Consider the following 245,937-nt stretch of genomic DNA (forward strand, 5'->3'; position numbering starts at 1 on the left):
TTCAATAATGCTAGAAACTTTTACAAAACTATAGAAAAATTACTTTCTATAATGGAAGTTACAGGTAAGGTGAGCCTCCCTTAATAGAGCTGTTTGACTTTACAATAAACTTTGATAGAATATGCCTTTTAGTAGCAAGCTGGTAAGAAATTACTGAAAATCAAAATTATACATATGGATGTTATTCATATTTGTAGTTTTATTCAGAACTTAAGTGTAAAGATATTGTTTAGTTTGTTTTGTGCTGCAATAAAGGAATATCGGAGGCTGGATAATTTATAAAGAAGAGAGGCTTCTTTGACTCACAGCTCTGCAGGCTGTATTAGATGCTTTTTTTTTTTTTTTTTGAGATGGAGTCTCACTCTGTCACTGAGGCTGGAGTGCAGTGGTACTGTGTCAGCTCACTGTAACCTCCGTCTTCTAGGTTCAAGCAATTCTCCTGGCCCAGCCTCCCAAGTAGCTGGGATTACAGGTACCCACCACCACGCCCAACTAGTTTTTATATTTTTAGTAGAGACGGGGTTTCACCATGTTGGCCAGGCTGGTCTCAAACTCCTGACCTCAGGTGATCCACCCACCTCCGCCTCGCAAAGTGCTGGGATTATAGGCATGAGCCACAGTGCCGGGCCGACTAGATGTATTTTCTTCTGGTGAGGCCTCAGGAAGCTTACAATGATGGAGAAAGTCGAAGAGGGTGGAGGGTGTCACATGGCAAGAGAAGGAGCAAGAGAAAAAGAAAGGAAGTACCAGCTCTTTTTAACAATCAGATCTCACGGTAACAAACAGGGGGGAGAACTCATTACCATGAGGACAGCACCAAGCCATTCATGAGGGATCCACCCTCATGACCCAAACACCTCCAACTAGGCCCCACCTCCAACACTGGTGATCACATTTCAACCTGAGATCTGGAGATATTGAGGATATTTTATAGGTAAGGATATTAAGACCAAGAAAGATTGCGAATTACTCACAATTAAATAGCCAGTGACAGAACAAACAGGGAACTAAGAACAGAAACCAGTTTTCATGGCTGAAAACCACCCTCCCAAGAACTGCCATTCCTTACTTCATAAACCATGATGTAACCCTAGTAGTGGGCACATGCTCGTATCCAGTGGTAAAAGCTTACAGAAGTGATGGTACAGGCAGTGATGAAGGGCTCTTCAAGTTAGGCAGAAGAGGCTAGAAATGATGTAATAGCTGTAAGAGTTGTGACAGGATCCCAGGTTTGGTGATTGGCTTGGAGAGCTCTTATAGGACTCAGCATATGGTCATACTCACAGCCAAGTTCTATTACAGGGAAATGATGCAAAGCTAAGGGAAAAGGTGCACAGGGGCAAAGTCTTGGGGAAACCAGGCACAAGCTGCCAAGGTCCTCTCCCAGAATAGTCATAAGGGATATGCTTAATTCTCCAGCAACAAACTGATAACACGTGATATGTTGGGAAGCTCATTAGAGACTCAGGGCCCAGGACTTTTACTGGGAGCAGGTCACGTAGGCAGAGCCTCTGACTGGTATGTATCAAAATTTCAGACTCCAAGAAGGAAAGCAGGAGTGCAGCATGAACCACATTTTTTAGGATGAGGAGGGGAAACATTCTAAGTTCTGGATATACGGGCTCTGAGATGACAGAGGGAATCAAATTAGGAAGATTACATTTTTAAAAAACTGATTCTACTAAAATAGAAAAATAAATAAATAAATAAATAAATAAATAAATAAATAAATAAAAAAATCAGGTTGAGGTAAGTCTAATAAGGTTGAAAAAAAACAGAAAAAAATAAAACTGATTCTATCCAGGCTCAGGTAGCAGGTGCTGATAGTCTCATTTACTCTAGAGGCTGAGGTTGGAGGATCATTTGAGTCCAGGAGTTCAAGGCCAGTCTGGGCAATGTAGCAAGACCCTATTTCTAAACAAGAAAAAACTCTGACTCTAATATAAAGTTCATATCCATGGTACATCTGTAGTGTAATCACTAGAGAATTAAAGTAAATCATATAATTAGAGAACTAGAATAGAGATGGAATTTTGACTTTGTATTAGTTGTGAAGGACACACTGTTAAGAGATAATGTTAACATGAAAATATTAATGTTATTAAAAGGTGGCATGCGTCTGTAGTCCATGCTGCTCAGGAGGCTGACGCAGGAGAATCACTTGAACCCAGGACATGGAGGTTGCAGTGAGCCGAGATCGCGCCATTGCGCTCCAGCCTGGGCAACAGAGCCAGATTCCATCTCAAAAAAAAAAAAAAAAAAATATGGTATATGTATTAGGTAAATTTTTTAAAGTACCTGAATTCACAACTGCTCATTGAAATTAGGTAATTCTTCACCTGAGCTCTCTAACCTAGTCTTGACTTTCTGACTTTTAAAAAACATAAGTAGCTAATTTTTTCTTATTTGTGTGTAAGCATAATGTGACTATAATAATATTTATAATAAAAAATCTCTAGAGGTTTGTTTTCTACATGGGACGAGGGTCCTGATGGGTATAGATGTAGAAAGGAACATATGAAATGGTGTCTGCTGAAGTGCTGAGGTGCCTTCTAGTCTTTGAACCAACCCAATGAACTCATGTGCGTACCTAGACTTCTAAACATTCTAACATAAAACCTCTTCCTCACTGATGATCTACATATATGAGTAAATGTCAGCTACCTAGGGGTATCCATACCCTATCTCTAGCCATAGTGGCTTCTAAGAGTCCATATTTATAGTTATATTTCCTCTGTATAGCTACTAAATTATTCAAGTCCTATTTATTGGAGGTGTATGATTGCTTTTGATTGGCAATATTACCATTTCACTTAGCCAAGGCAATTTTAAAAAATTCCTCATGTGTTTCATTTTCTAATGAAGCTGTTCTCTTACTTGTGTGGGTAGAAAATATAGTAACAGGTTTGGGATGACTTTGAATTGCATATGTGTGTGGGCCAAGTGGTGATGCAGTAGTATTGTAGTTATATGAAGAAAACTGCTTCATAAATATGCATTCTGGAGATGACATTCTTATGTTATACAAATTGGATGTGTCAGGATTTTAAATGTCACCCTTGCATTTAATGCAAGAAGTTCCTGACTACAACTTTCTTGAATTTTTCTTAGACGTGACCATAGAAACTTACTTTCTTCCTTGCTGCCAAAGAGTGAGACATCCTTTATTTCCCTCTTCTGTGCCCTTCTGGCTCCCCCTTATTCCTTTTATGCCCAGCTCTCAGCATCTCTCTAAATACCAGGGCTCTCACAGCAGCAAGAAGTGGGGAGAGGGCCTGGGTATCCTTCTTTCCACCTGGCTTCACAAAACAGAAGAGCTGACAGATACAGTGGCTCATGCCTGTAATCCCAGCACTTTGAGAGGCCAAGGTGGGAGGATTGCTTGAGGCCAGGAGTTTGAGATGAGTCTAGGCAACACAGCAAGACCCTGTCTTTACAACAAATTAAAAAATTACCCGAGTGTGGTGGTGTGCACCTGTATTCCCAGCTACTTGGGATACTGAGGCAGGAGGATTGCTTGAGCCCAGGATTTCAAGGCTGCACTCAGCCATTATCACACCATTGCATTGCAGCCTAGGCAATAGAGTGAGACCCTGTCTCTAAAAAACAAAACCAAAACCAAAACAACAACAAAAACAGAAACAAACTTAGAAGTTCAAATATGAAAATTAACTTCTCTCTCTTCCATGTGACTGTTTTGTTTGTTGTTAGTTGTTTAAATTCACATCCCACTTTATTCTCAAACAAAGGCACTCTAGGTAGGCATCCCAATTATTCCAGTAGCATAAATAGTTGATGATGTCAGGATGCAAAGAAGATATGGGAAGCAAAATCAAAGCCAAGGAAAAATAAGTAGGATAAATGTATATTTTAATGTCTTTTACAGTTGACAAAGGTGGGTTGGGAATTTGGCTCTTAGATTCCTAGCAGTGAAAGTGAAGAGGAAAACGTGAATGTAAAGATACAAAATATCCGTAAGATAAAACCCCAAGTTTTTCTAATACTAAAACCTAAGACAAGTTTCTTCCATGGATCTTCTTAACCAGTAATGTAAAACTCAATAACGTAGACAGCATCCTTTTCAGATGTAGAGTGGGAGACTCCCAAGCCTACTGGTGAGACTGTCATCTGACTCTGACATCATCAATATATGGTTATTTACGTAGTGCACAAACCTAAGTGAAGACAAGCAGTTCTGAAAGGGCCAGTGATCCCAAGTACACAAGTCTACTGAGAGTGAAATGCAGGAAATTGTGAGGAACAGGCAGTGCCTATATCCTTTAGGCAATTACTTTCATGGATATAATTTTCCCAACTGGGCTTTTGATAAGAATTATCCAACCCAGAGTCTTGGCTTATAGTCTCTGACCGAAACTTGGAGTGCAGTGTTGCCAACATATTTGGGAATGGAGGAAGGGTGGAGTTATTTTGCCCTGATGAAATTTAAGGACACATTCCTAAATGGATAGCCGCTGTGGTTTCGCTCAGAGGTGAAATGAAGGAGGATAAAAATGTTTCTCCAAAAATAACTCTGGATCCACTTTAAACCAATGTGGGATACGATTCTAACTCACGTCACTTAACCTTTAGAGCAGTTATTTGTAAACATTTCAAATTTGGGCTAGGACTCATGAAACCATCCCATTGCCTAGAAATGAAATGCCATGAAAGCCTATTGTGCTGTCCCTACTGGAGAAGGCTTAAACTGTGTCATGCTGAGTGCAATTAATCACCCATGAGCAACAAATCCTTAGGAACCTCGCATTTGGTACAGAATAGCTGAAAAAAATAAACTCTAGAGATGATGCTTAAATCTTGGTCACATTCCTTCCCATTTCAAAACAGAGACAAGAGAACCTATAGAATATTTTGGGTTCCTTTCTCTAAAGAATAATTTTCTAATCGGCAGGCCGATGTATTTGAAAATAGAATTTAATTCAACATTAACTAATGGTTCAAAGTGAGGATATTATTTAGAGCCAATATTTGTTTCTGATACTTCTTGGAATGCTTTCAAATGTGTTCACAACTACTTTTGGCATAGTACATGGCTTCAGAATGCCAGTTTTTCACTTTAACCTTCAAAGTATGCTAGTGTAATAGAGAAGCCCATTTCAAAATTTCAAAGCAATACACATAATTAGCATTCTCCATGTGTAGTGGACTTATATTCAGAAAGAAAAAAATGTCTCTAAATACTTGGCATTTGATAAGAAAAAAATTACAGACATTTAATACAATGAAAACTATTTTATTTCAAAGATTACAAAGTTAGATGGAAAATGCTGATAAGAGCTTGCTTTCCATAATGACTTTAGTCTGCTCCTTAACCTCTGACATCTCTTGCCACATCTCTGTTGCCAGGCAACAGCAGAGAAATAAAACCTGTGTGAGTAAAGGAAGTTCCCAACATAAGAATGGGGACGGGGGAGGGATAGCATTAGGAGATATACCTAATGTAAATGACCAGTTAATGGGTGCAGCACACCAACATGGCACATGTATACATATGTAACAAACCTGCATGTTGTACACATGTACCCTAGAACTTAAAGTATAATAAAAAAATAAGTCAAATAAAAGTGAAAGAAAAAGAATGGGCTGTATTCTAGAAGCTGGTGAGCCAGTTATTTAGAAATTTAAACACGTTTTTTATATTAAAAATATTATAAATGGTAGTATAGTACCCAAGACAGCGATTGCAAGCCTAGTTAATGCATAATTCCCTTTAAGTAATGAAAAGCAACACCTTTCCTCTTCAGTATAACTTGACTCTCTTGTCCAAAATGCCATATTCCAGGAAGTAAGAAAATGCCACTGAACAGCCAAAATAGATGTTATGAAGTCCTTGTATTACAACATGTCCTTCTTACTCAGAGGGACAGTTAGATGAAGCCACAGACCATGTATTCTCATTCTAAATATAATTTTAAAGCTTACCGATTTGATTTGAAGGGTGACGAAGGATGGTAAAAGGAGGCCTGCAGAAAAAATCAAGATGTGATCGCTGACAGCCTGAAGGCAGGATAGGATAGAGAAGGCAGACAAAGCACAGTTGTCTATCACCTTTTCCAATAAGGTAGGCAGTGCTGCTTACCTGTAGACCTCCTGAGAGCATCACTGTGTTATATCTCCTTATAAGAATTACAATAACCATCCCACAGCCGACAAAATCGTGCTTTTTAAAATAACTCACAATTGTACATTTTAGAAAACTTGATACATAAATCGCTAACATTTAAAAGAAAACAGCATTGACTACACATTTGAAAGGAGTATGCATTCAGCTCCAAGCAAAGTTCATCCAGCTACAGTAACAAAAATCTGAGCGTTCTGCAAAGCTGAAGTTTACTATTAAAATACAAACGAATTACACCTATACTTTATGCGATGTTGCCATGGAAAAATATATTATGAATTCCAATTAGGAATGCCAGAAAAACCACTCCCCACCTAAAGGCGTGGAGAAGTAGCTGTAAAAAGCTGTCTGCCCTTAGCAAAGGTGCATAGAAAAAGAGATATTTTCCATGTAAGAGAGATTCATGCCTCTAGGTCACTCAGCAGCATGTTACCAACAGTGCAGTAAAAGGCATTTGGCCTTAAGGAGGCCATGAATTTGCACCTTTCTCATCCTTCCTCTCATCCCTCTCTCATATCTGAGGTGATCACTCATGTGGCTGCTCATTCACAATGGGGGTATCTCTAATTAGGGGGACTACTTTATATATTACACCTCAGCAACATTTTAATCTAATTGTTCATGAGCCCTGCTGACTCTTAATTACTGTTTTAGTCATGTACACAGCAGCGACAGTAATTCCAAATTAAAACGTAAGTGGTTGGTATTAAGCATTGGATTAACTTGGTATAATAAATACCAATACTTGCTAAATATACTGGAGCCAGCTGACCACCTCTTTAAGATGCAGCCATCTAACTAAAAATGTTCTGTTTGCCAAAAGGGAGTTTAATGTTATTGTTTTGTTTTACTATTTCTTCCTTTAGATTACCTCTGTATCTGAAGGACTAATTTTGAGTGCTCCTGTTTAGATGACTGAAAATTGTTCTAAAATGCGAGGCAGTCCTGTTGAAGGAAACAGTGTCCAATCAAACGTACAGATTGTAATCAAGAGGAATTTTGTAAGATTATATTGATGGAAATGTTTCTTGGGAGATTGCATAACCAGCATTAAATCAATCTTCAAATAGTTTCTTAAGTTTTAATAATGGAAACTTTTGGGTTTTCTTCCCTAATTAGTCAACTTGAGCTTTTTATAGAATTTCTTGAGTTCAGAACACATTAGGGCCATGGGAGGGCTCTTCCAGTATCTGGTGAGAAGTGATTAGCACACAACAAAACATATCCTGTAACAACTTCTAAATTCAGAAGGTTAGGGGTCTGAAACTATGGACCTTAGGAGCAAAATATTTAACCTGCTTCCTCCATTCCAGAGCCAGTGAATGTTTTGAATATCTATTGCTAGGAAGGTGCCTTGGGGAAAGTTACTGGAACTTCCTTAGTTTCTCCTCATGTTGACAAATAATCAGTATCACCCACAGATGTGTTGCATTTAATTAGGGCTTGCATGTGCCCTGTGGGGCCCCTAGAAATGTGGATATACCTCTGGGAAATGGAGAGCCTTATTTCACATTTACTGTTTCAAAAGGATTCTTTGATGTGTCAACAAAGCCTTTGCTTCCTCTCATACTTTTTTTTTTTTTCACCATCCAGAGAAATTGGTAGAAACCACAGTGGAGAGAGAAGGGAAGTTTTTGGGGATTGGATGGAGATGGTATTCTCTTGAGGACTAATGGTCTTCACTTTCCACTTACGCGCCACCTAAACAACACTGAAAACCTATGTACTCCACGCACATTTTTAAGTTCACATATAAAATTTTTATCTTAAATTTAAATGATTATACAGTATGTAATTTCAGATATTATGCATCAGTTATACTTTTTATGACCAACCAAACACCACTTTTATGTTGTCTTTTAAATATTATAGCAATTTTCTACCCATCATCATATATTTCACAAGTACAAGAACAAACTATTGTTTTACAGATATTTTGCATCATTTCTTTTCCTACATAGACTTCTGTTCCCATTCTACTTCCTTCTCAAAATATTACCCTAATGTAATATTTTTATGCTTGAAAATATTTTATTGGTTGCCGTCTGCAACAAAGTGAGTATATAAATTGAAATTTAAACTTAATTTTTAATTCTATTTGACTATAATATTCTCAGTTTTAAAAAATATTTTCTGGATTAAGTGATTATTACAATGATTAGTAGTACACACTTAGATATAAATGACACAAACATATTACAAACTATGATAAATAAGTATTACACATAAAAAGTAAAGTGTTATTGGAAAATAATCTCTTCGTAATGCAGGCAGAGCATTTTTCCCCACTAGCTCATGTATCTGTTGACAAATATTACATATTGCTAAAATGGAACAGGGTTTAGCAACCCTTCCTTCCTTCTTTCCTTCCTTCCTTCCTTCCTTCCTTCCTTCCTTCCTTCCTTCCTTCCTTCCTTCCTTCCTTCCTTCCTTCCTTCCCTGTCTCTTCTCCTTCTTTCTTTCTCTTTTTTTCTTTCTCTTTCTCACTTTCTGAGATAAGCACAAATAAACTCGTTGAAGTACAAACCTACAAACTGGATGGATATAAATGGAAGGAGAACCATATGACAGCATATAGCCTCCAATTTGAATTAATTTATTAGTTACTTCATTTTCTCCTTCTTCAATTTGATTGAAAGGAAAAACTGAAAATGTATTTACCTTAGTGGCTAAGGATTTGTTAATCAGTCATTGAAGTTATTCTAATTATTGAAAAAAATTGTTTTCTCAAAGTCAGCACCAATCTCTTAGACAGTTTCTTCCTTCTGCCCACTAGAGGTGTTGTGTCCTGCGACAGTGCACTGTCTGCCTTGGGGATGGGGTCAGTTTGCCTTTGTATTGCCAAGTAGGAGGAAGAGGCTTGTGAGAAAAGAAAGACTGCAGATAGCAGCCACTTTCTCCAGCAGAGCTGTGTGAGGATCTAGAAGCTGAGGCTCTAAAAACTGAGTCTTCACCAGGTGAGGAGGCTTACTCCTGTAATCCCAGCACTTTTGGGGGCCAAGGCCAGCAGATCACTTGATGTCAGGAGTTCGAGGCCAGTCTGGCCAACATGGCGAAACCCTGTGTCTACTAAAAATACAAAATTAACCGTAAGTGGTAGTGTGTGCCTGTAATCCTGCTACTTGGGAGGCTGAGGCAGGAGAATCGCTTGAACCTGGGAGGCGAAGGTTGCAGTGAGCCGAGATGGCGCCACTGCACTTTCAAGCCTGGGCGTGAGAGCGAGACCCCATCTCCACATAAATAAATAAATAAATAAATTAAAAAAATAAAAAAGAGGAAAGAAAAAAACCTGAGTCTCTCTCTCTCTCTTTTTTTTTTTTTGGAGACAGAGTCTTGCTCTGTCTCCCAGATTGGAGTGCAATGGCATGATCTCGGCTGACTGCAATCTCTGTCTCCCAGGTTCATTCGATTCTCCTGCCTCAGCCTCACGAGTGTCTGGGATTACAGGCACACATCACCGCGCCCAGCTAAGTTTTTTTTTTTTTTTTTTTTTTAGTAGAGACGGGGTTTTGCCATGTTGGCCAGGCTGGTCTTGAACTCCACCCGCCTTGGCCTCCCAAAGTGCTGGGATTACAGGTGTGAGCCACTGTGGCCAGCCTGAAAACCCTGAGTCTCTTACAACTAGACCAATTGCCAGCATATGCCTTTGAGAGAAGCTGTGTGCTCCCAGGGGCATGCATGCTCCAGTCTGAATATCATTATTGTAAATAATAAATATTTTGCTATTTGGCCATTTGTTTTGAGGGAAAAGTTCTCATTATGAATTTAGTTGCCCTACAGATGCTACCATTATATTTAAAAAGCCTAATTAGGTGGAGTTCTGGTATCTGTGTGCCACCTTGCCTTGTCCAGTATCTCCCCCAGCCCATTGAATACACAAGCCTTCATCGAGCTTGTGGGTAGCTGCAGGGAATTGGGGTCCTGTTTGTGGCAGGGAGTCCAGTAGGAGTGGAGGGAGTTGAGGAAGGAAGTGAGAAGTTTGATTTCCTTGGGCACTGAGATGAAAAGCTGATTTGATACAGTTGACCTATCTCAACTTCCTGACCCATTTTGTAGGTGTTTATTGATAAATGAGCTCATCTTCCTTCTGATTTCTGAGAAGGAGAAGCCCTCAGTTCAAGGGCATTACCTCCACGTGTGCCTTGATCCCCTCTCCTCTAGAACTCTGCCCTGTGACCCACCATCGGCTCCATAATCGCAACCTTTCCTTCTCTGTGATTCCTTTCCCCATAGTTATGATTATGCTCAAGTCTGTCTTATCCTTCAGAAACAAAAGCAAACATAAAAACCCCTTTTCCTTGATTAATTTCTTGCTAGCATCCTGTCTCTCTCCTTCCCTTTCCTATTTCCTCGTCTCTAACATGGCAGAGATAATAGTAGCGGCATCATAGAGTTATTGAGGGAATTAAATGAAATAACACCTGCAACACATACAAAGCCCTATCTTTACCTGTAAGACATCAGTAAAAAATAGCAATTATTGTTATTATTATTAGTAGTAGTATCTATATTTATATTTAAATGTCTCCATTTCTTTAAAACTCTCATTCACTCCTGGATACACAGAATTATTAATATTTATCCCCAAAACTCAATTGAAATTGTCCTGGTGAGGCCACTTGTGACTGCATTCTAAATCTAGTGGATTCTTCTGAGCCCTTCTTTTTGTAGATGACCTAGTTAGATCTGTTGTCTCTCTTTTCAATGGTTTCTTCTTGGTCTTCCTCAAGGCAGCACTTGTTCAACCATTACCTGTTGTGTTTCCCAGGGCTTCATCTTTGACCCAAGTTGTTATTTTTCTCCATACTGCTTTGGGATGAGTCTTAACTTCTCCCTGGTCTTGACCTCTCCTGAGCTGCAAGCAAATATTTTACGGATTGTTAGAAATATGAATTAGATGCCTCATGGGCAACTCAGCCTTAAGCTGTACACAACAGAATGTATCATTTATCTTGTACTCTTTCAGTCTTTCCAACAACATATTTCTCTCCAGTCTCTTCTCCTTTATCAAAAAATGTCACCACTACCCAGCTGGGTGCCATTACTAGCAGTTAGCTAAGCTAGAAAGCAGGATTCAGGGCAGACCCCTCCTTTCCTAGTCGGACAGTTGGTGCAGTCAACACTAGTGCATTGAGTGGAGACTATGTGTCAAGTAATGGGACGTCAGGTCCTGTCAGTTTTTTCTCCTGCATATTCCTCAATCCATCTTGCCTTTTCCCACCTCTATTATTGCCCTAAGAATAATTTATTCCTATAATAATGATAATAACTTCATTGTTACTATTAATATTATTATTTCTTGCTTAAAGAATAGCAAAACTCTCCTACTTGGTCTTCCTGCCACTAACCAGTCTTACATTTCTCCAGCCTTTTCTCCGGAATGCCCTTAAAGTGGTAGCTCCAAAATACAAATAGAACTGTGTTGCTCCCCTGACTACAATCCATTGCCCACAGGGTAAAACTCAAGGACTTACCTCAATATGCATAATTCTCAATCACTTGGGCCTTACCTGCTTCTCTTCAAAATGGTCCTGTCCTCTCGTCTTATGGATTCCCCATATTAGTGCCTATTTCAAGGATCCTGTGGCTTTTCTACTCCATTTGACCCTTCTGTCTGGAATCTCTTCCCCTCATCCTCTGCCCATCCATCTGGTAAGACTCAGCTCAGCCTAGGTTAGGTGCTGTCACACTACCTGAGCTTATTTCCAGCAAAGCATTCCCTGCATTAAAAGAAAGGATTGGTTCACATAGCAGTTGTCCCACTAGACAAGAAACATTTCCATTTCTCCCACCACCAAAGCAGAGACCCACACTTTTATTTCATCTCTGTATTCCTGCTACTTAATACTATAGAGTACTAAGTCATGCAGTAAGTGCTCAATAAACATCCGAAGAAGGCTGGATGGGAATACAGAGAAAGTATCAAGTATCAGAGGGTTCTGATGGGATCTGTAGCAGTGTGGGAGGATGAGACATCCTCAGGGGCTTCGTGGAGAGACAGGGTCTGAGCTAGTGGCTGTCACATACAGGCTGTTCAGGTTCACTGTCATCACTGTCAATACTTCCATATCATCACCACCACCATGGTTAACATTGATTGGGTTCTGACAATGGACCAGGCATTATTACACTCTTTAGATAGCTGATTTTATTTAACCTTCATTTCTAGCTCTATGAGGTTGGTACCCTGTCCCATCCCCTTTCTAAATATCAAAAAACTTAGAGAAAAGTAACTTTAACTTGCTCTAGGTCGCACAGCTCATAATTAGAGGGAGAAATGGAACCAAGTCATGTGAATAACGCTTCTCTTTTCTAAGCTACTTATGATCCCTACTTTCCTTGTTTAACTCCTGATCATCCTTCAAGTTACCACTCAATGTGCATACAGAGCAACAAAGCAAGTTATATTTTTTAATCTTTTTTTAACTTTTAAACTTTTTATTTTGAAATAGTTTTAGACGTACAGAGGAGTTATAAACTCAGTACAGAGAGTTCCTATATATACTACATTCAGCTATCCCTAATGTTAGCATCTTATAAATACACAGTACAATGACCAAAACTAACAAACTGACATTGGTACCACACTGTTAACAAACGGCAGATTTTGTTTAGATCTCACAATTTTTCCACTGATGTTCTTTTTCTGTTCCAGGACCCAATCTGGGATCCCACTTTGCACACTAGTTGACTCATTAGGATCTCCCTGGTCTCCAACCCATGGCGGTTCTTCAGTTTTCACCTGTCTTTCATGACTTTGACACTTTTGAAGAGTAACTCATCATTTTGTAGAATGTCCCTCCATTTGGGTTTGTCTCATGTTTCCCCATGGTTAGATTGAGGGTATGCATCTTGGGAAAGAATCTATACCCTCTGTCATATCGGGGGCACATGCTGTCTATGTGTCTTGTTGCTGATGATGTTAACTTTGATCACTTGGTTAAGGTGGCTTCTGCTGGCTTTCCCCACTGTACTGTTAACATGTTTCCCTTTGCGATAAGAAGTATTTGGGGGGAGATACTTTGAAACTATGCAGTTTAAATTTACAACCGCTAACGTTAGCATTCATCAGTGGATCTTCTCTGTAGCGATTGTTACTGTGGTTTTCTAATGGCGATTTTTCTATTTTCTTTATTCACACTACAACTATTAGCTGGAATTAGTCTATAAGGAAGAGTTGTTTCTTTTCCTCCTTTTATTTCTTTTCATTTATTTTTAGGAGTATGGACTCATGGGTATTTACTGGATTCCTTGTGTTATAATCCAATACTACCTTCATTTTATATTTTTGTTCATATTGTTCAGCCTTGGCCATTAGGAGCTCTTTCAGGCTGGCTCCTGTGTCCTTTCTACAGCCCCCTGTCCCCTTTTTAAAGCGTTTCCTTACTTTCTGGCACCAAAAGGATGCTCCAGATTGAGAAATGAAGCAAATTTTAAAAATTAATTACAACTCTGTATCATATGAGAAAATTAAAATTTCTCATTGGACATGTCATGCAGTTGATCACTAGCCTTTTAGAAGCTTGGCGCTTCTCATAAAAGATTTGCCTTATGTGACCATAAGGAAACCACAGTATAAAGCCTTGGAAATTACCCCAATGTAAAGCCTTGGAAATTACCACGTAGAGTATGGAATGTTACATTCCAGTCACATAACAATACTTGCCATTTAATTTCCTTTCAACAAATGTGCAAATGTTCCCCTTCCTGATCAATGTACCTGAACAAATGTCGATTTTCAGAATGGTGCGGCGAATGGTGCAGCAGGCATCCTGCGGTGTTCTCTAGGAATTTTAGGATCTGCATGCTTAATTCCCCTATCTAGAAGAACTTGTACTTTACCTGAGGCTTTGACTTAGTTCATAACCAGTCGTCTCTTCCTGCAGAGTGAGTTAAGTTTGAAAAAGTTAAAATTAAAAAGTTGCTCTTATCAAGCTGTTTGTATTGCCAAAATAGTTTAGACTTTCTATATGTATCTCTGAGGGAGCTTGTTCTTAAAAATAAACTGTATGATAGGGATGAGAGTTCTTCACTCTTAAAGTTACTGAATCTAGATTAGTGTCAATTATGGCTGTTCTTCACCCATCACTCATCAGGCTGTTGCTATGCCATTAATCAAGGGAACCCATCTAATTTTAGGTTTAGCTCTAATCAGCTCTTGTGCTATTTCCATTTTTATATCATCCTTTTATACAAACACCTTAGATTACTTTCAGCATTTTTGTAAGTCATAGTTGCAGAAAAACCTAATCCAGCAAATGAATTTTGAGAGGACTTGTAGGAAAAGGAAATCATATTGGGAATGGTGGTATTGTGTAAGGTCAATAGAGGCATATTTTCACATCTGGATGGTATCATAGTAACTGAGCCAAAGATCAAAATACAATGAAAAGAAAAATCATATAAAGGAAGGCTAAATAACATGCTCATTCTACAGAGTGCATAAAGGCAAAAATGTTAAATATAGTAACCAAGGTCATAGTATAGGTATAGTATAACAACTTTTTTTCTGGTCTTACTAGCAAAACTGTCAATTATGTGGTAGATGAAAAAGATTTTATTTGGATTATGTACTAAGAATCTGAGATAGTAATTAAAACATCCATAATTTTGTTTAGCCTTCATAGGATTTTTTCTAAGGAGGTAACCAAGTAAATGTTGTGTGATTGATATGAACTGCAAGAGGGTTTCAAATTACATCAAATAATCATGAGTTTATAAAAAACATCCATAAGTTTATTTGTGGAAATGATTATTCGGAACTCAGAAGATACTTTCGTTTAGAAACACTGTTTCACTTCTTGGTGTCCCAGGTGATTGGATAGGAGCCTCATTAATCCATGACATGCTTAAAGTATGGACAAACTGTAGTGTTTCCATTACAACAAATTGCCAGTTTTTGTATTGCTGCTATGACGCTCTGCCTTTAGCATCCTATCTCTAGTGGCTATTGAGTTAGCTGGGTGTTTACAGCTCCAGTATAAGATTTCTCCGTCCTTGCAAGGCCGGTGGAGAAGTAAGGACTTCCTACAGTTAAGATAGACACTCCCTTTGTCTTTCTCTCTGCAAAAAGTCTGTGTTCCAAATTAGGAAATCTGAGAAATTTCCCTTCTCCATTTATTTGTAAATAGGGCTTTTAATAAGTCAAGACTTAATGATATAAGAACATTTCATTGTGGAAACCTTGATCACCTGTGTTCTTGGTCTGCAACTTTGGAGTAACTGTTCAACTGTATAAAAGTAAAACTGTAGCCAAGTATTTTGAAGATCAAAATGTCCTCTACAGAAAAAAATTGTTTATTCATCTTCACGAGGAGCACATGCCAAATTATTCTTTTTTTGAGAGCTTATACAGAAATGGTCCTGGACACTTCACTTTAGCAACAATCACTTAATTAATTCCAGACACTATGTCATGTTGGCAAGGAAAATACTCATAATATTCAAAAAACTCATACTTGATGTAGTCTAATTGAATTACAACACTGCTGTTAAAGACTAAGTACACTTGTAGAATATGAATGTTTGTCCTGTTATGCCCTTTTCTAGAGAATGAATCTTAGGGAAATTAATGTATTTTTACTTAAGTATTAATGATAGTAGCTAACTGGTATGTGCCGACTATGTGTTAGGCACAATTGGAGGAGTTTAATATATCTGATGCTGAAAGAACCCCATGAAGTGGGTCATGTGGTCATTTCCATTTTGCAGTGAAGACACTGAGGCCTTGAAGGTTAAGAAACTTACTTCACAGCCAGCAACTTCCAGAACCAGGTTTAAACTCAACTCTGACTAACCAGGCTCATCTCTTAACACCCAGACCAAACAGCTTCTACATACCTAAATAAATATATCATCATTCTGCATACTATAGGCGTACACTCTCCACAAAAGTATAATGGTGTCTGGATACCAATGTCCTAATCTGTCACCCATTTCCAAGTGTTTCTATTAGGCTCATTTCTGCTTCCCATTTAAAAGGTCTCATAATTGTTCCTTTAGGAATTGGGATACATTGGCAAATCCCTGATCTTAGTGGTTTGGGTCCAGACTCCAATGAGTCCTCATATCTGTCACAGTGTTCTGTTTCTGCATTGGTGAAAAGAAGCTCAACCATTAAATGATGATTTTTTTTTTTTAAACAAACGTATCAGAGTGCATTCATTCAAAGGCATGTTGTCTTCTTGCAAGTAAAAACCCATGCAGATAAGTGCAGTTCTATCATTTACCTGGTTGTGAGCTCAGAGAAGTCACTTACCTTATCTTCTGTAAGATGGGTATAAGAGATTGGCAGGTTTCCTGAAATGTAAGTGACAGAATGTATGTCAAATGCTTGCAAAGTGCCTGGCACATACTAAGCGCTCACTGAATTAGTTGCTATTGTGAGTGAAGATGGTTCTGTTCAAAATCTTGTTGGAACTACTTTTTGAAGTCCCTTCCAAACTAGTACATTAAGCTATTCTAAAGAATTTAGTTGAGTTTGTTTATAGTTAAAACTCAGGGTTTTGTTTTGTTTGTTTATTTTGATGCTCAGTGGATCTGACCCCATTGACCCCCTTATTTATTAGCTCAGTGCTAAATCATTTTGGCTTCTTCCAAAAACCAGTCCATCTCCAACATCATGAGTATTTGCAATTTTTAAAGTGATTCCAAATGAGGCCTGTATTCTTGAGAGAACTTCTCAAGTAAATGCTATAAAAATGTTTTGAGTGCCTGGGCACAGTGGCTCACGCCTGTAATCCCAGAACTTTGGGAGGCCGACACGGGTGGATCATTTGAGGCCAGGAGTTCAAGACCAGCCCGGCCAACCTGGTGAAACCCCATCTCTACTAAAAATACAAACATTAGCCAGGTGGTAGTGGTGCACGCCTGTAATTCTAGCTACTCGGAAGGCTGAGGCGGGAAAACTGCTTGAGCCTGGGAGGCGGAGGGTTGGGGTGGGCCAAGATTGTACCACTGCACTCCAGTCTCAGCAAAAGAGTGAGATCCCTGTCTCAAAAAACAAAAACAAAACAGACAAGGGTTTGGAGCCATTTTTAAACTTTTTTGAATTGTGTGTGCTACAAGACTAGAAAAAAACATGTTAGGAAAAGCCCACATGTTGATATCTATTTTCATATGCTTTTTAAAATATCTGAGGCCTGTTACCTCAGAGCAGATGCCATTTCCTGCACTTAGCACTTTCCATCAGGCAACGTTATCAAGTCTGCAGACCCAGCAGACCCGCGAGTCAGAACTCCTGGCTGCTTCGTCCCAGCATTTCTGGGAAATGGATCTATAAGCTCAGCACACCTCCCAACAATCGAGAGCCATCTCCTTTACTTTGTCAAATGGGCTGGTTCTCCAAGGGCCTTCCTGCTCAGCTTTTGCAGCTATATGTCCACAGAGGTGAGAGGAAGGAGGGAGACCCCAGGGGCCTCCCAGCTGTGCTGGCAGAGAGAGAGTGGCCATGTGGTATTATTGTGAGCCCCCGTCATCACTGTGACACACCATTAAATGGCATTGAGAGCTTACTGAGTGCTTTTTTCATGAATTATTTCATTTAATCCTCTCAATGACCCTTGAAGCAGGTTTAGTCACTCAGTTTATAAATGAGAGAGCAGATAAAAGGAGATGAGGCAATGCAACCCAAGCCAAGGTCAGAGAGCTGGGAGGGAGGAGGGGGCAGAGGGCAGGTCTGTGGACTCCATGTTTCCTGCTCTGTTCCCCATACTGGTCCATGGGCTGACAGAGAAACTCATTGTCTCTCGGGCTTTCCCTCAGTTCATCACAGATCACTGTACAAATGTCGCTTATTTTTCCGTCCTCTAACTTTCCTAATGAGATTAATCACTGGCATCCAGGGAGCAAATGTGAATCAGTATCAAAGTTTAAAGCCTGATCCTCTGAGCTGAAGAATAGTTGAGTCATTCTCCCGCCTCTTGTGGCAGCATTTCAACACCAAATGTTCCTACTCCAGCAGCACCGCTAGGGAAAATTAAGGTTTTGGTTCCTGGAAGATAAAGTGTCATCAGCAGCTCTGGCTTGTCCCCTACCCAGAGTAGCTGCTCCATTTATGTTTGCAAAAGATATTGATAAATATTTGAGTGTCCATCGCAAGCTTCACTTAAATGTCCAAGATCCGAAAAGCCTTGCTGATTTTTTTGTCTGTTTGTTTGCTTTTTCCTTTGTATCCAGCAGAAGTAGTGAGCCCCTGGCTACCAACTGTGCAGGCTGAAACCTAACCATTATGTACTGTCCTGATTCCAATAATGACAGTCCATCAACACTTATTTATTGTAAATATTCACTGAGTGTCTCTTACATGCCAGGTGGTGTGCAGGTTGGGGACACAGTATTGAGTGGAAGCAACCCAGGTTCCCTATTGGGACCTGCACCTAGTGAAGGGAGACAGTGGTTCGTGGAATCGTCATACATGCAAACGCATAGGTGTGATGTTTGAAGCAGAGGGACTGATGCTACCAGAACCCTTGCTGAGGATGTGTGACCTAGTCAAGGAAGCTGAAAAAGAGGAATGGAAAGATGGCTGGGCTGAGGGGAGTGGAGGAAGGGAACACTTACAGCACTGAGGCTGCATTTGAGAGTGCTGTCCTCAGCTGAGAACACTGGGATTGGAAAGTTCTAGGCAGGGGTGACAGCATCACCTTTGTATCTCTGAGTGCTCACTCACATCCTGGGAAGCTGGTTTAGAAACCTGAGAAGAGACTATTTTAGGATAAGATGTTGGGCTGGGGTTGGGGAGATGTGGACAGAGCCCAGAGATTATTTAAGGCAAAGTACAAAGGACTTGGTGATAGATCTGACAAGGGGTTTAGGGAGAGTAAGGTCCAGGAGATGCCTGGGGTTCTAATTGGCATGGGAATTTGTGGTTTCATTCACTAAGGTCTCTACTACCTTGTGCTAGGATGTTTTTCAGCTCCTTTTAGGGCTAACGTGCCATGCTACTTATCCTGAAAAATACAAATATGAGTAAAAGAGACCCACTGCCCTCACAGAGCTTACAATCTAGCCAGTCAGTACAGGGGGAGTGGTTAAGATATACCTCCCCCGACTCACTAACTCCTGATGTTTTCTCGAAGTATGGAGGTTGCATACATTTGGCAATGGTCACCACACACGAATGCCCCCTCCAGAGGGTGACTAGGGGTTGGGAGGCCCTGGAACTTGGGTGCCCTGGTGGAGGCAGAGGCTGGGGATGAGGAGATCGATGGAGAAATAACCTGGCGATGTTTGAAAGGGCACTGTGAATCACTGAAGAAACCTTAAAGCAGACCAAATGGAAAAACACAGCACAGGCTTCAAGCCTGAAATGACAGAATCTAAAACTCATCTTTAGTGGGCACGCCAAGCGCAATCAAAAGAAGTGAGCCATGTCATGGGAGCAAGTGGGATGACAGTGATTTGTGAGGACAAAGGGTGGATTGCAACGTCTTCTCCTCCAACAGCCCCTTAAAAGTATTCACTGCTTGATGGTGGCTAAATCTTTATAAATATCACCATGGCAACCATTGATATGAAAAATAATGTTAGCCTGGACACTTCTGCTTCAGATGATCTGACATTTTCCACTGCAGTGGTCATTGCCATTGTTTGTGCACATGAGCAAAGAGGGGCCTGCTTGAATCCTGTCACATTTTCTTTTGTCCTCAGAATATAAATGCTCATTAAATTGCCCCTAGTGTTAACAATGGCCCAGTGGCATTTGGGGAGGGGTGGCTTTACCATTCTTCCCTCTCATCTCTGGGTGTGTGGTGGAAGAGAACCCCTACTGGTGTCACCAGGGTTGGCTCAGGTGTGAGGAATGGGGTTTTTCTTAGGGTGATTGGGAGGCGCTGCCTAAATCAGTTCCATGGTTGGAGGGAAGCAAATCAGTTCCATGGTTGGAGGGAAGCAATGTATGTTGCATATAACTATGTGACATTTTTATCTTATATCCACCATTCCCTTAGATTTAGTTTCTTCCTTCCATATCTCCTTCCTGTGTCTAATCCCAATATTGGGTAAGCTAACTCTTCAATTTTATACTTGTATCCCTCTAATAATCCTTCCAAAAGAGTTCCATATTTTATAATCTCTGTGCTTTTTAAAATTCTTTCGTTCAACACACATAGATTGAATGCCTTCTCAATGCCAGGCACTGTTCTAGATGACCGGACCCCTGTTTTTGTGGGACTTATGTCTGGAATGGCAGAAGACAGACAATAAACATAATAAATAAGGAAATGATATGCCATGTTAGGTCATGGGAAAAAAGGAGAGTGGGATAAGGCAACAGGTGCTGGGGTAGCCCCATCACAGTTTTGTTTCTACTGTGTATATTTAAGGTGTGCAGGGCAGGCCTCTCTGAGAGGTGATGGGAGCAAAGACTTGAAGTAGGCGAGAGCATTAGTATTTCCTAGAGAAGAGATGATTCCAAAGCTGATGGTGAGAGTGCACCTGGCTTGTGTGAGGAACGGCAAGGACAGAGTGCCTGGAGTGAGATGGGGAGTGTGGCTGGCAGATATGTTCAGAAGGGTGGGGCTGGATGGGGTGAGGGCAGATAACACGGCCCCCAGAGGCTTTGAACAAGAGTGACGTGATCTGGCTTGTTTTGCCAGGCTGACAGTATCTTCTGGTTGAAGAATGACTATAGGGGTCTCAGGGCGGCAGCAGAGACAAATGTGCTGAGATGTTGCAGTAACCCAGACAGGAGATGGTGATGGATTGTACCAGGGTGCCAGAGGCAGGTGCAGTGAGAAATGGCTGATTCTGGGTATGTCCTGAAGGTAGAGTCAGCAGGATCCACTGATGAATGAGAGCATTCTCCTTTGGCCTTTTTCTCAAACTCTTAACTTGTAGGATGCTCTTCTTGGTCAAATGGATACATGTTTATACAAGGATCCCATTTTGGGCACAGGTTTTTGAAATTAATATCCCTTTTCTGTAGAGGAAATTCCAAGGGAATCTATGTAATTATGTAGGGGCAGTTTAGCATCATGGTGAAGAGCATGGACTCCACAATAAAATTGCCTGGTTCTACTACTCACCAAATATGAGGCCTGAGACAAGCTACTCAACCTCTCATTTGTGTCAGTTTTTTAAATCACCTGTAAAATATGGATAATTATAGTTCCTGCCTCATAGAATTGTGAGGAACAAAGAGATAATGTGCACAGAAATCCCTTAAAACACTGTGTGGCACACAGCAGAGGTAAATAAAAGTTAATAATAATAATTATAATTTTATTAGCAGTTGCCTTACGTTCTTTTAGTAGCTTCTTAGACTATAAACAACCTGCATATTCTTTCTAAATTAGTGACTTTTTGGAAGACTTTTTCTGTTCTCTAATGTGTCCATAGTCATAGAAATAGTCTTTCCTTAACTCTGTTTCTCTTCTTTGTAGCCAATGCAATGTGTTCTCATTGGAGTATATTATTGTGCTATAAAGTTACTGCTCTGAAAGTCAAAACAGTTGAATATTGGCAATTTCATATGATTTAACTGAATATAGGTGTGTATGTATTTATTTGACTGTCTAGTTAGAGGCTTTAGAGGACTAGCTCAGAAGTCAGACTACCTGAGCTTGCATCCTGGCTCTGATAGCCAAATCTGTGTAACCTCGGGCACCTTGTTGAAACAGCTTCTGCCTCATTGACCTCTTTTGAAAATAAGGGTAATAATAGATTCCAACTTGGAGGGTTCTGGTGATGGTGAAAGCTATTCATCTGGAACAATAGCTTGTAAAACAGTTCCTCATATAAGGTAAATGCTCAGTAAATTTTAGCTCTTAGTGAAAACAGAGATCCCTGGGCCGGGTATCGTGATGTAGCAGTATCCCAATGCCTGAACACACCTGGGGAAAATCACTAGATCCAATTCATAAAACGTCAGGTTATATTCACTTAGACACAATTTCCTACAGGCTCCTCCAGTTTTTCAAATATTTTTATCTGTTTCATCAAAAAGTACCTGTTGGAACCTTCTATTATTCATCATCTGAGATAACAAGTGCTCGTGTGTAACTTCTACACATTACACGGAAAGTAAAACCACAAATGATATTTTTTTCTTTTGGGTGTTTAAAGAGTTGCTGAAATTCTAGTCGCGATATTTAACGTGTGATGAGTTCTTTATGCCTGCTGTGAAATATGCCAGCATTTTATTGACACATTACTATGAATTGGGTAGCCAGCTACAGTAATAGGTTTCCCCTAGAGCGTGGGAATCAACAAATCTGATGGCAGGCACTGCCAAGCAAACCCAGCCTGTTCAAAGTTGACTCACTTCGTAGAGAATGGGCACATGCACGTGTCATCCAGTGGTTTCTATAAGGACTTCAGGTGATTTTTTAAAGATATCAATAAGTGCTTGTTATTAATGTTTATTTTTATAGTCTCTCTCTTTTGAGGAATTCTTAACATTCAATTTAAGTATGTGCTTTAGTCTTCTTTTACCTGTTTCTCAACTCCATTTACTCCTAAAAGTCACTTGGGGAATGCTGAAAGATACTGCTGCCTGGGTCCCACTCTCCACAGGTTCTTATCTAATTGGCTTGGGATACAGTTTAAGCACCAATATTTAAAACTTTTTAAATTTAAACGTTCAATTATGAAACCTTTCAAATGTACACAAAATAGAGAGAATTGTATAAGTTCACGTGTACCTATCACCCAGCTGTGGTAATTCACTTCAGTGCCTTAACAAATTTGTTTTGTTGAGATAGGGTCTTGCTGTGTTGCCCAGGCTGGAGTGCAGTGGTATTATCACAACTCACTGCAGCCTCACCCTCCCAGGCTCAAGTATCCTCCCACCTTAGCCTCTTGAGTACCTGGGACCACAGGCATGCTCCACTACACCAGGCTAATTTTAAAATTTTTTGTTGGGGTCTCAATATATTGCCCAGGCTGGTCTCAAACTCCTGGGCTCAAGTGATCCACCCGCCTCGGCCTCCCAACGTGCTGGGATTACAGGAGTGAGCCACCACGTCCAGGCTTCAGTGGCTGTTTTTTAAAAAATCCCCCCACGTGATTCTGCTAATGTGCAGCTGTGGTTGAGAACCACCCATCTGTGCTAGTAAAAGAGAAAATGGAGGGAATATTTCAATGAATATTGATATCACATCAAGAGAAGTGGAAATTTGCTGAAGGTTATACAACGATTTTCAGATATCACTTGGTGCTGTGTTCATCAAGCTATAATGGCATTCAGGAGGATGGTATGTGCTCACTGCATGCCTGTGTGATTTTGTTAAACACTGGGATAATTTGGGAATTGGCATTGAGACACCCAGGAAGAATTCCAAAATAGGCTTCATGGTTTCCCATTCAGAATATTTATACCTTGACTCCAAAAACAATACCATGCCCAGCTACTTATGTTAATTCACCAAAGCTTGGCTCAGAGATAAAGAAAGGTTTCATTAGAGAGGTTGAGGACTTGTGTAAATCTAAGCAGATTAGAGTTGATGGATCCGAGAAGACGTGGGAGGGGAAGAGGTGGTGGAAACTGTCGTGAGATTTATGGAGAAAAAGCTCAGAACCAATGACAAATTAATCTCAACCTATAATTGAGAAGTTGTTGGGGATTCAAAGACCATGTACATACGTACATGAATGTTCCTTCATGAAGTCAGTGCTTGAGTTGCTACCTCAAACAGGGTAGGCAAGCCCTGGTTCCTGAGTGGCAAACATTTGGAACACAATTTCATCTCCCAGTTGGACAGGACCTTATAGCTGATTTTGCCCAAGTGCCCTCCTGACAGCAGCAGCCTTCTGGGGCATTACTGACAGATGTCATCTGGCATCTCCTTAAACATTGTAACTGGAAACTCACTGCTCATAAAACAGCGGGGCACATATTAGAATGATGGTCCTCTTTTATTGAGCTGAAATCTCATCCTTTGATGAAAGAAAATATTTCTAAACATATGTAGATGTAAAACTAGATTTAAGTTTATAGGGTTCATCATGTATACAACCAAAATAACCATATAAATTGATAGGAGAAATACAAGGCCTGTAAAATAAAATTAACAAAACACACTAATTTAAAACAATAAATGATATTGTTTTTTCTGAAACAAAATTCTTCATGTTGTGCTTTGGAAGGATGGAGCCTCTGGTCAATTTCCTTATTTAATTTGGTTCACTAAGTTTTACTAAGCAGCCCAAGGAATGCTTGAGTATGGTATACCAAATGTACTGAAATTCTCTATTTGCAGGGTTTAAGATAGTCAGATCTCAAACTTAACTAAAACTGCCAGCAATTAGTCCTCAATTTCCCATTTTAATGAGACATCCCTTGGCAACTTTGTAAAAACTTGGAAATTAAGGTCAGAGTTGCAGTGTTACTGCAATCTTTAATAAATAGGCATCTAATCCAATTATTGCTGGAATTGGGAACAGGACAATCCTTCATTGTTATTTATTACTATACTTACTGCTAATGAACTGCTGCTACAGACTGATGCATGCAATCACAGGATTCAAGCAATAACTCTTGCAAACTGTGAAATGTGTAGTGTAGATTGTCTTCAGTTCAGCTCTTGTATATGTCTGAGTGAGGCTGTTCTTCCACCCCCTTTCTGTTCCAACTTCTATGAAACATGTCTGAACACACGTTGTCACCTGTGGGATTGTTGGTATGGACTGGTTGTCTAGATCAATGGTTCTCAAGATTTAGTGTGATTTATAATCACCTGGGGAACTTGTTAAAAATGCCTGCTCTCTGGACCCCACCCCAGAGCTCGACTCACTTAGTTAAGGCTGGACCCCCAAATTTGCATTATTTACAAGCACTTTGAATTATTCTGATATCAATGGTGTGCATCTGATAGTTTCATTCTTAAGATATTTATTGACACAAAAATGTAAAACTTAGAAAACTGTGCACAAATAAGCCAGTTTGAGAAACTCTGGTATCCTCAGATTTGTATCATTTACAAATGAGTAAGCCTTGTGTATCAGACAAATCCCTAATAAACATCTTGCATAGGAGAGTGTTAGTAGCCAAGGCTTTCTTTCAAATGGCTTTGACCTATTAAACAAATTTATTTTAAGGGACAGGATATTCTAGATGATGTTCTCAATGATTCCCAGAGCATTCTGGAAGCTGTGGACTACAGTGGAATGACATTTTCAGGTTGTACCCTCACTGTTGAAATCTGCAACCAGTGAGACAGTTGGAAAGGGGGGAAAAACATGCTGGAAAACAGGAATTACATTAAGAAACAAAGCTAATGTTTTTCCTTAAAGTAGCTATTGCTGTATGTTTATTAGTTTATAAAGTTAACCATCACACATTTGCCTGAAGAGGAGATAGCATTAACAAGTCAATAAGCCCGACTGCTGAATGTGTCTTACTATCTACTATTTCTTCCTCAATTAATTTTTGTTGATAGCTTCTGGGGTGAAACATAATAGCTGATTAGGGTTACTTACAGCTTTACAGGGGATGGAGAGGCTTGCTGGCATTTATTTTGTCTTTTGGGGGGAAAGTAATTAAAATGTTAAGTGTCTTGGCATATAATTCAATTGTGGTCACGTGGTTGAGAGTTGAATTTAATATTACAGATTAACAACTTCCATTCTTTGTATTTTAGCATTCATATTTTACCATTCCATATTTATAATACATAAAATCCTTAAATAGAAAACATTCTCAATGGATTTTTTATTTTTACTTGAGAAGAACAGAATCATTCAGCATTTACATTTAATAAAGAACTGATCACTAGAATAACCCTTACAATTTTATTAAAATTATTCCATTTAAAAGTGCTGAGACTTATTTCTAAAATTTACTAGAAATGGAGAAAGTACAAATATCAATAAGGATATGTTTTAATACAATAAAACTTACATACTACGTACTGGTCCACCTTTAAGGCTATTCTTTATATAAGAATACAAAGAGAAAAAAGGCAAATATGGAATTCTGATGAATAGGAATGATTTTAAACGGTGTTAGCATGCCTAAACTTGCTCCCTCTCATGTATACTTTTTTGTACATTTTGTGCTACATTTATACTTATCAATACTTTATTTCATTTTGCATCTGTGCCTTGCATGTAGACAGACCCCTGAAATGGTGTATACAAACTCAATATGAAGAGAGCATCTGGAAGCCTTAATGAGCTGTAAACTTAAAGCTATTCTCAGAACCTAGAAACTCTTCAATGAATTTTTATTTCAGAAGAATAAGCTTGTTGCTTTTGAATTATGCATTCATCCCTGTATTTCTCTTATTTATGGTCCCCAGTAATGCTGTGGCTGAAGACTTTACATCCTGATTTCAAGAACTTGATATGCAATTCAGGTGCCTGACATTATTCTGAGCATAAAATAAGCCTCAACTAGTTATTGCCAGTGTTGTTAACATTTCACTAAGGCAGCAGATCAAGTTGAATAAATGAGGCCAAATGAGTGTGCATGTTTATTAGGGTGTCATTTGTAGGGTTTGCTCAAGCATCAATATTCCTTCAATTTTCATGTTTGAGAGCAAAGTTCAGATGAGTTTAACCAGACTGATTCTCTATTATTTCTTTCTGGAGTCTCGTCCATAACGCTGACAACATGGCTGTCAATACAACTGCAAATTATTTGTCTTGGCTAGCAGGTTGGAGTTATCATTGCTACCCGTAACTGGTAGCAGAATACCAGTTACTCATTCGCTCAAGGAGTCAGTACTCTATTGACATTTGAGGTGGAATAGAGGTTCAGGGGGATCCAATCTCTTCAGCTTGGGATGAATTTACACACATATCTTACCTGAAGTAAGTTGCACCCTTTTCTCTGCACTGTGGCTAGAATTCTTGATAGCTGGTGGCCTTCAGTGATATAACTTATATACAGTAGAGTAATTTCAGGAAGTCCATAAATAAGATTAGCATAGAGGAAGCCCAAGTTAAGGTAGCGGAGACCAGAATGGGCATCCTAAGAACCTAGGCTAGAGTCACAGAATCTTTCTGACTTTCCATGGATTATTTCAGTATTTGCATAACACTCCCTTTAGCACTGTGTGGACATAGTAAATTAAGAATCTGAAGAACTGAGTTCTCATGCCAAATTGGCACTAATTCTAGGACTGTGTAAAAGGCATTTACTGGACCCAAGAACTACTTTTCTACAACTTACTGAAACAGCACCGTGAGGGGGGTTACACTGACAAGAATAAAGAATTCTCTGGGGCTATAGGGGCTTTATTTTTGGTAGTGAGAGGGAAAAGGAGAGAAGTTAGTATTCTAAGAAAGCAAGCAAATTCAATTGTATCTTCATCTTGCTTTCTACTTTATGTTCCTTCTCCTTTCTGTGTGGAAGAGCTCATTATTTCCTGATGAGAGTTAAATAGTAGGGTTTTCATTATTGCTTTTACTAAGTAGTAAGCGGTGATGCATCTTTTAGTTTTATAGAACCCTAATATTATTGAACCATACAGAATTTTAGAATCAGTCCCTAATTTTATACATGAGGAAGCTGAATCCCTGAAGAAAAGTGACAGCTTAGTTCATTATTCAATGTCCATTCATTCATTTAGCAAAAATGTTAAGTGCTTGGCTTGCAGTGTGCCCAGTGAGGCACTGTGCGGAGACAGAGAGGACTAAGACAGGATCCTGCATGGGATTCACAAGAAAGAATGAAGAGATTGCTATTAGGAAGATGCAAGCAAGTTGCTGAGGGAGCTATGCAGCTATGCACCACTCATGAATTGGATGTTTCTTTTTCTCCCTGTCTGTGCTAGGGGGAAAAAAAATAATAGAGAGTCTTGGTCAAATCCAGAGGATTCCAAAGTAATTGCTTCTGAGATTTCCTATCAAACTATACAGCAGTATGATTTTTACTCCAAATTTTCAGTTCATGGAATATTACTATAATTAGATGGGGTTTTGTTTGCTCATTTGTTGTTGTTGTTTTTTGAGACGGAGTCTCCCTCTGTTGCCCAGGCGAGAGTGCAGTGGTGAGATCTCGGCTCACTGCAACCTCTACCTCTCAGGTTCAAGCAATTCTCTGCCTCAGCCTCCTGAGTAGCTGGGATTACAGGCGCCCACCACCACGCCCAGCTAATTTTTGTATTTTTAGTAGAGACGGGGTTTCACCATCTTGGCCAGGCTGGTCTTGAACTCCTGACCTCGTGATCCACCTACCTCGGCCTCCCAAAGTGCTGGGATTACAGGCATGAGCCACCGCGCCTGGGCCTAGATAGGTATTTCTAATTAAAAAAATTACTTAGTTGTCTAACATTGTTCTCTCAAGAAAATTGCCATTCAGGCACTATTGCTGATTTTCATCACCACAAAGATTAAGATTCATGAGTCATAAGAAAAAGTTTGCTTTCAATTTAAAAAAATAGCAAAAATACTGCAATAAAATGAATGAAAATATGGAGCCATCTGTGTCTTGAATGATAATGCCAAATGAGTGTTTATTGTAAACAATACAATTTATTCAAGTCCACTTTCAATAGAGAGTGCTTTAGTGTACATGCAAAACAGGAAAACGAATTCTTTCTTCATTCACATACCTTATATGCTACACACACACACACACACACACACATGGAGTCATACAGGTGCATATGTGATATGTGCATATATATCTCTAATACTCATATGCAACACCTCCTGACAGGAAATGCAGTTAATTCCCAAGCATCCACTATTGGAAATGTCACCTTTATCTGTCACCTGAAAGGCAGTTCAGGCCCTCATTACCTCTGGTAACTGTTTTAATGCCATAGTTTCCTCCTATCACCAACCTGGTATTTGCCCATCTGTTCTAGTCTTTGCAGAGCCATAAGATTAGTTTTCCTAAAACATTACTTAAGTCACACTTTCTTGCTCAAAATTTCCCAAAGCTGTACACGTATAGAATATAGTCCCATAAACTCCATAGCAACATAGTAACTATAATTTTCCAACCTTCTCCCTCTTCAACATGAAAAAACCCTTCCACTCCAGCCAAGGAAATCAAATGCCATCCCCCTTTCCTACTAAAGTTTTCCTCTAGAAACCTGCACCAAGTCTCCCCACCTCTCCAGGCCTCACTGACAGATCAGGCCCACTAATCCCTCCCAGAGGCACGTGTTCTGTATCCTGTCTTTGGCACCCAGTAGCAAATGCAATATTTTTGTTAATCCATTTTTTTTCCTCTTTTAATGAGTCCCTGAGCTCCTGGAGGGGCAACCGGATGATTTGGAGAGGGCTCTATTTAAAAAAAAATAATGTACAACATGAAAAGGATCTGATGTACAACACGAGGACTAGAGCTAAGAAGTGTCTTGTATTCACGATTTTGCTAAATGAGTATATTATAGCTACACTTGCCGCAAGTAGAGGGGTGTTGGGAGAAATGCATAACTATGTGAGATGACAGATGTGCTAATTTGATCTACTATAATAACCATTTTACTATATATGTATCTTATGTTGTATGACTTAAATATACATAAAATTTATTTTAAAAATTAAAAAATATTTAATATTTTAATTTTAATTTTTGTGGGTACATAGTATATATATTTAAAAATGTATATATATTTATGGGGGTACATTAGATGTTTTGCTACTGGCATGCAATGTGTAATAATCACATCATGGAAAACAGGAAATCCATCCTTCATTTATCCTTTGTGTTACAATTCAATTATACTTTATTTTAAAATGTACAAATTATTTTGACTATAGTCACCCTGTTGTGCTATCAAATACTATGTCTTATTCATTCTATTCTTTTTGTGCCCATAAAAACATTTCTTAAATGTCTTAGTTACTCGGTCAGATCTTAAGATATTGTGAGACGACCAGGAGTTACTTATTTCACTTACAAATCAGTGAGCCCCCTCCGCTCCATTTCAGTGGAAAGCTTTATAGATACTGGAGAGGATGGAGTAGCTGAGTTACTGAAAGATGGGCGACTTCTCTTATCAACCATTAATTCAGATCTTCTCTATTAACATGACTTCAAGGCACCACCAACTTGATTTTTATTTTCTTTCCAAAAAGAAAAAAAAACAAAACAAAACTGCAGTCCCTAGCCAATAAATAACTCACCTGAAGGTCAGGAACACCCCCTCCCTCCTTTCTCACAGGGGATGTCTGGGAGGGGAGAGGGGGCTGGAGAGGCCAGGCCATCATCTAAGTGGAAATCAAGGGCTAAAGCTATTGGCATTGGCAGCTGTCTCCAGGCGTCGTCCGCGGAGCCTGACCCTGCGCCAGGAAGGAGGAGGTTGTGCCCATGTAACTGTCCTGAAGTACTGCGGTGGCCCCCTCCCCCGCGGCTGGGAGGGCAGGCAGGACGAGGTTGGCTTTCCTTGCACGGTCTCTGGGCGTGGGCCCCCGTCGCAGCTCCGCGGAGCCTCGGTGTCTCCTGCAACAGGGGGGCGGGGGGAGCCGCGGCGAGCAGCCCTGGGCTGCGGCTTCCTCCCCACGCCCGAGTCTCCTGCGCACCGCCGCCGAGGACGCGCGCCCGAGCTTGGTCCTCACGCCGCGGCGCGCCTGGGCTACCCGCTGATCCCAGGTAACTTTTCCGCCTCCCGGAGTGGGGACTGCGAGGGGGTCTCGGCTTTACAAGGTGCGGAGGAAGAGCCCGAGGCCTGGGGCTAGGCGCACGGGCTGTGGGGCTGACGCGTGGCTCCGGCGCCGCGCGGTCTCCCGAATCCCGAGCTCTGCGCCCGGGGTCCCCAACCGCCCTCCCGCTCGCCGGGACCCTCGGCGGGCCAAGCCTGTGCGCCGCGCCCCCCGCCCGCTCCACCCGCCGCGCTGCAGCAGTGGCTGGGCCGGCGCGCAGAGCCTGAGTCCCGGCCTCCGGCCTGGGGGCCTCCCTGGGATCCCTGGCCGATGGGGCAACTCGGTCCCCGCGTCCCTTCTCCGGCAATTTTCGCAAATCCCCCGCCCGGGGCGCCATGTTTTAAGTTGCCCCTCGGACTGGGGGCGAGCGCGGGCCGGCCCCTCCCCCGGGGAGGTGCGAGGGACAGGGGGCGACACTGCGGCGCCGCCCGGGCGGGTGGCGGCTGGCGGGCCGCGGGGGGGGGGGGGGCGTGCGCTCAGTGCGCGGCGGCTGCGGGCTCGTCCCGGTGCAGGCGCGGGCGGGCGCGACGCGGGGCCGGTAAGGTGCGCTCCGCACAAAGCATCCCCGCTGGGCAGCGGGGTCGGCCGCTTTTATATAACTTGCCTCGTTCTCCGAACTGGGGCAGCGGCCCCCAGCCGGAGGGGGAGGAGGAGGGAGCGTCCAAGCGGGGTTGCCCTGGGCCTGGTCACCTGCAGGGGCCCCTCGCCTCTGGCATCCGGGGGCGGACCGGGGGCGCCTGGGTCGGCCTGTCGTGGCCCGGGGGCTCGGGCCGGCGCGACTCACCTGGCGCCCTCGGGGCTGCGATTTGCCTCGGGAGGTGTCTGCGAAGGCGGCTCTGCAGCGGTGGGGGTGGGGAGGCTGGGGCTTCGCACTGCTGGAGCTGGGGTGTCAGCCAGTTCCTGGCGGGTGTTTCCTGGTTGCTGCCGCAGGGGCTTGCTTTTTCGGGTTTCGCCTCTAATCTCGCCCGACTTCTTCCCCTTCCCCCCCCCCCGCCACGCCCGCGAAGTTCATGGCTTCTGCAATGCGGTGGGTGTGGTTACCTAGTAAATTGTAACTGTGGTCCCTTGCAATGAGAGTATTCTTCTCAATTTTCTTTTTATATTACGGATCTGAAGTTTCCTAGGGTTTTTCCTTTAGTTGCAGCCCAGGGTTAAAGTTGGTAGAGATGATTGCGGAACAGAACAAATAGAATGATGAAGAAAACATGTGGTATTAATTACTTGTGGAGGTTGGGCTGGGAGGTCCTGCGAGGGCCCGGCAGTCCTGCTAATGCAGTGCTTCCATTGCGTGTTTAAGTTGTTTCAGCTTTTTTACATTAGTCTTGCGGAATTGCTTTTGCAGATATCCTGCCTGTCCTTTTGGGGGGCGGGGGTTGCAATGGGAATTTTAAGCTCTCTGAGGTGGCCAGGTGTGCTGGAGTTTCTTTTGGTAGCATTAACTTCTATAGTACAGGAAGCGTCGCACGAAGTGCTTAAAAACATTATTTTTGAAATTCACCCTGATTTTTAAAGTCTCAAGGAAACAAAAATGATAAAATTCCACTTGATGTCTGTAAGCCATGGACGTAGTCCCAATTACAGCAAATTAAGCAGAAAAGCCCTATTAAGAAAAGAGAGCAGCACATCAAGCTCCAGTGAACTCTGGGGACTGAGAGGTGATTTCTGTCTTGGCTCAGAGGGAGTGTTTAAAAAATGCATGTTAATTTTGGTATCAAACTTTAAAAACTTTAGTTGGAGTAACAAAATTAATGTGAGAGGGAATAAACACTAAACTGGAGAAGCGTGACTTCAATTTGTTAATTTGCAAGGCATTGATAGCTGAATGCTTAATACCGTCTCATTTGCATTATGGTTTTCTGGTAGTTTAGAAAAGCAAACTATCAGATGCACAACTTACTGCATCAAGTTTATTTAGTTAATACACTTTAGCCAAAATAAGTTTTTCAAAACAGATCACGTTTTGTGAATAATTCATCCATAACAAGAAGAGTAGCCACTTTAGTTTGTAAATCCCTTTTAGGTGAAGGATTCAGGAGCCGTAGGTCAAATGTCAGCGTCTCAGTGAAATATTTACATTTAATGTTTAAGACATTTCTTCTGCTTGAATACGATTTAGGTTAAAAGCAATTTTTCATCAATTCTTGTACAGTGCTTGGACTTTGGCCAACTTTGTGTTGAAATAAAAGATCAGGATATTTTTAAACTTGATCGGATGCAATTTTATTTATAATTGTTTTTTAAGAACTGGTTGGTCAAATGCATTAAGGGGCCACCTAGGTAGAAGAGATGCAACTATCCATGTACTGAGAGATGTGTTGCTGTTATCTTGTGAATCTTTTCTGGACTTATATGGTATATTAGATTAAGTGTGGCAGGAACTTGCTGTAAAAAGTGTTTTCTGTAAAATACTGTAAAAGTATTTTCTTCCATGTTACATGATGTGCGTTCATCTTTTAAGTTAGTACTTTCCCTAAAATTCACAAACTAGAATTCATGTCCTCTCCAGTAAAGTAGAACTCTTAAGAGTAGACTGAGGAATAAATGTTGTCTTTCTGTGAGAATTTGACTATGTATAAAGAAGAGAGGGACTTTTTTTTTTTTTTTTTTTGAGATGGAGTCCCACTGTGTCGCCCAGGCTGGAGTGCAATGGCACAGTCTCGGCTCACTGCAACCTCTGACTCCCGGGTTCAAGCAATTCTCTTGCCTCGGCCTCCCGAGTAGCTGGAATTACAGGCGATCACTACCACGCCTGGCTAGTTTTTGTTTTTTTTTTTTGTTTGTTTTTTATTAATAGAGACAGTGTTTCACTACGTTGGCCAGGCTGGTCTGGAACTCCTGACCTCAGGTGATCCGCCTGCCTCGGCCTCCCAAAGTGCTGGGATTACAGGCGTGAGCCACCGAGCCCGGCCAAGAGAGGTTGCTTGAGTAATCTACCCTGACATCTTTAATTCCCATAGTCTCCTCTCAGTACCCCATCAGTTTTCCGTGGAATAGAGACTCACAATTGAAACCCATGAATCAGATTTATCTTTAGCACCACTTCATTTAGAGAGATCCTTAATCGTGCGATCACTGCATCTGTTTCTTTCAGAAGGCTAGCTAGCTGCTGATTTGTTGGGAATTCATCAGGCGCTCAGCCCGGGGAGGGTTCTGCAGTTACTTGGTTTGCCTTGGCTGTGAGGAATTGTGTGCTCAGAAGCAAGGACTGGAGCAGTGAAGTCATTGTCCTGCCTGGTGTTGTGACATCACTATGGCTCACAGGAAACAAGGGTGGGGCAGGCAAAACCAGACCATCTGAAGCATCTCGCTGGCTTTACAACTTTGCCTGATCAATGACTGAGACTCTCCTTTCTCAAGTTGAACTGCATTGCGAGGTATTGTTTGGAGAATTAGAAGATATAAATGAATGTAAGACTACATGGGAAAATGTGTCTCCAAGAGGAAGGAAGGAGAGGTGTGTGTGTGTGTGTGTGTGTTTTGTGAGTGTGAAATAGTAGAAAACATTGAATATTCCTTTTGTAGAGAAAAATACTGTAATTTTTTAGAAGGGCCATTTACAAAATTAAAGAACAAGAAAAATGAGTATATTTGTATTTATATATTGAGTCAACATATTTCTTACTGTTCTTTGTACTAAAAGAGCATTCTTTTTAAATTCTCGATTTAGGTTATTAGTAATTTTAAAAAAGTATGTGATCTCTCTGAAGATGCAATTTACTTATTGGGTAGGCAATGTTCTCATTTATTTTTAAGTGATGTGATTGCAGTTGGCAATTGGAAAAAATGGAAAAAGGTATTTCATAAGTGTAGAAGATATCTGCAGTGATTTGGAGTAATTGATTTCCATTTCCATTTTTGTTTTATATACTAATTATTTTATAATTTAGCATTTTAATCCTAATTTAGAATTCTAGTAGAGAGGTGATCAGAGACATGTTTCACCCAAATTAGTGTTGAATAAATGATAAGACTGAAATTCAGAAACAATAAAGTACATTTCATGTTTTCCTTTCTGAATTTATAGTAATATCAGCATAAAAAATGAAGAACCACAGAATGGCTGCAGATGTTCCTTGTCTTTTCCATACCTCCTTGCTAAGATGACTGACAATTTTCATGTGAGTGTATTATGTATGTAGGAGCTCTGGGCAGTTCTTTCTTAACTATGTAGCAATTCCAGAGCAGAGTTTCAAAGCATAAAGAAGAAACAAATTGGGAAGAATGGCACAAGTAGAGAAGTTGAAATTAGATGCCAGAACTGCAGATTACTTGGTTGAAATGTCTTTGGTCGTGCATTTTTAGTCCTTGCAATGACTGGTTAAATTGCATACTTTGGAATTGTAAGCTTCTATTAGCACCAAACCCCTAATTCTTTTGTAATTTGCAGTACAGAGAAAAAGCTGACAACTTAATTTTTAGATTGCTGACATTTTGATACGTTGTTCTTATAACCCTGCCTTACAAACTAAAACAGAGAGAGAGAGAGAGAGAGAGAGAGAGCGCGAGAGAGAGAACGCTGAAAGGTCTATATTAGACCTAGAAAACAAATGCAGTATTTAACCTGCCTTGAGTATATATTTTTCTTTCCAGTTATATTGGGTGGGTGCTTGATGAGGATAGGGAGTTATTTCTTTTGAAGTTTCTTTCCCAAACCGAGTAGAGGACTAGACACTTAAAGCCTTCAGTAAATACTTGTAGAATTGTCTAAAAAGTGGGGCCATTTGTAACTTATGCTTTACTACCAAAAAAAAAAAAAAATCTTGGAGAAGGTTTAAAAAGCATTGTTGCTTTATTTAAAAACGAGAATTACCGGACTCATGTATGTAGTCATTATTTTTAATGGCATGCTCCTCTTCATAACAAGATTGTTACCTCTGTCTGTAGCTCAAATTGGGTAGGTCCTAGAGGTTTTGCCATATCAGGGAAGAGAATCCTGCAGGTACCAAGAGAAAAGAAGAATGGTTTCTTTGAGGGAAGAACTGCAGGGAGTCGGCTTCCTTTCCTGCCAGCTCTAATTGGTGTCATGGAGGACATCAGTGTGGAGGGTGTCCTCTGAAGAGGGGAGGGATCAAATGGGACGGTGACAAAAGCTGAAAAGGATTAGTGCTGGAAGATGATATTGATCTCCTAGCATTGAACTAAAGAGAGGAAAACTATTTTCTGTTTTAGCTCTCTCTTCTTCGGTCATTTTTGTACATGCCTGTGTTTACATCCTCAAATAGCGAGTTTCTTTGTATTTGATTCAAGCCCCAAATTTCATCATTTCTAAAAGAAAGTTATTTTTTCACATTTAACATCTCTGAAATTGGGATATGTCTTACATGGCTCTCAGCCATGTGGCAGAGAAAAAGCTGGCAACTTAATTCATTGATTGTGAATATGCATCAAAAATTGGACATTGGATGTTAGTCTATTGGAGAAAATCCTGGAGACAGTAATGGAGCACTCTTAAGTGATGCATTTCTAGTGCTTGTGGTGACTCAAGATGATACTGTGTGGAAAAGCATAGATTGCAGTAACTCTTAGTTGATGTGCAATTTGGAAGAGTTGAATTCTGAATATGTAAGAATTTTTAGGAACACCTTGGCCAATCTATTTTGTTTATATTTTCTTTATGCGTTGAATAACTAAATCAATTTGAGTTCTTTAGATAAGAAGAAAATGAAAATTCCAGTTTCTGAAAATGTATGAGTCATAGCTTAATTGGCAGAGTGCTATGTAACATAATGTTATCTCTTATAATCAGTGTCGTGAAGGTTTATCGTTTGGCTGTGCAATTTTTTTGAAATGTACTTTATAATATGTAGTGCTTATTTTACGCTATCCATTCTCTGTATCAGTGATTGTTTTTCTGTGTATTATTCATTGTTTCCTATGAAAGGATATGTGCATCCTTTTATAGGAAAAAATCTACTGAAAATTCTTCATTTCCCATTTTGACTTTCCTTTTTGGCCTTGGGAAGATGACTGGATTTTGATAGAGAATCTCAATTAGTCATTGAGCAGACATTCCAGACAGGACATTCCAGAAGTCAAGAGACCTACCTTTAGCTGGAATATAGCCTGTACACTGGGGAGTAACGGGAGATGTGCCTAAGGAGGGAGTGGGAGGTCTGATTGTGGAAGGCTTTTGGATATGAGAGTAAGGGATATTTTGGACTTTGCTAGGTAGTGGGGAGTCATTGAAAGTGGTTGAGTAGGGAAGAAGAATATTTTTTTCTCGTGATAAGTGTAGGATGAGTTGGAAGAATAGGAATCAGGAGACAGATGGTCTTTAGTTAATGGAGTTATCCAAAATTTTGCAGAAATTGAATATGATGTTTTTTTCTCTCAATGATTGATATTTTGGCAATTCATTCCATATTTTTGTGGGAGTATTTAACTGAGGATTAAATACTACTTTTGGATTGTTTAAGGTGGAAAATGAGATATACTAAATATGGAAAGATTTTTCTTCTTATTTATCCTTTCAATGAGTATATCTCAGTTATTTGAAATATTAAAAATTATACATTCTCACTTTAAAATATATTCTAACAATACTGAAAAACCAAAGAAAGAAATTTCATTATCTGCCTTTCTGAATGTATTACGTATCAGAGTGGAATAGGACAGACCTGGGTTAGGCTCTTGGCCTTGCTATTTAATAACTATGCGGCATGGTTCTTTTAACTTCCTAGAGCCTGTTTGTTCATTTATAAAATGGGCATAATGCTTATGTCTCATGGATATAATGATTAAATGATGTAATACATGCAAACACTGAACAAGGTGTCTGGTATATCACAAGTACTGTGTAAGTAACAGTAGCATCATTTTGCACATATACAGACTTACACATAGGTTACATAATATTTTACATGAATAGACTTCTATCTTAAATACTTCTATGTAACTATTTTTTGTTTGTTTATTTGTTTGAGAACAGAGTTTCAATCTGTTGCCCAGGCTGGAGTGCAGTAGTGCAATATCAGCTCACTGCAACCTCCACCTCCTGGGTTCTAGTGAGCCTCCCAGATTCAAACGATTCTCCTGCTTCAGTCTGTCAAGCAGCAGTTGGGATTATAGGCGCCCACCACCCCACCTGGCTATTTCTTTTTTTAATTGTTAGTAGAAATGGGGTTTCACCGGGTTGGCCAGGCTGGTCTCGGAACTCCTGACCTCAAGTGATCTATCCGCTTCAGCCTCCCAAAGTCCTGGGATTACAGGCGTGAGCCACTGTGCCCCGCCACACTTTTTTTTTTTTTTTTAAATGTAACAGTGTGTCTGGCGGCAGCTTTTTCATGCATGCAAATCTATACCCACATCATTATTTTTAATGGTAAATAAATACTTTCTTTTGGTCTTGTGCAATACTGGTAAAGGATCATTACCTTAATAATGGTGATGATGTGAAGCTTTGTCATCCAGCCCCCCTACCTCCTGCCACTTGGTGCCTACGCTTCATGACTCCCTTCTTATATACATATAAAGAGGCTTGCGGTAAAACAGAATATTAAAAAAAATTAAAATCTCTGATGATTGTGTATATCTCCATGTTGTGTGTGAATATTTAGTTCTAACAAACTAAAGCAAACTTTCACCATATATTTCCTGATTTTTTAAAATTCAGAATTTAATGTCATCTCTTCATGGAGGGCCGAGCTCACCCAGCTAAGCCTAAGCTGAGTTGCTAGGTGCTCACCATTCTCCCATGTGCCTCTTGGCATGCCTTGAGGGACACCAGATACAGCAGCCTGGACCTGAACTAGGCTCTCCAGAGTCAAAACACCCAGGGTCTGGCATCGTTTAGTAGGTATAGGGGGTCATTGGGCTTCCAGAGATGGAAAATATTAAGCTTCCTTTGGTCTCTCTCGCAGTTCCCAACCCTTCCTTCATCCTCAGCAATAGAGTGGTAACAAATGTCATATTCTATTTACTTCTCGAGGGATGTGGGCTGCTCTGTTATGTTATTCACAATCCCATTATTTTGATGAATCTTCGATTTACCTGGAATCCAGTCTTCATTCACCCATTTGAGGAGAATAGCTTTATGATCCTGAAGGCGGTGCTAGCTGGAACGGTGCACCCAGGCTTCTGTGAGATGATGCCATCAGGGCGTCTGGAGGTCTCAGGCTGGCCCTGACAGTTGCATCCTTCTACATAATTTGTATCTAGAGTTACTAACGTCCCAGAGATGCAGGGAGTTTTTGGTAGTTTCATTACAGAGAATTACTCTTGATGAATTTTGGTATGTTTTATACCATTTTGTGTGGTTCGGTGACAGCTTTTATTAACTTTAGAAGGAATATGCTTACTGGCTAAGTATAAGACTTAGAAAGTAGAGGTTGATTAATTTGTCTGCTCAAGACATCTGGAGAGCTTTTCCTTTGAATTCTTGAAATGAGAGCAGTAATTCACTGGGGGAAGTTATATTGTAGAACAGGGTCCCCAACCATTTTGGCACCAAGGACCTCCATTTTGCTCGCCTCCTGCTGTGTGACCCTGCCCTTGGTGCAGAGGCTGGGGTTTCATGGAAGACAATTTTTCCATGGACGGATATTGTGAGGGATGGTGTCAGGAAGAAACTGTTCCACTTCAGCTCATCAGGCATTCGATTCTCATAAGGAATGCACAACCTAGATCGCTCGCATGTGCAGTTCACAATGGGGTTCGCACTCTGATGAGAATCAAATGCCACTTCTGATCTGACAGGAGGCAAAGATCAGGTGGTAGTGCTCAGTCGCCCACCACTCACCTCCAGTTGTGCGGCTCTGTCCTTGGCCCAGCAGTGGGGGATCCTTGTTGCAGAATAAAGAAAATACGAGGAGTTACGGAAGATACAGATGGAAACATCTGCTAACTTTGAGCTAGGTAACTGTCGGTGGGGTACTCTATTTCTCTAGGCAAGATTCCCCAGAGTGAACAGATGAGGATGCTGCCTACCTCAGGGTTGAAATGAGATCTGTGTTTGAAGACATCTAGAACCAGTCTAATGAGAATGTACACATAGTACATGTTTTCTCATTTCAGTAGTATATGCTGTTGTCCTCTTTGCTTGTTTTTAGGGACATGTGTTAGGAATTGTAAGATCCTCAAGATGAGTATAGAATTTTGTGACATTCCATTACAAAACCCATAATCCAAAAGATGGCCCTCAGTGAGAATGCAGGATTTTTTGAGTGTGAAACTCTAGATAACAGTAGAGGTTTGCAAAGAATGAGACACAGTGGTTTTCAAATTTTCACATACAACAGAACTACCTGATGAGTTTGTTAAAAAGGAATTTTTGGGGACCAATCCATGGATTATCATCTAATAGATCTGGAATTGGATCCAGACCTCCTTATGTCCTGACAAGTACTTTGGTGAAATCTGATCCATGTGGTCCCTGGACCACATTTTGAGACACACTGTTTTAAGGACTTTTGTCTTAATGACTCTCCAGCTTCTTCACTATTGTCAAATAAGCATTTAACCTGGAAGGAAGTTACAATATAAATAAACAGTACTAATGTTGGAGAGAATGTTTAGCGTAGAGCAAAGAAACCTGGCCTTGGACTCAGAATGCTTGGGCTTCTTTATGGCTGGTCCATCACTTGTAACTTCTGTGGCCCTAGGAAATGACATAAAATTTGAAAGGTTAAGGAAGTAGGATAAAAGGTTAGTTTTCTTATCTGTTAAATAGGGATAATGATGATTATGTAGCAGAATGGTCACAATGGTTGAGTAAGAATCTAATTAAAGTACATAGCTCTTAATATCTCTTCAGTTGGGGTTAATTTTCTTGCTTTGTGATTGGTAATAGAGTAAAATGGCCTTGAAGAAGAGATGTTTCTATGAGTAAATGTGATCCTGCTGGTCAAAATCATACTGAGCTATGTGGGTCCTACAGATACTTTTTTTTTTTTTTTGAGACGGAGTCTCGCTCTGTCGCCCAGGCTGGAGTGCAGTGGCCAGATCTCAGCTCACTGCAAGCTCCGCCTCCTGGGTTCACGCCGTTCTCCTGCCTCAGCCTCCTGAGTAGCTGGGACTACAGGCGCCCGCCACCCCGCCCAGCTCGTTTTTTGTATTTTTTAGTAGAGACGGGGTTTCACTGTGTTAGCCAGGATGGTCTCGATCTCCTGACCTCATGATCTGCCCATCTCGGCCTCCCAAAGTGCTGGGATTACAGCAGATACTTTTAAGATATTATGAAGTTCTTCACTTATATATGTGAAACTTAAGATGATTAAAAGCTTTCTTTACAAATGTTGCTGTGTTTAGTGACGTTCATATCAGTGGTAAATGGTCAGACTACATTATTATTTATTAGCATTTTTTTCCTAAGCTCATATTCGAGAAGGACACACACACTCACATAATGCACATACGGGGACAACAAAACCAAAGTCACTGTATATCACATTTAAATTGCATCAGTTTCTTAGACTCCGAAGATAAATTCAAGAAGAAACTTCAGTCTTTGGAGCTGTAGTTGCCATTCAGCCTTAGGGTCTTAAGCTTTTCTGACAGCATGGCCATGTCTTGGTGCAAAGAAGCAGCAAGCCCGATAAATTATGTGACCATTTTCAGACATTGGCTTTTTTCCCCCTCCTTGAACCTTCTCCAGTTGTCATCAAAATTGCGATTTTGGAGTTACATCTAAGGGTTTTCACATTAAGACAAGACATGTGAAAAGATCTTTGACAAAGGGTAGAATATACGTATATGAATAAATTAAATTTCATTTCTTTTTTTGCCCACTCAGTGTCCAGTAAAATGTTCCTCTCACACATTTACTGGTCTTACTGACTTACCATCATACCTCTTATTTCTCCATACTCTTATTTAAGACTTGGATTCCAACTTGATATCACTGCCTGAGGCTTCTCCTGGCTAGAATTGTAAAGCATCTTATTCCGTCATGTTAGAGTGTGTAAGGGCCTTTGTGCTGCTCAGATCAAGGCCAATCCCCCAGGCGCCTTATCTCAGTAAATGCTTTATTGACCCCCAAGATGAATCCAGGTCTTTTCTACTCAGAGCGGCTTCTGAATGATCTCTTCTCCAAATATCCTAGTTCAAGCATCTCCTAGAATAAAGAACCAAGCAAAATTAAACCAACCCATCTTTTGACCCAGTTTCCTCCTTAAGCTTATTGCCAATGTTTCTTCCCAACTGCTTGGTTGTCAGACACGTGTCTTTGAAATTAAGATTTGTCCAGGCAGGATACTCATTTGGCACCAATGATAGTTTGAAGTACTGAGATACACGCTGAAAGTGAAAAGACTAGACTGATGGCATGTGCCAAAATGTGACTCTTTGAGCCTTTGTAAAATTTTGTTCCTTTCTCTGTTCTTTTATCTGTTTGTTTATTTCACAAATACTTATGGAATGCTTGTTATGAACCTGGCACCATACTCAGTGCTGGGGTTACAGTGATGAACAAATCAGATTGTACTCTCCTGGAAACTGTATTTTAAACAAGGGGATGAGTAGTAAATAAGATTTCAAATACCAGTGAACACTGAGCAAAATCAAAGCCCAGAGACTTTGCGTGTGGAGCGCTCCTGTAGATACTATCATTTAGGGGATGTTTAACATTTTACCAAGTCTTTCTTTTTGTTTGCACCCCTTCTCTGCAAGTGTGGTGTCAATTCTAGATTGTAAGTGGAACCAGGCAGGGACCATGTCTCATCTTTGTGTCTTTGAGCCTGGTACAGTGCCTTACACACAGCAGGCCTTGTTAACTGTTAGACAGATAGTTCTTACTCTTACCGCTCTTTTTTCTCATACCTTGCCTTTCCTTATAAGAGTGTTTTGACTTAAAATATACATTCTCTTCTTTCTTGTGTAAGCTCAGGTTTTTTTTTTTTGTTTTTTTTTTTTTGTTTTGTTTTTTTGAGACATGGTCTTGTTCTGTTGTACAGGCTGGAGTGTAGTGGTGGCACAATCTTGGCTCATTGCAACCTCTACCTCCCAGGTTCAAGTGATTCTCGTGCCTCAGCCTCCCAAGTAGCTGGGATTACAGGCATGCGCCACCACACATGGCTACTTTTTGTATTTTTAGTCTAGATGGAGTTTTACCGTGTTGGCCAAGCTGGTCTTGAACTCCTGGCCTCAAGTGATCTGCCCACCTCATCCTCCCCAAATGCTGGGATCCCAGGCATGAACCACTGTGCCCGACCTATAGTCTTTTTTCTTAAAGAAGATTTCCCAATTGCAAGAGCTTTGGCACTTAAAAAAACCTGGATGTATCTCTTATCCTAACCCATATTAAACTGCCCCTTTTCTGAATTTTGACTGCAATTCTGGCTAACCAAAATCCAGAATTTGGCTGTAACAACTCCTCTTCTTTTGAAGTATCTCGTGGCCACACATGAGAAACACATCCAAAGGCTTGAATTTGTGACTTGACTAAAACACATCACTGAACCTCTCAGAAACATACGCTCATCTACAAACGTGCAGAACAGCCGTTTCTTGTTTTTTCAGAACTATTACGAAGATCAAATGGTGTAATTGATGTGAAAGCACTTTTCGAACTGTAAGATGCATAAAAAAATAATGGAGAGTGTTGTCAGGGAGTAGAGCTGGAAAGCATTCAGGGGAAGGAACGTCTGATTTCCTTAATGCTTTGCTCTGCAGCCTGTGCCTCCGTCCATCTGCCTACAATGGAGTATATCCTGAGTACTTACATGTTTACAGCACTACCCAGGCACCCAGCAAAGTGATTGTCACTGCCCACTCTCACGGGGCTTCCTGTCACCCTGAGCACAGATGTAATTAATTGCTGCCTCCCAAGTGCTGTGATGGGGGAATTGGGGCATGAAAGGCGCACAAAGGAAGTTCACCTACCAGCTGTGGGGGTGTGGCTCTGGAAGGAGAGGGAGTGGTGTCCAACCTGAGACCTGAAGATGACCGGGAGTCATGCGGTGGAGAAGTGGGGAGAGCTGGATAGAGTCTGGACTTGGCTGGACAGGAGAGTGTCAGAGGTGACTGACTGGTATGTACAGAGGCCAGGAGGAAAGAGGGAGACATTTGTGTGGCTGACGAGTAAGATGGGCTCCAAGGGCAGTGGGGGAGATGAGCCTTAGGGGCAGCTGGGGTCAGAGTTCAGGGCCCTGTGAACCATGTCATCCTGAGGGTGAGGCACAGCCATTGAGGGATGTTACCTTGTTGGAAGACATGGTCAGATGTGCCTTTAATATGGCTTTTGTAGTAATCTAGGGAGTTTACTTTTTTGAAGGACAATATATCATGATGGTAAAAATGAGTGTTTTTTGAAGGAATGCATGAATGACTCAGTGAACTCCTTAACAGTTTCTGGCACCACAGCAGTCTAGCTTTATGCTTGTAGGACACATGTTTAAACTTAGAAACTTCACTTTTTTTTCCATAAAAGTCACAGTCAATATCACAGTATATCAATCTATACAGCAACCCCAAATATAAGTACTTTGTACATAAGTACCCAATAAATTTACTAATGTTAATATCCAGGGAAGAATTGAGGATAATCTGAGCTAAGGAAGTGTTAGAAGAAATGGAGAAAAATGAATACTTTGAAAAATGTTTAGGAGGTAGAATTTTGAGACTTAGTGACATGTTGGGTATGGTGGGATGTGAGGGAGAGGAGAATGGCCCCACTTGCTGTTCCTTGAGAGAGAGAGAGAGATATATATCTTGCTGTTCCCTGAGACACACACACACACACACACACACACACACACACACAAATATATGTATATATGAGTTGATGGCAGGGTTAGTGATGGCAGGTGCAGGTCAGGAGTTTGTCTTGAAGTTCCTGTGGGATGTTTCAGAACCCATGTCTAGTAGCCTTCATGCATCAGCCGGCAAGCCAGAGAGGTCCAGCTCAAAGATCAAGACTCAGAATCCTCCAGGTAGGAAGGTAATTAAAGCCATAGGAGCTGAGATCACTAGAGAGAGGGCAGAGTAAAGAGAATGTGCAAGGGAAAAAAAGTAGAAGAGGAAAAGGTCTAGAAGCTGGAGAAATGTGATTTAGAAAGAAGTAGTGTTCACTGGGGTTCTTGAACATTTAAATGGCATGAGAGCTGCAACGCTCCCTTTGCACTTAGCCACACTGATGTTGGTGAGTTCGCCATGAGGAGCTTAGAGGAGCAGTACCAGTTTTCCAAGCTTGTGCACCAATTCTTTCCCCTTTGCTTCCCTTTCATCTTCAACCTCCTGCATTCTGAGGGTAGAAGCCAGGCTGCAGTGGGCTAGGGCTGAGAGGAGGGCAGTGCACACAGCAGGGGTATCTGGTGCACAGGAAGACACCAAAGCACAGATGTCTTTGCCACTGTAGCTGAGGTAAGATATATATATATATATATATATATGTATATATATATATATGTATTTGATGTAATTTTTATCCACTGTGTTTTATTTTTTAAAGAAGTATATTGAGAGGCAAAGGTGACATTGTTGGAAATGTTTACCTCCTGTGTAGCTAAGGGGCTGTATTTAAAATTGTGACAGGCAGCTCAGCTTAAAGCACTAAACATAGATCTGCAGTATTTTCTTTTATGCAGCCCTTTTCTGTAGATCATAAAAGGCTCTAATGTAGTTTCGGAGCAGTGCCAGGGCAGTGATGACAGCTGTTTCATTCCATTAATATGCTCTCTTTCTTTCCATGATCATGGACATGATTCCACCAATGGTAGAATATTCCTGGTCACAGCTGAGCAGAAATATTGCGGCTGTCTTGACCATTACTAGAAGGTAAGCAGTAAGCTTCAGTTCAACCCAAGGATGGTTAATTAAGAAACTAGAGGATGGGCCGGGTGTGGTGGCTCATGCCTGTAATCTCAGCACTTTGGGAAGCCAAGGCGGGTGGATCACTTGAGGCCATCAAGTTCGAGACCAGCCTGGCCAACATGGTGAAAACTTGTCTCTACTAAAAGTACAAAAATTAGCCAGACATGATGGTGGGTACCTGTAATCCCCGCTACTTGGGAGGCTGAGGTGTGAGAATCACCTGAACCTGGGAGGCAGAGGCTGCAGTGGGCCGAGATCACACCACTCTACTGCAGCCTGGGTGACAGAGTAAGACTGTCTCAAAACCAAAAACAAAGAAAAAAAGCTAGCGGATGCAGGAATGGGGTTGAAAATTATTTTACAAAAATATTGTGAAATATTTCTGATACACACAAGGGTTGATTGAAAAGATGATGACCTATATGCACAGCCTGCACAAAATGTGACCCCAGCTGGGCTCAGGTGCTGAAGGTCTGTAATCCCAACACTTTGGGAGGCCAAGGCAGGAGGATCACTTGAGCTCAGGAGTTTGAGACTAGCTTGAGCAAAATAATGAGACCCCATCTGTACAAAATTTTTTAAAAAAAATTAGCCAGACATGGTGGTGTGTGCCTGTAGTTCCAGCTACTACTTGGAAGGCTGAGGTGGAAGGATTGCTTGAGCCTGGGAAGTCAAGGCTGCAGGGAGCTATGATTGCACCACTGCACTCTAAGCTTGGGTGACAGACCAAGAACCTGTCTCAAATATAAAATAAAATAGAACAGCCCCAAATTGCTAAATCTCCTGCATTCTCTGAATGTGCACCTCTCTCCCTCTTAGAAGTGGCCACTCTTCTGGATTTGTGTTTCTCCTAACCATGCGTGTCTGTCTTTCTTCCCACATCACTATTTCTAGCATTACTAAATTATTTGTGGTATTGTTTTTAATGTTGATATTTTTAAAATAATATACTGTGCATATCCTTCTGTAGCTTGTTGTTTGTCGTTGTCTAACAGTGAGATTGAGATCCATGCATGTTGATATCTGTAGAATTCTGTGGTGTGTTTCTTGTTGAAGACTGGACGCTTTTGCAAGGTTTGTGGCTTCCTCACTGAACCTTGAACTGGGTCGTGCTTCTCCCTTCTCCCCCATAGGCGTTGGACTTGCCGAGCCCTCACCTGGAACATTCTTCCTCTGCATATTCATATCTGGCTCCATGCCTTTCTTCATCCTTTGCTGCTTAGTGTAGTCTTGCACGTACCTCCTCCCAGCCCCAACAACATCCTACACAACCTGCTCCTCTTCCCGGCTTACTTTTCTTCATATCCCTACACATTTTATGTTTTCATGTTTCTCCCTCAACCAGAATATCAGCTTCTTGGCAACAGGATTTTTATCCATTTTGTTCACTGTCGTAGACCCGACTTTTAGGACACTGCTCGGCACTTCATAAGTGCTCAGTAGATCCTCAGATGAAAGAGTCGTTCAGAATATAATGTGAAAAAATCCCACGAATTTATGAGGGAAAATTCTGGCTCAGTCTTTAACATTTTATTTAGCAGGTATGGTTTTGTTAAGAGTGGTTTAACTTTGAATTGTAAATATAACGTCAAAATGTGAGACTCCCTGGTGAGAAGAGCTCTCCTCTGCTGCCTGCAGGAGCTCCTTGGGATACGAGAGAATCAGTGTTTGCTGGACCAAGACCTTACCCCACTGAGCAGTGAGAGTCATGCTGCTCAGGGTGATGGTTGTGTTTTGGTCATTTTCAATTAACCTGGGCTTGGGATTCTTTATGCTTTTTGGGATAATTTCTCCCCCTCAAGAATTAACACTTCCATGTTGTTAACACTTTCCCTGATATACCATCTGGCCTGCCCCTTTGTTCCCTTCCAGTTTTAGCACAGTCTAAGGTAAACTGTTTTTTTTTTTTTTTTTTTTTTTAACCAATGAATATTCTACTGTCTTGTAATTTGGAAAATAATTCGTACTCCTCTCGTTTTCACTGTCTCTATTCAGTGCTGGGAAAATCAAAGTGTGGTTGGTTTTTAATTCTGAGCTCTTCAGTTAAGTACCAGGTAGATAAGTGAGAGTTTGATTAGGTGTGCATTCTAATTAAAGAAACACGAATGATAATTTTTCATTTGGACTACTGTAGGAAGTTATTCTGAAGTATAAAGATAGATATTGGTGGTTTCCTATTGGCAACATCATTTATAACTTGGTTTTGAAGAATTTCTCATTCATACGAAAGTTTCTGTTGCTGGCTTATTTCTATTTCTTTGATTGAAAATTGAATTTTTCTCCAATCAGAGAATGTGTATGCATTTTAGGAGGGCAGAGATCTGGGGAGAATCTGTCTACATTTTAGGAGGGCAGCGATTTTTCTGTAGCTCCAGGTACTCAGTAAGTGTTGGTGAAATTGAATGGTCTCTCTTCATTGTTAAATTTATATTCAGTTATAGTCCTTTCTTCCTGATGCCAGTGGAAAGTTGTTCTTGGAGGAGGCACTCGGATCAGTGCAATGATTTGAATGTGTCTCGTTGATAAAGGGAAGTTGATTGAGTGGTAAAGAAGATGTCAACTTAGATATTTTCTAATAAGTGAAGGTGTGGGGATACCTGGACCCTCCATAATCATTTATTGTGAACTACATCAATGATGATCCACATGAATTAAGTTTGACCAGGAAATACAGGTGCTTCGCCTCTTTGGCTCCATCTGTATTTGATTTCACTGATTTTAGGATGTCTGATAATAATTTTTACTCAATTGGATGTTATTACTCTTTTTTTTTTTTTTTTTTTTTTTTTTTTTTTGAGACGGAGTCTCGCTCTGTTGCCCAGGCTGGAGTGCAGTGGCCGGTCTCAGCTCACTGCAAGCTCCGCCTCCTGGGTTTACGCCATTCTCCTGCCTTAGCCTCCCAAGTAGCTGGGACTACAGGCGCCCGCCACCTCGCCTGACTAGTTTTTCGTGTTTTTTTAGTAGAGACGGGGTTTCACCATGTTAGCCAGGATGATTTTGATCTCCTGACCTCGTGATCCGCCCGTCTCGGCCTCCCAAAGTGCTGGGATTACAGGCTTGAGCCACCGCGCCCGGCCTGATGTTATTACTCTTTAGCATGGACAGTCAGGATTATGTCTCAGGACTGGATCAGCAAATTAGATGTTTTGAAGCTCTTTTTAAAGAGTCTCTAATGACATAGATAATTTTTTTTATGATTTTCTGTAAAATGGAATTGCCTGATAGAGCCGTCTCATTTCTTGGTGGCCTTTTATCTGATACTGCAAAGAGACTGAGGTGGCATATTTCTCAGTGGAAATACCAGCATCATTACCATCCTCATAAGCACTAAATTTGCATTGGTTCTTTCTCCAATAGAAGACATCTTCTCAGATGGAAGTACAAGGGTCCCTGCAATTATTTTTATGCATCTACCTGATAAAACAAGTTGTTTGAATGGTGGAGAAGAATATCTCGATATCAATTTAGATATTCACTAACAATGGAAAGAGAATGCATAACTCCAGATTATAAGAAGATATTTGTTAATTCTTATTTCATATATTACATAATAACTATGCATATGTATAATAATTATAATATGTCTATAATGTATGTGTTATAATCATTGTGGAAGTTTTCGGTCAGATTTGTGATATGCAGTGTTATCATTATAAATTTATATAATCTCTACATGTAATCCCAGCTCAGTAACCTCCTAATACTGCAGCCACAGGCAAGTTCTTTAGTATCACTTAATGTCAGTGTCATCCCCTATAAAGTATGCAGAGTAATACTAGCCTCATTGGATTTATGTGATGCTTATGTGCGTATCAGTGCATATATAAAATGGGAATTGTAGGAAAGCTGGCCTCATTGTGTTACTGTGTGTTATTAATATTACTCTTCTTTGTAGAGTTTGTTTCAAAATCCCAGTGCTGGCCCCTGCGAGTGCTTTCCTAGGGCCATGGCGTGCCTCTTGGATAACTCCTGGTTGCTTTGGCTGTCTGGGCCCCACACTGAGCAGCTCAGAGCAGGCGGCTGCTGGTCCATCAGGGGACTGCTCTACTTGGGTCCAGCTTGGAGCAAATGTAAGAAAGGTCATCATGGATCGGGGTAGAGGGGACCTTTGTCACTTAGCTTCTGTCACTTTTGCCTGTTGCTTTAGATTGAATAAAATGAAATATGGTGTGTCTGTGTTAAAACTGGGTTTTCTACCATGAATGAATGATTAGAAAGGAGGAACTGAAATAAGTTCTTCATTGGTTTGAGCTCACAGTGGCAACTTCTATTGTGTGCAGCTTTCATTTCAGACCAGCCACTCCCCCACTTGCTTTGGAGAACTGCTCCTCACTCCTTTGTGGGGATGACTTGTCCACATAGGGAGCCACCTGCTCCCTGGCTAAATGATAGGCGGGTGACCCAGACCTGGCCAGTGCACTGCTGCATTCCCTTCTGCATGTGATCCACACTAGCTCCACACATCCTCTCCTGGGGTTATTCCCCATGGATGGAGGAAAGGTGGCCCTAACTTTTTGAGTGGTTAAGACAGAAGAATTTGGCCTTCTTGCTTGGCTCAGAGAGCATGATGCCAAGAAGAGAGATTAAATTACGTTTTAGCGAAGTGGAATCCTTGAGATCTCTGGCACAGCCTTATTTCCTGCAGGTGACCAATGGAAATGGCCAAAAGTATTTTCTGTTTATATTATAGTGGGAAAGCAGCTGTTAGCTGTACAGTATAGTAGTTAAGAGTCCAGACCAGGTGCAGTGGCTCATGCCTGTAAACCCAGCACTTTGGGAGGCCGAGACGGGTGGATTGTTTGAGGTCAGGAGTTCGAGACCAGCCTGGCCAACATGGTGAAACCCTGGCTCTACTGAAAATACAAACAATTAGCCAGGCGTGGTGGTAGGTGCCTGTAATCCCAGCTACGCGGGAGGCTGAGGCAGAAGAGTTGGTTAAACCTGGGAGGTGGAGGTTGCAGGGAGCCGAGATTGTGCCACTGCACTCCAGCCTGGACAACAGAGTGAAACTCCTTCTCAGAAACAAAACAAAACAAAAAATGAAAAGAGTCCGGCTGGTTACGCTGTATGACCAGAGGAGAGTTAAATAACATCTCTGTGCTTCTATTTATTCAGTTGGGAGTAATAATAGTACCCACTTCATAGGTTTGTTGTGAGAATTAAATGAATTAATATTTGTAGGGCACCTCCCGACATGCATCTATGTACCCACATATATATGTATATGTAAACACATACATACAAATATTCATAGAAATCATATAGTTATTTAAATATCTATTTGTAGGCATTATATATAGAGATATATTAATTTTGGATTTTTTTTTAAAAAAGGTTTTTAGGCCAGGTGCAGTGGCTCACACATGTAATCCCACCACTGTGGGAGGCCATGGCAGGTGGATCACGAGGTCAGGAGATCAAGACCATCCTGGCTAACATGGTGAAACCCTGTCTGTACTAAAAATACAAAAAAATTAGCCAGGTGTGGTGGCGGGCACCTGTAGTCCCAGCTCCTTGGGAGGCTGAGGCAGGAGAATGGCATGAACCTGGGAGGCGGAGCTTGCAGTGAGCCGAGATTGTGCCACTGCACTCCAGCCTGGGCGACAGAGCAAGACTGTCTCAATAATAATAATAATAATAATAATAATAATAATAATAATAATAAGTTTTTAAAACAAGTAGGAAGGACATGATCTTGGACAGTTCTCAAAAACAAGTGTATACCAATAGATGTTAATTTTTTTTTAAACAGAGTTTTACTCTTATTGTCCAGGCTGGAGTACAGTGGTGCAATCTTGGTTCACCACAACCTCCATCTCTAGGGTTCAAGCGATTCTCCTGCCTCAGCCTCCCAAGTAGCTGGGATTACAGGCATGTGCCACCATGCCTGGCTAATTTTGTATTTTTAGTAGAGACGGGGCTTCTCCATGTTGGTCAGGCTGGTCTCGAACTCCTGACCTCAGGTAATCCACCTGCTTTGGCTTCTCAAAGGGCTGGGATTACAGGCGTGAGCCACCGTGCCAGACCATTAGATAGTAAAATTTTTTAAGTTGGGTATATTTTAAAACTTCAAATGAAGAAAAATTACATTTTATTTTTCAACGAGATTGTACATAAATTTTTTATATCAGATTTATAGTATTAATGTTTCTGATTTGGAGTGTTGGTTTATTGTTTCAATTGACAGAAGTCCAGTTTAAGCTAGTTTGAAGAAGAAAAGAAATAAAGGAAGACTTGGGGAAACAAAAGAATTGGAAGGGGCCCACTCTTGAAAAGCTTCTCTTCAGAAACCATTATGGATGATTTGAGTAGCCATGTCTAGCATCATTTGATGTTCCATAATGCTGTCCTACCAATCTGTGAAATCTGGAAATCACTGTTTTCAGGGGCTTTGTGGCCCTTGTGTGATGCTTACTGCATATATGTCTGTTCTAATGGAAGCTTTGAATGGGAATTCCTCATTTTGTATATCCCTGTTGGCTAAACTTGTGATGCCTTTGATACTAAGTCCTTGAATTACTTTCATTGCTAAAATATTTTTAATATAATCTCTACGTGTAATCCCAGCTAAGTCACTTTTAACTAGTATTGCAGCCGTGTTGCAAAAATAAAAAATTTTAGCAATGAAAGTAATACTATTTTCCGTTTTTTCACTTATTCGTCAAATATTTCTTGAGTACCTATTATATGCCAGGCACTTTTCTACCTAGCAGTAAGCTGCATTGTAGTACAATTAAAAACTTGTCTGTTATTTTGTATCTGTTGCTTTATCATTTTTCATTGTTTAAGATTTGCCCTCAACCAGAATGGCTTCTAAGAGCTACTTTATTCATTTTTTTCAACTCCTTAAATGTAGACATTGGTCAAAAACATTCAGTGTGTGCTCTGAAGGCTTTCAACTCTCATGAAATTTTGTGGCATGAAGACTAATGCCTGCACTTGTATACTTTTAAGCTGAGTAGACAAAGATGAAATTTCTGCAGGCTCTAAGAGATACTCTATTGAGATGCTTTATATGACAAATAACATTTTTCATTTAGATCACAATTTATTCTACAGATACACATTGACTTTATTATTATGAGTATTGTGGAACTTTAAAAATAGATTTGGAGGCCAGGCTTAGTGGCTCACGCCTGTAATCCCAGCACTTTGGGAGGCCGAGACAGGCAGATCACTTGAGGTCAGGAGCTTGAGACCAGCCTGGCCAACATGGTGAAACCCAGTCTCTACTAAAAATACAAAAAAAAAAAAAAAATTTAGCCAAGCATGGTGGCGGGCGCCTGTAATCCCAGCTACTCAGGAGGCTGAGGCATAAGAATCACTTCATCCAGGAAGGTGGAGGTTGCAGTGAGCTGAGATGGCACCACTCCACTGCAGTCTAGCCTGGGCAACAGAGTGACAGAGTGAGACTCCAGCTCCAAAAAAAAAAAAAAGAAAAAGAAAAAAATTTGGCATTGGAAGAAAATACATGTCTCTGTTTAAAGATAACCCTTTTGCTTGTTGTAAACATCATTTTGAAGTGTGTTGATAGTTTTTAATTGTATCATTGCTACAAGTTAAAATTTTAGCTGTGTTATAAGGTTTTTATTATGGCAAATGTCGAGATTATCAATATTTTATGACTAAGTTAATTTCAAATAATATTTCAGGTGACCACTGAGTTAGTCATTTTACGTTTATTCACTTATTCATCAAATATTTCTCAAATACCTATTGTATGCCAGGCACTTTTCTAGCTAGCAGTGAGCAAAAATTCCAGAAAATCCCTGCCCATGTAGAACTTATATTCTAGTGGGATCTTTTGTTATCTCTAAGCCTGTAACATCTGTGTTAGGTAGATATTGTCTCCTTGGTTTATAGAGGAGGGAACTAAAGCTTGAGGAGTTAAATGATTTGTCCGACAACATATGGAGAGTAAATGCAGGTTGGAATTTGAACCTGAGACTGTCTTATTCCAAAGCCATTTTGTCATTACAAATTCTGTACTCATTCTAAATTGCAAGCGTTTCTTATGATATCCTCACTCTTTAGCCAGCCATGCTTATCATAGTCCTGTTTCTTTAATAAATGATTGAGTGTCAGTGACACACGTGACCCTGACTAATTCCTGGCATTTAGTACTAAGCTAGATAATGTTGGGGGTTAACTAGACGAGTTGAATGTTAGGCTACTATAGACCTGAACTGTAATCTTCAAGTGCCCATTACTAGGCATGCGCCATTCAGCCAGGAAAAACTGAAGTGAATCCTAGATAGGATCCTTTTTTGTGTGTGCTCAGGTGAGTGCCTTAATGATGTATATTCAGAGTTAGCTAACAATCTAGATAAAATGCTTACAAAGCAAATCGTTGCCATGTAGTTTCTATAGCAGACTAGTTAGAGAAAATGCTTCTGTTTGAATAATAAAATGGGCCTGTGGCGTACAGATGGTTCTCTGTGTACAGTTAAAATCCTGAAACATTTAGGAACCATTTTATGCATTGTTTTTACCAGGGACAAGGATTTAAGTTAATATTGATAATTATTCATAATATTTTATCTTCGGCCTCAGGAGTAGTGTGTGGGTTATGGAGCACATCTCTTTCTGCATTTGCTTTTTATGCCACCTATTACTAAGTTTATGTTTTGGCAAATATTTACTCAGAAGACAAATTATGCGTTCTTAAAGGTTTCTTGTATTAAAACTGAAAGGCCCTTTGGAAGTTATCTTATTCAGTGCTTCCATTTACAAGTAATAAAATGGAAGTTCAGGGTGACCAGAGGCCTGCCCAAGGCCACAGGCCTTGCGGGTGGGAGTTGAGGCCTCCCCGGCACTGCCTCTGTTCTGCTGATTTAATGATCCCCTCACGACAGCAGGAGTTTATGACATGTTTTAATTTTTTTGTGGTGGCCCCTTTTTATGTTGTGTTTTCATTGTCTGCCTTTTGTAAGTCCTGAATAGAAGCCCTAGCCTCATCCTGTTTCTTTTTGGTTTTTTTTTTTTTACTTTGGGATGTAGGGGAGGCAAGCATGGGGATACAACTTGGAAGGAAAAAGACCAAAATTAATTAGTGCAGCAGTTTCTGTTTGTGTTCTCCCAAATAATAGATTGTTACTAAGAGTGTTACTCTATGTAACATAGGGAAAAGCTGGTTCAACGTTTTGCTACTTGTTGTATTATTAGATCGTCATATGGAAAATATATTATTATACTTTGGCATTTTCTAGCCAGAACATTTTAAATCGCAGAGGAGGTGCTTAACTACCCTAGCTCTGGCCCCTTCTCTAAAATGAGGCAGGCAGCTTGATTGTCTCTTCTAGATTAATACTCTATGACTCAGAAACGTGTCCAACTTATACAGCTCAGAAATAAATCTGATGACCTAGTTTATTTGGCCTTGATTACTTTCTCCTTGATTTGAAGCATATTTCTTTTGGGGGCATCTCTCATTTGACATCTTTGAAACTCGAAATTGTTGTCGATTACTGTATATTGCTTTTATGATGAAGTCCCTGGAAATGTAGCAGAGAACCCTGGATAAGCTCCTTGGGTTGCCTCAGAAAGCAAAACAGTTCCATTCCTGAGAATCAGTTGCTGCTTTAATGCCTGCAGACATTTTAGGTTTGAGTTGTCCTAGCCAACATGTGTATAGCGCTCTGCAGAGAAGGATATTTGCCATTCTAGTGATTTCCTTGAAAACTGAACGGTGTAAATCCGTGGGATAACTACTGGAGGAAAAGTTATCAGTAACTACTCAGCTAAATCTGCAAATGTAGGAAAAAGAAGCATATCCTTTCTAAGGAGAAACAAAGACTGTCCTGCGCGCTGGGTGGATCAGTGATTGTGTGGCGGTTGAAAGCAAGGTTTGTCCCCGTCCCCTCTGGCAGAGGCTCTGTAGTCATTCGGCGAGGAAATGCCGGAACAGGCATCCCTCCACATGTAGCTCTGCAGTGCCCCTTAGGGACTCCTGGGTTGGGGGACACAGCTGACGGATTTGCATCTTCTTTTGAAAAAGGAGTTCAGCAGTTTGAAAGGAACCAACTTCCACTTCTAAACACATCTTTGGCACCTGACTGGTTATGGTGGAGTGATTCTCGGGTCTTGGTGAAAACGGAGTGACTATTCTCTCTGAGAATTTTGGACAAGGAGAAAAATAGGAATCTGGATAGATTGGGGAGTAACTGACGTCCAGGATGTGTAGAGGGACAGCACTGAAGAGCAAGGAGTAGAGTCGCGGTGGGTTTCCCATACTCTCCTGTAAGATTAGCGGTTTGACAGCCTTCCTGAGCACACGCAGGGGCGTCTCCTCTGTACGCACGGACAGGGACACATGCGGTATCCGGCAGCCAGGACGGTTTTTGCTAGAAGTGTGATGCACGCCTTCACAAAGAACAGCTATTGAAGATTTGCTGTTGTTTCACTCGTTGCTTTCTTCTCCTGAAAGCTTAGGCTGAGTCATTTTCTCTGCAATTTTTCTCTCTTATCAGTCCTATAATTTCATCATCATAATTCACCCTGGGATGTCACTTGACACACAATCTGAGCTGACGTCTTTGCTGAGCCGATTGCCTGTTAATTTGCCAAACACACAGATTCAGACACTTTTTAGTGAGCTCCTGCTTACTCCTGTTACATTTGAGAGATTTGCATCCAAAGAGAAAGCCCAAATCTTTTAATTTGCATACTTCTTTTTATCTGCAAATACTTGTCCATGTAAAAGGATGTTCACTGCAGTCCCATTTTTGAGCAGCACGAGTCTGCGAGCCCTATGTGCCTGTCAGGAGGGGACTGACCTCATCAATCTCTACATCCCACGGTGGACACCCAGTCCTGTGCTGAATACAAGGAGGTCATTTTAGCCATCTAGTAAACTGTTAAGAAATAGTATAAAATACATTATTTGTTCATTTGTTTATGCAACAAAGACTTTCTGATTGCCTGTGGTTAAGTCCCAGGCATTCTTCTAGGACTGAAGGTGGAAGAGAAGCAAGCAGATACAAACTCTTGTTGTCTTGGAGCCTCTATTGTAGAGGCGAGAAACAGAAAATAATCAAGACATGAATATAGCACAGGGGAGATCGGACAGGAGCTATGGGGCAGAACGAAGCGGGGCAAGGACCAGGAAGGGCGAGGGGATTTTAGGGAGTAGTTAGGGCAGGGTTTGAAGAGAGGTGCATTTGAACACTGTCCTGAAGGGCGTATGAGAGAGTGCACGGGGTAGGGGGTGGGTGGTGGTCTGAGGAAGAACATTCCAGTGTGAGGCTCTAGGGTGAGAGTGGCAGGGAAGCCAGTGTATTTGGAGCAGAGAGAGGGAGGGCAGGAGGCAGCGCGGATCCAGAAGAAATGGGGCCACGGTTGGCAGGGCCCTGTGGACCCTTGAAAGGCCGTGATCTTGAGGGGACCTGAGGGGCCCTGATGTGTGCATCCCCTGACCTGACCTTAAATTAAGAGAGGAGCTCTATAGGATGAGTAAGGAATAACTAGACCCTGTGGGAATGGAGAGAGGAGACGGAGCAGGGAGACCCCTTAGGAGCCCATTACGTCATCTAGCTAAGGGATGCTGGTGACAATATCTGGAGCCAGGACACCAGTGAAGCTCTTCAGATACTGAGTGCAGGTATGGAAGAGTTCCAAGAACCAACCCCTGCGGTCCTCCAGTGTCCACAGACCAGAGTGGTGGTCAGTGGGGTAGGAAGAAAGCCAGGAGCTGGTGCTGGAGTCCTAAGGGAGAAAAGCATCTGGTGGCGGCGGGGAGAGGGGGATGACCCGGCCCATGCTGCTGATGGGAAAACATCAAGTGGAACTCTGTGGATGCTTCTTGGCCAGGTGCAGTGGCTCACGCCTGTAGTCCCAGCACTTTGGGAGGTCGAGGGGGGAAGATTGCTTGAGGTCAGGAGTTCAAGACCAGCCTGGCCCACGTGGTGAAACCCTGTCTCTACTATAAATAGAAAAATGTTAGCTGGGTGTGCTGGTGCGTGCCTGTAGTCCCGGCTACTCGGAAAGCTGAGGTGGAGGATCGCTTGAACCTGGAAGGCAGAGGTTGCCGTAAGCCGAGATCATGCCACTGCATTCCAGCCTTGGTAACAGATTGAGGCTCCATCTCAAAAAGAAAAAAAATAAAAATAAACTTCCTTTTTATTTCTTTTTTTAAGGGTAGGGGTTGTCTAAATATTTATGCTGGAATATGATTAGAACATTTCTGGGGAGATACCCAGAAAACTTGACATTGTTTCTTCTGTGGAGGTGTCTTGGGGCAGGCTCCAGAAAGGTAAGTGGGAAACCTTTTCAATCTATCAATCAATCTAACAGTCCTTTAATAGGACCCTTCTGATCCCTCACCCTGTCACTCTCTCAGAGTTGTAGTTGCTGCATTCTCTGATTTGTTCATTCATCCACTGACACATATTGAGTGCCTCCTATGTGCCAGAGACTGCTTGAAACGTTTGGTGATAGAGCCATGAACAGACCCAACAAGATGATGTTGTTCTGTCCTCAGAGCAGCACCCAGCCCTCCTCCCCCACAGCTAATCCCTGCTGGGTTTAAGAAGAACATTCACATGCATCTGTGAGACTCGACTAAGATATTGTTGACATGCACTCTGGCTTAAGACTTCATAGACAATCTTTGAAGCTTAACTATGATTTATAATACAGTTTCTGTGGAGAATGGAATTTTTGGCACTCAACAACCATTTTACAAGTAATGTGTTGGAATATAATTAACTGGTAAATTGAGGCCTTTCCATACTCTGGTTTTAACTGTTCTGATCAGCAGATTTTGTGTGCAGTTATCAACGTTAGCTATCTCTGCTAATAGAAATAGATGGTGGGCTAAATGTGTATATTTTAACTGCTGGGTTAAAAAAACCAAGTCTGTCTGGTTCATTATTTTGCTTAGGCTAATCCTGCAATGAATTTACATTCCCTGAATTCATACCAGCTGATATCCACGACAGTCATATAGCTGTGGCTGTGGAAAAAGGAACTGCTGGAAGTTCACAGTGTTTAACATTTTGGCCTTCAGGGGGACATGGTCGTGTTAGAAACATTGTCCGTTAAAGATGGTTTTAAAGCCCCTTTTTGTACTGGAAGGAACAGACTTCAGCTTACTGGGAAATTCACTTGGAGAACAACTGATAATGTCAGGAACCAGTGTGGGTGGGTATACTACTCTCTCCTTAACCGTTTGGTTTCTGGGTTGAGAAATTATCTCACTGGGAAATAGCACATAAGGAGAACAAGAATCCCTATAATCGAGATAAATAACAAGCATCCTCTTGCTTTTGTCTAAGCTGGGCATTTAAAAATCCTGCCGAGTAGACGAGCCCTTGGAAAGTTCCTAGTAATGGCCACGTGTCAGCCACCCAGGAGGAGCATATCCGTGGTAGAAATTAGGTGCGAGTTTTGGGAGTATTGACCGCTGGACTTGGGGCCCTGGGTGTGGTGCTTCGGTCAAGGGCGTCTGCGGCACCTGGGCTTTGGTTGGTAAAAATATCTTCCTACCCTAAGGACTCCACATCAGTGATCAGCTCTTAGCATGTCTAACTTTCTATGGGCACTTGCATTTGGTTCATGAGATAGCTTTTGTAGTCAGGGAAACGATGATTTCCTGAGGTTGAGGAGGATCTGCGTGCACAGGCTTCCCTCTCCCATTGCAGCAGGTCCTTCTCTATTGAGAAAAGCCTGTTTCTATGCGTTTGCTTCCTGTGAACACCTAGACTGGAACGAGGAGGGTGGTGGGTCGTGCGCTGTGTTTTGAAAATGTTTTCATTTTCTAAAAATCAGACTTCATTTTGTTTTAAAGGGTTACTCCCACTTAAAGCTTGCTGCTTCCTCTTCTTTTTTGACTTACAACCATGTTTCACTTTCATGCTATCTTTTCTGGCATTGTTGACCTTAAGGATTTTGAAACAGGAGGGGGAGGTTTTTGCCTGTTCTTTCTTCCTTCCTTCTTGTTGTGCTATTTCAGTTCATCCTGGTGATGGTGCCTGGGAAGGAGAATTATGTAAAAGACCAAGAGAGTTGTTGTAACTGATTCAATACTGATGTTGTCTGCAATTCTGAATCAGGAAGTTTCTAGTATTGCTTTCTACTTCCCTGTTTTTCTATGCTTAGACTCAATTCCTTTCCCATATAGACTGATACAGAGTTCATTTCAAAACATACCTTACTTGTGGAACAGAATTGTTCATAGCAAATGGTTGAAGAATTCATAGTTGCTATCCAAGCTGAATACCAAACAATGTTATTCCAGCAATACCATCTTGAAGAAGACTTTTTAGGGAATGCTACAAAGCAAAAAGCTCTCAGTAGCACCCTGCAGTGTAGATGGTGGCAGCTGGAGAGTCTAATTATAGACTGGGAAGCCCCTTAGGAATTACAGAAAGCGTTAGGAAAGGCTTGCAGTAAGTGACAGCTGTTTGGTGTGGGCACCGAGGAGCCAAAGTGCATATAGAATAAAAATAAAATGTCCTCTCCAGCATATGTTGGTTTTAGACACTTGTGAAAATCACCCTACTTACTGTTGGTAATAATAGATAGATGGCCAGTCACTAAACAGTGTTGGCTCAAAAAGCTCTGCAAGGGAGAACACACATTTATTTCATAGGTCAGAATTGTGTTTTAAAAATATTTGACTCTTCATTGTATGTTGATTTAAAGATAGCTTGAGAAATAAACATCATATACCTGTAATTTGGAATAAGAGAATATTATGGGTGCAGCTGTACCCTGTCAGCACTAATGGATTCTAGGGCCAAGGAAATCCCACCTTCTTGTCAGAAACATATGGAGTGAGAAACAGTCCATCTATTTTTTTTAAACCTCCAGCATCTAAGTAATACCAAGGAAACGATAATGATTCCTCTAAGTGAATACGTTTCTGAGACTTAGCATTTTTCATAAGAGGTTCATTTGAAAATATATTGTTTCTCTATAACTTTCACTAATGTTTTTACATTTCTTGATAGAAATAAAGCAGATACATACAGTAATAGTATCCAATGCACATAAAGTGGTGTTTGTGGACTTGTCTTGTAAAAAGGAGAAAACTACTTTGGAAATAATTATTTGCTGATGGATTATAATATTTATGTATAAATAGAGGAAGACAGTGTATTCCAAGAGCAATCCAGTCATATAACCTGTATTTTTTACCTCTTATGCAATGTGATGTCTTATTTTGGTTATGGTTTTAAATTACATATAAAATATTGAAGCACATTTTATGCCATTTGTGATTGGCATCACATATACAAACATATATGAACTTAACGTTTTGCGTTGCTTTATCCTGTGAAGGGAGGATGAACTTTGCACTATAATCAGTGGTGAGGACTATATTATATTAACAGCTGCTCTAGTGTTCTGTTTCAGTTAAGTTAGGACAGGAAGGAGGAAGAAGTGTTTCATACTGAAATAATCACTGCATGAGGGTTGATGTCAGCTCTGTTGCTGTTTAGAGTTATAATTTAATACACAAGACATACTGGGGAAAATACTTATTTTCTTCCACTTTTGTAACCTTATAATTATGCTTTGGCCTCTGTAGTAACATGACCAAAGTCATTATTAGTTTTTTAATTGACGTGGACTTCAAGTTTTAGAATGCAACTTTAGCTTTGCTATGTCGTATTTTATCATCAGATTTCTGGTAGTACATACATTAAAATTATCTTGATTTTCTGTCCTGGATAAGCGATAATGACTATAAGAGACAATATTCTATATATCCTGGGTTTCGTAATCTGAAATATAAATAAGTAGGGGCTAATGTCTGAGTACTTAAGATGTGCCAGATACTGTATAAATTATGTGAATTTTCTTACTAAAACCTCATAAGCTGGTGAGAAAGGAATGTTAACTATCCCCATTTTGCTGATATGATTAATATCACACTTACTAAGCCAAGGCTCAGAAGAGTTAAGTGACTTACCCAAAGTTACACAGCTAATTCATTGTGGAGTCAGTTGAGCCCAAGCAGTGTGACTGTAGGAGATAGACTCTTACCCTCTAGGTTTTACCGTGTCTCTAGAATAGGCGAAGACCAGTGAACAAGTGTACACAGTTTCCTGGCATAGGCACAGAGGAGATACCCCATGAGTGTGGTAAATGAGAGAAAAGTCTTTCCATTTTCTGCACTGTCACCTTCCCTTCAACCTTGCTATCCTACCCTTTTGTTTTTTTTGGGTACTTCAAATTTGGCCCAAACGTAACTGGCTTTCTCTCTTGTCTGCATACCAGCTCTGTGGTCCTCTCCAACTCAGTTGATTAGGGCAGGTTAGGTTATGCTGCTGTAGCAACACTCAAATCTCTGAGGCTTCAAAGAGCAAATTCACTTCTTGTATGAGCTGTGTGTGCACGGTTTTTTGGCAAGAAGTCTTTTCGCATAGTAATAACGGAGGGACCCAGGCTGATGAGGAAGTGTGATCCTGGTATGTGCCTGGAAAGAGGAGAATCAGAAAAACTTGGGAGAGAGGATGACAAAGTACGGCAGCTGCATTCCCTAACCACAAGGATCAAACATACCATCCACCAGATGCCCCAGCACCCTCATGCATGCTGTTTTCCTCATCCTGCTGTATTCTGTGGATTCTAATGTCTGCAGAAACTCCTTACTGATGCTTCTTTAGTGGTGGATCCAGCATTTACATATAGGCAGGACTTAGCTAGGTAGGCTGTTGGGGAGTAGGGAACAAGAGGACTTATCCTAAGTCTATGTTTGCAGAGGCAGCCACTTTAAATTTTGACGATGGTGATGATGATGATGATGATGATGATGATGATGATGATTTTAGGGTGCCTTATGGTAGGAACTGGAACTAATGGAGCTAATGGGGAGGGCTAAAGCTCCCCATTCTCCCTGCCTTCCAAAGCTCTTCTTCATTTCTAGGATATTATAATTATATATAAGCCCTCATCTTCTTTCCCCTGAGTCATCAAAATGCATTCCTCAGTGGTCCTCCTTTATTTGCTTTTGACCTCAGGTCTGTTCCCTAATCCATTCTCCATTCTCTAGCCAGTGCGGTGTGTCTGAAACACCAATCTCACTTAATTGTGCTCACCCTTAAAAGCTTGAACTTGTTCTCCATTGCTCCTAATATGCATTGATGAGTTCCCTTTGTGGTCAGATCCCTCATGACCTCTTGAGCCTCCTGTCTTACCATCACTAGCACCTACCCAAACAAAGACACTCTTTCTTCGCTTTGCTGTATTCTTTGGATATCAGATTTCACTTTCTTTTGAAAGGAAACCCTGATCTCCCTAGCCAAGGTTGAGTGCCTGTTCTCTATGTCTTATAGCCTCCAGGACTTTTCAGTGGCATTTCTCAGCTGTCTTAGAACTGTTTACTTGGGTGTGTTTTCTCTCAACTATAAGGTGTTTGAGGATGGGAATTTACATCCATGTCTTTTTTGTTCATCATTATGTTCCCAGCATTAGCATACTGTGCTGTGTTCAGTACAGGAACAAGCAGGTGGGTGTCTAGTCCAATCTAATTGTCGTCTAATTCTTCTTCCAAATCCATACCTATTTTCTTGCATTGCTGAATTTGACCAGAAAGAAAATTCTAATGCTACCTGATCTCCTTGTCTTATTGAAAGTATTTTGAAGTAGCTATTGTCAAATATTACTTTACTCTGGAAGCCTTTTGAAACTGTGAATCTGTACCAGCTTAATTTTTGTGCATTTTTAATCTCCGTCCAGGTGGTTCTCTGATTTTTGTTTTCATCCCTGTCTCTGGCACACATCTCTGTTCTGTATGCATCTGGAAGGTTGCAGTATTGATGAACTAAGAACCGGGGGTCACCTCTTTGAAAATTACTCTTTTTTTTTTTTTTTTTTTTTTTTTTTTTTTTTTTTGAGACGGAGTCTCGCTCTGCCACCCAGGCTGGGGTGCAGTGGCCGGATCTCAGCTCACTGCAAGCTCCGCCTCCCGGGTTCACGCCATTCTCCTGCCTCAGCCTCCCGAGTAGCTGGGACTACAGGCGCCGCCATCTCGCCCGGCTACTTTTTTGTATTTTTTAGTAGAGACGGGGTTTCACCGTGTTAGCCAGGATGGTCTCGATCTCCTGACCTCGTGATCCGCCCGTCTCGGCCTCCCAAAGTGCTGGGATTACAGGCTTGAGCCACCGCGCCCGGCCTGAAAATTACTCTTAAATTAACATTTTATATGGTAAATGTAAAAAATAAGAGACCCTAAAAAGCTTCAGTTTGGTATTATGAAATATGGATTCAATATTTCACCAAAAATCGTCTTGATTTTGTTAGACTCATTATGGAAAAAACCAATCTGGGCCAAAGAAAGGAGAACCCAAGTTTTGATCCTTTGCCCGTAAGGGAAAGTTGGGTCTACATACAAAAAAAAAAAAAAAAAAAAAAAAAAAAAAAAACCACAAAACCCCACAGCTGTTAAAGAAAGGGTGAGACTTAGGCCCTTTAACCATTTATACTTGCTGCTTCAAGTCAGTTTTTCAAGGGAGATATTGGAGAGAAGTCAAATTAATTCACTTAAATTTCATATACTTTGTTTTGTCCTCCACTCCTGGTGCTGGAAGTCTTCAGACAGATCAGACTCACCAGAAGTTCACTGCAGGCAGGAAGAAGTGGGAGGCCTGTGGATGATAATCTGTTGTCTGCCCCTGGTTAATTGGGAATGAAGGTCTTTGGTCAAACAAATGACTTTGTTCTTTGCACTTTCACTGCATAACAGGTATTCTGGGGTTTCTGGAATGCCCACTGGTTGAGGAGCTCAGTTATTTCCCACTTGAATAAAGGGACAGTACACAGGTACTGTCTAATTATTTCAAAGTTTCCCCTTTCGTTTTTTTAACTGATTGCCTACAACAAATTTTTATTCCTCTTTTATTCCTCTCCTAAATAAGTAGGCAGATAGAGCTGGCTTTTAAGATAAAAAATATTGATGTAGATTTAATAATTTTACCAGATAAAATTTGAGAGTGATGGGGTATACTTTAAAATAAAACAACTAGATTATTCATTGAATATATACGGAAGAAATATGCGAACTATGTGCTAGGCATTAGGATAGAAAGCTAAAATCTGTTGCTCTCTGCTGAGGAAGAGCCCATGGTCAGGCTGGGCAGGGGCTACACAGTGCCGCAGATGTTCCAAGAATGCGGCACAGGATAATGTAGACCACTGGCATAGCATTGATAGTCCAGAAATAAAGCCACGCATTTATGTTCCCCATACATACCCCATTGGCCTTCACTACTGAACTACTGGTTTGCTCTGATTTTTCAGATTGTGCATTCAGGATGCTAAGTGATTTTGAAAACATTACCCAGCCCTGCCTGTCAGTCTCCTACATGTTTGTTTTTTCACCTCAGCTGAGATCATAGGGCTATTAGGTAAATGTTATGTGGTTCCACCTACCATACTCCAGCCAAGATTGGGGATCTACAGCTGCCTAGGGATGCGGCTAGGTTTTATGTAAGGGATGATGCTATACTTGGGTCCTTAGGGAAGAAAGTTGGGACTTTCTGGCCCATTCATCATGCAGACTTCCCATTACTAAGTGTAGTCATGGGCCTGTTAGCAGACCAGAACTCCTTCAGATGCAGATGTTCCCTGGGTCTTTGATACTAGTTTAGTAACAAAATTACAGTACCTACAAAGTCATATCCCATTAACATCTTTCTTCAGATGAAAAACTCTTTCTCAGAGGTACAAGCCCTCAAGTGTTAAACTGATTCTGCAATACCAGCTTTCCCTGATTTCCATATTAAATTACTGCATCTGTAATATGGGGTCAGTGCGTGTTCTAGGAGTATAGGTTCTTCCCAACTAGGAGTATAAGTTCTTCCCAGTCTGGCTGTAATTTGGTGGTTAATTGTAAATCACTCGTTTGCTTGTGTTTAGCTATTTTAATGATCGTCGTGTGTAACTTGTTCAGTGATAAAGATCAAAAGTAGTAAAATTGCAAACGAGATAACAGAGTCTCCTATTTTTCTATCTTTGGGACCTAGCACATAGCATATGCATGCTACTGTATGATAGATTAAATGAGTGAATGATTATAAAGAAAATTATACACCCAAACAAAGCAGAATGATAGCAAAAACAACATAAACCCTATTGACAGGAATTTACTTAAGGTGCTTTGGCAAAAGTAAGCAGAGCAATTTGACTCTGATTTCACCGTTTCTTTGTGTGAAGCCTGTGCCTTTGGTTTGAGCAGATGCAGTTTGGGGCTAGCCGACTTACCTTTGATCTCCTTCGATTCCTTTTAGATTAGTGTGATTCTAAAGTACCAAACCATGAAATAGGAAGATTAATGTTTTTACTCTCATTTAAATTTCAAACCTTTTATTCTTCCTACCACGTTTGACTCTATTCTCCCAGGACCTTGCTACCCATAGGCAGCTGCTGACACCTCTGATGAGCTAGTTGGTGTTCACCAGGAATGGACATCTTAGTGTGGTTCTTGAAGATGCAGTTCTCCAACTCAAGAAAATGAATACCCACCTCCGAGGTTGAGAGGGTGTTGTTTGGGCCAGGTGAGGTCCCGAGCCCTCCTCTGCCATGGGGGCTGGCCACCTGGTGTTCTTTGCTTTATTTTCTCTTCTTGGAAATCCTGAAAGGAACTCTTTTCTGTTAAAAACATCTTCTTAAGCAAGAGCAAAACCAGTTTGAATGTTTATGAACAGTTTCTCAGCATTATGCCAGTGTCTGGTGATAGAAACTATTGGCTTTGTTATCTTCAAGGGTGTTTTCCCGACTGGCCTCTGCTGCGCTGGTCTTGTAACACTTTCATGAGAGACTGCTCAGCACTCCCAGGCAGATGGCATTGATTAGAAATCCCTAAAGATTGCCTTTGTTCTCACAGTTAAGCAAAGTTTGCTGCCTTTTCAAATGTTTATGTATAATCTGTGCTTAACTGGTCTGGGTGTTGCTACCAGACTTAAATAATGGACACATCAAATAGCTGGTACTCTTATTAGATTATTTTATTATTATTATTATTAATATTATTATTATTTTGAGACAGAGTCTCGCTCTCTTGCCCAGGTTGGAGTGCAGTGGCGCAGTCTTGGCTCACTGCAACCTCTGCCTCCCAGGTTCAAGCGATTCTCCTGCCTCAGCCTCCTGAGTAGCTGGGATTACAGGCGCGTGCCACCATGCCCAGCTAATTTTTTGTATTTTTAGTAGAGACAAGGTTTCACCATGTTGGCCAGGCTGGTCTCGAACTCCTGACCTCGTAATCTACCTGCCTCGGCCTCCAAAAGTACTGGGATTACAGGCGTGAGCCACTGTGCCGGGCCTCTTATTAGATTCTTATACATAAGAAGCAGATACATGGTAATAAGGAATGAGCAAATGTGTTTGGAAAATAGGAAAGGAATACTTTACAAAAGTTTTGGCATTAAACAGAGATAGTTCAGTGGAAACTATGTCTCCTTTTTGGTTGGACAGTGTTAATATAGAAATTACGCTAATAGTAAATCATTCCCTTTTGTCCCCATCACCAGGGGAAAAACACAGCTTGGAAAGTAAAGATTTTTTGTTGTTGTTTTATCATGTCTTTTAGAAGCTAAATGAAGAAGATGAAGTATTTATAGTATCAGATAAGAAATAGCTCTGGTAATTATTATTTTATACTTGTGGTTCCTTTATGCCAAGAAAATTTATTTTCATTGTCTTTCTGGCTAACCAAGGGCATCACTGTCCCCCATAACCTTTGTCTGAATTCCCTTTCCCTTATCCCCCTCCTGAGAAAGTCCTGGGGTAAGATAATTACCTCCCAAGCTCAGATTTTCAGTGGAGTTCGTGTAAGCATGTTACTGGAAATGACAAGTGCACAAAAGTGATAGATGCTACTGTTATTCTTCTGACAGAGTGGCAAGGAGAGAGTTCAACCTGTTCCTTAATTTGGTTTATTCATTGTGATTTTATTAGCACTCGTGATCTTAAGGCCTAGAAAACTCTAAAGGAGAAGGTAATATTTCATAAGTTGTAAGGAACTTGGTCCAAATCGTCATTCAGTTTTAACAAGCTGTTCATTTTCTTTTTTTAATACTGGAATAAATTCTAGCCAGGAGATAGTAACAAAAAGAATAGCTCTACTGGTTTAAAAATAATGATGGCCCATTTATTGAATGCCTCCAATGTGTGTTGTACTATATTAATGCTATGTACTCCAGAGTGATAAGATTAGGCATTTTATCTACATTTTTCAACTGAAACAAATAGATTTTTAGAGAGTGTACATAACTTAAATTCACACAGTTGGTAAGGGACACAGCTAACTCTGAACGTAATCTGTTAGATGTCATCACTTTGTAGGAGATTGGTAACTGATACCAACTGGCAACAGTGATTAATGGCATTTATTAATGTCTCAATATCTTAAATAATATGCTTTTGGCTTTTACTGTTAATCCTCTTTGAAAAAGACAAGGCTCATATCAAGTTGCTTACTGCTAATTATAAGCTAGGTAGTTTATATTATGCTACCTGGATATAACATCCGTGTTTTAAATATCGATTGGTTGCTCTGTGTGTCTGTGTGTGTGAGTGTGTGGAGTGTGTGTGTGGGGTGTGTGTGTGAGAGTGTGTGTGTGTGTTTTAATGTGTTCTCTTTAGTTTTAAGACAAGCAGTAGTCTGCCTATAGCAGAGCCTCATTCATGAGGAAGATAAAATAAGGAACATCAGGGTCAGGATTTAGAGTGGATGGGTCGGTCTCAAAGTGCTTTTCTGAATAATAAAGACATGTTTGCCTGTTTCATTTTACATGCACAATTAATAGGTAGTAGGGCTAGAATTCTAGCCCATGTCTGTCTGACATCAGTGACTATGCACTTTTCACTAGGTTAGACTGACCTTCTAAAAAAATGATTCTAATAATTTTAGTAAATTTGTTTATTATAGTGTTATTTTGTCCAGAAATTACCTGTAATACAAAGCACAACTTAAAACTATCTTTTTAAGCATATAGCAGTTGGGTGCCCTCATTCAGCAAACATAATCTAATGAGGACCTGCCAAGTGCCTGACACTTACGATTTAAGGGCTTGGAATCCCAAAGCTGAGTTCCTACATTCAGCAGATACTTCTTGAGCACCCACTACATGCCACACACTATTCTAGATGCCGGGGATACAATAGAGGGGATATGATAAATAAAAATCCCCCACCTCTTGGGGCTTAGAGCCTCTGATGGGAGGAGACAGTAAAAACCAAAGTCAGCAACTGAAGTAGGTAGTATATTGGACTAGTGATGGGTATTAGGGAGAAAAGGGGCAGGAAAGGGGGACAGAGCCAGGAGGGGTAGACAGGGAAGGCCTCGCTGAGAAGGAGAATCTGAGCAAAGACATGAACACAGTGTCGGTGAGTAAGCCAAGGAAGACATATGTTCCAGGCAGGAATAGCAAATGTAGAGGCCTTGGGTGGGAGGAGTGGTGGGGAGGACGCTGAGAAGGGAACAGAAGTAGATGATGAGGGTGTTGGAGTAGCGCTCTTTCAGGCCAGCGTATCCAGACAGTGGAGCTTACTCTAAGGGAAATGCAGAGTCATTGGAGGATTTCAAGCCGAGACGTAACGTGTTTTTATTTATATTGTAAAAGGATCAACCTGGCTGTTGTGTGAAAAACACAGTACAGAGAGTGCAGAGGTAGGGAGACCAGTTGGGAGGTACACTGGAGTAACTGGGCAAGCAGTTACTGGATAGTGAGGTGGTAGGCGAAGAGAAGGTGTGATGGCTAGTGGTGGAAGTAATGTGGCGGGGTAGGCTGGGGCAGAGGTGAGGGTGTGGCAGGGAAGGGTGGAGGTGAAGTTATGGCTGGTAGTGTTGGAAGTGAAGGTGTGGAGACAAGGGGTGGAGATGAAGGTATGGTGGGGAGGGTAAGAGCTGAAGGTGTGGAGGGTAGGGGTGGAGGTGAAGGGATGGAGGCTGGGGGTGGAGGTGAAGGTATGGTGGGGAGGGTAAGAGTTGAAGGTGTGGAGAGTAGGGGTGGAGGTGAAGGTGTGGAGGGTAGGGGTGGAGGTAAAGGTGTGGAGAGTAGGGGTGGAGGTGAAGGTGTGGAGAGTAGGGGTGGAGGTGAAGGTGTGGAGGGTAGGGGTGGAGGTGAAGGTATGGTAGGGAGGGTAAGAGCTGAAGGTGTGGAGGGTAGGGGTGGAGGTGAAGGTGTGGAGGGAAGGGGAGGAGATGAAGGTGTGGAGGGTAGGGCTGGAGGTGAAGGTATGGTGGGGAGGGTAAGAGCTGAAGATGTGGAGGGAAGGCGTGGAGGTGAAGGTGTGGAAGGTAGGGCTGGAGGTGAAGGTATGGTGGGGAGGGTAAGAGCTGAAGGTGTGGAGGGTAGGGGTGGAGGTGAAGGTGTGGAGGGTAGGGGTGGAGATGAAGGTGTGGAGGGTAGGGGTGGAGGTGAAGGTGTGGAGGGTAGGTCTGGAGGTGAAGGTATGGTGGGGAGATTAAGAGCTGAAGGTGTGGAGGGTAGGGATGGAGGTGAAGGTGTGGAGGGAAAGGGTGGAGATGAAAGTGTGGAGGGTAGGGGTGGAGGTGAAGGTGTGGAGGGTAGGTCTGGAGGTGAAGGTATGGTGGGGAGGGTAAGAGCTGAAGGTGTGGAGGGTAGGGATGGAGGTGAAGGTATGGTGGGGAGGGTAAGAGCTGAAGGTGTGGAGGGTAGGGATGGAGGTGAAGGTGTGGAGGGTAGGGGTGAAGGTGAAGGTGTGGAAGGAAGGGGTGGAGGTGAAGGTATGGTGGGGAGGGTAAGAGGTGAAGGTGTGGAGGGTAAGAGGTGCAGCTGTGGAGGGCAGAGGAGGAGATGTAGGTGTGGGAGGCAGGGGTTTAGGTGTAAGTGTGGTGAGGAGAGGCAGAGGCGAAGGTGCGGAGGTGATGAGATGATCACATTCTGGAGATATTCTGCAGGTAGAGCCACAGGATTTGCTGAAGGATCACGTGGTGCATGAGAAAAAGTTACTTTTTGATGTTTTTGTTGATTTGTATTTTCTTTGGCTTCAGACTCTGGGAGGATGGATTGATTGACTATTCTGGAAGACTCAGGTATATCCTGATTTGGGGAGAATTTCAGGTGTTCACTTTTGGACATTATAGGTTTGATGTAGACTTTTAGTCAACAGAAAAGAAAATCCCGCACTTGTCCTTAAGACTCTTAGGTCTGGTGGCAGAATGACAGATGCATGGTCATAGGGATACATATGCTTGCAGTGGATGGAGGAGACCATTTTATGGGGCAGAGGGAACTTGGGCAAGACTTCTGAGTGAAGGTGGTGTTGGAGCGAGCTTTGAAATATAGGGTGAAAGAGTGCTTGGGGAAATGGGGGGGCTTACTAAACACAGAAGCAGCATAGCACGTTCAAGGGCATTGGAGACTTAGAAGCTCACGCAGCACCTGGAGCACTGTAGCTCATTGGGTCATTCATGACTGTTGAAGCTCGTGTGATGAGGCTTGGGAATCAGGAATAGCTGAGGACATCTGTGGTTGCCTCTACTGTTGTATGGAGGAGAAGTCAGTGATGGGGGACGACTGAAAATACTTCATTTCTTAGAAAGAAATAGCTTGTCGATTCCACAGCTGCTGGGACCCAGCTGGAGAGGAATGCCAGTAGAAAACAATAGAGCAGATGCTCATCTGCGGCCCTGTTTGGTTACTCTTTTATACTCTTTTTCCAACCAGTGTTTCTCAAGCTGTAAAAACGCTGGGTTCCTAGTCCCTAGTTGTGCTAAAGTATATCATAGACTGAATTTGGTGAATGGCCCTTGAAATCTCTTTGGACTCACTGCCGGTCCCGCTCCTGTGTGACTCTGAAAAGCTCAACAGGGCTGCCTGGGGGAAAAGAATACAGTGAAGATACTATGAGAAGATAATTGAACAGATTTTCTTGGCATTCAGGATTGAGTAAATAAGAGATTAGATCGTGAGGGCTTTCTAAAATAAAATTTCTTAGGTTCTAGAAGTTACCTGGGGAAAAGAAATTAAAAGAAAATCTGTTAGATGACCAAGTCCCCAACTCAGGGTTGAGTGTTCAGCAAGTTTTTGAGGAGTTGAATTGAAAGCCCTGGGTCAGGTCTGCATAGGTGTCCAGATTGGAGTTGTCACTAAGGCTGAAACTGAAGGTAGCTGGGAATTATCATTAGCAGAGTTCTATTATTCCCCCTTTCCTGTGCAGGCTTCTCTCTCTCTCTCTCTCTCCTATTCTCCTCAATGGCAAGCTTATTTCAATTAAAGGGAGGCACTTCTTTGGAAAGAAGAGGAAATAAGATGTTTTCAGCAATAATCGTTACTAATATATGTGGAGAATATCCTTACCACATATGATTACCTAATATTCTTCTCAGGAGAGACTGAGCATGACTGAGATGGAAAAATATCTCCATTGTGAAATACAGCTTGATATGAGTACTGCATCTTACTAAATTTAAGATCTTAAAATTCAAGAATGTAGTCAGCATATACCTTCCAAATAAACCAGAAAAACAAAATGATGTATCCATCTATGAAACGCAAAAAAGCGTTGATTGCTGCACCACGTTGTCATAGTAATCAAAATATGCACAAATTGATAGTCTTGATTAGCGCCAATGGTCTTTTGTTTTCTACTTGTCATTTCTGTCTTCAAATGCAGTTACTCAGTAGCTTTGGGGTGGAGACGGGCCAGTGGTTGGCAAACTTTAGTTTGTGGAAGAATCACCTGTGTGCTTATTAAAAGTGCAGATAATAATGAGAGCTTACCACTCTCATTCCAGGCTGCATTTTAGAATCCTACTGTAGCTTTTAAAAATTACCTGTGCCTGGAGCCTTCCATCAGAGACACTGTCTGAATTGGTGGGAGTGGTACCCAGGCGTATGTGCTCTGGAGATTCTGTACACCTGAACTTAAGAATGTGTTTTTTCTCGGGCGCTCCAGATGCTTTTGCTCCAAGTGGTCTGAGTTTCATCCTCTGCAAACCTTAAATCTTAACTGGTTTTGCTCCATTTGCTGAATAGTGGCATCCAGTTACGTTAAAGTAGGATGAATACTTAGGTGTATTTCAGATGTATTAAATTATATTAGAATTATTTTTTCTATAAAAAACTAAGTTAAAACAGTAGAATGGCCACTTAACAAAAAGAGTATTTAAAAAAGTAATAAATATAACTTTGACTACCATTCATCTCTAAGAAGAGATACTTTCTTGGTTTGTTTTCTCCTAATCACAAAAATAGTACTTTTGTAGAAAATCTAAAAAAGTGAGTCAACCATCCAGAGATGATCACTCTTCGACATTTTGACTTATCACTTAAGTCTGTCTTTTCCTGGTGGGTCTGAATGTTGAAAACCGTGGGCTTAATCTGCAGCCTCTCCAGGGTCAGTAGCTAGTGCTACCCTCTCCAGCTGTCTGGCCTCTGATGGTAGCTCACCTTTTCCCTCCTAAAGAACTACCTTCCTCTCTCAGGGAATAGTTTGATCTGTCTTCCTCTGTATCCTCCTTTTTCCTACTTTAGGTCAGAAACTCAAGTAGGGGCCCAGGAAGCTCTTATCTAGCCCCAAACTTGTGACACTTTCCAGAACAGACACAGCTCCCTGGGAAAATGTGTTGGGACCAGTGTTGTCCACGCTTCTCAGTCTGTTTTGCTTCGAGCAGCATCCCTCCTTTTCAGCTTCTCCTCTTCTGGACCCAGTTCTTTGCCAAGGTCTGCTTTAGAGGAGCAAACACCCCTTTCCATGCATGTTTGAGGAACCCTCTGAACAGAAGAGTTTAAAATAAGGAATTAGTGTAGCTTCTTACCACATAGAAAGCTTCCACTTAGACAGATTTACTTTGTGTTCGTTTTAAATAGATGAGCTAAAGGATTTAAAACTAATTTCATTGTGAAAACTACAGTAATTAAAAAAATTACCAGTATACGAAGTGAAGCAGGGTTTGCTGTGATTAAACCTTAAAAAAATACTGAGACACAAAGAACCTATAAAAAAATTTAGAAGAGGAACTGCATTTCAGCCTTTCAGTTTTTTCAAATTTATTTCTGAGTTAATCTCCTTTGAACTGGAAATATGTGGATTCAAAAATTGAAAGAGCTATTTATTGGCTTAGTTGCCCATTGGAGACAAAGAATTTAAAATGGAACATCACACCTGTAGCTGTTCTGTCATTTTTGACCATTGTGTGGGACATTCAGCTCCCATAGTCAGTGTATCAGAAGGCAGCCCCAACCACAGGGCGGTCCTTTTATCTACTGAGCCACCTCAGAGGCAGGAGGCAGGAGGGAAGATGGCGGCTGAGCCAGCTGTCTCTTACGGCTTCCATTAACAGAGTATCTGACGCACAAATGGGAGCCCTTTCAGTGCTACAGGTCCACAGTGAACAGCCCTGGAGTAAGGAATCCTCTTATCACCTTCAGAGAACTTGATGAGGCACTGCTTTCAGGTGACTCATTTGTGTGCCAGGGAGACCTTTGAAAGAACATTCTTTATAGTCTCCATCCATTGCTGGTGAAGAGATAAAAGTGGATGCATTACAGTAAAAACAGAATTATTAAACACTTGGCCTCACATTTGTATTGAAGGATGAAAAAAAAAAAGCCAACAGTCTGTCAGACTCTCCAAGAATGCCAAAGGAGTCCTCCATTTCCTCCCTCTGTAAGAATTGTGATAAATTCTGTTGTGAACGCTTAATTAATTGTGGCGCAACAAAGTCAATGATATAGAACTGTAGGGAAAACCAAATTCCATTAATTTGGCTTTGGGCTACAGAAATGGCCTAGAAAACGTTGAGATCGAAGGGAGTGGGTAACTGATCAAATTTAGCATATTCTATATGAGGGAGAGTTGAAAGCTATTAATTGGTGTGCATTTCTGTTCAGTGCAGTATACCATAAAACAGCCAAGGGGTTTCAGGGGTCAGATTGAATTAGATCCCATTTCCCAAGACATCATTTGTAGACTTGTGACTTAGGATACATTTAGGTTAAATGAAACTGATACATTCAGTCATTCATTCATTTAAATATTTAATGACCCCCAGGCTGTTAATGGTTACTTTGTATGATTTTGTAAGTATTAAATAGAAACAATAATAGAATACCTGGAATTTTTCCATGTATTTTATTTTCTGTAGTGATAGAAGTGGCTTTTTTTCCCTATTTCTTTATTGATTTGATCAAACATTATTCATGCTGTGTGAGTCTTTAGTACTCAACGCCTGGGACTCCTTTCAAAGGTAAGATACAAATATTTACAGGCTGCTTGCCTTCCTGGGTCCCCAGAACGTCCTACTCCCCCTCCTTTGTTTTCTTTCTCGTTCTCACCACACGTGCTTACAGTGACTAGTTTTGGGGACCTGCATGAAGCTTACCATTAGGAGCTAACCACAGAGATAAAAGCCTTGAGACGTGTGTGCAGTTACAGAAAATGTCCAGGGCAACTCCTTGTTCTGCTGTTCATATGAATTTGCAGGGCTCCTAGAAATAAGTACTGTACTATACTGTTACATTCATGAGACGCAGAAACACAGACTGTTCATTCATTCATTATTTGTTTAGGGTCTATTTGTATGCAAAATTCTCCTGGACAGACAGGGAATTAGAAGCACAGATTATTTGTGCCCAGGTCATTTTGAGACGGTCGTTTTGAGACAGCCATTGTTGTTCTCTCTGTGCTTTGCCCTGCGGTATTGGCACCTACAAAGAAAAACCTGAACCGTGGATTCTTCGTCAAATATCCCCAGATAGTAGAGGGTATATTGCCCCCTCACTAAGGTATAAAGTTGGAATTTTTTGCATAACCTTTTCCCTATTTTTAAAATTAGTGGCTCTGTGAAAGAGAGACCCATTTCAGAAGGAGTTGGAGAGCTCTTCTTTGGTGGTGGATGACTGTACAAAGAGTCTGACTCGGTTTTAATTTATTCACTCTCTGTGGTTCACACCTCCTTTCTCACAGATGCAGAGTCAGATGTTGGGTAATAGAAAAATATGCTCCTGAATTAAGGTGCCAAAGATATCTTTTTGCTAATAACTTCTTCTCTGAATAGAATTGGCGAAGAATATAGAGAAAATATGCTACCTTCTTTTCTCTCCTCTTGATTTTAGCAAAGGAATGATTGGAAATTTTCAACAGGGTTGGGCATTTATGTCTTGTCTGATTTCTTATCACTCTGAGGTTTCCCACTAATAACAGCTTCAAAATTGTAACTGATTACAATGTGGGCTCAGTCTGTTTTAAAGCTTGAAGCCACCATAGTGGAAAGTTACGAGTTGTTGGGTATCAAAAAGCAGACTCAGTGCCATTCATGTTTTCTCTAGAAACAACAGTGAGCGTTTATTTTTTCTTTCCCGGGAATAAATGTCAACCTGTGACAGAATGACAGAATCTTAAAGATTCACACTAGATTTACGTTTTTTAACAAAGGAAGACACTGGTGTTGTAATGCCATATATATACACACAGTAAGTATTTAGCAGGAAAAATAGTCTTTAAAACAAAATATATATATATATTTTTTGAGATGGAGTCTCTCTCTGTCACCCAGGCTGGAGTGCACTGGCACGATCTCGGCTCACTGCAAGCTCCACCTCCCGGGTTCACGTCATTCTCCTACCTCAGCCTCCCAAGTAGCTGGGACTACAGGCGCCCACCACCATGCCTAGCTAATGTTTTGTATTTTTTTAGTAGAGACAGGGTTTCACCGTCTTAGCCAGGATGGTCTTGATCTGACCTCGTGATCCACCCACCTTTGGCCTCCCAAAGTGCTGGGATTACAGGCGTGAGCCACCACACCCGGCCAAAACAGAGTATTACTTTTTAAAAATTTGAATTGATTAATATTTGACTTACAGTAAGTAAAAAGATAAGATGGCATATTGGCAACATGCAATTGCAGATGATCCCATAAAGCAATACCTTTGATTAATTGCCCATTTCTGAAAGAGGAATAGGAGGTGAGGCGTAGGTTTTACAGCATACCAATGTACATGACTTGTGTGGGAAAAACAGCTCTGTTATTGGAGGCAGAACTCAGATTTAATTCTTGATGCTGTGCACCTTATCCTGTGACTTAGACGAGTTATTCACTAACCTGGCTCAACCCCTGTCCTGTTGAGGTGAGCTGAGCACGCAGAGAGCAGGAGGGAGGTGTTTAACACCCACCTGTGTCTTCCGAGTGACCAGCTTCCTTTATGTTCTCAGGCGTCATCCCCGTTTAACTAAAAAGTAATCACACCATCACACACGGCTTACAGAGAATTATTTCTGTCGAACTCATGAAGATCCTGTGCATTTTAGACACACAACTTTCCTTTTAGGGAACCATTAGGGAGGATATGATCAGATTTGTTTAAAGTTTAGTTAAGAAGCAAATATGCGGTATTTAAATTATGCCTGACACATTGAGGGCTCAATGGTGGTTCCTCCCTTACGAAGGGTGGTTTATGGTTAACAGAAAATGGAGGAAATAGTTGCTATATTTAGTTTATTCACTCACTCCAGGATTCAGTTTACCGTAAGTGCTGAATACTTTTGTTCTTATGTATATCATTGATGCTCTGAAATGTCCATTTTGATTTGATCTTTTTGCTTAAAACCTCAAAGATGCTGTTGTGGGGGTGCCTTTGCTAAGGGAAATGATGTCATCAATTCTGAAGTCCATTTCTTTTTTTCTTTTTCTTTTTTTTTTTTTTTTTTGTTTTGAGATGGAGTCTCTCTCTTGTCACCCAGGCAGGAGTACAGTGGCGCGTTCTTGGCTCACTGCAACCTCCACCTCCCGGGTTCAAGCGATTCTCATTACTCAGCCTCCCAAGTAGCTGGGATTAGAGGTGTCTGCGACCACACCCGGGTGATATTTGTATTTTTAGTAGAGATGGGGTTTCACCATGTTGGCCAGGCTAGTCTTGAACTCCTTACCTCAGGTGATCCATCCACCTGGGCCTCCCAAAGTGCCGGGATTACAGGCGTGAGCCACCGCGCCTGGCCATCTGAACTCCATTTTAATGATAGGGAACACTGGTGAACTATTTTAAGCACAGCTATCAGGAAGCTCAATTGAAATATTTGTGTTAACTCCTGCAAAAAAATTTTTTAGCAGTTTCGTATCTTGGGAACAACTCTTTAAAGTATTTCTGCCATGTTTAGAACAATGTGTGAAAATGCTTGTCAAGTGAAAACGTGTATGTCGGGGGAAACACTGCTCTGTGCTTAGTGAGGTGGTGCTTTCTAAGTCCAGCCCAGGGCAAGGCAGGATTCACGTGCAGACTAATAGCACTGACAGAATTCTTGTGTAGACCACATAGAAACTTTAAAAGCAAGTTTCTGACAATGATGGCATCCATGATAGTCATGTAAAAATGTCATAGAGACTAAAATTCTCTGCCAGATTATGTCGAAACAAACGTGTAAGTGCAGGTTTCATTTATCCATTAGTTGGGTTCTCAGATGAAGTCTAGAAGCATATTCTGTACTCAAGAGGCCAAACTTCTTCATGTTAATCTGTTTTAAATTTGCTTTTTCGGAAGACTGGAGCTGTCACTTAAACCACAGGAATATATCCATTATAAATGAAGGCTGGCATTCCTTTTCACCTGAACTGGATGATTTTTAGAAGTATTGCTGATGATATCAGGTTCACGAATGATTTCCCACGTTAAAGGTTATGGAGCATCCAGCCTAGAAGAATAATTGTCAAAACTTGACACTTGTTTGTTGGTAGTCTCCCTGCCTTAGGGCCTGTTGGAAACAATATTTTTGCCACTAGGGATCCCTGTGTTTTAAGAGACCTAACATTTGTGGGAGCTTTTTCCTAACCAGCTTGGTGCATTTCTCATCTCTCACCAAAGCTGCGGTCAGAGCTTCTGATGGGTGCTGGACAGGCACCACCTGCCTTCCTTCCCTCACCTGCTGCCTTGCTCTGGCATTTTCCCTCACCTGGACTGTTGCCATCGCCTGGTCATTGGGTCCCCTGCTCCTACCTTGCACCTGGTCTCAGAAGCCAGAATGACCTTTTAAAAGCATCTGTAAGACCCTGTCATTCCTCACCTCAGAATGTTCCTTTGCATTTAAAATAAAATCCAGCTCTGTAAACCCATGGGATCTGACCCCTCCTCACATCTGCCTTATCTTGTACCCCTCTGCCTCACACCCCCTGCATTCCAGCTACCCTAACCCTAGCCTTCTTTTCATTCCTTGCCCAAGCCTGGGCAATCATCTTCTGTGTCACAGGCTTTATCGCCACTGTGTGTATCTGCATAGGGCAGATTCTTCTTGATATTTCAGCACTGGTTAAATGTTTCCTTCTTGGAGAAACCTTCCCCAACCATCCAGTCTAGAGCAGCCAGCCGTTTCCTTTAATTGGGTTATTTAATAATGTCTGTCTCTAACTGACACTTTTTATTTCTTGTTTTCCTCCAATTAGAATGTTGTCTCCACTAGAGCAGAGACCTTGTTCATCTTTATTTGATGTATCCCTAGGCCTCAGAACAGCTAGCTGTTCAGGAAATGTTTGTTAAAGGAATGTATTAATGAATGAAGCAATGATATAGCCAGTATTTCTAAGTTAATTCATAAGTTTCCAACATAAAGCAAAAAAGCCTCGTCAGTACGTACAGCCATGTCACTGCTGAATGTACACTTTCCTTTAAAATAGCAAAACAAACTCTCAGATCCTCAGAGTCTGAACCTCTTTTCTGAACCTCTGAAGTTCAGGAATCCTAGTCTGGGAACTTCCTTGCGTTTGACAAAGTGTTCACAGTGCAGAGATCCTAGAACAGAATTTGAATTGGTTCTTCTGCCACTCCCTCAATAGACTTAATTTGCAAGTAGTTTTACCCCCAGGGGAACCCTGTCTCTCCTATTAGTACTGTCACTGAACTCTATTAGAGTTCTCTGCTAACATAGGTCCCCTTCCTCGAGTAGGGGCATCAGCTGCCTCCTTTGCTTATTAAAAGGTATTTGGGTACATGTGGGATCAACCAAAGATTCTTGGTATTTCAGAAGCATAGGCAATTTTATATGCTGGTATTTGGTACCAGTTGGATTTGGAAATATGAACATATAGTGGTAAGGTGGATGCTTCCATAGTCACCATATCTAGATATATATTCTAAACTATATTTGTTGATTTTTCTGCTCACGCATAGAAGAGCTAAACATTTTTGAACTTAAAAGCTAAAAGCTTACTGCAGATAAACCAGATTTTCCCAATCTACTAAGTAAGCGTTTTTTTCAACTTTTTCAGGTTATCTGGGTAAAGTGTTGCTTCAGTGAACTAAATAAAACTTTAATAGATTCAAATAGTTAATGAAGCCTTCAGCCTGAGCCACACAGCGGTGGGAGAGGTCGGCCGCTTGCTGGAGTGCTGCTGGCTGCCTGCCCTCAGGGCTTTATGCCCTTGGGCCTTGTCAGTAGGATCAGGTAGTATCTGTCTTCACTTAGCAACATTTCTTGAGATTTCTTGCTGTGAATATAACAGTGTCTTTGGTTCTCAGGAATCCTAGAATTTTGGAATTTTACAACAGAAAGGGAAGCCACATTCTGTTGAGGGCACAGAGCAAACGGCAGAGTTGGGCCCAGAACCCATTTTTCCTGCCCTGTCACAGTACCTCCTGCACTCTTACTTATTCCTCATTGCCCTTCTATCTTTCCGAAGTAGCCTGTGATGTTTGTGTCTTAAGTTTAAAACTAGTTGTTTAACTTGAGACTGAAAGTTAGTAATTTTTTTTTTAATCAGACAAGGGTTCTTTCCTGTAAAAATCCTTTCTGTCCCCACAGACTTGGTTAAAGCCCCCTGTCTGGGCTGTGTTCTCACACCCTGGGCATGGTGCTGGGCTTGCTTCTTGAGGTAACCTGTCTGAATGTGCATTCCTTGAAGCAGGGGACTGGGGCCCGTGGCCTTATTATAGTCTCATTTGGTTTTTGTTTTAAGTTTCCAGTTCTGATTTGTAACTGTGCAACGCTGTTACGGAATCTTTGTCTCCATATTGGTGAATGTTGGTAATCCTTTGTAGATTTACAGTGGCTGTTGTGCAAGTTAACTTTTGAGTTATTACGTCTTCACAAAAATTCTGACTTTCTGCCTCTTACATAATCTTAAAAAGTCAGTCAGCTCCATAGGAGTTGGTGTATTGGCCTTCAAGATTTGAACTTAGCATGGCCAAAAAGCTTGTTTTTTACAAACTGTCAGAATTGTCCCCCCATCTCAACCCTTTATTATCAACTTTTTGAAGGTATTTATAATGACTAGTCCTGAATTTAACCGTTTTGTACTTTGAGGAGTAACTTGTCCCCGCTGCCCCTCAGGGCCAGTGTGGTCTCTGAGTTTGGCCTAGCTTTGAGCTGAAACAATGGAGAAGCCCAGCTGATGCTTTCTGAGATTCCCATGGCTGCCAGATGAACCCTGAGTAACGAGATGACGTCTCCTTAGCGAGGGTCAGGCGGCCTTGCGGGACCTGCCTGTATCTGGCTCACTCTCGGTCCCTTCTCCTCACCTCTCATCACTCTCACACACCCCTTCCTTCCTGCCACAGCAGACCATGTAACCTCACACAAGTAAGTGCATGCGATCCTCCATGCTGTTCTGCTTTTGCTTGATCGGAATCCTCTGCCTAGAACTTCTTCCATTCTTTCTTTTACTCTTTCTCTCTCTCTTTTTTTTTTTTTTTTTTTTGGAGGGGGGATGGAGTTTTCACTCTTGTCACCCAGGCTGGAGTGCAATGGCATAATCTTGGCTCACTGCAACCTCTGCCTCCCAGGTTCAAGAGATTCTCCTGCCTCAGCCTCCCGAGTAGGTGGGATTACAGGTGCCCACCACATACATGGCTAATTTTGTATTTTTAGTAGAGATGGGGTTTCACCATGTTGGCCAGGCTGGTCTCGAACTCCTGACCTCAGAGGATCCACCCAACTTGGCCTCCTAAAGTGTTGGGATTATAGGCATGAGCCACTGCACCCAGCCTCTTCTACTGTTTCTTTAAACACAACTCAGGAGGTGAAATTGCCAAGAGTGAGGTGGATTGGAGTTAGGCATAGAGAGGGAAGTGCTGTCTCAATCCCAGCATGAGCCTCTGGACAGATGGAGGCCACCTGCTGCAATGGGGAGGACAGGAGTCAAGCAGATTGGGGGGTTGGCAGCAGGCAGGGGGTGGTGCAGAGATCAAAGGTTTGGATGGAAAAATGTTCAGTATTAGGTGCTTCTGAGATAGCCAGGTAAAAAAGTGAGAAGAAGAGTTGTATTTATGGATCTGAAGCTCAGCGAGAGGTCACAAAATTTGGAATTGTCATCATATTTGAAATGAAGTGGATGAGCGCTCCAAGAAAGAGGATTTGAAGAGTGAGATGGATTCATAAAGAATTGCGACGTTTAGAAATAGAATATGAGAAATGGGATATGCAGAGACAAGTGGAAATAAGGAAGAGTAGCCAGAAAAGATAGAAGGAAACCAAGAGGGTGTCAAACCTGGAGAACTGAAAGATGAGAAGGGATGCCACCTAGGATTAACTGGCTTGTGGGGAGGTCATGGTCACCTTAGCAAGGTTACTAGAATTATGAGGCATACATTGAAGGGTGAGTGAGTGGGAGGATGTGGTGACAGCAGGAGAAGAAAATTCCTTCCAGAAGCTTGGCACCGCAGAAAAGTAGAGAGGTAGGGCCCTACTAGAGGGAGTAAGAGAGTGGAATGTGAGACCATTTGGTCGTTTGGTTTCTTTTGGTGATTTTCTTTTTGGATGGATGATACTAGGGCATTTTTTTTTTCATGCAATTAGAAAAAATTCAGTAGAAGGGCCAAAGAATATCACTGTCTTCTAGCTTGCTAGCAACTGATGGTTTTTAGCATACTGGTGGATAGTACTCAGTCACAAATACTTACGCTAAGTAGGACCCACTTCTCCTATAAATTTACACTTGGAATATAAAAGAAAAAAAGGTTGGTGTTAAAAAGTTTGTTCATTTGAGTCCTATATCCTCGTTAGACAGGTAAATGGTATGAAGAGGTTTTCTTTTATGAAGTGCTTTGTTACTCTGTAGGAATCCTGTCTTACACATAAATGACAGAAATTTATATTAAGCATTTTCCTTCACTAAATCTTTAGTTTGTGTCTTTTAATAAAATGCCACTGAATTTTCATGTCAGCAAGAGAGGTAGGTAAATTTGAATACAGAAACTAATTTAGCAGTCATTTAGTTAGGAGATAGAGATTTTAGAGCTGCCACTTGTAAAAGTGGAAAAGATGAGGATTAACTGACTTTTTTTTCTTACTTCTGCAGAATAAAAAATTAGAACTGAAAAGGATCAAAGCCCAAAATGCATGACAATGGCCGTCTTTTTATAGGTGAATTAGATTGGAGATTGTGAAGATGATTTCATTCACACCTGCACAGGCATCCTTTGAAGCTCATTACCTTTTCTTTTGGTGTTCATTTAATAAATATATTCCTGAGAGAGGCATATTGAAGTATGATTTACGTTTCTTTAAAAAAAATTAAGGACTCCTCTTGCCATCTGCCTAGCATACTTATGAATGTCATTACCCCAACTTTTAGGCTTTGGAGTTTCTAGGAATCCAAACCTTTAAAGCCTGAGCAAAACACAATTGTAAGGTAAATTTAGTATCAAGAAAAGACAGTTTCAGTAAAAACTAAGCATAAATACATTTTGTATCACTTTCTATTTGGGATTTCAAGTGATGATATTTGCTTCCAGTAACCCAAATAATTGGCAGATAGTTTGGTGCAAAGTGAACCTATCGGAAGAGACGGGAACTTTGGAAAACAATAGTCTTTAGTTAGTTGGAAAGGGAAAGCTGTGATTTTAAATGGCAAGCACCATCCTAGAAAGCAAGGAATAAGTATAAGAAAAAGAAGAACCAAAGCAGTGTAAATATCTTGAAAATCTAGTTTAAAAGAAATGTTTTGGCATTTGGGTTTAAGTGTGAAGGAGCACACTGTAAACTTATTAAAATAACGAGTTAAAGTTAGACGTATTTTATTGTCTTGTCTTGTCTTGTATTTATTTTTTTGAGACAGAGTCTCTCTGTGTCACCCAGGCTGGAGCACAGTGGTGCGATCTCGGCTCACTGCAACTTCTGCCTCCTAGGTTCAAGAAATTCTTGTGCCTCAGTCTCCCAAGTAGCTGGGATTACAGGCAAGCACTACCACGCCTGGTTAATTTTTGTATTTTTAGTAGAGACAGGGTTTCACCATGTTGTTCAGGCTGGTCCTGAACTCCTTACCTCAAGTGATCCGCCCGCCTGGGCCTCCCAAAGTGCTGAGATTACAGGTGTGAGCCACTGTGCCCAGCCAGACGTATTGTATTTAGATGTTTATAGTAGTTTCCCATTACAAATCAGATTATTGCTTGCTTACACTGGTATATGGGTAGGGAAGAGGAAACAAGTTTTGAAATAGAATTTGCTGATCTAGGCCATCCATACTGGTTTATTTGTAGGAATAATAAGAGCTTATATCCTTTGAGAAATGTGGAATTAGATATTGATTCTAGTGAGATTCCAGCATTAAAAAGCTGTTCATTTCAAAGTTTTATTACTTTATCTGTCAGTAGCCTTGACAGTTTTATTTTATTAAAATTGGCCAAAACGGCAATGATTTGCATTTATTATATTATGCCTTTAGTGCTGGAAAATTAATATACCTAGGAAATACATGACAAGGGCATAGTAGATTATTTTGAGGTATGAGCTGCTGTGATTTGTGTGATATACAGCAGGTAAGGTATTATATGGTATAGTCATAGATGATAATGGTACATTATTTTGTTCTTTAGATAGTTGGTAGGTGGTTGTTGGGCTCTATCCATTTTACATTTTTATTTAGCTTGTGTACTGCTGGCTCTCTGCTTTGGAGATGGTCCTGGATTTAAGACAAAAGCAGATGCAAAATGGTTTCCCGACTAGGATGATAACACTAAAATCGTGGGATATTCATTTGCTCAGGAAATAGAATGAGCAATTTCCGGAGCAAATGAACGCAAGCTAAAGTTGTTGATTTCTGCCTAACGTCACAGTCCAGAGTAGGTGGGTCGTGGTCCATGAGGTCATCCAGAGACCCATGCTGGAGCGGGTGGCTCTGTCATTCCCCTGAATGTGACATGTCCAGGATTGGGTTTAAGACCTGCATATCCAGCCAGTGGGAAAGGGAAATCTAGGGCAAGTGGCTTTGTCTTTCTGAAGATGACCTAAACATTGAGTGCATTTTTTTTTTTTCTATTGTCTCCTTGGTCCAGTCTTAATCCACAGCCACAGCTCATTGTAGTCTCAAGCTGGGTGAAGGGCACCTGCTAAATCCGAAAGCTTAGTTACCAAAAGAAGATGGAGAACATGAATTCCAGAGAGCATATTTCCAGCACAGACTAGGAGCTCCTTGAGATGGGGGGTAGTGGTTACAACAGGTGCATCTCTTTTCTAAACCACAAGCAGTGCTTGGCTTATATTTGGTACTCAGTAAGTGTTTGGTGCGTTGAATTGACTATTAAAGCTAATCCTTTCCCTTCCAAAAGATGGAATTTGATCAGAGGCTCTAAATTCTGCAGCGCCCCACAACCTTTCCTCCTCCTCCACTGTTTTCTCTCTATATATAGGCCATTTTCCAGGATAAGCTTACAAAAGAGAATATAATATTTACTTTTAAGATTTGCTTGAAAATCTAAAATGTATTATAACAGGAAAAAAGAAAGTCTGTTCATTTTATTTGCATCACTACCTTTCTCTGTATTTGGACTTGATATTTACATATGCTTTGGGCAACTAAGCACATGCCAAATTGGTATGTCTTTTTTATTCAACAGAACGAATATCTGGTGATTGTGAAAGTAACCCTAAATAGAAAACACAGATATAGCATCTAGTTTATAACCTAGATTGGTATTTGTGATGTTCCCTTTTTCTTCAAATTATTAAATATATTTATATATATAGTGAAGATAGGAACTAAGAAGTTACTAGTTATATTTTTGCGCAATTCTATATTATACCAATTATATCATTTGCTTAAAGCACTACAGTAGTCCTTTGCTTATATTTTTACTATAAAATTAGAATTAGGAAGGGAAATTATATGACAATAATGAGATATTTGTACTTGAGATACTTACTCCATGTACCTAAGATAAGAAGTTGCTTAAAATGACATGGTATCTATTTGGCATAATAGCAGCTCTCTTGCTGCTTAGAGCAAAAATCTGCTTTAAAAACATAGTGGCATATCTTATTAGTAAGAGAAAAATGTCATAGCAAGAAATAAGTTATTTAGGTATTATCATGTTCAGTGTCCTGATTTGTCGGCACGTGTGGAAACCGAGGCACGAAATCCTGAAACATCTTGACTTGCAATCTTTGGGAAGATGTTCATATTTTAGAAGGTCTTTTTAAAGTATGTATCAGATTATTATATATTAAGATCTGTTGTTTGTGTACCTTATGAGATATGAGATAAACTTACCACACTCAAGGGAAATAGGGGGAAGCCAGGAAGAAGATGAGAATTAACTTGGGAGGGAAGGAGAGGTGATCCTGCCTGTGCCCCTCCAGCTATGGCCAGTGGAACAGATCCCGAGTCCCTGAAGAAGCTGCTGTTGTACCTCGGTTGCTAACTCCAAGAGGGATCACTGGGTTAGGAGGAAGCACATGGGAAAGGCATTTGTTCCTTGAAGTGTCTGGAGATTTGGGGGGTTGTGAGGGCCCCTGTGTAGAGATAGGAAGGGGGAGGGAAATGAGAAAGAATGTGTGCTTCCATTATTAAATCATCCTTCCAGGCGATTGAAATATAGATGCAGGTTAACAGCAAACATTTTTAATTGAATGTAAGATACTTCATTATTATGACATTTCTTTAATGTCATTTCACAATCTATTGTGGCAAAATTCTAGTAGGAATGAAGCCTGTGATCATTACAAATCAACTTTTCTTCCTAGATAAATGTTAGTTTTGAGCCCCTGGTGGGCACCCATCTCAGTGGGGAAGTTGACAAGTCATCTGTCGGGTGTGTGGAATAGGATAGGGTTGGTAGCATCTCCCTTTCTCCTTGTGGTTCTCTTGAGCTGTTCACAGTGAGCATCCTAGTTTTCTTGCAGAGGGAAGGTAGCTGCACGGAGTGACCTGATCTTCCCTTTTTTTCTGCTTGCAGAACAATCAACCATGACGACTGAATCTGGATCAGACTCGGAATCCAAGCCGGACCAGGAGGCCGAGCCCCAGGAGGCGGAGGGGGCGCAAGGGCGCGCGGGGGCGCCCGTGCCGGAGCCGCCCAGCGAGGAGCAGCAGCAGGTCCTGGAGCAGTTCGCCTCTGCTGCAGCGCACAGCACCCCGGTGCGGAGGGAGGTGAGCCCAGGCCAGAAAACTAATGACTCCGTGTTTGCTGAGCTGCTCCAGGATCATCTTTAACCTTCGTCTCTTAGCCCTAGAGACAGCTATGAGGGGTCATCTGTTGTTCCCATTCTAGCCCCAGGCAGATGAAAATGTATGCTATTTTAAGGCTTTCAGTGAATGACATTCCACAACCTTGCCTGGTAACGCCTTTTAATTAAAACACTGAAACTCACTGAAGTCCAGGCTGGAGATTATTGGTCCTATCTGGATTTAGAGGAAAGATGAGACACCAAACTGACAGCTTTAATTATGCTTGTGGTTGTTTTTCCTTTCAAGCCTAAGGGCTAGAGTGAGTTTGCATTTCCCCAGGCATCGCCCTGACCCTAATGTTGCAGATCTGCTTTTATCATCATCATCATCATCATCATCATCATCATCATCATCATCATTATACTTTAAGCTCTGGGATACATGTGCAAAATGTGCAGGTGTGTTACATAGGTATACACGTGCCATGGGTGGTTTGCTGCGCCCATCAACCCGTCACCTACATTAAATATTTCTCCTAATGCTATCCCTCCCGTAGCCCCCCAGCCCCCGACGGGCCCCAGGGTGTGATGTTCCCCTCCCTATGTCGGTGTGTTCTCACTGTTCGACTCCCACTTATGAGTGAGAACATGCGGTGTTTGGTTTTCTGTTCCTTTGTTAGTTTGCTGAGAATGATGGTTTCCATCCATGTCCCTGCAAAAGACATGAACTCATCCTTTTTTGTAGCTGCGTAGTATTCCATGGTTTTTTAGCAGATCTTCAGGTAGGTCTTTCCCTCCCTATACACATCTATATTTTCAACTCTTTTCCCTGTACATGTTTGAATAATGCATTTCTTTTAAAAGCTTTAAAGTATGGTTTACCTGCAGGCCTTGAATAAGTCCATATTTAAATGTCTTTTGTCTTAAAACTTCAAACCTGGAATCAAAATGTTTTGGAGTGCCAGTTTGTATGTAGTAAAGCAATCTGGTGTCCCCACAAGTGATTGGCCTCTTGTATGTCAGGAGTGTTTCACACTAGAAATTCTAAGATGTTGAGAGAAGAGATATAATCAGCATATTAGTGAAAATCTTTGGAAGTCACAACATGAAACTATATATTTGCAACCTGATTATTTTATTTCTTTACCTAGAGTATTTGCAGGTTTGCCTCTTTTTTTTTTTTTCTTTTTTTTTTTTTTTTTTTTTTTTTCCATTTTATACTTACTAAAAATTTGAGGCCGGGCACAGTGGCTCATGCCTGTAATCCCAGGACTTTTGGGAGGCCAAGGAGGGCGGATCACCTGAGGTCGGGAGTTTGGGACAGCCTGACCAACATGGTGAAACCCTATCTCTACTAAAAATACAAAAATTAGCTGAGTGGTGGTGCACGTCTGTAATCCCAGCTATTCGGGAGGCTGAGGCACGATAATCACTTGAACCCGGGAGATAGAGGTTTCAGTGAACTGACATTACACCACTGCACGCTGGACTGGGTGACAGAGCGAGACTCTGTCTCAAAAAAAATATTCTTTTTGAGGTAAAATATACATATAACACTTACCATCTTTTTTTAAGTGTACAGTTTAATGATAAGTACATTTATATTTTTATATAAAATATACATTTTATATTATATATATTTATATTTTTAAAAAATTCCTTTCATCACTCCTCCTCCCTACTCTTCTCCCTATGCTTCCTAGCCTCAGATAATCACCATTCTACTCCCCGTCTTCATGAGATCCCATTTTAGCCCCTACATATGAGTGAGAAGATGCAGTATTTGTCTTTTGGTGCTTGGCTTATTTTACTTAATGTAACAGCCTCTAGTTCCATCCGTGTGGGTGCAGATGACAAGATTTCATTCCTTTTTTCTGGCTGAATAATATTCCATTGTGTATATATACCACTTTCTAAAAAATTCATTCTCCTGTTGATGGGCATTTAGGTTGATTTCATATTTTAGCTGCTGTGAATAGTGCTGCAGTAAACACTGGAGTGCAGATGGCTTTTCTATATATCGATTTCCTTTCTTTCAGATGTATGTCCAGTAATGGAATTGCTGGATCATATGATAGTTCTATTTTTAGTTTTTGAGGAACCTTCATACTGTTTTTCGCAGTGGCTGTACTAATTTACATTTATGAGGATTCTCCTTTCCCCACATCCTTGCCAGCATCCATTACTGCCTGTCTCTTTGACGTATGCTGTTTTAACTGGGGTGAGATGATAACTCAGTTGTGGTCTTGATTTGCATTTCTCTGATAATTAGTGACACTGAGCATTTTTTTTCATATACCTGTTGGCCATTTGTATGTCGTCTTTTGAGAAATACCTGTTCAGATCTTTTGTCCATTTTTAAATCTCATTTTCTCTAGCTATTGAGTTGTTCGAGTTCCTTAGATACTGTGGCTAATAATACCTTGTCAGGTAGACACTTTGCAAATTTTTTCTCCTATCCTGTAGGCTCTTTGTTAAGTTTTTCCTTTGCTGTGCAGAAGTTTTTTTGGCTGGATGTAATCCCATTTGTCTATTTTGGTTTTGATTGCCTATGCTTTTGAGATCTTATACACAAAAAAACTTTGCTGAGACCAATCTCCTGGAGCATTTCCCCAGTGTTTTCTTCTAGTGGTTTCATAGTTACAGGTCTTACATTTTTAAGTCTTTAATCCATTTTGATTTGATTTCTGTGGATGGTGAGAAATACAGGTCTAATTTCATTGGTCTCATATAGTTAATCCAGTTTTCCCTACACCCTTTACTGAAAAGACTGTTCCCCATTGAATGTTCTTGGCACCTTTGTCAAAGATGAGTTGGCTGTATATGTGGATTTATATCTGGATCCTCTACTCTGTTCCATTGATTTATGTGTCTATTTTTATGCCAGTACCATGCTGTTTTGGTTATTATAGCTTTGTAGTAAATTTTGAAGTCAGGTAGTGTGATGCCTCCAGCTTTGTTCTTTTTAGTCAGGATGACTTTGGCTATTCGGTGTCTTTTGTAGTTCCATGTAAATTTGAGGACATTTTTTTCTAATTCTGTGAAGAGTGTCATAGGTATTTTGTTAGGGATTCCATTGAATTTGTAAATTGCTTTGGGTAGTATTGCCATTTTAACAGTATTAAGTCTTCTAGTTCATGAGCATGGAATATCCTTCCATTTTTTGTATTCTCTTCAATTTTTTTCATCAGAGTTTTATAGTTTTCCTTACATCAATCTTTCACTTCTTTGGTTAGATTGCTTCCTAGGTATTTTATATTTTGTAGCTGTTGTAAATAGGATTGCTTCTTGATTTCTTTTTCAGATAGTTCACCATTGGCAAGTTTAAACACTGCTGATTTTTGTATGTTGATAAATTCTGCAATTTCACTAAATTCATCTATCAGTTCTCACAGTTTTTTGGTGGAGTCTAGGTTTTTCTAGGTATAAGATTATGTCATCTGTGAACAAGGCTAAGCTGACTTCTTCCTTTTCAATTCGGATACCCTTTGTTTCTTTCTTTTGCCCAATTGCGCCAGCCAGGACTTCCAGTATTATGTTGTATAATACTGAAAGTGGGCATCCTTTACTTGTTCTGGTCCTTAGAGGAAAGGCCTTCAGTTTTTCACAATTCAGTACAATGCTAATGTGGGTTTTTCATATATGGCGTGTATTATTTCGGGGTATGTTCCTTCTATACTGATTTTGATGAGGATTTTTAATCATAAAGGCATGTTGAATTTTATCAGATGCTTTTTGGAGTCTATTGAAATAATCATGGTTTTTATTCTTGATTCAGTTAATGTGATGTATCGTGTTGATTGATTTGTGTATGTTGAACCATCTGCATCCCTAGGATGAATCACATTTAATCATGGTGAACGATCTTTTCAGTCCCCTTTTTAATGTGTGGTTGAATTCGGTTTGCTGGTATTTCACTGAGGATTTTTGCATCAATGTTCATCAGTGATATTGGCGTGTAGTTTTGTTTTTGTTGTCTCTTTGTCTGCTTTTGGTATCAGAGTAATATTGGCCTTGTAGCATGAGTTTGGAAGTATTCCCTCCTCTTCAATTTTTTTTTTTTTTTGAAGAGTTTGAGAAGGATCAGTATTAGTTTTCTTTACATGTTTGATAGAATTCAAGTGAAGCCTTCAGGTCCTGGACTTTTTTTGATAGAAGACTTTTTATTATAGCTTTGATCTCATTACTCATGACTATTTTGTTGAGGTTTTCTGTTTCTTCATATTTCATTCTTGGTGGGTTGTATGTGTCTAGAAATTTATCCATTTCTTCTGGGTTTTCCAATCTGTTGCCATATAGTTGTTCATAATGGTCGCTATGAGTCTTCATATTTCTTAGGTCCGAGTTGCTATGTCTCCTTTTTCATGTCTGATTCTATTTATTTGGATCTTCTCTCTTTTTCTTAGTCTAGCTAAAGGTTTGTCGATTTTGTTTATCTGTTCAAAAAACCACCTCATTGTTTTGTTGATCTTCTGTATTTTTTTGATCTCAATTTCATTTATTTCTACTCTGATCATCATCGTTTCTTTTTCTTTTAATTTTGGGTTTGGTTCATTCCTGCTTTTCTAGTTCCTTGAGGTGCATATTTGAAGGCTTTTTACCTTTTTGATATAGACATTTATTGCTCTCCACTTCCCTCTTAGTACTGCTTTTGTTACATCACACAGATTTTTTGTCTTGTATTTCCATTTTTACTTGTGTTTCAAGAATTTTTTAATTTATTTCTTAGTTTCTTCACTGACTTATTGGTCATTCAGGGCATGCTATTTAATTTCCATGTGTTTGTGTATTTTCTGAGGTTCCTCTTACTGATTTCTAGTTTTACTCCATTGTGGTCAGGAAAGATACTTGATATTTTTTTTTCTCTTTTTTTTAAGTTTGTTTGGACTTGTTTTATAGCCTAAGACATGGTCTGTTCTGAACATATTCTGATGAAAAGAATGTATTCTGCAGCAGTTGAGTGAAATGTTGTGTAAATGTTGGTTAGGCCTGTTAGATCTAGTGCATGGTTTAACTCCACTGTTTCTTTGTTGATTTTCTGTCTGGATGTTCTGTCCACTACTGAGAGTGGAGTATTGAAGTCCCCTACCATTATTGTACTGCAGTCTGTTTCTCCCTTTAGATTTGGGAATGTTTTATATACCTGGGAACTCTGGTGTTAGGTGCGTAGACATTTACAATTGTATCCTCTTGCTGAATTGTCCCCTTTATCGTTATGTTAGTGACCTGCTTTTTCTCATTTTAGTCTTAGATTTGTAGTCTCTCTAGTATAAGTATAGCTACATCTGCTCTTTTTTTGGCTTCTAGTTGTATAGAATGTTTTTCCACCTTTTTACTTTCAGCCTATGTGGGTGAAGTGAATTTCTTGAAGGTGACATAGTTGGTTCTTGTTTTTATATCCATTTACTTACTTTAGGCCTTTTAATTGGAGAATTGAGGCCATTTACATTACTGTTATTGATAAGGGCTTATTACAGCTGTTTTGCTGCCTGTTTCTCGTTAAGACTCCTCTTGTTCTTTTTTTACTTGATTGTCCTTTGTGGTTAAGTGATTTTCTCTGGTAGTGTGTTTTAATATGTTGCTTTTTATTTTTAGTGGATCTATTATAGGTTTTTGTGTTGTGGTTACCATAAGGCTTACCAAAAACATCTTATAGACATAGCAAGTTATTTTAAACAGATGACAGCTTATCTTAGATAACAAATTTAAAAACAGAAACAAAGACCAAAAAAAAAACACACATACACACGTGCATGCGCACATGCGCACACACACACACACACACCACTTCTACACTTTAACTCCATCCCCATTACATTTTGACTTAGTTGTCCTAATTTGCATATTTTAATATTGCCTATCTCTTCTCAGGTTGCTGTAGATATTACTGTTTTTGATCGGTTGTCTTTTGGGCTTCATACTAGAGTTATGATTGTGGTAATAGTAGTAATAGTACATTGTACACTGTAGGTACAGTAAGTACAGTAAGAGAGTATTCTGGGTTTATCTATGTACTTGATTTTAATTTTGCCACTGAGTTTGATACATTGAAAGTTTTTTTTATTTTTATTTTTTGCACATTAGTGGTTTTTTATTTCAGATTGAAGAACTCTCTTTAGCATTTCTTTTAAGATGGGTCTGGTGGTGGTGAATTCTCTCTACTTTTGTTCTTTTGGGAAAGATTTGATCTCTCCTTTGTATTTGAATGATAATTTTGCTGGATTCTATATTCTTAGATGGCAGTTTTTTTCCTTGAGCAGTTTAAAGATGTCATTCAACTCTTTCCTGGCCTGTGTGGGTTTTCTGTTGAGAACTCTGTTACCAGGCACTTTGGAGCTCCTTTACATGTTGTTTGTTTCTGTTTCTCTTGCTGCTTTTAGGATTCTGTCTTTGTTCTTGAGCTTTGAGAGTCTATTGCTTTGTGGTATTCTTATTTAGATTGAATCTGTGTGATGCTCTCAGACTTTCCTGTACTTGAATATTTGTATCTTTTGCAAGTTTTGGAAAGTTTTCTGTGATTATTTCTTTGAATATGTTTTCTACCCTTCGCTCTTGCTCAGCTGCCTCTTGAATACCAATCATTCTTAGGTTTGGTCTTTTGAGGTAATTTTCTGTATCTTGTATGCAGCCTTTGTTCCTTTTTGTTCTTTTTTCTTTCTTCTCTGTGTCTTTTCAAATAGCTGGTCTTTGAGCTCACTGAATCTCTCCTCTGCTTTGTTCAGTCTGCTAAGAGCTTCTAATGAGTTCTTCAGTTTATCAAATCTATTTCTCAGTTCTGAGGTTTCTGTTTGATTTCTTAAAAGTATTTCAATCTCTTCATCAAATATATCTGATAAAGTTGTGAAGTGCTTTTCGTTTTTACCTTGAGCTCATGAGTTTCCTTAAAATTGGTATTTTGAATTCTTAGCTCACAAATCGCCATCTTGTAGGGTTGCATTTTCCCTTGTCTTTTGGGGGAGGTCATAGTTTCCTGTTTGCTGTTGTTTCTTGTGGGTGGGTGTCTGTGTCTTTGTATGGAAGGATTAAGTTTTAATTCCAGTTTTCTCTGTCTGCCTTGTTTTGTTTTTTATTGGATGCGTTTGCTTAGAAATTTTTTACTGCTAGGCCTCTGCCATCTCTTTGGCCCTAGGTGGCCTTTAAACCCAGGTTCACCTTGGCTCTAGTAAGCGATGGGAGTGCTGCTTGTCCTAAATGAGGGAGGTCCCAAAGGGATTATCCTGGCAGTGTGAGATGGCTGACTAGGAGTTTGTGCCCAAGAGATCTGTGGAATGTGCCTTCTCCAGCGTGGTGCTGCTGAACAGCCGCTGTGATTCGGTGTCTTCTTTGGCCAGGTTACAGAGCAGAGTGTCCAGGACTAGGGCTGGTGGTCCCATCTCCCAGCTTTTTCTCTGCGTGTGCTCGGGGATATTTCTCTCTTGAGGCAGTCACATCACTTCCTTCCCATGGGTTAAGGCAAGGACAGGTCTCCTGCAAGGAATCCCAGGAAGGTGGGAAAGATGGTTGACCACCTCAGTCTCACTTTTCCAGTATCACTTTTCCATGAGTTGGGGGAAGATTTTCTGCTCTTTTATTGCCGGGCAGAATCAGGGGGAGGGGCATCATGACTATGGAAGTCTAATTCTTCTTCTATCTGCATGGAGTTTTTCCACTTCTCCGTGGCCTCAGGATCTGTCTTGTCCTCATGTTTGAGTTCTGGGTTGTTGCTGGTGAAAATCTTGTGCCGTATATTTGTTTTAGGTTTTCTGTGGAGGAATGGGAGGAGGGAAACCAGCTCGCTTCTGTGCCACCATTTTAAAATGAATGTCGCAAGTTCTGCTTTAAACAATATTAATAATAACAATTATTTTCACTTTATAAATAGCTGCTCTGTCTGATCTCAGATGCTTTGTGATGGAGAGCAGGGAGATCCCGTCCCAGCTTGGTAGACAAACCTAAGGAACTGTTGTAGCCATCATGGTTTCCTTTTACCTTTTCTTTTTGTGGAGGAATGATGATGACAATGTTTGACTTTCTTTTTGTTTATTTTGTTTTTTTAATCTTCAAACATTTAAAATTACTAAAGTATATGTTTGCTTTTTCTTCATTCTTTCCTCTTTACTCTGAAATGAAATAGCCTGAAAATAGGAGATAATTTTAGAAAAGTATGAATATCTATACCTAGACGTGATTAAATATACTTTCTTTATCTTCTATAGTCAGATACAAAACAAGAGAAACAACACTAACAGGGAGAGATGACTGGCTGCAAAAGGCAGAGACCTTGGAGTCTTGTCTCTTCTAGTCATTGTTTTACCATCTTCAGAGAACTCATGCAAGTCCCCAACCCTCAGCTTCATCTGCAAAATGAAGAATTCAAAAAAGATAATTTCTGAGGTTCTTCCACAAAATTCTTTTATTCAGACTAGGAAGCTAACTGTTGGAGGTAAAATGAAGCTGATTTTAGTACATAGTGATGATTAGAACATGGGTTTGGCTGGATTTTGAATTCCATTCAAATCCATTGAATTTATGCCTCAAGAAAATTTCTTGGACTCCCCATGTCTCTCTTTCCTTATATGCAAATGAGGGTAATAATACCCATACCATAGAGCTACTGTGAGGATTAAAAGAGATTGAGGATTTGCTAAAATCCTATATTTAAAATTAGAACACATCATATGACTATGATTGACATTTCATTTGAGGTACTTAGTCTGCTATTTTTAAGTTCTTAAAGTTTTTTAAAAAATATGTAAGGGCCTCAGTCATGGGTTCATGTTTCCGGTGTTCCCAGAAACAATGCCTATCCTTTGAATGTTGATTCCTTAAGATGCCTCTGGAATTGACATTTAAAGTAACCCAGAAGCTTATTCTCATACAGATATTTTTATTTTAGTAAAGGAAAAGTGAAATTTTGTCTTCCCTGTTACATAGAAAATGTTGATTTCAGGTAAAATTTAAATAAAAATGTATTAATAGCTTCTAATGACCTTTGCCTATGAAGAGACAAAAATAAAACTTAAATGTGCAAAATTTGTGTAAGTTATAAAGCACTTAACGAATGTGTTATTGTTGTTGCTAATACAATACCAAAGTAATCAAACTCTGTAAATTACCTCAAGGCCAAAATTAATGACAATTTTATGATTTTCTTGCTCTTACTATTTTAATGCTTTGCTATAGAAAGGCAGTGGTTAAAAAAGTAGGGCTGGGTTGCCAGAGCAGATTTTCTTTAGTTTACTTTTTTTTTTTTTTTAGCTAAAACTTGCCTTCTCTACTCTTTTGGCCTTTAGAGTTGGTTATTCAGTTTTTTGTTGCTTTCTTTTCATAAGCTCAGCAGTTTGGTCTCTTTCAATTCTTAAGGAGTTCTCAAGACTTTGCCTTGAACTTGTGGGCAAGATAGAAGTGGAGGAGAGGAGTATATTAGCAATCTTTTGGATGGAAAACAAGATAGAAAATGAAGATAAAGCAGAAATCTGTACCTAAAACCCAAAATAAATATACCCAAATACCTTTGTAATTATATTAGTATTATAAAAATGTAAAGTTTAATAGAAAAGTTAAGATGATAAACCATCAATACTGTCTTTACTTTTTGAGCCCACGAATTTGTAGCACCAGGCTGATAGTACGTTCATGGGAGGGGAAATTCCACGCTTATTTCAAAGCCCTAAACAGAATTTAGGTACATATCTTCCTTTCGACTGTCAACATATATTTGCAGACTGGTGACAGTGGTGGCATGGCCTAAGGATTGAATTTGCAGTACTACCATTGGTGGCCATTTAATAGGTAGAAGATGGATATACAGAGAGAAGAGTTGGAGATCTGTGTGCACATTTCCAAAGAGATTGGTTTATGGGAGAATGTTACTGTTACTTAAGATGTCCTCTGCAGTTTTATATCTAGCCTGGACTAGTCTGTTATGGTTTGAACGCAGATTAAAGCTATTGGACAGATGTGATACGTTCTTACACTGGCTCATTACAGTGAAGGGAAGCAGACATAGGGGATTACTTTGTGATGAATTTCAGTTCTGCTGACTTCATTGAATTGATTGAGAGCTAAATTAAACATTTTAACAGTTGTAAAAGTACTGAAAAGATTAATACTTGAAGCTCTCCAAAGCTTAGAGTTTATCAGATATCTAATATATGGAGGGATGAGGCAGTTATATAACAAGCTGTGGAGTATACAAGGATCTGGTGAATTAAAAAAATAGAACATATAAGATGAAATCTAAACAGTACATTTTAGAGGCCTGTACTATCCAATCCTTTTTAAAAAGTCAAGAGTCAGGTATTCATTGTTTGCTTATTGAAATCTTGATAGCGCTTGCTAACTCAGTGGTTCTAAAGTAAATCCTGGAGTTAAAATGAAATAAGGCCTTATTAATACATTTAAATGACAAACAGTATTTAGGCAAATATTATAAATATCTGTGTATTTATATCTATTCCTAATATCCTAATTCAGTATCTCTCCTCCATGAAATAGAAAGCAGTTTTGTGCTATTGCATGAGCAATGCAATATTTATTTCCCATCTTGCAATGAAAACTGTTGATTGTTTGCTCTTCACAGGTCACTGACAAGGAACAGGAGTTTGCTGCCAGGGCTGCGAAACAGCTCGAATATCAGCAATTAGAAGACGATAAACTTTCTCAGAAATCATATAGCAGTAAACTCTCTCGGTCTCCATTAAAGATTGCCAAAAAAGCCTAAAAGCATGCAGTGCAAAGTGATACTTCTAGATGGATCAGAATATACCTGTGATGTAGAGGTAAGTGTGTGTTTTTGTCCTAGATATTGAGAGCTGGGGAATGTTGGTATAAAATATACAAGATGCCTCTTTATTTCTCTAGGTCTCTGGGAAATTACTTAAACCCAGTCTCTAAATATAAAATTATTTCCTAGTCTCTAACAGGGGATCAGATTAAAAATATGTATAATGTCCCAAAATGTTACAATCAAAAGGAAAATGTGATCGTATATTTTTTGAAAGATAAAATCTCCAACAATATGGTAGAAAAAAAAACATTTGAAAGCTTTAAAAACAGACTTTAATATCCTGGCTGTGAGCTATTATTTACATGAATTTTATCCTTTTTTTGCGTAATTTATGGCCACGTCATTTGTTACTTGGTGGAAAGCTTACAGATTCTGTACATAGGGGTGGCGGGATAATTCGAAAATGTCCATGCCCTTCTCTTGCTTGGAGAATGAGTAATTTTTAAAATGCACATTGTGGTGGGCATTGCAGTTTCAGTGTAAAAGGGTATACTCTTTGTTCTTCTTTGTAAAGAAAACAGATTCCTCTCAGAGAAACGGCAGTTGAATGCCTTTTGTCAGAGATGTTTGTCAAGACCAGATTAGCAGATGAGCCCACAACCTGTCTGGAGCTGCAGAGATGGCCGATTGTTGAGTTCTCTGAGTATAAGGGAGAATTCATACAGGGCATGAATTCAGGCTCTAGGAGCAGGTCTGTGTATGCACCAAGATGGAGTGGCTTGCACTTTTAGCAAGGTGATTCCATTTCAGATGTGATGTCTTCATTCAAAGAGCTCATTCTTCCTGCCTCCAGCTCCTGCCCTTGTCATAAAGAGGGGAGGGTATCACACACATCTCCAAGCCAGCCCCTCTACCCCCTCATTCCGCCGTGCTTTCACAGTCCACCCTTTCCTCAGGCTTGTGCTGAGACTCTGTCCCAGGCAGCACAGTCAGTGCACACGTGTGTGTCCTCACATACTTCTCTTCCTCGTCCCTCATGACAGCTAATACCAAGCCCATCTTATTTCCCATGTTCCCATTTACTCTGCTTCCTCTGTCTCCCAACCCCCATATAATTCCTGTTATGTTTTGTATAATGCACTCATGCACCCAGTGTTTTTCTTGGAACAGAAGATTCAAATCCATTTCACGTTGAATTCATTTAGGATGGGAATGAGAGGTAGGTTGCTAAATTGTTACAGATTGCAGGAACATAGAAAAAATCTATATGGTTTTTGAAAATAAAGTCTTACATCAAAAATTATGTAGTCTGTTGTATACCAATTTATAGAAAATTTAGTCATCCTGTATCCTTATAAACATTGATGGGCCGCTGCAGGAATCCCCAAGGGCCGTGCACAAAACTATTTCTTGCCTTTTTCTGGCTTTGATTTTGTTTAATTTTTTAGACCAACGTGTCCAATTCCTCATCTAGATGTGTGCCCTGGAAACAGGCACCTCCAGTAATATACCTCTAACTGAGTTTTACTATGAAACTTACAGGACTTTTATAACCTTGAGAGATACTGTATTTTTTCAGTGTAGATGCGTTTTCTGGAAAAATTGATCCAAGTCAAGAGAAACTTTTCCTCTTAACTTTGAGGACAGTTTTTCTATTGATTGCGTTTATATAATGGAATAAATAGGGTAAACTGGCAGTCTTCGAGTCCTGGCTATCAGAGTCTTCCAAGAGTCTAGAAGAAAGTTGATAGTGTTTCACATAGAGAGGATAATGCCTTACGGTTGACCAAGGCACAAGTAGTATCGAACATTTTGTCAAACTTAATTTATGTCTGTGCTTCAGATTCATTATAGATAATCACTGCAGTTACAAATTTTTAATTTTATATTTACCTTTCTTTTGATGTCACTGTGAACATTTTGAGTGGCACAGCAAACTTGGCCAGTTATTTTCCTCTATAATAAATTATTTTTATACATTTGACAGATTCTTAAGAGTAACTTTTTTTCTGGAATATAAAACCTTTTGCTGGCAGAATTTTTTCAGTTTCACCACAGACATTGATATCAGAAAATACGTGTTCACGACTGACATCTTTGTGAAGAAGATGGAGAAATTTGGACACGGTAAAGTTCATGGATTAATTTGTAACCGATTGGTTGAATAAGAAAAATGAATTGTAAATCAAGCAGAGTGATTCTCAAGGAGGCAATGAGGTGCTAGTTAAAAAAAAAAAAAAAAAAAAAAAAAAAAAAACAAACAAACAAACAAACAAAAAAAAACATGTTACAGTGGCTCTTGTGTTGTGATATAAACAATGGAAAGTAAAGTTTGGCTGGTGAGCTACACACGGGGCATACTAGGTAAACAGAGAAGGGAAAGCATTGCCCAGGGAAGGTGTGCTTCAGTGTTGGCTCTCCTTGAAACTGAGTCTGTATCAAAGACTTGATGAAGGCACAGAAACACAGCTGAACATTATTTTTTAAGCAATATAGAGCTTTAAAGCCTACATTGCTTATTTAAAGAGATTGATGCCTCAAGTGTCAGAATCCAGTTTTATTATAAAATGGACAGTGTGGGACACTGAAGCAAAGCAGGAAAGCTAACATTTAGCAGGAGTGGAGGTAAAACTTGACTCTGATAAAAGGGATCAAGTACAAAATGGAAATGTGTTTGCGAGAGGGGCAGTCAGACTTGGTAACAGTTTGGTTAAAACTCCTCTTTAGCTTTGAGTTCATTACAAACTCATCGTGAACCAACAGTGTGTTACAGTTGTCAAAAGCATTTTGTAATCACAGGCTGTTCCGTGGAAGCGTAGTGTTCGGTTTGCAGAAGGCAGCGAGCCATCCTGTTCCCTGCGTTGCACAGATCCTGCCTGCAGGGCTATGTTTCAATCACATGCGATAAATGCTCTGAAGCCACCAGACTGGGGAGGGCTGTTGGTAACCCGTGTGGTTTCAAGGAACTTCCTTAAAGTTTCTGAACAGAAAGATGAGGGTGAAAATACTTGCCTTGAAAGGCATCATTGAGAAGATTAAAGCAAATAATTTATTTGAACACTTTCTGGGATGTGGCATATTCGTAATGGTCTCTGTTTAATAATGATAATACGAACAATGGACTTTGACCTGAGCTTATTCAGCGAGAATTATAGGATGGTGAATGATCTGGAAGCTTTCATATGAGGAATGGTTAGAGAAATAGGATGTGTTAAATATGGAAAAAAAAAAAAGATTGGTGTGGAGGACAGGAAAGCTATTCTCAGTTACTTGGAAAGGTGGAGACTGAAGGGTTATTATAACTTTTATGTATAAAAAGCAAAACTAAGGTAGAAGTTACAGAAAGATTGTAAGTTAACAGGAAAATAATGTCTTTAAGGATCGCTGTCAACCTTGTGATGACATATGCACTACCATGGGAGGGTTCCTGTGGAAACTGTAGGTGCGATTATGGAAGCCACTGGTTCCTCACATGCTGCCTCAGACCATACCACATCCAGTGCCCCTTCCTGCTACCACTGATGGACAGAAGAGACATACAGACACAAAGAAACCAGACTGAAAGAGGCAGAATTATTTCCCTAATCCCTCTCTCCAATATGTGTAGTTATAGATGAATTAAGAATGAAGGCGATGATAACAGATGAAACTTTTTTTTGCATTTAATAAGGCATCAAAAAGAGCATTTTATTTTCATAAAATTGTGATGTTTTTCTCCATGGCATATTGAATGCCTTCATCACATCAACTTAAAATCATTAAGGCTCAGCTCTGCCATGATGGTAACATGAGAATTTATAGTCACCTGTAAAAGACTCCCTGGCAACACACACACGCGTGTGCACACACACACACACACACACACACACACACACAGACGGCTACAGTGGGAGAGACTTATCAACCCAGAAAGCAAGATAGAAGGAGTAGTTATCTGAGAGCAATGAGTGAACACTTACTGCCTGTTTGATCTGCACCATTTCCCCACCCATGTTTCGATGCTAGCCTTTTCAGATCATACTTTCTCTAACTTCCTTCTAGCAGTCGGCTTAGATCATTGTAGCATTCAGTGCTTTTCCATGTGAGAGACATTTTTTTTTTTTTTTTTTTTTTTTGAGACGGAGTCTCGCTCTGTCACCCAGGCTGGAGTGCAGTGGCGCAGTCTCGGCTTAGTGCAAGCTCCGCCTCCCCGGTTCATGTCATTCTCTTGCCTCAGTCTCCCAAGTAACTGGGACTACAGGCAGCTGCCACCACGCCTGGCTAATTTTTTGTATTTTTAGTAGAGACAGGGTTTCACTGTGTTAGCCAGGATGGTCTCGATCTCCTGACCTCGTGATCCACCTGCCTTGGCCTGCCAAAGTGCTGGGATTACAGGCGTGAGCCACCGCACCTGGCTGAGAGACTTTTTCCTCACTAACTTTTTTTTCAAACTCAGTCTTGATTATTTAAAATATAAGAAAAGATCTTATTATAGCGAGCCTGATACATATGTTTGAGAAATATTTACACTCTGCCAGATTTTCACGTATGCCAACAAAATCACTGTGTGATTCTGTTCCTCTTGTACTGTTAGAGAATGCAATCAGTGTCCTTCAGCAAGTTGGTTACTGTTGTTGATGTTTATTTCTCAAACATAAATTTTAAAAGAGAAAATAAATACAAATACCTCAGTCCCATGCAATGGAGGTAACAGTCCTCCCACTCATCCCATTTATTTTCATTTTGTTGCTTCCGTGTTTGGCAGACTGATTGGAGTCTGACTGATTAGTGTACAACGTATTCCTAGTGACTATCCAGTTAGGACTTTGCTTTCTCTATTTGGGCACCATTCTAATCTAGTCTGATTTTGTTTTGGGAAAATAAGTCAAGCTTGATCTCACATTTCAGTCCATGTTTCATCAGATACGTTTGCTGCTGCATCTGTTAAAAGTTTCAGCCATTGTGTAGTGCAGTTTGGTTTGTTTCCCACGAGAAGCCCTGTTGGTAGAGTTGTCCAGGGCATTGCTGTAAGAGCAGTAGGTGTTACTCAACGGGTCCTGCCATGTTTCTCTCCCCATGTGAAAGTCAGCCCCTAAATATTGCCAATTTAATAATGAGGGCAATTTACAGCTTATAGGACCCAGGTACATCCATGCTGGGCTAGTATTCCAGGGAAACATGCCAATGAATGGGCCACACGGGAGAGAGATTTTGCCTCCAGCTTGGGGCAAATCAGTGAGAGCAATTTAAATGCAGCCATAACACATAAAAAGCTGGCCCCTAGGTTACTTAGAGCTTGTCTAGAGGCCTATGGTGGAATGGGCTCGGTGACTGAGGACAATTTAGATCCCTCCAGGATAGGCCTGGAGTCTGGAATAAGTACAGAAATGGTCAAGTGGACTCCAATAAACTTTGTTTGAGACCATCCAGAGATGCTTGTAAGGGACCAGAGAGGATAAGGAAATTTATGGAACCATGTTTCTAAGATGCTTTTGTTACCTTCTAACTATTGCTCAGTAAGGGTCTATTAAAAACTTGCCTAATATTCTGTCTTGCCTGTGGTTCAATTAATTGTGCAAATCTTGCCCTGTTTTATGCACTCTACTTATTGGGATTCAACGTCTTAGCTTTCCAACTCTTATAGGTTACATCATTAAATCTTTTCCAGCCCCTTTAGAAGTGCTTGACCAGACAGCAAATAGAATTGCCATAATCTAGAAAGTTAGAGTACCTTTTGCTTTTCTTGCATTACAAGAAATAATAATTGTTAACCATAAAAATAAGGACTGTTTTAAACCAATACAAGTATTGTTCATTCACCAAACACGTAAATCACAGAGCTTTTGATTCCATGTAGCTCTGTAAGTTTCCAGTTTCACCTATAACATGCCACCCTCCTCCATGGATCTCTGCTCAACTGAAGAACTTACATCAAACCATCCATCACCTGCTGTAACCAAATGGCCCCATCTAGCAGCAACAGTAATTTCCTGCTTGAAGAATGATGCCTGTAGGACTCTGGAGGATGAAAGGGCTTTAATTAACCTTGTTTGCTAGTGCGATGGCTCTTTGGTGCAACCATAGGAACAGTTACACACAGGGACTCTTAACATGCAGTGTCTCATTTACATAGTTACCATTAAATCTTCTTACGGTGTTGACATTTGTCTCAATAAGCTTTGATTAAAACAGACTCTGTTTACTAAAACTGTTAACTCCATTTTCCTGGTTATCGTTTTTAAAAGGTAATAAACTTTAATAGTCCATCATGAGTGTAGACAAGGCCTAATAAATATTCGAAACAATATAAATATTAAAAACATGAGCGCATATATCAAGAAATATAAACAATAAGAGTCCTGCTATTTCACTGTACTGTAGGCTATGCTTTGGAAGCTGAGTGACTTTGGGAACTTGAGTGCCTGTGTACGTTCGATGGTCGATGCTCTACATGAGATAAAAATCCACTGAAGCGTTCTTTTTGCTTACTCCCAGTTTCTCCCAGTTGTCACGTTGTGTGAAGGCCTAATAGGATTCATTTCCCAAATGTTAGTATTCTGATGTCATGATGCTGAAGCCCTAGGTTTACCTTTTCATGCAAACCTAACTCCTTTAAGTCTTCAGGCTTCCAGTGTGTTTTATGGCCACTTTGTGTTGCTGATGTCATGAAATGAACTTTCCCTCCCTGTGCCCAGGCAGAGGGACTCACAGGTAAACGCTCTGCTCCATCGTCTTGCCTGTTTCAGAGGACGGTGTCTTATCTCTGGATTTTGTACAACACCGTGGTTAATTTTTCACACAGGAGATATACATGACTTACTGGTTTAATGCAGAAAGCAGTCTTCCAAGTATGAAAATATTGCAAGTTTTCTAGTTTTCACCATCCTGTGGCTAAGATTTCAGGGGATATTTCATAGTTTTATATCTAGTTGACTTGCATGAAGTTCACCTCTGTCAGAATTTTCCCTAGCATGATTCCCGAGAGTTTTCTCATGTGCTGTGGAAGAAGTCCTTTAAATTTCCTTACTCTGTGTGTGGCTTGAGTGCCACAGAGCCCTGTGAAATGGTGACTTGGCCGCTCAAAATTGCCACTGACACCTTTACCTGGGTTCAGATGGCAGTGCTGCCCTTTCAACTGCTTCTTCATAAATAAAGCAGCTTTCCCTCATTCCCCATAGCACGCTGGAGTTCAGGCTTTAAGGAAAGACAGTGTAACAGCACACCGGCTACATCAGCTGGCATTCCTAGGAGTTGTAGAGCTCCTCATCAATGTCTTCCTGCCTGACGCCCACTCTGCTCCTGCATGGCAGGTACCAGCTCACACCTACTGTAGGATGGTACCCTTTCTGCTCCTCAGAGTCCAGGCCCCCAGTCAGCTCTAACCTCAGGGAGAAAAGGAAGCTTCCCACTTTAGTCCAAGGCAGTCCTTATTTACTTCCTCAGGAAAAGAGTCTTTCCAGCATGGTAGACTTCAGCCAACTCCTTGGGTGGCTACAGTGGCCTCCAATCTGCACAGGTTTATCTGGTACCCCATGACCCCAATACAGGACTGCCTGCTACCAATGCACTTTACTAGACTTCTTTCTAGAAGTGCACCTATACTTAACATTTCCAAAAATCCCTTAAGGTGTAGTCTTTATCAGGTACACCTTTGTCTTCTCTGAGCCTACTTCCTCACCAGTTAAATGAGGTGTAGGAGACAAGGTTATTTTCATTGTTCCTTCCAGACATAAGTCTGTTTGGCTGTATGGCAGAGACAATCTCACTTTTAAACTTAAGTCTTTGCCTCATTTGGTCTTCATTAAAATCTTTGCATTTTCTAGAATGCATTGATCAATTTGTACATTATGATTTGTATATAATACTGACATATGTTTTTAACACGAGTGAATCATTTGGGTTTTAATTATTTATCTTAATGCATGTTGGTTTTTCTTGTTTACAATTTTAATCCATAAAACATGTTACCACATTGTGTACGAAAGGTACCAAAGAGCTGTACTCATTTTGCAGGGACTTTAATAAAAAGATTTGCTTGGGCACTTGTTACATTCCAGACACTGAAGACCAAATGAGCCAAAGACTTGAGCTTCTGTGTGAGATTGTCTTCACCATGAAGTCAAACAATTTTATATCTGGAGGGGATATTGGAAATAACCTTTTCTCCTGCGTTGTTTCACTGGTGAGGAAATAGGCACAGGGAAGCTAACAGTGTGTCTGAGGACACACAGAGGAAGGCTAGAACCAAGATCTCCTGCTCTCTGTTCCAGAGGTCTCTGCGCTACAGAATTAAAACCTGCAAAGTCAGTTAGACACGGTGGCTCACGCCTGTAATCCCAGCACTTTGGGAGACCGAGGCGGGAGGATCACATGGTCAGGAGTTCAAGACCAGCCTGCCCAACATGGTGAAACCCTGTCTCTATTAAAAATACAAAAATTAGCTGGGCATGGTAGCATGTTCATGTAATCCCAGCTACTTGGGAGGCTGAAGCAGGAGAATTGCTTGAACCGGGACCCGGGAGGCAGAGGTTGCAGTGAGCTAAGATTGTGGCACTGCACTGCAGCCTGGGTTACAGAGCGAGACTCCATCTCGGAAAAAAAATAAAAATATGCATTCTACAGCAGCAGAAGGAAGGATCCAAAGGATAGTGTTTGTCTCCAGTATGGACTTGTGATTTAGTAGTGTCACAGGATCTTTCGGGCGTTCCTTTTCCAGCCGGAAGCCTCTGGGGCGGGTGGCGCCTGTGCCTGATTTTTGCTCAGGCCCCCTGGGCTTGTTCCACCCATTCAACCTGGCAGGCTGCACTTGGCTAGTGCTACCAGCCCAGATCCCACGCCTGTCAAGGGCAAGCCAGGTGTGGAGTGATGAGGGGTGCAGGAGCGAGCAAGTGCGGGGCCCAGCCACTACGCACAGCCAGACACGCTGGCTGCTGTGGCAGGGCAGACAGCTCCAGGCACTGGCACAGGCACCGGCTCTGGGCGGGCCTGCGGCTGGATCGGACGCACCGCAAACAACTTCTGCTGTGGATACCCACATCTGGACAAGGGGAATGCAGCGACACCCAGAAGCTTGGAGGTGCCAGAAACCACAGACCCCCAGAGAGGATGTCACAGCCCTGGCTCAGGGAGGCTCTAGGTCTGGGCTCTTGGAAGGGCTGCAACCCTTCTCTCCTTTTTGTCTCCCCCAACATGGCAGGGGTTGGGGATGGTGTGTCTCAGCCCTGTGTGCTAATAGTCAGTTATGCTTTTCAGCAGTTCCTGAGTTCTTGTTCCATATGCAGGAATAATGAGGTATGCGGACAGCTGGATGGGGAGCAGGGCAAAGAGGTGCTTTATTGAGCGACAGTACAGCTCTCAGGAGACCTGAAGTGGGTAGCTCTTTTTCCTTTTCTTTTTCTTTTTGAGATGGAGTCTCTCTGTCGCCCAGGCTGGAGTGTAGTGACATGATCTCAGCTCACTACAATCTCCACCTCCCAGGTTCAAGCAATTCTCCTGCCTCAGCTTCGCAAGTAGCTGGGATTATAGGTGCATGCCACCATGCCTGGCTAATTTTTTTTTTTTTTGTATTTTTAGTAGAGATGGGGTTTTGCCGTGTTGGCCAGGCTGATCTCGAACCCCTGACCTCAGATGATCCACTCGCCTCTGTGGGTAGCTCTTTTTCGCAGGCAGATTATCCCAATGGGTGTAGCTGTCAGCGGAGAGGAGTCCTGGAGTGGGTAGCCCCTCTCCATAGGCAGGTCATCCTGTCGAGTGTGCAGCCCTCAGAGGAGAGGAGACTGCCATGGGCAGCTCCTGACTGAGTCCAGTTTTTATGGGCTTCAGAAGGGAGGAAGTGCGTGCTGATTGGCCCACCGGCAGCCATGGACAGGCCTGGAAAAAGCACCATAAGTTACCACTCAGGGGGCCATGGACTCCACCCGGAATTGACAGCCTGGCCCCCATGTTTCAGACCATCCCTGGCTTGAGGATGGGACTTCACTGGGTACCCACCCTTTTCTGCTAGGAGCCTGCTGGCCTCCTGCCACCATCTACATGTCATCCAGGGTGCCCAGGCTGTTTGTGCTGAGGGGCATCTGCAGGCCTGTGCCAAGCTGTCCTCAGTGTCCCCCTTGGCCTCCTTCCCATGCTTGTCGGCGCCCAAAGTCTGGAGAGGGCCAAGGCGGCAGGGCACTTGAGTGTCAGCACCACCTCTAGTGCATGTACACCTTCCTGGGTCATGACAGCCCAGGCACAGCCACAACTTTGCTCTGAAATTGGAGTGGGTGCCCGGAGTGAGGAGAGGCCAGTCAGTGGGATCGGGCACTTCTGAGCCTGCAGGGGCAGGGAGGATTCCTGTGTCCCTGAGAGTGCAGGGATGCCTGAATCCACAGCTGCAGCTGGGCGGGAAGGTGAGGCTCCCACCTGCTCCTGGCTCCTGCCGGCTCCATGGAGTGTGAAGCCTTGGCCGTACCACCCCTGCTATAGCTGGCATCATGGCAGCGGCCACTCCAGTCAGGCCACTGCTGCCATCAGTAGGAAGAAAAAGAAAATAGAAGGAGAACTACTTTACAAATAGTTTATGAAGCTGAAAAAATTAAGTTCCTGATTACCTCCTGCATTTGTAATTCTGTATGCTTTTGACTTCAAAATTGATCAGTTTTTCTATTTTTTTTTTTTTTTTACTTATATGTGTTGTTTTTGGGTAGATATATGGAAGAGAGGCCACCAAAGTCTTTACCTACTATTGACTTTCTCCTGTTTTCTTCACTTGCTCTCTTCTTGTGGCTGGAAGGCTTTGAAATCTTGAAGTGCATCTGCAGTGGACACTGTAGTGGGTATCCCCTTTTAATAAACAGGGCACCTTGGTTCTAGGCCTGCAGTGGATTAATTAGGAGAAAAGGGGCTCAGATCCTATTGAAGAGAAATAGGTTTAGTCAGTGGGCAGAATATCATCCCCTTAAGTTTTCTTAAACCTAATTTCTAAAAATGACTGCTAAAGCTCTGGTTTATACTCTCATGATTATACTGTCCCATGAAAAAAGCTACTATGTGAAGAATAAAGCTTAGAAGCAATGCATTTTGAGTGACAAGAGGAAAATAGCTGGAGAGAGATAGCATAGGAACTTCAGAGTGGTGTATGGAGCAAGTTTCAAGGCTCGCCACAGCTCTTTGCCTTCTCATGGAATGATTATAAGCAAGTTCTGTAGTTATCACATCATCTAGCTCAGAGGGGAAAAGTGAGTCAAACCTGGGGACCCTAACCTTCCCTTCTGGAGAGAAACAAGTTGCATCATCTAGTGATTCTTTTTCAATTTTCCTGATCAATTGCCAGTTTGTTTCCTAATTACAGCATTTGCCCCATGAAAGGCAGGTTATAATTTTCAGGATTATAGCTTATCTCCCCTCGGTTAGCATTTCAATTCATGCCTTTCTTTTTGTGGAAGTACTGTTGATCCTTCAGGAAGTTTAGGAAGCAGGCTGCTGTCATCAGCCACAAGATTAGAAATCTTTTCATAGGTGGATAATATCCTAGGAAAGTTTCTACGTGGCGGATAGTCACTTGAGTTTTTGATAATCTTTTTTTTGGTTAACTTCCATTTCAAAGGAGGATGTCTTTTAACTTTGTCTCCATATTCTGAGGCTTATCAACAGCACCTATGACCTCTTTTTGACTACAGAGTTGAGGTCTGATGAAAACACGAGTTCGTAAGAGTTGGAGAACACAAAGTTTAGTTCAGCCCTCTAAAATGTGTATGTGATGTGTGTGGCGTGTTGCGTGCATGATTTCCAACGAAATGTGGAAGTAGGTTCAGGGAAGAATGAAGTATAGTATGCTGTTGAAGGCCCTGTCATAGGGACTTGATGAAATATTTACTAAGAACCAGCATTCATACAACTGCTGACACATGCATGCTGGCTGATGCAGTCTGAACAGGAGGCATACACTGGCGATAATTAGTTTCAGGATTTGGCTAGCAGTCCAGTGTCCAGTTGGCATGTGGAGAGAGGTATCACTTCTTTAGCTTCTATCGCAAAAGGAATATGGTGCTATTAGTTGGACAAACGTTTTTTAAGTTAAAAGGAGATATTAAAATGCACGTGAAATACCTTTTGTGGTTTTACTATTTTTATGATGTTGTTAATTTTTTGCAGCAGAGGAGTAAGGGAAAATCTGGCATTGTTGTTTTTCAGTCCAATGTTGTTTGCTGTTTGGAAATGGCAATTAAATTTCATTGGGAAATGGAGAAAAATGATAATGAAATACAGAGAGGAAAATGCTCCACCAAAAGGTTGCGTAGTGAAATTTAATAGTTTTTTTTTTCCTACTTTTTTTTTGTTGGTGGTGGTGATACGTATGGATCACTGGCCCCCAGACTTTTAAAAATGTGTGCTTGAAACTCAGAATGCAGATACCCTAACAATTGAATATCTGAATGTCTATGGGAATTTCATGAATCAAATGAGACTGGAGGATTGTTAATATAGTAGAAAAGTTCTCCCATTCCACTCCATAAAGAATTGATTTTTGAACTTAAGAATATTAAATTTTGGGAGGCAGCAGGTAAACGATTCATCCCCAGAAGTCCTCAGTTTTCTTATCTGTGAAGTGGAGCTCACAAGGTTGTCGTGAGTGCTAGAGAGAGTGCATGTTATGTCTGCAGGTAGGTGCCAGGGACCTTCTTTGGGTCTGCAGTGGCTGGCAAATTTGAAACGTTCTCTAAAGTTATGGAATTTCCACCCCATAAAACATACATTCCCTTCTAGGCCTTTGTCTTTAGGAATATAAATATAAAATACCATACAGATTGGCGGGCTTTTGACATGAAAATAGGGTCAGAACCTTCACACTATTTAGAGATTTACTTTTATCACCTAATAATATATAAGACACCAAAAAAATTTCTTAAATCTGAGAATGTAAATTTCTATGTAAATGTTACTCTCAATTTCTCCTTTTTGTTTGTTTATTTGTTGTTTAACCTGGAAAGAATAGTATCTGTGTTTTCCCATCAGCTACTCATTAATTTAGCAGTTCCGGAAGTGCTGAACAATTTTATTAAATAAGAATAGGAAGCAACAATTGTGCTTAAGATTTTTTTTTTTTAAAAACCCACCTACCTAGAAACTGGTAAGATTGAGAAGCTGAGCTGGAAAATGTAGGAAGTTTGCTTTTTCTCACACTGCCCTGTTTGAACCTGCTGAGATTAGACAGAAGATGCAGTAAGGTTCTGTTGCTGTTGTGTCAGAAATCAGTAGGTGTTTAACAAGCCTGAATATGTTCTGAAAGTAATTACACACACACCGCTTGTGGCTTTCAGTGCTTGTCTCTAATCCTGAATGGACTCACATTTTATAGTGAGCAAGTAGGTATAGTGTTCCTTGGCTTCAGTAATGAACTCGCTCAAATATTGAGAGAAAGTCTATTAAAGAAAGGATCTGAGGAAGTCAACCCTCTTTTTCTTCATCTCTAGTCCCTCTGGAAGTTGGCAGAGGTCATTCTTTCTAGTTCTGCCGTGTCTTCTGATTTCTTACTCAGTAACTCTGAGTGCTGTATTTGAAGAGACTTCATATTGAATTTGGTGCCTTTAAAATTACAAGTTATTCTGTATTTGCCCTTCCATAGCAAGCATAGGATAGGATTCTTTTTTGCCCCCTATCGTGTTTGGAGTTCTATGTTAGTCTGGGTTTTTAAAAAATAACTAGGGACTCAATAGTAGCGGCTAGGAGAAAGGAAAGAGATGGAAAGTGACCCAGCTCACTCATTTTCATGTTGGGACAGATCCTCTACTGTCATAGACAACTTTCTCTTTTGCCCTGAAGAAATTGGGAGTAGCTGTTTGAGGCATGTTTCCTGGGTTCTTCTTTCTTTTTTAGGGGCCAGGTTTTGAAACAGGGCTGATGTGTAGAAAGCCTGACCACAGATCTTTGACTGGCTGTAAATACCTTCTTAGGAGTAAAGATTCCTCAATGGTGGTTCAGATTGTGCAAAATGGTAAGCAGGTCTCCAGTCACCTTGTGGCAGGTCGATATTATTAGAAAATGTTAGTTGACTATCCCTGTAGAGGTATTTAAGGCAACATAAAATCAAGTAGCATGCACATATTTTAATAATTTAATTGTTTAAATTTCCAGAATAATTCCAGAATAATTCTAACTATATGCCAGATATTTATGTAACATTGCTTAGCACTTTCATTGTTGGGGCAGATGAAGAGATGTGAGGGCAAGTGTTGAGTATGTTTGAAACACCATGGGCAGCCAAGACAGGAAATGAGCTGGAGTGGAAGCCCTGGGACCCATCCGGAAGGATCGATTTAGTGTGCTCACAAGGTTGGATATTGTTCTATTGGTGTATTGGTTTTCTCTTGTGGCAAAACAACATCGCATAAACATAGTGGCCAAAAACAACACCCGATACACATAGTGGCTTAAAACCGCACATGTGTATCCTCTCACGTTTTGCATAGGCCAGGAGTCCAGCGTGTGTCAGCTGGTCCTGTGTTCAGGGTGCCAGAAAGCAGAAATCAGGTTGTTCACTGACTGCATCCTCATGGAGACATTGGATTAGGAACAAATCAGCTTCATACTCCTTAGGGTTGTTGGCATAATTCATTTCCCTGTGGTTGTACAACTGAAGTCCTCGCTCTCTTGCTGCCTGTTGTCCAGGAACTGCTCTCAGCTAGAGTCCACTCGAATCCTTGCCATGAGGCTCCTGTAGCACAGCCACATAGAACCTCCCTCACCATGATTTGTCTTCTCAGGAATCTCTGACCTCACCATTGGCAACCAGCCAGAGAAAACGCTCTACTTTGAAAGGGCTCACATGATTAGATCAAACCCAAATGGATAATGTCCCGGTCTTAAGGTCAACTCTACCCTCCAACATCACCTAATCACAGGAGTAGGATCTGCTTTATTCACAGTTTCAGGGATGGTGCACGCATATGCACCAGGGAGGCAGGAAAGCTTGAGCCATCTTAGAATTCTGCTTGTCACAATAGGGGATGGGTGCTTCTGAGGAACTTTATGTAGGGGAGTTATTTGGCTCATTCATGTTTTTAAAACGTTCTTCTATTGGCTAAATAGCAATTGGAGGCTAAGGGAATAGAACAGGGACACTAGTCAGCTCTGTCGTAAAGAACCAGGCAGTAGATGCTGAGAACCAGAACCAAGGCGAGGCAGTTGGCAATGGGGTAGACAGAAGAGAGTAGATTTGAAAGAACTATCCTGAGAAGGGGCAGGCCTGATCAATTGGATATAGGAGGGGGATACACGTAGTGGTAAGATCCAGTAACTGATAATGATTTCGAGATTTGTGGACTAAGTGATTGCATAGAGAGTTGTACTACCAATGGATGTAGAATACAAGAGAAAAAGTTTATGGGGGAAGACAGTGAATTTAACTTAGACCTATTGAATTTAAAGTGCCTGCCATATGAAAATAGCAATCTACGATTGCAACTGGATATATTGTTTGGCATTTGCAAGAGAGGTCAAGTTGGTAGACGTTGTGGGAGCCATTATCTTTTTTTTTTTTTTCTTTTTTTTTTTGAGACAGAGTCTCGCTCTGTCGCCGAGGCTGGAGTGCAATGGCGTGATCTCCACTCACTGCAAGCTCCGCCTCCTGGGTTCACGCCATTCTCCTGCCTCAGCCCCTGTAGCTGGGATTACAGGGGAGCCATTATCTTTTATACAGGGGAGCCATTATCTTTTATACAAATTCAAACCTGGTGGTGAATGAGGTTGTTCAGGTAGTGAGTAAATGAGTAAAAAGAAAAGAGCCTTAATAACTGGGCTCTGGGAGATACTAACCTTTGAAGTAGGGAGTGGGGAGAGCTTTCTCAAATCCCGCAACCTCGGGTTCTTCCCCACACAGAACCTGTTTTCCATTTTTACCGTGTTCCAGCTTATGAACTGGGAGTACCAGATCCCTTGGGGGACATTGCAGTAGTGTCCATCAGACAGTTCAAAAAGAGAGAGTGCATAGAAAAGCATCCTGATACAATTGTCTAAGTGCCACGCAAGGACTAGAAAACAGGAAGTGGAAGGGTGCGTAAGGTACCATCGTGAGGAAATCATTGAGTGTTGTCATGCTCTTTGATTGATTCCTGTGCCTTCTTTCAGTTCATTGCCAGTTCCCCTTTTATTTCTTTAATTCGGTTTTTGCTGTCTTTCATACATTAGAATTTCAGCTATACAAAGTGGTAAGAACCATAACATTACGTTGCTTATGAGGAATGACTGATGCCTGATTCTTCTTTGGACACCTTAAATATTAGAAGTAACTTTACATCAGCATACCGCATAATTGTGATTTTTAGGGTACCATTATTAAAAAGTGTGAAGAGTGGTGTGATTCAGAAAGTTCTCTTAAATGTTTATCTGAAATTAGAAAAAAAAAAAAAAATAAACCCTTTAAGTGTAGCCTCCAGCATTTTTCCAGTTTGGGACTGTAATAATACCCTGCTCTTACCTTCTGGCCCTGGCAGGAGGCATCTGTTGCTGAACTGTTGGTCTCACTCCCTCTCTGCACAGCAGAGAGGCAAAGGATTCTTTTTTTCTCCTCCATTTTGTGGCTTGTATCGACCAGCCAGTGCACCTTAAGCTTTTTGTTTATTTGTTCTCTCAGGGGTCACAGACTTCCAGTTGTGGGAGTTTTTGTTGGAACAAATAGCATTTCCATCAATAAAGTTAGCTTCCTAGAACTTGCTGTCATGATTTCCCTTGTCAGATGACTATTGTGGATATTTTCTTTCCAGATAAATGGAATTTAGAATCTTCCTGTTGCTTCTCTTGCAAGACTGACCAATTTTGTTAGCACTGCCTAGTGACTGTTTCCTATAATCTAGGTCGAGGATGAGTCTACCGTAGGCAAACCAAAATGACCAGGTTAGATATTAATTCACGAAATGCTTTGATTGGTGCAAGTTTCTTCTTGTCAATAAACAAGATACCTTTGTTGTGTAAGAGTGTGTCTGTTCAGCGTGACAGACAGCTGTGTTTAACTTGTATGTACATTTGGAATCCTTTTCTAATAAGCACATGAGAAAATTCTAAGTCCAATTCGCACTTAGGAATGCACCTCATTTTCCCTGCTGGTGCTTATAGACATGAGTGATGGTGTGCAGATGCACAGGCAGTGTAAGGAATTGGTTCTTGTTATGGTGTTTGGAAAACTGGAAGGAATACAGAGACTTGTTATTTTTTATGGAATGCCATGGTGACAGCAAATAAAGTCACTAAAAAGGCACCACATTCTTTAGGGAAATGCCATTAGACTGAGCTTGTAAAACACATGAATGGTTGTAAATGATTACCCCAAGCAAAATGCTTGGTTAATGTCTCCAGTTATTCCTTTAGAAAAAACACTGCCCAGACATCACGACTTACAGAGCTTTCTTTAATAGTATGATGATTGCGAATTCCTCGTGATAGGGGAAAAACAATAAAACACCACCACTAAAATTGGAAATGTAGTATTTCAAAACTGAATTTTACTTTAACTTCGGATTTCCGTTATTTAAACCCCATGTTCTAGCAAGGACTTAGGCTGTTTTACGTAAATGTACCCAACATAATGAAGAGAAAATAAATACGTAGAAAGCAGACCAAGAGAAAATGAGAGTAAGAAGCCAGGCTTGAGGTTAGTCCACAAAAGGCATGTTCTGAGATCTCTAACAGGCACAGAGGAGAAAGCCTCGAGCCAGTGTCCATGCCACAAAAACTACTTGGTAGGTGAAAAGGAGCGAGTTTATTCCAGAGCCAGTTTAAGAGAAACTCTGCTGCAGCTCTCTGAAAGCTTATTCAAGGAGTGGACTGTGAACAGCCGTCAGAAACATCTCAGTGATCGTTCTTCCTCTCAAGCAAACCTTTAATAAGCATTAAGTAATGATTCATCAGTTTGAGATTATGCTCCTCGTTATGTATGTGAGATGCAACTTGTTATGTTTAGTACACATACCACATCCACACACACATATGTGCAAATATGTACATATACATATCTATGTGTTTATATGTCACATTTTTTAGACACAGGAATTTTGGTATGGATAAAACTAGAGAATGTGGAATGGACATGGGGCCAAAATGGGCTTTCTAGTTCCTTCCCTAACAAGTTTAGATGGTGGGACTGTCACAGAAGATGGGTTGGGCCTGCAGTGTGCTGTTTCCCAGCCATCTCCCTGAGGACCATTACTGAGAGAACCCAAGTGAGAGGCCACTCATATGTAGCAGCCATGAACCTGCTGAGCCAGTCAGCAGAGAAAAGCAGCCAGTGATTATCCTCAGCAAACTAATGAGGAACAGAAAACCAAATGCTGCACAATCTCATTTATAAGTGGGAACTAAACATTGGGTATATACGTGCACACAAAAATAGGGACATAGACACTGGGAACTCCAAAATGAGGGAGAGAGGGTCAGGGAAAGGACTGAAAATGACCTATTGGGTACTATGCTCACTACCTGGGCAACAAGATCAACTGTACCCCAAACCTCAGCATCATGCAGTATCCCAATATAACATCTGCACATGTACCCCAACTCTAAAATAAAAGTTTAAAAATAAGAAATTTAGAATCATCTTCTAGAGATAATTTTGTATAGTCTGCAGTCTTTCCTTCCTTATGAGTCTATGATAATAGGTAGTTTATTTTAGAAAAAAAGTATACATTTTGATTGCATTCATTTGGTGTGTGTGTCATGTATAATCAAATGCATATGTATGTCTGTTACACACTGATACTATTAGCAGAAGAGAAATCAGAATATCCCCAGGAATACATAATTTCTGAATTTATTTCCGTAAGAGGATTGCAGCTTAAAATTTACATTCTCATTCAATAGATACAGATTAAGAACTTCCTTTATATAACCAGAAATTTTAATTTTAATTAATGAGAGATTTAAAAATACATTTATTTTATCTTTTTATCTTCAAAAAGATCTAAAACAACTACCAAGGTTATAGTTAAGTTATGGATGTGCCCAACACTAAGTTAGAAAACTTAAACAAGAAGCAAAAGTCAAAAATTAATAATTCATAATAAATCTGATAAGGCCTTCAAAAAAAAAAAAGAGAGAGACCAGTAGACATTAGGCTGTCAATACACAAATTAATTGGCTTCCTACTAGAAGGCAATGAATGGGATCAAGATAGTTACAATATCTAGGCAATATTTCAGAGCTATATATTTGTTTGCTTATTTTCGAAATGGGGTCTTACTTTGTTGCCCAGGCTGTACTCCAATTCCTGGGACCAGGCAATCCTCTTTCCTCAGCCACTTGAGTCGTTGGGACTAAAGACATGCTCTACCACGCCTGGACTCAGAGCTGTATTTTAAAATATCAGCGCTAGAGATGATGGGCATCTTCTCATGAGAGGTGAGGATTTGACTAGAACATATTGACAAAGAGAGTATCACCCTCCTTCTGCAAGGACATGGTTCACAGAAGTGCCTGAGGTTAAAATATACCTCAAAAATTTGGATCTAGGCCATTTTAGAGACAAAGGGATACTCAGGATCCCAGAACTGTACTTTATAGAGCATGACTTCAATAATTTTAACCCATAAAAACTTTAAAGCACTCATAGGACATCTAAGCTTGAGCAATGTAATTTTTTCTGTAGTCTTCAAGATAACCTCAAAGCAAAATATGTGCCCACATGTGTCCATTAGTTCATTTCATTTATAGGATTATTAACTGTTAGTCCATTTTAGTCCATTAAATATGCTGACTGCTACAAAAATGTCACTGTCAGTTTTAGAACAGTTTTTAGGTACAAGACCAATTACAGATTTAATAGTTGATACTCCAAACTGTTATTCACATGTTTGTTTCTATAGTTAGATAGGGGGAGAGAATATTTTTCCTAGTTATCCAGGAGTTTAAAGTTTTGAGGAGAGAATCTGAGACACATCCCCCTACCATGCCCGGAACTGCCATCTACATTCATCAGATGACCACACCCACTAATCAGGTGGTGTCCAGATCCAGGTGTGTTGATAACTGGGCAATTCGTGTGGCCTAATACAGTGTAGCCAAGACCTCTCCTTAGAAACCATGATCCATCATGTATTTTTCTATTTTGTGAAGGATAAAATGTGTATCAAATCAAAGTAATAGAGTCAAACCACAGTTTCAGACCACTTACTCCTTGGGGGAAACTTGAGAAGTTTATCAGGAAGTTAACCTTTATATGACATTTGAGGTGGAACATTAAAAAACTAACAGGTTTTTCATTTGTGGGAATAAAGTATTCTCTTTTTACAAAAATGGGGGTAAAAATTCAACACTGTAGTTCTAGCCAGAGAAGATTATACCCGCATGGCAGAGAAATATAAACAAATTGGTCATGAACACATTTCAAAGATTAGAGCAGTTGTTGAAGAGTTTTAAAGCAGGAAATGAACCCCAGATGCATTTATTTAGCTTGATTTTCTTTGATATTTTCAAAAAAATGTTTCTGCTCAATGCCTGACACTGTAAGAATACAGTGGTGAGTGGAAATGGCTTATGGGCAGGCTACGGCAACCACGACTCAAATTCTAATACAAAAATAAAAGTGCCCCCTGACAGTGGCAACTCAGGAGCTATAAAAACATCTTCCCTGAGATTTAACCTAGTCCTGCAGTTCAGGGGTGGAATCCTGAGGAAGGGGTGCTTGAGTGGTAGAGAGAAGGATGAGTGGGTAGAAGGCTTCAGGGCGTGGAGGTGTGTGTGCAGTCTCCTGTTTGTAGGAGAGAGCCTGGGAGGGGAAGAGGTGAGATAGCAGGGAAGCCACAGAGGCAGGCAAGCCTGGGAGGCCCCTGCAGGGACTTCCCACAGTTAGGCTTTTGCTGTCTGTGTCCCAGAAGCATCTCTCGCTACTGAATCTGATAGCTAAACCATGATCTTGTCATATAGCTTTCTTCTCCCTGAGATCCGTGGTTTGTTTGTTTGTTTGTTTTTCCTTTTTCAATGGTAAAAACAGAAGTTAAAATAAATGATACAGTCTCAGGGATAACCTCCCTAAATTTTCACTTCACCGCCCACTGTGCCATCTGAGACGACTTGTTCCACCAGATGAAAGCAAGGAGAGTTGGTTTATAGGATCAGCAAGACTTCCAAAAAAGCCTCTCAGTGCTCAGCCTTACTCAAGTTCAGCCCCGAGGGCAGATAAGCTCCAGGAAAGACAATTGCCTTATCACAGGCAGAGAAAAAGCAGTGCAGTCTAAAAGCCTATGTAATCTTTTACTTTTGCTTGAAGCCATTTTGAGAGTTCAGTTTGCCTTCTGGTTTCAGTTTTTATGCAATTGTTATTTACTACCATTTGCAAATGCTACTCATATGTTTTACAGATTGTAACCACAAAACTTAAAGAAATAGTCATCTGAGATTGGGGAAGGAGCAGTGACTACCATTCCTTGGAGGCTGCTGAGCCATGGGATCGCTGCAGTGAGCGTGCCTCCCTGCTGCTCCAGCTTCTCACTCTGCTGAGCCCAGAAGACAGGGCCTGCCTGGTCTGGTTCTCCAATTAGACCAGGCCTCCCATCTTCTTAGCAGGGTTCAGCAGCTTCCTCCCTACCCCTGTTACAGGAGTGGGAACGACTGGGCAAAGAGGATTAGCACTGGCTTTCCGGGATTGTGGGTTCACGCAGTATTAAGCCAGGATGCCCTGACAGAGGAGTGTTAGAAAACAATACTGACCTTTGACGTGTAGACCCAACTATACCCCTCAGTGGCTCAAACAGGGTATTACATGTATCAGAAACGAAAAACAAAAAGTATACAGAATCAAAATATTTAATGATTGAAAAGGTTTTTTCTTCCCCTATCTACTGGACTTGAAATACTCATCTAAAATATGATATGTTCAAGTGCAGACAAGACTGAACTAAGCATCATTTACAGTGTGAGCATGTCCTGTTTTTTTAACCACTTATTTACATTTCATTACAGGTCTTACATAGATTACAATATCATTTTAATTTAAACATTTATATTTAACTGGTAAAATGATACATTGTTACATTTTTAAATACACTGGTAGTTTATATAATAACCTTGACATTCTTTCTCTTTCTATTTATTCTCAGCTTTGCCCTACTGATATAGGCTTAGATAGTTGATGGACAGAAAAGGACACAGATTCACTTAGTACACACTTTTTTAAAGCAATGACAATATTATTCTTATGTTGTTTTGATTATCAATGCCTTATAGAATTGAAAAGTGACAGTGCTACAAATTCATAGTCATTAAATTCGTATTATTGAAAGTGGTGTTTTTATTGTCAATATTTGAATTGCATATAGCTCTTCATTTGACCAAATGGATTATAAATCACAATTCAAGTTTTGTTTGTTTGGGTTTTTTTTTTTTTTTTTTTTTTGAGAATTCTTACAAAAGACATTAAGTACTTCCTCTCACAGGAAAATTCTCAAAGTTTCACGTCATTCAGAATTAGCTAATATAATTATGTGATTCAAGTTTAAGTATGTGTCAGTTTCAAACGTTCCTCCTTCTTAGACTTCTTTTTCTGCATTCATTTTGCATGCATTGGCTTAGTGACCTGAATCCTTAGCAGATTAACAGCAGGAAATGTTGTCTGACACTTTGCTGCCAACATCTCATATGTGTGATGTGAAACTCTTTGCAAAAAATCAAGCCCGACGTTTTTGCTAGCCAAGAAGCGTGCTTTATCATCTACCACAGTGCACATCTCTGAGTGCAAAAGCCTGGTTTCAAATAGAGACTGAAATTACAACAACAAATGAAGGCAGGAACCAATTGTAGCTGATTAAAAAATAAAAGTGCCTTTAAAGAAAGGTAGATGGGCTTAATATGTAGGAAGGTACTTTTGTCATGTATGTGTTTGAAGTGTTTGTGCACTGAATCTAAGTCAAAACATAGGTCAACTCTACTGCATGTGAACAGCTCAATCTAGTTTGGGCATTGCTGTATGCCATATATATGATACTATTTCACTATCCTATGTTTTGGCTTACAATGTATAATACCAAAATGTGCCAGTATACACAATATGTATTTAAAACTGTTCTGTGAGTGTGTGTTTATGAAGAAAAATTGAATGTAGACTGAGTTTACTAATATCAATACTATTTTTGAATAATTTCCCAGTTTCACCTATATAAAGAGAAGGGATTTGTTTTTCATAAGAGTAATGGTATGAATTGTTTTCTATGATTTCATTGTAGAATAAATAGGATTTTAATAGTACATCAGTCTCTATTCCAAATTCAGCATTGGAAACCTTAAATTTATCAGGCTCCTTATCAAAAAGGTCTAATAATAATCACCCACGTTTATTGCTCACACTTCCCATAAGGTAGGCAATGTACGTTCCAGTGTTTTATCTTAATGCAACAATCCTATGCATAAGTACCCTTATTATTTCCATTTTATAATGAAAACAATGAAGCTCAGAGAGGTTTAAATAACTTGTCTAACATCACAGAGCTGATTAGTTGTAGAACTAGAGTCCAGCCTCGGGACTGTCTAATAATACTGTACTTGAATAATGGGAAGACAAACTTTCAGTGGGTAGGAATATCTATCTTAAAGGTGTTTAAATAATGCCAGATGAATTCTCATCTGTAGATAATTTAGACCTGGAAATTAAACACATATGTTCACTGTTTTATTTATAAACTTACCAAGACCAGGAAATAGTTTCATATTCCTATGTTTAACAGAAGGCTCCAGATCATTATTGCTAACTTGATTAAATGAGAATGTGACAGAACAATTGTTGATTGACTGACGAATGTTTGAAAGAAGTTACCCTCATGGTTTTCTGAAGAGCTGATTGCTCATGAATTTAAAGAAAGAACTGACAATATATGTGCCATCTAGAGAGAAGAAATGTGATCTCTGCCTCTCACATCAGCCGTCTGTGAATATGCTGCCTGGATCACATTTGGGGTTAGTACATAGGCTGAAAGATCCCATTAAGTCCTGCCTCTTGAGAATGGATGTGGATAATGGACTTTCCATGCTTATTAAACATGGCATTGCACGTACACTTGAGACAAAAAGCCCAAAAAGACAGGAGATGCACAGAGGATAGCTGGTGCTTTATCTTTCTTCTTAGGGCTTCCCAGCTCCAGCCCTTTCTCAGGCTTTATGGGCTCTGTTGTCCCAGACCAGACACCACCATCTTTTGTTCCTGGGTTTGACTATGGCCCTTTGGCATTTTCCAAGTATGGATTTAAAACAAAAACAAAAACAAAAACAAAAACCACTCTCCACTTAAATTTCAAGGCAATGTTATAGAGTATTTTTCTATCAAGAATGCATTAGGAAAAAAGGAAGCCCAGGAAAGGTGACTTACGCAGAGTCCAGGTGTCTGATTTGGGCTGTGGCCCAGAGAGTTTGGTGAGCCCTTCAGAGGCTCCATCTTTGAGGTAAATGGTAGTGCAATCATTTAGAAATAAAGACAAGTCCGAGTGACCTTTAAATGTAAGGAAAATGAAAAGGCATTCAGGGAGGAAAAAACGCAATTAGGGCAGGAAGCATGGGGGGAAAAAGATGACGTTTTGTTAGATTCGTCCAAAATAATGTGAGAAAAAATTATTTCTTCAAATTCCTGTCAGTAGCACTTCTTAGACACATAGATCGAATGCCTGCTGTGTTCAGGACACCGTACCCGGGCAGTAAAAAGGGCAAGCAGTTTTCCGTCCTCAGGGAGCAGAAATAGAACTTCACAAAATACTACACTCATGAAGGAATATAACTTCCAAAAGAAAATCAGGGGTCTGTGTGAGGAAGAGGTGATGGAGAGAATGAAGTACTTGGGTTGTAGACAGCCCCTCAAATAAGGATACAGAAGCATCAGTTTTGCTGGAAATTTTCAATATCATAGCCCTCCATAATTTCTTGTAGTAACACAAGTGGATTTGAGCCTAAGCCAGCATAGGCAGGAGGCTTTTTTATTTTCATTTTTCAATGTTATTGTCTAAAGAAACGCATGTGTGCATCCTGAAGAGCATTGCCGACACACACACCTTCTGATGCAGGAGCCCCATTCCTTCCTGAGCAGCAGGGACTGCTGCTTAGCTCCAGTTCTCAAGCAAAACAACTTGTTCTTCTCCTTCTCTTCGTGATTATATAGCTTCAGATAGATAACTGTACCCTGTCTTCTAAGGCTAAAAGACAGTTTTTGACTTGACAGATTTCTCTAATTTCAGCTGTGCCAGAAGAGGACTTCACTCAGGCTGATTCATAGCTTTGTAAGAGTGAAGGAAAAAACCTATTATGTTGTAGTCCGGTGCTGAAACTTGACGCAATTTGTGTCTTCCTGCTTTTTGCACTCATTGTCTTGGGCGCAGATTAAGAGATGATTTATAAGGATTCAGGAATGGAAGCAATGCCCATTTTGGAGAAAGCTGTGCCAAGGAGAGTTGTCCTCCCTGGGTTCAGTGGCAGGTGTTTGTACCTGTCAGTCACCCCAGTTACCTGCTAGGGAAGATGTGAATGCTCCTGGCTCTAAAGAGGAGATCAAGACATTTATTAATGTACTAAGGGTCATTCTTTAGTAATGTAACAGGATCTTGAGTAAAAGTATATTTTAACTATACAAAGGGAAAGTGTCTCCCTGTTTCTTAAAAAAAACACAAATTTCTAAACATTTCTATTTTTCTTATGTTGTATTCATAGTTTTAAATGAAAGTTAGTGTTTTTGTGTTTCTTTCCACAGTTTAGTGGTTTATTATTTCTGATTTATGTCATTTTATTTTAGCATTTGACTGGTTTATCATTTCCTGAGAACTTTTATTTTTCAGGAAAATGTGTTGGAATGAATGTCTTCAGATTTTTAAGCCTGGGTCAACATAGAAAGACCCCATCTCTGCAAAAGAATTTTTATAAGATTTGCCGGAAATGATGTTACATGCCTGTATGCTTACTGGGGTGGGAGGATTACTTGAGCCCAGGAGGTCAAGGCTGCAATAAGCTATGATTGCACCCCCGTACTCTAGGGTGACAGAGTGAGACCCTGCCACTAAAAAAAAAAAAAAAAATGGATTTTAGGCACATGTGTCTGTGTAAACCAATTTTACTATAATGCAACTATGAATTTAATTTAGCCTAGACTAAATCTGAAAAAGCTACATACTTCCCCCCAAAAATGTAAAATGTCTTTAGAGTCCTCATATTTAAAAATTTATAAGTTGCAAACACATTTTAATATAAAGTGACTGTTCAGCCATATCAGCATACCAACATGCATTACCTGGGAATCTTTAAAAAAGATTGGAGCCCAAGGTGGATGGATCACTTGAGGTCAGGGAGTTTGAGTGACCACGTCTCAACTAAAAGTGCCAAAACCATGTCTCTACTAAAAATACAAAAATTAGCTAGACCTGGTGGCGGGCAGCTGTAATCCCAGCTACTCGGGAGGCGGAAGCAGGCGAATCACTTGAACCCAGAAGGCAGAGGTTGCAGTGAGCTGAGATCATGTCACCGCACTCCAGCCTGGGCAACAGAGTGAGACTCCATCAAAGCAAAACAAAAAGCGGGTGCCTTGGTCCAACTTCAGAAATTCCAATGTAATTGACCTGAGGTAGGGGCCTGGACACTGACATGTTTTAAGTGCCCCCAGGATCCACTGTTGAAAACCACTAGTTGAAAACATTGCTTCTGTGTCATTGCTTATGGCTTGCTAGTAAGAAAAATACTTTTGTAAAGTTTCATCAAGTTATTGTTTTAATCTCTTAATGGAATTTGACAAAAAAAAGAGACCCCGTAAAATATGACATGCAGGAGGCCCAATGCCATTGCAAATGTCTTTACGGTCAGGGATATGACGTGAGTGCCCAGAGACACAGCTGGGATGTAAGGCAGGATTTAGAGAGTGCAGCCATAAAGCGCTACAAAGTCCAAAGGAGAGAGAAATCACATTTGTCTGGGAAGACAGGAAATGCTTCAGAAAGTTGGTACTGGAGAAACCTCTTGAAGGACGAGAGGACCTAACAGGCAAAGCAGAACATGTGGGACATTGAGAGCGTCATTATGGGTAATGCCTGAGATGGATTGAAACACATCAGAACTGTTTAACTCAATGAGTTCATCATGATAGTATGAAGCCAAAAGATCTAATTGGTGACGTTAGGTGATGCTAGGGAGCCAACTCATTATCTTGAAAATGGATCAAGGGAGAGAAACAAGCATTTATCTTCATTTTCTTACTTAAACTGTGTCACTGGGTAAACAAATAGTTTTGACAAAAAGAAATACCTCTTTATAAACATGCTCCAGTTAATAAATGGAGAAGAAATGATTCAGATTAGAATATCACCATTTTGCAGTCTGGAATGAATGATATAGGACAATGATCATCAGTGGCTGCTAATATCACACATTTAAAAAAACATCAAGCAGTCATGTAATGCCTCCTTATGAAGTATCATTTATGAAAAAGAAACCAGAACCTGACGAAGCTTCTAGATGTAACTCCCAGTTTAGGGGCCATTCAGGAGACTGGGAGAGCTGGTAAATTACACCATAAAGATGCAAACAGCAGAATCTACGCTGAAAGAACTCCACAAGCAAATGACCGAGTTTCTTAGGCAAGTTAATTTCAAGGGGAAAACCAAGATAAGTGGGGAATTATCAGGTTAAGTTTTGAATTTTCTAAAATGTTGATTCAATTAAAATTTTAAGTTTGTATTTACTCATGATGAAAGTACCATCATTTGGAGCTTAACCTTTTTTTTTTTTTTTTTTTAGCTAAGTTTCTTAAGTAATTATGTTATTAACAATTTAAACTAAGAATGTACTTTTTGTCAGTCTTTCTCTTTTTAATTAGTAGATGTATTTTTCTGGAGCAGTTTTAGGTTTATAGAAAAACTTGAGCAGAAAGCACAGAGTTCCTATATACCCCCTCACACTCTTCCCCTCACCCCCCAGTTTCCCTATTTTTATTTTTTGCTATTTCTTACAGGAAGGATCCCCTATTTTTAACATTTTGCATTAGTGTGGCACATTTGTTAACAACTGATAAGCCAATATTGACACAGTATTGTTGACTGAAGTCCATAGTTTACATTACAGTTTATTCTTTGTGCTGTTCATCCTGTGGGTTTTGACAAATATACAATGTCATGCTTTCACCATTTCACGATCATACAGATAATGGACCGTTTCATTGTCCCCCACATCCCCTGTTAGCCACCTATTCCTCGCTCCCCACCCCCAAACCCTTGGCAACCATTGGTCTTTTTGCCTTAAGTTTTGCCTTTTTCCCTTAGTTTTGCCTTTTCCAGGATGATATGTACAGTAGTCCCCCCCACCCATTATCTGCAGTCTCACTTCCCCATACCGTTCTCCACAGTTTCACTTACCCACAGTCACTGTCTGAAAGCAGGTGAGTTCAGTACAGTAAGATATTTTGAGGGAGAGATAGGGACCATACTCGCATAACTTTTATTACAGTTTATTTTGTAATTATTCTATCTTACTATCAGTTATTGTTAATCTTTTACTGTGCCTATTTTATAAATTAAACTTTATCAAAAGCATATATGTATAGGAAGAAACAGAATACGTAGCATTCACTACTACCTGCGGTTTTAGGCATCCACTCGGGGCCTTGGAACATAAAATCCCATAGATAACGGGAGACTACTGTAGCTGGAATCATACAGTATGCATTCATTTCAGATGAACTTCTTTCACCTAGCAGTATACATTTAAGGTTCTTTAATATCTTGATAGCTCATTGTTTTATCAGTGAACGTTATTCCATTATCTGAATGCACCACAGTTTGTGTCTTCATTCACATAAAGAAGGACTTCTTGGTTGCTTCCAAGGTTTGGCAATTATGAATAAAGCTGTTATAAACATTTGTGTGCAAGTTTTTGAGTGGACATGAGTTTTCAACTCATTTGGGTAGATACCAAGGAGCATGATTGTTGAATATTGCAAGAATAGGTTTAGTTTTGTAAGAAACTGCCAAACTGTCTTCCAGAGCAGCTCTACCATTTCGCAGTCTTGTCAACAATGAGTAAGAGTTCCTGTTGCTCCACATCCTCACCAGCACTTGGTATTTTTATTGTTCTGGATTTTAGCCGTTCTGACATACGTGTGGCGCTATCTCACTGCCGTCTTAATTTGCAGTTCTCTAAGGACATTTGATGTGGAACATCTTTTCGTATGCTTATTTGCTCTCTGTATATCTTTGGTAAGGTGTCAGTTCAGATATTTTGCCCATTTTTAAATTGGGTTGTTTTCGTATTGTGTTTGAAGAGTTCTTTTTATGTCTTGGGTACCAGTTCTTTATCAGATATGTGTTTTGCAAATATTTTCAGCCAGTCTCTGGCTTACCTTTTCATTCTCTTTAAGTTCTCTTTTGACAAACATCTCCTAACACCCAACGATTTCAAGAATCAATTTGGAAAAGTTTTTAATTAAAGAAAAAATGTAAAAAGTTATGAAACTTGTTGCTTGGAGATATGCCATTTTTAGGATATTTCCTTTAAAGCTTTCCTGATTGTCGGACTGCGGTATGTCCGTTTACGTTATCAGAAACAGAAATGCAGTTTGTCAGGGGAAGTTTTAAGAAGAGGGCAAGCTACCATTGGTTTGTTACTCTAGGAAAGTAAAATCACGTTTTGGGGATGACATCATACTGAATACTATACACAAACTGAATGCTTTTGAGTCAGAGATGATTTAACCACTCACAAAGAACTGTAAGACTAAAATCTCAGTCTTTTCTGATTAGTTAAATTATCCATTAGTTTAGAATACCTCTATTTTTTTTTTAATTACTCAGTTCTTGACTCATAGTGTAGCATGTAACCACACCCAATGATAGTAAGATACCTAGATTTGATTACTTAATGAACAACATGTCTTTGAAACCATAATAAACATAATTTTTCCAAAATTTCCAGTCTGATTGATTGTTGAGATTTAGTCATATGATAAACATTATTACCTGCAGGTACATGCAGATATCAACAAGTAGAATTAGTTGACTTGGAAAGTTGAATAATATGCTAGAAAAAAAATCATCTGGGTTAGAAGAATCAAGAAACTTTTAGAGTTGGGAGAGAAGGGATCCAGTCCAGGGCTGGAAAATAAGTTTCATGTCATGTCCCACCTCCATCCATTGGCAGCATCTTTCTCATCATGATGTGTAGAAGGATGCTGATGCCCGCTCTGGGTGCTATGGGAGAGAGTGCCTCAATCCATTAGTGGTTTGCAAAAGGAAGCCCAGTAAGAGCCTCAAGCCCATAAACATCTTGCCCAGTAGAATCTTACATCCCCACTCAAGGATGAGAAAATGGAGGCCCAAATAACTTAAAAGCCTTTTCCAGAGTCACCCAGTTGGTTGGTGGCCATGCTTATGTTTAGCAGGTCAGAATTTCATTGCTTCCATCCCATGATATAACCATCTACAGTTGATATCAGACAACTGGTCTCAGCTCTAAGGGCTAGGAAAAAAAAATCTCCAGTGTGGACTAGTATGTCATTGTCTTTAAAACTAGGGTTTAAAATATGTTTAAAATACTCAGTAAGAAAAGGTCTGGTCTATTTAGGAGAAAGGTGGGACTCATTAATAGAAATCAAATTGCGAGGAACCAGAAAAGTGAGAGCCAGTTAGCATTAACAGTCTGTGCTTGAGCTAACCCGTGTCTCTTGTTAGGCAAAGGAAAGAACACAGCAGCCAGAAAGTGGCGAATTATAACTATGACCAGGGCAGCCTGCAGCATATTCAGAAATGATTCCTCCGTTGAGAACTGGCTGCGGTCTCTTGGGTCAGAGAATATAGGAGACATAGGGTCCTGTGAAGCCTTGTAGAGAAAAGTTTTTGTGTTTGCATTTGTTTTGGTTTTTGTTTACTCATTGAGAAATTATTTGGCCAGACACTGATATATATTTTTCTATGTTGTGTGTATGTAGGTAAAAAAAAAAAAAAAAAAAAAAAAAAAAGGGGTCAAGCTAAAGCAATTAGGTAGTAAGTAGGCATTTGATATCTAAAGAGTGGGACATGTTAATTATAAAGCTGCTTATTGGCGCCACCAGGAGTTGGATATGTACTCCTATATAAAACATGCATAATAATCTGCTCTACTTTAGTTATTCTACCATTTGTCAGCCACCAGGCTATAATAATGGCTGACATCTATAGAATGCTTAATAAATATGCCACCACTAGACCACGTTTGAATACATTATTTGATTTTAATGTTGTCCATCCCAAAGAAGCAAGTAGTGTAATACCCATTTTACATAGCTGCAAGGGACATCCTGAAGATTCAAGCCCAGGTTTACCTGATTCTAAAATCACTTCCCAGGTCATCACATAAGTCTGTCTCTCTCATCCAACTGCTTTGAACCTCTGTTCTTATCTGTGAACAGCAGATCATACCAATAGAAGCATCAGAAGAACCCATTTTTGTGAAAACTTTATAATTTGTGAAGGATTATTCAGAAATAATATGCTTTTATTTATAAATAAATGATTTAAACCAGCAAACAGGGGCTTCATTGTAATATTTATTCATAGCCGATGTGCAATGTTATGTAGTTTTGCTAACAAGTAATTTATTTTCATAATATTTTATGGAACTGTTTTTTCCAAATACATCATTGATTATTTAGCTAGCTATGATTTAGGCCTACTTTTCTGTCATAAATTTGCCTTTTCTCCTAAATAGTCATGCTTGAGGGGACTGAGTAATTGCTTTCAGGATAATTACAGCTGCACAGTAACACAACACACGAGTCACAGGTCTTTTGAATGCTTATTATTTTGGCATAGACATAGTTGATCAGTTTTCATATTTCTCATTGGTATTACATTAAATCTTAAAGACATATGCTTAATGTATTAGATGTAAAATGTTAGTAGTGCACTAATAAAAAACTAGTTTAGTTTATTTGTTGCCAGTTAATTCATCACAGACTTCATGACTATGTTTAAAGGCCTTTGAACGATAAGATGAAAAAATGATATGTCACAATAAATTAAGCCGATGAATTTTTTTCCAAATGACTACCTTTTTCTCCAGATGCCTGCTTGGTGGTCAGAAATATAACTCATATATCTCTATTTTGTATTTATATATGATAGCTCAAGTATTCTTTAAACTTAATATTTTGTTATGTTTAATAAGGATTTGCTCTAAAAAAGTTGAGAAAAACTCTGTACAAACTGAAATTGGTGACAAAAGGAAAACAAAACAAAAATAATGAAATTTGTTTAATGGATTTTAGAAAGTGGTCCTTAGAATTTCTAAGTAAAGATTTGGGATAGAAAGTTTTAAGTGAGAGTCTGCCTAAGACAAGGAGCAGGGTTAATTCTTCTCAGGCTCTGAAGTTTATCTCATAGAGCTGCAATCCCCCACCTTTTTGGCACCAGGGACCAGTTTCATGGAAGACCATTTTTTTCCATGGACTGGGGTGGAGGATGGTTTTGGGATGAAACTGATCCACCTCAGATCATCAGGCATTAGATTCTCTAAGGTGCACGCAACCTAGATCCCTTGCATGCACAGTTCACAATAGGGTTCGCACTCCTATGAGAATCAAATTTTGCCTACTGATCTGACAGGAGGCAGAGCTCGGGTGGTAATGCTTGCTCGCCTGCCACCCACCTCTTGCTGTGCAGCCCTGTTCCTAACATACCGTGGACCAGTACCCATCCACGGCCCAGGGGTTGAGGACTCCAAATCTAGATAATTGAGTTAGGGCACTCTGCAATATGGCTTTTGTTGGTTTGTTTTATACTCTTTCACTCTCAGGATTTTTATATTTCACATATTTAGGCTTCCAAGCATCACATTATTTTCCCCAGTTGCTTCTATTTAGAAATCAGCCACTGGTCACCTGTAAGTACTAAGTAGCACTGTTGATACTTTGCTTTTGTTTGTTTAATCGTAGGGGTGGGCTTTTGTAGATTGAAGCCTCCCCTCTGCCCCACAACCCCCATTTTTTAGCCTTTTTTGCACTTAACAGGAAATGGCAAAGTGACCACACTTGTTGGTCACTCCCTAAAGTTACACCAAGCAATGTTTTAAATATTACCTGGTTTTATCTCTGATGTTTGGGAGAACTTTCTTTGTGTTCTATTGACTTGCTTTGCTTTTCTGTTTCCTGTAGAAACGCTCCAGAGGACAAGTGCTGTTTGATAAAGTGTGTGAACACTTGAACTTGCTAGAGAAAGACTACTTTGGGCTTACGTATCGAGATGCTGAAAACCAGAAGGTCAGTGATCAAAAGCAATGCAAAATAAGATGGCTTGAACTGCTCATTACTGCCAGAAAGTGAACTGAGACTGAATGGGTGGATCACTTTCTCCACCTCCCTTCATACTCCCACACTTTCTACTTTGAGTCTGTAAATGTTGTTAATCATCTATTCCTTGATGAAGGAAATCACTGACAGCTTCCTTTAATCTGGAATATTCTGGTAACAGTAAATGAACCCTTGTTTTTCATGCTTGAGTTATTTGTGGTTCCTGGAAGGCATTTTATGTGGTACCTTTTGCGGGGGGTGGCGGGTAATATATTTCAGTAGATTATTTGAACCAATGAAAATAAATGGATATTTATGTAAAAATCATGCTCATACGCCAAAATTCTGTGAAGATATTATGATTGTAACTATTGCTGCTGCCCTATTTTTCATTCATCTTTTTATGGTTTCATATTGTTTCTTAAATCAGAATATGAGGGGGATTGTGTGCTTACCTGACACTTATCTAATGTGTTTAGTACACGTTTTATGTTTAATGCAGTATCTCTGTAGACTTTGTTCAGGGCTGTATCTCCTTAATCCGCATAACTACCTGAGAAATACAGAAAAGGAAATCGTTTCCGTTGCATTCACACCGGAAGCTGACTCAGAAATTTTGCTCATAGTTGTTACTAGTTTTGGTGTTGTGCCATAAATCATCCTTAATACCTCCCGCATTCTCCAGACAATGGCTAACTTCATTATTAAACATCTGATTTTACCAATGAGGAAAATCAGAACCCACAAGCAGCTGTTGATTTGTTGGGGAAGCTTCCTAGGGGAATACCTGAGGATCTTTCATTGCAGAAGTCTCTAATGTGGAGCTGAATGGCTGGGACATCAGTGTATCCAATTACATAGAGTTTTAATTTATCCTAGTAACTTGTTTGAACATAGAATCTTCTGCCTTTTTCCCTCTGTTTCTGTGCTGGCTTGAATCCCTGAAGGCAATGGTTATAAAAGAAAAAGACTTTTGTCGGGCCCAAACTGCATACATGTGCATTTTCTCATTAGACCGGTGCCTGGGCCTTTGGAGGGCTTGGCAGAGGGGCACCAGATGTGGGGCAAGGACCACAGTGAGGGAAGCCTTCCCACGACCACTGACTTCTCACTGCGTTTCGGGAGAGTCTGTACCTAATCAACATTAAGTCATTTTTATTCTCCTCTGATGCAAATTCAAAATGTTCTTTCCTTTTCAGAATTGGTTGGACCCTGCTAAGGAAATAAAAAAACAGGTTCGAAGTAAGTTCTTTTGGATTATTTTTTGTGGAAATGTGAAGGTTTTCAGAGAGCAAGTTGTCTGAATTTGTAGCCCATACCTAAGTGGCTAGCGTGAATACCAACTTTTCTTGTGTCAAATTTGATCTGGCAATTCCGATAGTATTCATTTTGTAGTTGTCACAACTTGGGGGTCAAAGGGACCGCGATGCTTGGCCTGTTTCTCTGCCTGTGAATAGATGTCAAGTGTATGATTTAATCAACTGATGTTAGAATTGGCAATTAACCATTTAAAAGTTCCAAACTGCATTATTAATGTTCCAACAGTCACAAAAGTATGAAAGGCCAGATAAAAGTCATAATCATTTCATAGCTTTGAAAAGGAATAACAAGTCAAACTGAAGGTTACTGTCTGGTAACAGCCTCTTTTCCTAGTCCCCTGAAGGCAATTTGAAAAATACGTATTTTAATGGACCAAACAATTGCATGAGCAAGTGACAAATTTAAAATACAAGTAGCTAGTAAGTATTAAACAAGTTGCTAAATTTTACTAATGATTAAATGCAAATTAAAATGACACATCATTTTTCACCTATTCAGATGACCAAAGAATTAGGGTTTAATAATAAATTATAGCACTTATTTACTCAAGAATAAGTTGGTTCAATCATTTCAGAGGGCAGTTTGTCAATATTTATTAAAATTTAAGCTGTACTTACTCTTTGACCCTTAATTTCACTTGTGGAAATTTATTCAGCATATGTATTAACGAGGAAAATGTGCATGTGTATAGCAAATGAAGGTTCACTATCTTACTATTTACGGTAGGAGAAAACTAAAAGCACCTTAATTATCCACGTATAAAGAAATTATTAAGTCAATCATGGAATAGCCATATAAATACGTATTAGTTCTCCTTAGTGAAAATCAGTTTGCAGAATATTTTCTATAGCACAATCACATTTGTTTTTAAAAAATTATATCTGTATAGATGTATGGAAAACTTTTGGAAAGCAGGAAGATTTTATTGGTAATTACTCCAGAAGTATTATCATCCAATGTAGGGGTTGAGGAGGAGGAGTTTTTAAAATTTTTTACCCTTTGCTATAGCTCTTACTTTTGCTGCAAACATGGATACTAACTTAAAATAACTACATTTTTATTCATATTTTTGTCAGCGAAGTCTGAATTCTTTCAAACAACTAATTCTAGTTAAAGAATACATTTAAGAGCAGTTTATTAATAAGAACATCATTCCCATTTCAATAAGTAAAAGTTTTCAACAGTTTACTGTTAAAAGAGCAAGCAAATACTTCTTAGTGCCTTTGAAAGTCCTGAGCTATCGAAATAATACCGCAAGTACTAATAAAACATAGTTAGTAGTGAGCAGTTTGAAAATGGTTCAATACTAGATACTATCCCAGAAAGACAAAATATAACCATACTTCCAGATATAAGAAAGTCGACTGACTATGTATACAATTAAGACATATTTACCGTATGTTTGAGGGAAATTTGATATATCCACTAAGCAGAAACTTGATAACAAATTAGGTTAATAGAAACAGTTAATTGAGATGGAAACCAGAGATAGCTGTAGTTGTGATAAATAGATGAAAACACTACTTATTTTTTGTTCTGAGGAATCCTAAGAAAAAAATTAAGATAAATATTTTTCTAAGGAGTATTAAAGAGTTATTAAAGTAGACATGCTGAATATATATCATAACATTTTGTGTGCATGAAGTTCTCTTATTCATCTAATTAATGGAATACTGAGCTGATTAATAATTGCAAAGCACTTTGAAAATATATAAAATGTTCAAGGATAAGTCATAATATCATGACAGGAGAAAGGCTGTATAAACTAATTTTCTTTTTTATTATTAATAGGATTCATTTTTTCTTTAACTTCCCATTTATACTGTCTTCTACCATCCTTTCAAAGAGAAGAAAGCTAAAGGGACAATACAATCAAAATAAGAGTTTTAACGGATTTTTTTTACCATGCATATTAGGCAGTGTATATGACTTTGCCGTAAAGAAAACTGACAGTCTTGCAGATAAAAGAGACAAGGAAAATTGGAATTTCTTTAAAAATGGAATTCCATATTTTTACCTGTATTCTTTGTTGTTTCCCATCCACTAAAATGCCCTCTTGCCACAAAATTTTACATTCAACGAAGGCAGAGAAGTATTACCTTAGTTAATGTAATTACTGTACCATCATCTCTACTTCTAAAATATAAATGATAAAAGGATGTTTCCATGCTTTTTATGCTGTGGGCTTACAGTATTCCTTTAGAATGAGATCTCTAAGAAAATGGAAACGAAGCTAACAAATATCTTAAGTCCAAATTTATGATAAATAGAAAATTCTAAACTTCATGCCTATAATCCCAGTTCTTTGGGAGGCCAAGACGGGAGGATCACTTGAGGCCAGAAGTTCAAGACAAGCCTGGCCAACATGTGAGACCCTGTCTGTATTTTTTTAAAAAATTGTTTTAATTAGCTGAGCGCAGAGACACATGCCTGTAATTAGTTAGTCCTGGCTACTGGGGAGGCTGAGGGGGTTGGATTACTTGAGCCCAGGAGTTCAAGGCTGCAGTGGGCTGTGATTATGCCCCTGCACTCCAGTCTGGGTGTCAGAGTGAGACCCTGCTTCTAAGAAACAGAAAATTTTGAAACTGAAGAGTTCTTATGAAAAAAAATTCTTATTCCAGTCATCTTTTATGCATGCTGGATCTTAAAATGTGTAAATAGACTATATTTTGTGATATTTAAGTATGTTTATGATACAGTAATTTTATAACATAGAGCATATATCATACTTTTATGATAAAAATACAGTATGTTAGAAATTTTAAGATTTGTCTGACATAAAAGACTAACATTAGAAATTTTTCTTAAGAATGAACTAGCATCAGTGTTACAATTTTCTATTTATCATAAATTTGTAACTTAAAATTCCACATCAGCATTATAGAAATATTCATTTTAATGTGTTCAAGCTGTTTCATTTCCTCTTTCTAACTAGGGCCCTCATTTGAGCAGATATAGAGTTGCAAACTTGTTTATTGCATAAGCACTTCCTTCTCAGTGTATTTGTTTCTGTGACATTCTTTTTTTTTTTTTTTTTTTTTTTTTCCCGAGACGGAGTCTCGCTCTGTCGCCCGGGCTGGAGTGCAGTGGCCGGTTCTCAGCTCACTGCAAGCTCCGCCTTCCGGGTTTACGCCATTCTCCTGCCTCAGCCTCCGAGTAGCTGGGACTACAGGCGCCCGCCACCTCGCCCGGCTAGTTTTTCTTGTATTTTTTTTAGTAGAGACGGGGTTTCACCGTGTTAGCCAGGATGGTCTCGATCTCCTGACCTCGTGATCCGCCCATCTCGGCCTCCCAAAGTGCTGGGATTACAAGCTTGAGCCACCGCGCCCGGCCAATTCTGTGACATTCTTTATGGGGATATGTATTTGAGCTTTAATCTGCCTCTCTCATTAATTTCCAGTTTTATGCCCCATTTAACTGGACTTTTTCTTTTTCTTGATTGAGGTGTAGATTGTATTATAGTTTCTGTACACTTTCCCATTGTTTCAAAATACTGTCCTGAAAGATGTATTTTTTGTGTGTTATAACCTTAGGAAAGTGGATTCCTTAGTAGTAGCAGTGATTTTCAAAATGTGTTTCCAAAGACCATTTTTATTATTAGAACCATAAGGGAGCTTACTGAAGTCATAAATTCCTAGGCCATATTCCAAATCTCTGGAATAAAAGTTCCTGGGATGGAGCCTGGGAGTTGCCATTTTTAACGGGTACCTCAGGTATTTCTTTGGCTCACTATAGGTTGAAACTTGCTTTCCTAGAATGAGGATTTTGGCACTAAATGTCTTTTCTATATATTTTATTACTTATTAGTGTCTAACTTGGATATTTATTCTAAGATTATGTAATTACATTGCTAAACTAATCATTGGATTCAGGGCCTGCATTGAAGTGAATAAAAATTACAAAAGGGCAATAAATGCATTTCCCATAACTAATCCATTAGTTTTAATTCTACTTGTTTGGGGGAAAGCCAGCTCTCATTATGAACCTTACCACTGGCAAGCATTGAAGGGATCTATTTTAATAGGAAGTGAGTAGGAATCAATAAGAAAATACAAGCAAATCAGACTATTTTTGGAAAAACAAAAGGACTTTTTTGAGAACAGTGGGAAAAACAATCACTAAAATGTTTTCGACTGACAGATGTATTTGAATGGTTTAAAAATGATAATTAGGTTCCCAATAATGCCTGGTCATATGCTAAATTCTTTATAGGGCACCTGTATAGGGCATCAGGTAGAGTTCCTGCCATGTAGAATCCTAAATGTGATGTCAATGATAGTGTCAAGAATTAACTCTAAGTAATACATGGATCTATGCCATTTATGACAGAATGTAAGAAACTGATGAAGCTAAATATTGCTTCAGATGAAAGAGAACAGTGCAGAGAAAGGATCTAGGAAATACAGTACTGTACCTTCTTTTGAATGTTTGGGAAGGGCTCATGGAGCAATGAAGTTCCCAGAAGTCATTTAATGGAGAGACAGGGAGATTTGGAAGTCTTAGGAGAGTACTGGAAGCATAAGGGGTGGAATGTGAAGTCACAGAATCCTAGAGTAAGGGCAAGTCGGTGGCCACTGGGTGAGGCATGGATGAAAGACCTCCAGGGTGGAAGCCTGGGGGATTGGGAGGAGTTTTTCAGTAAGCCATTCAAAATACAAGCAGGACCTAGGCTATGGCACTTTTAGTGTACTTCTTGCGTAGAGGAAACAAATATAAACAACACCACAGAGAAGGGATACCCAGACTTTGGTAAGTTACTGCATTTACAGGCCAGAAGAACAGAGTGACTACAAGTTAAAGTAATGATCACATAGTAAATGTAGAAAAAATGAAAAGGGTATTTTCCATGTTTATATTGATAAACCATATACAATTAGAGATAGTATTAATGAGATGTGGAGCTTAGTTAAGGCTTCATGATGTTTCAAGGATATGTGTTGACAATACAGAGAGTAGATGCTTGTGAGCTGACTTCTGGTTGACCCTGCTTTCAGTGCTGGAGAGGCCTTGAGTAGAGGCCACAGGATAAAGATCACAAAGCATAAAGAGGATCCGGCTAAGTGTCAGGCTATGGAGGTGCAGGTGCACAATTTGGCAATGTGCAGAAAATACATTCAAGTACCTATTTCATCAAAAATTTCCCTGAGCAAGAAAATAATTTTCAACAGCCCACAGAGCAGCCCACTTACTAGAACACTGTTCACTGCAACAAACCTTTCCCATAAAACAAACGTATGTTGAATAGTCCCTTGACGTTTATTATAATTGGATTTGACCTGTAATAACAAAGCAGAAAAGACAAAGAAAATGGGAATTATGTTTGTAATGTTGGTCTGTGAGCTATCCAGACATTCGCAGCAATAAATCCAGCCACTCCCAGACTTACTGATTGAAGATTATTCGTATCATTCATGTTTTTTCCTTCTTCCAAGTGCTTACCTTTGATTCTGAAAAAGGTAGGAAGTTTGATCAGTTTCCTTACTAGTTAAAAGTACCAATAGAGGATTTGATTGGGGAGAAGTTTAGAAATTAGACGAGGTTTCAGACTCATCTGTAGATTTCATATCACCGAGCTTTCCCAGTTTCCCATTAACGGTCAAAAGTTGCCTGGGTATTAATGCTTGGAGTTAAGGCAGTTCTGGCCATCAATTAGAGTCATAAGATTTTCTCGAGGTTTTACTCTAATTTTTTTCCATCGTTGCAGGTGGTGCTTGGCACTTTTCATTTAATGTGAAATTTTACCCACCAGACCCTGCACAGCTATCTGAAGATATCACCAGGTATTTGAAAGGCTATGCAAAAGACAAGCATCCTGGGAGAGTTGTGCTTCTCTTCAATGCTCCGGAAAGGAGTGTGCTTATATCTGGTAGCCTTACAATCGTCCACGCTCAAATGGCAAACAAAGGCAAATGAACAAGAGCAGACATCTGATGAGAAGATTTGCCAGATCCTATCTTTTCACAGTTGAATCTTTTGTGCCAGGATGATATTCCCTGTGCTTGACCCTGGTGGGAAAACATGCAGAATTGAGATACTGTCATCCACCCACCATAGTCAAATTGGATGGGATTCAGCCTTATATGATATAGCAGCTCTTAGTTTTTCTGCTTTAATACGTAGAGTAAAAATGTCCTTGGATGCTTGTGCTTTTTATATAACCAACACATACACACACACATAAATTTAAGTGTTTACTTTCTATGTCCTGTGTATACAAGGAAAATGATTAATTTGTTTTCTAGAAAGAAGATATTAAGAAAGAAATCAAAACATAAAAATACTTCAGTTTGGTAACAGCTTTGAGTGTGAAAGGGGATCTCATTATAAAGCTGTACTGGATGTCTTAGTCTGGGCTGCTATAACCAGATACTATAAAGTGGGTGGTTGATAAACAATAGAAACTTATTTCTTACCTGTTCTGGAGACTGGAAGTTTGAGATCAGGGTGCCCGCAGGTCAGGTCCTGGTGAGGATCCGCTTCTGGGTTGCAGGATGCTGACTTCTTACTGCGTCCCCATGTGTTGAAAGGGTGAGGGGGGTCTCTCTCCAGTCTTTTTTATAAAGGCACTAATCCCAGTCATGACAGCTCCACCCTAATCACTTCCCAGAGACCCCCACCTTATGATCCCATCACCTTGAGGGTAGATTCGAACATATGGATTTGGAGGGGAGGGGACACAGACACTCAGTTCATTGTTCCTCGTGTGCTCTGACCTTCTAGGCTTCTCTGCATTCACCTTAGAACGCCTACTCTCTTGCTCAGCTCAGTAGTAAGTTTATGGCCAGTCAAAGCAATTTTGTGCAGTGTGTGCAGAATTTTCTGTGTAAGCTTTGCATTCTTTTTGGAGGGCTTTACAGAAAAGGGAAATTACTCAAAACAACTTCAATCACTTGCTACAGTTAAAAATAATTTCACCAGACATATTAAGAGAAGGGTAAAAATTAGTTCCAGAGGATTTCTTATATTTGCAATAAATCAGAAAAAATTTATAATTTCTTACTTAAAGATACTTTTTAGTTGCTGTTGAAGAACTGTTTTATTTTGGCTAATTTGTGGTTATAGAGCCCATATATACCTGGATTTGAAAACGTAGTGCATGGTGGGCCGGGTGTGGTGACTCACGCCTGTAATCCCAGCACCATCCTGGCTAAGACGGTGAAACCCCATCTCCACTAAAAATACAAAAAACATTAGCCGGGCATGGTGACGGGTGCCTGAATTCTCAGCTACTCAGGAGGCTGAGGCAGGAGAATGGCGTGAACCCGGGAGGCGGAGCTTGCAAGTGAGCCGAGATCGCGCCACTGCACTCCAGCCTGGGCGACAGGGCAAGACTCCATCTCCAAAAAAAAAAAAAAGAGAGAGAAAATAGTGCATGGTTTCTTTCTATTGACTCATGTAATACTTGTAGAGCCTGTTAAATGTTTAAGGATTTTTCTGTCATAATTACATGGATTTATGTCACCAGCCTAAAATCATATTTAGAGGGGACCTTAAGACTATCATAGTCCTCTGCTTCCATAGATGAACAGTTCATTTCTTATACACAAGGTACCAGGTGTGCTTTGTTCTGTCCATATGTGAGGCTGTGCTTGGGATTATTAAAACTCATCAACGTTAACACTTACCTTGAGGTCTTTGGCAGTTAATAATTTATCTGTAAGTCTTAAAAGCAAAATAACAGAGAAGACAAATCAACATATTTTTATGTAGGTCATATTTTTATGATATGGCCAAATTATATAGAAAATGTTAATTTCTCCAGTTTAAAACTGTTTGTTTATGGTGACAAGATTCTCGAATTTTAAGGTAGGAAATCTTTATATCTTAGATAGATTTTAAGAAGCTATCTAAATTTTAAAAATGAGAACTGAAAACAGGAGGAATTATGTTATTATAAAGAGACTACCTCATTAAGAATGCAGGAAATTGAGAGTGAAGTTTATAATGACATAGCTGTTGAGTTACCTGCCATCTGTTTTGCTCATATAGTAAGACCGGTCACCTTAATATCAAAATACTTCCATAAGGCTAATTGGGGCCTAATAATCACACAGTCATATCACTTAACAATAGGGATACATGCTGAGAAAGGCATCTTTAGATGATTTTGTTGTATGAACATCCTAGAGTGGACTTGCACAAAGCTAACTGGTAGAGCCTACTATTCATCTGGGCTGTATGATAAAGCCCATTGCTCCTAGTCTAGAAACCTGTACAGCATGTGACTGTACTGAATACTGTGGGAAATCATAACACAATGGTAAGTATTTGTAACTACTAAACATAGAAAACATACAAGAAAAATACAATATGAAAGATTTTTTTTAATGGTACACCTGTATAGGCCACTTACCATGAATGGAGGATGCAGGACTGGAAGTTGCTCTGAGTGAGTGATGAGTGAATGGGAAGTCCCAGGACATTACTGTACACTACTGTGAGCTTTATAAGCACTGTATACTTAGGCCACGTTCATTTTATTTTTAAAAATTTCTTTCTTCAATCATAAATTAAGCTTGGCTTACTGTATTTTTTTTTACTTTTTAAACTTTTTAATTGACTTTTGTAGTAATACTTAGCTTCAAACACACATTGTACAGCTACACAAAAATATTTTCTTTATGTCCTTATTCTGTGAGTTTTTTTCTATTTTTAAAATTTATAATTTGTTTTTACTTTTAAAACTCTTTTGTTAAAAACTTAAGACATAAACACATATATTGTTAGCCTAGGCCTACACAGGGTCAAGATCATCAGTATCACTGTCTCCACCTATTCCTATCCCACTGGAAGGTCTTCAGGGACAATAACACACATGAAGCTGTCATCTCCTAGGATAACAGTGCCTTCTTCTGATACGTCCCGAAGCACCTGCCAGAGGCTGTTTTACAGTTAACTTTGTATTTTTACAGGTAGAAAGAGTACACTGTAAAATAATGATAAAAAGTATAGGTTAGTGAATACATAAACTAGTAATGTAGTCACTTGTTATCCTTAGCAAGTATTAAGTTCTGCACGTGATTGTATGTGCTAGTCTTTTATATGAGTACGTTTGTTTACACCAGCACCACCACAAATGCGTGAGTAATGTGTTACGCTATGACATTAAGATAGCTATGACATCACTAAGCAATAGGAATTTTTTTAGCTCCATTGTAGTCTCATAGGACCCCCATCATATATGTGATCCATCATTGACTGCAGCATCATTTTGTGGCACATAACTGTATTTAAGAGCATTTTTACATTATAATTCCCCCACCCAAGGATTTCAGAAAATGTGTTGGGGACTGTCCATTTGACTTTAAAAGTTATTTTAAAAGATGTTAGAAGAATATGTCTTTAAGTTTCTTTTAGACTGTGCTTTATTAATAAAACCCTATTATGAATGTTGACTTGCTTCTAAATGCCTTTAAATACTATCTTTTGTAACCAAGTATTTTTCCCTTCTATCTAGAAGAAATACGTATGAAATAAATATCAAAATATATAGATGCTAGAAAATTTATCCTAGAGAGGTTGTTCTACAGGGAGAAATTATTTACCCACAATTTTTACCAAGTGACCTCCTTTTCCTGTATCCTCATGCTGGCCTTCGTTGTCTTGTGCTTTTGGTTCCTGGAAGGTACTACCTCTGCTTGCAGTTGCGAGACGACATCGTGTCCGGAAGGCTGCCCTGCTCCTTCGTTACTCTGGCCTTGCTGGGCTCCTACACTGTCCAGTCAGAGCTCGGAGACTATGACCCGGATGAATGTGGGAGCGATTACATTAGTGAGTTCCGCTTTGCACCAAACCACACTAAAGAACTGGAAGACAAAGTGATCGAGCTGCACAAGAGCCACAGGTTAGAGGCAGAAGCCCTGAGCGCGTTCATTTAAGTTGTGCCTTGATGGGAGAGTGTTCCGCATACAACCCACCTCTTCCCAGTACTGGTTTCGTCCATTAACGGCGAGAGTTGAGCATAGTGTGGGTCCATGCACGGTGAAATTCTGAGATGGGTAAGCTCTCACTCAGAGCATCCAGGTGTTCATTTGTAGTGCTTTCTTGCAAAGCCCTTTTTCTTCTTATTCTTTTCTCATGTGTCTGCTGGTGCCTCCATAGGACTTCTTCTTATGAGTAGCATAGAGCTAAGTGGGAAGTATTGCAGCCTACCAGGGAAGGGAAAAGCATCATTGTAACGTATTTTTCTTCTCATCAGAGGAATGACGCCGGCAGAAGCAGAGATGCATTTCTTGGAAAATGCCAAAAAATTGTCCATGTATGGGGTAGATTTACATCATGCTAAGGTATGCATTTTTTTAAACCCCAAACGTTCTATATATTGTTATTTAACTCAATGTTGTTATCACTGTAAACTGGTGACTTTTACTTCAGTTAATGTAAATGAAACCTTTGAGAATTCAAATCTCTGTCTTTTAAGCCTTACTCCACGGTACAACAAATGTAGCTTTCTGATACTTACTGAGGGGTTTGCTCTTTGTGTCTCAAACTTGTATTACTCCTGGGCACAGCCTTCTGAAAGCCCGTAATAGGCAAAGCCTCTGATGGCCTTTTGATGCAGTTAGAAACCTACCTTCACCATGGAATACTATGCAGCCATAAAAAAGGATGAGTTTGCGTCCTTTGTAGGGACATGGATGCAGCTGGAAACCATCATTCTTAGCAAACTATCACAAGAACAGAAAACCAAACACCGCATGTTCTCACTCATAGGTGGGAACTGAACAATGAGATCACTTGGACTCGGGAAGGGGAACATCACACACTGGGGCCTATCATGGGGAGGGGGGAGGAGGGAGGGATTGCAGTGGGGAGTTATACATGATATAAATGAATTGATGGGTGCTGACTAGTTGATGGGTGCAGCACACCAACATGGCACAAGTATACATATGTAACAAACCTGCATGTTATGCACATGTACCCTAGAACTTAAAGTATAATAAAAAAAATAAATAAATAAAAAATAAAAAAATAATAATAAAATAAAATAAAATAAAATAAAAAAAGAAAAGAAACCTACCTTGACCCTTAACAAGCTCTTAGTTCACCCTGCCTCTCCATCACAGTCTTATTTCCCACTCTGTGCTGTCACAGGACCTTTGCTCCCATCAGACTCTGTTTCTACGCTTTCGCTGACTATGTCCATCTCTGGACTGTCCTCCTCTTTCCTGTCTGTTTGTCCAAACTTAGCCAATTGTCCGAGACTCAAGCGTCACACTTGTTAAGTGCCAGACGCTGTCTGTGGCACCTGGTATGTGGATACATACCAGGCAGTCAGTAAATTCATACTGAATTTAAGAAGTCTACCTCCCAAGTTTAGGTACTCTGACAAATAACCAGAACTCTGAAATAAGATTGTTGTTTTAAAGTTCACCTAGGCTAAGGTTTGCTTCGTTGACTGGTGATCGATGAAATGTTAAAGGTGTGTCTTGGGAATGGAGTCTTGGGAAGAAAGAATTTGGGTTGAGACTGTAGGAGGGTTACAATTGTGAGGATACACAAAGCAGCTTTGACTCCGTGTTATGCTTTTTCTGGAATCTCTGTACTTTTCAGTAGTGGTAGAATGAACATAAGACTACTAGTCTTTTTAAACAGCCCAGAATAAAAGTCCTGTGGAAATACAAGAAAGTTTTTTTTTTTTTTTTTTTTTTTTTTTTTTTTTGTATTTTTTAGTAGAGACGGGGTTTCACCGTGTTAGCCAGGAGGGTCTCGATCTCCTGACCTCGTGATCCGCCCGTCTCGGCCTCCCAAAGTGCTGGGATTACAGGCTTGAGCCACCGCGCCCGGCCTACAAGAAAGTTTTTATGAAAACTTTTATTAGCAAAACACATAAAATTTGTTAGGATCCTAGGTTTGAATTCAGATGCATTAGCAGGGTTAAAAGGTCATTGTTAAAGGTCAGAGGTTGTTTCTTCTGATTGGGTCCAACAGGATGACATTGTTCCTGTTTAGGGATGTGTGTTTGACTTTGATGGACAGGGTTAGTCACCAATTTCATGGTCTGAGACTCACACAGAACGTGCAGTTACAGGTTTCCAGGCCAACAAGTGTCTTACACAGTCGGGTTTAGGGCCTGGAAATGAAGAGAATTTCAGCTGGCTCTGTTCAAGCAAACACCTCAGCACCCCTGCAGACCCACTGCAGGGAGCTCTGTGGTCTGTAGGTTCTGTCCATACTGGAAGTTGGGCTGCACTTTGGTTAGCGTTTGGAGAGCAAACTAATCCACAGGGATTTGGGGAGGAGAATGGGGGCCCTGGAATCTATGCAGGTTTGATTGGTTTTGCTGTGGATCACTCTGCATGTCACGTAGAATGAGCTCTCCAAGGCCTGAGCGCTAGCAAAATCTCTGTGACTTGGCGGAGGCTCACACCAGGGATGTGCTGTTATGTTGAATGCCAAGCTCTTTGACATTTGCGTATAATTACAACAGCAGGTGTAGCTCTGTTTACTTGGCAGTTCATTATTGCACTTTTTCACTTATTTTGCACTCAGATAACAAAGATGTTTTCTATTGTATATTAGGTACAAGGTAGAGTGAGAATTTCAAAATGAAAATAAGAACAATTTCTCTTAGTGTTTCCCCCTAAGAGGCTAAAAGATAAAGAAACAAGAAGTAAATGAAGGGAGCCTGAGAATTTGAGTGAATCTGAAGCTATTTTTGAGTGACATCACACGCTTTGATTCTCTTACTGCCCAGAAATAAATAAATGAATAAATAAAAGATTAGGGTGTACATTTCAGGAAGTGCACCTCGGGATGTATCAGTGTTTCTATCAGTAAATATAAAATCACTTAACATTGCTATAGCTACAGAATTAAAATAGATGGCTGCCTTTTCATTTAATAATGTGATTTGAAATTATGCCAGTTAAAAAGAAAGAGAATTAAGGAAGTACAAATGTAGCATTATAGGAATTTTTCTGAATATTAAGTATAACAGATAATTCAGTTATAGATTCAATTTTCCCATGCCACCACACTCCGTCATTTGTAGAAGGAAATTTACTGAAACAAATTGGAGCTAATTTCCGGTTATGAGCGAGATGCCTCGCTTCTGTTAATGGTATGAAGGACCCTGAGCTTTACAATCCATTTAAAACTTCTGAGCTGGAATCCTGTATGAAGAATAAATATGCATATTACACAAAGGTCCTATGTTTTGGAAAACCTATTCTAAATGTTTTGTTTTTTCTTTGTACATCTGTCTCTGCTTGTTTGTCATTTAATGTGCATCTTGATGGGCTTTGTCAGAGTCATTTATTTTATGTAAGATTCTGAAATGTAGATATAAGTCCATATAGGATATCCCACAGAGCAGGAGGTGCTGAAGGATGGCAAAGTTTGAACACTGATGTTGAATTAAAGAAATCGTATGCCCCTTTATTTTCATGATGACTGAGACTATTCGGGTCCACCCCAGTGCTCCTTGCTAAAGGGAGTGCACATGTGTTTATTGATAGTGAAATGCACATGTCCTCAACAAATACTGTTGTCATGACTTTTAAAACCAAAGATTTCTCAGGCCCAGCAAGGTAGCTCACACCTGTAATCCTAGCACTCTGAGATGGGTGGATTGCTTGAGGTGAGGAGTTTGAGACCCGATTCCATAAATATAGCACAACCCTATCTCTACAAAAACAGAAAAATGAGTCGAGTGTGGTGGCACCTGCCTGTGGTTCCAGCTACTCAGGAGGCTGAGGGACGAGGATTGCTTGAGCCCCTAGAGGTGGAGGGTGCAGTAAGCCAAGATGGCACCACTACGCTCCATCCTGGGCAACAGAGGGAGACTCTCTCAAAAAAAAGGAAAAAAAAAGGATTTCTCAAACTAACCTCAATACTGTGGCCTGTGGCAGAAAATTTGAGATGGAAAGTATCATTTTTCTGGCCATGCAATTAATGAAATCAAGACTTGCATCCAATTAAAAACTGCACTCGTTTCTGTCATTTTCATTTTTCATTCACTTTTCTTTCAACAAACATGTAACGGCTTTGTGCATGCAAGGTAGGCAGTGCGCTGGCCATGAGATTACAAAGATAAACAGAGCTCCTGCTCTCAACCAGCTTTTCTCTCCAGGGTAAGGAAGACAAGTGATAGTTTATTTCAGTACCATTTGCTAAGGGTGTACTAGAGATAACAGATCGATTTTGGGACACAGAGAGGTGTTTTTTGGAGGAGACAGGAAGAGGAGGCATCAGAGCCTTCTTCATCTTCCTCAAGAAGGGAGCTACTGTTTTCTTAAAATTCAAAGAAGTAACAGGTGATTAGGTTTTTATTAAAAGTTTTATTGTTACCTAATAATGGAAAAGGTTTCGAATGTCCTTTCCCTTGGTAGGTTGAAAGTACACTTCCTAAAGTCCTGTTCTATAGTTACCAAAAAGAGAGTGAGTCAAAGAGAAGTGATTCTGGCAGTCCTTCCTCGTTCCTGCACTCTGCCAATGGAGTTAGGTGGTCACCTCTGAGTGGTGGTGCAGACAGATTGACTGGTTCTAAAGGATCAGTAATACCAGCTGCGTGTCAGCATCAGGTTATAGCTCTTTAAATCACTCTTTCAAATTAAAGTCCTAGATAAATGGTGGGCAGTTTCCGGTCTTTGAGTTCTCCTCAAATTTTATTATATTGTAATATCCTGCCATGAAATATTTCCACTCCTGCAGAGTAATTCAATATGTCACGGAGTGATACGTTTCCAAAGGAAAATATTTCATTTTAAGCCAATTATGCTTTGTTGGCAAGCTTACATTTCCCAGAGATGAACCAGTATATGTATTTCTGATTCTGGAAATTTCCATCTTCTGCCTTGCATTGGCAGCAGATCTGGGCATAGCTTCCGATGGGTGGTCAGCTCATGACCATTTCTGTCCCCTGATTCCAACAATCAGTGGGACCAGGGATGGACTCTGACCTCACATATAATCCTGCCTGCATCCTATCTTTTTCCGTCATTCATGGCCACCACAGATGTTCATTTTACCCTGACTTAAATGGAATACAACATGGGGAAAGACTGTATGTGGTACATCTCCTAAGCTTGACACAGCATCTCTGATGACTGCTGGACATCACACATCCCTAGGAAATTACCTAAACATGAAATGTGCAAGTAGCAAAAGGAATTTGCAGTTCTAGTATGATCTCACATTTGTTTCTTAAAAAATCTATACACATATTTTTAAAATATTTATATTTTTATAAGTGTGATATATATTTTATAAGTGTGATTACCACTGGGCAGTGTGTTTGTGTGGAGGGAATGGTGGTTGTTGGGGAAAATACATTCTTATATTTTTTCATTCATTCATACTTAAAAAAAAAACAAACCTATTTCATATTTAAATTTTACTCTGACAATAATGGTACATAAAAAATATTTGGGCTCTTTTTAAAGGAACAGCAACCAAAACCCTCATAGGAAAAGTCAGGGTCCATCTTGTTGACATATTTGTTGGTTAAGAGTGCCGCCTCTGGAACCAGGCTGTGTTCAACTGGGACTCTGTACCTATTTTCTCATCTGTAAAATGGGAATAATAATAGCAACCATCTCAATCACAGTGAAGATTAAAAGAGTGAATATATGTAAAGCAGAGCAGTGCCTGGCAATTGACAAGTGAGAACTATGGCTACTATTACGACTGTTATTAAGATACCTTCATGGGCTGGGCCCTCTTGGTGTGCAGTATTTACTTTATAAGTTTGAGACACCTGGAAGAGCAGATTTTACTCTAACAAACCTCTCCATAGTGATAAACATCTTCACCAAAAGGCTAGTGTTTAATAGTAATGTTTTAAAAATGGCCGCATCATTTTGCATATGTAAACCAGCCATTTATATTTCTGTTGTGGATGCTTAAATATTATACCTAGCAGAAAATGGAAATAAGTTAGATACTGATCTGTTGTTTCTTGCTGTTTTTTCCAGGACTCAGAAGGGGTAGAAATTATGTTAGGAGTTTGTGCAAGTGGTCTGTTGATATATCGTGACCGGCTGCGAATAAACAGATTTGCCTGGCCCAAGGTTCTCAAGATTTCATACAAACGGAACAACTTTTACATTAAGATCCGGCCAGGAGAGGTAAGTATACCCACATCTGCATGTGCATTAGGAGGAAAATCCCTGATAGCAAGCAAACATTTAAATTATCTGCTTATGAGTTCTGAGCATTGTGGGACACAGTGAATTACATCTAAGTGCCTGAGAAAATTTATTGTAGATTTGCCCAATAAACAGTAATAAATAAAATATTCTCTTTTTTATATTGTTCCAATATTTCCTACTGTGTACATTAATTGAAGGGTTTTTAAAAACATACTTTAATATAAAATCCAGTTTCATGAATAATTTTGTGTATATTTCAAACAGTAATGGATAAATCTCTTCCTCCACATCCTGTTGTTGTTTCTCCATGCTCTTTCTGTTTGTCCTGCAAATCAGGGTTGTACTTTAAAGTGAAAAGCTTAGAGGTCATGTACTTCAAGGTACAAGGAATATTAGAACAAAGGACAGTGAGTGTGAATTATGTCAATGTTCTATAGCTCAATGTATGCTTGTTTTTTTTATAAGTCAGAGAAGCTAATGAGAGAATCAAAATTGTTAACTAGTCCTTACTCCTTGGACAACAGTCTCCATGATCAACTTATGTTTATATCTTGCTTAGTGGTTTGTACATAATAGTAACACATATCTACTCTTATTTACTTAAGAGATAGTTAATAAAGACCTCGAATTTCTAATTGGTGTGGTTAGTGTAATGGAGGCAGTCAAAGCTCAAAGATTCTAGCATACTTATATCTCTGAATGTTTTCTGATATAATATAGAGTTATCTCTTATCTTCAAAATCTATTTATCCACTGGAGTTTCTTGATGGAAAATGCAATTTTAAAAATCAGAATATCGGCTGGGCATGGTGGCTCATGCCTGTAATCCCAGCCCTTTGGGAGGCCAAGGGTGGGAGAATCACCTGGGCCCAAGGGTTGAAGACTGCAGTGAGTGTGATTGTACCACTGTACCCCAGCCTGGGTGACGGAGCGAAGACCCTGTCTCAAAAACAACAAAAAATTGAAGTATAAAGCATGTAATGATGTTTAATATGAGTATAACATCATACCCATCTATGATGACTGAAATAATCTGTAAGCTTTTCATGTAAATACCTAAAATTACAGTGTTTCAAAAATATTTCCTAAAGATTATGTGTTAAACTTATAGCCAATAGATAGTCATTTGACTTCATTGAACATTTGTTAAGTGAGCACCTATTTATTGTCAGGTATTAGAAATAGAAAGACAAATATGACCTTGTTCCTTGTTAAGGAATTTTCTATTTAGCAGAAAAACGGGTTCATATACTTTGATTGGAACAGCATGATGCAAATGAGATGATATTCTGTAGACATGGAGTGAGCGTAGTATTTTAAGAGGCCAGAGGGGAGAGCTGGAGAAATGAATCAGCAGACACTAGTGAGTCATGGGAGGTTTTAAATCAGGATGTGACACAACTAGGTGAATATTTTGGAATGATAGATTTCTTAATGAAATTCAACTACTTAGAAATATGATGTGATAAGACCTAAACTAGGGCAGAGGCTCTGGGAATAGACTGGAGGGAACAAATTTGAGAGAGAGGCTTGAGAGGCAGAAGCAGCAGATCTTAGAGACAGGATGGAGGAAGGGATTAAAAGAGGGAAGAGTACAGGATAATCAAAGGTTTTCAGTTTGTATGATTGAAGCCAATGGAGATGACATTAGGCAGGAGGGAAAAGGGGCAAATTTTCAGAAAAACAATTGAAATCCCTTTGGAACAGATTTTCAGGGAGTAATTCTTGCATAAGAAGGAGTTGAACAGAGTTATCAACTATATATTTTATTCAAGGCCTTAGACATGGAATAAATTACTCAAAGAGCAAGGCAAGTTAGAGAAAGAAAAGGCCCTAAAACTAGAACTCTGGGTAATACCACTATTTGAGAAAGGGTCAAGAAGATGAAGAAATGACAGCCAGAGAGATAAAAGAAGAAACATAGGCTGATGGAGGACCAGGAGATGAGTTTCAGAGGAAAGTGGTTAGCTAGTAGTACCATATGTTACAGAAAGGGCACGTAGGGTGTGGACCAACAAAAGTGTGTTGAACTTGACAGTCAGGCCCCATGATGACATTTCAGAGTTCAGAAAGGTGTGGGGAGCACCTGCCCAGGGCGTGTTGAGGTCAGGAGTGAGTAGCAGAGGCAGCAGGTAGTGGCTTCTGCTTCCTAAAGTTTAGCAGTGAGGCGCGAGATGGGGTTGTGGTGCTGGCAGAAACAGGCTCAGAAAAAGCTGTTTTTTCTCTCCTCTTCTCTCTGTTTTTACGATCTTATTTACAGCCTGAGAAGAGTGAGAAGAAATTATTGGGAACACACAGGCTCTGAAGAAATTGAAAGAAATTGATATAAAACACAGAGAAATAGATATGAATAAACTATGAATACCTATTCAGGTAGTCTAGGAGCCTGCATCCTCCTTGTCTACAGAGGTTGGCAGAGACTCTTCCCAGCTTCTTGCAGCAGAGTGCAAGCTGACTCTTCCATATAACCCCTGGCATTGGCATAATATGTGCATATTAGTTGCAGGATAAATAAATGGATGATGGTTTAGTCACAGCTACACTGTATCTGTCCTTGACTGGGTCCCTTGGACAGCAGTGATTTTTACAAACACCACTGCGCATGAACATCCAGAGTGAATAAGAAGTTGGGAAAGGCAATTGCGGTTGAAGCAATTGTGATGTATTTCCCACTTCCCCTAATTATCCTCAGCAAACACGAAATAGAGGTCAAACATGATTGTATCTCACATGCCATGCATATGACCCCTCACCTCGGTTCTTTGCCACATAAATTATTTTTGCTATTGATTATAGCAGTAGTACTGGTTGTTTGCTCTTTGGGGAAGCCTTTACTGTTTAAGATGATTGCCCTCTGGTGGTCTGATGTATACTTTCTTCACAATGTGAAAACCTGTGCATCTGCAGTAATAAAGTATATTATGCAGGAAATGAGATGAGTATTTCACCTCGAAAAATCAAATGGCTGATAAAGCATCATCTGAAATGTACATGCTAAAAGATATGAAAATATGTTCCCCCAATCTCTGATCTTACGTATGATATAGAGAGACATTAGCATTTAACACGATAATCCATAGTGGAACACGCAAATAAAATCAACAGTCTCTGACACCAAGTTATCAACTACCTAAGAAATATACATATTTCCTGACCAGATATTAGGAGAAAAATGTCATTTCTAAGAATGCTGTGGACTATATTTGTAAACATTTGGTTCATTTCTGTACTTTGCAGTTGAAGTCATTGTGTCATTGAGAAACCATGAAAATAAAATTTTAAAGTGGTATCAGGACAAATTGATTTCTGGAATAAATAAAAAAAAACCTTTTTGTGTTTAGTTTTCAGTAGTATCATAAGATACGCACTTATTCAGAAGACATTTTACTGTATGCATAATGTGGCTATTTATACCTGCAGCATTTTAAAGACACATTTTCGAAATTAACAAATGAATGTGTATAGCATGAATTATGCATGTAGCAATTGATATAGTAGGTAAATTTTTTAAATTCTGGTGGCATTATGATTTTATAAATTATTTACAGGGCTTCTGTTATTTATAATTTTAAACTTTACTCTTCAATGTATTTTTTTTTTTATTTAGTTTGAACAATTTGAAAGCACCATTGGGTTTAAGCTGCCAAACCATCGAGCTGCCAAGCGTTTATGGAAAGTATGTGTTGAGCATCATACATTTTTCAGGTAGGAAGAGATTGTTTTGTTTTTTCCCTAAGGAATAATTATCATCACTGATACTGGAAAAGATTGTCAATAAGAAAAATATGGAATTTTATTCTTTCTATTCCTTCAAGTTCATTGTCACCGTATTTCTTGATAACAAATCCTAAGAGAACTAGGAAAAGACTAAATCTGAAGGATTTTCCCTAATTTTTCATGTACTTACATGTCCCAACCCCCGCTTCTTTAGTATATTTAGTGTCTTTAAATTATTTTTAAAGTGTCCACTTCAAATATCCAATCTATTCCTTACTATTTCAGTGATTTCTTAACCCCTGAATCCCTTTACCTACCTATGCATGGTATGAGACCCATCAAATTAGGCACCCAACAACAAATTGTCACTCTTCTTCTTAACTAATATCGAACTATTTAGTTGCTGTTTGGGCTTATAGAACCATAGACTGTCCACTTTGCGTGGAGTGTTAAAAGTTCATCTGGTTGGCCGGGCGTGGTGGCTCAAGCCTGTAATCCCAGCACTTTGGGAGGCCGAGACGGGCGGATCACGAGGTCAGGAGATCGAGACCATCCTGGCTAACACGGTGAAACCCCATCTCTACCAAAAATACAAAAACTAGCCGGGCGAGGTGGCGGGCGCCTGTAGTCCCAGCTACTCAGGAGGCTGAGGCAGGAGAATGGCGTAAACCCAGGAGGCGGAGCTTGCAGTGAGCTGAGATCTGGCCACTGCACTCCAGTCTGGGTGACAGAGCGAGACTCCGCCTCAAAAAAAAAAAAAAAAAAAAAAAAGTTCATCTGGTTTAGTACAACCCTTATGTGCATATCTCCTCTCTATAACATCCCTAGTTGATATATACTATGTACATTTTTTAATGAAATCAGATTTATTTAACTGCAATTTGTGTGTTAAACGTTTAGCATGCAACACACATGACCTCTCAGAGTAAAAAGTTTAAAAAGCACTCTCAATATTGGACTTAATAGTCTTTCTGCTGTTTTTCTTTATTCGCTTTAGACTGTTGTTACCAGAAGCACCTCCCAAGAAATTCTTAACCTTGGGTTCCAAGTTTCGTTATAGTGGCAGGACACAAGCGCAAACGAGAAGAGCCAGTGCATTGATAGATCGCCCAGCACCTTACTTTGAACGTTCCTCCAGCAAACGTTATACCATGTCTCGCAGCTTGGATGGAGGTAGGCATCACTCTCCGGCCCTTAGTTACCTAGTACCTACCCCAAAAAGAGTATGAAACTGTCATGAGCTTTCAGTAAGCATAGATATTCCTGGATGTTGTACGTTGAAAAGCATTTGTTGCTCATTGACTGAATGGCACATTTTTAAGTCTCCCCCAGAGAAATGAAAGTCCCTTTGTCAGTCTAACATCTGCAGGTTTATGTAAAGTTACATGAAAGAATGGCATCAGGGAATGAAGAAAATAGCTTTCATAAACTGACACCCCGAATTTGGAGAAAGATGCTCTCATTCTAAATATAGTAGTCACATACTCGTGATTTGATTCTCTTACCAACAAGTCTTGAAGGATTGGTAGGTTTAAGACTATTTGTTTTATAAATCTGTAAGTTAAATTTATTTCTGTTTCTAAAAAATCTTCATGAATGAAGTGCGGCATTTATCAGTTAGTTGATAATAGCTGGTAGAAAGGATGACATGCAAATAACAGAGCAAAGGGCTGTAAGTTAAATTCTCCTAGTTGTGCTAATTACTACCCCAGATGGACTGGGAGAACAGCGCTATGTAGGGGTTCTGTACTGCCAAGTCAAATTAGTCAAATGGAGAGATGATCACTCAAACAACCTTTTTAGGGGATAGCACAACAGTGAATTTTTAGTAGGGTTTTGTTTTATCGAACAGTTTCACTGATTGCTCTCTGGAGTAATATGGAGGTACGCTTTCTGCTGCAAGGCATGCCTTCTGTAACAATGCTCTGGAACTGAATCATGTCTGGGTCTCTGTCTTCTGATTTGGAGCACCTGGAGGTTTGTTTTTAATAGAAGAGCTTATCCTGTGCAAATAAAAAGAATTAGGAGTTTCTGGTATGGAGGTATAGTTTAAATAATAAGGAAAAACATAAATAAAAATAAACAAAAGTTACAAGTGCCTGGGACCATCTCCTTCCCTACCTTTTTTGCCACTGTTCCCCTGAGAGTTTCAGCTCTGCCTTCCCCATTTCACCAGCTGGGTGATTGATGGGGAGAGGTGCTCCCCGAATCTCCCAACTAAAAACAACGTCTTTTTCTAATGGAATACTTTGTGAACAGTTTACAGAAGAAATCAAAATGGCATTATTGATGTTGTATTATGTATGTTACTAATGAGGTGGAAACTGTACTCATGTGGCATCGGTAAATCCAGATTGAAGTCCAGGCTCTGCTGCCCTCTGTCTCTGCGGTGGTTGACAAATGATTTCAGTTCTCCAGGTCTGTTGTAGTCATCTGTATAATAGGAATAAGGCCGCCTTTGATGGGGCCGTTGTGAAAAGCAAGATATATGTGAAAGCACTCTTGTTACATAGGCAATTATTTCAATCATCATATTGATAATTACTCTTTTTCACATTTTTTAAAAAATTTCAGTAGCTTTTGGTATACAAGCAATCGGTTTTTGGCTACATGGATGAATTGTATAGTAGTGAAGTCTGAGATTTTAGTGCACCTGTCACCTGAGTAGTGCACATTGTACCGAATATGTAGGGTTTTTATCCCTCACCCTCCGCCCACCACTGTCTGCCTTCTGAGTCTCCAGTTTCCGTTGTATTACTCTACATGGCTTTGCATACCCATAGCTTAGCTGCCACTTATACATGAGAACGTATGGTATTTGATTTTTCATTCCTCAGTTACTTCAGGTAGAATAATGACCTTCAGCTCCATCCAAGTCACTGCAAAATACATGATTTCATTCATGTTTATGACTAAGTAGTAGTCTATGGTGTATATATACCACATTTTATATCGATAATTATTTCTACAGGCTTTTGTGAGCTAGCCTAGGAAGTTAATTACCATTGTGTGTTTTCTAAAGAGTTTCCAGAATACCAAACTTAGAGCCAGCCCTTTTGAATAAAATAGTTATCAGGACTGTTTCTAGCTGAATTAAGATATTGAAATATCCATGTTAACATTGAAGCTTTTCTTTTTGGTTTATCCTATTGACTCTTCTTTCTCCTTTAGGTTGTCTCTATTACCTATTTCTATATGTTATTAGTATTTGAGGAACTTTTTAGAATCATGCTTTTTTTTTTCCCCTGAATATCATCCACTTTGTTCAGTGATGTGCACCCCAGGGAACACATTTGTTGTGAATGTTGTTTTCCTTATGACCTTTAGTGTGATAATGACTGCTGAGAAGACAGAAGACAATTGTGAAATCAATGTACTAATGTCATGCTGTCTCTTTGTCCCTGCCCAAAAGTGATGTTAGTATGTGTTGTCTCTCACTCTTTGCAGTCCTGCCAGCTCTAGTACGTTTTCTGCTGCTGTTGAGCTGGGTGGCACAGCTGCATGTTGCAACATAAACTGCTTTTTTGCAAGGTTGCATCTTACAGAGGGTGGCCTGACTGGTCCATTAGGAAGCTTTGTCTCATATGAGCTTTTTCAGTAGTATAAAGAGATATAAAATGTCTTAGTGAAGATATTTTAGTGACATAGTTTAGCTATCAAAAGGATTTCAGAGAGGATTTCATTTCAGAATCCTTTTATTTACTTTTTAAAATTCCTAACATCATAATGTAGATTATATTTTGTCTGTGATTAGTTACTGTGTGTTTGAAAAGCAACATTTGTAAGTTTTAATAAATTTTATATCTGAAACCTAAAATAATGAGTACCAAATTTTAAGATTTAACTCAATTAAGCATCTTTTCACTAAGACGTTTTAGCTGGGATGAAAGGCTATGTCTTATTCTCTGGCGTTTGCATGTTTCGTATTTGCATGAATTTCATTTAGCAACATTCATTGTGTTTTCTCAAAATATTAGAGATGAGTAAATGTATATGCATATTATGGTAGCCTGTTTAAAATGCAGTAGAAATGAAAACATTTCTGTGCTTTAGACGAATAGAATTGCCATCTGTATTTTATCATCTCCATCAAGATGGTTAATTTTTGTTATTACCAATGGAGGCTTTATATTGTAAGAGTGACAAACTTTTCAACATTAATAATAATAAGAAGAAAACCAGTTCAGTGCTTCTTGATGAAGGGCACTTCCAACGAGCCAAGTGTATTAGAGCAATTGTGTACTGCAAAGACTGCCGTTAGGTGTGGAATTGGCCACTACGAGACGGGTGCCAGTGCCAGCCAGTGACTCCGGGTGATAACAGGCCCAGCGGCAGCCTCGCCTTGTGGCCCTCCACTCACGTCCACACTTATGCACATCCTCACCAGAGAGCCTGAGGAGAGAGGAAATTCCAAGACATGAGCATTTCAAGAATTTTAAAGCGCTGGTATAGGAAATACAGGAAGCTCGTGCTTACAGGAAGGTCCCTGCAGCACTGATTTGTTTTTTCAAGACAAACCTGGTATTTTGTGATGGTATTCTTCTTTTTCAGTAAAGATATAATTGGTGGTGTTCATCTGTCTTCTGACCTAACTATTTTGGATTTTATTTCTTCAATTGTATTTGCTTTTAGCATCAGTGAATGAAAACCATGAAATATACATGAAGGATTCTGTGTCTGCTGCAGAGGTTGGTACTGGCCAGTACGCCACAACAAAAGGCATCTCTCAGACCAACTTGATCACCACTGTGACTCCGGAGAAGAAGGCCGAGGAGGAGCGGGACGAGGAAGAGGACAAACGGAGGAAGGGGGAAGAAGTCACGCCTGTCTCGGCCATCCGGCACGAGGGAAAGGTATAGCTCCCAGACTGCCTGCTAGAGCTTGCTCCAGTTTTTAAGAATGACTAAATGATGCTGAGGCTGTAAACCAGGAATGTGCTGAGATTTAGGGTAAATCATATGTCAGCACTGGTCACATTCATATGACAATTTTTAGATTATGATTCCTGTTTCAACATTTTTCCTCTGAAAGATTCATTCATAGCTCTTTGAAAATTTGTCTTTTAATGACTTGTGTGCTATGTAAGACTTTCAATAGCTGTCCTGTATGTGTATCTTAAAAATACTTTTGGTGGCGGATTACACGTTTCTGTTTGGGCTCGTGTTTCAGAACTGTCACCAAAGTTGTTTTCTTTGTTTCTGGCCCCATTCTTCTACCCAAGTACAGCGTATTTTTCTAGATATGCAATTATCATATTACCATTCTTCTGACTATAAGTACATGGAGTGACCACAGCCTGTATGTTTTTACTTACGATCTGATCAGCAGAGTAGTGACTGGCCATGTTTTGAAAAGGGATGTTAAGGCAGAAGGTTGCAGTAGAAGATAAAAAGTGAGTCTGGCAGCACTTTCTTCTTTCAGTGTTTAATTCATTAAACTTTGTAACATCGTTTCACCCCAAATTAAGTATCTGTTTTAACATAATTTTTAAACACTGTTTTATTTTCTGGTGATCAGCACTACAAAGCAGCTTTTCAGAAAAATACTTTAAAAGTCAAAAAACACTTCAGGAGGTTTATACCTAATAATAATGGAAAAACAGAGTGCCTCCTGGCCTGTACAGAGCATAGAGTAAGAGGAAGTAGCAGAATGAAAATGCTCGTAATAACCCATGGGTTATCCTAAAGTTTGAGTAAATTTGATTCATGAGTGCTGTTTTGTACGTGAGCTCTGCAAATAGAGATGGAGAGTCACTACCCCGGATTCTATGGAAAGTGTTCCTTTTGGCAAGAATTTAGCAGTGACATCTTAACATAGACAAGTAATTTTTTGTAGTTATATTAAAATATTACAAATGACCCAATCCATCATCTTTTATTTTTTAGATAAGATCATTTATTTGGCAAACACAAAATTAAGCACAGAGTAGGAAATAATGGCAGGGATATTTCAATAACTTTTGCTGTTAAAATGTGCTTTGTTCTCAATTTTGTTTTTACACTCTTCCTGTCTGTTCAGTCAAGGAAGGCTTTAAAGGGGACAGAAAAGAAGATAATCCACCCAAAAAACCAGTACGTGGTTCTTCTTCTTATTCTAACATTTTGTAAAATCGCCATGCCAACATAAGATTCCCTGTGGATGTATAAGTATGAAGAAGTGACACATCAATGTAAATGATTTTTAGTTTTGCTCCCAAGATAAGGCCAGACATTTTTGCTTTATTTGATTTTAAAAGACCACGAGTTTGTTTATGTAAAACATAGCACTAAGCTGTCCTCACTTGGTGCCATTTGTGATGTGGGAAAATAAAAAGACAAAGGACACTGCCAGCCTCATAGCCTGAGTCTCTGAGAAGCCAGCACTGTGGGTAGAACATCTTCAGGAAGCCTGTAGCTGAAATCTGGTGCTCGTATAGGTGTGGGCTGGCTTGGTTTCCCCAATGCAAAGCTGTCTTTTAGAAATGACTTTAATAATCAGCATGGAAGATAAAATAAACCTTAATTTTATCTTACTCCATCTTCAAAAAGTAACCGAGAGGGTACTTATTTTTCAACCAAAATGAAAGTGTATTACTGAAAATAGTTCTTGAAAGGCTGGTGCACTAGGTTGCCTGGGAAGGAGGCACGTTTCCCAGGCTGGGATCCCCCGATCATGGGGCCGCCTCACCTCCATGCTGGAGGACAGTTGTCTTCATGCAGAAGTTAGAGTGTAGCACCTACATTATTTTAGTTGAATGAGATTTGTGCAGGTTCCTGTTTCAAGTGCTGTCTTTAATGTCAAATGCGAGTATGTGGGAAAAGACATACTTGTCTCATAGTAGAAAGAGACCCTTCCAATGCCGAAGGACTATGATTTTATTTTATTTGTGCATTTTCTTTCCCTCATGCCTCCGATGTAACTTTATTTGTGCATTTTCTTTCTGTCGCTATATTTACCACTTCTCCCCAAGTCAGGATTGGATAACCACACAAGGCAGGCTGGGTAATTTCCATGCTGTCAGGCCACTGGACAAAACACACACATACACACATGCAGTGACACAGACATCAGCAGGAGTCTCATTACCTTCAGGCTTGGACTTCCCGGCCTGCAGCAGCTCCTGTACCTGCCCAGGGGCTTGGGGCAGGTACAGGAAGGTACCTCCCTGCTTGGGGCTTGTGTGCTTTCCTTCCTCCCCTTCTTGTCCAGCAACCCCTCCACCACCTGCAGAGGAAACACACTGGTCGTGGAGACTTCCAGGATCCAGAGAGAGGGGAAGCAGGGCACGTACCCCATTAAAGTTTGCGCTCACCAGGGGAGCACTTGTGGAAAACCCTGCTGTTATCATTATATTAAGGCCTCAAACCAAAGATCTAAACATGCCCTTTATCTGCTAAGAAAAAATCAGAAGCCTGGGAAATTATATCTTTCTATTATTATGCATCATAAATAATAGAAAGTAAATACTGGCAAAGCATGTTACAAGAAAACACATTGTTGTTTCTAGTTAGCTTGTTGAAATCACTTGAGTTGAAGTTCCACTAATGTCCTAAGTAAAGGAGCTAAAATAGAATTTTCAAGGGAACTTCAGTTCCTTTTGAGGAGTGAGATATTCAGAAGTGCTAAGTGTCGAATCCCTGATTGTAACTACTTATCAGATAGGAGTGGGGCCAGAAACTTCTTGATTTAGAACATAAACTCTCTGTTTCGGATGTAATTGAATAACCAAGGAAAGGACTAATGTTAGAGATTTCTTTTTTAATCAAAATCTGGATTGGATTTCATCTTTATTTTTAATCTAGTTGAACTATAGTAACAGCTCTGCTACCTGGAAATCAGGAGAAGGTTATTGAAAGTCTTGATTTTAAGTTATCAGATTTACTTGTGTTTGTTCCCCAAAACCTGAAACTTTCTAGAGTTGTGGTCTAAAATGAAAGTTTTTGATCATGTGAGATGTGTAGACTTTGGGATTGCCCACAAATACCTTCTGTTCTGAGTTTTTAAAGAATTCTACCCGTATATGATGGTCTAATGGGAGAAATGTAGCCATTCATGGCAACATTGGCATGCAGCTTGAATACTTTTAACATTCATGAGCAACCCTAGTGCTAAAATTTTTGTTTTACAATTTTATATTGATACCCATAAGAAAATTAACTAATTGCAGTTTTCTTTTTGTCCTTTTGCACCTCTGTTTGCTGCTTTCTGTCTCTCTCTGTCTCTTTCACATCAGTCACCTGGGCTTGGCACTGACTCATGTCCCTTGTCACCCCCATCTGCCCATTGTGCCCCCACATCTCCCACAGAGCTCCGTAGGAGGTGTAAGGAGAATGACTGCAAACTGCCAGGTTACGAACCGTCCAGAGCTGAGCACATGCTCGGAGAGCCCGCCTTGGACTCTGATGGCCCAGGGAGGCCTTACCTAGGGGATCAAGATGTGGCTTTTAGCTACAGACAGCAAACTGGCAAGGGGACCACCCTGTTTTCCTTCTCCTTGCAGCTCCCCGAGTCATTCCCCTCCCTCCTAGATGATGATGGGTACCTCTCTTTCCCCAACCTTTCTGAAACCAACCTCCTGCCCCAGAGCTTGCAGCATTACCTCCCGATCCGCTCACCGTCCCTCGTGCCCTGTTTCCTCTTCATCTTTTTCTTTCTGCTGTCTGCCTCCTTCTCAGTGCCATACGCTCTCACTCTCTCCTTCCCTCTGGCTCTGTGCCTCTGCTACCTGGAGCCCAAGGCGGCCTCCTTGAGCGCCTCCCTAGACAATGACCCGAGTGACAGTTCAGAGGAAGAGGTGTGTACCTCGGCATAGAACACGCTTCCCCTTCGTGTTCCGTGCTTGAGTCCGAAACAGTGTTAGCCGGCTGCTGCCATAGTGGTCCTACTTTCAGAGCCTCATTTATTGTCTGTGCCAATATGTTGAGGTTTCTGTGTGTTGGGGAGTCCAACCTGGGCCCCAGGGTTAGGCACAACACCATGTGGATGTAGCAGTCTGAGCCCAACCCGGAATCGTTCTGCTACCCACTGAGTTCTACGTGGGATGAAAGACTCAGCCAGAAGTCAATTTTATGTAATCCATTAGCCATGTAAAAGATCAGGGTGAAGCTAAAAGTTCTGATCAGTTATTGTTTAATAAGGTAAATCACATATAAGACCGATGATGAGTTGTTTCAACTTAAATGATAGTCAAGGAGAGGTGGAAGAGTGCATCTCCAGAGGGGATGTGTCATTGTCACATTGGGTAGCTTTCTAAAATTGCAAAGGTATCTCCTCCCTGAAGATCCTGAAATGTCCCCACCACCCTCTCATCATTACCGGACAGCCATTGTTACTCACAGAGAGGTCTGTCAGTCAGATCCCGCATTGTGTTGTGTCAGAGCAGTTGAAAGCACCCACATGACATCAGCCGTTGGAAGGGCAGAAACAGGCCCAGAAGCAACGGCATGCAGTGCAGCAGTGTTCAAACACAATCAGAAAAGGACTAAATTGAAGTTTTCAAACAATGCAAAGACAGGCTGAAATTTCACCAGTGCTAGCAATGCCAATGAAGATAATATGACAGCGATTCTTTCAACTGCAGTATGAGCCTCAAAATCCCCCCTTTTTCACAGTGTGGTAAGGCTGGGCCTCTGTGGCTGCCAGCCGGACATGGACATAGTGGGGGAAAGACCCTGAACTATCAGCCTCTATCCTTGAAGGCATGCTGCTGCAGGGCAAACTCATGTCCCCCACTCGAGCAGTCGGCAGCTGGCATGGTAGCCAGTAGTTTTTCCTGTTAATTGCTCTCCTTTCCCACCACCCCACAGCCCTGTGAACAGCCCAGCAGTTTCTCTTTCTCCAGGCTTCAAACAGAGTGCGGGGAAGAATAATAGAAGCTGCCACCAGAAGCCCTGGTTGCTCTGATGCACGCCCCTGCCCACACCTCTCCCCAGGCTCCCTGCAGCCCTCCTGTTCCCACAGAACAAGAGCTGTTGTGATAGGAGAAAAGGAAAATACTCTTAGCATTTTTTTCAAAAGTCACAAAGTCAAGGCAATGCTAAAAAAGGAAAGAAAGTCTGATTCTGTGCTCAGCTAGAAAGTCATAATTTGAGCTGCACCTGTGAGTATGTAGTATTATATGTTGAGGGTGTGCGAGTATCTCTAGTTAGTGGGATTATGACCATTTCTTTGCAGCGGAAGAAAAAAATGTGAATGGTCTCACAGGTGTTTTAAGTAAAAGTCTACACTTTTAATAGACTTTGCATAAGAAAACATTTTCAAGGTTCTTGAGTTATATATAACGATTTGCTCCAAGTGATATATAAATAACTTTTTACACATGGAAAATATTTTGAGAACTACTTGAAATCCTAGGCTTTAATATCACTATTTCTCATATTGGTAATACTATCAAATAGTGTTGGACTAGAACATATTACAGTTAAGAACACAATATTGTCTACAAAGACAATTTTATTATTTATTAGCTGATTTCTAACGTGGAGATATATTTTTCCTCTAACAGTGGAGTTAGTCATCAAGCTAACATAAGGCAAAAAAGATTGCTGTTTTATGCTTTTCTAAATTCAAAATAAATGTTTGAACTTTTGTATAGCAAACCACACAGATCTTGTGCCTAATCCAGGGTATACATCTTGTTGTAATCAGTGCATGAGAATTAATGTTAAACTTGGGCATGTCTGCATTACATTGGCAAAACAAATCACAGCAGTTACTCGTTACAAGCTAGTGAACATGTGATTGGAGCTTCCCGGTCATAACTGTCCTTGTTATCGCAAACCTCCGAAACCATGAATTAGCACTGACCACTGGAGTCTTCATCACCCTTCTCCACAGCCCTAGTCAGCCCATATGATAGCTCTCCTGCCATCAGACTCTGTAACTAGCCATCTGTTCAGTGTTGTCTCTTGAAGTGTTAAGAGCTGTGCATTCTAGTTCAGGCTGAGCTAGAGAACTCACATTGAGGTCATCCTGGATTGTTTTATTTAAATTGCCATTTGCTTACATGGCCTGATTTCATCTCTAGGCCTCAAGCACTGTGGCAGCTACACTGGGTGACTTCTTAACATACAATTCAGCCTTGTCACTTTCATTTTGCCAAGTCACTAGCAATTAATTCTTTTTAAATATTGTATCATCATTGCTTACATTTTTAACATGTTATAGTGGCTTATTTCCAGCCTTTCTCAAGAGTGAAATCCAGTATAAAAAGGCTTCATCATTTCACATTATAAAGCTGTTGACCAGTCATGATTTTTCTTTTGTACTTTCAGAATGGTCAAATAAGAAGGGGCAGAATATCAAAATATCCTATCAAGAAACATGAGATGAACCTACCTCCCCAAACCATAAAATGCTGTTACATGTGTATTTCTGAGTAATTTTTTGATAATACAAAGAAAAATAGAGATGAGTTCAAATCAAGAGGAAGAAAAATGGACTAACTGATTTATAACATTTTAAATTACATAAACATAGTATAATATGATAGTTTATGATATGCTGTGCATTTGCAGTTTTATGTAGGCATCGTACATTATAGAAATAGCAGTTGATATAAAAACTGCTTTATTCAGCCTTATTCATTTATTTACTATTGATCAGGCACTATACTACGGACTGACTAGATGCTAAGTAGGAATTCAAGAAATTTTATATATGGACTATGCTATTTGTATATGGCTAAGAAAAATAGGAATAACTATGTAATATAATTATTATAGGCATTTTTTTTTAGCTCTGAGTGTGTCAGGCATTATATACAGTGTTTAGTATCCATTATCCAATACAGTTAGGGCTGTTATTTTCCCCATTTTATGGAAAGGAAACTGGGACTAAAATATAAAAAGTACCCAATGTGCCACAGGTTTGAACAGAAAGGATTTGAGCTCATGTTCATCTGACATTAAACCTTTCCCTCTTAACGACCACTGCCCCCTGATGCTAAAATGCTTGCAAGTTACTGAAGTAAATTTTAAAACCGTAAGGGAAATAAGCTAGACTGGCGGAGAAACACTTTCAAGAGTTTTATAAGTGTTTGACACAACTAATTAGAACACTAAATGCAAGTCATTCCAGCTGGGCGTGCAGTGGCTTACCCCTGTAATCCCAACACTTTGGGAGGCCGAGGCAGGCGGATCACTTGAGGTCAGGAGTTTGAGACCAGCCTGGCCAACATGGCGAAACACTGCCTCTACTACAAGTACAAAAATTAGCCAGGCATAGTGGCATGCACCTATAGTCACAGCTACTAGGGAGGCTGAGGCACGAGAATTGCTTGAACCCAGGAGGCAGAGGTTGCAGTGAGCCAGGATTGCACTACTGCACTCCAGCTTGGGTGACAGAGTGAGACCCTGTCTAAAAAAATAAAACACTAAGTGCAAGTCATTCTTATTTATTCTTGAAAGCCTAAGATCTTTGAGTTATTCTGTACACCTAAACAAATAACTGGTCTCTCTTACTAATTCAAACTGGCCTTTCCCAGGGCTGTCACTCAGTACAGCCATACTAATCCCATAGCAACAATCACCCTTATAAGAAACTTAACAGCCACCTCCTGCCCCCAACTGTTAACCAAGCTGGTCAGGTCACGAAAATGTGTCAACATGCTTTCCTTACCAACCTCTGGAAAATTATTTTCCACTTAGACTTGGTAGCAAAGGTGCCAGAATGGTGTCCCAAGGTACGTGTGCTGAGCATGTGTTCAGCCTCCCTTTCTTTTAGGAGTATGCAACATGAGACATGCAGCTAGTGCCAAGAAATCAGCCTAGCCAGAGTTTAGTTTTGTCAGTGGAAACAACACTGTCCCAGTTGTCTCTTCTTGACATTTCTTGTTCTTTGTAGTGGGAGGTTATTTTAAGAACCAGATTCAGCCTCATAGACTCCCCTCCCATTTTGATTTTTGTTTTCAAAATATTAATCACAAATATTTGATGAAGGAAACTTTATTAATGATTAGTTGGTATCTGTGGAGGGAAAGTCAGTTAATACTAGGACATTTAGATGTCCATGGCTCTACTCTACTCAAGAGAAAACAGCTTGTAAGTCATAAACCCCTGTGAAACAGATTAAAAACCAGTCCTGAAATTACTGTTCTCATTCTCCTCAAAACCTAGGCTCTGGCAAATGCTGTGCTTTGTTTTATTTGTTTCCAAGTAGATGTTTCTCTCTTTCTCTCTCTCTGTTGTTTCAACAATTCTTCTTATGATTTGCTTCATTTGAATGGTATTTTTGGAGCAAGATGTTTAAATACATACTTCAATATACTTCTTTATATTGGAGGGTGGGGCAAAATAACATACAGTCTTAAAAAATATCGAGTTAGCAACGCTACTTGAAAATTGAGTTATTTTTTTCCCATAAAAAATATATACCTGTGAGTCACTGGCATTGTGCCTTTTATAATTGACAGGTAATGCGGACAGCCTGATGGCCTTAGATGGATATAAATTGTCATAATGGTATAAATGAGGGGCTGAAAGTCCAGTGACTGTTACAGTAGCTTTTTCTGTAAATTGACATTTTCATTTACCTTTCAGATACGAAATATTACTAGAATAAAATATATATGAACATCAATTTTATTTGCATTAAACATTTTAAGGAGATCTTACTTGAGGTTTTTAGTTAAAAGTTGGAGGAGGGGTGTGGGGATGACAAATTGGTTTCCCTGAGACATAGAACCGGACAGGTCAGTGTGGCTCCCCAGCTCCTGCAGCTGAGTGCGCCTCAGGTCTTCCTATGAGTTGACTCTGTTGATGACACCTAGCTCTGGCCCTTCTGTTGCTTTGCTTGAACTTGTGTTCTTGTGGGAAGGTAGTGTGACACAGAGAAATCACAGAGAAAGAAAATGATCTGTCCGACCTGTGCCAGACCATGTTTGACCAGATGGTTTACTTTCTGTCCCTGCCTTCCTCCTGGAACCTGATCACTTCTGTGGTCAACAGACCGACAGTGAGCGCACGGACACTGCAGCCGACGGGGAGACCACCGCCACTGAGGTTGGTATCGTGGCTGAGAGTGGCTGGTAGTGGCGTACCGAAATCGCCTTGTGGTGTGGCTCTGCATTTAAGAACTCCACATATGAGCTGTTGTAATGGAAATCAGTTCTAACTTTAACAGTAGGAGTTAAATATGCATTTTGTCATCTAGACCAGTGGTTCTTAAACTCTGGCCTACATCACAATTACCTGGAGGATTCCAGCCTCATGTTTCTCATTCAGAAGGGCTGGGGGTGGACTTGAGAATTTATATTTCTAACAAGTTCCCAGGCGATATTGATTCTGCATATCTTAGGATGTATTTTGAGAACTACTTGCCTAGACTGATAATACATTTTTTTTTTTTAAGAAAAAGTTCTATCTCAAATGAGAGGCTATAGATGTATGATAGAATGAATGGGAAGAAGGTCACAATTAACTAGTATTTTGGCTTGATGCAGATATATTTTTAATTCCCCAATGGTGAAATAATTCTTGATAAAATAAGACTTACCTTACTCATTTTTGTAGCCTTTGACCATAGCCTGGGTCACTCATAAGAAATGAATTTTCAAATTATTGTTAGTACTTTATTTTTGAAAAACGTAATCACATTAAACAGTGATAGAAGATATACTGTCATTTCTCCTTTTTTCTTTAGGGTACATTAAAATGTGTGTGTGTCTGTGTGTGTGTGGCTTATATTGTTTTTCAAATCTTCTCTACCGTTAAGTAGTTAAAATATCTTTAAAAATAATGTCTGGGTACTAATGGAAGTGAAGATGTTTATCGATGTTAATTTGGCTACTTTTTACTAGCAGAATTTAGTTTTTACTTTGTAATAATGTTTATTTTAGGTTGCTTTTATGTTATTTTTTGCATCATCCTATTATAATAATGTTTTCTAGTTGAATATTTAGAAAAAAACTAAAAATGTTGTAAGTGGTATCTGTATATCACTTAATTGAAACTATCTTCAGAAAAAATCTTTCATGATGGCATTTTATTAGGTTTCTTTCTTTAAAAATGCCAGAGTTCAATGCAAAACTTGAAAATCATAATTTAACGTTAAAGATGATATTGTTAAAACTATTATGCAGATTCTTTTAAGCAATCGTATATAAATCTACTACAAGTTGGTAATTTTCTTTGCCAACTATCACAAAGCTACACCTTGATTTTGTAAGAGTTAGTTACATGTAGCCACAGGGTAGTATATCCAGTAAATTTCATTGGAATCTTAAAGTGCGCTAAAAGGAAAAATATGTTAATAATAATACCCTAAACTTCTACAGTAGTTTTAAAATTTGTTATATAACATTTAAAGCGTGCAAGCGAATACCTGTAACATAGGTAGATTATGAAGTTTGAAAATAAAATGAAGAGCTGTGAACCCCCATGCACTGAAGAATGGGCGTGTCTCCAGCACATTAGCACTGTGTTTCAATTTCCTGTTGGCCCCGCGATACTGATGAAACTCTTCCCCTTCTATAGGTGGCCAACACAACAGTGGTCAGTGTAGAATATGAAGAGTAAGCAGTCTTGTCCCCGTTGGCAAATAAGAAGAGGGAGACCTAGGTAGACTAAATGATTTTCTTAAGGCTCCTGACTTGGTGTGATCCTTTTCTCACCTCTAATTTCATTCTGGGTCTCCTCTCCTAGCATAAGGGCATAATACCCAATCCTGAGTCCAAGAGCCATAGTGAGAGACACAGCTTTAACGCTGCATGCAGATGTGGCTTGGCCTGCTTACTAATTACTGATACTCAGACAGCAGTCCAGGGATTAGACTGCTCCTTGAAATTGGAAAAACCAGGAGAATGAGGTGGCTTTGTATTTTTTCAAATCTCAAAAATTGTCCCATCTAAAACCTGTAAAAGAAATCATGCTGTTGTTGATAGTAGTTGATTTCTCTTTTTTTAAAAAAAACTTTCTTACTTGCCCCGTATTTGTCTTCTCCCCTCCCAAGTTTGTTCTTAACTATATACATTCAAGAAAATTGGCCAGGCGTGGTGGCTCACGCCTGTAATCCCAGAACTTTGGGATCACTTGAGGTTAGGAGTTCCAGACTAGCCTGGTGAACATGGTGAAACCCCATCTCTACTAAACATACAAAAAATTAGCCAGGCGTGGTGGCAGGCGCCTGTAATCCCAGCTACCCGGGAGGCTGAGGCAGGAGAATTGCTTGAACCCAGGAGGTGGGGGTTGCAGCAAGCCGAGATCGTGCCATTGCACTCCAGCCTGGGCAACAAAGCGAGACTCTGTCAAAAAACAAAAGACAAAAAAAAAAGAAAATCAAGGTCTCAAGAAACTTTAAATTGTGGGAACGTCCATGCAAAATTCTTCATATTCTTTGAGCATGGGTTCTCTGGTCTACCAATTGGAAATCATAATCACTAACCTCATAGGGTGGGATTCATACACTACACTTGAGCCCTCATTATTGTGTCATCATAGCTATTCTTACAAATTCTAATTTTAATCTGGCTCCCCTCGCTTCCTGAACTATTTCTAATGTTCATCAAGAAAAACCTGCTACACCCTTGCGGTCACCCTCTCAACCACGTGTGTCTGCTGGTCAAAATGCCAAAGACCCACCCGGCAAAAACTCTTTCACTCCTATGTTCCTATATTCTTATTAAGCTTCCTAATTGTGTGTGAGAATGTTGTGGTTTGTGTATAAGAAAGAAGTGGCATCCATATGCAAGAGCATACGAGTGCCCACATTTAGCAAGTCTATGTAGACCATAGTTCTTCAATCTTAGAGTAAATTGCATGTAAGACTTTATTTCCCACTCTTTCTTGATGCTGGCAGTCGGACCAGGAGGAAGATGCAGAGCTCAAGGCACAGGTAGAACATTAAAAACAAAACAACAACAATAAAAAAAAAAAAAAAAAAAAAAAAAAACAGTGTGTGATAAGTCATTGTTTGTCTACAGCATTCAGATCTTTCAGCATGCTCTGTAGCTGGTTACCATGTTGTTGGTGCAGTGTGTAGGTTGGCATTTGTTCCCTTGACGACTGTGTCCCTTACTTTTCCCTTTCTTCTCCACTTTTTTCAGAATAGTCTGATTAAACGAATAAAGGGTGAAAATGTGTATGTCAAACATAGTAATCTTATGTTAGAGGTTGGTATTGGTATATACCAGTGCATGTTTGTGTGTGTTGTTTTTCTTTTAGTGTAATATCTCTGGGCTTGTACTGTGATGCATGAACTGTGTGCTCATCTGTTAATAAGTGGGGATGACTTCTCAGCTTCTGATTCCTTATTCTCTCCTAGATATAGATCCCTTTTCCTGTGTGTATATTTATTTTAATTCTCTCAGGATACATGTGAATGGTACTCTTTATAGTTTACCTTCTAAAATTCTTTTGGTATTCATGTTTGTGTGAACTAGATCTTTTTTTTTTTTTTCTGTTTCCTTTCCATGGGAAAATCACATTTTCACCAGAGTGTTTGTGGTAGTGCCATGAGCCTTGATCAAAATTTTGTTTTATTTTGACTACTAATAAGATTGACATTACTTTAAAAGCAAACAAAAGAGCTGAAAGGAACGCACATGTGAAAGGTTGACTGTTGGATACTTTGTGTTCTGAATATAGGAGCTAGAAAAAACTCAAGATGACCTGATGAAACATCAAACCAACATTAGCGAGCTAAAAAGAACCTTCCTGGAAACCTCAACAGACACTGCCGTAACGAATGAATGGGAGAAGAGGCTTTCCACCTCCCCCGTGCGACTGGCCACCAGGCAGGAGGATGCCCCCATGATCGAACCGCTTGTCCCTGAAGAGGTCAGTAGTCAGGCTTGTGGTCAGATTCACATTCTGTTTACCTGCCTTCCTTCTCTACAGGGTGTGGAATTGCATTTGACAAGCTTCTGGGTAGAAAATCTCTTTTCCTACCTATGTTTAACCTGAGCTGAGATGCTCAGTGCTGCAAAAGAAAACTGCAAAGTAAAATGATTAAAGTGGCTGAGGAGTGAGTAATAGCATCAGATGGTTCTTAGGGCAGGAAGCCACAGAGAGACTATCGGGAAAAATCAGCTGATTCTGACCATAAACCTAGATTTTATAACTGAGAGAAATCAGGGTATTCTCTTCATGATTGACACTTTTTCCGCATATGCTTTCTACTTTTGCATTGACAAACACTCTGAATACTTATTCTCATCAGTTCTAAGATGAGGCCCATTGAGATTGTTTGACTGAGTGGTACCCTGAAGTTGACAGCATTTCAGGACAATTTTACTCTGAGATATTATACCAGGCTTTTATTGATATAATAAGAGTTTTGTTTGATTTTTATTTATAATTATTTTAATTGATTTATATTAAGTTTTTTGTTTTTTGTTTTCGAGATGGTGTCTTGCTCTGTCACCCAGGCGGGAGTGCAGTGGGGTGATCTTGTCTTGCTGTAGCCTCCACCTCCCAGGTTCACGTGATTCTCCTGCCTTGGCCTCCCAAGTAGCTGGGACTACAGCTGCACTTCACCACACCCGGCTAATTTTTGTATTTTTAATAGAGACGGGGTTTCGCCATGTTGGCCAGGCTGGCACCAAACTCCAGGCCTTAAGTGATCCACCCACCTTGGCCTCCCAAAGTGCTGGGATTACAGGCATGAGCCATCGCACCTGGCCAAATTTATAATCAGTTTCTAGTAGATGTTTTATGGGGAAAGTAGTGGCCAGAATTTTTTTTTTAAGTAAGGTTATTTCACACACTTTGGCTGTACTTTTAAAGAGATTTTTTTTTTTTGAGACAGAGTTTTTTTGTGTGTTTGTTTGTTTGTTTGTTTGTTCTTGAGATGGAGTTTCACTCTGTCGCCCATGCTGAAGTGCAGTGGCAGTGACCTCCGCCCCCTGGTTTTAAGTGATTCTCCTGCCTCAGCCTCCGGGGTAGCTGGGACTACAGGCATGCACCACCATGCCTGGCTAATTTTTTTGTATTTTTAATAGAGGTGGGATTTCAACATGTTGGTCAGGCTGATCTCAAACTCCTGACCTCATATGATCTGCCACCTCAGCCTCCCAAGGAAGCTCTTTTTAAATGTACAACCAAAGACTCTGAGGATTCAGCTGGTATTACTTCAGGGCTCCCATTGTGTGGGAACCAAAAATTACTGTAGTGCTAATTTGACTGTCTAAGACACCATGTTGCTTTATCTCTGTTTCAAAAAAAGTAGTTTTTGAAAACTGCATCTTTTTTAGCACTGTATTGGTTAACCTCCTTTTCTGTAAGACCACTTTATCGGGAAATATTTGTTCAGGAAACGGACACAGAGTAGAACATTAAAACTTAGGCTTTGGTGAGAGAAAAATTCTTTAAACAGTGTTCTATATGCAGTGCTTAAGTCCTTGCAGTAAAAATAAGAATTCAATTACACTTATTGTTGATCATGTTCTAAACCTTTTAAAGCTGTTTATCAAAAGTAATCAAGAACTCACTCTCACTATGTTCATGACAATCCCAAACCTAGCTAATAAAAATAGGTCTATATCCATTTGAATTACTTAAAAGGGACCCTTTTATGCAGAATAAATGAAAAGTACAATTACCAACATATTATTGTACCATTAAACTTCAGTTCCATTCAAACTGCTGCGTTTCAAGAGACAAATTTCACATTCAGATTGATTTAAATAATAGTCCTTACAATATTAAGTTATGCTCTCATAAATTTTATTATAATTGGTTAAGTTTGGCTTACCCTATTTCTACTATCTTTTGGAAATAATTTCCTGGCTCTAAAGATATCAGATACTGGATAAAATTACAAAAACACAAACTAGCCACCCCAAACAAAACAAAACAAAGCAAAGCTAAAAGCTAAGTAATGGCCCCTTTGAATGAAAGTTTAGAGAACAACTTAGAGAATTTGAAGGGTGATGCTAATAAACAAGGGAACTTCATAAGTCTAGGCCGTTAGACTAGTAAGATAATTTTGTTACATCTGTAAAACCCTAAACGTGAGAGAATTAACATTTGATAAGCCCAAGGATGTTAATAATTTAAGGAGTGTTTTGAATATATTGAACTTTCCCTGGATATTAATGCTTTTTCTGTGTTAGTGCAGAAAAACTGGAGAAGGCCAAGAAAGGATTTTTTCAACATCATTAAGGAAAAAAAACATGCCCTCTGCAGAATGGCAAAGTAGTTTGGTTATTTAAACTGGAGAAGAGCAAAGGCTGGTGTCCTCACTGCCTTCAGTGTCCGCAGGGTTGTTTTGCAGTCCCTCCGTGCTCTGTCACACTGTGAATGGAGACATAGCAGAAAAAGCTTGACTAGATATAAAGAACTCGTTAGAAGCAGGGCTGATTAACCGTGCTTATCAAAGGAGCCCTGAAAAGTATCTCAAAGGAGCTTCAAGTGCCAGGGGAAAGGGGATCTGTTTAGGTGTCAGGGTGCTGTGCTCCCTATGACAGCAGGGCCGGGCAGAGTGACCTGTCCTCTCTTCTACTCTTCTCCAGGACCTCATAGTCATCGATGATACCGAGTTTATACTCCAATCGAAGGCCCTGTAGATAGCCTTCAGAACAAACCAGAAAGTTCTTTTGCTCTAAATTATTGCCAATTTCTATATTAAAACCATAGTTTCTGTTATTTTTGTGTGTGAAAAGCACAAAAGATAATTTTATCCTTTTTTAAATCCTTTGTGTGTTATGCACGTAGAAAACGTACTGGTTTATAAATATATAACCAAAAGATTTTTATTTTGGAGGGGATATTTTTTAAGGTAAGTTACTAATTTGATATTGCTCTATTTTGTAGTAAAGCCCACTTCAATTAAACAGTGATCAGCCAGTTTAGAAAGAAATCCAGTTACTTCTAAATGGAAATATTTAACTTAATTTTTAAAATTGACATCTCGAATAAAGTAGTGGTTATTTTGTGTCAGAATCAGAAAGAAACTTAGATTTGGTGACTCCAAACTTACGACGTCCCAAAGCTTAGTTTGTTGTGTTTTTGTTTTTGTTTTTGTTTTTTCTTTTGTCTCAGTGACAAAATGGTATTTTGAAGAAAAAAACCTAAAGATCTTTTGAGTTTTAATGTGACCATCTTTTTTCTTTTTTTCGTTGTATCTATAGTAGTTGAATTGTTACAATAATTATTTCTATACAGTGCTACCAATGTATGAACAATTCAAAGAAAATTTTGGTTAGAATTATATACAGCAAGCTAATAATGATGATTATGTTCTGAGAATTGTGTTTGTTTCCGATATAAAATGGAAATTTGATTGCCGATTGTTTCAAGTTTCAGATATTTAATAGCAGACAAGTAGCAAAGATGCCCCAAAGCAGCAAATAATATCTAATTCTCATTTGCTTTAGAAAATAGGCAAATAAACTCACACACAGGTCCCACCAAACATAGGAAGGGTAGGCATGTGGTATGTGCAGCGTGCCCAGGTACAGCCTCTGTCCACAAACCCTTCCCATGACAGGCTTTCAGGATGCATCTAAGCCTTGTCCATGTTAGAGTTATATTCCTTAGTGGTTACTTGAATACCAAAAGTTTCCAAACCACAATAAAAAAGCAGTACCTACTGGTATGTATGCTGCGCCAATATTGTCCTCTCTTTTATGTGAGTGCTCGTTTTACAGGTGTGTTCACTGTACAGTAATTCCTTAAGCAAGACGATTACTATAGTCAGTTCCCATGATTTGCAAATTCTGTATTTGCAAATTTGCCCATTCCCTAAAATTTATTTGTAGAAACCTTTAATCACCCAACAGGAAATGACACTGTTATGAATTTTGTGTGCCAGTATAGGGCCTTGTTTTCCAATTATGATATTAAGATTAATAACTTATAATGTTTAAGTAACTAAATGAAATGGTTGGGCCATATATCTGACTATATCCTAACCCCTAATAAAAGTGAATTTTTAGATCACCTTTTCTTTATCAGTACTTCTTTACTTCTCTATTAACTAAACTAACTATATTGGGAGGTTGACCATATATAGAATTACATTTTAAAATCTACTCACTATGTTACCTGTTTATGTTACTGGACATACACAGTTTGGAATGTAGACACTGTTAATATTTTCAGTTGTAAGACATAGGCATTTTTTAAATTAGTTGGTTTCAGACACCAGGATATGCTGAAAACCACTGTTTTGCTGGGGGTTTTGTGAAGCTTTTATCTTAGTAATAATATTTAGCTCAGTGATTATAATTAGAGACCTAGCACTGTTATTCTGAAAACTACCTATAATTTTGACCTTTCCTTGCTGTTTCTCATTTCTGTTTGCAAAAGAGGCTATGATTAAAAGCAAAAAAAAAAAAAAAAAGAAAGAGAAAGAAAAGAAAAGAAAGAAAACAAAAAAGGAAAAGAAACAAAGTCCACATTTAATGATTCCACATGCCACATTTTATCTTTTCCAATACCGTCCTCCAAAATGCAGCGGGACAGAGACTTTTTTGTTTTTCCTTTTGTTTTTGTTTTCCTCCTCTGAAAATGACTTATTTGTTTCTCATTAGAAAGAGTCATTTGAGAATGATACTATCAAAATCTGTCAGTAGGTCCTGCAGAATATTCCGATGTTCCCCTACAATCTCTTGCAAACAAATGATTAAATGTAGTACTGGTAGATTTTTAGACAAAAAGAAATTTTAAATAGCTCTCATAAAATTACATTGTTTGTAATGATAAGATGTATTTTAAAAGTTTCATTCGTCTAGAAACTTTGAACTTTCCATTGTTATTTTAAAGTTAATCTTCCAAAATATCCTTTCTGTCCTTGCTCTGTGAAGTTGAACACTTGGTTCAACTTAGGCGTGGTAGCTAATGTATTGCCACCTGAATTGTGCCTATTTAATACTAGAGAAAAAAAACAAAAAGTAGTTAAAAAGCAAAAACCTAATTCCTAATATGAAATACTTAATATTTCTTAATTTTTTGTGTTAAAGTATGAATTGATATACTTAATTTTCCAGCAAGATATTTTGAAATTGACAAAAAAATTATTAACCATGTTATAAAAGTTCAAATAAAGCCATTGAGTATTTTGTGTTTACTTGTGGGTCAATAAATCAATCCATCTAAGTATAACTGGGTTTATTTAAATTAGCGGCTAATGCAGTGACATTGTGTACATTTCACTACTCTGTAACAGGCAGCACGTAAATAGGGAATACAGTAAGATGCTTGTCAGAAATAGAAGTCAGGCTTAATTCCTAACTTAAATTTTTTACAAATTTCTTAATGCTTTATTTTTAATACCCACTTTTTAATACCAACATAAACATGGTTTAAATGCCAAGAATAAATGCCTTTATATTGTTCTTGTATGTTCTGTGTTTGTAGAAATGAAGAACATTTGAGTTATATAAACCCCGAAGTTAACCCCAAAGTTTTGGAAAATCTGAACTCTTTGGAAAAAACTAAATTTTGAGGTAGTTTCAGATCGTTTTTCAAATGCATAAACAATAATTTACTCCTTCAGGAAGAAAATGAATGAATATTATGAGATGATATGAGATGATAAATAGATAGAATACAAGTGAAAGAACTCCCTTCCTAACTTGCCTTTTTGGAAACTGTCTACTTCCTCTTCTCCAACCCAACCCCCTTTATTCAAACAGACCAAAGAAGAAACAGAGATTTCTGAAAAAGTTATATTTTTGCAGCAAGGAAGCGCTCCATTCCTTGAGTCTCAGGTAAAAACCAAACATAAAGGATTTTCCACAAGAAATTGGTCTTCAGACTTCAGTGTCATTAAAATGTTTTTAGTTTTTATTTTCCCTTTTAAATTTATCTTGTTTAAAACCAAGGTAGGTACATAATTTGGAGTTAGATTCTGGGGAAGGGAAAATTGAATTTTCTTAATATTTTAGTTAGCAGTTATGCATCATTTCTTTTATGGCTTCTAATCCAAGCTGATTTTTCTCTGTATGTTGTCATCGACTGACTTTTGAATAATAATCTTGCTGAAATGTTGTTTTCTTGCCTGTTTTTACCTGTAGAGTGGTGCTAATTTAGATGATGTTGATTGATTGTGAAAGTTCTGAATTCTTATTGGTTTCCCCACTAGCCAAGTGTGATAAAGAGAATGCAGGAAGGAGACTCTGCTGACTCTGTGGTTACTTCTCGTCAAATAATTTTCCAGAAAACTGTCCCATCAACCGTAGAGGTTATTCTTTCAATTCATTTCATTTAATCTAGCAATAACATGTAGATCAACCTGTAGTGATTTTTTTAAAGGCACACGTATTTCTAGATTTAAGTTTTCAGGCTGTAATAAACACAAAAGTTTCTAGAAAGCATCCTAGTTTAAAACGTAAACCAAGGCACTCACCTGCTCCTGGTTTGATATCTCTTCCCTCTGTAATCTGTGAAGCTATTAACCTACCTGGTCACATTGTGTTCTGCCTCCCTGAGTACAAAAGTTTCTTAGCTTTCATTTCTTTTGCCTTACTGGAACTAACACTAAAGAAAGTGAGAGAGAAACTCCTGAGACAATGAACTTCACTTGTAAATAAGATTAGAGCGGGCACAATGGCATGTGCCTGTAGTCCCAGCTCCTGGGGAGGCTGAGATGGGAGGATCACTTGAGCCCAAGGGTTCAAGGCTGACCTGGGCAAAATAGGGAGACCCCATCTCTTAAAAAAAAAGTAAGACTTGAACAATGTACAGATCACTACAAGAGACTCTAATAGTGTCCCTTTTGTGGGAAGTATTTCATTACAATGCCTTGAACACAGTCACAATCAATATTTATTGAATAATAAGTGCTATCATGGATTCAATTCCCTATATAAGGAAATACAATTTACGAATATGGAAAATACTTACATAAATTTGTAGAATGTCGGGAAGTTCTTTGTAAGAACAATAGTATATGAAGTATAGATTATATTTAACGAGGAAAACTTTTTATCCCCACACACATAAAGCTAAGTAACTTGTAGAATAACATCAATAATGTTATTTAATCTTGAAATATAAAATGATCCAAAATTTATCATAAGAGCAAATCTGTTCTTAAAAAAATGTACTGCAAAGTATGTTCCAGTTTAAGTAAGTTGCAACTCTACCTACCGAATGTATTCTGAGCTGAAGTTTCTAGTTTATCATTTCAGAGGAGAAGAGATTGCAGCCATAATTATTAGCTAATAACATGAGCACTGTACAGTTCCATCACAGACCTGCATGTAGCAGTTGCCCTGATTTTCTTAAAGGGTTTTTATTTTAGAAATGAGATACCATCAGAATTTCTAATTTAGCTTTTATATTTCAAATATAGGGCACAGAGGATTGGGTTATTGTAGACAGAATACCAACTGAGGTAGTTGATGGTGATTCGAAAAAGATTGTGACTTACAAGGTGGTGACCGTGAGCAGTAGAACTGGTGACCTCCCAGCCGACATGTTAAAATCTGGCACTATTAAAGTGCATAGCTTCGAAGACTTGGCTCGAGAAATGCAACTGAAAGAAGACAGCAAACAGAAAATATACACTCTAGGAAAATCCTATGACACTGTCTCCGGGAGAATTGTTACTATGACTGGGAAAGCTAAAGAGGGCGAGCAAGTGGGGCAGCCCTCCACTGTGGAAGCACTTCAGAAAATGGAAAAAGAAATGTCAGAGTCCGTGAAGATCATTCCCGGCCTAGCAGAGTATGAGGTCCTGGAAGCCCTCGCTGATGAGAAATCCAAGAGAGGACCCGAAGTGCAGACGACAAAGCGGAAATTGTCCGAATCTCTGGCGCCCATCAAGGAGGCTGAGTCTCGCCGGCAGAGTCCTGAAGAAGATGACCTCAAAAAGGCTCCACAGCAGGGGAAGGATGTGGCTGTCCTCCCTGGCCAGGAAGGCAGACGCTTCAGCAAAACAGAGCAAGTGCCTGAGAGTGAGGTCTTAAAAGTGGGCCTTTTTGGTCCCCGAAGGAAGAGCCTGTCCGAATGGAGATATTCCCAGGAACCAGCCTTTACCGTTGCTACTGCTCGTTACGTTACTGAGTCGTCCGCCTCCCGAGTAGTGGTAACCAGTGTCGCTCATTGGGGCCACAGTTTGCAATTCCAGCATGACAGTTTTTGAGGCAGTCCCCTTCCACCCCAAACCTTTCCGTTTCTCTTGCTGCCTGGCTTTATGTTGACAGCAGCCAACCCAGCTTTGTAATTTTTTTTCATGGTTAAGTCAATACTGCAGTGCAAAGTCAGCATTGAAACATTTTCCATTTTATTTCCAGCTCCCTGTCCCCAAGATGTGATGGTGCTGCTGTGGCTTGCAATGAAGGGGAAAAAAAAAATTATCTGCTTAAATCGGCGCCACCCTGATCCTAATAACTCTCTCTGCTTTACCAAACAAGAGCACCTGGTCACCCCAGTTTTCTGTTTTATTTCCCATTATTTTCTGTTTCCAAACTCTCTGAGATTCCTTCATTCTTCCTCCTTCCTGTCTCCTCTGCCTACGATTTTGTCTAACAAGCTGTGAATGTTTATGTGCCTGAGTTTGTGTCTCTCTTTTGTGCTTGACTCTGCCTTTCTTTGTTCACTCAGACTAAGCAGTCTTCTGGGGAAAAGCTCATGGATGGCTCTGAAATCTTCAGTTTATTAGAGTCTGCGCGAAAACCAACAGAATTCATAGGAGGGGTTACTTCTACTTCTCAAAGCTGGGTTCAGGTGGCCATTTGTTTTCAGTCCTTGGTATTTCTGAATGTGCCCATGTGCCTTTCCTTACCCTTTTTTGGGCGTGAGTGTGTATGTTGCATCCAACCTGGCTTTTGCCTTCAGCATCTCAAAGGTGTCTTCACTTTATTGCCCTTTGTGCCTGCTTGGCATATCTGTCACATACCTTTAGTTGCATCTCAAGAATGTACTTCAGATATTCAAAAGGCGATCATATTGAGACATTTTAATGGCATTTAATTTCTAAAAGCATTATGTCTCACCAATTGAGTCTAAGAAAGCAGCCAAAACCAACGTGAATGCGCTGCAATGCTTTGGTTTTTGTTTTGTTAATTGCACTTTATCCTGCCTTCCGTTTGTTTTGCGGATATCGTGAAGCCGCCGCACAGGTTCCAGTGCATGCAGCAGGGGCAGGCATCAGAGATTCCAGTGAGAGGAATGAAAGCTAATTGATACTTTTTGTCAGTGTTTCTGGTTATAAGCACTTGATGCTGGCTTTAGACATCCTGGCGAAGTGGCGGCTTTAGTTATTTTCTGACCTGTGGTTGATGGAAGGTCACACTGATGCCACAATCTCTTCCCATGCAGAAAATGGAAACCAAGACGGAGTCCAGCGGAATAGAGACAGAGCCCACCGTGCACCGCCTGCCGCTTAGCACTGAGAAGGTGGTGCAGGAGACCGTGTTGGTGGAGGAGCGGCATGTGGTGCACGCGAGTGGGGATGCTTCTTACTCAGTGGGAGACAGCGGGGATACTGCAGCACAGCCCGCATTCACGGGCATTAAAGGGAAAGAAGGCTCTGCCTTGATGGAGGGGTCTAAAGAGGAAGGAGGAGAGGAGGTCGCTAAAGCTGTCCTGGAACAGGAAGAGACAGCCGCTGCTTCCCGTGAGCGACAAGAGGAGCAGAGTGCAGCCATCCATGTTTCAGAAACTTTGGAACAAAAACCTCATTTTGAGGTAACTAGTAGTTAATGTTACTTTTATCACTAAAATAAAACTGAGATAGGATGCCTGGAAATTTAGATCAGCATAAAGGTGGAGCTGTTTAATTTTCTGCCTCTCCCATGTATAGTGTGTTTCCCCTCTCATTTCCTTCTTTCATACCTATTAGGAGTCTCCATGCTGATTTCCAACTTTGGGGTCACATGCAAACATATCTCTTAATTATTAATAATATATCTCCAGGAAATGGTTTCTACTCTCACTGAAATTACTATAATTGGCAGTAAAGTTGGGAAATGCAAAGTTGGCCAAGATATTAGAAAATGTGATACATTTCTGATCAGTGCACTTTTCCAGAAGCACCAAAACCATGCTTGCCCAGGTCCTAAATGCCAGCACGGTATTCTTTATCCTCTTCTGTTGAGATTCCTGAAGTATTTGGAGGAGTTAATGTCTCATTTTTAGTTTTTTCTTTCTAAGAAGTTATTAAACAGAGAATTTACTTTTTTCTTATTGGCTTTAAAATGTTTTTCTTTACTTAGAACATTTCATATAAAAATGCTATAAGAGTCTAGGAGACTGTTTGACTTGTGCATGTTGTATGCCTTGTTCCCCAGCTTACTCTCCACATAAACATTTATTGCATACTAACCTGTGCTTATAACTACCAAAGAGGAAAAGGAAGAAAACAGTGTGTTCATGCAAACTATAACAGCCACTCTGCTTACTTCCCTTTGGCACAGTCCTCAACGGTGAAGACGGAAACCATCAGTTTTGGCAGTGCTTCACCAGGAGGAGTAAAGCTAGAAATTTCTACCAAGGAAGTGCCAGTAGTTCACACCGAAACCAAAACCATCACATATGAATCATCACAGGTTAGATGTTCTGTGAAGACCAGAGCCCTGGCTCCTCCTTTCACCCCTCTGTGGCCTAGTATGTTTGCATAGAATTGCACGATATTTAATTTATGAGACTTAGAGGATCCAGCAACCAGACCATCTCTATTAAAAGTGATGCCATAATGGTCATTTTATTAGTGATCAGGGAGCAGCAGGTGACTTAACCGAAGTCTTTATGTGTCTCGAAGTATAGAAAAATGCTCAAAAACCTGTTTCCCTAGCTGCAGAGAAAGACAAATATTCACTCACCCATCCACCAGTCACATTTCTGAAACCTTAGTTTTTTTAATGACAGTTATCTCTGGTTGCCCTTAGTTCTTATTCTTGGGAGCAGCTCTCAGACTCTGAAGAGCACAATGATTGTATAATAGGAGATAGTGAAATTGTCGTAACGCCTTAACTAACATAGCCACCTTCTGAAGAGCAGGTGTGAGCACCTGGATGAGGGGTCTATTCCTCTGCTGCCTTAGGTCGATCCAGGCACAGATCTGGAACCGGGCGTGCTGATGAGTGCACAGACGATCACATCTGAAACCACCAGTACCACCACCACTACGCACATCACCAAAGTAAGTGGAGTGAGAACCCAGAAGAGGATTCCTTGAGAGTGAGCTGGAGGAAGGTGCTTGTTCAGAACTCCTCACAGGTTGGGCTGCACAAGCACAAGGTGGCTTGACGCTCAGGATGCCGGGATAGCTGCAAGGGCAGCTTTTACAACCCCTAGATTTCTGATGCTCTTGTCCTCATGGTCGAGTTCCCCTTTAGGAATATACATTCTGATATCCTAAGCTTAATGCTTACTCCGGCCCTTGGCGTGTGGTAGGTGTTCCAGAAACACAGGCCATCCAGACCCAAAGACCTCCACTCTGTCCTCACCTCTGGAATTAAAAATGTTAAATAACTGCCATAGAACTCTAATTTCAATTCTCAAAGAATGAATGATGTTACTTAATGCTCTGTCAGCATCTTCTGCCATTTCCCTCCACTGAACCATGGGGGTTTCTCCCAGTGAGTAAATTCATAAAGCTTCTCTTTGTGTCTTCCAGACTGTGAAAGGGGGCATTTCAGAGACAAGAATCGAGAAGCGAATAGTCATCACAGGGGATGCAGACATTGACCATGACCAGGTAGTATGTGTGAGATGGTAAATACCCTGGCAGAGAAACAAAGAAAAACCTGTTGGCCCTACAGTCTCAATGCTATTCCTCTAGTCCAGCATGTATTCTGAGAAAAATTCCGAATTAACTTTCCAATATATGATCTATGATTCCTTTTGTAATCATTGTACCTCATTTGTAAATTGTGGATATAGATCTAGCTCGTAAGGCTCCACCTCGCCACTGATCATGCATGTTCCACCTCCTTTTTGTTTCTGCCCTTCTGTGATTTCCTGGGGATAGGCGCTGGCTCAGGCAATTAAAGAGGCCAAAGAGCAGCACCCTGACATGTCAGTGACCAAAGTAGTGGTCCATAAAGAGACAGAGATCACGCCAGAAGATGGAGAGGATTGACCAGAGGTAAGAGGTGACGCCGATTCTCTAGGCTTGCCTAGGCTGGCATGGGGCATGGGGCACTTCCCTTTCATCCTTCACCTGATCCCTCCTTTCCTCTGTTCTCTCACTGGCATTTGTCGGGCTGGTTACCAAGACAATGGAGAATTGGTTTACGGGTTTGTCTCACATTTAGAGCTTCCATTCTTGTGGAGGTTTTGCATGCACTGCCAGTCGGAGGATCAAGGAAGAGCAGAGTCTATGCTTGTGTGGTCTTCCTGGTGTTCCCTTTTATTCCATGGCCTGTACTCTTTCATTATGCAAATTTGTAATGTCAAATTTGATTTTACTTGCCATGTGGCCTAATTGGAACTAAGGCAGTTTTGCTCTGAGAGGCTCAATTTGTGTGTTCCAAATACTAGGGAAATAATACATACCCTTTTCTCCTTCCGAGGGCAACATTATCCCATCGTAAGCTTTCTCTTCAACTGTGTTTGATTATAGCCTGTTCATGCTTTGGTCTTTGGTTTTGTTTTTTAATTTGAAAGCTGAGCATTCACTTTCTTTTTGGATGTCTTACATTTCCTGTATTCTTTGGGATGATTTTTCTCCCTAGTGTAGCACTGTCTCAGGAGGAAGCAAAAAATGCAGTCTTGTGGTCCTTTAGAAAACACATGCCTTTCCGGTGGTTGCTTGGCCAGCGCCATGAGCAGACTGTATCATCTGTGTGTACACATACTTGTCATGCATACTAACCTGCCATGCAAGATCTCATGGGGCCGTCAGCGTTTCTGAGCAGGCTTTGAATGCTGAATGCAGCAGTCGAGCGACTTGCACAACTTGGTGATGTGATAAAACGTTTAAGAGATTTAATGTATCAGTAAGTTCTCTAACATTGGTTTAAGAAACAAATTGATGTGTGGCATCTCTTAAAAGAGAAATACCAAAACCACTCATTTTACTCAAATGAATAATATATTTTGGAAGATAGCAAAAAAAAAAAAAAAAAGAAAAATTTTCTTCCATGAGCTTCAGCCACGTGGGCATTGTTGTAATTACTTAAGAGAAAGCATCTAATTGGCAGTGACTTAACGCTGGAATGTCATGGCATCTTGTCCAAATGAGCATTCTAGCCTCCAAGATACTTTTTTTGTGCCCTTGATCTGAGAAAATCTTTCAGCTGTTTTCAAATGAGTAACTAATCCCATCTCTGTTTTGCAGGAATAACTTAGCTTGCACATGAATGCAGTCATGCAAACCATTAAGAAAACCAGAGCCTATATGGAGTTCCCTCTTCTAACCCAACTGACTTGTATCTGTCCATGGAAAATTTCAGTCCAGAAGAATTGACCTTGACCATTACTAAAGACACTGGCAAAGAGATCTTCCCATAATACAGCAATCTGATTCAGCATCACTAAACTGATAATGCATGAAGCGACGATAAAATTACAAAAGAGCAGCATTTTTAATTTTCACAAAACGTCTCAGTTTTCAGCTCTACCTGCACGTTCATAACCAACAATATAAACCGTGATCTCATGTAACACATACACAATTCATGCCTTTCATAGTTTATTATTATTAAAGTCTAAACAAAATGGCAATTTCTTAGGTAACAAACCTTTTGTTTACAATTAGCGAAGATTACCCTCAAATGCTAGAAGCTGTCTAGGTCCGTCCGGTGTGTCAGATTTTCCCCAGGTTAGATGTGCCAATAACCAAGTTTATTCAGTAAACAACTTGTACTTGTTTCATCTGGTTTTATTACTCTCACCCATAAACATTAATGACTCTCTGACCCTCTGGAAATATTTAACGCTTCCAATCTTGCTTTGTGTATCTCATTTAATTTGTTATAAGGTAGTACTGATTTTAGCATATTAATGCGATTTCTTCCTTGTTGTTTGCTTTGGTCTGTGTTCAATCCGGAGAGCTTTTCAGAGTTCCCTAACAGGTCCTAAATATGTAAATTGTCGTTATTTTGGGAAGAAGAACCTGTATTTTTGTTAGTTTACAATATTATGAAATTTCACTTCAGGAGAACCTGCTGGGCTTCCTGTGGCTTTGTTTTCTTAGTTTCTTTTTCCGTGTATTTTTTAATTAATTTTTCTTCTTTTACTTGACAAGAAAGTGTTTTATTTTCAAATCTGGTCCATATTTACATTCTAGTTCAGAGCCAAGCCTTAAACTGTACAGAATTTCCACTGTAATTACAACTATTTAGTGTTAGTTATAAACAGCCTTCAAAAAGAGAGATTCTCCATTAAACGGTCACCTGCATCACAGCCCATGGTGAATGTATGTTTCTGCATAGCGAAATAAAAATGGCAAATGCACTGAAAGCTCTAAGTTTGTATGTTTAATAATTTCAGTATTGTATGTGTTCAGTCCAGAAGTAACATTTGCATGACATCAAAGGCCTTATCATCTGCACTGTAGAGATATCCTGTCTTTACAAGAAAAAAAACACACACACACAGAATATACAGTGTGCAGTGTCTGTACCCTTTGAGGGATTGAAGATGGGAACAAAATACATATATTTAAATATTTGGTTGCCTAACAAGGCTTTAAAAGATACATCATTGAATCGCATCCTCGAAGTTTTAGGTTTTTTTTTTTTTTTTTTTTTTTTAAATAAGAAACAAGGCTCTGCTATAAAACAGGGTTGCTGGGTTGCTCAGCCTACAATCTCATGACCTATTTTAACAATCACTGCCTCTGTTATCCATTTCCTTCATTATCTCCACCTCTTCCCAGCATATCTATTGCTCTGTTAAGTCAGTGTCAACCCTAGTTATTTTAAAAAATCAACACGGAGTCTGGAATGCAAATTTGAAATTGCTTCTAACTTACAAATGAGTGTTACGTGTTCCTTCCATGCTTTTTGTTGTTGTTGTTGCTTTCTTACTGCTTCAGATTAACTGATATGGGCGTTTACTCATGTAATACAATTGGACTGTTCGATTAAAAAAAAAGAAAAATTTTTGTGGCAAGCCATCAGTGCATGTAAAATTGTGTTCTCAGAAATGACATTTATTTTGACAAATAGTTCTTATCAGAGCTGTGTAGCTCTGAAGGAGGGTGACAGAAGGATCTGATCCTCCCCCATGAGTGTGGCTATTAACACACGCATGCATGCACGCATATGCTCTGCTCAGGAAATGGGGATGGGACAGCAGGAAGACTGGCTCCGAGGGGCTTTGACATGTGCTATGTCGACATCACTCCACTGTTGCTGGTACAGAACACCTTCCACTTGGTTTAATACCACAAAATTTCAGGGACATTAAAAGACATCTAACTTGATAACAAGAGGTCATTTCTAAGAGCAAACCTTACAAAGAGGTTGCTGTGAATAAAAACAACATTCATATGGGTGTTTTGTTCATCCTGTTACATGAGCCAGAAACCTGGGAGACTTGGGCACCAGTGTCTTTCTCGCCCATCATTTCCCCAGCCTGCCAATGACATTTCTTCACTGTCTCTTAAATCTAGCCAGGACCCTATACCTAGATTATTCCAGTAGCTCACGGACTCGTGTTCCCACATTCTTACCCACATCATCCCAGTCCCTTACACTGTAGCTTGCAATCTTTCAAGAAAGACAAGTGTAATCTTGTCACCCTTGTGCTTAAAATGTGTGTTTGGCTTTCTATTGCTCGTAGTACAAAGGCCTCAATTCTTTTTTTTTTTCTTCAACTTTTAGATTGAGAGGGCACATGGGCAAGTTTGTTGCATGGATATATTGCATGATGCTGAGGTTTGGGGTGTGATTTAACCCATCACCTAGGTAAGAGCATAGTACCCAACAGGTAGTTTTTCAACCCTTACCTCCCTCCCCCATCTCATAGTCTGCAGTGTCTGTTCCCATCTTTGTGTCCATGTGTGCCCAATGTTTAGTTCCCACTTATACATGAGAACATGCAGCATTTGGTTTTCTGATTCTGCATTGGCTCACTTACAGTAATGACCTCCAGCTGTATCCGTGTTGCTGCAAAAGATGTGATTTTGTTCATTTTTTATGGCTGTGTAGTATTCCATGGTGTGTATGCAGCATATTTTCTATCCAATCCACCTTGGATAGACACACCTGGGTTGATTCCATGTCTTTACTATTGTGAATAGTGCTGTGATGAATGTATGCATGCATGTGTCTTTATGGTAGAATGGTTTATATTCCTTTGGGTATATCCCCAGGAATGGGATTGTTGGGTTGAATGGTGGTTCTATTTTTAGTTCTTTGAGAAATCTGCAAACTGCTTTCTACAGTGGCTGAACTAATTTACTTTCCCACCAACAGTGTATAAGGGTTCCCTTTTCTCCACAGCCCACCAACATTCTTTTTGTTTTTGTTTGTTTTTTGAGACAGAGTCTTGCTGTGTCACCCAAACTGAAGTGCAGTGGTGCTATCTCAGCTCACTGTAACATCTGCCTCCCGGGTTCAAGTGAGTCTCCTGCCTCAGCCTCCTGAGTAGCTGGGATTACAGGTGTGTACCACTCACGCCCGGCTGATTTTTGTATTTTTAGTAGAGATGGGATTCCATCACATTGGCCAGGCTGGTCTCGAACTCCTGACCTCAGGTGACCCGCCTGCCTTGGCCTCCCAAAGTGCTGGGATTACAGGACTGCGCCACCGCACATGACCCTTTTTTTTTTTTTTTTTAACTTTTTAATAGCCATTCTGAATGGTGTGACATGGTATCTCATTATGGTTTTGATTTGCATTTCTCTGATGACTAGTGATGTTGAGCATTTTTTCATGTTTATTGGCCACTTGTATGTCTTCTTTTGAGAATTGTCTGTTCATATCCTTTGCCCACTTTTTAGTGGAGTTGTTTTTTGCTCGTGGATTTATTTAAGTTCCTTGTAGATTCTGCACATTAGACCTTTGTCAGATGCATAGTCTGTGAATACTTCTGCCATTCTGTAGGTTGCCTGTTTACTCTGTTGGCAGTTTCTTTTGCTGTGCAGAAGCTCTTTAGTTTAATTAGGTCCTACTTGCCAGTTTTTGTTTTGTGGCAATTGCTTTTGAGGACTTAGCCATAAATTCTTTGCCAAGAAAGGCCTCAATTCTTCTAACCTGGCCTGAAGCCTTGCATGGACTGGCTGCTCCCCACCTACTTCTCCAGCCACAGATGCAACAGTGTGTCTGCTTACTCTGGGATCCCTGTCCCCCTCCACTGCACTGGTGAAGCGCTGGAACTGTTCTCATTCCTGTTTTACTGGGCCCCAAGTTTTATTGTAGATCTGAGCTCAAATGTTCCCTTTCTGATTTTACAGATCAGCTTTCCCTATTAGATACTTTCAAAGCAACATTTTTAGTAGAAAATTTCATGATTGTAATTTTTATTTATCCACCCAATTCTTTGAATGAATCTCTTCTGCGTGCCATGGGTCTCACAGATGGCCCACATCCAAACATAGTGCCTCCATAAGTGGTGCTCAGTATTTGTATGAATGAATGAACAAATTGATAAAGGTTACTTTGCTAAGATAAATTTGAAACAACAGTTTTTTTCTGAGTTTTCTCTGAAGGCCAGCAAGTATGGGGGAGTGGCTCCCCATGGAAACAGTTCCTATTTCGGGTCCCTCAGCAGCTGTCATGATTATGCCATTGTCATTGAGTCAGTGGCTGGGAATCACCCCCTCAGTAAATACGGTCTCTCCCAGAGATCTAGCATTAGACAGGACGGGTTGGGTTCAGCTCTCTGACTAGAAGCGGTTACACATTAGTTCACGTGTACTGATGTCAGCCTCCTCCATTCAGTTAACATCCGGTTGAGGTCTGTTGTTATTGAGCTCTAAACTTTAAGTATATTTGAAAGTGGTCTTGGAAGCTGGAATTGCCCTATTTCAAAGAGTCAAATTGTAAATTTCACTAGATACACCATTTGTGAATAATGGAAGTCTTAACCACTTCATAATCTTTCTTTCTCAAGGTCATTAATTCTTCAGCCTGGGCATAGCAGAGGTAAGAGAGTAAGACATACAGGCTTAAAACCCTGGGGTTAGTTTTGACCCCTTTATTTCCTTTGCAACGTGAAAGATGCGTTACATGTAACCTTCCTTTACCATCCTACTTTAAGCCCTCGTATCTCTCACCTGGACTGTTGATCGACTGCTAACTGGTCTCTAGGTTCCATTCATCTACTACCACCACCCCACCCCAACCCCCGCCCCCCACGCCCTGAGTTCTTTAAGCTGCTCATTTGTCATTCTTAAAGGTGCCATCATGACACAACTAAAAAATCCTTTGGGGATATCCCCCACTCGTTCCCTAAGGCTCAATTCTGAACTCCTAAACTTGAGTTAAAACTATGTATCATCCTGTATCCCACTTTCTTTCTGCCGCATTGTACAAGATGAACTTTATACGTCTACTAACATGACAGATACGCCAACAGTCATAGCAGCATTATTTACAGTCAATGGTGAAAACAGCCCAACAGATGAATGGCTAAACAAACTGAGATATACACACACAGTGGAATCTTATTCAGCCATAATGGAGAATGAAGGTTTTATTGTTTTGTTTGTTTATTGGTTTTGAGACGGAGTCTCACTGTTGTCCAGGCTGGAGTGCAGTGGCATGATCTCGGCTCACTGCAACCTCTACCTCCTAGGTTCAAGTGATTCTCTGCCACAGCCTCCTGAGTACCTGGGATTACAGGTGCACACCACCACACCAGCTAATTTTTTTATTTTTAGTAGACACGGGGTTTTATCATGTTGACCGGGTGGGTCTCGAACTCCTGACCTCAGGTGATCCACCTGCCTCGGCCTCCCAAAGTGCTGGGGGCCTCCCAAGTGCTGGGATTACAGGTGTGAGCTACCGCTCCTGGCCCAGAATGAAGTTCTTATATGTGCTACAACAAAGATTGCCCTTGAAAGCTTACACCAAGTGAAATAAGCCAGACACAAAAGGACAAATACTGTATGGTTCCACTTATATGACTGTATGGTTCCACTTATATGAGGTGCCTAGAGTAGTCAAATTCAAAGAGAAAGGTTGTGGTTGCCAGGGGCTTCTGGGAGGGAAGAATGGGGAGTTACTGCTTAATGGGCATAAAGACTCTTGGATGATGGAAAAGTTTAGGAAATAGTAGTGATGGTTATAAAACATTGTGAATGTACTTAATGCCACTGAAGTATACACTTAAAAATGGTTAAAGTGACAAACCTCATGTGATATTTTACCATAATAAAAAAAAAAATACATTTGTTGTCTCAACAAAGAGCCTTCCAAAAGTTCTTACTGTCAAGATCAATGCTGGCCAGCCCCACCATGTGCTCCATGGTCCATCCAACTTGATGTTCTTATTAGCATCAGAGAAAAGCCTCTTTCGTGGAAGGTACAACCAAAAGAAAAAAAGGCTATGCAAGATGGATTTTTTTAAAAAAGGAAAAACTCTTACGAATAGCCTCAGATCAGAGAGGACACCACATCCATGAGAAAAGATCAGAGAACTACAGAGGAACATTCAGAGAACAAAGAGCTTTTACAAATTGAAACATACTGGAAGAAATGAAAAATTCAGTAGAATGCTTGGGAATTTGGGGAAATCTAAAAATGCAGCAGAAAACAAAATTGAAAAAAAGATGCAAGAAAAGATAAAAGCAAAACATTCTAGAAGAAGCATACAAATAGCTGGAGTTCCAGAGAATGAAATGATCATCACCATTGTCAAAGTTCCCAGCTTTGAAGTCGTGGGTTGGTTTTCAAGTGGCAATAGAACATACCCTTTCTTTCCACTGCTAAGTTCATGCTGGCTGCCCAAAATATACTTGTTCAGGGAAAGCTACGTAGGTGGTAGAAACTAAAAGGCAAAGAAATGACTAATGCAAAAGTCAGAATGGTAGTTACTTCTAAATCAGGGAAGGAGGGTTGTGATAAGGGAGGTTCCCACTGGGCTTTCTGAGGGTGTTAGGCAGGAGTATTCCTTAGGTTACTTACTGTTCTTTCACCTCTATGCAAACCTTTTTCTCTGTCCTGTGTTTAACTTCAAAAATACATATTTTTAAACCCTTGTTGTCTTCTATTGTTGAGACAGGGTCTCACTGTCGCCCAGGCTGGAGTGCAGTAGTGCAGTTATGGCTCACTACAGCCTCAATTTCCTGGGCTCAAGTGACCCTCCCATCTCAGCCTCCTGAGTAGCTAGAACTGCAGGAACATGCCACCACACCTGGATAGTTTTTGCATTTTTCACGGGGACAGGATTTCACCATGTTGCCCAGGCTGGTCTCAACCCCCTGGCTCAAGCGATCCTCCAGCCTCAGGCCTCCCAAAGTGCTGGGTTTACAGGTGTGAAGCCACTACACTCGGCCTTCTTTTACTTTTATGAGAGGAAATACATCCCAGGACTAAAGAAACGTGGACTAAGAAACAAGTCCTGGTTAAAAGCATGAATGTGTCAATGATTAGATTTGAGATCTTAAAAAAAAAAATTGACTTCATTTCTCTGAGTCTCAGTTCACTTATTCATAATGAAGAAGTTGTACTAGCTGATCCCCAAATGTTCCATCGAGTTTCATGTTCGATGATGCTAGCTAAGCTGTAATGGAAAATGATGGCCTAGGAAGTCGGCCCTTTCTGTCCTCAGGCCTTTCACCACAAGGCTATTAGTGATGCTCAAAACTCAGAGAAGATGCAAGCTCAGAAGAACCTTTAGGACCATGGAGTTGAAGCAGCTCACAAAAGCAGCCCTTTAACATTGCCTTTGTCCCATGGAAATACTCTAACTTACAGTCCTACAACGGAATGGAAATGGGTTTCTGAATACAGACAGACACACACAGAATAGCCTCTCAAGTTTCTTGGAGATAAATGTAATCTGTTAGAGACTGGCCTATATTGCAAGTTTAGGAATGTTGTTTCCATATTACAAGTTTAAGGAAAAGTTTATCTGCCAAAAGAATGCATAGATTTCTAGAGCACCCCATGCCATAAGGAGGAGCCGGAATATTTTCCAGCTGAATTCCAGTCTTACTCATTTTCCTTGAATGATACTGAAATCTAAATGATCCTTGAACACAAGCAATGACAAAGAAATACAAATGTCCATGCGGTGTAACTTTCAACAATCAAACTGGCCAATATGATTCTAATTCTAAGCTTTGCTGAGGACGCCAAGCAGAAGCCACGTGAGCACACTGCTGGTGAGAGTCTGCGTTGGTGATTTGGAGTAGGATTGATACCGATATGGAGTCTTAAATTGTGCAAAGTTGTCAGCCCAGCAAATCCAACTCCTGGGTTTTTCCTAAAGACACAGAGGCATACGGCAGTTAATGTACAAGGATGAATAGCTCAATGTTGCTCATAAAAACCAAAAAGTTTTAAGTGTTCTAAATAACAAAATGGAAATCTGTAAATACATCATGGCATTACATAAAATAGAATACAGTGCAACCAAAAATTATACAATAGGCCAGGCATGGTGGCTCATGCCTGTAATCTCAGCACTTGGGGAGGCCAAGGTGGGTGGATCACTTGAGGCCAGTTCAAGACCAGCCTGGTCAACATGGCGAAACCCCGTCTCTACTAAAAATACAAAAATTAGCTGGGCATAGTGGTGGGCACCTGTAATCCCAGTTAATTGGGAGGCTGAGGCAGGGGAATCACTTGAACCTGGGAGGCAGAGGTTGCAGTGAGCCGAGATCGTGCCACTGCACTCCAGTCTGGGTGACAGAGTGAGACTCTGTCTCAAAAAAAAAAAAAAAAAAAAAAAAAAAAAAAAAAAAAAAATTGTAGAATACCCAACCTGATAGAGGAAATCATCTTAATATGTTGTTCAATGAAAAAGTGAATAAATGAGTTTATTCGTTATGGTGTTAATTAGGTACAAAAGCTTATCTCTGCACAGAAAATGCCTGGGAGAATAATTTTTCTCTGAGGAGAGAGTGTATAGTGATTTTTTTCTTCTTTGCGCTGTTGTATTTTTGTAAACTCTTGTTCTAGGCAAAGTTTCTTCAAATGTCTATCACCATTATTATATTTTTTAAATAGTTTAAAAAATAATGTCAATAATTTTATCTAGGAACTGAGAATAATGGAGAGTGAGAGATATGTAAATGAGAAGAAAATTGGAAAACTGACTATTTCCAGAACTTCAAAGTGATTATTACAATCTGCAGATGTTACAAATGCTTTTGTTAAATGCTTACTTCCTTAGTCACCTTCTAGTTAGAATGGTGATGGATTAGTTTCTATTACAGACAATGAAGTTATTTATAGTAATGCTTGATGCTAGATCTTTACAGATAGAGAGCTTCTCCTTGGATGCACATTAGCAGTTTAGTCTGTGCATTTACTTTTTAAGGGTGTTATTTCATATACCGTTTAAGTAATTTTGTGTCACCGCAGTACATTGAAGATTCTCTGCATTTGCTGAATGTTTACCTCCTTCTACATAAAGCTATCACTGGCCCTGTTTCCGTTTGATCAAACATGGCCTTAAAAAAGCAAACAAAAACCATAGACTCTGAAGGCAGCAATCCTGTGCTTTGTCACTTACTAGCTCTGATACCTTAGGCCAATTATCTAGACACTCTGAGCCTCAGTTTACCCGCAGTTTTAAAGGGAAGCATAGCCAGCTACACAGGTGGTTGTAGATGTAATGAAACCCTTCAGCTATATGAGAAAGTGTATGAGCAAGTAGGAAATTCTTTGTAAAATGTATTCCACATTTTACAAAGTAGTTTGATGTAATAACAGTATTTTTCCTTCTCTCTCCTCAACACTGTGCATCACTTATCTGTATATGAGAACTCAAACTGGTTTATCTCAAGAATAGCAATTGCCTCTGTTTAAGAAAAAGTAGCCCTAAGCTTGAGGAAGTTCAGTTCAGAAGCTGCAAAATCCTTTTCTTGGGGTGTAATTCAAGTGATATGACTGTATCTAGGATCCATCCCTGTAGCAGGGTCAATGTTCACTTTATACACGGACAGAAAAGAAATGTATGATTACTTATATGTAGGTGGTTCATACTTTTTTATGGTGAGAGTTTAATACTGTCAGTGAAATGGTGAATCTGAGTTGGCTGGCACAATGCCTGGCCATGTTAAACAGGTAGTAAATGTGCACTGTTTATAAATCCAAAACCTAAATATGCAAGATCCTATGATTGCATTGCATATTGAAATGCATATATACAGGGGATTGCATATATTTGTGGATTAGAAATAATGATTTTCTATAGAAGGATATATAATTACCTTAACACATTTTGTATAACTATACAGAGAGTTGACAAGTGATCACATTCCAAAATATGTAGAACATTTGTGTACTTGGCTGGATTCATGTCAGATACCTTTTCTGGGAATGCTTATTGAGGACAGAAACAGAAGGGAGTCACAGACTGCATAGGAGCTGCAGCCTTCGGAGCTGCAGGTTTAAGCCTAACTGCGTGTTAGAATTGCCTGAGGATTTCCTTCAAAATTCTGAAGCCTAAGCTTCATTCTGGAGGTTCTGAAGTAGTTGGTCTGGGAGTGGGGCCCAGGCATTACTATTTTTAAAAGCCCCACATATGAATCTAATGTGCAGCAAAGGTGGAGAATCTGGTTGTTCTCAAACCTGACCATGCATTCAAATCACCTGGAGGGCTTGGCAAAATCCTGCCCTGCCTCCCGCCCCAGATTCCTGATTCAGGAATTCTGGGGCAAGGGCTGAGAGTTATCATTTCTAGCGAGGTCTCAGGTGCTACTGATACCACTGGTCCTGAGACTACACTTTGAGAACCACTGTCCTAGTGGAAAAGAGCACTGATTTAGGATCCAGAGGAGCTTAGTGACAAGTTTCTTGATCTACTGTGATTCAGTTTCATCTTTGAAAGAAGATGAACTCATTAACTCATCCACATACAAGTTACTGTAGAGATTGATTGAGACAATATTCTGAGTCACCATAAGGAATGTTTCAAGTGCCAAAGGCCTGCATTCCGTGATCTCTCCATGTACCAGGAGTCTGAGATCAAATGGGGTGAATCCCAGAAGCACTAAGAGAACATGGATGACAAAATGATGAAAGCAGCAACTGGTCTACCATCAGCAATGATGGGAATAATGGCTCCAGTAAGAGAAGTGGTGTCTCACAGAGACACTAGGCATCACCTTGAAAACATTGATAAGAGTAACTGAAGTAACGAAAAGTCGGAATTTTCCAAGGAGGCACCAGTAATAATCAGTAATATTGTAATGATGCCAAAAATGGGCTTCAGTGTTCATTTGTTGTAATCACCCTAAATAGGCCTTAAATGTAGGCTCTTCATAAAGCCTTAAACTAATGTGCAAAAGAATGGATCATGGCCACTTATAAAGATGTTCGTAAAGAAGAATGTGGGAGAACAAAAAAATCAACATGCAGTGTAATGAACTAGGAGGTATAGTAATGGTGAGTGGAAAACAGGAGCCCGGAGGAGAAAGAGCCTCTCCTAGGTGGGATGGAAGATGTGACATTGGAAGTGATACTTGAAGGATATACAGTGCTCACCAGACACCAAAGGAGGTGGCGGGGTGGGGATCAGGACACTCAGAAAATAGAAGCATCTCCTCCATAGGTCGGGTGCCCTATGCCTTCCAAACAGCCATCTACTGCTGGCTCTGTCCCCTACTCCGATAACTGGGAACCTTAACCTACGTGAGCATTGAAAGAAGAGAAGCAGGGCTGCAAGGGAAGTGTCCCAAGAGTAAGAACGCAAGTGCAGATGGCTGGGTACCACCAGCTTGTGGTTGTAACTCCTGCTGCCAGAAGGAGCAAAGCCTTCGGTCTGAAGTCAACACTTTAATGAGAAGATTGACTTGGAGGCAAAGGAAGGATTTCTGTGACTTGGCACAGGTGATTGGGGTAGCGGGGAGTCTTATCTCTAGTGATGGTAACAGAAAAACAAATCATAGAACACAGATCACCCTTGGGGAGTAGCTTAGGATACTCTGCAAGAAGGTTGGGAGAAGGACTGGATTTTTTAACTAGTAGTCTCCCCCATTGTGTAGTTCTAGATTTATATGGTATTAGTGGCAATGTTTTCATGTAAGGAGAGTTTTAAAATAGAAGAGCTGTTTCTTCAAGTACAATAGAATAATAAGTGAAACGATGTGAAAAGATAGAACTAATAATTAAATGGATTTTTTTTTGTATTAAAACTCTCCATTAGCAGAAGTGGTTGGGATAGAGTATTTTGATTAGTTTAAACCATATTATTTCCTACATGAGTTACAAATGTTTAAAGACTGACAATACCATGTCATATTCTAAGTGCAATAACACTATGAATAATTTCTTCTTTGATGATTCAGAACACCCAGGATCTTTCCATGTATGGCAGCCTTCATGTAAGGTCTCTTCTTACCATAGAGTGTTGTGGATACAGAAGGGAAGGAAATGGATTTGGATGAGTACTGAGTACTGATCACAGGACAGAACTTGAAAGTTGTTTTTTGGAATAAATTTCTTATAGTAGCCTCTTCATCATATGACCTTCTCATAATAGTGGAATATAAAATATAGTTCAGGCTGGGTGCAGTGGCTCACACTTGTAATCCCACCACTTTGGAAAGGCGAGCCAAGTAGATCACTTAAGGTCACGAGTTCGAAACCAGCCTGGGCAACATGGGGAAACTTTGTCTCTACAAAAAATGTAAAATTTAGCCAGGCATGATAGGGCACGACTGTAGTCCCAGCTACTTGGGGAACTGAGGTGGGAGAATCCCTTGAGCCCAGGAAGTTGAGGCTGCAGTGAGCTGTGATTGTGTCGCTGCACTCCAGCCTGAGTGACAGAACAAGAATCTGTCTCAAAAATAAATGCAGTTCCTGTACAAACATTAAATACTTTGAATTTTTAAGAACTTGGATTTAAGGCGAAGGGAAGTTTTCTGCAAAAAGAAACAGGGTTGACTGATTGAGCAGGACATTGCCTCCCTTGTGTCCCCAGATTATCAGGTGCATCTTGGGGAGCTGGCCAGCCTAGGATGTCACTGGTACAGATTGAGATGTTGTCACTCAGATCTTAAAATGATGAGACTTTCCTTAGCCTCAAAGGTGTCCTAAGACAGGGCAGGGGGAGTGAAGGCAAGTGTTGCTTCTCTGTGTAGGAATGATTCCCCAGGCTGCTGCTAGTCATTCTAGGAAAGAGTTTACTGCCTCTCGGTGCCAGGGGTAGTAGACAGTGGAGAAAGGTGGCCACATTGGGATCTAGGGGCAGCTGGAGCAGGAGGCACCAAGAAGCACAGTCAGGGTCTGCACCTGGAGCTCCCTGGAGGGAATTGCAGAGGTTAGAGTAAGCCGGGCACCAGGTGACAGTCACAGGTGAGCGCATATACGTACATCAGGTCAGAGCAGCACAAAGGCTTGGCTACAGACAAGCATGAGGCAGGAGGGTCAAGAGCAATTTCAGGCTTGACTGGCCAAGTCCAGGAGCTTACCGAGAACTTGCAGCTCTGGATATAGGTGACTTTTTAAAAATCTGGTATGAATTTGTTTTTTTGTCATTCCCCGTCCTCCTAAACTAGTAGTGAGTGGGAGATGAAGGGGAGACAGAAATCTAGTTGAGCATGCTGGTCAGTTGGGTACCTATTAATTAAGGATTGGTGATAAGTGAATGTCATTTAAGAACTCATGACTAATATCTAGCTGTCATTCAGTTTCAATAGGCTATGAAATGCCTGCTGTGCCCAGAATGACTCCCACAGAAATTTTTGACAAGCACTATGTGTTAAAAAGAATAAATACCTGACTTCAGTTCTTTTAGATATGAAAAAAGAAAAATGCTATTGCCTCTTATAAGGCCATGCATGAGTAGTGGTGACTTCTTTTGCTTTTCTTTTCTTTTCTTTTTTTTTTTTTTTTTTAGAGTCTTGCTCTGTCACCCAGGCTGGAGTGCAGTGACGTGATCTCAGCTCACTGCAACCTCCGCCTCCTGGGTTCAAGCGATTCTCCTGCCTCAGCCTCCCGAGTAGCTGGGATGACAGGTGCATGCCATCATGCCTGGCTAATTTTTGTATTTTTAATAGAGACGGGGTTTCACCATTTTGGCCAGGCTGATCTCGAACTCCTGACCTCAAGTGATCCACCCGCCTCGGCCTCCCAAAGTGCTGAGATCACACGTGTGAGCCACCACGCCTAGCCAATAGTGGTGACTTTTAACCTCTCCCCTCCCCTCCCAACCTCTCATATTTTGCTCATTTCACCCCTTGGCTTATGGCTCCAGCCCCATCCCCAGTGCCATCACCCCTCTCTATGACGGCTTTTCAGGGAGCTTCTCCATCCTTACTGGTTTCCCTTAACCCTATTTGTAAAGTGTTTCCTTCAGTGTTGTCAGCCATCCCCAACACAAAAGTGTTCCATTTGTTCCTGCAAGAACACTCAACCTGTATAGCCACTTACTAGCTTTGTGATGTGAGGCAAGTTATTTAATATCTTCTTTCAAATCCACAAGGTGGGAGAATTTGTAAAATGGTCATTTAAACCATGTAAAATGATGCTATATGACCAGCTCTGACCTACAAAAATATCAGCCTCCTATGCTGTGAGAATTAAATGTAAAGCAATTCAGGTAGCACCTGACGTGTTGTAAGCTATTAATCATTTCTACCGATGACATTCAGACTCTATGAATTATGTCTTTGCCCAAGGATAGCAAATGTGTGACCTATGCTGCCTCCACCTCCATGCATTCCCAAGAAGCCACTATTCCTTTATTGTAGGGCTCTTTCTCACTGAGCCCGCAGGCCAGTTGACACCCTTTGAGGATAAGAGGCCCCGTCTCCCAACCTCACGTCCTACTCTTCTGGTCTCAATAAATTTCCATGCCCTTGCCCAGCCAGTCTATCAAAAGGGTCTCTCCTCTCTCTTGCGGTAAGGCACTGTGTGCTCCTGGCATTTTTCCGTGGATTTTTTTTCATGGAAACGTTCTACATGGTGGTAAGGTCTTAGGTCGCTGTTAATGCTTAGTGGTGCTGCAGTTACCTTTGGGTTAAGTGAGGTTTTGTGGACTTCCCTGGTGGTTCAAGGACCTTTGTGTAATTTTGTTTTTTTGGAACATATGTTCTGGATTTCAAACTCTACGCCACCACGCCCGGCTAATTTTTTTGTATGTTTAGTAGAGATGGGGTTTCACTGTGTTAGCCAGGATGGTCTCGATCTCCTGACCTTGTGTTCCACCCTCCTCAGCCTCCCAACGTGCTGGGATAACAGGCATGAGCCACCGCACCTGGCCCAAACTACATTACTTTTTAAAAATGAGGCCAGTGGACAGGCACAGTGGCTCACACCTGTAATCCCAGCACTTTGGGAGGCTGAGGTGGGCAGATCACCTGAGGTCAGGAGTTTGAGAACAGCCTAGCCAACATGGCAAAACCCCGTCTCTACTAAAAATACAAAAATTAGCCAGGCTAGGTAGTGCAGGCCTATAGTCCCAGTTACTCAGGAGGCTGAGGCAGGAGAATCATTTGAACCTGGGAGTTGGAGGTTGCAGTGAGCCAAGATTGTACCACTGCGCTGCAGACTGACTCCATCTCAAAATAAATAAATAAATAAACAAACAAACAGGCCGGGTGTGGTGGCTCGCATCTGTAATCCCAGCACATTGGGAGGCCAAGGCAGGAAGATCAGCTGAAACTGGTAGTGAGACCCTCTTCCTAACCCCCGCCAAAAAAAAAATTAGCTGTGCATGATGGTGCCGCCTTTAGTCCTAGCTATGCGGGAGGCTGAGGCTAGATGACCGCTTGAGCCCAGTTCAAGGCTATAGTGAGCTATGATCAAAAGAATAGTATTAATGAGTCCCACCTTTCTCTGCTTTTCCTGAGTCTATTGCCAAAAGAAAAAAGTTTCCAGTCATGGACACGATGCAGGCTTTTGTTTGCATGCCACAAACATCCTTTACAGTCTTGCTATTGTGGCAGAATGCGTGACTTCCCTATCACGTCAGCAAAATACATTAGGAATTAACTCGCAACCAGAAAAGCACCCAATTTATGTAGCAAATTAATTTAAAGTGGAAACATTTTCTGCACCGTTGCTAAGGGGTATAAACCCACCCACCCCATCTAGGGTTAGGTGAAAGGAGGAGAGTGACAGCAAATATGATTCAGGCTGAAGATCAGGGTTATTTGGCTGGTTCTAGAAATGAGAAGCTAATAAAACAACTCACTCAAGTAGCTTTTTGTGTGTGTCTACTAAAATTAACTCAGTTGCCCCTCCATCAACTTCACTTTGCATACACAGTTGGATAATTGCGTATTTAACATTTTGATTCATTTTTACACTGAGAAAGTTTGTGCATATTTTCAAACTATATCCTGAATTCAAACTTAGCATACTATTTAAAGGATATATCATTTTGCATATATAAGGTAATCCAAAGAGTGGTGACATTTTCTTTTTCTAACTCAAAGAAGAGAAGATCCTAGTCCTGGATTTTAGAGCCCCTTCAGGTTCTTTCTCGTCTAACCCAGGTTTAGCCCACTCAAATATCACATGCATGCTAAATTTAAATGCTGCCAGATTTGTATAACATCTCACTTCTCAGTGTATTTGCAGCAATGTTGCAAGACATCGCTGTGTTCCAGAGATCATTTTGCTCTGCCTTCAACAGTTTTTTAAGGAGGCTTGAATTTTTCTGGGGACGTGCTACTAGGTTGATTTCAGAGGAGTTGTCCTCGAATGTTGGGCAGCCAAATGAGACAAGGCATTTCGGGACCAGAAGGACACTGAGCTAGCTGCCTCCCGACTAAATGAAAAGGTGCTGCCCACATTCCAACCCAAGCCTGTTCTTTCCTAAAGCTGACTTTCAAATTCCCCCTGCTCATGACTTACGGTGACTTTTTAAATTAGCCTCAACTGCTGGATGAACGCTGCTCCAGATGTGGGGCTCCACTCTGATCATTAATAGCAAGAAGCTATTAATCAGCAAATCGCAAAATTCTAATCACCAGGACTTGACTTTAGATGATGGGCTGCTTCAGCCTCATAGCCCAAGACCTGAACTATGAAGAGCCACCCTGGCTACCGCGCTCTGGAGGAGCCTCAAATCCATCCACATCTTGGCGCGTCTCCATCACGCGGATTTTAGCATGGGAGGTGGTACACGATGGATTGGGGGCCAGGGAATGATTCTGGGCTTGAATCCTAAAGGATCACGAATAGAAAATCCCATCTATACAAATAATGGCCCCTGAAAATATGTTGATGTTATTGGGCCTCTGAAATGCTTTCAATGTGGTCGATTATTTTATGAGCAGTATTTGCACAACTTGTTCTACCCCCGTGAAGTCCAAACTTTTCCTTGTGGCGTTCAAAGCCACTCACAGTCAAATCTATCTTTCCACTTCAATTCCAGGGACTTCCCAACTCAACCCCTAGCCTGGAGTGTAGACAGTATTGGGCCCTCATCCCTCAATGCAAAGCCCATATTCACACTTTAGGGCATGTGTTCAGGATGAGCCCTCTGTGTTGGAGCTTCCCGACCTTTTAAAATTAATAGCTCATGAAGATAGTCCTTTTGTATCCATAGGTTCTGTATCTACAGATGCAACCAACCATGGATCAAAATGTAGTTAGGCCTATGATGGTTGTGTCTGTAACTGAACATGTGGAGACATTTTTTCTTGTCATTATATCGTTATACATTGCAAATATATAATTATGATAATTTTGCATGGCAAAAGGGATAAAATGAAAGCATTTTAAGATATCTGTGGGTTTTTGTGAAAAATTACTTTATATAATTATGCTAAAATATAAAGACAGTATATCACAGAATATAATTCTGATTTTTACAATATTTTTAAATAGAATCTTTTAAAATATTAATGATCAATTTGATATGGTTCTTTTTTGCTTGTATTGTTAAAATATCTGTTTTCAATACTTGACACGCTTCCACATTATTCCTGAATAATAAATTTTAATGATTATTTCTTAAAATTCTGGTAGTCTCCACTGATGAGAAACTTTTTCTTTAAACAACTAGGTAATAAAAATTTAAAAACCATTGATTTTATGATCATTCGAAATGTATAATGTAGCTGATTATTATATTTAAATATTCTAATAGCTCTCATACTAATGAATAGATTTTTTAAATGCTTGAGATAATGTTAATGGGTTTTTAAATTTCATTGAACTTTCCATGTCAGTTATTTCAAAATTTATTTATTCATTTGTACAAAAAATGTTATTGACCTTTTATTATTTGTCAAGTTCTACTCTAGGTACCAGTAATTCCGCCACGAGCAATTGTAACAATGCCACAGCCCTGCCCCCATGGAGTTTACTCCTAGTCAGGGGAGACAAATGATAAACAAAATAAGTAAATATTTAGTAATCAATATACTACATAGTATGTTAAGTACTATTTAAATATACTTAATATACTCGGTAAAGTAAGTGATATGGAGAAAAATAAAGTAATGTAGGAGATACTGAGCAATAGCAGTGCTGGCCAATTTTGAATAGTGTGGTCAGGGAAGACCTTACCAAAGTGATATTTGAACAAAGACCTAAAAAAGAAGAGGCGATGAGCCAAGTGGATACATGGAAGAAGAACGTTCCCAGCAGAAGTATGAAGCCTATGCATAGCCCAAGGCAGGAGTGTGTCCGGCTTGTTAAGAAACATCATGGCTGCCGGACACGGTGACCACGCCTGTAATCCCAGCACTTTGGAAGGCTGAGGAGGGCAGACCACAAGGTCGTGAGTTCAAGAACAGCCTGGCCAAGATGGGGAAACCCCATCTCTACTAAAAATACAAAAAACTTTGCTGGGCGTGGTGGCGGGCGCCTGTGATACTAGCTACTCAGGAGGCTGAGGCAGGAGAATCGCTTGAACCAAGGAGGCAGAGGTTGCAGTGAGCAGAGATCACACCACTGCACTCCAGCCTGGGTGACAGAGCAAGTGAGACTCCATCTAAAAGAAAAATAAAAAAAGAAGAAGAAACATCATGGCCGTTGTACATTAGACAGAAGGACACCACGGTGGGCACTAGTGTGATATGCAATGAGAGAAATCACAGAGGTCGGATGATGCAGAACTTTGAAAGCCATTGCGAGAACTTTCTAAACAAGATGGGAAGCTGACACAGGGTTGATAGCAGAGGAGTGATAAACCACAATACGTTTTTACATTTTGAAGGATGCCTTCTGTGCTGTGTTGAGGACAGACTGCCGTGTGGAGAGTGCTACAGGAGAGAGAACTCTTGGGAGGCTCTTACAATCACTTAAGCTAGAGACAATAGACTAAGAGGGTCAGTATTCCAAAACACACCTTCTGGAGCACACAGGTGCCTCGCCACACCAGTCGGGAACTTCTGCTCTCCAAAGTCTGAAGACTGAGCTAAAGGTAGGTACCTAGGGCCCTATAAGTAATTTACGTGTATCTCAAGGATCCTGAATCAAAGTGTCCCAGTTCCAGTACCCAAACTAGAACTCTTGAGCCCAGTGTCACTGAAAGTTGCTGATTATCTTTCCTCACGGCCTTAGATTGTTCTGTTCATTCTCAAGGGCAAGTGACAACATTAGGCTCTGACACAGGCGCAGCTGTGTTCTCATCCTGGGAAAGCATAGACTTGGCCGTTCTATCTGCCCTCCCTGCATTTGCACTTGTCCCACCTGGAAAAAAATTGTTTCTGTATCCTCCTCTGTGTGGTCCTCCCTATTCATACCAGCAAGACCTTTTGTCTACGTTTTTGTAAGCCCAGAGCCTAAGATAAATAGAATATAATCAAGATATGAGTGCACTATGTGACTGGGTCAAAAAGAGATGGGGGCACCAAGAGTCCACTGTTATTCTCCAAATCCTTGGTCCCCCAACTCTGACCCAAATTCATCTCCAGCTTGACCTCAGTTCCTATGACCCACCACCCGTGCCTGCCTATCCACAGAATAAGATTGGGACCTGGCCCAATCCTTTGCCTGCATTTATGCTGTAGTAAATGAGGTGTTCTCTATCTACCGATTGATGTGCCACAACTCTGTGACTTTATTCATCTGCTCCCTCTGCCTGGACCCACTGTCCCATTTTCTTCAACAGATTGACTTTCACTCATTCTTCAGGGCTTAGCGCAGGCATCTTGGCCAAGTGTCCGTGGCTAACCTCCCCAGGCAAACTGTCCTTTTGCATTCCTGTACTGTTAGACATCCAACATTATATTAAAAGTATTACTGTCTTTCCTACCAGAATTGAAGGTTTTGTGGTCAGATATATCTTATCTACTAAATTCCTAAATCCTCTTGCACTTAGCTCTATAAATGTTTGCAGAACTCAGCCTCCTCTACTTTGTAAAGCTTATTCAACAACTTCAAATAGTCCAAACTGATTTTCTCCTCGTCTGAATTCTAACCTAAACCAAATAACTTAAAATTTAAGTATTCTCTAATTTTTGAATTATTCTGTGTGTTTTTCATCTGCTGCTCAAATAGGTCTAAGTTTCATGCACATTGGGACTATGTCATGCATTTCAATATATAATGTTTCAAGTACATCTGGGATAGCAATAAGCAATACTATAAATGCAAAAACTATAGATTGTTTCATGAACTCTAACTTTCATTCTACTAAATGAGGAAAGTTGACTAGCTTCTCTACTTCAGAGAGTGATTATGAACATCATTTAGTAAATATTCAAGACTACATTTGAATTATTTGGATGAAATATGATTTACATCACGAGATTTTGTAGTCTTAAATATCATATTCTTAAATGTCATGTTCATATCATATTCATGTTCTTTACAACAAGTAAAGAGAAACCCACAAAGATAATATAGAGTGAATCCCAAAGGAAATGCGATCAATATGTTTGATCACACTTTTCTAAGGGCTGTCAATCTTTGAAGCTTCAATGCTGGAATTGCTGTAAAAGTCCATTTTTAGATATTTACATGTTCCATGTTAATGTATGAAAACATCATATATAATAAAATTAATGTTATCCATATTTTATTTTTTGCTTTTCTTGTTTTGGGCACAAAGATCAATTTACATAGTAATTCTAAGAGAAGACATAGCTTCAATTTTTCAGGTGTTCTTGTCTAACAACATTTGGAAATTTATCATATACATTATCTTAGTTCACTTGAGCTGCAGTAGCAAAATACTATAGAATGGGAGGTTCATAAACAACAGAACTTTATTTCTCAGTTTTGGAGACAGAGAAGTCCAAGATCAAGGTGTTGGCACATTTCTGTGTCATAGGTAGCCATCTTTTTGCTATAAGCTCACAGGGTGGAAGTGAGGAAGCTCTCTGTGGCCTCTTTTATAGGCACTTAATCCCTTTCATGAGGTCAAGAATCCCATACATGACTTAATCATCCCCCAAAGGCCCTACCCCCTAATACTATCACCTTTGGCATTAGCATTTCAACATATGAATTTGGGGATACAAAAATATTCAGTCCATAACATATGCCTAATGATAATATGAGGGAAATGCTTAAAATGTGATTTAGTACATTTCATTGTTACGAAATATTGTTGCTTTTTTTTTTTTTTTTTTTTTTTTTCTGGAGTTTTTCTCTTGTTGCCCAGGCTGAGGTGCAATGGAGTGATCTGGACTCAATGTAACCTCCGCCTCCCAGGTTCAAGCGATTCCCCTGTCTCAGCCTCCCAAGTAGCTGGGATTACAGGTGCCTGCTACCACGCCCAGCTATTTTTTTTGTATTTTTAGTAGAGATGGGATTTCACCATGTTGGCCAGGCTGGTCTTGAACTCCTGACCTCAGGTGATCCACCTGCCTCAGCCTCCCAAAGTGCTAGGATTACAGGCGTGAGCCACCACACCCTGCTTATTGTTGCTTTTTAAAAATAGAATCAGAATGATAATAATACATTTTCTAATCTAGAGATAACTGCAAACTCTTAGCACCCAGTAGGGTTGAAACAAGACTCATTTAGGAAGCTATTTTTAGATGCTTTATTGCTGTAGCTAAATTTATATTTAACAACTGCCCTGTCAAATCTCTATACATGTTTCATTTTACATACTTAACAAAGTATCATGAACTTGAAAAATTCAAAAATAACAATTTTAGAAGAGTTTTATAACAAGACAACTTACCCTGGAAACACTTTCATAGTGGCTAAAGAGCAATCAGTGCATTTACTCATAATTCTAGCATATTTTTGTAAAACCATCCTCCCGAGTAACTATACTTTTTTTGTTTTTGTTTTTCTTAGACAGTGTCTTGCTCTGTTGCCCAGACTGGAGTGCGGTGGCACGATCTCTGCTCAATGCAGCCTCTGCCTCTTGGACTCAAATGATTATCCTGCCTACCTTCCCATGTTGCCAAGACCACAGGTGTGTGGCACCATGATTGTGCCACTACACTCCAGCCTGGGCAACAGAGAGAGACACTGTCCTCCACAAAAAAATTATTGGTAGCCACAACTGAGACAAGACATTTTGTGTCCTCAATTATTTTAAGACCGTGAAAAGTCCTGAAAACCAAGTGTTTGGCTTAGGACAAAGTGTTTGACTTAGGACATATTCTGCCTGGCTATTTTTTGTAGAGACATGGTGTCACTTTGTTGTCCAAGCTGGTCTTGAACTGCTGGACTCAAGCAAGCCTTTCACCTTGGCCTCCCAAAATGCTGGGATTTACTGTGCTGGGCAAGTTAATATACTTTTTAAACAAAAGTTTTAGTCACACTTCTGAATAATCTATTATGTTACTGCAAACTATATGTCATTCTGGCAGTTTATTTTAGATTATTTTAATAAAATATTTTAAGTAACCATTTATTTAAATCTACTCCTAAGGAACAGACCAATGGAAATAAATAGTTCCTAAGTTCAGTTCTAAAATATTATTTTTAAATGCTCTGAGATTTTTTTTTTTCATGGCCTGGAATGATTTAGGATCTGAAGAGTGAGTACATGGAATTCTGGAATTCTGAATATGGTGCTAGATCTTAGGTTATTTCTAGCCCTGTTATAGTAGCTACTGGAGCTGTCCATGGTGTTCTGTTACAAGGTTCAGAATATGTCCTAAGCCAAACACTTTGCTTTCAGAATCTTTTCACATTCTTAAAATAATTGAGGACCCAAAGAGAGGGATCTTGTTTCAGTTGTATCTACCAATAATTTTTTTGTGGAGTACAGGGTCTTGCTCTGTTGCACAAGTCTTCCACTGGCCCTTTTTTATTCATATCTCTTTGTTTCTGGTGTGTCCCTCTATCATTAGCTTTGCTAACCTGAGATGCATCATACACCCTCCTTCAGCTGATACCTACATTCTCTGCCCTATGAATGTCCAACTTCCAAATACCCTTTCCTCTGGAGAGCTTCTGAGCAAAGGCCAGCACTGTTGTCAGAGCATTGCTATTAACATAGAGGCTGTGCATGTGGCTACACTAGAATTATAGTATATAACAAGGGCAAGGAGACCAACTGTGTACTGCACAAGCCCTGTCCAAGGGAACCTTCTGCACGATGGAAATCTTTTATATTTGAGCTGTCAAGGAGAGCAGCCATGAGTCACAAGTGGCTATTGTGTACTTGAAATGTGGCTACTGTAGCTGAGGAACTGCATTTTAAATTTTATTTAGTTTTAATTCACTTAAATTTAAATAGCTCTGTGTGGGTGTCATATTGGACAACAAAGTCATAGACTCTACTTGAAATAGCTCCTTTAATCTGAGAATCAAGTGAAGTCATGTTAATGATGTCACTATGTAGACATTGGTACTGCTCTTCAGCACAGGCGTCTTTTCCATTTTCTGGGCACACAGAGGACACTTCCCAGTTCTCTTGCCTGGAGGCAGGGTCACGTGACTATGATCATGTGATGCAGCTCCCTTCCAGGCAAATATTTAACTGCAGTACATGACACTCCTTTTTCATTCTGCCATGGTAATGAGAATGTTCCAGACCATGGAGCCTCTGTGATCCTTGGTCCAGAACGAGTGTGGAACAGAGCCACTCACTCCATTATAACCCATACTGGACATGAATGTGAGTAAGAAATAAACTTCTGTGTGGCAAGCCACAGGAAAGTCAGGGTTCCTCTATTACTGCAGCATAACCTAGACCTTCCTGGCTAGTAAGATTCCACATCAGAATCACCCGAGCAGATTGTTAAATCCACATAGCTAGAGTCCATCCCAGGTCGGGAGCTGGGCACCAGTATTTTTGGTTCAAAACAAAATAGAACAAAAGATCTTTCCAGGTACTTTGAATGCATGCTAACTGGCTAAGAAGCAGTGCTGAAATACACTGTCACTGTTACTACAGATAGTATAGAAATGAGTCCAAGAGAGAGAATGCTAAATTTTGTAGAGCCACTTGCCTGCTACATGAGGGAGACGAAGTGTGACCTGTGCTCTTTCCCCAGGCTGTGGTTCCCTTCCTCTTGTTCTAAGTGCCGGGGATGGTGGGAGAGAGCAGACTGATATGTCCTGGCCTCCAAATTGAATTTGTTCATGCTTTTATCCTTATTATAATACTTTCACACACAGTGATTAGTTCCACAAAAGCCTGTTTATTCCAAAACCTAGTATTAAGAGTGGCATATACTGTAGAATAGGCTAGGAATCTAACTTCTACTGAAAAATATTGTTTCAATCAGTACATGTATTCCAAGTTTGAATAATATGTGTAAAAACAAGTTTTACAAGTTAAATCAATTTTTATTGGATAATAGGCTGTAGAGAACAGGATTGGCATTGCATATTGCTTGATTAGCATAGCAGGTAATTAGTAACAACTGCTCTACTGACCATATAATGTCTGCCTTGAAATGTCTTTTTTTTTTTTTTTTTTTTTTTTTTTTTGAGACAGAGTCTCGCTCTATCGCCCGGGCTGGAGTGCAGTGGCCGGATCACAGCTCACTGCAAGCTCTGCCTCCCGGGTTCACGCCATTCTCCTGCCTCTGCCTCCCGAAATGTCTTTATTCATCTTTTAAAGTGATGAGCCTTGGATGTTGGTTATTTCATTTATCCAGCAAATGTTGATAGAGTATCTGTCATATACCAGTCACTGTGATATGCACTGGGTACAGAGTAGTGAACCAAATCAACAAAATACCTGTCCTTGTGGAGCTTCTAGTTTAATAGGAGATGTAAACAATAAGCAAATACATCATTAAATATATAATTACCAATTGTGTTGATTTCCTCAAAATTAATACATACATGTAATGTAATTCAATTTAAATTCCAATTTTTTGAGATAATTCTGTAATGTGCTGATAATGTATATATGGAAGAGTAAAAGACCAAGATTGGCCAAGAGAAGGAGATGAATGAGTACGGTGGTGGGTGGGTAGTTTATCTCAGGCATCAGGTTCAGTCCTCTGACGGAGGAGTGGGTAGTGCCTGTAAAATACGAAAGGGAACAAGCGAGGCTGGGCAGGGAGAGCTTCAATTCTGATCACACCTCACACGTGTGAAAGGAGAGGGAGGAAGAGTCCCCAAGGGCCATGCACCTCTGATGAAGTCCTGGCCAACCCAGTCAAGAGCCCTGGAACAAAAACCTTGCCTTTGGGGGAGTCCTGCCCTGGGTAGAAATGGCCAGGCCCCAGTGCTTCTGCCATGCCAGTCATTTGCTGGGGGCTGCCCAGCTCCAACTTTGCAGGGCTGTCAGCTCACTGGGCTCCATGCAGCTGAAAGGCCAGTTTTTCTGATCAGTGCTGAGGCCCCAGGCTGTATAGTAGCACATAGAATAAAGCTACTGTCTTCAGAATAGCCTGGTATTGGAATAAGAAAAGAAAAAAGATCATGAGATGGAATAAGGAGCCAAAAAAAAAAAAAAACAAAAAAACAAATAAATGACTTTAGTATCAGTAAATGAGAATTACTTTTAAAAAAAAAAAAAAAAAAAAGTTTAATTCAATGGAGGAAAAGGTTTATTTGATAAATGGTGCTGGCATAAATGCCTGTCTTTTTGGAAGAAAATAAAAGTGGATATCTCCATCTTAACTATAGACAAAAATTTATGCCAGATACACCAAACACTTAACTATAATAAATAAAATATAAAAACCTTACAAGAAACGATGAAATTCTGTCTATGTAATCCAGCGGTAATGACCATAAATTACTCAAGGCTGGAAACCCAGAACCTATTTTTAAAAAGGACTGTAGAATATTCAAAATTTTACTAGAGAAAAGATACCATAAACAAAGGCATGAGACCAGTGACACATCAGGAAAATCATTTAACTGATTAAATGATTAAAAATCATTCAAGCATTTAGAGAACTGGCTTACAATATTGTACAGCCATAACAAAGAGGTTGATTTCTATGAGCCAGGAATGAAAATCAGTTATGTGTTTTACAGCCAAATAGGACATCTACTGTTTATATTTTCCATGTGGGTTCAGTGAAGAAATGCATATATAGGGATATATTGGATGGACTGAAATCTTAAATGATCTGTGAGGAAAGCCATGTTGACTTTCTTCACTTCTCAATTCTGTTGAACACCAGAAAGTTGGGGAAAAATATGACTGTCCTGCAGTGAAATGCTCTCCCTCCACAGGCACACCTGGCATTGTAACTCTTTTATGTATAATGGGATTTCTGCATTATACTGTATCCCAGGAGAATGAATGCTTGTGGATGCCTGCTAGAAATTTCAAAGCCCTGTGGGAAAGTCTTATCTCACCCTGAAGGTGAGGTCATTTTCCATTTCAGGGATACATGAAAGAAGTTAGTCCTCAAGAAATTAAGTCTACAAAGGCAGGCCTCAAGTAGGTCAGGAAAGGCTCTCTTTCTTTTTTTTTTTTTCTTTTATTTTCTTTGCTTTTCTTTCTTTCTTTTTTCTTTTCTTTTCTTTTCTATTTCCTTCCCTCCTTCCTTCTTTCCCTCTTTCTTCTTTTGTTGAGGTTTTCTTCTCTCGATTATAGATACCAATGAGTGTAGATGTCTTTGAAGTGACCCTTGTTTGGTAGATAATAAGATGGTCTCAGATCATAGACCTGGAAGGGTCTTAAATACTAAACCACCAACAGAAGATGCATAAGCTATATTTACCAGGCTTTACTAAGACAGATATTTAAGTGTCACAGGTCTCTGTCCCTTCTTTCCATTTGTTTTCCAAACCTTCGGTAAACATCTGCCTTGTCCCTGCTGGGTAAAGCCACTGTGAACCATATCATGAGAATGCCTGGATGTGGTGATGAGCATCTGCCCTGGTGGCCAAACGTGGATAATCTATTATTGAAAAGAAGTGGCAATTTCCTCATAATACTTTGCAATAACAACCTAGAGCCTAATGCTTTATCCCTCTGAAAAAAATCCCAATAATTGCCTATATATCTGTGATCCATTAATTTATCCAGTCCTTTGGTAAAGCTATTTGTAGTTTCCATTTCTACTGTCTCTGTGTCCTAGGATAACACATCCATAATTTTACTATTTCTATTTAAAGCAGGACTACATTTATTTGTCCTTAGTTTCCTTCTTCAAGCTTCAAGGGATACTCCCCTACCCTAGGATGACAAAATTTAGTGGATCAATATTTGGTGAGTTCTTTTTGATCTATACAAAACAAGTGTGTGTACACATATATACATAAGTATATATGCACATATATATCTGCAACATAATATTTTCATATTGAGTTGTGCATTGTTGTGGTTGTAGTTTAAGCTTTTTAAATATAGTATTCCTCACTTCATTCTCAACCCCCTTATCTTTAACCTTTTATATTGTCCTACTCTTTAACCTGATATAGTCAGCTACACTGAATTCTAAGACCATCAAAATGTATTTGAAATAAATTTGTTTGAAAATATTCCTGTAATAAATAAGCTTAGTTATCAGAAATACTCAACATCAACAGGTAACAATAACTTTCATTAGATTTTTCTTTCCTTAAAATGTGAAAGAGAGATAAATCTTATCCATATCTGTTATGATTGCAACAACAGTAGAAATGGTAGTTTAAATTCCATATTTATAGGGATACATGAATATTCTTATATTAGTCACATGATTTATGAGTAGTATATTCTGTTGGGGTTAAAAGAATGTGGAGCCTAAAGGCACAATTACATTTTAATTCTAATTTCTTTCAAGCAGTTTTCATTTACATTACAAATTTGTCATCTCCGGAGACAAGGCAGCTCTTGTCTGGGAACCATCTGGTTTTAATTTGGTATGTTATAAACTGTAAGGCAAGGTGGGAGTGGAAAGAAAACTGGATCAGGAGTTGTTAAAACCTGTGGTGAGTAGCATTATGCCGTGGCCGGGCTCTGCAGCCCCAAATCGGCTTTGATCTGGGCTCTGCCATTCGACAAACAATTCACTGTACTTGGGCAAATCATATCCTCTGTCTAAACCTTAAGTAACCTTATTTGTGAATTGAGGGCTGTGGGGAGGGTTCAGGGAGAGTAGCCAGCGAAGCACTTGAATGGCAAGTGTGCACAGCGGGTTGTCTTCTCAGTGACGCTTGTCCTGGCTCTATTGCGAGCTCGGAGATGCCACGTTAGTCACAACCTGTAAAGGCGTCCATTTCTTTATTTGCTAAAAGGTTAGTTTAAGGAAATTCTAAATTCCCTTTTAATAATGCATTTTATACTCATATCTGAAAGGCACTTGTTTTCACCATAGCCATCTCCTCTTGTTTCAGTTTATTCTCCACTAAGTCCTCCAAGACCACCATGCACCCACATCTTCATATGCCAAGACAAGTCCTCCTTCTCCGTGTCCCACAGTGCCTTGTCTCCTGAGATGACAAACTCCTTAGCACCAGAGATGGTATCTTTCTCATCTTTGCCTCCTCGGGGATACTGTACACAGTGCATAGTACAGAGTAAGTGCTAAACAAGCATCATTTGACTGAATGAATGAATAGGCACAGGGAGATAGGTGAAAGGATATGGTACTAGTTTACTAAGGCTGCCTTAACAGCCTTAACAGGTACCATACAATGCACGGCTTAAAACAACAGAGACTAAACATCTGAAATGAAGCCATTGGCAGGATCGTGCACTCTTTGAAACCTGGAGTGAAGAATCTTTCCTGTCTCTTCCTGGCTTCTGGTGGTGGCTGGCAATCCTTGGTATTCCATGGTGTGCAGCTGCAATGCTTCTATCTCTGTGTCCCTTGTCACTTGGCTTTCTCTCCGTGTGTGTGTGTGTGTGTGTGTGTGTGTGTGTGTCTTCCCTTCTTATGAGGACACCAGTTGTATTGGATTCAGGGTCGATCCTATTACAAACGACCTCACCTTAACTAATTTCATCTGTAACTGCCCGATCCAAAGTCACATCCACAGGCACTGGGCATCCCCAAAAGGGAAGGACAAGATTCTCTCCTTGATCAGATTCTAGCCAGACTCCCCTGAACTGTCTTCTCAAGTAGGCCTTGGCTTTTGGATTTCTGTGATCGTCTCTGAATTTGTCCAGTTTTAGCAAGAATCCTGCTTAGTCAGTTTAGCTGGAGACGCCCATTGATCACCCTCAATATCTGATCAGAGGCCTCATCCCCCGCCGTCCCCCAGGTGATGGTTGATCATGTTGGTCTCCTTCAGCAAGAATGTTGGTAGGTCAGTTTAACAAAGAATTGCCCTACCTTTTGGTAATTTTTTATCCACTGACTCCCAAACTGTTCCTTGGGTGTAAATTCCCACTTTACCTTATTATATTCAGAGTTAAGTCCAATTTTTCTTCCCTATCCTGAAACCCCATTGTAGTAGCCCCCCTTGAATAAAGCCTGCCTAACTCAGATGGTTGCAGAGCAAAAAGCATAATCATCTTCAACAAAATCTTTCTGCAGCCCAGATAGAATTTAATGTTCCAGTATATTTAAAGTCTTTAAAAAGTAAAGATTAAAAACTAAGTGAGAGAAACTGAAGTGGAATGAGGTAGAAGCCAGAAACTTCAGAGATGTTTACTCTGAATCTCTTAGCGTAGAATTAGGGAAAAGAAAGTAAAGAATCCGCTGTAGGCTGTCCCAGCGACATGGGTCTCTAATAAAGTCTCCTGTGGAATGATCCTCCAGCTGAAGGTGGAGGACTCACTGCGCACTTTCTTCTCCACCTACAACTTGAGCCTTCAGTTACAGGACTCAGTTCTAGCATGTCTTTGAAAGTTCACCCCTTGGCCGGGTGTGGGTGCTTATGCCTATAATCCTAGCACTTTGGGAGGCTGAGGCAGGAGGATACTTTGAGCCCAGGAGTTCGAGACCAGCCTGGGCAACATAGGGAGACCCTGTCTCTTTAAAATAAAATAAAATAAAATAAAATAAAATAAAATAAGATAAAATAAAATAAAATAAAATAAAATAAAATAAAATAAGGTTCACCCCTTCATCAGATGTCACTGAAGTTACAGGCAATGGAAATAAAGTAGAATGGGCTGAATGCAGTGCCTCACACCTGTAATCCCAGCACTTTGGGAGGCCAAGGTGGGCAGATCACCTGAAGTCAGGAGTTCGAGAGCAGCCTGGCCAATATGGTGAAACTCCATCTCTATTAAAAATACAAAAAATTTGTCTGGGCTTGATGGTGGGCGCCTGTAATCCCAGCTACTTGGGCGGCTGAGGCAGGAGAATCGCTTGAACCCAGCTGGCTGAGGTTGCAGTGAGCCGAGATCATGCCATTGCACTCCAGGCTGGGTGACAAGAGTGAAACTCTGTTTCAAAAAAATAAAATAATAAAATAAAATAAAATAAATTAAAAAGTAGAATGGCTGGCCTCTAACCCACTTCCTATTTAACTACTATAATACGCATTATTATGAAATATCCATTTGCCCTTATTTTTAACTTGCTACATTATTTTATACTCAATAAGAACTGTGCTGGTAATTTTCTTTCTCCTTTAAAGTCTTGTCCTTAAATTACAGATGCACAAATGTAATTTTATTCTTTATTCAGTTTTCCCTTGATCTTTATATCCATTCAGAATCTAGGTCAAAATGCAATAGGAGAGCATATGATGCACAAGAGAGGAGCAAAGGCAGACGCAGCTGGGGATGGAGGTGAAACTGGTAGGCACCGTCTTCCATGCTACCTCCATCTGCCTTTTATAATAGTAAGGTAAAGGAGCTCTAGACATGGAACTGTATGTTATTCTTCCACATTAGTGTTTTTGGAGGTGTCAAAAAGGCAGATGTATAATTCACAGTTAGCAAAGTGATCATCTGCTGCATGGGTCAGTATAGAATTTTCTCCAACTTGGCCCTGACCACAGATTCGAGAGTGCAAATGTGCTTCTTCCTTGACTTCTCATGCCCCCTGAGGCAAGGCCCTTCTAAGAGTCTCTCCTACTCCAGTCTCGCACTGAAACTCGTTCTAGTATTAAGACGTCTATTATTAAAAAAAAAAAAAAATTAGTTAAATGTAAAATATGCTCAGAAAGATACAAACCTTATTACATTGGCTAACTAAAATAAACAAGCAAACTATATATATATTTTTATTTTCCTTTAAGTTCCAGGATACATGTGCAGAGTGTGCAGGGTTGTTACATAGGTATACATGTGCCATGGTGGTTTGCTGCACCTATCAACCTGTCATCTAGATTTTAAGCCCGGCATGCACTAGGTATTTGTCCTAATGCTCTCCCTCCCCTCGCTCCCCACCCCCGATAGGCCCTGGTGGGTGTTGTTCCCCTCCCTGTGTCCATGTGTTCTCATTCTTCAACTCCCACTTGTAAGTGAGAACATGTGGTGTTTGGTATTCTGTTTCTGTGTTAGTTTGCTGAGAATGATGGCTTCCATCTTCATCCATGTCCCTGCAAAAGACGTGATCTCATTCTTTTTTATGGCTGCATAGTATTCCATGGTGTATATGTACCACATTTTCTTTATCCAGTCTGTCATTGACGGGCATTTGGGTTGGTTCTATGTTTTTGCTATTGTAAATAGTGCTGCAATAAACATACATGTGCATGTATATTTATAGTAGAATGTTTTATATTCCTTTGTAACCAAAGTTAATCCTTACCCAGTAATGGGATTGCTGGGTCAAATGGTATCTCTGGGTTCTAGATCCTTGAGGAATCACCACACTGTCTTCCACAGTGGTTGAACAAATTTATATTCCCCCCAACAGTGTAAAAGCATTTCTATTTCTCCATAGCCTCACCAGCATCTATTGTTTCTTGACTTTTTAATAATTGTCATTCTGACTGTCATTCTGACTGACAATTTAATAATTGTCATTCTGACTCATTTAATAATGAGTCATTCTGAGAATGACTCAATACGTCAAATGCAAAAAATGGTTTTGATTTGCATTTATCTAATGATCATTGATGTATAGTTTTTTTTATAAGTTTGTTTGCCACATAAATGTCTTCTTTTGAGAAATGTCTGTTCATAAAGGATTCCCTGTTTAACAAATGGTGCTGAGAAAACTGGCTAGCCATATGCAAAAAACTGAAACTGGACCCCTTCCTTATACCTCACACAAAAGACTAACTCAAGATGGATTAAAGACTTAAATGTAAAACCCAAAACCATAAAAACCATAGAAGAAACCCTAGCCAATACCATTCAGGACATAGGCATGGGCAAAGACTTCATGACAAAAACACCAAAAGCAACTGCAACAAAAGCCAAAATTGACAAATGGGATCTAATTAAACTAAAGAGTTTCTGCACAGCAAAAGAAACTAACATCAGAGTGAACAGGCAACCTACAGAATGGGAAAAATTTTTTTGCAATCTACCCATTTGACAAAGGTCTAATATCCAGAATCTACAAGGAACCTAGGCAAATTTACAATAAAAAACAAATAATCCATCAAAAAGTGGGCATAACAACATTTGCAATCCATCCTTATTACATTTATGTTTTGTAGCTTTTTACTCTCTACTATACTAGAACATAGTAAGCTCCACGAAGATAGAGATGGTATCTGTCTAAATCACTATGCACCTCGTGTATGAAACAAAACCTGTCATATAATAAATATTGAATATTTGCCTGCTGAATGAATGAATAAATGATGTTTTATCTCCAGTAGTAACTAACCTAGTGCCTTATGCATGGTTGGTGCTCAATACATAGCTGTTGATTTGATTGTGTATTTCATTCCCATCATGCTATGCACAAATGTTTGCCTTAGCACTGTATGAAAATTTATAGTTGCTGGTTGGTGCTCAATACATAGTTGTTGACTTGATTGTGTATTTAAAAAGAAATACACAAGAGTGAGAAGTTTATAATGGCAAAATAAGAGACTGGTGCCTCAAGGAATACGTATTGTATTTTACTTAAGATACCGTCGACTGTGGGATGAACAATGATCTTATGAAAATTTAAGAAAGAAAAACTGACACAAAACAGAAAATCAAACACTGCGTGTTCTCACTCATAAGTAGGAATTGAACAATGAGAACACATGGACATAGGGAGGGGAACATCACACAGCAGGGCCTAGTGGGGGTTTGGGGGAAGGGGAGGCAGAGCATTAGGACAAATACCTAATGCATGCAGGGCTTAAAACCTAGATAATGGGTTGACAGGTGCAGCAAACCACCTTGGCACATGTATACCCATGTAACAAACCTGCATTTTCTGCACATATATCCCAGAACTTAAAGTAAAATGAAATAAAATGTTGTTATGAAGGAAATTTATATTAAAATTTAAAATACAAAGTTTTGTTGATCAATTGTTTTTCTGTCTTTCCTATCTCTGAACACATTCCCTCAATGTCCCAGAGCATTTATGGATAAATCTTTGAAGACCATGTTCCCAGAAATATTTCAGTACAAGCTGAAGCTCAGAAATCTGGACGTTTGCTCTAAAAACAAATCTACTTCCTACCATTGCTGTTTTCTTTTAGCCACTGATTACTCTGTGAAGATGTGTAATTCTGGATGATTTGCAGACATACTTCTAATGGTTTTACAATGTGAGTATGGGAATCAAATAAGAAGCTGATAACTTATGACTTACCGTTTTTATTCTTCTACATTACATCTTAGATACCAGAACATATCTAGATTATATAATACCTTTATAATTAAGGCAAATGTGAGTCATGTCTTACTTACAGAAGGTCTTTTTGTGTCACTTTATCTGAGAGGATGCGCAGTGACTTATGGTCTTTAAATGACTATCTCCTAAACCCTCCTTATGAGGATTCTCTGCAATTGTTTTATTGTGGTAAGATACACATAACATAAATTTTGCCATTTTGACCAGTTTTAAGTTCAATGGCATTAGATGCACTCCCTTTCTCTGCAACCATCACCTCCATCCATCTCCACAACTTCTTCATTATCCCATATTGAAACATAATACCCATTAAACACTAACTTCCCCTTCCCTGCTACCCACAGTTCTTGGCAAGCACTGTTCTCAGTTTGGCTTCTCTAGATACCTCACTTAAGTGGAATCAAATAGTATTTGTCCTTTTGTGACTGGCTTATCTTATTCAGCGTAGTGTCTTCAAGGTTCATCCATGTTGTAGCGTGTGTTAGAATTCCCTTCCTTTTCAAAGCTGGTTAATATTCCGTTGTATGTATACACATTTTGTTTATCCATTCATCCATCAGGGGACACTTGGATTGCTTCCCCTTTTCACTGTTTGTGAAACATGCTCTTATGAAGACGAGTGTACAAGTATCTTTTCAAGACCCTGCTTTCACTTCTTTTGATGAAAATTCTAATTTTTATTTGTTGAGGAACTATTGTACTGTTTTCCATAATGGCCACACCATTTTACCTTGCCACCACCAGTGCATAAGGGTTCTAGCTTCTGTGCATCCTTGCCAATACTTGTTATTTTCTGTTTTTTGAAAACGATAGTTATCCTAATGGGTGTGAAATGATATCTTATTATGGTTTGAATTTGTATTTTCCTAATGATTAGTGATGTTGCATATATTTTCGTGTGCTTATTCGCCATTTGTATATCTTCTTTGAAGAAACGTATATTTAAGTCCTTTGCCCATTTTTAAATCAGGTTTTGTGTTTGTTTTGAGTTGTAGGAGATCTTCACAGACTCTAGATATTAACCCATTAAGAGATACATGATTTGCAAATATTTTCTCTTTCTGTCAGTTGCCTTTTCATTTTATCGATAGTGACTTTTGAGGCACCAAATTTTTAATTTTGATATAGTCCAATTTATCTCTTCTTTTATTGTAATTGCCTATGCTTTTGGTATCATATTCAAGAAACTGTTGCCAAATGCAACATCATAAAGCTTTCCTCCTATGTTTTCCTCTCAGAGTTTTATAGTTTTAGCTCTTATATTTATGCCTTTAATCCATTTTGAGTTAATTTTTGTGCATGGTGTAAAGTAAGGGTCTGACTTCATTCTTTTACAAATTGATATCTGATTTTCTCAAAACTATTAACAAATGGTTAGCAAATAGAAAGACTTTTTCCCAATTGAATGGTCTTAGCATCCTTCATTTAACTGTATATATGAAAGTTAATTTCTGGGCTCTTTATTCTATTCCACTTATCTGTATGTGTGTCTTTATGCCACTGCCACACTGTTATGATTACTGTAGCTTTATAGTAAGTTTTGAAATCAGGAAGTGTCAGACCTCCAACTTTGTTCTTCCTTTTCAATATTGGTTTGGCTATTCAGGGTCCCTGTGATTCCTTGTAAATTTTAGGATGGATTTTTTTTCGTTTCTGTAAAACAGTTTATTAGACTTTTGACAGGAATTGCATTGAATCTGTAGATCACTTTGAGTAGTGTGGACATTTTGACAATATTAAGTATTCCAATCCATGAACTCTGAATGTCTATTTATTTTTGTCTTCAATTTATTTCAGCAATATTTTGTAGTTTTCAGTATACAAGTCTTCTCCCTCGTAAGTTATATTTATTCCTAAATATTTTATTCTTTTTGATATTATCATAAGTGGAATTGTTTTGTTGGTTTCCTTTTAGATCATTCAGTGTTATTGTATAGAAATGCAGCTTATTTACCTGCAAGTTTTAAAGAAATTGTCTTAAGCAGGTTAGTTTACCTTCCCACCTCCTACCCCATGTCTCCAACTCCTGCTGGGTTGTAAAGACAGCATACAGTTGAAGAGGTAGTTCTTAATATGAAAGTGATATCTAATGTAATTATGTCATATTTTACGGATTATTTTCTTTATCAACCCCCACTTCTTGTTATGCATTTTTATGCTATTGGAAGACATAGGTGCAAAGACCCCATACAAATACATGTTTGAGCTTTTCTTTTTTTCTTTATTTCTTCCTTTCTGGGTTTTTTTTTTTTTTTTTTTTTTTTTTTTTTTTTTTTTTTTTGGCAGCGGGGAGGGGGGTTGGGGTGGATGGAGAGACAGGGTCTGGCTTTGTCTGCCAGACTGGAATGCAGTGGTGTGATCACAGCTCACTGCAGCCCTCTGATCCTTTCTAATTCCATCCTTGGGCTACACACAAATGACTATTTAGTGGTATTTCTTATATGAATTTAAGCTCCAGTAAATCATTTCCACTCCCTGTGTCTGATTCTTCATCTATCAAAAGCATTCTGCTTACTCTTTTAGTGGAGGGTGGGGGGAAGGCAAGATGGGGAGGTGCAGTTTCTACCTAACTGGAAACTTTAACAAGGGATGACATTTTTCACTTACACCTGTCATTGGAAATTATAAACTGTTCTTCCAGCCCAAGACTAGGCAGGTCCTCAAAGGAAGTGATTGTAGTACTGCCTCTGGTATCAAGCTAAAAGACATTATCTTGGAATGCTAACCTGAATATGTGAAGTGATTTTCATTTTCAAGAGTCCAGAGAGGCTCTCAAATACATTTTTCTTTTTTCACTTTAATATGATTTTCTTTTAATCATGACATATGTACTACAGATAAAATCTTGCATAATTTGATATTTTTATTTGGACTATAACCTCTAGGTGACAGTCAGTATTAGTAAAATAATGATTCAATGCAGGAATATCGCTCAGCTAATCTTGTGACATTTTGAGCATGAGTTGTCATTTTTCTGGCTTGATTTGTTATTGAACAAATTAGATTTCCTAAGAACACGCTGGCCATTACTTTTTCTGATGTAATGAAACACTCAGTTGACTTGTTTTAGATTGCCTTGCAAATCTGCACTATATTACTTTCATTTTCCTCAAATCTCACAAATCATTTGGTCTGACAGCTTGAATGAGAATTCTCCAAAGTAAACTTGAAAGCTTCAAGGTCCCACAGCAATATTCTCTGAGAGACTACTTGGCCACAGCTGCAGAGGGCGGAGGTTTTGGGTGGATGTCACAGTCTCTAAGACCTCATATGTCCTGTGGCCTTGGTGAAGGCTCTTATGTGGTTCTCAAGAAGCCCATGTTTTAAGAAGTCTACCTTTTATTTCAAGATTCAGCACTACCACTGAGGAAGGAGCATGACGAGCAAAATTTATTTGGATAATTCAGTAAATGATATATTTGATTTGGAAGCATGGCTTGTCAGAATCAGAATGCAGGAAACGAGAGAATGATAAGGCAGCATTGTGTGCAGGTAAATAGCAATGTACTCCTTGAGCCCTGCACCACACAGTGGGTGAAATCAGCCAGGCACATGAGTAGATTACCACACCCTTTACATTTTCAGAGTTTGGTCCTGCCCCCAAGGCTCTGATCCTTGCACACACCAGGAGGGAGAACCTTTGCTAGATACAGTGGGGTAGTGAATTATACTCCATTTTGGCTATCAACAGGGAAAGGGCCTGGCCTTGGATGAGTGGCCCCTCTCTTTGATTCTCACTGGTGGTTGCTTGTGGGTTTTCATTTGTTTGTGTGTTTTTTTTTACCTTCTTCCTCTGATGCCTCATCTGAGGAAGGAGAAGAGGCACAAGAATGTGCAATATGTGACCCATGTACGTGAAGATATTCCTGGTTCATTCAGAAGTACGATTTTGAGAAGCCCACCTAGACGTAAAGATAACCACCGTTATTTTACAAGGCAAGCTATTGTGTTTCAAAATAATCTCTATACAGAAAGTATCAAATTAGAGCCTGCCAAATTATTCCTTAAAACCCATAAATATTATAAATACTCTATAAAATGAAGTGGAGATCACGTTATAGCAAGAACAATTACTACAATCAGATCTATTAAGACTACTCTTCATTGACTCATACTGGGATTGATTTAGTCAATTAGGACTCAGCCATGTTTACCTGATCAAAAGGAGGATCCTTGCATAAAGTTATTTTCTTTTTGGCTATCAGAATTCAAAAATTAAACTGTAATAGTGAGTAACGAGGGAACTTTTAAAGCAACACAGACAAATAAAAAATTTGCTTGAAGTAGTGACCAGTAAAAAAATTATTCCTAATTGCAGAAACGTATAAATCATGTGTGTACAAGGTAACGATGGAAAAAAATCTAGTCAAACTGGGAAAAGGGTAAAAGATAGGTGAATTTGGCCGGGCGCGGTGGATCAAGCCTGTAATCCCAGCACTTTGGGAGGCCGAGACGGGCGGATCACGAGGTCAGGAGATCGAGACCATCCTGGCTAACACGGTGAAACCCCGTCTCTACTAAAAAAAATACAAAAAAAAACTAGCCGGGCGAGGTGGCGGTCGCCTGTAGTCCCAGCTACTCCGGAGGCTGAGGCAGGAGAATGGCATAAACCCGGGAGGCGGAGCTTGCAGTGAGCCGAGATCCGGCCACTGCACTCCAGCCCGGGCTAGAGCGAGACTCCGTCTCAAATAAAAAAAAAAAAAAAAAAAAAAAGATAGGTGAATTTGGAAGAATTCTTATTTTTGAGTTTTACCTAGACTGGCCTCACTAGTGCTATAGCAGCTTTTTCCAGAGGCAAAAATTACATTTAGCCATTGAGTAAAAAAGGCAGTGAGATTGTTTGAATGTGTCTTCCAAAGAGCATGTGTTGGAAACTTAATCTCCATTTCAACACTACTGAGAAGTGGGACATTTAAGAGATGATTAGAATCTGTGGGCTCTGCTCTCATGAATAGATCAATGCCATTTTCAGGGGATTGGGTTAGTTATTGCAGGAGTGGATACCTGGTAAAAGCATGTGTTCAGCTCCCTTTCCTCTTGCTCTCTCTCGCATGCTCTCTTGCCCTTCCATCCTCTACCATGGGATGACACAGCCAGAAGGCCCTTGCCAGATGCAGCCCCTCAACTTTGGACTTCCCAGCCTCTAGAACTGTAAGAAATAAATCTCTGCTATTTGCAAATTACTTGATCTCAGGTATTCTGTTAAGATAGGCAGTATTGTCCAGCATCTCCTTAATATACAACCCATGGATTTCCTCACACTGCTGAGTCTCTGGGACAGAATCCTCAATGAGCCGTTTGGACTAAAAAGCCCTGGAGTAAAAGCTAGTAGCCTAGCTTGCTTTCCAATAATGTAGATCATTTCTCATGGAAATTTTGGTGGATACTAAATCCCCAGAAGTCCTTGAGAAGAACGGTGTTTGATATCCAAGGTGCATTTAAACAAAAGACCCAAGCCTAATGTGGAAGCTGTTCTTTCCCTCACTGGAGCCCAGGGACACCCTGCAGACATAATGTAATTACACAGACATGCATCCTTTACCACATTGCAGACCCACCTCTGATATTGGTAAAGCAATAATGCCGACATCAGGAAGAGCAGAAGGGCTTTCTTAGCTGATACAGCAATTTAAGGTTTGCACTCCATACCCAACACTGCCGTAAGTACTGGAAATACAAGGATGAGTACAATAGTTTTGTGTTCCAGGAGGTCATATCTCCTGAGGGGGGTAAACATAGAATACAATATAGGTAAACACAGAATACAATATGGATAAAAAGTAGAAGAATAATGATTGAAGTGAATAAGAATAAAGTGCAGCAGTGATCATGGATGGGTACACAGGGGATCAGGAAAAACATTATAAAGGAAGACATGCTTGATGTAGATCTTGAAAGATAAGTGGAGATTTTTCCAAACACCTGAAAAAAGAAGAGCCACAAGGAAACACAGCGTGTTTGGAAAAGTCTGAGGAATTCTGTGTTGTTGGAACATAAGCTTAATAGTCCAAGAAGGGAGAAGGGGAGGCCCTCTGGGGACAAGGGGAAGCAACCAGAATTGGAAAGCCTGGCAGACTGCACCAAGACATTTGTACTTTATCTTAGATGTGATGGAGAGCCATTCAAGCCTTTTGAGCAGGTGGAAAAGATGATCATATTTGCATTTTAAAAGTTGATGCTGATGTGGTGTGTGAAAGATGAAGTGGAAACAAGCAAAACTAGCATCAGGGAGGCCAACTGGGAGACTAACCACAGCGACCCATTTCAGTGATAAGGAGGCCTGTTTGTGGGGTGGAACTGAGAAGATAAATTATGAAAGACATCAAGGAAGTATATCACCAATTTTCAGGATATAAGAGCCCACTGCAACCAATCATACTTTGAATGGAATGCATGAGTGTAGTCGGGGGGAAGGAGTTGGAAACCAGTGGGCGGAGGAAGAACTACAAAGTTAACTCAGAAAATTTGATGTGGCTTTCACACTTTCCACTCTGTCCACAGCTGCTCCTCTGCTTCCCTTCCCTCCCAACTGCTCTGCCAAGGTATCAGTCCTCATTATCTACTGCCTCCCTGAAGCATCCGACACCATGAAAATCTCCCTGCTAGAAATATTTTCTCTCCTTAGCAGCCATGACACCACACTCTATTGGTTTCTTTCCCTTTTTTGGGGGGCTGTTTATGATTTTTTATTAGCTCATTTTTCTCTGCCTAGTTCCTTCGGGTTTATCCTAGGCCTCTTTCTCTACTTACATATTTACCATGCAATCCCATTCGTTTCCATGTCTCTAATATCCATGTTAATGCCAGGGACCTCAAAATATGTATTCCCAGGAAAGATCTTTCTTCAGAATCTTCTTTCTATATGTTAGACTACCTACTTGATCTCCTCTTTGATATTCCATAGGTATCTCAACTAAACATAGGAAAAATCCTCAAAATTATTATCACCACCTCTGTCTAGCTCACACTTGTTCCTTTCCCTCTTTCTTATGGGGGTAAGACACATTCTTTACCACATATCTGGACATAATCCTTGACTCATCTTTGTGCCTTAGCAACCACATCTGATCAATCGCAAAGTCCTCTTCATTCTACCTGTGAATTGTCTTCAAAATCCATCTATTTTCTCTCTGTTCTTACTACTGCTCTTACAGGACAGGTCATTGCTGTCTAAAATCCTGTATGACCGCATCAGCTTCTTCCTGATCTCTTTGACTATCATCTTGTGATAGATTACCTATAGACTCTCTAACATGCTGGTTCTTCTGCCTGAAACATTATTACACCCTCTCCCACCAACTTGATACTTGCAACTACTATTCATTTCCCTAGTTTTAGCTCAGTCATTACTTTTTGCTAGGAACCTTTCTCAACCTTCTCCTCCCTACTTAGTTGTCACTGAAATGAGTTCCCACAATACTCTGTTTAAACAGTTTTACTCTCTTGTTATGCTTACACCATAAAGATGGCCTATCTCATTCCTTGTTGTATCGCCAGTGCCTAACACGGTGACTCAATGCTTAATAAATATTTATGGAATGAACCCATAAGTATATTCAAGTAATTTTATTGAAATATAACATACATAAAGAAAAGAGCATCGACAAGCACACGTCCCAACAAATGAAATACCACAAAGTAAATTCATGGGTGTAAACCAATTTAAAGATAGAATACTCCAGAAGCCCTTTATATAAAAACCCCAATTATTAACCACCTCCTCTTTTCCAAAGGTCATCTTTACTCTGTCTATCATCATAGCTGACTTTTGTCTGTCTTTGAAATCAATATAAATATAAATATACTCTTTTGCTTATGGTCTTCTCACTAAATGTGTTTGTGAGATTTATCCATGTTATTGCATATAACAATAACAGTTCTTTCATTTTCATTGCTATTTTGGTTTATCACTGCATGAATATGCCATAATTTACCAGAATTTGTTCATTCCACTTTTAAATATCAATAAAATTGTTTTCAATGTGAGACTATTATATATAATATTGCTATGAACATTCTTATTTATATGCTGTTTATATTTCTGAACATATATATGCATTTCTGTATGGTATATACCTAGGAATAGAATTGGCAAGACATAGTGAATGTGAACTTCCAAATATAATGAAAATTGCTAAACAGATTTCCAAAGTTATATCATTTTACACTTCCAGCAGTTAATGAGATTTCCCGTTGCTCCACATTTTTGCCAACACTTTCCGCTAGTATTTTTTCTCTTCTATTTAAAAAAAAATTTGCCCTTGTGATGTGTATTGTACACAATGTTATTATGAAACCAGACAAAGTGGCTCATGCCTGAAATCCTAGCAATTTGGGAGGCTGAAACAGGAGGATGGATCACTTGAGCCCAGGAGTTAAAGACAAGCCTAGGCAACATAGATAGCATCCATTTCTAAAATATTTTATATATTTTTTCAAATTGCCAGGCATGGTGGCATGTGCTTGTAGTTCTAGCAGGCTGAGGTGGAAGTATCAGTTGAGCCCAGGAGTTTGAGGCTGCACTGAGCTATGATAGCGCCACTGCACTCCAGCCTGGGAGACAGAGCAAACTTGTTTGCCCCCACTTATTTCATTATTTACTTATCAACTCTTATTTTAGGTTCAGGGTACATGTGCAGGTTTGTTGTATAGGTAAATTGTGTGTCACAGGGGATTGGTGTATGGATTATTTTGTCACAGGTAAAAAGCATAGTACCCAGTAGATAGTTTTTCAATCCTCACCCTCCTTCCACACTGCACCCTCATGTAGTATCTATTGTTCCCTAGTTTGTGTCCACGTGTACCAGTATTTAGCTCCCACTTACAAGTGAGAACATGTGGTATGTGGTTTTCCATTCCTGTGTTAGTTCGCTTAGGATAATGGCCTCCAGCTTCATCCATGCTGCTACAAAGGATGTGATCTTTTTCTTTTTATGGCTGTGTAGTATTTTGCTGTGTACATGTACCATATTTTCTTTATCCAGTATACCACTGATGGACATTTAGGTTGATTTCATGTCTCTGCTATTGTGAATAGGGCTGCGATGAACAGAAACGTGCATGTGTATTTATGGTAGAATGATTTATATTCTTTTGGGCATATACCCAATAATGAGGCTGCTGACTTGAATGGTAATTCTGTTTTTGGTTCTTTGAGAAATTGTCAAACTACTTTCCATGGTGGCTGAGCTAAGTTAAATTCCCACCAGCAGTGTGTAAGCATTCCCTTTTCTCTGCAACCTCACCAGCATCTGTTATCTTTTGATTTTTTTTTGTTTTTTTTTTTTTTGTTTGTTTGTTTTTGAGACGGAGTCTTGCTTAGTCGCCCAGGCTGGAGTGCAGTGGCGCAATCTCGGCTCACTGCAAGCTCCACTTCCCAGGTTCATGCCATTCTCCTGCCTCAGCCTCCCAAGTAGCTGGGACTACAGGTGCCCGCCACCACGCCCGGCTAATTTTTGCGTTTTTAGTAGAGATGGGGTTTCACTGTGTTAGCCAGGATGGTCTCGATCTCCTGACCTCATGATCTGCCCACCTCGGCCTCCCACAGTGCTGGGATTACAGGTGTGAGCCACTGTGCCTGGCCCTTTGCCTACTTTTTAATGGAGTTGTTTATTTTTTGCTTGATAATTTGTTTAAGTTACTTACAGATTTTACATATTAGACCTTTGTTGGATCCATAGTTTGCAAATATTTTCTTGCATCCTGTAGGTTGTCTCTTTACTTTGTAGATAGTTTCTTTTGCTGTAAAGAAGCTCTTTAGTTTAATTAGATCCCATTTGTCGATTTTTATTTTCATTGCAATTGCTTTTGGTGTCTTCATCATAAAATCTTTGCCAGGGCCTATGTCCAGAATTGTATTTCCCAGATTTTCTTCCAGGGTTTTTATAGTTTTAACTTTTACATTTAAGTCTTTAATCCCTCTTGAATTGATTTTTGTATATGGTATAAGGAAGGAATTCGGTTTCATTTTTCTCTACATGGCTAGCCAATTATCTCAGCACTATTTATTTAATAGAAAGTTTTTTCTTCTTTGTTTGTTTTTGTTGACTTTGTCCAAAGATAAGATGATTGTAGAATTGTAGGTATGTGACATTATTTCTGGGCTCTTTATTCTGTTCCATTTGTCTGTGTGTACATTTTCATACCAGTACCATGCTGTTTTGTTTACTGTGGTCCTGTAGTATAGTTTGAAGTCAGGTAGAGTGATGCCTCCAGCTTTGTTGTGAATAGGGCTGCAATGCTTATGCTTGCTTTTTTTTTTTTTTTTCTTGCTTATGATTGCTTTGGCTATTCGGGCTCTTTTTCACATGAATTTTAGAATAGTTTTTAAAAAGATTCTGTGAAGAATGTCATTGGTAGTTTGACAGGAGTAGCATTGAATCTGTAAATTGCTTTGGGCAACATAGCTATTTTAACAACATCGATTCTTCCTATCCATAGGCATTGAATGTTTTTCCATTTGTTTGTGTCAGCTCTGATTTCTTTCAGCAGTGTTTTGTAGTTCTTGTTGTAGACATCTTCCAACTCCCTGATTAGCTGTATTCCTAGGAATTTGATTCTTTTTTTGTACCTATGGTGAATGGGATCACATTCTCGATTTGGCTCTCGGCTTGGATGTTTTTGACGTATAGAAATGTTACTGATTTTTGTACATTGGCTTTGTATCCTGAATCTTTGCTGAAGTTGTTTATCAGACCTAGGAGCTTTTGGGTAGAGACTATAGGGTTTTCTAGGTATAGAATAGTATCATTTGCAAACAGAAGTAGGTTAAATTCCTCTTCTCCTATGTGGATGACTTTTATTTCTTTCTCTTGCCTGATTTCTCTGGGTTGGATTCCTAGTACTTATGTGGAATAGAAGTGGTAAGAGAAGGCATCCTTGTCTTATTCTGGTTCTCAGAAGGATTGTTTTCAGCTTTTGCCCACTGAGCATGTTGTTGTTGGCTGCGCATTTATCATAAATGTCCCTTATTATTTTTAGGCGTGTTCCTTCAGTGCCTAGATCATTGAGGGTTTCTGACATGAAGCAATGTTTAATTTTATCAAAGGCCTTTTCTATGTCTATTGAGATCATCATGTGGTTTCTGTTTTCAGTTCTGTTTATGTGATAGATCACATTTGTTGATTTGCGTTTGTGAATCCAGCTTGCATTCCAGAATAAAGCCTACTTGATTGTGGTGGATTATCTTTTTGATGTGCTGCTGGATTTGGTTTGCTGGTATTTTGTTAAAGATTTATGCATCAATGTTCATCAAGAATATTGGCCCGAAGTTTTGATTTTTTTTATTGTGTCTCTGCCAGGTTTTGATATCAGAATGATGCTGTCTTCATACAATGAGTTATGGAGGAGTCCCTCCTCCTCATCTTTTTGGAATATCTCATTAGAAATGGTACCAGCTCCTTTTTGTACATCTGGTAGAATTTAGCTGTGAATCCATCTGGTCCTGGACTCTTTCTGATTAGTAGGCTTTTTATTATTGATTCAGCTTTGGAATTCATCATTGGTCTGTTGAAGGTTTCAGTTTCTTCCTGTTTTAACCTTGGGAGGTTGCATGTTTCCAGGAATTTATTTATTTATTGTAGGTTTTCTAGCTTGTGTGCACAGTGGTGTTCACAGTAGTCTCTGAGAGATTATTTATTTATTTATTTATTTATTTATTTATTTATTTATTTGTATTTGTGTGGAGTCAGTGGCAATGTTCCCTTTGTCATTTGTTATTGTGTTTATTTATTTGGGTCTTCTTTGTTTCTTTATTAGTCTACATAGCAGTCTATCCATCTTATTTATTCTTTCATGTAGCAAATATCTGTATTCATTGCTCTTTTATGTGGTGTTTCATGACTCAATTTCCTTCAGTTTAGATTTTGTTTTTTGTTTGTCTTCTGCTAGCTTTGGTGTTGGTTTACTCTTGTTTTTCTAGTTCCTGTATGTGTGATGTTAGGTTCTTATTTTGAGATCTTTCTACCGTTTTGATGTGGCCATTTAGCACTATAAACTTTTCTCTTAACACTGGTTTAGCTGTGTCCCACAGATTCTGTTATGCTGTGCCTTTGTTCTCATTAGTTTGAAGGAATTTCTTGGTTTCTGTCTGAATTTCATTGTTTACCATTCAGGAACAGGTTAATCTCCATGCAATTGTATGGTTTTGTGCAGTCTTCTTAGTATTGACTTCTATTTTTATTGCACTATGGTCCAAAAGTGTGGTTGGTATGATTTCAGTTTTTCTGAATTTGCTAAAAATTGTTTTATGGACAATTGTGTGGTTGATTTTAGAGTGTGTGCTCTAAAATCAATATAGATGTGAAGAATATATATTCTGTATAGATGTATGAACACCATTAATAATCAGGAAAATGCAGGCTAAAAGCATAATAAATTTTTTTTTCAGTCACAGTGTGTAGATGAGAATATATATTCTATTGCTTTTGGGCAGAGAGTTTTGTCGATATCTGTTAGATCCATTTGGTCAAGGGTTGAGTTTGGGTTCTGAGTGTCTTTGTTAGTTTTCAGCCTTGATGATCTGTCTAATACTATCAATGTGGTGTTGAAGTTTTCTACTATTATTCTGTGATTATCTAAGTCTCTTCATAGGTCTCTAAGAACTTGCTTTATTAATCCGGCTCCTGTGTTGGGTGCATATATATTTAAGATAGATAGGTCTTCTTCTTGAATTGAACCCTATACCATTATGTAATGTCCTTATTTGCCTTTCTGTTGTTGTTGTTGGTTTAAAAGTCTGTTTTGTCTGAAATTAGAATAGCAACCCCTGATTTTTTCTGTTTTCCATTGCTTGGTAGATTTTTCTCCATCCCTTTACTTTGAGCCCATGTGTGTCATTGCATGTCTCTTGAAGACAGCACACAGTTGGGTCTTGCTTCTTTATTCAACTTGCCACTCTTTGCCTTTTTTTTCTTTTTTGAAATAGTCTCACTCTTTTGCCTAGGCTGGAGTACAGTGGTACTATCTCAGTTCACTGCAACCTGTCTCCCCAGCTCAAGTGATACTGTTGACTCACCCTCTCAAGTAGCTAAGACCACAAGTGTATGCCACCACACCCAGCTAATTTTTGTACTTTTTGTAGAGACAGGGTTTTGCCATGTTGCCCTATCTGGTCTCAAACTCCAAGGCTCAATCTATCTCCCCAACTTGGTCTCCCAAAGTGCTGGGATTACAGGTGTGAGCCCCATGCCTGGCCCACTCTCTGCATTTTTTGTTTGTTTGTTTTGCTTTTGAGACTGAGTCTCACTCTGTTGCCCCGGCTGGAGTGTAGTGGTGCAATCACGGCTCACTGCAACCTCTGCCTCTCGGGTTCAAGTGATTCTCCAGCCTCAGCCTCCTGAGTAGCTGAGATTACAGGTGTGCCATCATGCCTGGCTAATTTTTGTATTTTTAGTAGACACAGGGTTTCACCATGTTGGTCAGGCTGGTCTCGAACTCCTGACCTCATGATCCATGTGCCTCTGCCTCCCAAAGTGCCGAGATTATAGGAATGAGCCACCACACCTGGCCCACACTCTGCCTTTTAATTGGAACATATAGCCCATCTTCATTCAAACTCAATATTGATATGTATGAATTTGCCCCTTCTCTTTAGTTGCCTTTGGATTTTTGTTCTCATTTCTACTTTGAAGAATCTGATGACTCTGTGTCTTGGGAATGGTCATCTTGTATAGTGTCTTGCAGGGGTTGTCTGCATTTCCTGAAATTGAATGTTGGCCTCTCTAGCAAGGTGGGGGAAATTTTCATGGATGATATATTTTCAAATATCGTTTTCCAAGTTGCTTGCAGAAAGAGACTTTGACTGAAAAAAAAAGTTATTATGGTTTTAGGTTGCATTTCCAATTATTAATGGTGTTCAATATTTTCATGTGTCTATTGGCCATTTGGGTTTCTACTCATTCACGTCCCTAATTTTTCTTGTTTTTCTTTTGGGACTTTTTTCCACAATGTGTCAAAGCTAAATATTATACATATATATATTCCTGATTCAAGCTCATTGTTACACATATAACATACAGATACACACATGCACACATCCACACTCTGTGGCTTATTTTTTTTTTCCTTTCTTCTTTTTTTTTTTTATTATATTTTAAGTTCTAGGGTACATGTGCATAATGTGCAGGTTTCTTACATATGTATACTTGTGCCATGTTGGTGTGCTGCACCCATCAACTCGTCAGCACCCATCAGTTCGTCATTTATATCAGATATAACTCCCAATGCAATCCCTCCCCCCTCCCCCCTTCCCATAATAGGCCCCAATGTGTGATGTTCCCCTTCCCGAGTCCAAGTGATGTCATTGTTCAGTTCCCACCTATGAGTGAGAACATGCAGTGTTTGGTTTTCTGTTCTTGTGATAGTTTGCTAAGAATGATGGTTTCCAGCTGCATCCATGTCCCTACAAAGGATGCAAACTTATCCTTTTTTATGGCTGCATAATATTCCATGGTGTATATGTGCCACATTTTCTTAATCCAGTCTGTCACAGATGGACATTTGGGTTGATTCCAAGTCTTTGCTATTGTGAATAGTGCCGCAATAAACATACGTGTGCATGTGTCTTTATAGCAGCATGATTTATAATCCTTTGGGTATATACCCAGTAGTGGGATGGCTGGGTCATATGGTACATCTAGATCTAGATCCCTGAGGAATCGCCATACTGTTTTCCATAATGGTTGAACTAGTTTACAATCCCACCAACAGTGTAAAAGTGTTCCTATTTCTCCACATCCTCTCCAGCACCTGTTGTTTCCTGACTTTTTAATGATTGCTGTTCTAACTGGTGTGAGATGGTATCTCATTGTGGTTTTGATTTGCATTTCTCTGATGGCCAGTGATGATGAGCATTTTTTCATGTGTCTGTTGGCTGTATGAATGTCTCCTTTTGAGAAATGTCTATTCATATCCTTTGCCCACTTTTTGATGGGGTTGTTTGTTTTTTTCTTATAAATTTGTTTGAGTTCTTTGTAGATTCTGGATATCAGCCCTTTGTCAGATGAGTAGATTGCAAAAATTTTCTCCCATTCTGTAGGTTGCCTGTTCACTCTGATGGTAGTATCTTTTGCTGTGCAGAAGCTCTTTAGTTTAATCATATCCCATTTGTCAATTTTGGCTTTTGCTGCCGTTGCTTTGGTGTTTTAGACATGAAGTCCTTGCCCATGCCTATGTCCTGAATGGTACTACCTAGGTTTTCTTCTAGGGTTTTTATGGTATTAGGTCTAACATTTAAGTCTCTAATCCATCTTGAATTAATTTTCGTATAAGGAGTAAGGAAAGGATCCAGTTTCAGCTTTCTACTTATGGCTAGCCAATTTTCCCAGCACCATTTATTAAATAGGGAGTCCTTTCCCCATTTCTTGTATCTCTCAGGTTTGTCAAAGATCAGATGGCTGTAGATGTGTGGTATTATTTCTGAGGACTCTGTTCTGTTCCATTGGTCTATATCTCTGTTTTGGTACCAGTACCATGCTGTTTTGGTTACTGTAGCCTTGTAGTATAGTTTGAAGTCAGGTAGCGTGATGCCTCCAGCTTTGCTCTTTTGACTTAGGATTGTCTTGGCAATGCGGGCTCTTTTTTGGTTCCATATGAACTTTAAAGCAGTTTTTTCCAATTCTGTGAAGAAAGTCATTGGTAGCTTGATGGGGATGGCATTGAATCTATAAATAACCTTGGGCAGTATGGCCATTTTCACGATATTGATTCTTCCTATCCATGAGCATGGTATGTTCTTCCATTTGTTTGTGTCCTCTTTGATTTCACTGAGCAGTGGTTTGTAGTTCTCCTTGAAGAGGTCTTCACATCCCTTGTAAGTTGGATTCCTAGGTATTTTATTCTCTTTGAAGCAATTGTGAATGGAAGTTCATTCATGATTTGGCTTTCTGTTTGTCTGTTACTGGTGTATAAGAATGCTTGTGATTTTTGCACATTAATTTTGTATCCTGAGACTTTGCTGAAGTTGCTTATCAGCTTCAGGAGATTTTGGGCTGAGACAATGGGGTTTTCTAAATATACAATCATGTCATCTGCAAACAGGGACAATTTGACTTTTTCTTTTCCTAACTGGATACCCTTGATTTCTTTCTCTTGCCTGATTGTCCTAGCCAGAACTTCCAACACTATGTTGAATAGGAGTGGTGAGAGAGGGCATCCCTGTCTTGTGCCAGTTTTCAAAGGGAATTTTTCCAGTTTTTGCCCATTCAGTATGATATTAGCTGTGGGTTTGTCATAAATAGCTCTTATTATTTTGAGGTACGTTCCATCAATACCGAATTTATTGAGCGTTTTTAGCATGAAGGGCTGTTGAATTTTGTCAAAAGCCTTTTCTGCATCTATTGAGATAATCATGTGGTTCTTGTCTTTGGTTCTGTTTATATGCTGGATGACGTTTATTGTTTTGCGAATGTTGAACCAGCCTTGCATCCCGGGGATGAAGCCCACTTGATCATGGTGGATAAGCTTTTTGATGTGCTGCTGAATCCAGTTTGCCAGTATTTTATTGAGGATTTTTGCATCGATGTTCATCAGGGATATTGGTCTAAAATTTTCTTTTTTTGTTGTGTCTCTGCCAGGCTTTGGTATCAGGATGATGTTGGCCTCATAAAATGGGTTAGGGAGGATTCCCTCTTTTTCAATTGATTGGAATAGTTTCAGAAGGAATGGTACCAGCTCCTCTTTGTACCTCTGGTAGAATTCAGCTGTGAATCCATCTGGTCCTGGACTTTTTTTGGTTGGTAGGCTATTAATTATTGCCTCAATTTCAGAGCCTACTATTGGTCTATTCAGGGATTCAACTTCTTCCTGGTTTAGTCTTGGAAGAGTGTAAGTGTCCAGGAAATTATCCATTTCTTCTAGATTTTCTAGTTTATTTGCATAGAGGTGTTTATAGTATTCTCTGATGGTAGTTTGCGTTTCTGTGGGGTCGGTGGTGATATCCCCTTTATCATTTTTTATTGCATCTATTTGATTCTTCTCTCTTTTCTTCTTTATTAGTCTTGCTAGCGGTCTGTCAATTTTGTTGATCTTTTCAAAAAACCAACTCCTGGATTCATTGATTTTTTGGAGGGTTTTTTGTGTCTCTATCTCCTTCAGTTCGACTCTGATCTTAGTTATTTCTTGCCTTCTGCTAGCTTTTGAATGTGTTTGCTCTTGCTTCTCCAGTTCTTTTAATTGTGATGTTAGAGTGTCAATTTTAGATCTTTCCTGCTTTCTCTTGTGGGCATTTAGTGCTATAAATTTCCCTCTACACATTGCTTTAAATGTGTTCCAGAGATTCTGGTATGTTGTATCTTTGTTCTCATTGGTTTCAAAGAACATCTTTATTTCTGCCTTCATTTCGTTATGTACCCAGTAATCATTCAGGAGCAGGTTGTTCAGTTTCCATGTAGTTGAGCGGTTTTGATTGAGTTTCTTAGTCCTGAGTTCTAGTTTGATTGCACTGTGGTCTGAGAGACAGTTTGTTATAAATTCTGTTCTTTTACATTTGCTGAGGAGTGCTTTACTTCCAACTATGTGGTCAATTTTCGAATAAGTGTGATGTGGTGCTGAGAAGAATGTATATTCTGTTGACTTGGGATGGAGAGTTCTGTAGATGGCTATTAGATCTGCTTGGTGCAGAGTTGAGTTCAATTCCTGGATATCCTTGTTAACTTTCTGTCTCCTTGATCTGTCTAATGTTGACAGTGGGATGTTAAAGTCTCCCGTTATTATTGTATGGGAGTCTAAGTCTCTTTGTAAGTCTCTAAGGACTTACTTTATGAATCTGGGTGCTCCTGTATTGGGTGCATATATATTTATGATAGTTTGCTCTTCCTGATGAAATGATCCCTTTACCATTGGCCTTCTTTGTCTCTTTTGATCTTTGATGGTTCAAAGTCTGTTTTATCAGAGACTAGGATTGTAACCCCTGCTTTTTTTTTTGCTTTCCATTTGCTTGGTAGATCTTCCTCCATCCCTTTATTTTGAGCCTATGTGTGTCTCTGCATGTGAGATGGGTCTCCTGAATACAGCAAACTGATGGGGCTTGACTCTTTATCCAATTTGCCAGTCTGTGTCTTTTAATTGAACCATTTAGTCCATTTACATTTAAGGTTAATATTGTTATGTGTGAACTTGATCCTGTCATTGTGATATTAGTTGGTTATTTTGCTCGTTAGTTCATGCAGTTTCTTCCTAGCATTGATGGTCTTTACATTTTGGCGTGTTTTTGCGATGGCTGGTACCGGTTGTTCCTTTCCATGTTTAGGGCTTCCTTCAGGGTCCCTTGTAAGGCAGGCCTGGTGGTGACAAAATCTCTAAGCATTTGCTTATCTGTAAAGGATTTTATTTCTCCTTCACTTATGAAACTTAGTTTGGCTGGATACGAAATTCTGGGTTTAAAATTCTTTTCTTTAAGAATGTTGAATATTGGCCCCCACTCTCTTCTGGCTTGTAGAGTTTCTGCCGAGAGATCTGCTGTTAGTCTGATGGGCTTCCCTTTGTGGGTAACCCGACCTTTCTCTCTGGCTGCCCTTAAGATTTTTTCCTTCATTTCAACTTTGGTGAATCTGGCAATTATGTGTCTTGGAGTTGCTCTTCTGGAGGAGTATCTTTGTGGCGTTCTCTGTATTTCCTGAATTTGAATGTTGGCCTGCCCTACTAGGTTGGGGAAGTTCTCCTGGATGATTTCCTGAAGAGTGTTTTCCAACTTGGTTCCATTTTCCCCCTCACTTTCAGGCACCCCAATCAGGCATAGATTTGGTCTTTTTACGTAATCCCATACTTCTTGCAGGCTTTGCTCATTTCTTTTTCTTCTTTTTTCTTTTGGTTTCTCTTCTCGCTTCATTTCATTCATTTGATCTTCAATCGCTGATACTCTTTCTTCCAGTTGATCGAGTCGGTTACTGAAGCTTGTGCATTTGTCACGTATTTCTCGTGTCATGGTTTTCATCTCTGTCATTTCGTTTATGATCTTCTCTGCATTAATTAGTCTAGCTGTCAATTCTTCCACTCTTTTTTCAAGATTTTTAGTTTCTTTGCGCTGGGTACGTAATTCCTCCTTTAGCTCTGATAAGTTTGATGGACTGAAGCCTTCTTCTCTCCTCTCGTCCAAGTCATTCTCTGACCAGCTTTGATCCGTTGCTGGCGATGGGCTGCGCTCCTTTGCAGGGGGAGATGCGCTCTTATTTTTTGAATTTCCAGCTTTTCTGCCCTGCTTCTTCCCCATCTTTGTGGTTTTATCTGCCTCTGGTCTTTGATGGTGGTGACTTACTGATGGGGTTTTGGTATAGGTGTTCTTCCTGTTTGGTAGTTTTCCTTCTAATAGTCAGGACCCTCAGCTGTAGGTCTGTTGGAGATTGCTTGAGGTCCACTCCAGACCCTGTTTGCCTGGGTATCAGCAGCAGAGGTTGCAGAAGATAGAATATTGCTGAACAGCGAGTGTACCTGTCTGATTCTTACTTTGGAAGCTTCCTCTCAGGTGTGTACTCCACCCTGTGAGGTGTGGGGTGTCAGACTGCCCCTAGTGGGGGATGTCTCCCAGTTAGGCTACTCAGGGGTCAGGGACCCACTTGAGCAGGCCGTCTGTCCGTTCTCAGATCTCAACCTCCGTGTTGGGAGATCCACTGCTCTCTTCAAAGCTGTCAGACAGAGTTGTCCGGGTCTGCACAGGCCTCTGCTGCTTCCCCTGTTGTTTTTTAGCTGTGCCCTGTCCCCAGAGGTGGAGTCTACAGAGACAGGCAGGTTTCCTTGAGCTGCTGTGAGCTCCACCCAGTTCGAGCTTCCCAGCAGCTTTGTTTACCTACTTAAGCCTCAGCAATGGCGGGTGCCCCTCCCCCAGCCTTGCTGCTGCCTTGCGGTTAGATCACAGACTGCTGTGCTAGCAATGAGGGAGGCTCCGTGGCCATGGGACCCTCCCGGCCAGGTGTGGGTATAATCTCCTGGTGTGCCCGTTTGCTTAAAGCGCAGTATTGGGGTGGGAATTACCCGATTTTCCAGGTGTTGTGTGTCTCAGTTCGCCTGGCTAGGAAAAGGGATTCCCTTCCCCCTTGCGCTTCCCAGGTGAGGCAATGCCTCACCCTGCTTCAGCTCTCGCTGGTCGGGCTGCAGCAGCTGACCAGCACTGATTGTCCGGCACTCCCCAGTGAGATGACCCCAGTACCTCAGTTGAAAATGCAGAAATCACTGGTCTTCTGTGTCGCTCGCGCCGGGAGTTGGAGACTGGAGCTGTTTCTATTCGGCCATCTTCCTGTGGCCACTCACAGTGGTGCATGTTTATGAATAAATTTCCTAATTTAAATGTAGTCCAGTTTATCCAACTTTTATAAGTATTTTTATTGTCCTCTTTAAGAAGCCTTTTCCTACATCACATTATAATTTTTTATTATATTTTCCTTTCATATTGAAGTCTTACTATTCACCTAGAATTGATTTTTGTATATGGTGTGGTATAGGAGTTAAGATTCATTTCATGAATTTGGATATCCAATTGTCCCAACATCTTTCATTGAAGAGCCTTCTTCCCTCACTGGTCAGCAGCGTCGTCTTTTTCATAAATCAATTACCTGTATAATTATAGGGCTGACTGCAGATTCTCTGCTCTGTTCTTCCGGTATATTTGGCTATGCTTGCAGACAATACTCTCTTAATTACCATAGCTTTATAATAAATCATGTTGACCACTAGAGTAAGTCATACTGTTTTTTTTCATGAAAAAAGCTTGACCTTTTGTATTTTCAGATAAAATTTAAAATTACTCGTACATTTTCATAGAAAAGAACTCTGCTAGCATTTTTTATTGGAATTGGATTGAATCTATAGATCAATTTGGTAAGAATTGACTTCTTTAACCCATTAATATGGATTCCAATGCTTAAATTTATTAATTCAAGTTTTTAATTCATTTTTATGTTATGTCCTTACCATTCATTTAGGTCTCAATAACTTTTTTAAATTTTATTGAAATGGTGTTGCACATCTTTCATTTGACTTATTTCTAAATATTTGATATGCTTAATGTTTTAAGTTAAATCATTTAAAATTAAATTTTCTAACTGTTTACTGCAGGTATCAAGGAATGCTTTTGGGTACCTGGTGATTTTGCTAAGTTCTAATAGTTTATCTGCATATTATTTGGATTTTCAATATGTAAAATTGTGTCATCTATGAATAGCATTTTTGTTTTGTATTCTAATCATTATACTTTTTCTTTATTTGTGTGTTTGCTTTTTTTTGTTTGTTTTGTTTTTTGTTTTTTGTTTTTTGCTTTACTGCACTGGCTAGGACACATTACAATGTTGAGTATACAGGGTGAGAGTGGGCATCCTTGTCTCATTCCCAGTTTCAGGAAGAAAGTTTTCTTTCACCCACAAAGGATGATGTTTACTAGAGGGACTTTAATACTTTTTGTTAGAAAGGAAGTTCCCTTCTATTACTAATGTACAAAAAAAATTATCTTGGATGTTGAATTTTATCAAATGCATGTTTCTACATCTTTTCATATAATCATATGGGTTTTCTTCTTTATCACAATAATGAAATAAATTCTAATAATTGCTTATTGAAAGTTAAAACAACTTTGTATTCTTGGAATAAATCCAACTTGTTTGTGATGCATTGTCATTTTTACATAATTGGATTTGATTTACTATTTTTTTTTGTTTAGAATTTGTACATCGATATTTATGAGAGGTATTGACTGTACTCACTTTTTTATTTCATTTAAACTTCTCTATAGCAGCATGTGTTAGTCCATTTGTATCACTATAAAGGAATACTTAATGCTGGGTAATTTATAAAGAAAAGAGATTTAATTAGCTCATGGTTCTGCAGGCTGTACAGGAAGTGTGGTGGAGCATCTGCTTCTGGTGAGGGCCTTGGAAACTTACCATCATGGTGGAAGGTGAAGGGGGACCAGGAGTGTCACATGGCAAGAGTGGGAGCAAGCAGGGAGGAGGTGCCACACTCTTTTAAACAACCAGATCTCACATGAACTCAGAGCATGAACTCACCAATTATTGTGAGGATGGCACCAAGTCTTTCATGAAGGATCTGCCCCAGTGATCCAACACCTCCTACTAGGCCCCACCTCCAACATTGAAGGTCACATTTCAACATTAGATTTGGAGGGAACACACATCCCCCACCATATCATAGCAACAATAATTTAATGCTTCTCAACAAATAAAAATTTTCTCACCCAAATCCAAAAAAGAGAGACCTAAGATTTCAATGATTATGTATTCATCTCTAGGTGATGTTAATTGCTTTCCTAGCTCATTTATAATCCCACCTGAATATTCTATAATAAAAAAACTGGATTGTAAAGTTAATCACCATGCAAATTCTGTATATAACATAATACAGAAAAGGAAAATGGTAAGAGAAATGTTTAAAATATGCAAATTAATACTTAAGAAGCAAGGAAGAAAATATGCTTAGCTGCTACAATCCTCATTTCTATTAATGGCTGCAAGACTGTATTTGTTACTTATAACTTTTTTCTGCTTCTCATTTCATGTTTCCTGGGCCCTCAGCCAGCACCTAAGCTAGCTGTAAAGTTTTACTTAGTGCATTAATTCAAAGTTTTATTTCTGAAAGGCCTGAGTTCATACTGATTCTGTCTTTGCCAAGTTGCAGTAGATACACGTTAATTTGTATTAATGAACAAGGAAGTGGTAAGAGGTGCCCAGAAAAAAATATTCTCACATCCAGACATTATTTGCTGATACCATTTCATAAAGTAAACCAAATTTTCACTTACTAGATAATTAGAACCAAATTCCTCAGCTAGTTTCTGTTAGTCTAGAGACATGAGGAGCCCAAAAGGGCCAGATGGTAGTCTCAACTTCCAATTCAATATATCTATTATTGTATCTCTTGGTGGAAGCATTTCTCTCTTCAGAACTAAGACCTTTAAACCAGAAAAGGCAAACCTTTAGAAATTAAAAGCAAAGCAAACATTCTGTAGTGGATTATTAGATGTGAGAGTGAGAGGAGCCATTTTCGCATCTACTTCTTTATTTCCAGACTCATAGATTAGGGCAGTTGGTGAAATGGCGTCATACATTGGTTGCTGCCTCAAAGCATATTCTGTAGGATATTGTCCAATTTCATAAAACTTTTGTCTCTTCACTGGCAGCATACTAATCTTCATGGAGCTATCCAAGAGCTCCCTCAGACTAGATGCGTCTCGGTAACAGGGTGCATGGTAAGACCAAAGAATCGTATGGCATGAGTTCATTACTGTTATGAATTGCTTTTTTTTTTTTTTATCAGAAGCAATACTGTGTGAGATACTTTGATGATGAATAAGGTGTTTCCTGTATATCAGTGAGAAATATTTTGGGTGCAAATATTGTGAGCAAGAAAGGTAAATCCAGATCCAAAATAAATGGTATGCCATTGCAGATTAATTACTATTATCAGGATTAAAAGAGTTTAATATAAATAACCTATTATCAAGTGGTTAGTTGGTCTCCCTTGGAACGACATCAAATTGTGAGTCATCATACTGCTGGCAATGGTGTTAGGTTAGGCACCTGGGATGGTGTTACCAAGATCAGACTTAATGAAGGGATACATGCTTAATCAGCTAATTCATAACCTCCATCCCTTTTGCCATGTATTTTGTACAAGAGCCTATTCATTAGGAACAAGGGTGGCTAGAAAAATGTGAAAACTTATACCCACAGAATGGGTCATTTTGTCAACCTGACTATTGAGATCTTCATCTGCAGAGGAAAAAAAGTAGCTTTACAATGGACAGATGAGGCAGATCAACTGCCAAACTGATCAAACAGCATTACTAATCATGAGTAATCTGACATTGTGGGCCACTGATGCAGTGCACTATGAACTACAGAGCATTACCCAAGAAATATCCTTGCCAAAAATGTTTCCCCTGAATCTAATTAAGCCTTTAGATCTAATTTACAATTTACAGGAATACAGGGGATAAAGGGAAAAGGAGAATGACAACAAAAGGAACAATCAGACAAATTGAGAGTGTGGTATGATTTACAAGATAACTGCTCTTATGTCTTCCCAAAGACGATGTCACTGAAAAAAAAAAAAAAAGTGAGATGTCGTTCAGGTTTAAAAGAGATTTTAAAAATATAACAATCAAATGCAACTCATGACCATTGTCTAGATCCTCAATATGTTTTTAAAAAGCAAAAAAAAAAAAAAAAAAAAAAAAAAAAAATTATATTTTGAGGCAATTGGAGAAATTTGATTATGGACTAGATGTGAGATGATATTAAGAAGGTATTGTGAAGCTTCTTGGAAGTTGTAATGGTATTATAGTTATGAAAAGCATACAAAAAGTATTTAGGGATTAAGTTTCATGCTACTTGCAACTCCCTTACAAGCAACTCCCTTGTTAATTTGTTTCAAATAAAATACAACCCATCCATATAGATAGATAGATACACAGATAGATAAACAAAATGGCAAATGTTAACACCTGTTGAATATAGGTGGTGAGTATGTGTGAGGTATTTTAAATTACTTCAAAAATTCCATATATTTGAAATTTTCTTAATTAAAAACTATGATAAAATGGGCTGGTTAAAGAGGAAAATTGGAACAAACTTCGAAAATACATTCTGAAAATTTCTAGTAAAAGACAATTAAAATACAGGAAATTTTATGGAATCCACTAAAAACTATTTGAATTTAGAAATAGCAAGGTTTCAAAATACAAGATCAATATAAAATATCAATTCTATTTTTGTATGTTAATGTAAACACATCAAAACAAAGCAAGAGAACAAATCCACATACAGTAGCATAAAAATGAACAAAGTACTTAGGTATAAAATTAATAAAACAAGTACAAAAGGCATACACTGGAAACTAAAAAACATTGTTGAAAGAAATTAAATCAGATTTAAATAAATGAAAAGGCATTCAATATTCATGACTCAGAAAACTTAATATTGTTAAGGCAACATGACTTACATTGATCTGAAGATTAACACAATTTTCGTATCAAAATCCTAGCTATTTTTCCTGCAGTAATTGACAAACTGATTCTAAAATTTATGTAGAAATGTAAGGAATCCAGAAGAACCAAAACAATACTGAAAAAGCACAGAGTTGGAGGACTCATGCCTCCTGATTTCAAAACTTACTACAGTAGCTAAAGTAATCAAGACAATGTGTTATTGTGCCACATAAGCAAACAAAAAATGGCCCCTGTACGTTGACTCCAAATTGTTTACTTTTTCACAGCAGGATAGGACTTTTAGCTCAAAGCCCTCTGTGCTAAACTCAAATTCTTACACATCCAATTTCTTTGAAGATAGCAAAAATAAACATATTTTTAGGTATGTAGAGTCTGCCTGCTTTATGTAACTTGTGAAACTGCATGCAGTACCTACTAACCATAGGTAATACAAACTCTGTACTGGTAAAAGACCCCAAAACATTGCTACCCCTTGGAGCTCTCTGACCCAGTGTCTCCCTACCTTGCTGCTGAGCAACATAGAAGTCCTTTCTTCAATTTTTATCTTTTTCTGGACCTTGCCCTGTCCCCCTACTGCATGGTGATATTGTTCCACTGTTTGGAAAGTTTGCTGTGAGGCACTTCTGCTCACATGCAACCCTCAGTCACCACCCAATAAAACTTGATGTACAGTACTGCCTTCTTGTGGTCTTTTCATTTCCTTGGTTGGTCCCCAAATCCTTGAATTCAGCACAATCTGGCATAAGAATAAACATATAGATCATGGGAATAAAATTAAGGGCCCAGAAATAAACTTTTATATTTATAGTCAATTAATTTTTGACAAGGGTACCAAGAAAATTCAATGGTAAAGAATAGTCTGTATTCGTTCATTTTCACATTGCTGTAAAGAAATATCTGAGACTGGGTAATTTATAAAGAAAAGAGGTTTAATTGGCTCATGGTTCTGCAGGGTGTACAAGAAGCATGATACTTCTGCTCAGCTTCTGCCAAACCCATTTTATCATACTTTTTAATCAAGGAAAGTTTCAAATATGTGGAATTTTTGATGTAATTTAAAATACCTTACATATACCCACCACCTATAATCAACAGGTGTTAACATTTGCCGTATTGTTTATCCATGTGTCTATCTATCTATACAGATGGGTTTTATTCTATTTGAAACAAATAAACAAGGGAGTTGATGTTTCTGCTCAGCTTCTGGGGAGGCCTCAGGAAACTTACAATCATGGCAGAAGGCAAAGGGAAAGCAGTCACATCACATGGCCAGAGCAGGAGCAAGAGAGAGAGTGGGAAGGTGTCCCACACTTTTACACAAGAACTCAGTCACTATGGTGAGAACAGCACCAAGGGGGTGGTGCTAAACCACTAATGAGAAACCCACCCCCGTGATCTAATCACCTCCCATCAGGCCCCATCTTCAACACTGGGGATTACATTTCAACATGAGATTTGGGTGAGGACACATATCCAAACTACAGCAAGTGTTTTCAACAAATGGTGTTAGTACAACTGGATATTCATATCCAAAGAATAAAGTTGAAACCCCAATCTCATACCACACACAAAAATTAACTTCAAATGATCATAGTCCTAAATATAAAAGCTAAACATATACAACTCTTAGAATAAAGCATAGGAGTTAATTTCAGTGACCTTGGGTTGGGCAGTGATTTCTTAGATGAGACATCAAAAGCACAAGAGATAAGAGAAAATATAATAAGTTTGATTTCATCAAAACATTTGTTCTGCAAACAATACTGTGAAGAAAGTGAAAAGAATGGGAGAAAATATTTTCAAATTCGATTTCTCATAAGGGACTTATAGCTAGAATGTACAAAAAAGGACTGTTACAACTTAATAATAAAAAGATAAATACTACAATTTTTTAATGACCACATAATTTAAATCAGTATTTCTTCAAATGTCAAATATTCAGTATACAAATGATATGTAAATTGCCAGCAAATGCATGAAAAATACTCAACAACTTTTTGATGGTTAATTTTATGTGACAACTTTGCTAGTCCACAACACCCAATTTTTGTTCAGACACCAGTCTAGATGTTGCTGTGAAGATATTTTAAAAATATAACTAACATTTAAATTAGTAGAATGAATACTCTGAAGTATCCTCCATAATGTGTGTGGACCTTATCCAATCAGTTGAAGGCCTTAAGAAAAAAGACTGAGGTCTACTGAAGAAAAAGAGATTTTTGTCTTCAAACTGCTTTTGGACTTAAGAATGCGACTCAACTTTTCCCTCTTCTTTAGCCTGCCATTGTGTCCTGCAGATTTCAGACCAAGATGGACAGAGGATATATAGATAGATAGATAGATAGATAGATAGATAGATAGATAGATAGATACATACATACATACATACATACATACATACATGTATAGATATATGTGCATGCACACACAGTCTATTGGTCCTATTTTTCTGGAGAACCTGAAACATATTTTGATACCAAGAATGAAGTGGTTCTAGAGAAACAGAATCTTCATGAGGAGTTTTCATGCTGGGGTTTCTGGAATTGGTTCTGTAGTCCAATTAGATTTAAAGATGCTAATGACACTATTTCCCACAGTAAAAAGAATACTGATAGCCCATGGCATTATGTGGCAATGGAGATAAACAAAATATCACCACTGGATATTCCTGATCAAATACATATAAGGGGCAAGGTCCTAGGTGGTCATGTATTGGATACCTTAGAGCGTTTTTGTCAAACTAATGAGTATGAGGTTGGCTGGTTGCTCCAATTGGACTGAACAAAATGGGGGAAAGAAAGTTTGAGATGAGAATTCAAATTCCTAGCTCAAGCACCACATAAATGATCTGAAAATTTCTATGTCTGCTGTACAAGCAACCCTTATGACCTGCAGCCACAACACTGAGACTGCTGAAAACCAAACTGAGTCTCATCCTGTGAGTGTCTAAATTCCAATGGAAATTAAATTCTCAAATTTACAGAGTGTCTGCTGTAAAGTGAGCACTTTCGTGGGGAAGGAATGGGATCCTGAACACTGGAATGGGGCTTATGGGAAAATCCTGATGAAGCTTGTGACGTTGAATCCCCTGCATTCTAATGAGTCCTCTTTGTCAGTAGAAGTGCAATTCCATCCCCATCTGAAGAGATTAACCTTGCTTTGCCTGAAGAAACTGTATAGACTCCCTGAAGGTAATTGCATTGCAAGACACTGCTGGTTCCTCAGGGCCTACCCGCATCACCCTTCTTGGCTTCTAATGACTTATAATGAGACTCAAGTCGCAGCAGGCTCCGAAACCAGAAGTCCAAAGTGTCACCCATGAGCAGGTGCACTAATAAGAACTACACAATTTTTTTCCAATTTATAAAGGCAGAAATCTGGGAAATATGTGTGGTGAAGGATCTTAAAGGTGTAGGATAATCATGGAAGGAACACAATGTGAAATCAGGCTGATATGTGTCCACTAAGCGGAAATTCTGGATTCAATGTTGTGGTTCAAGGAGTCAGAAAGAGCTCCAACAGTTTGGTTGGTTGGTGACTGAAATATGAACTGAAAGGTAAGCCTACCCTAAATGAAGTTGAAATGCCAGAACTGCCTTGGCACACTGTAGAGGAACATATCCAAGGCTTAAGGAGATTGGGGTATGGACTTATCATTTAAAACCTGTTTATGCACCTTGGAAGGGTCCAGAAGACACAACTTTCTCCAAGACTGTGAGAAATAAATTTGTGAGTGAAGTCCCAACATCTTTGAAGATCTTTGTGATTCATCTTCTCTGCAGGTCAGAAACTACAGTGGGGGCCAGCTGCCTCGAAACTGGGAAGCCTAATTGCCATGAATATAATTGGATCCCAAGGTGACAGGGGCCACGTGGTGCCCTTCATTAGCAGAGGTGGGGATGTATGGAAGTCATTTAAAGTATATATTTTCATTGTTTATTTTTATCACATGCTTTGACTACTAAAAAGAAAAATTAAAACTAATAACAATGGAAGATATTCTGAAATTGTGAGGATTAAAACCAAGCTCAAGTCCTATTTGAATATGGTAATCCGAATTTTGCCACCATTAAAAAGTACTATGTCAAAATGAAAAGAAAGGAATCCTGTTATTAGTAAAGATCAAACTGTAGCAGATTTCAACATTAGTGATTTAAAACATTATCCAAGATGTGAATAACATTGAACTGTATTCTAATTTATTCTTCTTTTCTGAAAAACCTATTTTTGTTATACTTTATAGATGGTGTTTTTTCAAATAGTTAAGGAAAGGTAGAAAATAAAAAGCAAGCCTGTGCAGCTCCCCACTCCACCAATATCCACTTCAATGATACATACTTTTAACTATTGCTTATTTTAGTTCTTAGAGGTTAGCACTTTTAAATCTGATAGTATGTTTATACTTCTATTTCTTGA

At 39.8% G+C, this 245,937-nt stretch overlaps 1 protein-coding gene across 1 annotated transcript; it reads left to right on the plus strand.

Annotated features, from left to right (window-relative positions):
* The first annotated feature begins 30,507 nt into the window (after positions 1-30,507).
* Positions 30,508-184,030, plus strand: EPB41L3 (erythrocyte membrane protein band 4.1 like 3). The gene is given in 22 exon segments (XM_010373386.2): positions 30,508-30,632; positions 86,494-86,687; positions 97,266-97,394; positions 97,396-97,464; positions 130,489-130,593; positions 131,823-131,865; positions 137,648-137,723; positions 141,569-141,787; positions 142,142-142,229; positions 147,864-148,016; positions 151,648-151,745; positions 152,755-152,930; positions 156,390-156,610; positions 165,683-165,736; positions 168,778-168,843; positions 169,319-169,510; positions 178,943-179,311; positions 180,040-180,171; positions 180,666-180,764; positions 181,242-181,322; positions 181,596-181,712; positions 182,907-184,030. Coding segments are annotated over 20 exon segments (2,664 nt in total). The 5' UTR covers positions 30,508-30,632; positions 86,494-86,504; the 3' UTR covers positions 181,707-181,712; positions 182,907-184,030.
* The last annotated feature ends 61,907 nt before the right edge of the window (positions 184,031-245,937 follow it).

The sequence above is a fragment of the Rhinopithecus roxellana genome, chromosome 21 (genome assembly GCF_007565055.1).
Source record: "Rhinopithecus roxellana isolate Shanxi Qingling chromosome 21, ASM756505v1, whole genome shotgun sequence".
Lineage (NCBI taxonomy): Eukaryota > Metazoa > Chordata > Mammalia > Primates > Cercopithecidae > Rhinopithecus > Rhinopithecus roxellana.